Genomic DNA, 288,358 nt, shown 5'->3' with positions numbered 1-288,358 from the left:
TCAAACACCTAAGCACTTAAATAAAATTGTTCTTTTCTATTTGAAAAATAATAAAAAATCAAACATCAAGAAACTAATAGATATTATGTACGGTAGTCTTAGCAATTTTTGTTATGTGACAAATTCTGTCACGACCGGATAGTATTGAGATAGCATGTCTGATTTTCCCCAATGAGATACTAAACTAAAGTATATTCCCTAGGTGTTACATCAAGTCTGTCATATGCAGCTGATCCCATTTTGGCTGATTAATAAATACCCAATTGTGCACTGTCATTTGGCAGTTTATGATTGGTTTTATAAACACTGTTAATGCAGTACCATGGAAGAAAGTTCTCTTCCTTCATGCTTCACCCAATAAACAGTTTAGAGATTTTTAAAACCTCTTTTCATGACAAGCATACAGTTTTGCGGAGATAATGATTTATTCTATTCTGGTGTATTCTGTTAATTACCCATCTCTAATCCAGATATTAAGTATTGAATTAGACATAGTAACATAATTAGAACAAACAATTACATTTTTAATGGATTGAAGAGGAGACTTGTGGGAATGGGATTTGAATGGTTGCCCTTTAAGGATTTAAGGGTGATTTTTCCAGGCTGCACATTCAAAGGAAGACATCTTCAGTTTCGTAGTTCAAACTATGAATACTATTTGTTAGGCATTTACATTTTTGTAAAACAAACAAACAAAAGAAAAAACTTAAACTACTGTTTTCTAGTATATTCCTTATCTTTTACCTTAAATCTCATAAGAATCAAAATTTTAAAGTAAATTTTTTTATGGGGTTTAAAATCAAAAGTATAGGAACAAATGCTTCAAATGAAAGATAATTAACTGAGTTAAAGAAGTAAGTTCCCATACTGAAGTCCAGTGATATTTTGTCTGGTTGTCCTTGAGCAACATGGCAATTTCAAAACAAGAAATCTTGTTCCAAAACTGAAGAAATGTAAATTAGCGAAATACATTAATTCAAGGTGATAAATCTGGGACCCCAATATCTGATTTACAGAAGCATCTCCTAACACCAAGAATGCTTGTTTCCCTATATAATTCCTTCCTTTACAGTTTGCAATAATTCTCCCTAGTAATTCTTAGCAACATAATTTTAACTGTATTCAGTGTATATAACACTTCAGAACCTAAACAACTATTTCTCCCAGAGCATAAATCTCCTTTGACTTTTCTTCACATTTCCTTCATTCTAGAATCTATCTGCTTTGATATGCCAGAATGAGAAATATTACCTTCACTAAATCTGCTTGCTGATTGTTGAATGCGAGATTTCTGAATGCAATGTAAGAACAAATCCAGGGAGTAGTCTAGGCACAAGAGGAATAATTCTGTCAATATTAATAAAAATCAGAAAACCAGAAGCCAGGAAGTGGGAGCTCCAGACAAGCACAGAACTTGCAGCACACATCAAATTGTTGCTTACCACATTGGAGAATATCATGCATTCATCCCAGTTGACCTCAGCCGGGCTTTATAAATTAAATCTTAACACTCTGGATGTAGGAATCCCAATCACTTGTCTGCCACTGGGGCTGAAAGGAAGTAACGGTAGCAGCAGACTACAGAAATGAAAGACGAATGCAATAACCAGAAGCAAAAACAGGAGAAAATGAGGGATAAGCAGACCCATCCATCTAGAAACAGAAGCTACAGGAAGTTCCTGTCATGAAATTAAAAAGAAATTGAGGTCCCAGCACCCTCAGTGTTAGGAGAAGGGAGAAGAAACATAGTAAAGATCACTTTGGGGGAAGGAAGGAGTGGGGGTATTTGCTGGTTCCCTGATGGGTGACCAGAAGCTGCCCAGAAGTGTCTTAATCCATTTCCAGCTGAGCACCATGTTTACTGTCTTCATTCAGCGAGAAAGGCCTTTGAGGCCCATTCTCAAGATAGTTGTAGCCATAGGTTTTAGCATGTATCTGTATAAATTCACTGCCATTTTCTGGCAGTAATAAGAACCAGATTCTGATGATGTGTTCATAATTTCCTCTGGGACCATTTTGGTATAAGCTCATGCTAATTAAAACTTGGCATTGGTTCCCATTAGAAGACCCTTGCTCATCTTGTGTTGGGAAAGTAAAGTAATACCTGGACTTATCAACAAAAAATGGAGCTTTTGCTGAAGTCAATTTTTTGTCATAATTCCTGGAAGAAAATGTCATCCAAGCCATAGCAATCATCAGGGAAAACAGTTCTTGAGCAAAGTCACAGTAGAATGCGTCGTTAATCATAACCACGCACATCCAGGCACCATATCACCAGACACTTCATTGGAGGAAGGAACAGCACTGTTGGTATTCATGATTCATTATATTCAAGGGTTATAAGGTTTTTAGAGTCAGCTGTGGTCACATGTTATGACCGGCATTGTGACATATACCACTGGATTTCCCTAAACTGACTTCTGTTTGGATTAGAGCTTATCTTTTAGAAAAACATCCAGTTTTGATTCCACATGTCCAGCAAGGGAGCATTCATCACAGCGTGGATTAAATTGTTCCCTTCATTAATTATACTCACAGCTAACAGTTTCCTGCTAGAAGATAGGCACTGTTTTGCTCTTGATCTGCCTGAACATTCCCCAGTGCAGACAGAAACGTCTCGTGCTTGTTTCTCCACTGAGGAGCTAGCAGCTTTGTCTGAAGAGCAATTACTTATTTTCTTGCAAACTCGCGGGTTTTTGAGAAGTTCTGATATATGGCATTAATTACAGTCTGTCTGACAATCCAAGAAACCTTCTCAGTGTCTTCTTTCAAGTCTCACTATTGCTCTGGTGCTTAAACATTTGTGCCTCTGGCTGAGAATAGTAATGTTGATGGTGCGTGCATGGCCTTTGCTTTTCATCCATACTGCTTTCACCTTGTTGTCCACTGGCATTGCACCCTACACTAATGTATCCACCTCTTTGATTAGCTCTGGATAGAGTGTTATAAGAGCTCTTCTGAGCGTTAATTGTATTTCCTGATGAAGTGGTCAAGGTGAGGTGTCTCGGTTGGAGTTCTCTTGTGGTTTTGGCACAGTTGGGGCTGTACTTGCATTATAGTTTACACCACAAAATTGAAATTTGTTGACATCAGAGATGGTGCATCATGAAATATGTGACATTCATAGGACTTCCAGAAAAACTGGTGTCTTGCTCAAGCAGCTTGCTACTGTCAGCAGTCACACACATCCCTCACTGCAGTTCAGAGGCAAACCAAGCAACCAGGCGGACTGCAGCCTGTGTTACGAGCCCAAAACGGAATTTCTGCCAGACCCAAGAATGAGATTTCTGTGTATGAACCAGAGTGGTGGCAGGATGCTACAGCAGGCAGGAGTCTGGGCTAACTGGACTTTGAAGAAATACCCCTAATTGCACTGCAGGTTTCTGCAGAGCTTTTATAATAGCCCGATGTCACATCACCTCACAAAGCTGTGATCTTTTCTTTATCCTTTTGGGACCATACTAATTGGTAAGAAGAGATGTCAGTGCTAATGCACTGATAAGCACATTAGCAAAGCTGTTGCTTAGTCAGTTGCTGAGACATTCAGAACGCAGCAGTTCCCTAACTGAAGACCTGATATGCCTTTGGGTGAATTCTGCTTAGCTCGCTTTCTCAGCAAACCTCTGTCCAGATGTGGTTTTGGAAGTTATTGGCTGACACTATACGAAATACTTCTTTATGCATGTCCAAAGTTAGAGGCTGTTGCCAGGCACTATGGTACCCACCGAGCAGAGTACCAAGGTGCTGTGAGAACCATGTCTGGGTGCAATGACAGCACGCTGTGCCCATGCTTCCCCTCCTACTCAACAAACTGAATATAGCTGTTGTGCTCGGTTCAGAAAAGTGTCGGCCCCTGGACTGTTGTGGGGATGTTTTAAATTCAGCCATCACCAGCACACGATTAAGTAGTCTCAGTAACTTTTCTAAATTTTCACCTTTTCTTGAGGAGGTACTAAATATTAAGTAGCACTGTACACCTTTCCTGTCCAAATGTCAAATTATTTGACATTACAAGTTATGTCAATGATTAGACTGGCTTTCTGGCATTTATTTTTATCTTGGGTGGGATCTTGAGAAACCCCCAAAAAACTTGTAGAGATGACCACCCGAAGTTCAGCATTTAAATCTGATTGCATGCATACCAGTTAGGTGTAGATGCATCAGACCTCAAAACCACTTTTTAAAGTGGCAGGATTTGAATTTGGGAGTTTAACTTTAAGCACCGGGGTTCCGGCATTTTTGTTTTAAGGGCCTGGTCTGCTGTGCTTGTGTTTCCAAAAAACAATGATCTCTGCTTTCAATACGCCTAGAGATGGTCCAGCTCTCCACTGTTGTCCATGTGCAAGCTGCCGCTCACCACTCCAAAAGGGAGATTGTTTCCCATGTTCATCCTACTGGCAAACAGCAAAACAACTTGGTTGTCTTCAAATGGCTTTTTTCAGTGAGTGGTTTCGTAATGGTACATTTGTATCCTTGTCTTCACAGAATTGTTGAAATTTCATGGTAATTTTGAAGGGGTGGTATGATTATAACCTTAATTTTATTTACCTTTTAATATTAGACCTACTAAGAGGATTTTTTTTTTCACCCGTGATGTAAGAAATGTTAAACACCATCTGATGAAAATGCATTGTTATTTATAGGTAAATCCAATTATTCAGTTAGTTAACAGATCTTAAAAATAGCTGTAAGAAATGGTCATTCATACATTTTCCAGCAACTGACTGCTACTTTCCCCCATGAAAAGCACCCATTCTGATTATTTAATTGGTGAGAATTCAGTGTTGTGCAAGGAGAACAAGATGTGTTAGCATAGCTTTATGTTATGTCGTAGATAACAGACAAATCAGCACTCATTGAGCCAGTCTGTAATTGCATTAGTCTGTAAACTTCTGGTGGCCTGGTTTCCTCTCTTGTTAAACTGAATCAGAAGAGTTGGAGACACGCTTGGATACTTGCACTCGTAGATTAGAGATTTCCTTTTTTGGAGGTTTGTTCTACTGGCTTGTTTTTCCATTAAAAATGAGGCATGGTTTCGTTCTGGTGTTATTTTTTATTCTGCCAGAAAACTGTAATGCATTAAGTCCTGCATGTAAAAAAATGTCCATTTGTTCTAAGCTTATTTATAGCTTGAACATCTCACATGAAGAGGTCTTCCAGCTTTAAGTCACAAGCAATATAAATTGAGTTCTAAGATTAGCAGTTGTATTTATTTTTCAAGTTTTTGTAACTAATTTAGGTCCATGCCTTATTCTGAATGTGTCGATTTTGATAAATGATATTCAGCTGATAGAGCACATTCTACTCCGCTGTCTGTCAATTAGTGAGTTGCATAACATTAGAAAAAGAGAGAGAAAATGTGTGCTTATTCTCCTCATAATAGCCCCTTTCTGAACAAGCAAGTTCTTGTTAACCTGTCAATCAGTAAAGGAAACCACCAAAGCTAACTGTCATTTGGAGGGGAAAAAAAAAATTAAAAACTGCTGCATTTATTCTTTTTGTTGTGTGAAAATCAGCTTGAATTTTTCTCCAGTGTGCTGAGTTCCTAACCTCCCAGGAAGCCACCTAGGACAGTGAAGTCAGACAGGTGCTTGTGCATTTTTTGGGACCCTCAGGCAGGCTGCCACAGGCAGGCTTGGCTGCTTCAGCTGTCAGCTGCCTCTGGCCCAGCCCTGCAGCAGCTCCTCCACACAAGCACACAGACGAGGTTTGCAGTCCGACTCCCCCATTTACTAGCCAGCCGATCAAAGAAGAGGCAATGAGAAATGAATTTAATACTTCACCTCAAGTTATGATCTTTCCAAGGCAGATGTTGTCACAGACATGGTGGAGCCCACCAGGGTGAAGCTGTTGCACTTGCAGGTGGGTATCTGCTCGCCTGTTGAGGGAACAGGGACCCATACACAGCCCCAGCAAGGACTGATGCCAGCACAGGCATTTATTTTCCTCTCTTGGGCAGAATGCACCAAAGAGACATTAAAAACTGACTGACAGAGAGGAAAATAGACGCTGGGGACTTGCACATGCACTGTGGACAGCATTTTTAAAACATTCATTAAAATGTTTATTGAGTAATATAGATGTTTTGTCTTTCTAGTAGGGCATTCTAGGCTAGATGCCATCCTTAGGCAAAAGCAGTAAAAAGCAAAACCTGAGCAGAATATCTCTAGACCACACTGCCTCTGTGCTTTACTCGAAATCCGTACAGTGTTGCTCCAAAATACTGTGCTAGCATGAGAAGTTTCTCCTAAGCACCACACTGCATTTTTCTGACAGTCATCCTTGCCCTCCTTACGATTTGCTGCATGCAGGAAGGTGGAAGGCTCCAAAATACACAAATTTTTCTGAGTTTGGTGCTAGAGCACTGATCTAAGAACAGAGGCATGAGTGACGTGTTTCCCTCCTCCAATGGCTCTGTTACCCTATTACTGAGAATATTTGTTGCCCTGGAGGGAGAGGAGGTGCTGACACAAAGCCAGCAGCACCCGGCAGAATGGAGCAGAGACGTCTCAGAGCCTTTCTGGCATCTCAGGTGCAGCTTTAGGTTGTTCAAGCTTGGCGGCAGCCTTATTCAGCCCTTTAATCAGGGGCAGAACATCCATGATCTTGGTAAAATGCAGGAGGGTGGTCTCTCAGGGTAGGCAGGGATTTTAAAAAAAGATAGATTGAGGTGGTTCTGTAAAACGGAGATAATTGCCAGGAGTGTTGTGGAGCACCTGAGTGCCTGCTGTGTGGTTTGAGGTCTTTGAATGGGGAACTTGGTAAACATAAGGTGTTCTGTCCATCATCTCTGCAACAGGAAAAGAAATGCAGAGGGGCTGTACGGGTTTCTTGCTATGTCTGCTCTTTCCAGATTGCATCCTTTAACACATGAAATCACGGTGCCATCCCATGCTGCCTCTGTGCAGACTGTCACATTCATTAATCACATTAATACAGGGTGGGAAGATGCTCCGACTTGGGCAGCCTTTCCCAGACCTACAGCATGCCACGGCATAGCCTGTATGGGCACATGCCTCGGTGCACGAGATGATGCTCTGCTTCAGTCATCCACTGGCCCCACAGTGGTGGGGCAGACAGCTGCAGATGGGATACATGGCCTAGTACAATATTTCCAATTGCTTCCCAAAACCCTGCAGCCGTCTCGTTGTTAAGAGCCTTAATTTTCTCAGCAGCTGGGTAGAGCCCAAGAAATCATTATGGGTTGATTTTATTGTTGTTGTCTCTATTGTTGTAATGTGAGGATGGAATTAAAAACAAATGTCTCGGTGCTGATGTTCGCCTAGAGTGTGAGACAGCACGCTGGTTTAGAGACCAGCACATTACCCCAGACTGTAGCTGTGCTCTCGAAAATGCAAACCAGGAGGACTGCTGGGCAGTTTACGAGCTGTGCTCCACTGTTGCCTTCCGAGTGGGATCCGTACACAGAATCTCAGCAGAAGTCAGCTTATGCAGAAGCAGGATGAACAGGCCCAAACCACAGCAATCACACCACTGCAGGATGCTACACGGAAGGAGCGTGGCTCGACACAATCCTCACGAACTCTTACACCGAGATGTGAGCAGATGGTGGATGGAGGAAGCCAGAGGGGGAAGAAGGACAGCTGGCAGGGTAGAGAAAGCTTGAGGGAAAACCAAGACCAGTATGAGGAAGAGAAAATGTTGTGGAAAAACTCAGAAAGGAGAAACTGTGGACACGTTGATGTGGGTGGTCATTATTCCCAGTTGTGCAGTCTCCACGAGGCAGCGACTGAGCAGAAAAGGTCTCTGTCAGGCCCCTGCCGTGGAGCCATTTCTCCTCATTTTTTGCTTCGAGGCATGTAGGCTGCTGCAACTGCATTTGCTGGATCTTGTAAATTGCAGTCATGAGACTCGGTGGTGTATCATTTTAAAGAAGCTCCTCTGTCTATGCAAGGCCAAAATCTCCTGATTTCCAATTGTAATTAAAAAGGCATCGGAGAGGGCGCATTTCCAAGCTGAATTCAGTAAGACCATTTCTTCATGACGTAATGTCCTGTGAAAAGAAACTGACAAATGTGGAAACACAGTCCGGTAGGGTATTAGAAACAGTGCTGTAAGCTCTCCCTGTTTCACACAAGAGTTCAAATTTACAGAGAGCTTTTCTCCATCAGTCCTTAAATGAGGAGAAATAAATTGGCATCAAGAAACGATGTAATGTACTTACCTAATAAAAAATAATCTCTCCAACATATTCAATGAATTAATCATTTAGCACCAAATAAAAGGTATCTACAGATTTTTTTTTTTATCTTCAAAGCCCTCTCTTTAATAAGACTTTGGTATTATACATCTTTTATTTCAACTGATTTTTCCTTTAAAATGCACATGACTTCCATATTCTCAGATGCACTTCAGGATGAAACATGTGATATGGGTGTGCCCTGACTGACTTTCAGAGCATCCTGCCTTTTCTTCTGATTATATGAATTTCAAGTGTGTGCTTTCCTGACTGATCCTAGGAGAATTTGTGATGCCTGGGAATTTCTTGCCTTTGTGTGGCTTTTCTGCCCCAGCATGGAAATGTTCTTTCAGCATTCTTCTTCACCTCGGTCTCCAAAGTGCAAAAGGCAGTTCAGATGTTTCCAACCTAGCATTTCTTTTGATAAGAAAATATTATTACATCATGAGGAGTGTGCTTATAGTGGAACATAGTGCTTCTTTCAGTGCATTTACTGTTGGCAAGCTCATTCCTGTTTTCTCCTCTTCACTTTGTTAGCTGAATCTTGTCTCAGAAGGCAGTACAATTTCAGGGGGATCCTGTATCCCCAGAATTCATCTTATCTGCCACAGTTTCACCTGCTTAGAGAGAAATTTGCGTTAATTAATTAATCGAAGAATTAGCTAAATGTTAACACCAGATGTAGGATGTCATTCTGGAACCATATTTATGCCCTTTTGCACACTGCCATCAATTCAAAGAAGCTTAATTTTATAGCAGACATCATTTACAAGAAACGTATAATGACTAGGGCGAAAAGTCAGTGCCTCGACAGAAACTTATTGGTTAGGTGCTGTTGGAAAATTTTAAATAACTGCCTTTAAATTCCAGAAAATCACTGCAACTGGGGAATGCAAGTTTGTGTTTCTTTTGTACCTGGAGACTCTTTAATATTTCCTGATAGGCTCCTACCCATTTGATAAGCAGCACAGTTCTCACCTTGATCTGTATATCTGGGGTCTTGCTGGATGGCATCGTCCTGTGTGCGTGTTAGATGTAGGCTGAAGATTTAAGCTACAAATAGCAGACATCTTACTTATCTCTGCTTATCCCACACCTTTCACAGAATTACAAGATTATGGATTTCTGAAAGGTTTGAGTGAAAGGAACACAAGCTGGGTTTTTAGACCAGGAATAGCCTTCATGTTCCTCCTACGTGATATGCAGGTGTATTTCAAGGAAAATGCAGTTCTTTGAATTCTGGACTCATGAGACTAGCCTCAGCCGGCCAGTCAGCATCACCTTGCTGCTCTGCAGGATTCCCACTGAGCTCCCAACCCTGCCAGCGCTGGTGATGGCAAGGCCAGGGCTAAGGGTTTGTGGGAGGAGGGAGGGAGGGGGGTGGGGGGAGGAAAGCAATCTACAGCTTCTTTTCCCTGCCATAAACTGATTTTATTACTGCTCTTGTTTAATAAAAAAGAGCTACCCTATTAAGAAAACAAACCAATTGTAACAGAACAAAATTGTGCATGTTTTGATATTTGCCAATATTAGGCATAGAAGAAAGGACAGCAGAGTAGTTTCATCAAAAGAAGCAGTAAATAGGACTTGAACAATGCACATTTTTTCTAAGCTTGCAGCTGTTTGACATACTGCAGTGTTGATTCTTGGTCTGTAATAGTTTAGTTATACCCAGCTTACATTGGTAATTTGCCTGTGCTTCTTACTGTTCTCCCTCAGGTACAGGTGGCAGATAGCGCTAAGTGCTGTGATTGCAGGCACATGGTCTCCTCTTTCCAGACTGCTGGGATTTCTCCTTTGTAGTTTTCTCTGCGTACGTTTAGTTAAAGCACTGTGTCTGCTGTGAGCTGAGCCATCCCTGCATCTGCTACAACCCCACGGATTCTTGGGTTATGCTTGGAGGAACTTGTTGTGAGTGTTTTATTTAACATATTCATTGTTAAATGGGAGAGTCTCCTGATACCTGACTTGAAAATGCAACTTCTGAAACCCCAGCTAACCTGCAGGCAGCCTGAAGGGTTTTTACTCTGACTTCAGACCTCTAGCTCCCTTTAAATTCAGTAGCTTTTCTGCAAACGTTGAACAAGTTTTGGCTCCACTGAAGAAACGGTAACTCTCATAACCCTGAACTGTCTTCTCTGCTTTGCCTGTGCTGGATGTGTAATGGCACCAGAGTTAAAATGCTCAGATTTAGACTAAATGAATGGAAATCAACACGCATAACTGATATGCAAGGCTGGGAGTTACCTAAACATTTTGTTCTGTTTAAAAACATTTTTCTGCTAGCTTTTTCAAAATTCCCAAGGATCTTTGTTTCCAGCCACCTTATCTAAACAAATCAAAACAAACTCTGTGCACGCATTCCTTGCTACCACAATAAGTGGCCTGCTCTTAACTTTTTTTCTTTTTTTTTTTTTCCTTGTATTTTTCCACCTTTTCTTTTGTGTTGGTTTGAGGAACAGCCTCAGCATGTAGGGTGATGGGTCATCTCAAGTGCTAACAATATTTTAAATCAGTCCTGGGGAAGTTTCTTCAAATCACTGTGTATTCACAGAGAGACAAGAGCGTGCATGGCACGTTTCCCATAGGGCAGCAGATGTAGGAATGCCCAGTTACCCCTTGGCTGTCCACCTCACAAGGGTAGCATGAAGCAGCTGAAGATGGTTTCAACAGGGCAAAGTGTTTGGGAGCAAGGATGAAGCCAGCTTGAATTACCTCAGCTTTACAGCTGCTCACTTACCTCCCCAGTGAGGGATGCTGAGACAAGCTTTAGACTTAAAAACCTCTGAAGAGTGGAGGTGAGAGGTTTACGGTGAAGTGGCTGTAGTATACGGCCGTAGGGATGGCACTGGGTGGGAGTGGTGGCACCAGTTGTCACAAGTTGTGTAGTTTTCACCCACAGCAAAAGTGTGTAGATAACCCAGTGATTTTGAGAGGAACTGAAAAAGTGGGGAAAAAACAAGAGGGGAGATAGTCTTTCCCTCTCTATGTGGTTTGCAGCAAATGTAAGTAATTTATCATTTCCAGTTCCTTATTGGCTTGCAAAAGTGGGCACAGATGAACAGCCAAATATTTACTGTAAATATATGAGAAACACAACTTCAGTAGGTGCAATGCTATATGACCTTCATAACTTGTTTTTTAAGATGTCATCTTTTCTTGAAACTTTGCACTGTTGGCTGATTGGCATTTATATCTCTGGCCCCAGTAATTTTGACAAGGTATTTTACACGTGCTGTGCTAGGAGTAGAAACCATGGCACGTGCCGCTTTCTCTCTGAATTGATAACGCCCCCAAGACCCAGTTTTTAGGGCAGTCAAGCGTACATACATCTTTTAAGAAGTTTTACCTGTTCAGCATGGGAAATGAGAAGGATGCACACATTTTTATCCCTTGGAAATGAGTTTCAGTCCAAGTAACATCAAGAGAGAGCCTCCAGGTATTCCTTGGGTTCGTTTGAGCACAAATTCTTGTTTTTTCCAAATAGTTAAGAGGTTTTGGATGTGCAAGTCCTACTCATACTACACAGCGTGGCTGCCAGCAGGAGTGCACGCTTACACAAGTGTGAGTACACACCGGAGGAGATTTCTTTCAGAAGATGCTTGAGCCTTCCTCCATCACAAGAAGACGGGTTCCCAACAGCAAGCAGGGACTAAGCCTGGTGCTGGTCTCTCCACCTGCGGAGCTGGGCAGCAGTAAGGCACGCCCCCAGCTCAGGATGCCCAGAACACGCCAAGCACTGGTGAAAAGCAAGAGCCCCACATGCTCCTATCAGGGCGTGACAGTTTCCTCTCGGAAGTTTATTTTGGTGGCCATTCTTGGATAATTCATTCTGAGCAGCTATTCTGCTGTCCGTGCTGCTGCATTTGTCTGAAGTATGGGTGCCTACCAAGGGGGCCGTGCCGGGAAGGAAAGTTTCAGAAAGTGAGCAAGCTGTCCTTGCAGCCTGTCCTCAGAAATTGGTTTTATTTCTGCCTGATTCTGGTTGTCTTTGTAAGAAGAACAGCAGGCCTGGTTACAGCACCAGGGGAAATTAAACTGACAGAGCCAATTTGTTCTCATAAAATAAATAGAAGTGGCCTTTGGGTTTAAAGCGTGTGATTTCCGCATCTGGAGGAGGAAGAACAATTAAGATAGCTCACCAGATTAAATTCTTTCTAATTGCCAGTTATAAACTTGCTACTGGAACATTAGGAAATATCCAACAAAACTATTTATTTTTTAAAAGTATTTTTATATTTATTATAGGAGGCAAGAAAGTCTTCTGTCAGGTTGGCTTCCTTTGCTACTTTAAGCAGATACACTGCCAAAAACTGAAAATCAGCTCACGAGCAGGCCAGGATCAGGGGTGGATTGTCACCTGCACAGAAAGCTGTCCCCCCTCTCCTGATCTGTGCTTGCTGCAGCCCATCACAGTACTTGAGGCCATGTGGAGAAGTTGGACACACGAGTTAGATGCAGTGGCATATGTGCCCTTAATTTGGGTTTTTAGATCTGACTCCCAGGCACAAGCCCAGAAATGCACAAATCCAGAAGGCTGGTTGGTGCTGGCATTTGCCTCTCAGCCCCTACGCTGAGACTGGGAGGCAGAGGAGGGAGTAGTACCACAGTATCACTCTTATTTAATGTGGTAGCGCTGAAGGATGGAGCAATTAGCTGAAAAGCCAAAGACCGCAGAACCAGTCTGTGACAGGGCTGACAACAAACTGGAGAGGTCTCTCCATATTTCCCGTATCTCTCTTGTTTTACACTGGATTTCTTGGATTTCTCTGACCTTTACCACCCATTGTTTATTTCTCAGCCGGTTTGGTGAGGTGGATTTGTAGAGGAGTTGTTATAAGTGTGAAGGAGATCCTTTGGATGTTAAGCAATCAGTGCCAGCCGCAAGCTCGAGCACCACTGCTGCCTCCCACAGCTCACGATGTGGGGCACTTTCCATTTTACAGTCCCAGCTAAATTTGGCTCGGGCAGATCTGTGGAGATAATGAAGTCTGAAGATAATGAGCTGAAATGGTGACTCTGGTCCCTTAAGACCTTCCTTTGTGTGCTGGCCAATTTGCAGCGTTACAGAGGAGAGAGAGATAACACTTGGTCTAAAGGGATTCACGTTGTGAAAAGATGGTTAGTACAGAGTGAGGGAAGTGAACACTTGTAGTATTTGTTTTTTCTTCCACTATTGAACATCTTCAATTTAGTTGCTACTGCTTAATCATGAGGTATAACACAGCAAACCCCTGTTTCCCCCACATTTTATAAAAATTCAGTGACTGCTTTGTTTAGCCATAACCACAATTTGCAACTGGCAGCTAAAACCCGAGATGACTTCTCCCAGACACAGCTGTGGCATGTGTTGTGCCCCACATGCAGCGCCTCATCACATACCTTCACCAGTGAGAGCTATTTTGAACTAAAGAAGTCTTTAGAAGTTCTGAGGTCCGTGCAGTAACCCTGGTGCCACCTGCATCCTTGTCTTTGGTTGAACTCCTGCTGATGCCTTTTTGCTGCCTGTACAGGTGGACCCCTGGCATGGACAGAGGCAGTCATGCAGACAGTTCTTTTCCAGCTTTTAGCCCTTCTTATTGAAAAGTTTAATTCAGCACTGAAACTGGATGTGACCTTCCATTCTGAGAGACACATTTGGCTGCAGACCTGAGCATCCTCAGATCTCTAGCCAAAAATAGGAGCTGCCTCCCTCACACTAGCTTTATATATAAACAGATTCAGGTACAGCTTTAATATGCATTTGCTGCAAATTTGGAAGATTTAGAGGCCTGAAACAGGTAAATCACTTTGATTTTCTTTATTATTATTATTTTTTTAGTAGTAGTACAGTAATTTATAGGATCTTTTAACTTTTGGCTAGTTTAATACATATCCCACATTTATTCTGAATCCATGCTAATGAATGAGAAATACTTCATAAAACACAATCACTTCTTCACAGTGTCCTAAGTAGAGAGATTTCACTGGAATAGAAATAGATCCTACTAAAAGAAAAGCAACACACAACATGTTCCGTGGCACAGGCTTAAAGACTGTTGTTTGCACCCAGGTGGTGACGCAGTGTGAGGCTAAGATCCCAGTGTGCTGCTCCTTTTTTTACAGATCCTGGGCCAGCCTCACTCTGTCATTTGTAATCTTGATGACTCCAGAAGACAATATGTGCTGATTGTGAATCTATGATGCTCGTACAGTCTCCATTGCATTTCAGTCTACATTCACTTTCTGCCTTTTGGTACGGAGATGTAGAGGACCCAGGGACACACAGTGCATAGCCATGCAGGAGGGGTGGCTAAAAACAAAGACATGTCAAGACTGCACATCAAGTTAGGAGGGATCACTTTAAAGTATTCATGGACCACTTTGAGATAGACTTCTGGTATTTTTATTCATTTCCTGATCATTCAGCCATTTCAAGTTTCTTTTCAGGCTTTTCACTGCAACCGAGAGAAGTATTTTTTAGAAGAAGCTTCAGGTTTTATTGGAGGAGACTAGGGTTTTAGGGAAATAAAACCAGCAAAACCCAACTTACTTAAAGTCAGCAGGAGTGGTGGGTATGAATTCTAGAGGGTAAAAAAGGTTGGCTCCTTATTTGTTTTGAGGCCAGTTGTAGCAGAAGGAGTTGGACAGGGTGCATCTGCTGCCTTATCTACTGAGCTACACCACTATCATGTACACAGGATCTTCATTATCAATAACCCACTTCATTTTTGCATCATAACGGTATTGTCAGGCAGTGTTAATCTTGTTTTCCAAAACAAACTGGAATGAGAAACAGGTGCTTTAAAAAAAAAAAAAAATCTATTTCCAAGCACAGCTCTTGTAGATTTCAATGAAAACCAAGTATCTGCTTGTCAAGTGGTCAGCTCCGGTGAGCCTGTAGCGAACAAGCGACTTGAGCACCATCTCCTGCACACCTGGGTAGTGCTCCAGTTACAGCCCTGTCCTCCACTGTCCTCCAGGGCATCTGGGGCTTTAGCTGGTCTATGGCATGAAGAGCACATAAGATAAGTGCCCTGTGATCTTCTGTTCCTTCACTGACTGCAGGTGGAGCAGGGTTACTTGAACTTTGTACTTAATCGATAAGGAGCTGTAGGAAATGCATTAAGAATCCATTTAGTTTAATAAAGAATTGAATTTCTCTCCAAGGTATTTATCCCTCCTCATTCTGTAGAATTCTTGGATGGTCTGTATGGAAATCAGGCAGTATTCCTTGTCTCTTTAGGCTCCACCATAGCCAGTCTAAGTTTTGTTTTGTGACAGGCATGTTGAGTGAAAATGGGCCTTTTCTTTCTTTTTCTGTGAGTACCTTATTTCCCTTCTGTTCTCATAGATTTATTCAACAGCTGACAAGAAGCTTCTTACCTACCCATTTTAAAACTGTAGAGATTTGCCTCACTTAGCATGGCTCAGAGAGGTGGCCAAGCATCAGGTGAAGTGAGCTACCACCACTTTCAAGGGTTCTCGTGCAAAAAATAGCAGTGCTGTTGGGTTTGGTCACTGCTGGTAGAGGATGCCTGTGCCCTTCCTCTGCTCTTGCCCCAGGTCGGATGTGACCAGTAGCTGTGCTTACATCCAGCACAACCTCCAGCTTGTTTTCGGCTGCAGTGGCACCATCAGCACCAAAACCCCAGCTGGTCAAACATTCTCCAGCTACACAGAAGCATGAAAGATGCACCAGCACGTTTCTTCAAACCTTCCCAGATTTAAATGCATGTTTTGATTTTTCTTCTAAACAAAGCAGCAAAGCAACAGGCAGAAGAACAGAAGCAGGAGGAATTGTCATCATCTGTAGTAATATATGTAAAGTCACCCTAAATTCAGGCCACCTAAACCCAAGGTCTCAGAGGGTGCATGGTCAGCACAGCTCAGCTTTTTAGTTTTAGCTATCAAACCTCCAGGAAAGCTAATCCAAGGGTACCCAAATGTCATAGCCTGCAGGCAGCAGCAGTGAACAAGTATGGTGCTGTAGGAAACACTGTGCTTTTTTTTCCCAGTCACCCCCCTTCTGATTTTTTTTTTTAACGTTCTCTATCTTCTGCTGTTTTACATGTGACTGACACATTTCCTGTAGCGCTGAGACCATGCCCTAGTCTGGGTCTTCTGAACCAGGAGGTTACCCAACATGCCCTAAGCATTTCAGCTCGTGTTTGAGCCCCTCCTGTGGAAAGAGCAGTCTATCCTTTCCTTTTTCCTAACAGGTAAAAACAGCTGCTAATTGCTGCATGGAGCTCGTGTCTTGCACAGCAGCCGTTCGTGTAATTGCTCCTTTCCAGTACAAAGCCAGCCACACGCTGTGTTGGTGATTGTGCCTCTCCCCCCTTCAAAATAAAATGAAAAAAAAAACAAGAAGAGAGAAAAAAAAAAAAAAAAGAAAAAAAATATATAAACCCCTGCTTGTGCTAGCTAGAAGCAGGTCCCTGGGTCTGCTGCTGCTGCCAGCTGAGTGAAGTCTCCTCTTCCCGAGCAGCCGGAACAGGCGTTTTCCTCCCAATACAGCCTCTTTGTGTGAATGGGCTGAGGGTGTGGGCTGCCTGGTTTTCTGAAGGCAGCCCTCCCTCAGCTTATAGCGTCACAGCCCTGAAACCAGCCCGCTGGAGAAGGAATTTGACCTAATGAGCCAAAAATAGTGGAGGCTCCTGTGGAAAACGGCATTTTCTGGTTTTGCTTCAGAGTTTGCAGGAACAGAAAGGGAGAGAGAAGGGGTAAGCTAAGATTTGTGACCTGTGGCTTGTGTCTTCATTGCACCTTTATCGTTTCAGAGAGGGAGGCGTATTTGAAATGATCAGTCACTTTTTCCTGTGATCGCTCTGGAATTCACTGCTCTGTGGCCGGTCTGCTCATTGTAACACTAGGCAGAGCTTTCTGAAGTTTTCAACTTTCTATTCATGTTTGATACAGTACGATATTGGTTCTGGAGGTTAAAAATACTGTTTTCTGTATTTTGTGTGCATGTGATAACCAGAAAAACCATCCCCACATTCAGAGTCTTATTCTTTAGACAGTGCCAGCAAAATCTTTCAGCTGAATCCTTTGGTTGTTCGGGGGGTGTGCTGCTCACTGCTCGGGTGTGTTATCCTCCTTGCCACTGCAAAACGAGCTTCAAGATGATAAGAGTATCTGTTCAGCCTCGTCATCTGGTTGTTCAGCACTGGAGGAAGTAAAGCACGGTGCCGTGAGCAGCCACTGGCTTCTGCAGCACTTGGTGCAGGCTGTGGCACTCAGGTGGTGCCTCTGTGCCTGCTCCCAGACAGCACAGTCTTAAGCTTCCAAGAAATGAGAAGGGGTATTTTAGGGTAAAAGCCAAGGCGGCGCGAACTTTTCTTCTAGATCGTGCTTTTGGTTTTATGTACACAGACTCCGTAGCCAAGTCTCACGCAGTCACTTCAGATAGCGAAAGCAGCTGCGGTTTGTACAGCAGACTAACAAACAACGCTCCTCGGAGCTGATCTGGTTAAACCATTTTTGTCTGGTCTCCCTCTCCTCTAACGCAGCCTGACCCAGAGCATGTCAAACATCCATACAGAAACGTGAGGTGCTGTTTGCAGCTCAAGGGGGAGCCTTTTCAAGTCTGTTTGAAAGACCTCCAAGCAAGCATTTCCTATCAGATAGCAAACTGTCTGAGAAGTAGAGATGACAGCAACCCTTTATATAACAGCTCCCTTGACTACAGTGATCTTGCCAAACATTAAATGAATTAACCAACATTTACTTAACTTTTCTGTGATTAACAAAAAAGGAAACCCACAGCCAAGGGGCTGGAGCAATCAGACTTCTCAAACAGCAGTTCAAGCAGGAATAGCCCGTCCCATTTGCACCATTTTACCCCACCATTATCTTGATTCTCCACTTGCTGAAAGGGCAAGTGATGAATGTCTTAACCGAATAATGTCCTAATGTAGTCCAGATGTGCTGTAGGTCATTTAATCAGTGGCTTTTCAACAGAAAAAGAAGGAATAATGAGTCTTTGGTTGGAAGAGGGGAGGGGAGCAGGGGCAGAGGGATGGGATGTTGTAGGTGCTGAAAGGGAATGCCTTGTTCCCTGAGATTTCTTAACTGTCTTTTTCCCAAATAAAGAATTTGAAAAAAAATCCAATCCCAGTCTCACTTTCACTGAAATATTCACCTTCAGGTGATAGTGAGATGACTATAGTGGTTCGTTTGTGTTATGAACAAAGTTCAGATGCAGTTGCTAACTGCTCACAACCCCTAGCTCACATAAGAGGTCATATTTTTAGCCTGGGGACAGCAATGGCATGTAGAGAATTTACCAACATCCTCCTTCCTAGAAACTGTAGACATATGGTTTCTTACTAGTAAAACTGTTCTCTAGAACTTGTGAAGTCTGGCTTCCTTTTATGTTAAATTTTACAAAGTTACTGGCAGTTGCTGAAATGGTGGGTTAAACTCCCCTGGTCATCTTGGCTACGTTGGATCCGTCATTTACTGATAGTGATTTTTGTTTTGTGGGTGTGTGTTTTTGAACGGGTATTTTTATCCATGTGCCATCCAGAAAGTTAGATTACATACATGCCCCTAAAGGAGGAGCTATATGGATTGCACTCCACCAGAGTGGGAAGGTTTCGTCTCTTGAGAAAAATCTCTAGCTAGCAGCCCAAGTGCTGCTGTCACTGTGTAATGTTTCTGGTAAAGGAGAGTGGAGTGAAAGGACTGCAGTGTGGTAATTTCCTGAAGGACTCTGGAGTGTTGTGGTACATCTGAGAGTGTGTCTGAGGGGAGGTGGCGTGTCTGGCTCCTGGTGGAAGTGGCTTCTCTCCCCACTCGTGTGTGCAGCACAGCTATTGGCAGGGTCTTCAGTTACATCCTGTGATCACCATCATGTTTGCTGCTCCTCCACTTATGTAATTCAAATGGTTTTTGAGCTAGAGCTAGATTAGATTTCCCTCTTTGTTAATATCCTCTCAATTTACCTTTGGTAATGTGTTAGTGATCTGCTTTTGGCTGAGTCTGGAGGTAACAGCCTAAAGTAAAGTAGATTTTGCGTAGAGCTAAATATAAATTTGGATCATTTTAAGCTGCTACATACACTGAGAAGTCTTTGTAGAGAGTTAGGGAGGGGAGTAACCCCATTTCCTTGAAAAAAAACTATGGAGAAGACAATCCGTGGACCACACAACCCTGTTGGCTGGTCCAGCTCCGATACCCTAACCCTCACAAGGCTCGCTGCCTGCAGTGAAATAACCTTTGTCCTGCTGTTTGTGCTCCAGGAGACCCAGGCTACCAACGCATGAGAGGTGCTGCACAGTGCACTTACTTTGGCACACCTTTGTTTAAGCAGATTTTCCTGTGATGGGTCTTAAACTAATGGAGGAGAGCACCTGTAACAAGTCCTACTGATAGAGCCAAAGCATCAGTAATAATTCTTAACCTTCTGCAGCTCCCAAAGAGAAATAGATGTTTAGCCTTCTTTGCCCACATTTCTGGGCATGATTTGTTCCCTGAGCCCTCTCTGCATCCTGACCCCTAACTGTCAGACTCCAGCCAGTCTTGAGCAGTCCTGCCCTTTACAAGTGCAACAAGTTAGGCTTTAGGAAGTAGTTAAAGGCAGTACAATGTCCAGCAGGTGGCATTTATGAAGCAGAGAGGTGACAGAAAGTGAAAAAAATGTAACTTAAGCTTCGGTTCCAGTGGTTTGTAGGTACTTGCTTCAATTAAGGCATTCAAGTCCTACTATATTGCCCTTGAAAGTAAGCAGTGAAAGCACTCCAGCATAGAGAGATCATGTATCTTTGTTCAGAAAATGCTGTTTAGTCCATTTATGAAAGATTTGCAGAACAGCATCGGCCAGTGAAAGAATCTGTATCATCAGAAGACTTCAATTTAATACTAATATATGTCAGAAAGCCTCCCTGTGAGCGTAGAGCAGGTTTATCTCTGTTCCTGTATGTGTTAAAACAGTTTCCCAGCTTCCCAGCAGCGTCAGATTTGCTTGGAGAACAAGTGAACTGTGTGGCCTTTTGTCTCCGTTTGCTGCCTTCCTCCTGCCTCTGCCTAACCCAAATTCCTTCCTGAGGATCTCTCTTTCTCATGTACCAAAAAATGATTAATATGTCAGTATTTTTCTCTAGATTTTGCACTTACAGGGGATGGTTGTGGCTCCATCCTTTAGATGGAACAGGAACCCTCCACCCCTTGATGAAAAGACTAAGGAATTTTGGAAATCCCCTTTTGTCATTGTTTTATGTGCAAGTGACCATAAAGGTCACCCTTTCCTTGCGCTGACATTGTCTGGATGGGCTAGAGAGTATTAAAAGCAAGGCTTAGTTTAGTGTCCTTTCCACTCCCTGCTGGGATTAGATCATGCTTTACCAGAGCAATTGTTCCATCCTTCATGTGTGTTAGAAAGATTTCAGCTGCAGAATTTTGTGAAGCTGTGATTTTTCATGCATACATTCAGAAGACGTATTCTGTGCAATTCAGTGTCTATGCTGGGCACTCTGTTAAGCAGAATGTTTTCCTATACTTTTTCAATTGTCTCTTTTTTTTCCCTCTTTCTTTTAAATGAAACCAGAGGCTGGGCACAAAAGAGTACTGCTGGCAACAGAGCCATGAGCTCCGAGCTCAGACCCATGAGCAGGGAGGGGAGCCTGGCAAGCGCACTCTGGAAGTTTAACAGCTCTTGGTCAAAGACCTCAGCTGTAAAGAAGAAATTCTCCTTTTATTCCTTAGAGATTGTATCATACCTTGTACTCCCTGCCATGCAGCAGGCAGTTTTCTGATTGTGTAATGCTGATTGTGTGCTAGTTGGTTGCAGTGCTCTTCATTTCCTACAGCAAACTGTTGCACTTCCCTAGGTAGCAATGGAGACTCTGCAAATCAAATACCCCAGCTGTTGGAAGCTTTCATTCTTGGTTCTACAAAGACAAATTTTAGAGAAAGCCAGGGAAAAGTAAGCCTTATGAAAAACATGGAACCAAGTTAAAAAGTAATAGTTTTCATTCAATAGTAGAATCATTGTGGTTGATTGCTATGCTAATGTGTATTGACCTGGAGTCTGGCGCTGATGCATGTGCTGCTCTACTTCAGGTGTGTTTTTAGGCCGACCTACGTTAAAAAATGCCAGAGTGGTGCAGAGAACAAGAGAATGGTCTTTTGAATGCAGTTCTTGTAACTGAAATCTTATTATCACCCATCTGCTGGTCTCTTGAGTACTGGGAGCTCCCCATCCTTCCAGTGTGCGAAACTCTCTTCTCCAGTTCATCAGGGCATCCTGTGTTCTGGATGGTGGTAGAAAATGGGGTTGGTGGAGTGTGGCAGCACCAAACGATGCTGCTGTTTCTGAATGAAAGTTTAATCACAGCTTCCTGCAATTTCAGATTTGCATCTTGGTCGCTTTACAACTGAACAGGGCTTTCACGGTGAAGCTAACCAGCCACACAAACATCCAAGGCTGCACGGCTTGGGTATTTTGCCTAATGCCAGCTATGTAACCATCATTCTTTAATGATGTTTATTTTTTTACTGGAGGTGATATTTCTGCTAATTCTGCAGCTAGCAGCCTTTTTTCCCTAAATATTCATTTCCATATAAATCACTTTGTCCTGGAGGTGCTTCATGCAGTTACAATTCCTTGCAGGAATGAAAATATTTAACAAAATGTAATGGGCTTTTTGGTTTGGTTTTGTTTGTTTGCTTGTTTTCCAACAGCTGCACAAGCATTTAATTTCAAAATGGAAGGTATCTGTTTTTCTTGACTCGGTAGCAATAATTGAAATCCAGTCAGTAGGACTGCAAATTCTTCACAGAGAGACCGGATCTGTATTTTTAAGAAATAAGAGAAAATAATTGGCTTAAAGGATCAGGTGGCTTCTTACCTGGGGGAAACTGCTTCCAATTTACATATCTTGGAGTCAGTGAGAAGTAATAAAGGTTATTCCAAAGGTGGGTCCTGGCTTGCCCAGGAGAAGCATCAGCAGTTTTTTCACTGAGGGCACAGAAAATACTGGAGCTCTAGAGACATTCATTACTTGTTCATCATTAAAATATCGTACCATGTCTCATATGCTCATCATTAAAGTATTCATATTTCTTTTTTTTTTTTTTTTTGCGACACTTTTCTCCATCCTTAACTTATTACACCAGCAAAAGAAAATTCGACTTTGGTTTGATTAAAGAGTCCTATTGTGCATCACATGGGGAAGCTGAAGTCTATGGCTCAGCTGGAATGAAAAAGAATATTGCAAAGCTTTTCGCATGCTTTCTGAGCAAACACAATCACAACTCCTTCTCTAAAACAGACAAAAAACAACAACAACAACAACATATGGAAAAACCACTCAGAAAATGTCACACAGCAAGCTCTCCAAGTAGCAACTTGTTTGGGCGCTGTATCTCCGCATCCTTTATTGCTCTCTGTATTCCAGAAGAGCCCCCCACAGCTTTTTAGAGGAAATTAGTGTGAAGCTGCATTGATTGTAGACTGTGCTCTGTGGTTTCTGAAATGCTCAGAAGATGAACCAGCTTTCATAAAGAAAATTTGCCCATTGTACTGCCTGGCTACCTCAGTCAAGTCTCTGAAGAGCATAGCCAGCTGCTCACAAAGCACATCATTTTTGACACTGAACACTAGCGAATTTTAGTCATCAGAAATGGTTTGCCTTCCTGATTTGAGGACACCCTGTACTGCTCTGTGTGAAGAACAGGCCAGGTTTTGCTTTTGTGTGCAAGTAAAATTATGAATCGAACTATTCAAGGTAGTGCCAGCATGCGTCTGACAAGTCCTGAATTCAACAACATTTGGCAGAAGGATTTGGGGATTTTTTTTTCTGATATTTGAATTTTATCCAATCTCATTCAGTGAAAAAGCATAATTTGCTTGGGATAATGTTTTCTGTGGTATTTTCAAAACCCTGAGGAGTAAGTATAAAAATATCATATGGAAAAATAGGATATTTTCACACGAGAACAAGAAGACAACAATTTTGTGTGTGTGTGTTTGTTTTTTTAATGTAAAGATGCAATTCTTTTAGGGAGTGTGAGTAGCAGTCCCCAGTCCTCTCCTTGAGTCCACCGTCATCAGCTGCATCCCTTCCAGTGTTTGGTTTGAAGGGCCTGCTTCTTCAGAGTGGTGTCTGCAAGTCCTACAGTCCTGTCCCTGCAGCAACAAGGGGATCACCATTTTTCGGAGCTAGAGCAGTGGCAGCTGCCCCATGAGACCCTGTGGGAATGAATGGAGGTGCACGTCTGGCGAGAGGCAGGAGCCATAACAGTGTTTTGGGCTGTGATTCCCATCTAGAAAGGGGTGGGATGGTGGCACCTTTCTCAGCATCCATTTGCATGGTAGTGAACGAGCAGTGAAGTGCTAGCACCTCGACTCTAGCACTGGGGTGGAGCTAATATGATGTTGCTTTTGCTTCTCTTCCCCATTAAGAACTGCAAAGCTCTCGTGCCATACCATTCTTCCACAGAGAAGAATGACGAAGGACTTGCTGCTGTAAGGGAGAGCGGATCGGACCCTGTCTTGGCTGGGAGGTTTCCTGATGGACAGGGTGACTGTCTGGGAGCACTGAGGTGCAGACATCTTCTGTATCTTCGCAGTACCTGGGATGGGGTCCATCTGCAATACAGATGGTGGACGTTTCTTCAAAAGGATGAGCTGAATGGAAAGAGACGCTCTCTTGAAGTTTTGCCAGAGTCGACCCCCTAGCAAATCCATCATCTGATTCCTTCTCCCTTGCAAAGAGAGATCAGAACAGCAGGCCAAGACAGTAGAAGAGGATTCACATCAGCAGGGAGGTGTGGATTAGTGAGTCAACCATGTGCAAATGTGTTTCTAAGTTATGCTTCCCTACTAAAACTCCTAAAGGCACGGTGAGCCCAAGGGTTAGCTCCCAGAACTGAAGAGAAAGGGCTGAGCAAAGCATCGGTGCAGTGATCAGATGATGGGAGGAGAAGCAGGGGCAGAACAGGACCTCTCCAAAGGAAAATGAAACCTGAAGAAATGGGAAGTCCCCAGTGCTAGCGCTGCCAGGAGACCAACAGTATCAAAAGCAGTTGTGAAAACTTGGCTGGAGTGATTGGTAGAAGCCCACGAAAAGGAGTCTGTATTTTAGATTTTTTAATCTATGAAATGTTTTTAATTTAATGTTTAGTCTTTTCCCTTTTTTGTGCCATGATATTGCTTGGGAAGAATGTGGACATGGCTCAGAAGGACTGCCTCCCACTTGGTATCACATGCATTTTCTGTTGGATCAAACAAAGGAAGGCACTGGCAGTACATTTGCTGGGTCTTGCTACAAGTCCACCCACAATTTTTTTCCTCCTAAAAGAGCTAAATGCCCAAACACTTACACTTTTGTAGATGAAGAATTCAGCCAAGAAGGAAGTATGCTAATAATTCCCTAAGCTGCTAATAACTGCAGTTTACTAAAGTGCAGCAGCATTGTACAAATGGCACTAATTACCCTGTTGCATCTTGACTTAAACAGAGGGAAATCAAAGCACATTCAGAGAGGGTGTAAATATAACAGTAACTTCTGAAAAAACAGGGGCTAGATGAGCAGTCTATGGGAATCGCTGCGAAGGCGGTGTTGCTGGCTGCAGCACAGCTGAATGCTGGCCTTTCCCCACTTACAGGCCCTCCATCTGTAATGGTGTGGGCTTTGAGACGCCTCCTCCCTGTGGGCAGCAGATACAAAGGTGGTGGTGCGGGGCAGCAGCAGCCCCCTGGCAAGCTCTCCTCCTCGTGCCAAGCAGCCCCGGCGGGGCTGCAGCCTCCCAGCCTCCTCCCACCACCGTGTCCTCACCCCGACGTGTGCCGCTTTCCCAAACCCTTCCAGCTGGCTCTCCTGACCAGGCTCTGTCTGGAAAATTGTATTTTGTCAGCTGTGTCCATAATTTGATGGTGGATTGACTTCTGCTTCTCACAGGAGTGTCTGGAGCATCCCCTCCTTGTCATGACCTCCTCACAGTGCCCCCCAGATTCTGCAAGAATGTGTGGAGGGAAAACTGGGGCCTTTTTTTAATTATACTTTTTTCCTTCCTCCACTATTCTTCCCTAGTTTGCCCTCCTGCTGAGAGCCCTTCCCTGCTCACAGTTATTAATCCCTGTCAAAGAAAGTCTCCTTCCCATGAGTAGCAATGCTTCCTCATAGGTTTTACTGCATAATTGTCTGGCTTACTGGATAATTACATGTGCCACACTAATTGCACAGACACATGCACTTTCAGAATTACATACTGTCATAATTGTGTGCCCTGATTAGACAGTTGCGTCTATATGCCTTAATTGTGAGCTATGGATTGCAGCTATGATGAGAGGACAGGCTTTTACTCATTAAAAAAGCAGCTGATAAAATACTTTGCCTTTGGTTCAGTTCCCTAAAGGTAGGGTGAATACCCACACATGATGAGACCTGAAAGGGTTCGTACATCGGTGCAGTGAGTAGGCATGCATTAGTGCCTGGGGTCTCAGGGGCATCTCCGGGAGTATGCCTAGCTCCACGGCAAGCAGGTACCAGAAGCAGAGTGCCAGCTCTGCCTGTGCTCTGCAGGAGCTGTGTTTCATTGCAGAGCTTCTTTATCTCATTTCCTGCCTGCGCTGAAGATGTGCTGTTGTGGCTGCAGAGGGCATGCAGTTCCAGTGTCACAAGTGGCTTTGATCCATCTGATTAGAAGCTAATGTTAGCAGGAGCACGATGGCATACTCATTGCTGGTGTGAAGGGGGACAGCCAGCAGACCTGCACTGAAGCTTATGTCCCTTTGTGCATACCACTCCAGGTAGCAACATGCTCTGTTTGGCAGCAGTCAGACAGGGGAGATTTAAACCCAAAAATCAGAAAGGAATTGCAGTCTTAGTCCTGTCACTTGAGTGCCTGTTGTGTCATGACATCAGGAGCATCGGAAGCAAATCGAGAGCATTTCTTGTGTTTTCAGGTTAAAAGAAAGTTTATTCTTCCATTCCGGCTCATTGTTCTGTATTTGCTTGCAGAAAATCTGATTGCTTGAATATATCCTTATTAAGACTGAATAAAAAACTGACCCTTGTTAGATATATAAGTGGTGAAAAATGCACTAAGCTTGAAGAAGAGCACTGGTAGAAACTCCAGCTGGAGAATCTGTAGGTTCAACAGAAAGTGCAATGAAAGTAGAAGCAGTTAAGTATGCCATGTAAAATGTGTAGACAAAAGCAAGTTGTTTGTTTTCCCAATGTTTAAGCACAATTAAGAAGATGTCTAATGGTTGAAGCCAGCATTATCTTCAACTGTGTATAATTGCATAATTAGACAGAAAACTCTTTCAAAGTGCTTTTAGGAGGAGAGCTCTTCTTTCTGCCTGGCTGAAATTCCTCAAGGTGTGCCCAGTGTGTTTTACTGCCCATAAAAACCCAGAGGCAATGTGATTGTTCAGGTGGCTGGTAAGAGCCGTTGTGCTCCTGATTGTTTTCTGCTTCAGTATGTACTAATGGCAAGGGCAGGGGTGACCAGCCTGCAAGAGTGCCCTTGTTGGGGAGCTGGTGTGTTCAGGGGGTTTGATCAGTGCTGTTTGCTTCCCAAACCCGTATTTCGGCAGTGGTACTACATAAAAACACATGTGAAAAAGGAGCCAGAGACCTCAGATACCAAGTTTCTGTTTTAAAGCCTTAGACAAAGTGAATAATGTGCCACATTCGGTTGTTTTCAGATTGTACTGTGTTCTGACAACAAGTTACCAACTTCTCCCAGAAAAATAATGTTGGAAATGACCTTTTCTTTTCTTTTGGCATTTTCTTTGCTTTTCAGCAGTAAAGAATTATTGAGGAATTCATTGATGTGTTAACACATCAGAATTAATCAGAATAATGCAGAATTCTCTCAGTCTTTGCTCACAGGAAGCTGAGTGGGCTGCTTGATGGGTAAAATCTACCCATACCAGAACAGAAGTCATGTTTCTTAAAACACCCTCCTTGAGAGCAGAGGCAAGACAGCATAGGGAAATACGAGTCCGGCGTATCTGTATTGCAGATCAAAGCCGTGGGAGGGAGCAGACCATGACTCTGGTCCCTGTTGTGCCTGCTGCGGTGGTCTCCATGCCGTGGGAGTCGAGAACTCTTCCCGTCTCCCAGGTCCAGTTGCATGAGTGTTTCCGTGTGGGCTGGAGAAAGACCCCGTTTTTTCCAGCACCATGTAATTTTACCCTGTGTTTGACGACCAGGATCAATCCACTGAGAAATGAACATCCCCTGGTGTTGTCCCATCCTTTTTAATGTGGGATGAGTTGCCTACTCTTTCTGCATGCTAGCATCTGTTTCTGAAAAACGGGGGCAGTGATACTTTTCATCTGTGGAAGCATTCTGAGATTTTCTTTAGGTGTGGAATACATTTTTACAATACCAGGGATGATGGGAGCTGTGTGCTGCCTGTGCAAACCTTTGAAGAACCTAAACTGCCAAGTCATTAGTAACTTGTAGATGCAGAGCTCATTTTTAGTGTCAGACCTGAACACAGACATAAAATAATGACCAAGTGAAGATGACAACCAGGTGGGAAATACTTAAATGAAAGATTGCTGTTGTTTTAGTCTTTTGTCCAGTTTATTGTAAGGTAACTTTCATTTTTTTTTGTAAGTATTAATGATTTGCCTTGCCTTCTAATTCTGTGAAGGGCTGCTTTAATCTCAAGTTTAAAAAGCATTAGGATTTGCTTTCCAGATGGTGTTTACTCTGTGTAAAATAAAATGCTTCTTTTTTTGGACTTCGTCATAGTTTTGTTCTCTTTTATTTTAGAAATCTTCCCGAAACCCAGAGGATGACATCAGGTTAAAAAAAAATAGAGACCAAAACTGTGCCAATTTTTTGGAGCCGGCTACTGTGCTTGCTGCAAAGGAAGAGAAAATGGAAATTGAAGTTCCAGTTTCTGAACATAAAAGCATCACCACAGTGGCTTCACCAAATCCTGTAGACAATCCAACCCACTTTTTTTCTCCTGCTGCCAGCCACAATGGACTTAAGGACAGGCATGAATCTCTGGACAGTGAAGTTGCTAAAGAGATCAGATATCTAGATGAAGTGCTGGAGGCAAACTGCTGTGATTCTGCCACAGATAATACCTTTAATGGGACATCCTCCCCTGAACCAAGTGCTGTGACCATTATGGATGGCTCAGGAGCATCTGTTAATGTCCCGAATGATTCAGTACCCAATGAAGGGGAAGGAAATGTAGCTGATAAGCAGGCACCCTTGGTAGTTGAACCACATGAAGATAGTGTAACAGATGAGAACCTGAACTCTAATGGACATTCATTGAAGGAAGACATTAGGGAGAGCCTGAAGATGCCAGGAAGTCCTACTTCTTCAAACAGTTCTAGAAGATCTTCTAAGGATGGAGAAGCAACTTTTACAACCCTTAAGAAAGAGGCTAAGTTTGAACTACGAGCTTTCCACGAAGACAAAAAGCCCTCTAAGCTCTTTGAAGATGAGGATGAGAAGGAAAAGTACAGGGTCCGCAAAGTGAGACCATCAGAAGAGATGATGGAACTTGAAAAGGAAAGAAGGGAACTCATTAAAAGCCAGGCTGTCAAGAAAAACCCCAACATTGCCGCCAAATGGTGGAATCCTCCCCAGGAGAAGACCCTGGAGGAGCAACTGGATGAGGAGCATCTGGAATCCCACAAGAAGTACAAGGAGCGCAAGGAGAGACAACAGCAGCAAGGTGCAACACCAACATCCCCCAAACAGGTCAGCTGCTCCTTTGTACCACCAGAGCCAGTGAATATCAAGAAAGAGGATATTGTCACAGAGCAAATTGATTTCTCAGCTGCCAGAAAGCAGTTCCAGCTGATGGAGCATTCAGGTCCATCTCAGGGTCAGGTCCCACCAAGGCGGTCAGGAACACCCAAGATGTTCTCCATCAAACCCTTCTACAAAAGCCTCAATCCTTCACCTGTAGACAGACCGCTGTCCACTGTGACAAGACCCGTTTCGGTGTACGGGCAAATGGGACAACTTGAGGGTAGTGATGTCACTGTTGTCAAAGCACAGAAGGTCTCCTGTACTTCAGAGGATGACACAAATACTCAGAGTAACACTGCTGACCCCATGAGAGATTCACCATGTAGTGATAGCTCCAGAGCTGGACAGGCATCAAAACTGTGGGCAGAGGATGGAGAGTTCATGAGTGCAAGAGCAGTCTTCACGGTGGTGAAGGATGACGGGCAGGGCGTGCTAGACCAGCTCCCGAAGTCAGCCAGCGCCTCCTCACCCCCTGAGGAGCTCGACTCTGGTTTGGATGACCTGTCTGTAAGGTCTCAGGATACCACCGTTCTGGAGACCCTTTCCAATGACTTCAGCATGGACAACATCAGTGACAGCGGTGCCTCCAACGAGACCATGAGCGCCCTGCAGGAAAGCTCACTGGCTGATTTCTCCCTGCCACAGACCCCACAGGCCGACACTCCGGCAGAGTGCAGGGACGAAGGCATCTCCAAATCTTTCAGTGAGCCGGGATGTGACTCGCTCTCCTCCACTTTGGCAGACTCCATGGTGATCGATGACCAGCTGGAGTACCACGCTGGCCTGCTTGTTCAAAATGCCATCCAACAAGCCATAGCTGAGCAAGCAGACAAGGCAAACTGCAAGGAAGAAAAGATCCCAGCAGAGCAGGAGATCTCTGTCAAAGAGCAGGCAGCTGCCATGAGGCTAGCTCCAGCCTCCAAGGAGCAGCAGAACCTGATGTTTGAGCCACCCCAGGTATCCTCACCTGTTCAAGAAAAAAGGGACACCATACCAAAGACATCAAAAGAGGAAGACTCAGGACTCAGGGAAGGGAAGAGTTTGCAGCAGTCGCCTGCGTACTCTGCCACCCAGCCATTCCTTGTGGAGGAAAACAGGCATGAAGTCAGCTACTTCAGCAAGTATTCAGAGGCAGCTGAGCTGAGGAGCACTGCCTCCATCCTTGCCACACAGGAGCCTGAAGTGACCGTGGGCCCTTTCAAGTTACGGTCGAGGAAGCAGCGGACTTTGTCAATGATAGAAGAAGAGATCAGAGCTGCCCAGCAGCGAGAAGAGGAGCTGAAGAGGCAGCGGCAAGGTATGCAGGTGGCACCCAGCCCTGTTATGAAGAGCGCACCAGCCCTGCCCACCAGAACAGTGTCTTACAAAACCGCACCAGGTAAGCACCCAAAGCATCAGAGGGAAAACAAAATATGCCAGTAGGGTCGGGTCAGATTCAGTTTTATGCCACTTTTGGTTGAATATAATGTTTGCTTTAGAGGGGGTGGGAGGGTTGTCATGATTTCATCTGCCTGGAAACTGCAGCATTCAAGCCAGGAGGAGGGCTTGTGACAACACAGCTTTTTGTCTGTGAGGACACCTGGCGCAGAACTAACTTATGTACCTTACTGATCATTATTAGAAAATGATGCACTGTGTTCATCCCCTGCCGTGTTGTAGCATGACATGTTTATCGCTGTGCTGCTCAAATCACCCAAAATGAAATTTAGGATCGTCATGAGGAAGGAATGCAGCATTTTTTGCAGCTATGTGGCTATGTGAAAGATGAGCATACAAGGCCTGTTTGAACAGACTTTCTGCAAGTCATTAAGGAAGTGCTAAGGTTGTTGAGATTTCCAGATTTTGCATTAGATTTCTTTTTGTGTGTGTGTTTTGCTGTTTATTGTCAGGTATTACTTGGCTTTCTTAGAGAACTTTACATGGTAAAAAGATCTCCAGAGCTTTGCAGAGCCATGCATTTCATTTGATGTCATTCACTACTGAATTAAACAGGTGTCTCAAACAAAGTGTTTAATAGATTCAGTAGAAGTCCTCTTCTGCCTCATCAGCTTCTGGTTCCTTATGGTGGCTTGCATTCATAACAGTTACAGTGTAAATCTCTCTCCCTTTCCCCTTTCAAAAATAAAATTAAGCACTCATGCCTTCTTAAGACATCAAAAAAACTGAAATGGAAAAAAAAAAACCACAAACAGAAACACATGCCAAGCTCATTTCTGTGTAGTGATTTTTGAGTATAGATTTCTATACGCTTTGCAAGCACTTGGAAGTTTTTATTAACCATGGTCATTGTGAAGAAGCATTAATTTTACCCAGAGTGCTTAAATTCCATCCTTATTTCCATTAATCATTGACTGCCTCAGTAATGCTTTCAAAACTTGTGCAGGATGATTCTTTTCTTTTGAAAGCAATTGAAGACTTCAAAAAGGTCTGGATTGAGTCCATTACCCAATTTGAGTTTGAACTTGGGAATGTTATGCAGCATATAAATAGCTAATACTCATTTTTGTTTCTTCTGTGAAGAAGATGATTTTAACCCATGTTTCTTGCCAAAAAAAATTAAAATGTAGCAGATGTTGATAAATTCTTTGGAGTGCTATTATTATTACTCCTGTAGAACAAAATTTTTTGATAGGGTGTCTCCAAAAATTGTGTGTTTTGAGCAATATCTGACAAGATGTAAGAGACATGGCACCATGGTCTTCAGCTAGTAGAAGTCCTCATTCTGTAAAGGTGTGCTCATGACCACTTTGAAAAACAGCATCATCTGTAGCTCAAGTGCTTGAAATGAGGCCGATAATGGTTGCATTTTCCTCACAAGTGATTTTGGAAGGGCTGCTGACACTAATGCTTGTTTTAACAGAGCATCTGGGAAAACAGTGTACTTCTGGTAGTTCTTATTTCTCTACGCAACAAGGCATTTACTTTTTGTCTGATGTTAAAATGCTCATTGTAAATTACATTTTAATGAGAATATAAACTTATATTTATAATGAATCATTCTAGACAGTTTTCTTTAAATGTCCAACTGCCGTATGTTCAGGAAAGAAAATTGGGATGTATTTGCCAATGACTCAAATTAGTGCAGTTTGCAGCTGGTGACAAGGCAAAGAATTAATTTCTAGGAAAAAGATGAATGTGTGTAATGATGTCATGGATCAAATGAACCAGAAAGACCATTGTCTAAGACTTTCTTAAATCTTCAACTTTCACTGCTTTCTAAGCAGTGGATGTGCCTCAGCAGAGCTCTCAGCTGCTGTAAGCTAGCTCAATGTCCTTGGTGGTGCAGGGTGAGTACCCTCAGCTCACCTTGTCCTTGCAGCCGGCTGTGTTGCAAGTAAAGCTTGCAGGTATCCTCAAAAATAAGTAGAAAGAATACCACACAAGCCCATGGAAGATTGCAGCAACTTCTGTTTTAATATTTTACAGCACCTTTTCAGGATTTACAAAAATAGGAGCAAAAGGAGATTCAGCAGAGGCAACAAAATCTGGCTTCTGGCTGTAATACTTCACTCCTGACAGTTACAGAGGTGATTTACAGAGCCGAAAAGTATGGTATAGATGGGTATAATGAGGAATACGCTCTAGAGCATTCATGATACTGTAATCTGAACATCTAGTTTGCTGTGGAAAAAAAAAATAAAATAATTGAAGGAATGGAGGCACTTCTGTCTTCAAATTGCCTTTGCCAGAGAATTAGCATCTTCAGGGTGCCTTGGCAGAGAGGGGTTAGGGGGTGAAGTCTAAATTTGTCAAATCTGTTATTATCCTTTGAGTGGGGAGACATAAACTCACCAGAAATCTTTTGAGGAGGTGCAGTAACTAACTTGATTAGAAATGACCTACCTCTCAGGTTGCTGTTTGGCGGTGGATGGGTAGAGCAGCTTTACTAGGACTCCTGGTGCTCCCTGGTTACTTACTGCTCCTTTCCCCCCTTCACACCGGGAATGGCCACTATGCAGGAACAGAAACACAAACCAGCAAAAAATGACTGCAGTGAACTGAACTGCTATTTTGACTGAGTGTGGAAGATTAACGCGATTCACGTGGGTGTATGTGTGAAATAACTGCTAATTACTTTAGGTAGCAAACAGGCTGTTTTGCCGCCCTGACATACAACTTCATGGAAATGGGGGTGAGACCACAGCTGGCATCTGACAGCCTCTCAACACAAGCCCACAGGGATACCAGCAATAAACCTTTGTACTGGTGACAAGTATCCTTTAAAGCTGTTTCAGAGATGCCTTTTAACCCACCTTAGAGCATTGGAGTAAGACACGCAGTCATTTAGCAGAACGATGTCTATGTGTTATGCATACACAGGAGAAGACCTTCTGCAAGTCATGTCAGAATGGTGAAGGGAAGAACCTATGCGAACTCCTTTGCTCAGAAGTTACATCTGCACAATGAAACACAGGACTGGCAAAAAAAAAAAAAAAGTCTGGCTTAAATGATGGCTAAAAGTAGAGACACTGTGGATCCCAAAATATTTGTGAAACTGTATTTCAGTTTGAATGGTTCCTGCATTGTTATGCTCTAAGGTGGAACATGGAAAGGGTGAGTAGCTGCACAGCACGCCAGTGGTTTTTTCCTACAACATGCAGGTGGCTCACCGTCCCTCCTGGGCAGATCAGCTGGGCTGTTTGATAGCTCGTTGGAACAGGGTGATGAGCGTGTGACACGAGGGGCTCCAGTCTGTATCTGATGATGTAATGACCACATCCTTTTTATTAGAATTACTTGGACTGTGAAAAATTTGCATTTTAGTGCATACGGTGCCTGTCTGTCATAATCCTGTTCAGCAAAGGAAGTTTATTTTTGAGTTGTGAAAATCGTTATGTGAGGGGGCTGGGCTCAGCGGAGGCTTTTCAGTCAGAGAGAATATTTGCTGTCTCATGACAAGGCAGGGGGAAATCCCTAGCATGAGAAGCCGTGCCTGGAGGAAGCTGTCATGAAGCTGCCACGTTTCCCTTTTTGATGTTTGTGACCAAAGCGTTGCTGCATGAGGCACAAGGCAGCGCTGTGCTCCCTGCTCTCCTGTGTAGGAGCTCAGCCCCATCTGCACATCAGCCTGGGAGAGCTCCCCACCAATTAGCCGTCTTCTGTCATTCCCAGTTTATGAGCTGAATGGGAGACTTTCAGGAAGGCAAAAGCCCAGAGGGAAACTGCAGTTTATGAATGCGAGTGATCATGGATCTTTTAATGTCAGGGTAACTCTTCCCTCCACATGGTGAGGAATGCTGGGCATGCTGTCTGTCTGGCTTTCTTCTCCTGAGTAACAGCTGTGGAGTGTAAGCCTCTGTCAGAGGAGCCATTTCAGCCTGAAAACAATTTTCCACTCTCTTTTTTCACCAATAAATACCTACACTAAAGGAAACTTCTCAGGTTCAACCTCAGCCTGGAGAGACTTTTTGTAGAGTGGGAGGAGAAGCAAAAACTCTGGAGCAAGATATTTTTTATGTTTGTGGCCATTGCAAAGTTAATAATGCCAATTATAGGTGTAAAGAGTAAGAATAGGAGTAATACATATACATGAACCCCTTTTTAAAATGAGAATTTTGAGAAATGCCTGAGCAGAAATGCAGCCTGAGTTCGTGGAAGATACTGATTCCTTGCTGTTTCGTAAGCACCAGTATGGAGAAAGAAAAGTTCATTCCCTTCTGCAAGGATCTGGCGTGCTCATCCTCTGGACAGGACATCTCCAGGAGTGCCTTAGCAGCCTACTAGCCCAGCTCATTTGTCATTTGCTTTCTTATCTTTTCCCTAGTGGAGAATGTACATGAAGTGAAAGGGTCTTAAAGCAGTGTGCATTTTTGGTTTTTTTCTTTCTTTCTTTTTCTGTTTGCTTGTTTGTGTTTGCATATTCATGTTGCTCAGTTGGTGTTCAAGATAAAAGACCACGTTTCACCTGGAGTGGTAATGAGGCTCCGCATTACAGGGATAGTATTTTTGCAGATATTTGAGCTATCCCCTGACTTCAGCACAGGCTAGTTTTCTAAAAAGATCGATCTTGCTGAAATATCTTCTTTTGAAAAGTTTTCTCGGCTGTGCAGGTATCTTAAAAATGTCAACAGGAAGTAGTTGCTCTTACCTGTACAAAGCCTGATTCTTCTCATTTCCTTTGTACCCTAATTAATATGTATGCTGGTCCTTGGTACCAGTCGGTTACTTAGTGGTGGCTCAGGCCCTTGTTCCAGGTCCTCTCCTCTGTCACACTTTCCTACTTTTGCAGCAGACCAGCAGAGCATGCACAGCCCACCCTTCCTCAGCTTACAGCAAATGCTTGGACACCCATCAGCTCCGAGGGGTGGTTAAGTCACCTTCTTCAAAACCCCTCTTGCTCCTCAGGAGTCTGCAGAGGTTTTGGCTAGGATGGAGCTGACCCATCCCCAGCTCTTCCAGGACTTTCGTTTTGCACAGAGGTGCCAGGAGATGTCTTATAGACACTCAACTGGGGCATAGCAGCAGCTCTGAGCGGAAAATAGGGGAAGAAATAAAGAGAAATCAAAATTCCTAATAGATCCCTGAAGTCATGCAGTGGGGGCAGCTGCCACCAGGACTGAGGCCACAGAATATTTTTCACAGACCATAAAGAATTTCTTTAACAGAGGGGAAAAAACACAACTTTACAGGTGAGTGCCTTCCCCTGGAGGAGGAGGATGCTGATACCCTCTGTTACCATGTGAGTGTGACTTGGGGGCTGCAGTTCTTCTGGAATCCCACAAATGTGACCCTATTTCCCTCTGACTGAGAGCACAAGTCCATTTTCGCTCAGCGTGGATTTGGGCAAGGACCACCAGCAGTGTCTGAGTGGATCAGGTAGTAGGCAAAAGCAGAAAGAAAGCACCTGCGATCATTGCGTCTTATGATGCTTTTATGCTGAACATACCTAATGCCTGAGAACGGTACTTATCTGGATGGAAATCTGCCAGAAGAAAACGAACCCAGCAACATGTCTACCACAGCCTGAGCTGGCAGAGGAGGTCTGTGCTGGAGCCCAGCTCTGCTCAGGCACGTGGGGATGTCTGTGGTGGATCTGAGAGCCCTCAGGCCTCACCAGGCCCCGTCACCTAACCACAGCCTCCCCCTGGCTGTGCCAGTTGCCAGCCTTTCCAACACCGTTGGCATGGGTAGGATTTTCTCTCTCCCACCCTCTTACTCATTTTCACCAAATTATTAGGAACTTATGGGAGAGACTTGCTCTTCTGTGAGAAGTGGTCAAAATGAGGCTCTGAATTCTAGTTTTCAGTGTAATTCATACACATACACAGACAAAATGGTTGCATAAGGGTGATTTCTTGTGGATGCAAACCAACAAACCAGTGTTTTGCTGTGGGCAAGGCACGTTTCTACCTTGGCTTCTCTATTTATGCAAAGGGAACCGTGGCACTGCTGATGCAGACAGCTGCAGGCTGCTGCAGGGTTGCTGTCACAGCGTTGAAATGGATGGGCCCTCCACCCAGGTAGGATAGGTCTGCTTGGAGATAATATCCCCCCTCTAAAATGTGGATCCCCAAAGCCCACACTTCGCATCATTCTTCAGGGGCAGGGGATGGAAAGGGCTGTTTGCTGCAACAAGGTTTGTCTGTAGGACTGAGCAGCCAGTGATGGGTCTGCATCCCTAAGGATGGGTGGACAGCCAAGGAGTTACTTACTACAGAGAGAATGAAGTAATAAAACAGGATACCTGACCCTTAACCAAGCGTTTCATTTCCAGCAGTCTTTTTTTACTCACTGGACATAACGAGCAGGTTGATGGCTGCTCATGGAAATACCCACTCTGCTTGGGGGGATGCTCAAATTCCCAGCCTCATCCCTGCACCAGCCAGCTTAAAGTAAGCCTGTAATAAGAAACTAGTGATGCTGGGATTTTCCGCGCTGGTCAGAAATGAAACAAGCCAGACAAGGGGATTTCTTGTAATATTGACTCAGGTTTCACTTCTTCCATTAAGTACTACTGACTCTTAGAGGAGATCTCAAGGCTGCTCCCTAGTGGTTACTAGTGTTAACAAAGCATTTTGAAGGAACAGCTAGGTTTTTCATTTGTCTAGCAACAGGAAATTTCATGAAAATCTGCATGATCTTTTTGGCTACTTCACTTATTTGTATGGTTTGGGGTTCAGTAGTAGTTTTGTTTTATTCTTTATTCCCCATCCATTGAACAGTCTTATTTCAAAGATCTTCCATGACATGGAAAAGGGAACCTGATTTTGCTTCAGCATTTGTTTTTTTCCCATTGTAGCCGAGCATGTTTCTGGCATGTACAGATAGGACCCTTTTGCCCCTGCATTTATTTTTGCTGTCAGGCAGAACAGGACCCCCACACCATATTCCCACATTCCCACAACCACTGCCTGCCCCTGTTGTCCTCATTCTCCCCCCCCAGGGCAAGCCAGGCTCTCCTCCCTGGAGCCACCAACGCACAGTCTTCTGCCAGCTGGATCCTTGTGTGGCGATGAGAAGCACAGGCTGTCGTCCCCAGAGGATGCTGTCCCGCCAGCATCCACCCCCAGGACAACCCTCAGCTCTCCTGCAGCTCCTTGCAGTAGCCTTCTCAGTGTGGCCATCTGCAGCTTGCAGGATATATTCCAGGGGAGAGTAACATCAGGGGCCTACACAAAGCCTTGAGCTCTTACGAGGCAGGTAAAGAGCACTGGAAGAAGAAAAATAGCCAGCACTGTTTAGCCAGACTGCCTTCTCTGGACATCTAATACACAGTGGTATCCAGTGCATGGTATCGTCTGAGGAAGAAAAGAAATCATCTTGCATTTTTCCAGTATCTTACATACATTTCCAGATCACCGAGGTGAGTCATGTAGGAGATAGGCCAGCCAGATCCTCCTGTAAACGGTGGTTGTGGGTTAAGTCTGCCTTGTGTCATGTAGTAATTTTTGCTGGGTTTTGTAGAAAGGTTTTGCAATATTTTGATGTAGTGGATTTCAGGAAGAGGGGGAGTGTTTTAAAACCCTTTGACCATTCTGGTTTATCAGGTTGTTTCCTAAGCTTCATTCCAAACTGCTTCTTCACTCAAACCCTGCTAAAAATGCTTCTCCAGCTGTCTTCTTTTGGTAACAACTTGGTGAGTCCTTGACCTTAGATGAGATTGTTCCTTTTCCATGTCATTGCAGGAAAGATTGAGAAAATCAAGCCTCCTCCTTCCCCCACTGCAGAGGGCCCCATCTCACACCCCGACCTGCCGTCTGAGGAGCCTGTAGGAGCCCAGCGGCCCAAGAACTTGATGGAGACCCTTTTGGAGGATTATGAAACACACAAAACCAAGAGACGGGAGAGGATGGATGACAGCAGTGTAAGTGCACTTTCCTTTTCGGTGTGTGCTGTGTGACAGAGACCATGATTCACGAGAATCATGATTTGGAGAACAAAAGTATGTATTACCCTAGAATCTGGTCAGATCACCTTGCAGATGTTTTAACGGTTGTAACGCATTGTAAGGGCCAGCATGACGGAAATGGAAGGATGAGGGCTACTAGGGTGGGAGAGGGAGTCTCAGTGCAAATATCAAAGGCAACTCAAAAAAAAATCCATTTTAATTAATTAAGTTAATTAAATTAATAATAAGGGCAGTAGGCAGCTGCCAGTTATTTTAATTCACACACCATGAAGACCTTCCACTGTGTTATTGTAGCAGCTCTTTGAACTTAATGGATCAGATCTGTATCCATGCCTTTGTTCATAGACTCCCAAAGTCCAGTCCCAGCATGCTTGGGATTCAGTGTAAGTGGATAAATTCCCTACAAGCAGTCCCTTGGAGAACCGGACTGGGAACATCTCAAAAATTAACTTGGATCCTTCAGTGTGCAGCATACCGTTTCCCACTGGAGTTGTTGTCTTTCTCCCACACAAATAGAAACAGAAAATTGGCCAGAATTTCAGTCTGTGAAATTGGTGCCTGCATTTCACTTATTGCTGTAGTAGAGTTCAACCCAATTAACATCTTCTTTACTGGAGGCAATAGTAAGAGGAGCTATGAATTTCATAGCTGGAAGTCCCAAAATTCAGGTGCATACATTGCACAGCCTGTTTCCCAAGAACGCACAAGATGTTTCTCCTTCATACTCATTACTGCTGTGAGTAGTCAGTGCAGAATGTAGTGAGACATAAAGTGAGATATAAAACTTCTTAAATGGACGCGGTTCTTGTTTTGTGTTTGCTGAAGCAGCCAGAGCCCTCCAGGCACTTCCCAGAGACATCAGAACGATGATCCCAGGTGCAAGGAGCTCATGCTCCAAGCAAACTGCTTTCTAGTAACTCTTAGTAGAGGTAGAGTCTCATTAGGTATATAGAAGTAAGTGAAGGTTTGTAATGTGAATACCAGACTACACTGGTCTGTCAACTCCTATTCTGTACTGGTGAATATTATGAAGTGGCACAAGAGAACCAGAAGGAGTGAAATGTGGAGGGGTCCTGTTGCTTTTCTGCTAAAACATAGTAGGAGGGCTGACTTGAAGCACAAGCAGATGAATTCCCAGTACACACCAGAAGCTTTCTGGTCCCTTCTCCTGCTGAAGCTATTGAAAAACTTCCATCAGCTTCACTGGAGCAAGACATCGTTGTCTGCTGGGCTCCTGTTGTGGCATGGGATGTGAGCTGGCACACGGTGATGAGTCTTGCTCCCCTGGCCAGTCACCTGGATGGGGTCTTTGAGAGGTTCAATGTCCACGTTCTGAGCACACCAAGCAGTACTGGTCTATAGGGTTTCATTTCTCCGTGCATACAGTGCACCAAAAGGCTAGAGTGGTTTCAACAGGACAACTGCCCTGCCTCTCCCTTAGACACCACCACCTTCTGCTTCATGTCTGGCTTGGGAGGTTACAACAGGGCAGCTCTGGCTGGGGCTTGCAGGTGTTGCCCTTCAGAAACAGAAGGCAAATCAGGAGCAACTGCTCTTGGAAGAATCTCACTGCTCCAGCAAGTGGGCAGTTTCTTCCAAAGAGGATGTGTAGGCTTCAGCAGGTGAGAAAAAGAGAAAAAGCGGCAGCAAAAAAATGAGCCAAGCACTGACAGTAAACAAGACTGAGACTGGCCAAGCAACGTTATTAAAAAAAAAATGGACTAATGTTTTTATTTTTTTTTTCATGACACCAAGTTGCTTGAAATCCTGTACTCTGGGATGTGCCAGTTCTTGCAATTTCTTTATATTGTTCTTGTTTCCTAATTGTAACATGCTTGTTCAATGTACTAATGCTGGTCTTTTCCCTTTCTGCCAGTACACCTGTAAATTACTGTCTAGCAAGGTTACTTCCGAGGTACTTTTCAACTGCTTATTTACTTTTGCTTCCTCTTGCATGGTGGTTCCAAGTGCATGTTGCTGCAGTTTGCATTTTCATGCTGTGTGCCAGTGCTGTTTCATATCAAAAGAGGGATGCAAATGTGTGTGGGGGATATCCCGTCTTATCTCTCATGAACAAATGTTTGTGTGGCTGGTTTTCTAACCCCCGGATTCTAATTACAACTTCTGGCATGGGAGGGGTTGCAATTAAAGGGATGGGAGCTGTTGCCCAGGACTGGAGCGTTTATGAGGCGTGAAGCAAGAAATTCTTGCCCTGATCCCTCTTACCATTCAGCTGATGAAGCTGAAGCTGGGGTCCAGGCAACCTCTGACACTGCATGAAACTGCTGTGGCTTTCCTCCATCCCTGATTACAGGGTATGTAACAGTAGCAAAATCTTATGCGTTTTGTAAGGAACCCACACACCAACCTTTCGTCAGTGGAAGAAGAGAGACAGATCTGAGTGCACGGTCTCAGCTTTGTCTGTTTTGTGAGCCTGTTCTCATTCCTGTGCCTTGTGATGTGACAACTGATGGAAGTCCCACTACTTAGCATCAGTGTTGGTCTCAGCTTAGAAGAAATACAGACCTGCTTTAAAAAAGGATATTTTCAGTGACATTTGACATGTTAGCAGGATGTGTGCACAGTCGTTATCCCTACAAAGCTGGGCTCTGCCAAATGCAACAATTTTAGGAGCAGGGAGTTGATACAAGCTACAATTTTGCAGTGTTTTTTAGGAACAACCTGCTCAAAAACATGGACATTTCAACTGCCTGTGATTTTCTATGCAGGCATACGTGTAAATCTGGACTTCTCTACGGGTCTTACCTAAACAGATCCTGGTGATGACTGACACTCCTCTGGCCAGCATCAGCATTGCATTACACACACAAACTTTACACTACTACCCTGTTTCATAGCACATCAGCTGCCTTGAGACAAGTATATGAACATCATCTCTCCTAAGAAGTAAAGAAAAGTAAAATCTATGTCCTTCCCAATTCATTAAATAGTTTACTCTGGGTTTTAGCTCACTGATACCAACCAGTGATTGATCTTTGTGTGGATTATTTATGGGGAATTAATCAGTATAGGAGTAGCATACTTCCAGAAACCTGATTTCACACTCAGGCCAGGCCTCTTCTCCCCCATGGTATCTGCACAACAATTTGGGTTATGGCTCACAAGCACTCAGTGATGGTCAGAGCATCCGATGTTGTGTGGGAGGCAGGAGCTAAGGTGTAGATTCAATATGCCCTAGGTTGCCTGTCCACCTTGTAAAAGGACATTAATACAAGGAGAAAGCTGGAAATCAGTGCGCATGAATGGAGATTGGATAGAAGATGTGTCTTTTCAGCACGGCAGCAGCCCTGCAAATCTGTTGCAGAAGCAGCGGAGCCTGTGCTTAAAGCACGTACTTTTGAAGTTGTAAAGGGACCGACCACTGATAACTGTGTGCTTGCTCATATGCAGATTGTACTTATCCTTAAAACTGTCTGGTTTTGTCCTTACAAATGAAAGTATTTTCAGATTTACTGGGCATTATTACGAGTTTGCTTAACACTAATCATGCTATAGGTCACAACTGCAGTTAGGTAATGCTTACGCAGTTTTCTAAGGTTACTGCTGAAAATTTTTTGGTTACAAAATAGATAACCAGCATACTGGATTTTATGGTAGAGGACACACAATTTATGTTACAGCACAGACCAGCAGCAGTAGTACAGTTACTGTCTTGTTTCAGATAAACACGTTCTGGTTCAGATACTCAGCTCCTCACCGTGCTCACTAGAGGTCTGGTATATCCAGGGATTAGCCCTAAGTAGGTGCAGTACAGCAAATATCTTTGTACTGAAGAACCAGGTGTGTTTTGTCTCTCAGTAGCTGTAGTTATATGTTAAAGCACTTGGTTTTCTGCTCCTGAGCAGGCACAGTCACGTCTGCAGGAATAACCAGTCTGTTTTGTGCCTTCATGCTTTTGTTCGTGCATGGGGCGCTTCCCTGGAGGTGTCTTTCTGCATGGAACTGTCAGAATTTAGTCACTCAGACCTTTGCATTTTCTTTCTTTTGTAGCTTTTAGTTCCTCTGGGTCCAGATGGGAAGAATCAATAAAATATGAAGTTCCAGAAAAATCATTTTGCTTCCACATCAGTCTTGCTGCCACTGTACAATAAAAATTAGCCTGTATTGTACAGTAGTGTGTTTCACTCAGCACCAGCTGGTGGCAATAAATATGCTGTGAACTAAAGCATAGCTTTGTTTTGCTTTATATTCTCATTACCAGTAAGAGAGCAGTTATTATGTGTGTTGGAGGGAGATTCAGGACAGATTGGTCTCCATCTCTAGGGTGGATAGATAAATTAACCTTGCACCTGACAGTGGTGGCCATTTCAGTCTTTTCTTCAAATCCTCAAATTATATTATATCAAATCTGCCAGTAAAGAGCCCTCTGAGATTCTTAGCATGACTCCAGAGCTGTAACCACAAGATCCATGCAGCAGTTTTTTACCGAGAGGTTTCTACAACCTTATGTATCTTGGTACGTGTCCTTCCTTTGCAGCAATTTCTATGCTCCAAATTCTTCCTCTTTTAATGCAGCTTGTAGGCAAATTGCCTTTCCCAAATAGGACATCTTATATCGCATTGCTTTTTTGACTGACAAGGCCCAACTACCAGGGCACGGCCAGCTCAGGTCAACAGCCCAAGGACGAGCAAACTGCTTGCTTTGTGACCTTTCTTGAGCTCAGCCACCAATTTCAGACAACTCCAGTTGTGTACTTGTTTTCTCTAGCAGGCGTAAATCTGACACAGCAGGTCAAACACTCCTTTCAGTAAGTTAAAAAGATCCTTCTGGGGTAGCTGCTCAAAAGGATCCTTAGCTGTTAACTACCCGCTTAGGTGTATCTCTGGTATTTAATAATATGCCAGACATCAGTACATGTTTTCCTGCAAAGGCTAAGCCTGTGTTCATTGCCCTCCATGTCTCTGACATAATTCTTCTAACAGTTCTGGTGATGTTTGCAGAAGACAGGCTTCTGGGCACATCTGCGGACAGGTGGTAAATGGAAGAAACCCTGACTTGTCTCTTAAGACAACAATAGGGTGACTGATCTAAAGCTGAAATCTTCAGAGTCCTGACTGTTACGAACAACATCAAAGACCACTGCAACGGGATGATTTCCGGCAAGGAAGACACTGACCAGAAATTGTTATAAATGACATAAAATCCATTTTATTTTCAGCTAGCACAAACCTACAGGCCAAATTCATAAGACCTCACTTAAATACATCACAACTCTGTGACAGTGGAAGTCTTGATTTGAAACTTGTGCTGGATTGGCTATTTTTTTGTGTTTATTCCATTATCCAGTGGGGAAAACAACAATTTTCTGTGTTTTCTTTACTCATTATCCTTTAGTGGCTTTGATAGTCTCTTGTCTCACAGTATATTCCTGTTGCTATCTGAAAAAATAACATTATTTTTTTCACCCTTCATTGCTAAACTTCAAGCAGCCTCTGTATTTTCCTATTCTGAGAAGATGAGAAGATGATGCCCTAATAGCACATCCCAGTTTTATTTTCTGCATTGTTCAGAGGCTCGGTTTGGGTTGCCTTTCCTTGGCTCGGGCACTCAAAATCCCAGGCACGTAGGTGAAACCTCCAATCCTCAGCCTTGCAGCTGGAGTAGCTTCAACACAGTGCTTGATGTCTCAGAAGGATTTTTTCACTGACTTTTGGATGAATCGTTAGTTTTGTAGGCACAGTTACCCTCTAGTGGGTGAAACAAAAACTGCTCAACCCTGTTTCCACCTCTGATGGTGGTTCTGCAAAGAGGAGACCTGAGTTTGAGCAAAATCTCAGCAATAAATCCCTCCAGTGGACATGGACCAGATTTGTAGCCCTGGTCAGTGCTGGGAAACAGATGGAGATTTGGCTCATACTTGTCTCTGGTGGATGGATTTTGTCTTTAGCTCTTTGGCTTGTTCATAGTCATACTCAGAACAATCAAGGAAAAAATACACTAATAAAAGCAAGAAAATAATAAAGGAAATAATAAAGTGGACACAACCGACCTCACCTTCAAGACCCGAATGGAGGTTTGGGCTTTAGCGTAAATGAAGAAGTGTTCTTGTTCCTGTAAGCACAATTATTGCCAGCAGTTTCAGCTGACAGTTCAAAGCTGGTTTCCTGATATTGTCAGTACAGGAGCCCCTAGCACGTGTGTACTGGTCCAGCCACAGCTTATCACAAGCTGAAAGAACAATTTAGTCTTTAGTTGATTATATTTATTCCAACCAAGTCCTGAGACCTCACCACATCTGGCATTCTACACAGAGGAGTAAAATGGCATCTCTCTTTCTCAAAAGGCCGGTTACTCCTGCGCAGTCATAGACAGTGCAGAGCAACTTTCAGGAAGCAATGAGGACCTGGGGTGGCAAATATTAGTTCAGTGAACGGTCACATGTTGTTGGTTTCCTGGTGGTGGTGCTATTTATTTTTTGTTGTTGTTATGCTTGTTTTTTTACTATCTCTTTAAATATTTTAAAATTTGTCTTCTCTGGGAGGGCTGATTTAAAACCCACTGAGCGCAGTGGACACTGACAGCTTTGTAGTTTGATCATGGGGCTGTTACTCGTTGTTGGTCAGGAAATAACGTTGCTGTGTGCTTCTTCAAGAAGGCCCCAAATCTCCTTTTGGCATACTCCTCTGCTGTTCATTATTCTCAGAGGAGCGCATCACATACATGCTAACACCATTTGGTCTGGTCTGAATTATTCTTTTCACCTTGTTGGAACACATATTAAAACCTTCCTACCTAAAATAATTGCTTCTGTATGTGCATGTGTGTGCATATATATGTAATACACAGACTGTAAGTATTTTTTATACATGTGTGTGTGTATATGTTTGCGTGCTTGTGTATGAAGAACATACAGCTGTGCCAGGGCCCATCTCGTAGCAGACCACGCGGGTCCTCCTCGTGTCAGGCCACTTCCCCATGTTCACGGAGTGGTTTTTCACTCCAGCAGTGCTTCAGTTGCGGTGTCTGGGCTGCTGCAAAGCCAAAGACCGCGAGAAGAAGATGCAAGGGTTTGGGGGGGCTGCCTAATTTTGCCTACAGGGGTGTTGTGTTGCAGTAAGCATCTCACAGGCTCCAGCGTGTGCGCCCCCCCCCTCTGTCACATCAGCAAGCGCTTCATCGCATGCGGCGCCCCAGTTTGCAGAGGAGGGGCACCCCAACGTGGGGACAGGGTGGTTGAGTGACGGGTGTCTTCTCCCTTTCTCTCCCAAACCAGGTCCTGGAGGCCACCAGAGTGAACCGCAGGAAGAGTGCCCTGGCGCTGCGCTGGGAAGCTGGCATCTATGCCAACCGGGAGGAGGACGAGTAACCACGCGGCGGCACCAGGAGAGCAGCTGCGAAACCAAAAACAAAACGAAAACAAAAAAAAAAAAAGAGAGAGAGAAAGGAGGAAAAATTAAACAAAAAAAGCAGCAGCATTTAAATCCGATATTTATTAAATACACAACAAACTCGATGATGCACATAGACACAGAAATGATCCAGCTCCCGGCAATCTTAAAACAACAGGAAAAACGCACCCAGGAAATGCCCCCTCCTCTCTCCCCTGTCTCCCCACTAGGAAATAACCCCCGGGGTGGGGGGGATACAGGGTGTGGGACCCCCTGGGACCGGTGGGAGGCCATCCCCATGGGCCGGAGAAGCGGCTGGAGGGGAAGGCTCGTGCATCCCCCTGGCCAGATTCACAGCCCCCCGCTGGACCCACCTCCAGGTTCTTCTCCTCCCGCAGCCGCTGCACCGAGACTGTCAGCATCACCTCGGCGAACCCCCCCACAAAGACACCACCAAAACACGACGACGTTGCCCTCTGATGTTATTTCTTTGAGGGGACTGAAGGGTTTGGGTTTGGGACTGGGATTGGGGTGGGTTTTTTTTGGAGGGGGGGGTTCTGCTCCCCTTATCTAGTAATTTATCTGTTTAAAAGGAAAAACAAATAAATAAATGGGGAAGCAGCTATTGCAAATGTACAATCCACTAGGCTCAGTAAAATACAGTCCTTGTGTTGCAAACACAAGCCATCACAATTAAGGAGTGGAATAGATGGGGATGAGAGCTAAGCCAAATGGATTACCTTAGCTTTAGGATCCTATACGCTTGCAATATCACCTGAGCTCCAGGTTCTCAGATCATATTTACATAACAAAGTTTCTAAATAGAAAATCTGTATTTAGCGGATTACAACTATTTTTTGATGGTGGGGAGGGAAAAGAATGGCGTATGTGTAAAACCTATGAAGATGGGTAGTTTGAAGTAGAAAGGTAGTGGGAAATGAATACAAATAAAGGACATTTAATTTTTAAATGAGGCAATAATTGAACTAAGCCAGACTCTGGCCTAGGAAGAGGTATGAAATACAGAAGAAAGATGATAGCTACGTCTTTAACTATATTTATACAACATAAAAAGCCTTCGGAGCAGAGTGCTTTGTGAGAGTCTCCAGGTTTCCAGGCAACACAAAAGTTAAGGGGGGAAGTGAGTGAGAAAGATTGAGCAAGGGAGAGCAGACAGAGGAAGAAAAACGTGACTTTTGCCATTCAGCCAGTGTTTTCAGCGCTACAAGCAGACCGTCGAGCCTCTAGTCGTTGCTTAGGCTTGGGATCAGCAGTGAAGGATTCGTGTGCATCTGTGTGTGCATGGGGGCGTGGGTGTGCAGGTGTGCGTGCGTGTGTGCATGCAGGTGTGAGGCGTGTGCAAGAAGTCGTATGGCGGTGCGTGTGTTATTTTCTCCAAGGCTGTTTACCAGCTACAGGGGTGAGTGCTATTTTTTTTTTTCTGAAAGGGGATATAAAAACAAGGCACTGAGTTAATGCAGTATTTGTGATATTAAAATTTGACCCAACATGGTATTTGCATGAGTCACAATTGCAAAGTATTGACCAGTTTTGTAAGCTGACAATTAGGAAAAGAAATGTGGTATTTATTCTTGTGCTTTGTATTTGTATGTAGTATAGAGGCTGCGGGTTTACTCTTTTCTTTTCACGCAAGCAATACAATAAGAGTATTTTACAACTGGGAACCATAATTTCTGGACCAGAAATGAACAAGTTTGGGAGGTGACAGAAAAAAAAAAAAAAAAAAGAAAAAAAAAAAGACACAGCTTTTTTTCTATATAAAATGTTCTGTCTTGTTTGTAAACAACCAATTATTATTTTGAATTATTTTTAAAACCATTGCCCTCAATGCTGGTCCTCCCTTAAGCCTCTCCTTGGTTTTATGGCCTGCTACACTGTTTTATCCTGAAACAGTGAGCTCATTTCAAGTGAGTACCAATACTGTGAACATACTTCTGGTGCTTTTCTTAAACAAACACAGAGCTTGCAACCAAATGATTTTTTCCCCCCACAATTTCCTCCAGCATGCTCTCTCTGTCCGCGGACACTACAGCATTTTGAGGCCTATTTTCAGGGAAGTGCAGTGGATGTGACTATAGGCACATGTAAACTTTGTGGATTGTCTCCTTCAGTGCTGTTGAGCAACAGAAAGCCCTGCTGGCCTGTTTGCAGTGAGGAAGGCAGCCAGCTTGTCACAAGGACGCCCTAGCCTGGGTGCAGGGGGGACACCACACGCACATGGGGGCAGGACGACCTTGACAGAGGCACCCACTGCCAAGTCCAGGTGACTAGCAGTGAACCGTGGTCCACATCTGGGTGGGTTCAGCCTGGCCACGAGGCTGTAGGAAAGGCAAGCGACTGGTGCTGCATCCCAGCAGGACCGTACGTCACATAGCAGCACCCACGAGCGCTACACACCTGTACCAGGCTCCCTCCACCCCCTGGGCAGAACAGGGGTGAGACTGGGGAAAAGTGTCCTGAGCAGAGGAGATGGCCCTGTGCTCATGGTGAGGTGGTCTTGCATCAGACGATGCTTCCCCTGGTGTGTGCTCCCAGGAACTTGCATCTTTTTCTTTCTTTAATGTGGAGGTCTACCTTTCCCTCCCGCTCTTCTCACTGGAAGCCACTGACTTTGACCACCCATCATGAGGCACCTTCTCTTGCGTTGCGTTGACCCCCACCTTGGTCTTTGGATTGCAAATCACATTGCCCCCTGCACCGGAGGCGTGTGGCGTGTCAGTGCCGAGCAGCCAAACCTTGCATCCAGCAGTGTTCTTCTCTTCCAGAAATTATGGACACTCGTCCGCAGCACGCGTTCAGTGCTGCGACAGCGCGAGTGCTATGCAGGTTACTTGCCTCTTTGTTATTTCATTTGCATGCTACCGAGCTTAGGTGTTTATAAGTATACGCCAGTAATACATATCTATCTATATATAACTATATCCAATGCAACCAAGGAGCACTATTGCAGAGTTAACTTTGTCTCCACAGAAGAAACACTCAGATCCTTTCCCGTGGCAAAGACTGGTTTTAATGAAACTGTGTATTGAGGGATAGTTAAGCATTAGCGTTTGTGATTATAATCAGTTTGGGGTTACAGTGCAGGTTTTCTGAGCAATTTGTCTTAAACGCTGCCAGTTTGGGCTTCACCTTGCTCCGTATTGGCGCTGTCTGAAGGAAAATACAGTAACATTGATTTGTTTGGCAACCAAAAGGTGGCATCCTTGTCATGACTTACCAACCAGTTTCAACAATACCTGGCTTTCTGTATGTTAACCACTTAAATGTTATCCTGCTTCTGTTTTATAGTGACTGTGAGGCCTACAATGCAAGTATATAATTATTTTCTCATTAAAACAGAAACCCGTGTTGTGTTTCTATCCAGCTGACTGTGCCTCCGTGCCCCCGCAGGGCGCGGAAGCAGGGTGGCTGGCCAGCTCCAATGCTTCTTGCTGCTTGCCCATTGCTTCAGCCCCTTCCTGCTCAGCTTGGCCACGAGAGACCCCATCCCTGCTGGAAAGCCGTGGCCACACTTGCCCATATGGGAGCTGGAAGGTGCTAGGGTGTCAGATATGTGGTGGCTGGAGACCAACTGTGGGGGCATGATGGGAACCGGGCAGGCTCACACCAACCACCCTCCCCATGCCAGGAATATTCAGTGTATATTCATTTAATTACAACCCTGAACACTCCCCACTGGAAGAGGCTGAGAACACAGGGATTCCTGTGGGCGCTGGGCCACGTGCAGTGATTCCCTTGTACCCTCTGTGAGCCCTCCTGCTTCCCTTCCACGTGCAACACCAGAAATGCCCGCAGAGAAAAGTCAAGTGTGGATTTCCTCTCCAGTGAGCAAATCCTGAAGATTTAGACATTGTACAACTCAGGCAGTCATGTCAGTGGGTGGCGGGAATTTTGGCAACAAAGTCTGCTATTAGCAGTTGCTGGTATTTGTTTAATTAGAAACACTTAGGACATCTAAAGTACCTGCCACCTCACTGCGTAGCCAAAATGGCATTTGGCAATCCTTAGGGTATTTTTGCTAAGTAGTTAAGGACTATAAAGGAGACAATTTATCCATCATTTCTGGGGTAGGCACGTATAAGGTGAGTATATTGCACCTCTAAATGCTGCAGGTGGCTTTAAGAGACTACGGTCTTCGCCACAATGAGAAAGCAAATGAGAGGCAGAGGATCTCCTTGGCAGATTTAGCTTGATCTGATGCAGGGCCACAAGGCCAGGTAGAGCCACACTGATGACTACATCTGATTCTCCCCAGACCCTTTTATTTTTTATTTTTAATCTTGCAGGCAGGTGACACATGACCTTCTTTTTCCCATTTTATCCTGCAAACAGGAAAAGCATAGATAGGAACCTTTCAAAAAATAACTTTGCAGCTGTGCTAACCACCCTTCTGGCATAGCCAAGCATGGGAAAGAAAGCCTCTGCTGATATTGAGGAGCACCCATATCTTTGTGCCTTTTCTTTTGTTGTCCCTGACACAACAACATAACAACATAAGCCACACTCCAACATAATGCTGTCCTAGAGCTGGCACCACCATCTCTGTCAGGTTTCCCAGACTGGGTGGAGGCAAGAACACAAGATGGGTTTTCCAGAGCTGTGTGGCAATAGGACATTAAAAAAAAAAAAAGTGGGGCACACACCGTAAGGAATCCAAACCTGGGCATAGCAAGCTGTAGCAGAGGAGAGATAGGGCTAGGCAGGACCAGAGCTAGAAATATTAGCATGGATATTAGCTCTGAAGATGACTTTTGATGACGGTCTCATTATCAAATTGACTAGGGTGGGCAGTCCAGGAGTGCTGGCAGCAGGTGGGTCCAGCCCTGTGCTCCTTCCCAGATGAAAAACCAACCAGCATCCTGATGTTTCACATGGTGCAGGACCACAAGGCAGGGGTTATACTGTCATCTTGTCACAATGGCACTAGGGTAAAAACACATTAAAAAACAACAACACTAACAACAAGCATCAATAGAAAAAAAAAAATGCCATCCAGACCTCAGGGTCTGCTGCCAGCTCTGTCTGGGCCCTGGTTACTTGGTCACCTAACCCACTGGTTTATCAATAGCATCTCCAGGAAGAGAGCTTTTACATTAAGCATTAATGCCAGAGCACCAGCAGGAGATGGGGTTGCCTCGGTCCCACTCCAGTCCCTCCTAGAGATGTAGCCCCTTTGGCTAAGGTTAACACTGCCTTTCAGGTGTGATACAAATCCTCCCAGACAAACTACCAAGTCACAGTGGTGGCACCAAGGGATGGAGGGAGGCTCGAGGCACCATCCTTCTGCAAGGCATCTGCAAGGGAGGTACACAACATGGTGGAGTCACTGCTTTGGCATCGTCTCCAGGCCATACAGGTGCCCAGACCATGAAGACAGCACCGGTGTTACTCACACAGCAAGCCCCCCTCAGCCAGCACAAGACGATCAGGGGAGCCACAGCACATCTCACGAGGTTCCTGCTGGGAGACTGTAGGGAATGGGGAGCGCAGAAAATGCCCAGGGTGTGCCTCCTCCTCTGAGAGCTCTTCGGGAGCACCAGAGCTCCCAGACAGCCCTTGCTGGGAGCAACTGCAGACTCTGCATTGCCCCGTGCAGGGACTGTGCGGTGCTAATCTCTTGCTGTGGGGAACATTGCCAGCTGGGAAGGTGTCTGCAGGGGATGGGGGGAGAGCTGGAGGCGAGGCTGTATTGCAGTGCCAGGGAGGATGCTTAAGTAGATATGGCCCCTGTAAGTACTTCCTCCTCTCGTAGCATCTCTCTCTGCCTTACATTAAAATGAGCAGAGCCCTCAAACTGCATCTGAACAAGGAGGAGCCAGGAAAGTGCTAGCAAAACAAATGGATAGGGACGTAACCCTGGTGAAGTGCTCATGCAAGGCTTTGGAAGTGTTGCAAGCAAAAGAACCAGTTATTAGAAAGGAGGGAAGAGCCTGAGCGTCTGTGAAGTGTCACCTCAATGGAGAAAGGTGGAGTTCCCTGGTATACAATGGAAACTGACTTGCCAGGCAGCTCTGTCACCCCCACATTGTGTGGAGGAGGCAGGAAGTGCTCGGCCCTAATTAATAGGGGTGAAAGAGGGAAGGCAACAAAGTAGGGCACTTGCTTACTCACTGGTAAGGCTTGTCCGCCCCTAGGAGCATGGCTCTGGGCCACAGCACCAGCCCACAGCAAATCCAGACACTCAAAGCTGTACCTTTTCCTGTTCCCTCCCGTCTCCTTGCCCTTTGCTGTTCTCTCCTGGTTTCCATGCAATCCTATTCTCACCCAAAACAGCTGTTTTCAGGTAGCAAGATCAGATGGGCCCCATGAGCATGAGGATCTCACCCTGCTCCCATTGAGCCTCATGGGATAGAGAAGACCCTCGTCCAGACCATGTCCCCCACCACAGGTCTCTTACTGACCACCTCTGCAGGCCCCACCAGCCTCCTGTGAGGCCTGCTCCCAGGTCGATTCCCTCCCTCGGGTATTTTTGCCAAAGGACCCTGCGGAAGATAAACAAAGACCCACAAGACAAACCTTAAAGTGGACCAGATGCAAATGTACCAAAGCACTAGGATACCTAAATACCTCAAAAGTCCTTTTTCTTTGAGGGCTACACAGCACTGAAACCATCTGCAAAACAGTGATGTGGGCTTGTGTCAGTGCAGCATAAGACAATGCAGACATGTTATTGGGGTTGATCTGGAAGGGTGTTGGGGCAGAGCCAGGTGAAATGAAGCCTCTTGGTTGCATTATTCATGCCAAAAGGAGCGTGATTAAAGCTTTCCTTTAATTCTGTGTTAGAGGGAAACAGCTCAGCCAAGCTCCAGCCATGGAAGTCTCCAGAGAAGGCAGACTGAGCTTATGTAAGGTAGAGAGGGTTGTTTCTAAAGGGGAAGTTAATTGCAAGTTGTGGTACTTTCTGTACAAAGAAAGTGAAAATTTCTGGCAGGAAGAGGGGGAGAGATGGATAAGTAAAGCAGGTCAGAGGGGAGTGTTATAACAGTGGAAAACAGAAAGACAAATAGGGAGAAATCTTGCTGATAGTAATTTATTCATGCGGGGAGCCATTTCTGAAGCCAGCTGAAAGCAAGTTCGGACCATGTTTGAGCACGGTTGGAAGCTATACAGCAACAAGCATATTTAGCCAGCTCTTTGGAAACTAGACAAAAAGCTCTGCCAGTTACAGCACAGGTTTCATGTGGTGCCAGGTCCAGGCCACGCTGGTGCAGGACAAGATTCATCCCAGGTGTCCGTCCCAGTCACTGCCTGTTGAGTCAGCCTTCAGCAAATGGAGAAAGGAAAGAGCTGAATGATAGCATTGTCCTGTACTTTACAGGCATGCAGCTTCTTTGAGCTTAGAAATTAAAAGATAAATCAATATAGTCTGTCCAAGCTTTGCAGGATGTTTCCAAGGAATTTACTATTGAGATGCTTCAGTGCCAAGGGATCAAGACAGCATTTCAGTACCCTAAAGGGCTTGATTTTTCAGATCTTCCTTAATCTCTCGTACCTTTCCCACATAGAAGTATTAAATCAGTGTGTTTTTAAACGTCAGGGAGGTCATTCTCTGGCTTTACTCCTAGGCATCTGCCCACTTTGCCCTAGACTGCCTTGGCCATGTGTCCTTGTGGAGAAGCCTGAAAGCTCGTGGCCAGACAGCTGTGCTCTGTTCATCTGGTAGTGGCTCACACTGTCACTGTGGAGGTGACGTCCAAGGGCAGGGTCATCACTGGCACTCAGACAGAGACCAAGGTGCCCTGTGCAACACCGTGCCAAAGCGGGTGAAGTGGTGGGGGGAATGTCTCCTCACTGCTCACATGCAGTTTCAGGAGGTATGAAATTTCTTGGAGAAGCTTGCCAGGAAAAGTGGAGTTTGCAGCAGGAAGAAGAAGCCCTGCTCTCGACCACCACGGCCAGTTCGGCAGCAATACCACAGGGCGTAAAATCCAACCCTTAGCTCGGTAAGGATTTGAACGTCACAGAGAACTGAAATGAGGGGGAAAGAATAACAAATGCCAGTTACAGCAGCTGTCTTGCCACACAGTTAAAATTTACTATTGTGTATATATTTATTCATGCTTCTTAGACATTGAAGAACTGCAGCCTGGAAAAAGTTAGCAGCAGGAATATTGCTGGAAAGCTTCCCAGTCTTTCTTGTTTCCCTAGTACCTTTTACCCAATAGCCCTCTTCGACTCCAAAATTTTCCTCAGAGGAAGGGAACCTTCAGAGGAAGAGGAGCAATATTTTAGTCCCGTTAATGTATTTTCATACACATACTGGACTACTATGGATACACAAGGCTGTTTGTGACTCATTCACTCAGTACTGTCTGCCTAGGAGGATGCTTGCTAAAATCTTCCTGAGCAGTATTCAATGAGATTCCACATTGCTATACCTACAAGAGCTTTCTCTGGAGCCTGGAGCTTTCTGCTGGAGCACCTTGTCTGAGGCAGCGCTGCTGGCCCTGGGGACCTGAGGCATGCCTGCCCTTTGGGTGAAGTGAAGGTGACACCTCCACACAGGATTGCAGAGCCCTATCTGATGAAGATAACTCCATCTGTGCCATTCTCCACCAGTGTCCTGCAGGGGAGCAGGCAGGGGTGCAGTCCACCATAGCCCGCCATGCACCCTTGTGGAGGAGCACCTTCAGTTTTACATCACCGCATGGAGCAGAAAACAACTGATTCCTCTGCCCTGACATACTGGGATGCTGGCACCTTCCTCTGCTGTCGCAGGGACCTCTCCACCCTGCCAGCCCCAAGCAAGCACCCCAGCCTCTGAGGTGCAAGACAGATAATTATCTAGGTGTGGCTATGGTACATTTTAACAAACAGCGCTATCCCTCCTCGTGATGCGAGGTCGCCTGGAAGCCCTCACCTGCTGCTGGGAAGTGTTTGCAGTGAGACAAACAGTGACACACAGGTGATGCTACCATTCCACAGCCTCATACCCTGAAACCACCTCAGGCTGAGCTGGGTAGTTGCCACCAGCCTTGAGGGGGGCAGTCCACAGAGGATCTGCCCAGTCACAAGCAGCTGGTACTCTGTAGTCAAGGAAGATGTTTGAGAATTTGTTCTTCTGTTTTGGAGCTGTGTTTTTGTGTTATGTTTGAGCTGAAGAAGTTCAGTAAACCCTGCTGGAAGAGCTGCCACGTGGAAAAAGAGGGTGGTGAAGCTCATAAGTGACACCAGAGTAAGCTGCAAGATATGCAGCTCTCAGGCTGTACGTGGTTTCTTGTTTTATTGTTGTTTTTTCTTTTTTGTTTATTTTTGCTTGGTTGTGGGTGGGGTTTTTTTTGGCATTTTTTGTTGTTGTTGTTTTCTTGTTGTTGTTTTCCAAATAAATTGTGAACACTTTTGACAGGATGTTATGCATAACACAGCCTGGAAAATTTAAACACCCAGTGATGAAAACCATAGTCGTCTTTCTTGCCAATTTCTTTGTTCAGGACCTAGCCCAGTAGAGTGTGCAGAGACTTAGAGGCAGCAGTTAAGACCTGCCTGCTCTAAACCTAAGGGGTGGATATCACTGAGGGTCTTCTGCAGGTGGTGGCCTCAGCCCATCCTTCACTTGCTTCTGAGATGTAAATTTGGCCATGCACAAGGCTAACCTGAGATTTCCTGATTTTTCCTGTGCGACATGATTTAGGTGTTCCTGCTCCAGCAGGGGGATTGGACTAGATGATCTTTCAAGGTCCCTTTCAATCCCTAATATGCTGTGATTCTGTGATTTACAGTGTGAAAACAGCCAGATTTCCAGGCAAGGGTGTCTCCAAAAGAACTTCAAAGAATACTTCCACCTGCCCTCCTCTCCTCAAAAAGAGGAAGGTTAAACAGAGCACTAAGAGGTACAAAAGCATGAGAGACAGCCTGTGTCTTCAAGCATTCACAATGCTCTCCTTTTCTCAAACGCCTTATTCTTTAAACGTTTGCAAGCTTTTCAGTACCCATTCACCACAGCCATAAACATTTCTAGACCTACAATAAAACAAACAAATGTGCAAGGTATATAAACAAAATTATATCTAAATAGATTTGCAGAGCTTTCGGGAGGGGAGGGCAGGTTTGGGTTTAGAATTAGGTTTTTACAGATCATTGTCTGTAGTGCATTTGGTAGTAAAATTTTTTAATAGTCATCTTTTTGCAATGGTTATTCATCTTTCCAAACTGGACATGTTTCACTTTATTCAACACAGTATAGATTAAGTTTCAGTTCTAGGACAACTTGTTTCATCTCATTTCTTAAGTCCATCACTGCTTGCACACTTGAACTTTGTGGCACTTGTGTGCCAAATCCATGAAAAGTAGGATATGCTCCAAAAAAAAATCATTTAGTGTAAGTATTATCTGGTGCTTATCTAAAAACTACAGCAGGATTCATCCTGTGGTCCAGCTGATCAAGCAGATGCTGAGTACCGCAAGGAGCTTTTTCCCTGTCTCCATGCAGAGGATTATTGTTAAGACATACAGTTAACTGTCAGCACTAAATTGCCTAAATTCCTTGTGCTAGAGAAAAAAAAAAAAAAAAAGAAAAAAAAAAGCAGACTAAGCAAAAAGCACATGTAGGGGATGCTGGGTTTTGTTTGTCCAGCAGAGGGAGAAGCCCAAAGGAGACTCCAACCAGGTAAGCAGAGGACTCCGAAATAAGAAAAATAAACAAAACCCTGACTTGGAGGGGTGAAAGCAAGATAATGCAGATTTATGGTGCTGCTTTATCAGCCAGATCTGTGCCAAGGGAAATAAAACCGTGCTGATGTTTCCAGCTTCTCCAACGGAAGGAAGGCTGGTGAGTCTCCCCTGCCCTGCCATGCAGAAAACCCTTGGGGGCTGCAGCATCTGTCCTCAGCACCAGTGCATCCCTGGAGGTTTCTCTGAGGAGAAAATTCTTTCTCTCTAGCTTTGCAGCCTTCCCACAGGAAGGAGGCACACAGCCAGAGGAGCTGGCATGTGCGTGCACGTTGGCTGGGGCTGTGGTGAGGCCTTGAGGCCCTGGGGAGCTGGGAGCCGTGTGTCTGCATCGCCTGTGGCCTGGGCCTCTGGTGAGAGGTGTCAGAGACCACACGCCCCCACTGGTGGTCTCAGTGTGTCATCTGGTGTCACTGTGCCTCCTGAATGCTGGATAGGAAGCCCAGGGGTCGCAGTGTCTGAGACACCTCGTGGTGCACCCCTACAGGGGCCCTGCACCATGCAGAGTCCTTCGTAGGTCCTGGTCCCCGGTGAGCCACGGGGACGGAGCAGAAGCTGGTGCCCGTGTCTGCAGGAGGTGGGCTGCCTTGTAAGCACCAGCCGGATAGGAAGCCGGGCTCCAAACCACAGGGGAGAGAGCACAGCTTGGCACTGCAGCTTGCGGTCATTTTTGAGGAAGGTGCAGTTTCTGTAGAAAAACAGATCTTTACTGAAAGAGCTGCTCCTCCCCATGGTCCTCAACCAGCTCTCCTCACCTCCTGCACTGCAACACTGCGGTAGTTTCATCTGGGATCAGGCCTGAGCATGCCCCCATTCACATAACCATGAAAAAAGGTTTAAAAAAAAATTCAGTGTATCGGAACACATAACATGAAACACCCGTACTTGGTCAGACTGACAAAACTCCACAAGCTGGTGTGACGTGGTGTTGAGCTGGCCTCAGGTGGGTGTCCAGGCAAAATGGCTGTAGGGTGGGATGTCCTTAAACACCATAGTCCTTTTCCAGTGGTCTGTACCACTGTATTTTTGCTTTTAAACTACTCTCAGCAATTCTGTAGATGCGTTTTATTAAATGTCAAGAGCCGCTCTCTTAAGGCTCCGTTCTGTTAATTCTGCACAAATATATTTTAAAGCAGATGCAAAAGTCCCTTTAAATATTAGTAAAATGAGAACTGGGCTTCATGGAAAAGCTGATTATAAAGAATGGCAATTTTGAAATCTTTGTGGGATCAGATAAATATGATATTCATGCAAAGTCTTTTGCAGTGGGAAATATTCTAGGGCCTGTGTTAAAATTATATTGCATTTGTATTGCAATTGCTGAAATAAAATTATACCCTTCCATGAGCACTTGCTCTAAAAGGCACATTTAATGAGAATGAACACTCAGAATATCCTGGAAATATCTATGTAACTCATGAGATCACTAATGGCATTTAGCACAGTTCATTAGCTATCTGGGCCCAAATAGCATTGAGCATAGCACAGTATCACCTAAATGTCAAGAGCGTCAGATGAATAAGCCAGACAGCCTGTACAGGCAAAAAAAGTATGGAGGGATAACATCCCATATTTAACAGCTGAGAAGATCTGCATACTCTTAAGACCAGTGCCTGCAACATTCCTCTGCACGCCAAGATAACCGATACCCCAAATCAAAGCTAGATCAGGACAAAGCTGTTTATCTTTCCCTCTACTGTCTGGCAGTAGATACAGGGCTCCCTGGATGCAGCGAAGCGTAGCAACTCCTCTGGTTGCATTTGTTGACTGAACTGGTTCCAGGCTGCTGCCAAGGGGTTTTCAGTAAGGCTGTCTGGAATTTCCATCCTTTGGAAATATTCCAGGCTTTGGAGAAAAAGATTCGTCCCACTTCTGAGCAAAAACTAAAGAAACTATAACATCTCTGGCAGAAAATATGAGGAAAAGGAAAAAAAAGAAAAAAGAAAAAAAACAGTTGGAACAAAACAGATTATATTCTACAGCTGGCTAGGGGTCCTTTCGTCTGTTAAAAGAAAAATTTCTGGTGAAACTACAGTTGTCTAGCAGCAAATCATTCTAGCAGACAATTTCTCGCTCCTTTCTGTGTTAGTTCTTGGGATTGTTGTTTCCTCAACTTGAAATCTAAAACAAAAATTTTTGCATAAGTGGACTAGGAGTGAAAAAATGAAACTCCTGAGCCATGAGTACACAGGCATTGAGTAGATGCCACCTGAGTCAATACAGAGTGCAACAGATGGGGGTTTTAACATTGTTCTAGGAAATTAATCATTAATTTATTTTTTAAAGTCATCACCATAAATCTTCCCAGAGCAGATTGTTACTCTGCCTGCTATGATTCACTAAGCCAGCGCAGGGTGAGATCATTATCATTTCAGTTAGCATTTCTGAGGCTGCTAATTATCCCCCAAGTGTTTCCTCCAGCTAGGGACACACACACCTTCCTTGGCGCTGGCAGCCTGGGCAGCGGCAAAGCTTGAGGCTGCCTGCAAGCTTTGTGACCCTGCACATGGCATCAGCACCTGTGGAGACACACAGACTGGAAAAACCCTTCCCGGAGGTGGGCTCCCACCCCAGCTTCCAGCTCCGGTTGCGGATTGCTGGGGTGCAGCAGTTGCCAATGCCTTGGTATAAACTGGGGCTTTTCTTCCCCTTTTGGAAAGTCCCACGTTGTAAAGCCCAAGGATAAAGCACACAGAGTGGGAGGCAGGTTACTAAAAATAGCTTTTTTTTCTCTTTTCATTTTTTCTTTTTGGCGCAATTTCCTGGCTGTGTTGTTGAAATAACATCGGAGTGTGATGTAGCAATAGGGCAGAGGGGAGCAGCTGAGAGTCAGAGATCCAGCAGCACACGTTTGTGTGGAAGAAAGGGAAAGGGCTGGCACGAAGGGGAATTGGTGAATTACTTAGCAAAAAAAGCACTCGGCCTTTCTCTGTCCCCATAGCTGGGCGTGAGCATTGTTTCCCTGAGAGTCCTCTGGGACATGAAGGATGCCAACAGTGTGGAAAAAAATAAATAAAAGTTGCAACCACACGATTATGGCATTTTCACTTCCTAAAGTGGGAGACAGAAATTCCCCCGGGTCATATGATCTGTGTTGAAATGGCACCAGGAAGAGCAGCAGCAGCAGTCAGCGAGTGCAGGGCGTCTCCATCTGTACAAAAGCCTCTCCTGCCCGAGCCGGAGGTCAGAACAGTGTAGGGATGTGCGTGCATGTGTGTACGTAGAGAGGCGAGGTGCAAATATCCTCCCAGCCAGATTTTCTCTTGCACAACCCTGATTCTGTGCAATCCAGCGGACCTTTTATTTTCCCTTCGCCTCTCCACTTCAAGCATGCCTCCAGAGCAGAACTTCTGAAAACACCATTTCCTGCAGCACATCACTGGGAAAACAGCTCTTCTCCTTCCCTGAGAAGAGGCAACCATCAGCACCATGGTGTGGATGACGATGATGAGAACGTGGGTTGAGCCAGTGGTTGCGGGCTCCCAAGTGGCCAGTGCCTTCTACGACACGGCGCTGCTACTGGTGGTGAAAAACTACTACAACCAGACCAACTCAACCGCTCCCTCCCACTTACTGCAAGATGCTCAGCAGAAGGCTGTCTCTAATTTTTATATCATCTACAACCTCGTCCTGGGCCTGAGCCCGCTGGTGTCAGCCTACGGCTTGTCCAAGCTGGGGGACAAGGTTCATCGGAAGATCCCCATCTGCTTACCTCTTCTTGGCTACCTGGGCTCCAAATCTCTCCTGCTCCTCCTGATCCTGCTGGACTGGCCGATCGAGGTGATGTACGGGGCTGCTGCTTTCAATGGGCTAACAGGTGGTTTCACCACATTCTGGGCAGGCATCATGGCTCTGGGATCCCTGGGCTCCTCCGAGAGCAGGAGGTCTCTACGGCTGATCATTATTGAGCTGGTGTATGGCCTCGCTGGCTTTCTGGGAAGCATGGCATCTGGCTACCTCTTTGTCGGCTTCAGCGACCGCTATCGAGAGGGCACTGTGCTGGTGAGCTGCAGCATCGCTTGCTATGCTTTCTGTCTCCTCTACAGCGTTTTTGTCCTGACAGTCCCCAAGTCAGCACCTTCCTGCACAGCCAAAGCCAAGGGTGTAGAGGAGGTTGGTGGCCAGGTACCAGCTTGCACAGGAGCAGCAGAGAGTGCTCAGCCTTCGGAGAGCAGCAGCAAAGCCCCAGTAACACCCTCAAAACTCATCATCATCATCCTCTTTGTGGCAGCAATCCTCTATGACCTTGCCGTGGTGGGCGCCATGAATGTTCTTCCACTCTTCTTGCTCAGGGAGCCTCTGAGCTGGAATGCTGTGCAGATTGGCTATGGCAATGCCGCTGGGTATGCCATCTTCATCACCAGCTTCCTGGGGGTATTCGTGTTCTCCAAGTACCTTAGGGACATTACCATGATCATAATTGGAGTGGTGTCCTTCACCGTTGGTGTCCTCATCATGGCCTTTGTGCGGTGGACATTTCTGTTCTACATTGGTGAGTAGAGCTGGCATTAGTGCCCTCATCCTGCACCTCTCTCGTGCAGCACCCTACAACAACCTAAGGAGGCACACGCTCCTGCCAATGCTTGGTTTAAAGCTAATTAACTTGAAATTTGTCACCTGATCATAATCCAGATCTGAGTGGGGGAAGAAGGCTGACATTGGGGCAGGGGGGAAGGAATTGTTGCAGGCTACAAGCACCAGCCAGCCATACGAAGCACTTGCATCTCATGAGATAAGGCTTAAAGCTAAAATGGAAAAAAATGCCAAAGATTTTCTGTTAAGTGAATATCCTAAGATGTGATTTATTTTTGTTACATTAAGGTTTTTATGTCTGATGAGAAACTTAATAGCGAAACATTGGTGTTGCTCTAGCAACTAAAATATTACGGGAATGTACTATACAAATCTCACTCTATATATAAATGACCAAGGGATGGGTAACAATAGATGTGGCAGCATCCTGTGACGATGGAAAGGCAAGTTTATTTTTGGGAGATAGCCTCCACAGGAACACAGGAAGCCAAAAACCAAGAACAGCAACCCTTGTGGCAGTGAGATGGGTGATTCATACCTGACTAACAGAAAGAGTATCATACATTCAATGGCTTTCAGGTCTTGTTTCTGAAAATGAGAAAAAAAGTCTAAGAGAAATGAGCCAAAGAGGTTTTTCTGTCTGTGCCTACAAGAAAGGAGAAATCAAAAATTAAACAAGTTTGTTCACAGTAGAGAGAGCATAAAATACTGCAGGCCAAAAGCACCATGAGATAAAACATGGTGTTATGAGTATACTGTTCTTGTCAAGGCTGTTAGCAGACTTATCCACCTCACTACCACAAAGGACAGTGCTCTCTAAAGATACAATGGGATCTGGGGCTGAGACCCAGAGGCCATGGCTGGCTGGGGCAAAGTGCCTCTGCTAGTTGCAGCAATCGGTGGCTTATCCACCACCTCCCGGATGAAGCAAGGACCTGCACTCCTACTGAAGATAAGTACTAATTTCTGAGGCTCAAGGGACACGACAAGGTTAAGCAAAGGCCCTGCCCAAGCCAGAGGCATGCAGCCTTCAAAAGCAGTGGTTGCTGTGTTATGAGACAGGGAGCAGCTACTGATGATAACCACATATTCATTGCATTGCAGCACGGGCAGTGATGCTCTTTGCCCTCATCCCCTTGCCTACCATCAGGTCCATGCTATCCAAGCATGTTGAAGGATCATCCTATGGTGAGTACATCGGTTACCTCTCTGATCAAAAACCTGCCAAATCCCTCCATTTGGGTACAAGAAAGTTAAGTTACTGATATAGCCTGTGCATTGCATAATAAAACCAGAACAGCTGGTACTGCAAAAAAGGAGGAGCAGAGAAACTTGCAGGACCAGCCTGTCATGTCCAAACTTCTCCTCCCTAATTGCTTCATCATTTATCCACAAAATTTTCAGAACATGCTTCAAGAGATTACTATCAGTGTGCAGCTCAAAGGCAGGGAAAATAATATCTGAGGTACTGCTCAAAAACACAGTGCTTCAGGGAAATACAAGGCAATGCTGGACTGAAGCACAGTGACACTCACATCATTTATATTTGGCTTATTTTACTTCCAGTTTTGAGAAGAATGGATTTCTTTAATCTTTTTCCATTACTGTCTCTAAATATGCTTCCAAACTTTTCTTGGCAATTTGTTCCTGTCAGAACATAATTTAACTAACAAAGAATAAACTTTGCCTAAGAAAATGACCCTTTTTGTTCAACAGGAGAAACAATTCCTAATTTTTCTATTAACTTTGCATTAGAAAATAATGAAATATGTGTATTTTACAACATCATATTGGAGGCTAATATTTTTACTCCAATGGCTTCCTTTTACTCCAATTGCATCCTTTTCCTTCTGCCATATGACCACAACACTCAAAACTTCTTATTTCACCCCTGTAGCAATCTGCCTTGTTCCCAGCTTCACCATCTCCATCTCAAAACCGGGAGCACAATCCGTCCAGCTCACTGCTGATCAGGCTGCTTGTGCAGCCCCACTGCAGTGTGGGCACACAGGTCCAGAGAGCTAACAGCTTCCAAGACAGTAGGTTAAAACGCCCACCTGACATCCAGTGCTACATTCATTTTTCAACAGAGGGTTACCATGCAGCGTTTTTTGTCTGGATAACTTACAAATGCAATCAAGCAGATGCAGAAATTAACTTGCAGTGCTACTGCTCAACACCCGAGCTCACTATCTTTGCATTGGAGAATAATATAAAAAAGTCACATGAAAGCTGTGCTCTGTCACCGATTCATTCCTACTTCTGTTTTTCCTCTGTAGCAAAATCACATCCCTGCCATAAATCATGCAGCTCACACCCCAAATTAATCATCGTGTTCTTCAGTCATCAAAAAATCAGCATATTTTGTCTTTAACCATAAGCCACGCATGCTGCACCTGACTGCACGAACAGAGCAGTTCACAAGCAGGACAGTGCAGCAGAGCAGCATTGCCTCCTTAGCTGGTGGCCACTGGCACTGTGCAAGTGGAGCGGGCTTCAAGGGCAGCAGGCTTGGTGCAGAACCCTAAATGTGCTCCTAGTTTGCACATTCCAGGAGGGCTGGGTTGCCCTCTCTTTCCCCATTTACCATGGTAGAAACAGAATGGTGCACTTCAGCAAAAATGGTTACTCCCAAGCTGTTCCAACTGGGATTCAATTTCTCCCTTTCCTCCTCCATAAACATCACACAAATCACACACAGCTCCACATTTTAGGCATTATAACATTTCAGCCCAATGGACAACACTTCTGCACTATGGCAGAAGCAGCCGCTGGCTGAAATCTCTCACATCCTGAAGACATTAACCCACAACTACTTTCCTATATCCTATGGAAATGAGCAGTTATTTCCCAGCTTATTGCTGCTCTTCCAAGCAGCAACCTCAACATCTAGACTGTTTAAGCAAACAGTTTTCAAGCTACGTCTTTGTCCTATACCTTAAAGAAGGAAGAGACACTTAATTCTGCTCCAGAACAACAGCAGAAACAAGCTCATGCAATCTGGCACTCGTTAAGCCATGACTACATTGCTTTTCCAAGCCGTGGTGGTGGCACCTGGATGCTGCAGGGAGGTACCACAACAGGTTTTTTTTCTCCCTGATGATAAATGATGTTCTTGCTTTACAGGTAAGGTGTTTGTCCTGCTGCAGTTGTCCTTAGTCATCACAGGAGTAGTGACATCTACAGTCTTCAACAAGATCTATCAAAGCACACTGAACTGGTACAGCGGCCTCTGTTTCATTTTGTCTTTTCTAGCTGGCTGCCTCAGCCTCCTCCCTTTAAGGTAAGGAACAGGAATGGTTGTCTCTGAAGGGGCACGTTATGTTTTCTCCTTGCTTCATGTTTCTAGGTTTTATGTGTACAATTAAGATTTGAAAAAGAAAAGTGTTTTTGGATATAAAAAAAAATTGGAAAAGGACTCAAAAAAGTAAAACAAAAATTCTGTGGAAACGAGGTGACAAGTACCAAGAAGGTTCAAAGAGTTAAGCTTTCAAGTGATATAGCCACTGTTTTTAATCTTCTTCTTGTTTGACGTATCGTGAATTGCTTGTAGGAGGAATATTTGGCAGAGTTTAAGAGCTAATAATCCCAGGGGACAAAGCCTTTGCACAAATGCAGTGCTTGATATTGCTAAAATAGTACTAAGTAGAAAGAGGGAATAATCCCACACAAAGTAAAACATTTTTTTTTTGAAAATCCATTATGGGTTACTTACTCATTGTGACAGAATAGTTTGAGTCTCCCTTGGGTGTTTCTTTCAAAGATAAATCATTATGATACAGTAAAGAAAATGGTTACTTTTCTGATCCAGTGAGATTGCCCAATTGTACAGCTACAGAGTGGTTGAGAGTTAAAATTTCAAGAACAAGTTTTAGGCGCAATCCCAGATAATTTAAAGAGAGAAATCTGAAACACCTCCACCTAATCTTCTGGAGTCTTTAAAGGATCTCCCTCTAAGTATCACCTTGCTCACCATCCCCTCCCCAAGCCCCTCCAGCTGGATACATTACTAGAAACAGCAGGACCCCATGAAGATAATACAAAGTGTGATACTGCCAATATCTAATCTATGCAGAGATACTCTCATTCAGATGTAAGACAGCTGACGTCTGATCCCAGATAAAACCCTTGTCAAGTTTGATTTCAATTTTTAAAGTTTCTCCTTGTATTTTCTAACTCATCATTTCTTAAACATAACCCTACTGTTTAACAGTGAGTCACTGCAAGCTGCTCAGCCGTTTTACCACATACACTCCCAGTACAAGTAATCATTACAAGTACAAACACAGGTACTGGGAAAAAACATATAAGATACAAGAAAGACATTTTTTTACAGTGAGAACAATCCATTACTGGAACAACCACCTCTAGGACAAGATAGCATCCCCATCACCAGAGGTTTTCAAGACGTGATTGAGCAGGGTGCTAGATAATCTCACCTAGGCTGTCTTTTCCCCTTGAGAGATTGGACCTGATGGTCTTTTGAAGTACCTGGGTTGTACTATGATTCTACAAAACTCTGAAAGGCAACAAATGGTGGCAGCTTCATGGCTTGTACATACAGTGGTAGCTTACAGAGAAGCTGGCTGATTCTTGAAAGGAAGTACATGAACACTCAGCTAGCTCCAGACACCATAGCGAAGTTTAAGCTAAAGACTTGATAAGGAACATGCAAACTGTATTTTGAGAAAGTAGTTTGGTAGCCCTCTTGTAATCACTGTTTTTATTGTTCTTTACAGCATTGTGGCCATCAAACAACGTTCAACCACTGGCTCCTTTCAGATTCTGACCAAGTGACGGAAGCTTTACCACCAAAAGCATCTTTTGGTCTCGATCAGTTCCCTGAGCAATGTGAGTGGAAGGTTTCCGAGCATTTGTCCCTACCACTGGCTTCGTTACAGGAACCGTCTTCACCTCACAGCATGCCACAGTCCCTCAGCCACTGAGCTTACCCAGGACAAAGAAGTTTGCCCTGTTTTTTTGCAGTACATTATTTTGCAGAGAATATACACCGCCTGTTGAACACCAGCAGTCTCCAGAGCACCCTGCTTCCACTCTAGGCTACTTGGCAGTAGTGGAGACAGACAAGAACAAGGTAGAAGTGGCAAGGGTGTTTCCAGGCACATCATTCAATTTAGAAGGGGAAAGCAAAGGATCAGCTGTAGTTCTTCTCATCTCTTTGGTCTGAAACCTGAGGACAGTGCTGTGACTGTGGCTTTTGAGGCAGGTGTCCACAAGCAGCATGCAGTGTGTGCACGGTGGTCAGCAGGATGCACCTACTTTCTGACATAAACTATGGACAAGTGTGAAGAGTGTCAGCCCAGCTGACTGATGTTACGGAGAAGACTACTGAAATACAGAAAAAACATGGTAAAAAAATGTGAGATTAAGGTACATTTTTGTAATCCCTACAATAAAAACAGTCCTCAGTAGATGTTCACACCCCTAGAGCTTATGGGAAGACACCTGTTACTCAGGAACTGATGATACATCTCACACCACCAGGATGCACTACTCTTGTAACAGGCTAAGAATGGGTCAGCAAAGGACACCACCCCCACAGGTTTTACAGAGGTGTAGGGCTGCCGATGCCTGGTAGCAGTCATCGTGTTAGCCCAGCCTTATGCCAGGCCAAGCTCCCACTGAAAGGAGCCCTATACAATATATCAACTCTCAGGAGACATTATCAGCTAACTCCAAACAAGTTTCAGAATACTGGCATGCACAAGAGGGATCAGTGTTTAGACTATGTTTCTACTTACATGATAATTGAATTAACAAAGATTAAGTGGCTTCCAGGCTCCTTGACTATGTAAAAGCAAGTTAAACGGTCTTCAGCACCTGTAATAACCAGGGGGCAAGTCAAGCAGCCTCAGTATGAGACAGGGAAGTGGCAAACAGAAGTTGATTTTCACTATACAATTCTCTTATTCTAAAGAATTTGCTGCCATCTCTGTCCCAGTCCCCCTCTCCAGCCCTTACAACCTTTTGTCAGCTCCACGCTTCACTTTCGGGTTATACTAGATATACTACAGCAGTGGACAAGCTGACATTCAGTTATATTGGCAATGGAACAAGCTTTTAAGGGGAGGATATTTCTTCAAATAAGATAATAAGCTGCACAGAAAATAAGTGTACACATCATAATTTCAATGGCAATGGCAGAAAAAAGAAGAAAAAAAGAAACATTAAATTCTAGGTAAATGAGTAATTTTTTAATACATTTATTGGTCCATTCCATTAAATTAATTGAGGTAAACAAATGGTGCATTTTAAAAAAATGTACACACGAATAGAGAATTACAAACAGTTTTACCTCGAAGTGTTTTTCTCCATCAATACTAGTTCCATAGTAAACAATGCACAAAGTATATCTATACAGAGATATATGAAAGGGTATAGAAACATGCCAGCACCGTAAGTCAAGACAACATTTCATAACCTGTGAGTCTGAACAAGAGCACAGCTGTCAGAGTTGGTTGAGTGCATGAAACAAGAGCCTTGCTCCAAGTTTTACACTGTTTAATGACCTAACTCACACAGAGACATGTCTTTTCACAGCTTTCAGTTTGTTTTTTGGTGGTACAAGGGTGACCTTAGGATGCAAAGTAACATGTTCCAGTGCATGGGCTTGCACAAGTCAGAAGTAGTACAGTCGGGGCAACAAGTCATCACCATTTCAGTCATCAGCACTGACACCTTGAACAAGGAGAGAGATGGGAACCAGGTCAAAGCCAGACTGCTTTCACCTGCATGGCCAGTCTCCAAACCTTGAGGAGTGACAGATCAATGCATCACAAAGGGAAGGAGAACAAGGACAGTGCTCCTTTATTTTCATGTGCTAAAAACTAAAACCTCTGGCTGTTCTCTGTTGTAAGACTGTCCTCTGCAATCTGTGCCCCTGTGTGGTGGGAGAGTGGCACTGGCCCCAACTCTGCTGCCTGATCCAAAGAGGTGGATACATAACCCAGCAGCAGAGTTAAGGAAAGGATTTAGCTTCAAAGTGTAGAGTACCAAGGCCTTCAAAGTAATCCAGGACAGTGAGTAGCCTTTAAAGTTTTAGCATACCACTTGCATAAGGGGGATTTTTTTATGCCTTTTCAGAAAGTGCATTACCTTCTGGACAAGTACCGTACCTCAGCCATACAACCTTAAACTAGCCCAGTTCATTACTGAGTACTGGTACCAATCAGAGACCCCAGCAAGGCTCTGAAGTGCTGTGTGGAATTAAGCATCACCACTTCCTTCTTTATACTTGGTTAAGCAGCACCCCCAGAAACTTTAAAATGCAACCTTCACTGTCCCAGAAGGCAAGTTCATTCTTATTATCCCCAGTTTTACTTCACCGAAATAAATTTGGTAGCAAGTCTTCTATCTCAAAAAGTGATCCCATTTTCCCTACTTATTGGTTATTTTGTAGTAAAAGGCTAACATACTAAGGAAAAGACTGTTCTACCATCAGAGTTTAAGAAGACTGAACATCTAATGAGCTACTTTAGTCTACTCCTGTCTACACCATTTGCTTAGTGGTTATCAGCACCAGTGTCTTAGATTTCAAACGGTCTGCAACATTGTGCACAATTTACTTAAGTTTTAGCAAAATCATGCCTTCTGTTACAACAGGAGCAGTCCCTGTTGTACTGGGAGGGAATTCTGTAATTGGCATCTGCAGGATGTGACCTGAAGCAACATGCACCATGAAGAGGCTGTGCGGATCCACCGCCACAGCACCTCTGCAGGACCATCTCTGCCACACTGTAGAAGTTTCTTTTTGGCTTAGTCCACTATGCTACCCTTAGCACATGTCAGTGCAACAAAAATCCAAGCAGACAACTTTGAAGAATCCATAGTTTATTCTTTGATAAAACTAATGTCCGAAGAGTTAGTATCTTTAGGGCTACCACTTATCACCATTTCATTTTTCAACAGATACCTGAAAAAGCCATGGTGTTTCAACATTTGTTTATTGCAAGAGTCAGAACCTGATAAAAACACGTATGAACAATGCACAGCTCCTTACTGAGTACAAAAACAAGATCTCAGTGCTTGCTTTGTTGTGCTGGTGCCAGCTGAGAGAAGAAACAAACATACTAGAAGTTATGCAGGAGTAACCAGGACAGCGGTGAATTACACATCCTCTGAGAGGACCTTGGTTTGGCTGTGGGAAGCTAGGCTAATTTAAGGGCTGTTGAAGGACCCTCATCTTAAGTAGGTTCATTGGAAGGGTGCAACTACTTTTAACATGATCTCAGTGCATGCACAGAATGTGACCGTAAGTGACTGAACTCTCAAGACATTACCCAAAGATAAAGTTCCTGCCCTACTCCTGCTTCCCTTCCCCAACATCTTTTCCTTTTCACACTATAAAGGTTTGGGTACTTCAGAGAGAGACACCCACCACATAAGGACTACACAATAACATGTCAGAGTTTCACCAACACCTCAGATCTCAGCCTCACAAAAACACCAATTAATTAAGTGCACTCTTGATATCTTTAAGGAGATTCCTGCTATTTTGTAGTTCTCCCTCTCTGCACTGCTGCTGCAAACCTCAGTCTCTCCCACAGTTACCCAGTATTTACAGCAACAGTTCTTTCTTTTATAGAGACTCCACAGTGGCCCATAGGAGCTAAGAGACCCACCCCCTACATGCTCGTCTTACACTACAACAATTCTTGCAGAGGACTTCTCTTTGGAACATAAGTTTCACTTCCTCCGTAGAGGTCTGAGAAGTTTTACCTTCCCAGATAATATAAGAAATCCTGTTTGTGACCACAGCCTGAGGTGCATGTTCCAGCCTTTCCTCCAAATTAGCTTGTAGGTTCTACAGAGACACATATTCCAACCAGAAAATGTAAAGCATGCTTGCCTTTCAACAGCTCAATCAGAAAGGGATTTATCTGAAATCAAAAACAAACTTTGGTCTAGTAGTAGTTTAGAAACCACGATGCACAATCAGTGGCATCATGTTAAAGAAAATCTAAGCTGATCTTGAACCACTCCAGCAGTAACAGTTACTCGTGTAAACTTCACTTGGAACTCCCCACTGTCCCTTGCACTTCTCATGAACAGCTGTGATGTCCACTCCTAAACTCCCAAGAACCAAGCCCCATTTCAGTTTGACACAACACTAAGTGGGAACGGGATGTCAGTGTTGTAAGGTATCAGACAAAACCTATACACCTGCAGGAAAACAACACTCTTTCCACTCATCTTGCACATTTTGGATGAGGTGGAAGAAAGAATGTCTAAATACAAGTTCAAATTATGCATTGCTTTACTCCCAGTCATGTTGCAGAGTCAACTGAAAAGCTTCATTTACCACACAGGCACCAGCTCAAAAAAGCATGATGATCTGTTTGTGGGAAATAGGGAAGACAGGAATTGACTGTAACCCTGAAGGTCAAACTGTTAAGTGTTATGCATTTAGAAGTGCTTATTTTAGAAGGGAAAGATTGAGGAAGACACTAGGTTACTGCTTCAAGATGATCTCTTTAAGCATTCCCCTTGCACAGCAGGAGTAGTTAGTTGTTCCAAACCTAACAGCAACTTAGAGATCTGTTACACCACATGAGTGTACGTCAATAAGTTGTGACCTTAAACCAGAAAGCATAGTTTGGTTAACTACCAGAGAACTGTCAATGGAAGTTGAGTCAAAAAGGAAAAACCCTTAAATGTCTTAAACCTGACTTTTGCACCTGGAGGGTATTACCTCATTAGCCTGACAGCAACCACATTGCACCAATAACTCACCTTGACAGCTGCTTTAGAGCCACCGTGCTGAGCAGGGGGGTTTCAGGTAGACTTGGTGTTTATGAAGGGACAAAGTGCAATCCAGACTAGTGTACCTGACAGGTAGCCACAGGAGAACACAGAAATTGCATATACCCAATCACCTTTCAGATTCTTCACAAGAACGTTGCCAGAGACCAAGTAATCACTCAAGTTTAGCAGTAAGCAGTCAATGTTATTTATTCCCCCAAATCCCAACATTACACCGATATTAGCTCCCTCACTTTGGATGGATAAAAAGAGTTTTATCTGCATGCCATTAAACCAAGACTCTGAAACCCATCACGGAAGCATTCCTCTACTAAGGCCATTAACACTAAGCAGGCATGTATTTGAGGCTGGACTGCAAGAGAAAAGAGAAGGGACTTGCAGAAGCAGTTACATTTCTAAGGGCCAATAAAAACTACTAGGAAAATAGATCTGTACCAAAAGAAGTCTTAAAAGACTTGCCATGTGGTTCAGTAGAGATAGGTATTGACACTATGTGTACCTGATAGGGTACCTATCTACACCCACGGACCTGTTTAAGGCAAGTTTCACACACACAATGATGCTTGGTTAGGCAAGCATTTGACACTTTTTGGCTTTTGATTGCTACTGAAGAAAAAAAAAAAAAAGAAAAAAAACAGGGAGAGAAAACAGTTCTACCTTCTTCCTTCTTTACCACAGCAGGCACCTTAAGTAACCAAGCCCAAAGAGGCTATAGTTCAGGAAAAACGAAGCAAAAAAAAAAAAAAAACGTAGCATGGTTCAAGAGAATTCTACCATGCAACTTACAGAGCTACCTTTAGAAAAAACATACCAAAAACTCGTATTTGCTTCCACCATTCCCGTAAGCCTTGAAAGGCCACTGTTCAATTCACTCCCACACCCAGGCTGATTTTGATCCCCACATCCGTCACAAGTACACTTCAGCCAACTGACATTACTTCATAATCACCAAGGTAAACAAAGATATTCAGTATGAACCAACAGCATGCCACACTCACAAAAACCACAGTTCATGCTTGTATCACAGGCTATGTGCAGGTGGTGTCAGTATGTTCTGTCTAGGACCAGCCCAACTCCCACACAGAAAGGTCTCCAGAAACCATTTAATGGGAGCATACACCGGTGGTAGCAAACCAGAAAATATTCATTCCCAGTCTTTCCCTCTCCATCCAAAAAAAGAGATAAGGATTGGTTAGGGGGTACTGTATCATGGGAACAATTACCTTTTCAGCAAACAAAAACAGAAAGGTAATAAAGATGTCATTTGGCACCTTGCAGTAGAGTTTTATTTTCATCTTTTTAGTGTTCTACTCATCAGTTCCTTCCTGACTAAAGAGGTAAGTTTTATGATCCCCATGCACTTTCACTATAAGCCCCATATCACTCCATAGGATAGAGAAGGAACCATTCAAGATAACTCAAAAAGATGAAACATACCCCAGTTTAAACAGAAAATGAGGAAAAAAATTGAATAGTTTTCAGAGGGTCTGTTCCAGCTTCAGCACAGCTGGCATTTCAGTTAATGTGACAAAGAAGAGTCCTTCATACAGTTCCAGTATGTCTAGTGGTACTGAGCACGGAAGTGCTAGACTGTCCATGAAGGTACTTCTCATTTGGTCTCTGGCTTGTCTTGCAATAGTGGTATAATTGACTCCCACGCCGTAAGGCACTGAAGGAAGAAACAAAGATTAAAAAAGTGGATGGTGTATCAGCCCTTGTAATTTTTGACCCACCCTTCCATACCAACAGAGTGCAAGTTCAGAAAGGCTAGCAGAATTTTTATGGATTATTACATGAGGAAAAAAGCAGAAGCTCAAACAGCAAGAAAAGTGTTCAGAAAGAATAGCTACAATTAACAAACAAAAGAAGCAAATTAAAGCTTTCCAAAGCCATCAGCTGGACCAAGCTATTAAGAATGCATCAGAATACCTACAGTTTTCAAATATCAGCTAGATTCTTCTGAAGTGAAGGACACAGCTTTCAGCTAGGCAGACAATCTGTTTCTTGTAGAAGTTCACATTTGTGGTGTGACTGTGGGAGTGGGCTATTTTGGACACAATAGCAGCTATTATAGCAGCAGCCCAGCAAAGTTATTTGCAAAATCTATGCAGTTAAGGCAGGTAATTCAGAGGCACAGTGTACCCCAGTACATCTCAGGGACTTGACTATACTTCATGTGACTAACTGTTTATTGCCTGGTATAATAAAATAAAAACAAAGCCTAGTTTCTGTGCTATTACTAGGGCTCTCCAGACTTGGGAGTAATTTCCTCAGATGTGTATACTTAATTCCAGGCTTTCTGCAATGTGTCTTTACTGTCTTCCACCAGTGGAGAGCCCAGGAGTCAAAATGGGCACAGACCATGGAACACATTTTATTAAACACTGGGAAAGGTCAAATTCATCACCAGCTCTTATATCCACAAGTCACTGTTGTCAAGCATCACCCTGATAGATCTTGTTGATAGTACTGAAAATGAATAGAGTGTTGCTAGCCCTATAGAGATTACACTTTCCTACCAAAAAGTTTCTTTGCTGCAGCTAAGAGCAAAACTGAAGGGACACTACTAGATGTTCAGTGCAGTCTTTAATATCACAGCAGTCTCAAAACAGGAAAGAGAGCAGGGTGAAATGAAGTTTGCATGGTTAATTACGAATTGCTGACAGGACAGACATTGATTGGAAAGGGAAAAGGAAGTGCAAACTAGTACATTACATGGAGCAGTAACCTAGGACAGGAAGAAATCTGCGGAGTACATGTAGAAAAACTGCAGTGGGCAAGAACATGAGGCATGTCACCATGCATACACCTAGTAAGGTTTTTTTGTTTGTTTGTTTGTTTTTTAATATATTGATAGGTGCATTTGGTAACATTGTTCTTCTGGCATGAAGGAAAACTGGACTGCCAGCATAAGCATTTGAACTCCTTTCACTTTAAAAGAAAATCAACGAGCGAGTCCAGAGAAGGGCAATGAAGCTGGTGAGGGGTCTGGAGAACAAGTCTTACGAGGAGCGGCTGAGGGAGCTGGGGTTGTTCAGTCTGGAGAAGAGGAGGCTCAGGGGCGACCTTATCGCTCTCTACAGGTACCTTAAAGGAGGCAGTAGCGAGGTGGGGGGTGGTCTATTCTCCCACGTGCCTGGTGATAGGACGAGGGGCAATGGGCTAAAGTTGCGCCAGGGGAGGTTTAGGTTGGATATTAGGAAGAACTTCTTTACTGAAAGGGTTGTTAGGCATTGGAATGGGCTGCCCAGGGAAGTGGTTGAGTCACCATCCCTGGAGGTCTTTAAGAGACGTTTAGATGTAGAACTCAGTGATATGGTTTAGTGGAGGACTTGTTAGTGTTAGGTCAGAGATTGGACTCAGTGATCTTGGAGGTCTCTTCCAACCTAGATGATTCTGTGATTCTGTGACATTTAATCAGAGCACAAATACTGAAATTCAGAAAGGGCAAAGGAACTCACTAGGCATTTCCAGGCCTAGCCATAGCAGGTGTAATCTACATACAGGTCCATGGTGCACATTAATTCATGTAGTTTTATTCATAAAAGGCAGAATCGAGAGATTATCTAGTTTTACAGTATTACTAGAACATGCAATTTTAGTCTTTTCCTTCACCACCACCAACTAGGAAGCAAACTACTGCTGATCAACAATTTGTTCAATTCAAGAACCCAAGACAGACAAGCATCTAGTACGAAGTACTGTTACATGACTGCCTTGCAAGAGACTGCTGGTCTCATACAGATCTCTTGAGCACGACCAGCAACTCTATATAAGCTGCTGACAAAGAGCAGCTTCCATAGCACTTAAAAACTGCTTTAAGATGTCCAAGGTTCTTTGCCGCAAGACAGCATGAACATTTTCCGAAGAATAATCACCACCTTAGAGGAGAATTAATCACTTTTATTCCTGCCAATGCTACAGCAGCACCACTTACCTTCTCGTAGTACTGGATGTTTTTATCTGCCATCCCCATGAGTAGCTGCCTGAAGTCCTGTCGCTTGTTGTTCTGCCATCTCTCCATATCTGCTTTCAGGTCAGCATTAAAACATTCTACTCGGTCTTGACATTTCTCGACATCTGTGGGTACCTGCAGCAAAAGAAATCAAGATTGAAACTCTAGTTGAGAGGGTTAGACTGCTAAATTAGCTCAACCTCCCTGAGAAAAAGCCACAGAGGAAAGGGGAAGTAACAGTCCAGTGGTTACCCTGAAGGAACTCAGTTATGGCTGCAGGGAGAAGTCCCAGTTCTTTGTTAGTTAGGAGACAGGACTGATTAATTGTTCTTTGCTGTTTGAGGTGGCGGGCAGTTCTGCTTGTCCCACTCCATGCCAGATACGGAGACAGGCTGAGGAAGAGCTTGCTAGAGGCACATGAAGAGGAAAGGCGATCTGTACAAGTGCTGAGCAGATAGGCTTGGTCCCTAGTTCTCAACCTCAGCAGACTGACCACAACTCCTCAGCAAGCCTCCTCTCCTCCTTCCCATTCACAGCTTCACTAGGCGTTTCCCAGTCTTCACTAGTGAAGCAACAAAGACCCAGGTTTCTCCCAAAGAGCTGAGAGACTTCAGAGTTAGATTTTGATGCCAACAGACAAACAGCGGTGATCAGCTTTGTCTGCAGAATAAAATTTCTAAAACTCTAGCTTTAACCTTACAAGCTGCCTGTAAAAAAGTATAAATGCAGAGCACTGATGATAATAACACAAAGGCAACCGGAGGCATTGACTCATTTGGCCCAAATGATCTCAACTGGCCCAACACTGAACTTGTAGTCATGTGTAAGCAATGTGAAAAATCAGGAAGGACAGACATTGCAAGTCTACACAGAGATTGAAAAGGCTTACAACACTAGCCATGACCTCAAGATAGAAGCAAGTTAGGTCAAAGAAAATGGTACTCATACAATCATAAAGGATGGAAAAGACCTCCAAGATCATCTGGTCCAACCATCCCCCTACCACCAGTGTCACCCACTAAACCATGTCCCTAAGCACCACGTCCAGCCTCTCCTTAAACACCCCCAGGGACGGTGACTCCACCACCTCCCTGGGCAACCCGTCCCAATGCCTGACCACTCTTTCTGAGAAGAAATGTCTCCTCATTTCCAACCTGAACCTCCCCTGGCACAACTTGAGGCCATTCCCTCTAGTCCTATCACTAGTTACCTGTGAGAAGAGGCCTGCCCCCAGCTCCCCACACCTTCCTTTCAGGTAGTTGTAGAGTGCAATGAGGTCTCCCCTGAGCCTCCTCTTCTCCAAACTAAACAACCTCAGTTCCCTCAGCCACTCCTCACAGGACTTGTGTTCCATAACCTATTGTTTTAACCAATGTTCTGTATGCCACCAGGCACCTACAGGAACAATTTACAAATGTTTCTTCAAGCAGGAAAATCATGAATACCATTCTCTTCCTTCTCCTTGTGCCTTATGGCCACATGGACAAGAAGCTTGCCAATACATGCACACTAAGCCCAAGACATCCAAAGAGGAAACCCCTGAAGTCCACTGCTCACATCAATGCGACTAGCAGACTTAGACTTGGAAGCTGTGAACTGCACAAAGCCAAAGGGCAACACGAAGAATATTTGCGGAATTCTGTTATGGTTCCTCTTGCACTTGATACTTTTAGGAAATTCCCTTTTTTTCTGAGGGTTGTGGAAAAAGGAAAAAGATGAACAGACTATGTAAAAATTCTTCACTGGTAGAAGTTAGGAGTTTACTACTACCTTGCAGTTTGGCAAGATATGTGATCTAGGCAGAAACATGTTACCCCTTGTTGTTCTCCAGCATATGGATTAGGAAGATCACCAAAGTACTTTGTAGATTAATAATAGTCAGAGAAGATCCTATATCTGGCCTCCAATAAAGCTTTTCAAGAGACAGACAATACCTCCTTTGTTTGAGTATCCCTTTACTCACAACAAATGGATTTATGCTACCAGCAGTTTGGGGCTCAGTAGCTACAACATTTCCTCTGCCTTCTCTGAGCACTGTAATTCTGGCTACAGAATCCAGTCTCCTACAACTCATGACAAAGATCTCTCATAGGCTTCAGACAGAACTCCCAAGACAGTTGGATAGAAGGCTCACAAGGTGCTCCCCTCAAGGCACAAGCACACACTGCATCATTTTTAAGCATTCTGCTATCTTAACAAGAAAGAAAGGGCTCTCAAGAGTCATGAAGTCTGGAAGCAAAACCACATAAGATTTCCCAATTAAATTAAGTTATTTTCTAAGTGCTCAGTAGCTTCCTGCTTCTTCTGCCAAGATCCAAAACCGCACTGAAGATTTAAAAAAATGTTTTCTTTCTCATAGCCAGTTCTCCTGCAGGTCAGGCTGAGAGGGCTGTATGAATATAGAGCTACAAGGACAACCCAGTAGTCAGCAAATGGGTCACGTATGATAAAATTATAGAGCATAAAGAACTACAGCAATGAACTCCAACTAAGTCTCCATAGGCCTCGTGAAGAATCTGCACACACACTGGTCCTATTCAGGACTGTAACTATATATATATGGTATTTCTATCTTCCCAGTTCTTTGGATATACACATTGTTAGAAGCTGTTTTCTTTTCCCCCCTCTAAACACACCATTATCTTCTACTTCAAGGTATATACTGCCATAATAACTGTTCCCACAGATCACAGAACTACAAATCCTTGAGGCAGACAGGCTAAATTACGTCATTAAAAGTGGATTTCATCTCATTAAAAGGAAACAATGTCTGCAATTTACTACCTTAGTTGGATTACTGCAAAAACAGCTCCAGTCTATCAACAATAAAGTAAGCAGCATTTCTCAACTGTACTTGCTTAGAAATACAAAAGCTACAGTTTGTACTAATGCTGTTACTCTAGTGTTAAAAGCATCATGCATACAGAAGAAGCTACACTCTGGTTTTGGTGGAAACTATCATTCTGAGTGGTATTTGCTGGCAGACATTTATAGTAGCTCTACAAGCCTTTTGCATTTATAGCCTGCTGAGTTTTAATCAGATTTGAGAACTACCTAATGACATCAATGGAGTTTTATGAAGCCAGTCTGACTTGTGTGTACTGTGAGTCCCAGAATGCCCTCCAGTAGAAGAGGTTAACAAACAATAATATGCCCTTGTTTACTTATCCAAAACTAGTCGCTGCCTCCCCCTTTTTTTTCTTAAAGATAATTTCCGCCAAATCAGTTAAATATGCTGAAAGGGACACAAATGCCATTCACTGCATAACCCAGCTCATGCATCCTGTCTGCTTTAGCAAGTCTTAACCAGGAAAAATCACTGAATGTAAGACATGTTGCTAGCAACAGCTCTAAGCTATCAGTTCTTACAGATGAGGACATTCCACTCAAAGTGGCAAGGATCTGAGAACTGTGAGCTAGTATTTTACAAGCATGCAAGGAATTCTATTAATTTGTTCAGCTTCCCCTTTTAAATGACATAAAGGTCTTATGATATGAAAGAAAGGTACAAGGAGTTACCAAAAGATATGCTTCTGATACTCTGGAGAGCAAACGTAAGTATTCCAAAAATTCTTAGACAGCTCTTTAAATGTGGCACTTTACTTAATAATTCCACTGCGAAGTGAGCTCCAAAAACCTTTCAGTAGGTGAGGGATTAGCAAAGTTCAGCAGCTCCACTGTACTGAGATCATTATAAAAGTCAAATATCTAAACACCTCTAAACACCTCAACTGGCTCCTGGATATGCTAGATTTAGATCCATCCATCCTATACATAACAGGTTAGAATATGTGCTCACATAAAACTACATTAAGTACATACCAAGCCAGCTAGCACTGGGGCAGACAAGATATAGAAATACAAGAGCACAAGATACCTAAGCCATTCTAGTACTACTTTTGACAGCGTCTGTGTCATACACAAGCACGACTGGAAAAAAGTTTGCTTCTCTGTGGTCTGTCCTCTTCAGCTTCAAAAATAGATTAAAGACATGATATTTATTAAAGACTTGAACCTCCTCTAAGATTATTATACAGTAATTCTAATGCTTGGAAGTCATCCCTCAGTCATTAACACTAAAACGAATGAGAACCAAAAAAAAAAGAAGCAGAGGGAGCAGAAAAATCCTGCTTTCATTGTTGGCCAAAGTTGCAGTGATTTAAGACACAGCTCCTGCACATCTCTTCATGCAAAAAGCAGGTGGCAGCATAAGCACACCAGTTTAGATCTTTGCTTCTGCATGAAGCCCAGCCAAAGCCTGTCACCCACTGACACCTGCTGTGTATGTTCAACATGACACGGAAATACCCACCTAGCAGAAGGGGCAAGATGTGGAGTCTCCCACAATCAAATTTGGTGTCCTACAATATAACTCAGCAGTGCCAGGGTCCAGGAACTCGATTCAGCCAGCAGTCACAGCACTAAATTGCAAGAGACTCTTGTACTATCACTGTTTCAGGCCATGTTACTGAACACTCCAACTGCATGCTAGCTAAACATTACGCAGGTCAGAGCCACCCTGCTCTAAATGGTGGGAGATCGTGGTACAAGATGTTGCTAGACAAGGTTATATATGTTCATACCTAGGTCTTCATTCTGCACCAGCTTGCCACCAAACTCTTGTTCTGCCCAAAAGTGTTTACACTGCAAAGAAGAAGCCAGAACCAGACAAACCAAGCTCTATTTCTTCACTGTTCTCAGAAAGCAGTGGAAGTGCAGGCTGTTTTTGCAGAGGAGTTTGAAGTGCTAACCTTTGGACGGTCTTCTTTTTTCAAGGCTACTGCTTCCAGTTTTGCTTCATACTCCGCTTGAACTTGGTCTCTCCTCTTCAGCACATTCTGTGGACAAAAGAAAAGATAGCTGTGAGAGGGATCCTCTTGTTCATTCCCCATCCAGCCTGCAAGAAACTGCAAAGTGACACAGCTTAAGTACTAATGCAGTCCCAAGTCTGCCTTTCACTTTGTACTATTTTACAGTATTTAGGAAGTAACTTTATAAAAAATAAAGAGTATTTTCGCTCCAGCAGTTGGAGGGGCAGATAAAACTCAACTTTCAGACAAGCTGGAGGCATGCAAGATACAAGCTTTCAAATAACCAGGAGTGTAAGTAAATTGGGTATGTAAATTCAGTTAATCAGTTGATCTATTACTAGAATCTAAGGGATATAAACAAAAGCATCAAAATTGTCAAGGACTAGTGCAAAGCACTTGATAGACTCAAAAAGAAGAAAGACGAGCATAGGCTAAGAGTCATGAAAGCTACCACAAAAAGCATTACAGAAACTCCTCAAAGTCCTTTTAACAAGCTGTTACAACCTTATGATAGAATAAAGGTCAGCTTTGCTTTTATGACTTTTTTTTGGTTTTGCTTCTAAACGAAAGAATTAAGCTTATGAAAAGAACATTTTATGTTAAAGTACTGAAATATCCAAGTGAGTTTCATGTGATAATCATTCTACTGACAGAGGCTTCTCAGAATAGAGAACAAAAGACTTTATTCTTATATTTTACTACATCCACAAGGCAAGATCTCTGCCAAGGTTATGCTATAGGCTTACAATGTAAAAACAATCAATAGATATTAGTCTTTTTAATACTACTGAAAATAAGTGGTTCTGCGTCTGCAAAAGCAGGTATTAGCCCCATACTGAGCAACGTTTCTTCAGGATTTACAAGAGAAACAACCAGTAATGTTTTATAATTCAGTTGATGCAAAGTTATTATTGAAAATGCTTGGAGGGAAGTGGGCCAACACTCACTGCTGAGGTACCTGTAAATTAGAGCTCCTCTTGCAGCCAGCTTTGCTGGTTCATGCTTCAAGTGCTCCTTTCTGCCACCCTTAAGTAATTTCTCATTAGGACAATGGGCGGTAACTAGTCATTTTAACAGTTTCAGACAAAGCTAATGAAGGAGGACTAGCCATGTATAATGGTAGCCTACTGAAAATTTCTCTTTAGAGAAGTAGCTCTCAGAGCTCTAAGACCTAAAATCTAGACAAGATGTTTCCTAATTTGAGGCATACAAACCTCACAAACAGTGATCACCATCTCCCCCCTCCTCCCCCGTAAGCCAAGGGAAGGTCACCACCACAGTTATTCTGATGAACTTCATTCCATGGGAAGAAAGAACTACTCCTGACAGAGTACAGGCAGCAGACACTGCAACCAGTATTCTTAAAAAACTCAGTCCACGATAACTGGGAAAGACACTCCACCCACAAAGTTGCTATTGATTTAGGCAATAAAGGGGACAAAATTAAAAATGCACCTTCAATAGGTTAACCCTCTCTTTTGTCCCCAGTAGCAAGCATGCTTTTGGTCCCATTTGCTTGAAGAAAAAAAACAAAAAAAAAAACAAAAAAAACCACAACATTCCCATCTGTTTTGGAATCTAAGCAGCTATGTGGAACAGCCCTGGAGTGTTTGAGGTTACCAGCAGAAAAAAAGCCTGAGTGATTTAATGGGTATTTCCACTTTATATTGCCCCTTGAACCTAAGTCAATTAAGTCAGGGTTTTTTTCCCCTCAGAAAAACGGCTGTCTCCAGCAATTGCATTTAGCCTCCATAAGCATGGAGTTCATACAGTAAGCAGGATCTAAACCCATACTAGCCAATGATTAACAGGTATCAGCAGACTAGATTCAAAGGGCGGGTGTATTATTTCTCCTTAAGTGCCTAAGTCATCCACTACGGACCATCAGCAACATGCTTCTGCATACTGTTTTAACTATCTATTAATGGTTGACCTGAAAGCGGTGAGAAAAATATTGCTCTCCCTTTTATTCGTCCCATATGTGAGAGGATGCATTTCCTCAGGCACCTCCAAGCATCTCTTCTCAGCTGTAGATGAATGTGTTAATGCTTCAGCTGCTTCTTAGAAAAGCTCTGTACTAAGCATCCTCAGATCTACCACTGTCTATGCAACACTTCTGCTAGTTAAGGCCTCATAGAGAAGGAAACAACAAAAAATGGGACAAAACACCACCTGACAAAAAGCCACACACCACACACTTCAGCAGTGTGCTCAGGTGGCCAAGAAGGCCAGCAGCATCCTGGCTTGTACCAGAAATCGTGTGGCCTGCAAGACTCAGGAAGTGGTTGTCCCTCTGTATGTGGTTCTGGTGAGGCCGCACCTTGAGTGCTGTGCTCAGCTTTGGGCCTCTCACTACAAGAAGGCCATCGAGGCCCTGAAACATGTCCAGAGAAGGGCTACAAAGCTGGTGAAGGGTCTAGAGAACAAGTCCTATGGGGAGCAGCTGAGAGCACCGGGATTTTTTAGCCTACAGCCGAGGAGTCTCAGGGGACACAATGCACCCCAAAGGAGGATGTAGCAAGGTAGGGGTCGGTCTCATCTCCCACGCTACGAGCAATAAGACAAGAGGAAGTGGCCTCAAGTTGCAACCAGGGGAGGTTTAGGTTGGAAATTAGGAAACACTTCTCCACTAAAAGGGTTGCGAGGCATCGGAACAGGCTGCCCAGGGAAGTAGTCGAGTCACCGTCCCTGGAGGTATTCAGAAGACATGTAGATGTGGTGCTTAGGGACATGGTTTAGTGGTAGACTTGGCAATGCTAGGTTAATGGTTGGATCTGATGATGTTAGAGGTATTTTCCAACCTAAATGATTCTAGGATTCATTTAGTTCTGAAAGGAATAAAACCGCTGGTTCCTATTCAAAAGGTGAGACTTAGCCTGCTTTCAGTGAGGTAGGTCCTTCTCCATTTTGTATTTCATTAAAACATTCCACCTTGGCCTCTATCACTGAAGGAGCTTCAGGAGTTTGCCAGCAGCCTCCTTTCTCAGGCTGCAAAGCCATGCCATTTGCACTGCACATAGCTTCTTACTACAATTAGAGCTCATAAAAGGATCCTTATTTACTGCATGCCTCTAAAGAGGCTGTTAGCTATTCATGTGATGCTTACTTCTAATGCATTTTTAAAGCAGCGTCCAAGCACACAGCTGGAAACCTCATCATTTGATAGGCCTTTCTCGCAGTATTAAGCATACAAGATTTTAATACCAGCACTACATTATTTAGAACAGAATTTGTCCTTTGCATGTGCCTCCCGTGGAACAACAGCACACTACAAAAACTGAAGCATTGCACATTTGCTGATTAAGGCTTCATCTGCACCAGGATTCCAGACACTGTCTGGCCATCTCATGCGTGGCCTGTGTTTTAGAAAAGCTCTCCCAGCCACTACCAGCATATATTTTAACTCAAGCCCACAATCCCAGCCTCCACCCACTTCTGCAAATCTTTCAAAAAAATCCAGTCAGAACCAAGAGATGTGGCTTCCCTGGAAAGAGCTAACGTTTATTTCAACCAGAATTACTGGGCTTTCACTATGAATGTGCAGTTCCCTCAGGCTGGCCCCACCAGGCAAAACACTGCTCCTTAAGACACTAAAGGAATCAGTCATCACTAAAAGAAGTGAAAATAATCCTGGCAGCTCTTACTCTGAGGGGCATTCACCCGGCTACAGACTGCTCCACAAATCAAATTCCCTTACCTATAGCTGGGGTACAACTTGCAACAGAAAAAGCTATCAAGGTTGCACTGAATTCCTAGGACCTAAAGACACCTTCCCTCATGTACCCTATCCAAAAGCTGTGCTCTGAAAGATCCAGGTAGATTTTAATTTCACTAGCAGACTTCAAAGCAACTGATGAACAGGAATGTACTGCTAGTGAAGAGGACAGCTCTTTCGGTAGCAAGCCTCTTGCGCTCTTTTGGGGAGCAAGAAACCTCCTTTTTAGTTACTTCTTTGGTTTCCTAAGTCTGGCACGACAGCGCTGTAAGCTGCTTACTGCATCAATAGTAACAGATTTGTGTGTTTTAGCATAAAAAAATCTGTACTCAGTATGACATGACAAATTTCAGGCTTGGCATTCGGAAGGGGTGGAAAAGAAGAACAGTCTGCTTTAGCTAATAGCGGTTTTTATTCCTGATTTTCAGGTGTGATAAAGCTAATGATGTGACCAAGCTTCACACTCAGCAGCATAACCCTTGTTTGTTATTAACTGCTATTTTGCGAATGAGGCTTCTAGATCCAACTGGTTCCTAAGCACCAACACAATGAGCATGTTCAGTCAGTTACCAGAGAACAACTGACAGGAAGAGCAAAATCCTTTAGGGCACTTGAAAGTCAAGTCAACAGCCTAGCATTTAAGCTACAAAGCACAGGTTTCTTCAACTAAAGTGGTACTTCAGGCAGTTAAAGAACACTTACCACAGGGAGAGCAGCATTAAAGACTCGCAGCAAAAAGACAAAAAAAAAATGCAGCTAGACTATTAGCTTGGAGACTGCATTTAGTGTCTTTGCTATCATCTGACAGAGCCTCATTCTAAAAGCTTTTTTCCTCCCCCTACCTTTGTGGAAAACACCTCCTATAAATTAGTTTGCCACTTCAGATGCCATTTTCCGTAGGTCATGGCATTTGTATCGTGAAAAGCCAGAAGTTCTGGGGTAAAAGTTTTAGCTGCTAACCTCATGTCCTGTTTAAGTACACACACACACGTGCCACTTCCTACAAAAGGAATTTGAACACCCCATGTCAAAGCTTCTAGCTCCATCTCCAAATGTTCCAGCAATACTTCAGTGTTAATGGTACTGGAAAATAAATGCACCAAGTTTATGCTGGGCTTGAATACTATGAAATACCACGAATACCGTGAAGGCAAACAGTAGCTTCAGACAATTAGTACAAAGCCTCACACAGGAATATCTTGCTTCAGCCACGTAAGACAGAAGTCTTGCAACCAGCCATCTGAAACTGGGAAGAGAAATCTGTAAAATAAATGTCTTTGTCTGAGAAGTGTAGGAGGACTAAAATTAAGATCAAGAAGGACTACCATGTTCAGATTGTAGGTTTCCAACAAGCTATTACATAGCTCTAAAAGAGTATCTACCATGCCCTTGTAATGGTTGTTCCAAGAGGAAAGTCCTCAGAAGGAATTTGCTAGTACTTTGTACAGGGGCTGCTAATATATACTGTACCATGGGTGTGCAGTGAAACACTCTAAAAACCAGAAATGGAGTTCTCGTTTTCACTTTCCAGTACAAATAACTCAGTAATTTTTTCCTATGTGACGAGATTTACAGCCAATGCATCTTAATATCAAGGGAATAAAAACTGTACTGAAGTAGCTTTTATTATTTATGCATAAGTAGTAAGATATCAAGTTCTTAGATTAACAGTCACAGAGTAATATCTTTAAACAATTACTTGGTAAACAGATCTTAGCAGCTGGACAGACACATCCTGCCTAGTGTACAGGGATGAAAGGGGAAGCACTGTTTGTCATTTGGACACCTTGTTCTAAAAGAAGCCATCCAACACTGCTGCATACAAGCAACAGAAGCTGTGAGTGCCACCTTCTCTATAGGTTGATTCAGGCATTGATCCAGCAGTGAAGATATGACCCACACCTGACTTTCCTACAATTCAAAGGGAAGATTCTAGGCAGCTATAGGATGTCTCCTACAGAAAATCACCTACTACTCAAATAAAGGAGCAGCTTTTCAACATTTTATGCACACCCTAGCTTTACTGACCTTAAGCTGACTGAATAGCAGAGCAGACACTGCTACCTATGCAGTACCCTGCTACTAAACATACCTAGTTTTGACTTAATCATGAAAACATCGTCCTATTTCAATTATTTACTTCTCTCTTTTTCCACCACCAAGCCTTCTCACTCTTAGAGAATGAACTCACTGACACATCACTCCATGCAAATATAGTAACAGTGTCTTCTGCCAACATGCTCCCTTTACCTTCATTGACTCCGAGTACAGTATATATTCCCTAAGCACAGGCAGGAAGTCTTCTGTCATGTCTTCACTGAGTTCTTCAAGAGCTGTGCAGCAGTTCCCAATGCAGGCAGACACTCCTTCCAGTGGCTCTGATAATTCAACCTCCAGCCCACCCCACGTTGAATAAACAGGTCCATATTCTCGTAGTTCCACCAAGTATTCTGCAAGAGACAAAGGGAAAAGAAGATAAACATAGAAAGAGCTAGACAAAAGGGTCTGCAAACACTCATGCCAGAAAGGAGAATCTATGACCAAGCTCAGCAAACATGAACTCTTCTAAGTCAAGTCTAGTGTTGCATTAACATCTTAATAGCCAGGGCTCCACAGCTGCATGGAGATGGCAAGTTCAAACTACCACCAGCTTAAATGACTGCTCCTACAATATTCCATACATAAAGACATTTTCATCTGTGCAGTAGTCAGTCATCTTTTATACATGTAAAACTTTGTTTTGTGAAGACAGGTCCACGAAGGCTATCCTCCTCTACCCATAATGCCATGCGCACTCTTCCAGCTAAAATCTACAGGTTTTCTTCTTCCCATAACTCCTCCCAGAAATAACTCTGCCTGTGAGAAAATAGGTTAGTATAACAAAGGTGAGACATTAGATTTTACTCTGCATGTGGCTCATTACATGCCAGAATCATTGATGCAGGTTGTGTTGGTTGTGTTATCAATCAGAGTAAGATAGAGAGCACTCAGACTGAAGTATTACAACGGAAGACCTTATCTCCTTACCCAATTGTTCCTTGATAATCCGTTGTGCTATTCTGTCAATGGTACCAAGTTTTAGAGAGAATGTGTCTAGATACTCTCCAATGGCTGCAAACTCCAGTGGACGACTTCTTAATTTGTAGCCTCCTGTGACATATTTGACTGACTCCCCCATCTTTGACAGCAATGCCATTCCTTGCTTTTTGTATGCATTAAGATCCTGGAAAGTTAGAAAAAAACAGTTTAGAAATACTTCACTTGCATGTTGGAAGATTAACCCAGTAAAGGATACTTCCCAGTCAAGACCAAATATTGTGAAGGCAAGAGGCATGTAGTCTTGACATGTGGCATGTAGCCTTGGACGTACAACTTTGTACAAGTTATACAGCCGAGCACTAAAAAGACTACCTCTAGAGAGAGGTAAGCCATCCAGGAGAACGGTATGAAGTATACTACAAATGAGCAGTAAGTGGCCCACCCTTCTGTTTGGACTGACTTTCTCATGTTCCTGTATTGGCATTGGAAATAGTGATGTAAGCAGATCTGTTTTCACCAAGACTGTTCCTGCCATTCATTCACTCATGCTAGAAGTGACTGCATTGAGTTTACATGGCAAGATTTTGGTAGCAGGGGGGCTGCAGGGGTGGCCTCTGAGAGATATCCAGAAGCTGCCCCATGTTAGGCAAGAGCCAGTTCCAGCCAGCTCCAAAAATGACCCATCACTGGCAAAAGCTGAATCAATGACTCCACCTCTGTGAGAGCATGTTTAAGAAAGGGAAAAAAACTGCTGCAGAGCAGCAGCTGGGAGAGAGCAGTGCTAAAATGCAAGAGAAACAGCCTTGCAGACAAGCTCAGTGGAAGAGAAGGAGGGCAGGAGGTGCTCCAGGCAGGCAGCAGCAGTTCCCCTGCGGCCTGTGGAGAGGCCCCTGGTGGAGCAGGCTGTCCCCCTGCACCCATGGGTCCCACACGGAGCAGATCTCCACGCTGCAGCCCGTGGAGGAGCCCCCGGTGGAGCAGGTGGATGTGGCCTGGAGGAGGCTGCGGCCCATGGAGAGCCCCCGCAGGAGCAGGCCCCGGGCCGGAGCTGCAGCCCGTGGAGAGGAGCCCACGCAGGAGCAGGGGGTCTGGGGGGAGCTGCCGCCCGTGGGGGACCCGTTCTGGAGCAGTTTGCTCCTGGGGGATGGATGGACCCCGTGGTACGGAGCCGTGTGGGAGCAGTTCCTGAAGAGCTGCTGCCTGCGGGCAGCCCCCGCAGGCTCAGTTCGGGAAGGACGGCATCCCGTGGGAGGGACCCCACGGGGAGCAGGGGCAGAGAGTGACCGTGAAGGAGCGGCGGAGATGAAGTGCTAGGGACTGACTGCAGCCCCTATTCCCCTGCACTGCTCAGAGGGAGGAGGTAGAAGAATGTGGATGGGGAGAATGTGTGTTTACTTTGCTTTTAGTTCTCACTGCTCTAGTCTGTTATTAATAGGCAATAAATTATATTCGTCTCCCCTATGCTGAGTCTGTTCTGCCCATGATGGTAATTGGTGAGTGATCTCCCTGTCCTTATCTCAAGTCAAGAGATTTTTTCATCATATTTTCTCTCTCTGTTCTGTTATGGAGGGGGAATGAGAAAGTGGCATGGTGGAGCTTAGCTGTCCAGTGCTGTGAAACCACCACAATGACATACTTTTAAGTCACATCCTACAATACCAGTACTATGCACTTGTATCAGTTGGTTCTGATAGCCTCGTACAGAGCTACAAACTGCATGTCTATTTGCTCAGCAGCCTCCTCACGCTAGCTGTGTGGTCAGACAGGAGGTAAGGGAAGACAGTACACAGAAAAAGCACAGCATAAGGAGACTAGTACAGCTTTTCAACAAGACCCTGCAGCTCACACAATCTTAGATATAGCCATATTGCCCGCACAGACAGCTTAAGCTTCCTTGCTAACACTTCACACATTTGCATAAATCAACATTCAGGAAACCTATGTTAACATGCTTGTTTATCAGCAATCTTCAGGGGATTTCACCTTGACAGCATGTCAGAAAAAATGTTTTTAGTTAGTCCAAATGCTATCTATTTTGCATTTTACTCTTTCCAGCAGGGGTCACTATTCAACATCTCAACACAAGCCTAAGAGCTATAAACAGCGTGAGGAAGAGATTTTTCAAGTCAAGCAGACCCGTAGAGGTCAAGAATCAATATAAGGAAACATAGACCAGACTTAAGGCTTAAGTGTTCTTTAAAAAAAATACAAATGCCAGCTTCAACACATGCAATATGCTGTTCTTTTCAAGTACTTATATAACCCTAAGTCTGGTTAAGAGAACCTGACATCTTAGGAGGTACAATCAATCATTTTGAATTATGTTTGCATTAAAATGGAGTGGTTCCTTGACTTTTGCCTTCTGTCTGTTCTACACATTATCTGTAAGTAGGCATCAGAAAAAGATCCTTTAACTCAAAATTATTCGCTCATTCTCTCAAGCACTCTGGCATCTTACTAGTCCAAACAGGGAACTCAAAGAAAGGGCGTTTTCCTTTTTCAGCCAGGAGGTGGTCTTGTGACTTTCTGCAATAACTAAATTCTGAAGTCCTAATAGGCTGAACTGATTTCTCATTGTTACAATAAAGAATGTACCAACACTAAAGACAGCCAGGAGAGTACACGTCTTTTTTTTCCCCTCAGCCTCCCTAGACACTCCTCATTTTTAATGCAAACACTGCCCAGGGCTAAGGATAAAGCTTTTATCATTCATTTTACAGGGGTAGAAGGGTGATGGAAGAAAACTAAACAGCTAAGAAAGTTGCATCATGACAGCTGAAAAGCAGAACAAATCTATCTGATACTTCATCATCAAGGCAAGGTCTGCATCTTGGACTTGCTTCAGTGGTAAAATTCACCATAAATGGAGGAAAAGAAAAGGGAACTTGAGATTGAGTCTCACATTACTACCAAGCAGAGCAGTAGCCTGAAGTGAGCTCAAATTAAGTGTCAAATTGAACAAGCCAGTGTAATGTAACATTGGAGAGATGTGCTTTCACAGCTCTCCTCACTTATCAGGTCAAATCCAAGCACGACTGCAAGTCACCCTGGTCTTATTTAAAATGCAGTTCAAAAGACAGCCAAAGAAAATTACACAGTTCCTGGAAACTGTTGACCAAGGACAAACAAGAACGAAATCTTCACTCTTAACTTTGGAAGCAAGAAGTGCAAACAGCACAGAAGGTACAGACAAGGAGGAAAAAAAGAGGTCAAGAAATTTGCAAGCTTCTGTGCAAGAGATCTTTCTTCCTTCCCTACTTCCCTCCTCCCCCAAAAGAGGATTTTGCACAGTCTACAATCTGCTAAATTCTCAAAGCCTCTTGCATCAGAAAAGTATAATTTAGAATATACTCCTCTTGGAGCATTTATACATGGATGCAGAACAAGCACTAGAGAACTGAATTCGTCAATCTCCAGGCTGTTTGTCTTCAAGAAAAGGAAAGCTGATACTTGTCACACATAGGCAACATTAAGGGTCCCCCAATAACGCTGGTATTTTAGGGAAAGTTCTGACCTGCACATGTAGTTTTATAAATGCCTTTTTACTTTCATTTCAAAAGAGACTGCAAATGTGCCTGTTCTGCTGTCCATGTCAGTGATTGGGTTTGAAGTTACTACCTTACCTTGGCAGTGAGAAACACATTGAAGTGCTCATTAAAAGAAAGCACCGGATGATCGGTTATTCTCTTCAAGAATTTGTCTAACGCTTTCCTCCTTGTCTCCACGAACTCTTCAGAAAAGCGATCAACGACACCCTTCACCACAAATTTCTCAGGAAGTGGCTGAGAGAAAGAAGCAAAAGGAACAAGATTCAAAAGACAAAAAAAACACTTCTGTTTGGAAACATACTAAGCAGTCAAACTCCACTCTTAACAGGAAGTGAAATTTTACGTTTGTTAAGAGGAACCAAACATCAGAATTGATGCAAACCCTGCTCTGAATTATCTTTTAGTAGATCTAGCCTAAATATTCTGCAGTATAGCTTCAGCTGAGAGCTGGACAAGTTAAGCCCAGAAAAGTACATTAAGTACTTTCAGTACAGTCTAAGGTGTTTTTCCCCTACTGCTACCCGCGTTGAAGCTCCAGCTGTAAAGGAGATGCCAACTGAGCTACACACTTTTCACTACAGTAACATCCAGGCACATATATACGTATATATGTGTGTATATATACACACACATACCCACACACGTGTGTACGCACACAGGCACACAGCTGACATTCAAGCAAAGCTGTTCAGTCCAAGGAAACTTGGAAAACCTAACAATTCCACCTTCTCCTTCCCCCTGTTCTGAAGTGTTTAGAGCTCCTTGACAGGACTCTTCTGTGGAGTTCAGGAGTCTTGGAGCTTCCAGTTTTAGTGATAGCACCAGATTGACCAAAGGAAGACAAACCGTTTTGATGTGGCAAATGCTCGAGCAGTCCAGCCCAGAGCCCTCCAGAAGTACTTGCTAAATTGCACACTTGGTCATCTATCAGAGTCAGCTTTCCTGAGAATACCTGTGTAAGTGACAAAGGTCTGCCAGCACATCTACTCTTTCATCTTACTCCTATTTCACCTTCACCAGTTCATCTCTGCATTTCAATGTAATATGTAAGCCCCAGGCAGCCTCCAGGACTATCAGCTCTGCTGTATTTAGCTGTCCGTCCTCTCCTGTTACACTTAGTCTCCAGACTGTAAAGTACTTCCTCTGATGGAAGCTAACTCTCTAAGCTTCAGCATGATTAGTCTCAGCTCTACCACTTTTGATTTGCTTTTGTTCACTCGGGACAACATAGACTAAGATTAATGTCAGTTTTAAAACTGCGCTTTGCATTTTATTCTTCTGAAAGTTTACCCAGACAGATGATTTGCTTACTCTTAGGTTGGCAATGGTAGCCTTATTCACCAAATTCATGGGTCACAGCTCTCTTCTGGAAATGGTCTTTGTCACCCAAAATCCATAACAAAAAGTAATTCAAAGAAAAAAAAATAAAAAATGTTTATGCAAGTGCCTTCTGTACCATTCCCTAGCTGATGCTGGATATACATGAAGATTGCACCTCCAAAACTAACAGAACAAACAAAAAAAAAACAGCAAGCATAACTGTAAAATAGCTACTATATGTAGTGATTTTGGCCACTCTAATTTGTTCTTTAAATTTAAGGCTTATCTTATGCTTAACGTTCAGATCAATCACTCTAGCTGAATCAGTGTAAGGTATACTCTAATTGGACTTCAGAAGAATAATGCTTAGTGCAGTACTCATTAGGCAGGAAGAATTATTTTCCCTTGCTTTGTAAGCTTTACCTGGATCTCTGTGTTTTATGAAGTCACTGTCACAGAACTATGTACAGGAGGAAAAGCACAAGCTAGACACCTAGTTTTAAAGACCCCCTGTTCAGCCAAACACATCCAAGTTGGCCTGGAATAACCACTAAAGTTTGAGCATTTGAGACCCAAAGAACTTTTGTTAAATACTTCAGCCAATTATCATAATTTTAGCTGGCTGTATTCAGCCAGTTAGTTCTTACGGGCTTCCCTTCTGCAGGCAGGTGGCCTTATATAAACATTACATGTTTAGGATCCACATTAAATTATACCTAGCAGTGTTCCCAGTAAATCAAGTCATGTACTTCAAACTTTTGAAAAACTTTTGCAATACAGCCTTGCCAACAGGGCAATTAGCCCTTGGCAAGACCCAGCAAACCAAAAACAGGAGAGTTTGAAAGCTTCCTAGAAGACCTCTGTCCCACAGAGGAGCCTGCATTTCTTGTTTTCAATACTGTTTATAATTCAGGTTGCTTCTTTTACAGCACTTAATCTCATCTTAGAAATTGATGTCCGTGCCTCAGACAGCAGAGAAGCATTAAGTAATTCCCCACTCGAAAAGCCTAGATTTAAGCCTCGTTAAACACACTCCAAAAGCACAAGGCTTTAAAGCAACTGTCACTTGCTCTACTACAAAGGTAAGTAACAAGCATAGTTGTAGGTACATGTTAAATATAACAGCAAAGTCCTACTTTCAGCATGACTCCAACCTTTTTCAGTAGATCAGTATGCCACGGGACTACCTGCAATTCAGAGCAGCGACAGAGAACAGAGCTTGTCTGTCTTCTGGCATCCAGTAAGGGGAGAAAGACACGAGGCAAGAAACTACAGTAAGCACTTGTAACAAGCAGTAGTTCTTGTCCTTTAATTTATAGGTCTTTGGAGGTACATCCCAAACAGTACATACAGCTAGCAACTGGTATCCTCTTTCACTGTGTGTTACTTATCTGCTTTATGGTCTTCCAGCTTAATAGCCCACATTTCCCTGCTCTGATGTGAGCAGCAGAGTTCAATGCAGTCAGAAAAGGCTTTGAGTATCCAAACAAAAGATCTTTGGACATATTAGGCTTACCTTTCTAGAGATGAATCTGAGATGGTGTTTTTTTTTTTTAATTGTTGTTGGGTGGGGCTTTGTTGTCTGTTTGTTTTTACTGTTGCTTTGAAAGAACAGATTAGAATAAATCTCAGATTATAGTAACCAAAGGGATAAAAAAAAATCCATATTCAGTTTTGATTGGGCTGCTGTTTAAATATAGACTATCATGGCTTTCTACACTGGGAAGACACATCATTCTTTACAGAAAAAAATTTATGCAGTTACTGTACCAAGATACTGACGACAGCCCTGTTTCAGTATTCTGTTTGCCAGAAGGCCTCCAAGGATTGCAGTATCTCCAGTTACAGAGATGCTCTTAGAATGGCTTGAAACTTCCTTTCAGAACACACTAGTCACCGTGCACCTGAAATTACCATTAGCCTCTGTACTCCATCTACTTTTAGGCAATAAATACATAAAGCATTCATCAGTCTCCCCATCTCACCACTGTAGAGAGGAGATTAATAGGCAATTCCATAACTGTTATTAGAGTGCATTTGTGCACAGGCAGATCAAAAAGGCAGCGCGACCTTCAACTCCCACATATTCCACAAGAGGCGGCTTAAGAGATTGCCTTGTTCTGCAGCCGGTTTTGTAGCCAGTATTAGAGCAACTTGTGACATTTTTACCAAACGTGCAGTCTAGCGTGCATCGAATTCCAGGTCACAAAGCTGTTTGATTCCCTTGGTGTGAATCACCTTCTGCTGCTAGACTATCTATCAGCTGACTGCCATGCTACCTTCAGGCAGGGCTGGCAGCTCGCAAGTCAGCTCAGAAATTTGCAGAAGCTTAACCTGGACAGCTCCAGCTACTCAAAGAACAAGGAGGGAGAAAGGACAAACAGCTTTGGCAACTGACATTACCCTGGACAAGCTCACTCTTTTTCCTGTCTTCTCCCCACCCTTCATTAAGCTTTTTGTTTCAGTGGTGTCACATAATTTTGTGAAGTATTTCTTATCTTTGAGAGACTGAACCACTGTTCCACTCAGAGGCATGTCCCAGAGAAATTAAGAACTTAAATAGTTCTCTGTCCTGGAACAGCCTAACTGAATACTTCTCACACAGTCTAGTCCTTTTTGAGGGAGGGAGAGCAAAAAAAAACACCACCATACCAAATGGGCAAGTAAAGGTGTATGCTGGCAGTGTTCCTATTTCTCCACAGTTTACCTACTACAGACCTTTTTGGATTTCCTTGTTCAAAAGACCTGATGGTGGTGATATCACAGTCTTCCTACTTCTTCACATTTTCTACAGCATGAAATACAGCCTGCTGAAGATAAGTAACCTCTTCACATGACAAAAGGTGGCCAGACTGCCAGCTTCTGAGAAAGAAAGGGTGCAGTAGTTTAGCTATTCCTCTGCCTATTGAATGTATGCAATAGCTGTCAAGCTACAGGCTAAGATTTTTAAGTCTGTGCTCTTAAATGATAACACAAGTGATCTTGAAATACACCCTTTAAAACCAGCTCAAAAGGCCATCTTGAATACTATAACTAGCACTTGAAACACCTGTGTGGCTTTTTTTGTAAGCCTCATATACTCAGAAATGTAGATGTAATAATTGTGCAAGCAAGTCAAGCACATTCTACTTACGCCAGGACAAGACTTGTTACCAAATGTATTCCCCTGTGGGAGGCTGCCAGAGCTCACCTCTCAGGTGTCTCACCTAAGAAAAATGTCTAAGCTTTGTAATCAGTTAAAAATGGGCAGCTTTTCCCACTCTATTAGCAGAAGACTGAATTAAGTATTGTATTTAAAGCCGAAGAGACATTACACCATTTAAAGACAAATACACAATTGTCCTTAGTGGCAGATTCTTGCTTACTACCTACGGGAATGAGATGCGTTGGCTGAGACTCTTCCAGCTTGTTTCTCAACCAGTCGAAGTCTTGGTACCGCCGACGCACAGAATACTCTGGCAAATCAAACTCAGCTCGTGTGGTCTGGAAAACAAGAACAGGAGAAGCTTAGTGTACACTGAAACCTCTCACCTCAGACTTTAGGAGTAAATGTCACCACTGGCAAGGATAAGGACAGACAAGCTTTGCACTAGGACTCCACCCCAAAATGCAGTTTGCAAGTGGCATGAAAGAAAACATCCTTTGGCCTTTCGAGAAGAGGGAAAGAGCAGTAAAAAAAATGTCTACTTGGAGCTGATATATTCTTAAACTTTATTGGTACTTCATTACATTTTCTAGTCAAGTAAATTTTACAGGAGTGATCTGGGAAGAAGAGAGCACTGTGCATCGTGTTAATCTCTTGGCAGTTACCATGTGATGAGAATGTATGATCTTTATTCCAAGGACAGGACTTAGCAATCAAGAATTAAAAGCAAAGACATTTTATGACTTGTTTATTCCTCACTGTGGGTGAGGAATGTTTCACCAGTGTTCTGTATTCTGGAAACTACAGGCTTGTTATACTCCTTCAAGGCTATAAGATTAGAACATAAGCCATTGCTATGTCTGCCAAAGAACGATTTTTGTTGATTTTTGAGAGGAAGAAAACAGCTTGTTTACATTAAGTTCGTGCCTGCTACATTTCAGATATCAGTACCCTAAGTTAAATCATTAAAGTTTTCATTCTTTAAGGCAAGGAGTTACATTTGCCATTACAAGTCTGAGATAGAAGGTAGGTATGCAGAAAAACTATTGGCAATTGTTTTATCAAGTCCTTGAACAGTCTGTAGCCTGGAAAGCTGACTGTATGCAGCTGCTCACGCAGCACATATTGCAATTGTCAAGCAGCACTAATGAAACTATGTCCCTACCAGGAGGCTCTGCTAAAGAACCTGGTAGAGTGATAGCCCTGACTGGAAGGCAGATAGCCTCTACCATTATATCCCACCGAAAAGCACCAGGTTTCTTCACTATTCCTAGACCGTGCACCGTCTGCTAAATTCCAGCTGTGATTTTGTGGTTATTTCTGGACTGATGGCAATGGCCACAAAGAGCACTATTTGTAGAGAGCCAAGTGGTAGCCTTTAGACGCAATCCATCATTTCATTTGCTCTGTGGATGGCTCTAACTCTTCAGTTGTTACACATCAGACCCACTAATCCGCACGAGGGATCCTGTGCAAGGTCCATGCCAGCAGTCTCTTCGGGGAGGAGCCGGCAGCCTTAGCAGGCTATCAACACAACAGCAGCTTTAATACACAATAAACAGCATACTAATATGATATTGCCTATGGAATGGTTTGTTTTCTAGAAAAGGAAGGCATAGAGAAACGAAGAGAAGACACCAAGCTCTGCCCATCCTTGTTCTGACCTGGTAGGTATGGTAAGAGGTATACAATTAAGCAGATGGACTGACATAATGAACGGTCATCAAAGGAGCACACATACTTGCAAATGAAAGACTGCCAAGACTTAGATATTCACTGTGGATTTGTGCTTTAGTCAGCTATACATTAGTGCAGCACCAACTTATTTAATGTGGCAGAGTGCCTCAGCACAAATGAAGTTTTTGACACTTCATATGAATCATTTTCACTTGTTTGGAATAAGACACTGAACAGTGTTATGCCACAGCAAGACAAGGAATACAAATGGAGAGAGCCCTCATCAGCCAGTGGTGCTAACTGCTTTGCTCTGTTAGCAGGGCACCTGTATTTCAGCCTTACACAAAACCACCTGAAATTAAAATAAAAAGGTAACCATTTCACAGTAAGTAGAGTGTGGTTTTTTTTGTTTGTTTTTAAATGAACTGTTTGTGACTGGGCAAAGTCCTCTGAAAAGAGCTCATACAGCAAGTGAGTAAGAGTAATTGGCATGTTTACACATTATAGTGTCTTGCCCTGCAATATAATGAAAGTGAAGCACCCCATCTGTTAGCTTAGAGAACCTTACTAACCAGTACTCCACTAACAGTTAAGGAAAACCATTAGGTCCTACCTAGTCTAGAAGCAGGGAGGCAGGATTTGAGCAGGTTCAGTCCCATTATACAAGTTAAACGTTAGTTATCACTCATCTCTAGAGAACTGCTCCCGTTGCCATTACATTTCTAAAGTTTTCCATATATCAGGCTTTGTTTCTCAAAGGGAACCAGATGAAAACACATCATATTCAACAGCATTTCAGTGTTTGCTGTATGGCCTGTCAACATAAGGGCCCTTCAAAGGTTTTAACCACACCTCACTAATGCTGAAAGAATTTGGACTTCAGATCAAGTTGTCCATTAGCTTAGCAGAAGTTATTTTTTCCAGACTGCACACAGAATGGAAGAGTGTCTTGCCACCGTCCAGGGATGGCAAGTGAAGTGTGTGCATTTTTGACAGAGCTGTGTTCCTCCCGCTTTCCTAGTAGGATTCATAAATCTCATTTTGCAAGGACACACGTCTCTCTCCTAAAGGAAGATGAGAAATTTATGTGGCCAATCTCGACCTCGGCCAATGTATGACATTTCCAGGGATTTATTGAAGACTCCAGCACACTTCCACTAAGTCAGCACTGCAATATTCCAGGCTCAGTTTGTCTTGTTGAAAAGTAGGAAGGGTTACAGACAGTTTTACCTCTTGTTGGAAGCAGTATTAAGGCAGACACCAAATCTTGGTGTTTCTTCTCTTTCTTGACAACAGTTCGCAGACAAACCTAAAGCCAGTCTGTGACAACTATGTGCAAGTATTTATTTTCCCACCCTAGTTCTAGTCTCTTACTTGCTAAACATTTTAAGTATTTCCCCCATGTTACTATTTAAGACTGGGGCAAAATCTTCTATGAGAAAAACAGTAAAATGGCAGGGGGGAAGGTAGGAAGGTTGGTATTCTTAGTAGTTCGTAGTTTTGTACACCTCTCATACTTCAGTCTGCTTGAAAAAGAGCACTTACACCTGCTCCTCTCTACTGATCAAGCTGTTTCATGCACTCAGGTCTACTCAATGCATGCACTGGAAGCAAGGGCAGAAGGATATGAAAAAGAAAACAAGACCTGCACTTCAGCATTGACTGAGTTCAAGTCAATTCAGAAGTATACAATTCAAGACCACATTCTCCATTCAAGACTGCAGGGCAACTGCATGACACTGAGGAATGGCACACAGCTGTTCAGACTTCCACGGAAGGCACAGAAGAATGCCTTGCCTTCCTATAAAGCGCAACAAAAGCAGAATTAGAAGCACTCCTATATTTATGTCAGGAGAGATGACTACACAGCATAAAGGTAAGATTGATTTTCCCCCTCATTCCTCAGAAAAAAAGATCTTCTAGATAAAATCCCTCTAGAGGAATCAAAGGTATCATCAAGAACATCTGAAACACTTCAGTCATTACAGCCAAGGCCAAAGTTCCAGCACAAGTTTCATCCATCTGCTCTTCTTGGCTTCAGTGGTCTCTTCGTACAAGAAAACTGCTGTTATCAAGAAGAAAACAGGGTACAAAAGACTGTCAGCAGAGCCAAGTCTGACTTGCTGTCCCCATTCTTTTGGGGATTCTTATCTTGCTGTTATAGAAAACTTTCTCTGAAAGTGTTTATCCTGAAGACAGGCTGAGGAATGCTCTCTGGCTCTTATTAGGAAGCTGTGAAAGCAGGGGTACAAGCAGGACCAAGTTAACTATACACTTCTTTCTCAGTTTCACTGCAAGACGTTGTTTTGGACCCTTCCTCAGCCTCCACTATCTGCTGACAAAAATATCAATAGATACAAAGTCTGTGGCATACTGCAAGATCTGTCTTTTTTGCTGTTGTGATGGAAGAACTTTCAAAAAAAAAAAAGGGGGGGGGGACGGGGAGAAAGAAATAAAAAACATGACCGCAGTAGGGTTGTATTATTTCTCTACAATGGCTCCCAGTCAGAGATACAAGTATATGTTACAGTGCTCCAGTACTGGCAATTACATTTCCCTCTTCCATCTAGTGATGCTGCTTTTCACAGCAGGAAAGACTTCAGCATAATTTATCCAAATCCTTGGGGTTCCAGTAGCATTAAGTGGAGAGATACATAAAAAATAGAAAAAGCAGCCATCCTCATCCTCGCCTCCTCATCCAGAGCCACCAGAGACCCTTTCAGCCCTTCAGCAGGTCTCAAACCCCTCTAATACAGGAAAGCAAAGGAGGTGGTAGAAAGGCATGGCCTTAAACAGAAGACGGGAACACGGCTTGCCACAGAGCTCTGATCTACAACCTGGAAGTTGAAACATCAACATCTATCTTGATCGCTGTTTAAGGATTATTCCTATGCAGCTTTTGCCATGTTTAATTACTGCTTTCAACTACAATAGCTGCCTGGGCAATTAGCTTGTCATCAAAGAAGACTTGTTTGTATAGCAAGAATGAGTCAGATCATTAATACTGCTAAACATCCAACCAGTCTTTTTTAAACAATAGTAGACAGCACTAGAGGTGTTGACCCTAGAGGTTTTCCAGAAGTTTACAAGAAGTTATAAACTCGAACAGGTGAGGTGTTCATGGTGACTGATGAGGATGAATTTGGCACAGTTTCATAATAGTATTGTAATGGTATGATATAGCGGATTTATGCACTACAGTGAGATGCAGGAACTATTAACAGACAGGTAAGTAGATATGCAAAATCCATGGGTGTTTTTTGTTTTGTTTTTAGAGAAGGGCATTATTGGGTAATAAATCTGCTCTACAGAAAATACCTTACACACCTTCTAGGTTCTGGTTTAAGAAGGAAGGGGACTCATATGAAACATAGGTTTCCAAGCAGAAGAACATGATTAGGGTGTCACTGTGCAGAGATACTTTATCTTGACAGAACAATGAGGTCTCAATTTAAGGCAGAAAGAGCTTTAGCCAAATTTAACTGTTAGACTGTGGGAAGCAGCATCTCATGTTTTACACTTCCCATTCCTTCTGATCTTAGCCAAGGGCTGAGTCGCACCAGACACAAGTTTCCTGCAATACTACTTAGCATTTTCTAATGGTTAAGATATGGTATTTTTTGCAAGATTACGACACTTAGAGCAACTAAGAATGGCAGGCCTAAGTTAAGCCAGCAGTAAGAGGTAGTTGCTATTTTCAAGAGACCACATTTTCCCCTGTGCAATCTGAAAGTGGAACTTCTGAGCAGACATTTTGAAAAAAGTTTCTGTGGCCTGTAAAGGTTTCTTTACCCCAAAGAAAAATATTCTCTCCGGTACAGAGTGCAATCTAAGTAGGCCACAGTAATGTTAATCTTTCTGGACAAGTGGATAAAGTATAATCACAGTGAAGCTAGTGAAAACTTCTCACTTTAGGTAACTACAAGTGCCCCAAACAGATGTCAACATCACTAAGAAGTTGATATTAATGAGAATGTTTAGTTAGCAGAAATTAAAATTCCAGTTGTGAGAGCAGTGGACTTTCCAGATTGCTTTTCCTATTAGTGTAATTAGATTGCATTAATGATTGAGCTACAACACATGCTAAAAAAACTACATTATTTTTTTGAGAAGCAATAGCATTCTTAGGGTATTTTTACCTAGCTTTAACAGCAGCTACATAGCCTTCTGTATCAACAACTGCGTGGAGATTAGTTTACAGTAGAGGATCAAGATTATGATATTATGATTTAGATAAATGGCTGACAGAAGACGTGTGATGGACACTTAAGCAACGAGCTTAAAGAATTTCAGAGAACGGCTAAGACACTAAATGCAAGATTAACAGTGAATAAACAAGGCACATTCCCTTCAAGTGGAGGTAACTCAAACCAAATGAGTTTCAGATTACTTTATATGAAAAATCTTTCAAGTTAAAGGAAACTGGCTTTTCAAGTTCACTAACAGTTCTATTTAAGAACCACAGACAAGATCTAAGCTGACACATTAAAAGTTTTAAATTGTCTCATATACAGAAGTAGAAACAGTTCTGCTAAGAGAAGTCACACTATCAACACAATTAAAAGGTACTGAAAGACACCAAGTTCTTGTCCTTAAGATGAAGCAAAACAATGAAAAGCATAAACATCCAGAATATACCTTAAAAACCAAGCCAACAAACTTTAAGGGAAAAAAGCAGTAGGAAAGGAAAACATTGTTTTGTACCTTTGTTGTAACTCTGTATGTGATGTACGTCTCCATTGTGCACACATGTTTTTTGGGATCATCGACAGTAACAAACAGGTCTCTAGTTTCCCCATCCAAGTCATCATCCAACTGTAGTCTGTTGAGAAGAGATGAGGAGGAGGCTGGGCTAGACGTGTCAACAGGTGTGCCATTGGGTAGACTGAGATCCTGTTTTGGAAAGGAAAAAAACAGTACGTTTATGGTAAGTGAACAGATTCACCATAAAGTACAGTGTTCTTATAGATGCCATGGACAAGCTACAGTGATATTTCTGTTTCTTTCTGGCTATTTTCAGACTACTTCAGCAGCTCCAAGGATCAGTCTTCTCCAGGAAACCTGGGCAGTCCCTCAAGGTTTGAAGTTTGAATATTAAATTGTAAATTGTGATGAAAGCATATTACTACTCTACCTCCCCTTAATACAGAGCAACACAATTTATTTCTACAAGGAAGTAGAAAATATTTTTGAACCAATAGTGAACCAACTCAGACTCTGAAAACAAAATAGCTAGGCAAATCAGGAGACCTACTTAAAAGTCAGGCTTCAGGCAAAGTGGCAACAATTCAGTCCACTGGTATGAGTCAGTCTTTCCCTCTGGAGACTCCCGTATTTGAGACAGGAGGCCAAACTTGTAATCAGAGGCTTTGCAGCGAGTTCATTAACTGCATCTAGATGCAGCTCCCTTATGGAGTCTTAGGGCCCATGGAAACACGGTGCTTTGGAGAGGTCCTCATTCCTACCCTCACAACTCCAAGAGCATCATCCAGTGTGTAGTGAAGATGAAGGCTAAAAGAACCTGCAAGTGACCATTTTAGAAAGAGGAACACAAGGGTTTGGGAAGCCTGTAATTCTTTGAAACTGACTCAACAGAAAAAAAAAAAAGTTTTCATAGATAAAACTTATTACATTCCCACACCTTCAAGTCTTACAACTTGATATAAACCAACTGTTCCGTACAGCTAGAAGCTACTCCACTTTGCATAAATATCACAGCAAACTTCACATGTGCTCTCTGCTCTGGTTTCGCAGCAGAGCTAGCTGACAGCATGTGACAAGTTGTATAATACGTAGGAACATCTGACATCAGTATTAGAAAGTGCCAAAGATCCAAGGCTCTTCTTTTCATAGAAGAGTGGGTGTTGTGGTTTTTCATTTGTTTGTTTGAAGTAGTAGCACAAGATTTTACCCACAGAGTGTTTCCCCTGTAAGGACAGAGGTTCCCCTGGTTGCTAGCCTTGCAGAAACATCACTACAGCTCATAGGCAGCACATTAACTAGTAGCATCTAGTCCCACGACTACTGCTTAGCTCCAGCTTCATGTAGTCTTTAAGTGATTAAATGAAACATGTAATTTTAGCTAAGGAATCCTGTTTGGGTAAGATCCTGTTTGTTCATCAGTATTCCTTACGCAACTGTCTTTTATGTTCCAGCTGGACAGGGATAGTCCAGGACAGTCTTCAAAAGTAGTCATCCTTTGCTCAAGGGTTGGGAATTATAGGTGAGAGCTTCACGTTAAGGCCTCTTACGAAGGTCTGCCTTTGACAACAGCTAAAAATGGGGCTAAGTTCCTACCGGTCTGTTACAAACCCACCACGAGAACACTGATTTTACAGACAGCCCCTCTGCCTTTCACAGCCCTGCAGCTAGTGCTGTTCTTCACTTTGAGGACTGGCTTGTGCAGTAGGGAGGGAAATATATTCTCGTTTGGGGAGTGAGAGCGCCTAGGCATTTTGGGAAGGGCTGGTCTGACCTACTGTTTACTGACAGAGAGGTTAGATGCATTCTCACAGCAGAAACCACTCAGAAGTGGTTGCCAACAGACAAAATGCTGCAGATTTAACTCGCAAATGAGCAAGAATCAGAAGGTAAGGCACTCAGATGCTCTTTGTCCTCACAGGATGAACATGGCGCTGCTTGCCAGCTCATACATGAAGCAGACATCTTGAACTAAAGAAGCAGCATCTGGCTCAGACTCAACCTAGCAGTAGCCTGTAAAACAGGAAGACACAAGGATACAACAACTCAAAAGATAAAGAGTTCTGTTAGAGTCAGGAAAACAGAGCAAACAGAAGTCATGACGGGATTAGAAGCAGAGGATGGGTTCAGAAAATCTGCAATTCAGCTAGACGGGAGAATTTGGCTGAGCAAAGTAAAGAGCAAAGAAAGCCCTGGGGCACTGCAGCAGCTGTAGACAAATCTGTTATTATTTCCAAAAGGTACAGGCAGCTCTTCATTGCCCATGTGCAATAAGCATTAGTGTCAGACAAGTTGTGCCAGAACTGCAGTAAGTCGAGTCCTAAGCTTCCAGTATGGAAATGAATTAACTTCTGGAAACATTTTAAGCCTGATTACGAAGGAGATTCTTGAAAGCCTGTTAACAAAACCCTTCCAAATGACAGCTTAAAGAGTACAATGGAATATGCCTAAAATATAACAATACTATATCAAGGTGTTAGAACAACTGGAGGAAGGACAAGAGGGGAAGCTTACAGCCATGTGCATGAGATCTGGGACTTTCCTCACCAGTTCTTTTAGGAGATGGCAATAACCACACTAACACATCTTACACTTTTTAAGCAGGACAGAGGTTTGTGAAGGCTGGAATCTACTCCAGTCTCCTCGACTACGTTCTTGCAGCCATGGGTTCTGTGGGATGTCTCAGGTCTTAAAACGAAGGCTGTGACAGCTTTACCAATTTCAGCCTGGATGAAATCCACTCTGGGTCTAGATCAAGTAACACTTCCATGCCACCTCTGGTCAGGAGCAGGAGGGCTGCTAGCTGTGGTGAGGGGAAAGGACAGAGGAATTGTGCGTTTAAAGTAGTACTGTGCTATGCAGGCTCTTCTGTGGTGGCAGATCCCTCCCCAGGCAGTCACGACTGGCACCGTGCCTTGCTACTTGGATAGGTTTCAGCAGTTGAAGGCCAAGTTAGAAGCCAAGCGTTTGTCCTTAGTAATGGGTGGAGCCTCCTAGCTAACTGCACTAGATAAGAAACAATGATCATGACTGCTGGAGCCTTTGTTTAGCACCAGGCTGGATCCCTTTGCTGAAGTCTCAGCTATTGCTAGAAAGAGGTAGGCTTTGAAGTGTCACAGCAGATGGCCCAGCAATCTAAATTATCTCAGGCTGTAATCCTGAGACAGAGCACTTCCTCGTCATGTTAATTGGCACTGGCTTTCTTCCATGGGACTTGTGGGATTTTTTTGCAGTTGGGGAAGCAAGACTGCATCATCTGTTCCAGTCTACTTTTACCACAGAAAGAGGAGTCGGTCCTGCAAAGCCTGGCAGGAAAAGAGATCTGCAGCCATCTGCACCATTCCCTGTCAGCGTAGTTATACCCGTGAGCATTTGAAATACTACTAATATTAATTGTTTCATATAACAAAGAGTCTGACTTCAGTGCCAGAGACTCGTTTCACCTTTACTGTGCCAAGTAGCTGCTCATCTGCTGTTTTAATTACCCAGCTGCACTATCAGAGATCAACACTGTCCAAGTTCTAGCAGGTACCTGCTGCTTACAAAGCTCTTCACGGGAGAAAAAAAAAAAAAAAAAGCCTTCCTCTTCCTTATTGCACCTGCTACAGTAGTCGTCCTGCCACGAATCTGAGCAGAACCACGACAGGGAGAAGAAAAGGCTGCTTCTGGTGGCCAGGTAAATGAAATGAAGGACAGGTTCTCTCTACAGACTCTTCAAGTCCTAGGGTGCATCCACGATTTCTTCAAATTTCAAAGTTTTTCCTAAAGCGAAGATCCTTAGCCTCTGTCCCTCACCTCCTCAGGGTAGCGGTCCCCTTCTGAAGCAGAGCAGGTGAACGTCTAGGAAGGCCTGGATCACAACCTATGGCTGAAATACCACAACATTCTGGCCTCTAGGTTTGTGACTACTTGTTTCTTTTGTGCACAGTTGTACAACTACCTACAGACACTCATACTCTTCACACATCCCTGCAGAGTTTGCAAATCCCTCAAGACACACAAGCTTATGGATACATGAGACCAGATGACCCTAGAAGCAAGGATTTGGTTTCCTAGAGTGTAGGGCAAGTAGAAGCTAGCTGTCTGTTGGAGATGCATGAGCCCTGCCAACTACACGGGTTGCTATGTGGTAAGGAAGCAGCTTCACGTTTTTTTCTTGGATTATGCAGCCTAAACACCATGACCGGTTAGCCTGCCCAGAAACAGGTCCTAAATCTATCAAGAAGCTCAATTTGTCCAAGTTTAAAAATCAGCTGAATTTTATAAACTTGAAGTCCGCATGTGAGATGCGGAATGAGTTTGGAAGTTTCCAGCTGATCTCATCTTCCTTCATGCCCCCAAGACTCTGGCTTTACAGAGCAGCTTGGATCCACATAAAGTAAAGCCTCAAGAGCTTGGTATTCAGCCTCCTGGAAGGCAGCCTCCCCCAGTGGAGTAGTACACACTGGGGAATGCATCCAGGATTCGACCCTTGAAGCCTAAAAAAAATGGCCTAAAATTCTGTAGGTATTGGCTTATCTTCAAGTGAAGATCATGAAGTCTCTTGGTGAGCTAAGAGCAGCCATTTAATCCCCCTGCTTCTAAAAATTCAATGTTAATTTCCACCTATCCTGCCTTAGCAAGTGTATGGCTTACCTAGACAGCAAAGGTATTGAAGGAGTAGCTCACGAAGGAAGAGGTGGTTCATCTAGGTTGTCCAAGCACAGATAAACTCATCTCTGGTAAGGGTTAGCCTGAAGCTACCCGATGTTGCAAGCACATTGTTCTCGTTCAACAGGTATTAGATAACATAAGAGACATTTAGAGGCTGTAAAGAAATGCTGCTGTTCAGAGGCAAGTGGTGCAGTTAACCTCTATTTGACCCTGTCTTCATCAGTGACCTTACAACCAGGCCCTAAAGTCTCACTGCTTCATTTCTAGTATTGGAACCACCAGACTTTTCTCCTTGTGTTTCAAGGCACTCAGAACCGCTGCTGGTGACTGGAAAGCTAAAATGGTTTAAATGTAAAATATTCTCAAGAACACTAAAAAAAGCTTGAGTTAACAGCCTCACAGACTTGTTCACGGCATGACTCCTGCACTTCCAGTGGTACCACTGGTACTCTGTCCATCAAACCAGAAAGCTGCTTCTGAGATGTGACTAGATAGAGACCATATCAGTTCGCTCTTGTGATATTTTAAATAGGTGTTAGAGTACAGCACGTTGCCAAGCCACGAGCCCTGATGACTTTGTTCTGTAGCTCATCACTCAAACTAGCATTTCTGCTCTGTAGGTCCGAGTTGCCTGAAAACAGACTCCTCAGTATCGCAGAAAACACAAGAATTCCAGATGCAGCGGCTGATCTTAATGGCATGCAACTTGGTACCACTTAAGACCGGGGCACATTCCTACTTACAAAAGTACTGCACTTGGAAAAGCATCTCTGCACTTTGGCCTATTTGACTGGACCTAGGAACACTGGAGCAAACTTCAGAGACACTACATGACTGACACGAGCACTGTCCAAGCCTTCTCCTGCAGGTCACGGGATTCCCACCTCTGCCCTGAGGCTAACAGACAAGTTTTATAGGATGGGTTATTTTATTCTGTGGTTTGTTTTCCCAAAGTCATCACAGCTAAGTTAACCAGAGCAAGACTGTGGGCATAGGAGGGCTTCCCGAAAATGGTATTTTCAGCAAGAGCAACAACCCATCTCCTAACCGTGTCACAGAAGTCTTCAGGGACTCAGCAACAATATGCCGTATTTCCAGCCTTCCAGTGCATGCAGCATGGAGGGTTATAGGAAGGTGTCAATTCCCAACCAGACCATCTGTTCTTATGGTCTGGCTATAAGCCTGTACGTTCTCACAAAGCTCTTAAGAGGGTGGCCTCTTTTCCTAGTCTGAAAGGGGAACTGTGCAATATCACACAAAATGAAATGCAGTTCGGGTTAGTTTAAAAATGAGGATCTTGAGTGGAATCTCACAGATGTTTTTACAGCAGTTAAGACAAATCCTTCAATACTAGTAATAAGCTGTGCTACTTGTACACAAAGGCCAAAACGCTTTTGGGACCAAGCACCCGGTGGCTGAAACAGGTTGTTATTTGGAGTGGACACTAAATGGAAAGGGATAGGACATACTTTTGACTAATTAACTCTCACCAAACTGATATGCGCTTCCCCCTATCCTTTGAACAGAAGGCAAAGTGAGGAGTTATTGGATGCTTGCCACATCTTACAGCTTCCTTACTGTGGCAAGGTATTTTAATATGTGAAGAGATATTTTTACACATCCACAGGATGAACTGTTCTCTTCAAAGAAACATTCCCAGATCCAAGGTTAGCTTCTACATCTGTTTACAAAGCACTAGAGTCCTCGCGGAAAGCTTTATCTTGCTTTCCAAGCAAAAAAAAGCCAGTCTGGCAACTACCCAGCAAGATTAGCTCACGGTTATGTTTAAGCTGTAGAAAGTAGCAGAAAAGTGCTTGTGACCTGATGGAAAGCAATAGAGTTTAATGTTTGTGCAGGCTTGAATTTGCACCATTTCGCAGAACAGACTTGTGTCATTTTGTCCTTCCAGTCCTCAGCAGAAGGGAACAGGCAGCAGGACCCTACTCCATTCTGTCCTCAAAGCACAAAGACCTCCAGAAACGGCAGAAGCTACATGTTTGCAGAAACATTTAGAAAATGCAGACCGCTTGAATCAAGACTTTAATTACTGTCCTCTAGCTGTGTTAGGTTCCACGTCCATCTGCAAGGAGTTTGCTTCGAGAATATTGCTTGTTACAAGACTTGAATTACTATCAGAAGGCTTCTGTGCACACAGGAAGAGCATCACCCATTCTAACATGCTAAGGAGCACCTTTAATTAGCACATCTAAAAAACATGGGGCTTTGTTTAAAGGTCTGTTTTCGGAATCTTAGCTCTGACCCTTCAAAGAGCAGAGCAGCAGCCAGGGATCAGACCACAAGCAGGAAAACTCTGAATCCAGCATGTGACTAGGAATCATCCCCAATCCAAGAAGGCAGATTTATATCTGATTACGGATGGAACAGTTTGTTAAGCTTGTCTAAACTAAACTGCTCTCTCCTAGAGACAAACAGCTTTGTGTCAAAGTTCTGCAGACATACCCTGCATCACTTTTTCCTGTTCATGCTCTAGTAGGAGAAACAGATTTAGCTGGGTCAGACTTCATCGTCTGGTACCAGTGGTACCAAATCACTGATATGGCTGAGATGCTCCCAAGAGCAAACAGCAATATTTTTAAAATGCTAACACATGCAAAGGTGTGGGTTGTTGGTTTTTTTGTTTGTTTTTGGTATTTTTCGGGGGGGAAGGAAGGAAGTGGGGAGAAAAAGGAAGAAACAGGAAGGAAAGAGAAGATTATAAAAGGCTGAAAAGCACTCTATCCTGGTCAGTACTGTGTTTAAACAGGCAAGGATACATTTCCATATTGCATTATGATGTGGGCTTCTTGGGCTAGCCATTTTAAATGGGCTGCATTATTAGCATTCCTCCACACAGGATCAGTAGGGTTTCATGAGAGCAAGTCAGACCGTCTATTCACCTCATGTTCTCATCTCAAGCGCTGGAAGAGCTGGAGGAGTGTGTTCTTGGGGGAGCTCTCAGAGTTAGTTTACGCAGGTGCAGTTTAAGAGATAGTCCTCTATCACATTTGCTGATAAACAAAATATTTTCCAGCAGAATAGCATTTGCTCCATAAGGGGGAAATAAACAAAGTGCTTATCTGCTAGAAGAAAAAATAAAATAAAAATAAAATTGCTTCACTCTCCATTTCAAGGAAGGCAAGCGAGGAAAATCACCCATGCAGTATTTCCTCACACTATGAGAAGTAACTAATCTGGAGAGAGAAACAAAGTATGAGATTTACAGTCTAATTTGTCTACAGAAACACCTTTGATATATATGGCCTAGGCTTGTGACAGCCATGTGGCACATACAGACAGCTAGCACACATGGCTTCAGGTGCAGCATACTGATCGAGGAGCACAGTGGTCAGCAAAATGAAAGTCAGCGTACAAATCCTGAAGAGCCCCAGCTGATCACTGGCAATAAGTGGTATTGATTAAAATCTTTCCAGGGATTTTCTTGGTGACAATCCAAAACACAGCTTTGTATTGGCAGCCACCAAGACTTTCACTTCCAGCTGGCCTTATACTAGCATTTAAAAAGCTACAGCAAAGGTGCCAATTCTACCCAGATAAGCATGGGTCTGAGTATTGTCTATAGTAGTAATTTACCACTCCTAAATGTGTCAGTGCTTTCACTGTTGAGCTTGTAGTTGTAGAAAATAGCTGTTGCTAGCACCATATGCAGGGGAGGAGGCTTCTCTGCCCTTGAGCAAGACCTGCACTGCAGCATATTCTTTTCAAGAAACACATCCTACCATTCAAAGTTACTGGAGAAGCGAGACCAACTACACAGACAGACTTTAAGGTAGTTTTTTTGATCCTAGGATGCCGTTCAGAAGGATACAGCCAGTTTCTGTAAAGCAGTGTAAGGCAGCGCTTCCCCGTGAGGACACAGCTTTGAGGCAGTGTAGTAACAGCTTCCTTGGTAAACGTGACAGGGAGAAGCTTTGTCACATGTCAGTATTTTGGATTTGAAAGGCTACTAGCTTTCATCGGACACGCAGTGTTAGGTTGGTTTAGCAGAGCTTGTTTTTTCAGGCTTAAGGTCAGCTTGAGGTAAGAGCACAGAAGAACGAAGAGCCAGGCCCATAAGCCATCTGATCATTCACAACACTACGAACCACTGCCACCATTCTTTTCCTAGACAGTCACGCTGGTTCTATTCCTCACAGGAAGGTCCACACTCCTCAATTTTAGGGCATCATTTAGAAGCAAGTAAAGCCAGATGCTGTTTACACTTCTTTTTTTTTTCCTGGAGAATCGAGTATTAAACATTTGTGATGCCTTTGCTCCCATACACTAGTGTAGTTCTCTTCAACTTAAGACACATAAAAACACAAACCTGAGTCAAGCAGAAATCTGTCTTTAGGACTTATTCTCCCTTCCAAACTAGTTTGTCATCCACTGCTTATGGCAGCATTGAAGAAACACTGCAGAAGTTCTGGATGTGGTCACAAGACAGCAATGTTCTCAAGAACAATTTATGCTTTGATGACCATTCTAGGTAGAGCTGTCGGCTGAAGTCTTTCAGTGCCTGTTGTATGTACGTTAGATTATTGCCTTTACTTTCAGAACAATTTCAACTAGGCCCATGAATTCATGGCCCCAACATAAGTATTCAGACAGATACTTTATGATTTCTGTGAAATATTTGGTTAAGAATCAACAGATTGGGCATTGTAAGTTTACTTATAACAGAAGACAACACCTCCTTCAACCCCCCTAGTTTTATTTTCCCATAAAACACATCCCAGAAATTAATCTAGTAGATTGTTCTGTAGGCTGGTCCAGCACTGGAAATTCTAACTCATTAAAGAGCTGCAACTCACTGCGTGTTTTCCATCCCCACCTTGTCACTGCAGTGTTGCTAGTAGCTAGCTGCCGTGAGTTACCTTGCTCTCAGTCACTCTAAGAGAAAGAGATGCAGCATTTGTTTTTCAAGAATTTACTATGTTTCTTACCTCAAGGCCATAACTGTCACCACCTACAAAGTATGGGGTTTTGGTTGGTTGGTTTTGGTGTTGTTTTTTTGTTTGTTTGTTTTTTGTTGTTGTGGTGGTGGTGGTGGTGTTTTTTGTTTTGTTTACTTGTTTTGTTTTTTTCATTGGGGGTGGAATGCAGAAACAGTTTTCTGTCCACTTTCATCCTAGTGATGAAAGTGATTTTCCCCAGCCACAACAGCTTGTAGCCTCAGCTGCACTGCACAGCAGGCTGAGGCAGCCACAGCTTAAGGAGTCAGGACAGCTCAGCATTTAAGATCTTGCTCACGGTCTGCAGAGAACAAGTCTCAGTGAAGTTAATTCAGAAATACACATGAACAAATACCATTTTTAATTGGTGCTTTGCCTTCTGCATACAGAAAGCACCTGCAAGTTGCAACATCTAAACTGTCCTTGAGATCATAAATAGATTTTCATGTAGCAACACTGAGCTGCATCTCCTTGCACTTTAAGAGCTCCTGTCTCGTCTCCTGACCTATTTTACAGAGACCAACTTCTCATCTCAGATAAGGAAGAGAGTGGCTAGTGTGACAGCCAGATGATCTATTTGAGATACCACAGAAGTAGCCCACAATGCTAGAAGACACCAGGACAACAGCTTGCAGATTAATCCTGGAGCTAATGTCTCCCAGATCAGTATGTCAACAGGAAGGCCTTGGGCTTTATCCTCTACCCCTCTGATCATTAGTTACAGGGACAACGCTGCCTGACATTTATCACAAACCCCTAAGGAACCTACAGAGAAGGATGTGCCCAAATAGCAGATAAAAAGAGCCTTTTAATCTGCTTATCCTACGTACTAGCCTCTCCCGTTCTCCCCATGAGGGAGCTCAGAGAGCATCCAGCAGCTCTTAGGCCTGAGAAGTTCCAGCAGAAGCAGCCGAAAAGATTCTTTCCGACCACCAAGCATAACTTTTTCCACAATGGCTTACAAAAAGCCATTGCCAAGACTCACCCTTCTAAAATCCAGCTGAAGTTAAGAACTGAGTTCCTGTATGTACATTTTAAATATGTTTTCAGTGCTGTTTCATTAAACCACCATTAAAACAATCCTTTTGAAAAGATTCTGAAAGCCGTGCAACACTGAATTAAACCTCAAAGTATATCCCTCCCTCCCTCCATTAAGTTAAAATAAGCCCCACAAAGTAGTAGTTCAGTTGTACAGTAGAAGCTATGCTCATTTTTACCAGATGGCAAGTTTTAAAAAGTAACATTACTAAGACAGTTACTTTAATACAAGTGTTTGTCCAACTGTTAGCTATCCCTTTGCCTTGGTCAGAAGAGAAGGGAATTGCAAATTCCACAGAATTTCGCTGTACTGAGAAGATGGGGATCACAAAGAGACCACCACATACAGTTTTACTATAATACTAGAGCACCTACACAGTAAGGTATCACTAAAGCACCCTTACCAATAAATTCCTACTTCTATAATGAAGGCAACTGTAAGCAACTATGCCATGCTCTGATGAATGTGCTTCCACACCATTACACCCCAGGATGGCTACGGTAAGGAAACAAGAGCTCTGTCCTTTCAGTAAGATCACAGAATGGCTTGGGTTGCAAGGGACCTTAAAGACCACCCAGTTCCAACCCCCTGCCATGGGACACCTCCAAAACAGCTAAAGAAAGCAGTTCTAATCACCACCATTAAGACAGGATACTAGATTCCTCCAGCAGCTTGACTATTGGTAGAGCACTGATAGCAAGTTGGAAGCCATGCCAGGTTTGAGTCAGTTCTTTTACTGCCTAGAAATGACCTGCCAGACACGCATGCACACACACCATGCAACAGAAGAGACAACAGTTCCTTCAAACAGCCATCCAAAACTCAAGTTGTAGGAACAAGACAAGGATGCGGCAGATAACTGCTTGTATCTAAAAGCTCCGTGGCTTAAGAAATGTGGTTCAGGACATTCATATCCATTACGTAGCATAACCTCTCCATTCACTTGGGAAGAAAGCCACAGAATTTCCCAAAAGTCAGGAGAAGAGCTTCATGCTGAGGTGAATTCTGAATCACTGTTATTTGTGACCCACTGCAACTACAGGAACCAACACTATTAAGAGAAAGGCTCTTCAACCAAACTAGCAGTCCTTCTGTCCTTGGCAGAAAACATCCCTCTGTCCTCCCGACCTGCAGGAATTTACTGGTAGAAGCCTCACATTCAGAGGTCCTAGCCCTCATGGGTGACTTGAACCATGCTGATACATACTGGAGGGACAACACAGCAGAAGTGACATCGGTCTAAATGGGTTTTTGTAGTGCATCAATCAGAACTTCCTGACATGCAGGGGATTAATAAGCTGTCAAGGGGAGATGCTTCACTGAACTTTAGTACAGTTATTCTTACAAAAAAATGAAGATCTGGTCAGGCACGTGAAGGCTGCCTCAGCTACAGTAGACATGACCTGGTGGAATTAAGGCCCCTGAGACGTGGGAGCAAAGCAAAGAGCAGGATCACAACCTCAGACTTCCAGGGGGGAGACTTTGGCTTCTTCATGGATCTGCTGGGAAGAATGAACATGGTGTGGAAGAGACAAGGCATCCATGAGAGCCAGCTGATTTTCATAGAACGCCTCTCCAGCCTCAAAACTGGTCCATCCCAGTAAGCAGGAAATCAAGCAAAGGTGGCTGAAGGTCTGCATATACACAAACAAGGAGCTCTTGACTAAATTCTCATATAAAAAGGCAGCACAAAAGAGGCAGCAGCAGGGACTAATGACCCAGAAGGAATATAGAGACACTGTCTGAGCATGCAGGGATGGGATTAGTGGGATGGAGCTGAATCTGGCAGAGGATGAGAACAATAAAAGGCTTCTGTGGGTATAATCAGCAGCAAAACAAAGAATAAGGAAAATGCAGTCCTGATGTTGAATAGGGCAGAGAACCTGATGACAAAGGACACAGAAAAGGCCAAGGCCCTCAGTGCCTTCTTCACCTTAGCCTTTACTGTTAAGGCTTTCAGGCCTCCAAGGCCAGTCAGAAAGTCTGGAAAAAGGAAAACTTAACAACAGTTGAGGACCACCAGGTTAGGGAACATTTTGGCAAACAGGACAGATACAAACCCACTGGACATGGTGGAATGGCCCCACGAGCACTGAGGGAGCCAGGCGATGTCACTAATGTCAGTTTTGATTATCTTGTCTTTATGATGATGATGAGGGGAGGTTCCTGAAGATGGAAAGTGTGGGGGACAACAGCAGCAACCGGTGTCACTCATCTCTCCACCAAGGTTTACTGAGGGATCTACATGCCCATCAGCCTCACCTCAAACCCAGGGAAGTTAATCAAGCAAATTAGATTGGAAACCATCTCGAAACACGTAAAGGACAGAGTGATGAGAAGTCAGCATGGATTTATTCAAGCGTGGTCATGTTTAACCAACCCAATACTATCTACAAGGCCGTGATTGGCTTGCTGGTTAAGTGGACAGCACTGATGCTGTTTATCTCAACTTGAAGAGGGTTTTCACCACTGCCCCCCATAACATCCTCACAGAAAAGCTGATGAGGCACAAGCTAGGCACACGTACAGTGAAGTGGACTCAACTGGCTGAACTGTTGAGCTCGAATTGCTGTGATCCCTCAAGCTCCAGCTGGAGGGCAGTCAGCAGCTGAGTACATCTGGAGTCAGTAACAGGGCTACTGTTAAACATTCCCATTAATGACCTAAATGATGGGAATGGGCACACCCTCGGCGAGTTTGCTGATGATACAGAACTGGGTGGAACACCTGGCCAGCCAGATGGTTGTATTGCAGTTCAGAGGGACTTCAACAGGCTGGAGAAGCGGGTTGGCAGGAAGATCATGAAATTCAACAAGAATTCAGCAAGAGGAAGTGCAAAGTCCTGCACCTGGCAGGAATAACCCCATGTAGCAGTACATGCTGGGGTCTGTCTGGCTTAAAAAAGCAGCTTGGCAGAAGAATAACACAACAACCACCACCACACACACACACACACACACCAAATCCTGGTGGAAAAGTTAACCATAAGCCAACAATATACCTCATGGCAAAACAAGCCAACAGCCTGCTGGGCTGCTTCAGGCAGACAGCTGCCAGCAAGTGCAGGAAAGCGATCCTTCCCCATGTGTCTCATCAGTGGTAAACAGACGGTGTTATCCTCTTCTGGGCTCCCCAGTACGAGAGGCATGGGCATAGCAGAACAAACCCAGCAATGGGAGAAGATGACAGATCAGGAGCTGGAGCATGTCTTAAGAGGAGAGGAAAAGAGAGATGGGACTGTGCACACGGAGAAGTGAATGCTCAGGGGATAAATACCTGACAGGAGGGCGTTCAGAAGATCCCAGAGAGGTTGTAGTCTCTATCTTTAGAGATATTCAGAAAAGATATTCAAATACCAACTTCAGAGTCCTAGGCAGCCTGCTCTAGCTAGCACAGCTCTGAGCAGAGGGGTGGACTATAAGATCTTCAAAGGTGCCATCCAACCTCAGCTACTGTATGATTGTCAAGTCTCACGTTCCTGGAGATTGGAACCAAGTTTGGTTCATCCACACTGACATTGCTTCATGAGTTCACCCACTTTAGTTCCAACTTTTTGTAATTCTCAGTCTCTCCGAAGACTGAGAATTTACCTCCAGCCTACTCTAAGAACAAAATGTGGTGCTCATCTAAGAGCTCTCATTTAGTCAGAGAAGGAAGAGGTTTGTAGAAGCCCAAGCAGATTTATTTTAAGCTTTCAGATTATACTGCAAACTGGTTTCATTTGTGGGTGGATGAAGTTAAGATCAATAATTAAACTAGCAACCAAGGAGGCTGGAAGTAGAGCTCAAGACTCTCAGTATATTTCTGTTAGGGAGCCACCAGGCGCCCCTCCAAAATATGAGTGCTAAGTAAAAAGCACTCCAGCAGCCACACCAAGTATTTATACTCCATCAGGCACTAACACAGGGCTATGGGTTCACTGGAGTGAATCAGATAGGCAAAGGGTCACATGCAAGCAAGCTTTCAGTTAGTACAGTGAAGTTCCCAGTTGGAGTTCTAATGGCCACCTCCACGCATTAGCAAATTTCAAGCTGTGCATTGCAAGCCTGGTAATTCACATTCACTCTGCTCGATGCATACTACCTGTAAAATAGCCTTGAAGCACAGCTCAGCTGTCTACTCTTAATATAACCAACTAGAAGTCAGGCACATCTTCCAAGAAGAAAAGCAAAACAGCTTATAGGCAGCTGGCCACAAAGGACAGTATCAGGCGGTCAGAGATGTCCGAAAGAGGACGAGCCAGTCTGATCCCTAGGTGCGGCTGTTCACTCAGCTCCTGCTCAGCTTTTAGCTAGCACACAGCTCACGCTAAGTCCCTATATATGCTGGGAGCAGCACCATTAGATCAAAGCAAGAGCAACAGGTAAGCAAGACAGGAGGGGCATGAAGAGATAAAGGTCACTGCATGGCCATTACCTGCAGCTCACTGCCTCCTGCAGTCATAATTCTTGCACACTGATTGTCAGATGTCTCTTCAGAATCCACTAACCCATGGAAATGGTACAGACCAAACCTCCAAACTGTGAGGTATTTATATGCCAACTTTCCCAAAACATTTCTGAAGTGGATCCAACAGAGCCTGGACCTCAGAGGTTTTCATGCTTCCTGCTGTGATACAGGGGACGCCTGAAGCGTGGCGGAGGAGGAAGGGTAAGTGCTCTCACTGGCATCTAGGGAACTATTTTGCTTACAGGCACAAAAGTTGAAAGTCACGAGTCAGAGAACTTATAAGTGAGAAACCTCGTAAATTAAGTGACAGATTAGTGAATTCACATTAGACTAGTGTGTATGAAGAAGACTGAGCTATTCTTTGTTTTCCCTCCTAATGAGCTCATAAAATAAAGTTCAATGTACAGAGCATGTTATCTTGTACACTGGAGAGCTCCAAACAGACTGTGACACCAGCACAGGTGCGACATTAGGGCTTTCGGGGTGGCAGGCAAGAACTCAGCACTGGGAGTTAGCACTCTGTGCAATAGTTGCAAGTCTCAGTGCAGACCACAGGAAGAACTGACAACACCACCCTGCTGGGAAGCTACTTCTATGACACAAGGCTAGAAGGACTACAAAGACAACAGCTAGAGGATAGCAGAAGTAAGCCATACAGAACACTATTTCTAATTCTGCACAGCCTGGTGCTTCCAACGTTTAGCAACAGGCAGTTACATCTGCAAAACCTCCGTGTGGGTGCAACCCAAGTCTTACCATGCTTCTACAACCATTTGGGTACAATCACACAGCAGCATACCACGTACATCTCATCTCTGCTCCAAACCCAGCAAGCTCTTAATAATGCCTTTTATCTCCAGTGTCAGAGGACAGGGCAAATTCACTATCAAAAGAGACAAACTTGTGAACCAGAGAGAGTGATGTAGGCACATACAACCAAACTTCCTTTTTTTCAACCCCCTCCAGAAAAAAAAAAATCCACGCTGACACTTCCCCATTGGTCTTACCACCTTCTGCAGAAGACCTGCTCCAAAAAGCAGACCTCAATCAGCTTGCATGCATGCCTTCCAAAAGCTCTGTAAGAGCTGCAAAACTGAGTTCTTGCTTTAGTTATGCTCTGGACAGTGCCATGTACCCTGAGGGATTGCTTCCTCCTGCATGTTTCCCTCTCAGCTGATACCAGGGGGTCAGCACTGCTCAGGCTCAGCTCCAGCTACAGCTGGAGGCTACCAAGGGTAGCCTGTAGCCTGAAAATAAGCCTGAAAAAGCTCGTGGTGGTCAGACATCAAGGCAACCAACGTTTTATGTAATTAGACTTGAGGGGAGCAGAATGCTATGGCTAGAAAGATCTGGGCAGTACAGAAATGCTTCAGAGATAAGAGCTTACAATTCACATGTTTTGTTTGTTGCAGAACCACTGTGAATCCTAAGTATGTAGACAGATATGTCCATTTCATTTAAGAGGTTAAATGCTGCTCAGAAATAAAGGTTTCCTGGCTCTTAGAACAGTTGTCTCCTACACATCAGGATGAAGACATTATTTCAGACACTGAATATTCTGTAGCCCTCTTGATAAGACTCAAAGTACTTGAGAAATCATCTATTGCCACTCAGAGGGCCTCTGAATCAGAGAAGCCACAGAAAATAGCAGACGGTTTTCCTTCCCTTTCCCACGACTGCTCTAATGCCATTTGCCCCTGATCTTAAACAGAAACCAAAGGTTTGTCAGACTTCAAAGTCAGGCAAGGTCTAAGCCACCAGATTACTGCCAAATTTTAATAATAGCAATAATAAAAAGAAAAAAAAAAAAAAAACACAGCAAGACACATGCAGGCAACATTCCTGTCCTCCAGGTTCCTCTGACTCAGGATAAGGTAGCGTCCTTACTCAGCTGCTCCAAAAAGGCAAGAAAACCATGCTTTAAAGAACACAAAGCAGTGATGGCAATGGTTCAACCACTTCAGTCTGCAAATCTGCGGCAGTGGAAACTGAAGCGCTGCTTTAAGGACAGAGGAATTCCCCTGTTCCTGCACTTTCCCCTCCAAGAGTATCCCAGTCTCAGTGCAGGAGGTACATTCATCTTGCAGCAGCATTTAGGAAGTGGTTGCTCACAGCAGATAACAAGAACCTGCAGTTCGTGGTGATGGGTCAGCAACTGCACTGTCCCTCTGCTAGAGGACACCCCTGCTAGAGGGGTGCCGTCATATAGCCATGGCTATGGACCATATTTCTTACAGAAGCTTACTGACTCAGAGACACTTAGACATGAGAGGCTTCGACCCAAACTTCTCCTGCAGTGCCAGTCTCCACCAGACCCTCCAAAAGAGACCCGTGGAAAGGCCAGGAGAACTGACATGCACAGCTCCTGTTCTTGGATCAATAAACAACAGATGCAGAGCTTTAAACCTGAGTCAGACGTGAATACGAAATCTCCCTCTGTTACCCATCAACCAGAGCTATCTGCACACTGTGAGCAGATTAGAGAGCTAGCCTCTCCAGGGACCAGCGACCCACCAACAGAGATCAAGATGAGGAGAGATACTAACCACCTAAAAGGCTCTATTTACCTCCACTTATCACACTCACTCTCCAGACTACTCCGACAGCTGAAGTTTGCTATTGCCTTAAGTTTAGGAACACCTGTTTGCTCACTGAAGTTTTTCACGAAGTGAGAAAGAAGTCAACCTGTTTGTTTCTTGCCAGTGCTTCAGGTATTAAGTTGAGGAAGGGATAGCCTTCACACAGCAGAGCTGCTGGACTGCTTCCATCAGAAGGATCAGACGTTTGGCTTTTTCTGCTAATTCAGCTAGATGGAAAAAAAAAAAAAAAGAAAAGGGAAAGAAAAAAAAAAGAATGCTGCTCTCTTCCTACTGGGAATCCTTTATTCTGCAAGGCTCATTACCCCAGTGCCACTTCCAGGTCAACCAGAGAACTGCTCTCAAGTCTAAAAATCCCTTACCTCAGCTCCTTTTTGCTTTCCCCCTTACAGCACGCCCATGCCGCCAAGCACCCCAAACAGGACAGCACTGCATAAAGCTGCTAGAAGACGGACTTCACTATGTTGTTGGTGTAAAAACTGGGCAAGAAACCTCCATATCGAGGAGAAAGCTGGCTGACCACAGCCGGAGGCTGCAGCCTGGGCAGCTGCAAGAAACCGATGGCAGCTGCCAACACCAACCAGTTGCTGCAGGTCAGTCGGGCAGCAACGGGACTACACGAGCAAATCCTATTTTCCACGGAGAGAAGTAGCCTACAGCATCTGCCCCGCTTCAAGTTCGCCTCCTCTTGAGAGCCATCAACTCTTGGGCAAGCGTCTCAGACGAAGGAGCGTGTTCCCAGAGGGGAGGTAAGCCTGGTATGCAGCAGCGGGCAAATGCTCGAGGAGACAGCTCTGGGCACAAGCAGCAGCATCTGCACGCACGGGTACGGGCCAGCTGAAGGCGACACATGGAGGCCACCTTGGCCCATTCCCCTGGAGCCTGGGAGCGTGTCAGGCTGGGCACTGCTGGCAGCCCCGAGGTGTCCAGAGGGCAGCGAGTCTGTCCGTCCCTGCAGTGGCTGTGTGCCACAGCAGGCGCCTTGTGTCAGCCCTGCACACCTCGTGCACGCTGCGCTGGGCCCAGAGGTGCTCCTACACAGAAAGTTTCAGCCCGAACTCGCTCTGGGCTGTGCTTGCTCCCAGGAAACCCTACCTGAACGCTTTTCAGGAAGCCTGCCCACGGAGACACGAAGCGCTCGGAAGAGTAGCTGGTGTGCCAGCAGCACCCTGATGCTTTCACACCCGGGGATTATCATGTCCGAGGCCCACATGTGGGCAAGGTGCTTCCCCGCAGACACTATGCCACAGCTCGGGGAGCAGAGGGAAAGCGAGGCACAGACACTCGTGCAACAGCATCCTTCCCCTGTCACCGCCGCGAGAAACCACGCAGGGGCTGAGCCCCGGGGAGCAAAATCACAGATAATCCGCGCAGAGAGTCCTCGCCCTGCCCCTTGCACCCCAGGGCGCTCGCAAGGGGGGTGCTCAGCAGCACCCTGCGCCTCGCTCCCCCGCGGGGACACCAGGGTGCAGCCGGGGAAGGGGACGAGGAGGGGAACCGCGGCCCTTCCCCTATCCCACCCCGCCCCCGCAAGCAGCAGCCCCCCCCGCGGCCGTACCTTGTCGGCGATGCCGCGGGGCAGCAGCAGGTCGGGGCTGGGGCTGAGCGCCGGCCCCATCTCCTCGCTGCTGGACGTGGCCAGGGGATGCGGCATCTCCCGCAGCGACTTCGGCCCGGAGGACGGCAGCGGCTTGGGGGCGCCGGGCGCCGCGCCCGACATCGCGACAGGGGCGGGCGGGCGGCGACCGGAGGAGGCTCGGCCCGGCTCGGCTCGGCTCGGCCCGGCTCGGCTCTGCGTGGCCACAGCCGGAGCCTGCCCGCCGCCACCGCGCTGCCAGGCGGCGGCGGACGAGGCGGAGGCGGCGGCGGAGGAGGCGGAGCGAGAGCGGCCCTGAGCCGCCCGCCCCCGGGCTGCGGCCGCCGCCCGCGCCACCTGCCCCCGGCACGGCTCGGCTCGGGAGGGGAAGGGAAGGGAAGGGAAGGGACGGGAAAGGAGGGGAAGGGACACGCGTGTGTCCGCGGGGGGGGCCGGGGGCGCGCTTGCGCCGCGCTCCCAGGGGCGTTCCGCGCTGCGGGGGGTGGGCGGTGGGGTGCGGGGGGGTTGTGAGGTCTGGGGGCAGCTAGGAGAGAAAAAAAAATAGGAAAGGGCATTGAAAAAAAAAATAAGGAAGTACGTTAAAAAAAAAAAAAACAGGAAAATTCGCTGAAAAAAATAGGAAAGGGCACTGAAAAGAATTAGAAAAATGAAAAGGGAAAAGAAAAGAAAAAAGAAAAAAAAGAAGAAAAGAAAAGAAAAGAAAAGAAAAGAAAAGAAAAGAAAAGAAAAGAAAAGAAAAGAAAAGAAAAGAAAAGAAAAGAAAAGGACTAGGAAAATGCACTGCAAAAAGAATTAGGAAAAGGCACAAAAAAAAAACTAAGGAAGTACATTAAAAAAAAAAAAGGAAAATTCACTGAAAAAAAATAGGAAAGGGCACTGAAAAATGCACTGAAAAAGAGAAAAGAAAAAAGAAAAGGAAAAGAAAAGAGGAAAGGAAAGGAAAAGAAAAGAGGAAAGGAAAGGAAAAGGAAAAGGAAAGAGAAAAGACAAGGAAAATGCACTGCAAAAAGAATTAGGAAAGGGCACTGAAAAAAATAGGAAAAGACACTGGAAAAATACAGGGAAATGCACTGAAAAAAAAAACAAGATGCACTAAAAAAATAGGAAAAGGCACTGGAAAGAAATTAGGAAAAGACATTAAAAAAAAATTGGAAAAGGCACTAAAAAATAGAAGGCACTTAAAAAAAAATAAGTGCATTTAAAAAAATAGGAAAAGGCATTTAAAATAAACTAGGGAAATGCACTGAAAAAAAAAAAGAATTAGGAAAAGGCACTGAAAAAGGCACTGAAAATAACCTAGGAAAGTGCACTAAAAGAAATTAGGAAAAAGCACTGAAAATAAACTAGGGAGACGCACTGAAAAGCTTTACTCTGATCCTGTGTGATAAACAAAAAAAAAATTTTTTTTTTCAGGCAACCTCAAATCCAGGCTCTATTATACTTTGATTAAACAACCTGAGAGATGGCATCAACTCCTGCAGAAATGATCCCTGCAGATTGCAATTTACTGATCTCTTCTCAGTTAGTGACGTGTTAAAGCATTTGTGACTGCTGAATAGTTAGCAAAGGGGAGAAAAAAAAATCATGGTCTGTTGTAAGACATTCCCCGAGCAGATAAAACAGCTGCACAGCTGTGATAAATTATTCTTTGTGAATAATTTGCTCAGCGCTAACTGGACGTAATAGAATAACATGCTACTGGGGGAAGAAGAGACAGATCGCTGTTAGGCTGCTATAATCCCTTACAGCTGTGTATAGAAATATAAAAATATGCACTCATATATGTGACCAAACAGAACTCGGATGCTGTGAGCATTTTTGCCCACATTTAACTTCTCCCGAGGGAGGGAGTGCAGCCCGTTGAAACAAAAAGGGCAGCGCTGCCACCTAAAGCTAGGCTAGCAAAGCTTTGCAGGTGTCAGCTCACGAGGAGGACAAGTGTGGGAGTGCAGCACTGTGGACTTTGCACAAAGAAATGCTATTTATCCCAGCAAGCACAATGAAAAAAGACATCCTCACTATAAGTAGCTACTTAATATTACGCAATGTTTGAACGCTGTTAACACTCAAAAAAAACCAAAACAAGTCCCAGGCCCCAGTGAGAAAGAGGCTGTGAAGAATGCCGTGTTAGTTACACTTAAGAAACAGCAACTAATTTATCTCTCAGGGAAGGGAAACAGCACAAACTAGCCAGCAGGCAGGTTCGTCTATCTGCCACGCTGCTCAGGAACCAGTTCCCTTCATCTGAGCCCATTTATGACTTACCAAGAGCTTTTTAAGCATCCTCACCCAGCTGTTTGTTCCGACTCAAACCCTTCTCCGAAGGAGGCCCGTCAAGGAAGCTTACACCAACCCTGTCAAAATTCAGGAACCTGGGCACACTGTGGCTGTGTGCGTGCACAAAAGACCCGCTCACTAAACCCATTGGCCTGGTGGGCAGCAAGCTGAGCACCAGCCTGCTGTGCCCTTGCAGCAGCAGACCTACAATACCCCGGGCTGCCTGAACGGCAAGCAGTGTAGCCAGCAGATGGAGGGCAGGGATCATCACCCCCTCCTTGGCACTCATTATACCATAGCAGAAATATTGTGTCTGATTCTAGGCCCCCTAACACAGGAAAGACACTGGGAAACTGCAGATCGAGTTCAGAGGAGGGTGCTGAGATGGCTGGTGACTGGAGCTGTTGCCTTGCAAACAGAAACTTTGGGGACAAGGCTCTTCCAGCCTGGAGCAGAGACAGCTTCAGGGGCACTTAACTGCAGCCCCCAGTACCCCGCAGGGGGGGGATGGAGGAGATGGAGCTGGGCTCTTCACAGTGGTGCACAGCAGGAGGGTGAGAGACACAGGACATGAACTGAAAGAGGCAATTCTGATTGATGTCAGGAAGAACTTCTTCCCCATGAGGGCACCTCAGAGCAACAGGTTGCCAAGAGAGATTGTGCTTTCTCCATCCTTGGAGATTTTCAAGACCTGACTGGGTAAAGCCCTGAACAATTTGATGTGATTTCATGCCTGACAGTGTTTTGAGCAGGAGACTGGACCGGAGACCTCCCAAAGTCCCTTCCAACCCAAATGGTTCCGTGATTCAGATAATGTTTGTTGCTAAGGAGGTGCTACATCTAGTTTCTGAAGTGATGTGAGGTCACCTCCCAACTTTCCCACATACAAAGATGAAGTTCCAAGCTCTAGCAATTTATTTATTGGTTTAGCTCCCTATGAATACTCCATGGCCAGGCAACATGCCTCTCTGCTTGCTGATCACATTTCTCTGTGTTGCCTGAATGGTTTCTGCTTGGAGCTGAAGCATGTCATCCTTGGTCTTTTCATCTGACACAAACTACTTAGAAATGCTTCCAAATAACTAACTGGATCCATGTATGTAAAATGCACTCCGAATGCAGCAAGCTGTAACCTGGTTGGAAAAAGTTCAGAAGACATTAACAGAAGGACTCATATCCAGGAAAACATAGAAACCTCGTGATTATTAATATGGTGATGTTCCTAAATTCTCACTATGGTAGTCATGTTTAAATTTCAGAATTCCAGCACCTAGCGTGCTATAAAATCAAGGCGGTTAACTGTTGAGCAGTTAACTGTCTTTTCTGTATTGATCCCTGGATCATTTCAATATGAATATACTACAACTCGTTTCTGGTAACAGCATGGATTTTGTGAAACCAAGCAGACAGATGAGAGTATCTGTAAATCTCTTAAGGACTGAAGATGAGACTGCAAAGCAGATGCCTACCTTCCTCTGAATTCAACGAGTACTAAGTCTGTAAATATCCCTCTAGGCAGCAAGCTAGGTGTAACAACAATGTATATACTTTAAGTAGCAGATGCAAACTATCATACTCAGAACCAGAAGAGTTAAAAAATGAAAAATCATGAAAATACATGAAACTTGTAATTTGTAAAGTGTGCAACTGACTGACCTTTTCTTTGCTGTCTTCTCTGCAACTTATTACATGCAGAAGCTCGTTATAACTTCCTCTTTAACCATGAGAGAAACCTTTTTTTTTTTTTCTTTAACATGGAAGATGACAATCTTATATAAACACTTGATTCCAAGAGCTAGAACTCCAAAAAGACAGAAGGTAGAACATTTTAATACTTGCATTTGAAATGTTAAGAGTCAGCAGCAAGTTCTCATACCTGTATTAGAACTAGTGATGGTTCGAACATTATCACCAGAGGAGCTAAGCAACTCCAAATATTTTGTGTATGAAACAAAAAAGAAAATAGGTATGCCATGTAGCTAACTTCTTGCAGGAAAATTTTTCCACACACAAATAGATACCTTTAAGTGCATCAGCATGTGGATCATCTGGCTCCAGCAGCAGGCAAAAGAATGTACAGCCTGTAGCAGAGAAAGGAAAGTATCTATTTTCCTAGTAATAGTAACATTGGAATAAATAAATGTCTCAATTCTGCTAAGAAGTTATGACTGATTAAAAAGATGGTAACGTTCCATTCTCCAGTTCCTTCTCCACTCCACTAACTGCAGTGGTGTAATCTTAGGACTGTAATATTTCCCTCGACATACTTATTGGTAGTCTTTTTTTTGTAAACATTCACCAAGTTAAAAACAATCAGCACATGAAACATGCAAGCAACAGAACAAAATACAAAATGGGAATCAAAATCAGCGATTAACTGAAAAGAGACTGAAATTCAATGCCCATCTCGTAACACAGGTTAACCAGAAAAAAAGATTGCACGCTCTCCTACCAAAATCGTAACTATTTCTTATGTTTACATCATTTCAGCTTAAAAACAAGATAAAACAAGACAGGCATGTGTATAACACTAACCAAGCAAGAGGACAAACAGCGAATGTAGGGATCAAGAATCTCATCATTTCAAGACAAAGGTCACCAGTTTTGTGTGTTTAAGTTTCCCGGAGAAAATAGTTCTGCCTTTATATCTCTGAAATCAAAATCCTACAGGCTACCTCTTCAGAATTTTACCAGGATGAATAGAGAGGGGAAAGACCTATAGTTTGCCTTTTCGTGCCCCTGTGACAGGGGTACAGCAGGGCTGTACAGGGATACTTTTGCACCTCCACTATGGCAGTGTTAGTTTAGGAAGTACTCATATTACTTCTGGTGTTTAGATCTGTTTTCTCATTCAGGGCTGAGATACATTATTATTAAGCATCTTTGGCAACAAATGGAGAGCGTTCTGTTTATGTTACATCTCCTGTTATTTTTACTGATGGTGGGTCCAAGGCCAGAATAAGCAAGAACGGGAGTTTTGAACAGAACCTACACAGTGCTGTAGAGTTGTATTATGTATCAGATACCCTCACAGTTGTTAGAGTAGAAGCAGTTTAGTGGTGGGTTCTGAGAACTGGGTGCTTTCTCAATTGCTTTTTTAAATCCTCTTAAAAAAAAAATAACTTTAAAACAATCCCTAACTTGACAGATAATACAAACAACTGCAAATATACTTTTTGTCAGCAATAGAATTTAGTGGCAAGGTGTTTTCATTCATAGGAAGGATTGGAAAAACTCCTTAGTAATCATTGAAAGTGACCTGCGGGGTAAGCTATTTACAAATTTAAAGATAGGCAGCACCAGTAGGTTACTGCTGTTCTGATCTGGATTGCAGGTACTCCAATAATACCACTTAGAATGTTTTTATAATAGCAGATGGCTTTGTAAGTGCTCAGTATGAGCCTGAGAAGGACTTCTTCAGCTATTTCATAACATTCTTTTTCTAATGCATCTTCATCTTCCTGTTAGATAATGAGACGTTAAATGTCAACTGAGTTTAAAATGACTACCAAGAGGCTATCTTCAGGTTGAATTTACTTACCAGACCAGACATGTAAAACCCTCCTGCTTTTCATCAAGTGTTCTATTTAAAGCCTAAATGATAGGATTCTTCTGCATAGCACACTCCAGACAGTACAGACAACAAACAATAAGGTAGGCTGGAGGCCACACCAGACAGACAGTCAGGCTTTTCTGGTTTGTCAGGTCAATGGCAGGAAAGGCTTTTTTTCCTACCGTTTAAAGGACCTCCTTGACCCCTTTCTCTTCTTCCACCTGTGCTCTACTTGGAGAGGATAACATTAGCATCAGTCTGCTCACGCGCATATATGAGAATAATATGCAGTGTGACCATTCTAGAAGATGTTCCAAAATTAAAATCCAACTGTATTTTGAAAAAAAAGTGTCCTTCCTTCTCTGTGCTACAACTCATGTCTTTCGCTGCAGAGGTTTCAGAGAGCAGGCTTTTGCCCCAAGCCAGTTAAATCTCATGCACATGCTTGACTCTGCTGGAGATTTTGTAATGACTTCCTAATAGATGCTATATAAATGCTACATTTTACAATCTTTTATTTGATTATGGTGAACAAAAAAGAGAAATTTCAGGGAAAATGAAAGTATTCTGATGTACTAGAGATTAGACTCTGTTCCTTTCAAGGGATACATTCGTTCCTATTTCTACAACCCAAGGAGGAAATTAATTTACTGATATGAAACTCCTCTCAAAGCCAAACAATCATTTGACTTGAGGCAGCACCATGTTTTCAGACAGATGCTCAAAGCTACTACTACGATTAATTTTCATCATGCTTAAACAAAACTTCAGAATTAACGAGTCCCAACCTTTCTGCAGTTGAGTTGTTTCCTTGCTCAGGACTCATCCCCCTTGCCCTACTATGTTTCCTTTTTCTACCCTCTTTCCTTGCTCCCCAGCCCAGGACCACAGTCCACTAAGTAAATTTTTGTCACCAGTGTTAGCTGGGTCATGGAAGAGCCCAGCAGCTAAGCCTCTCATATAGCAATTTTCCAAGATCACTTACATCTCGGTTCTGGCACAAGTGTTCAGTGAATGCATCAGGTGGGGTTACCAGCTAGGGCTCTGCGCTGCTCTTCACTTGCAATGCTTCTCAGCAGTTAACAGATGACATGCAAAATCTCTGAAGTGAACTGCAGATCACCCAAGACAGCATAATTAAAAGGCAGAAAAAACAGCACACATGACAACTCTTAAGATACAATGAGAAATCATTAAAACAAAGCAAACAGGAAAAAAAAATCAGAAACAGGGAAGTTCAATCAGCTGTTTAGGCAAAGAGACTTGAAAATAATGCCCATATGTGCAAATGGCAGCAATGTTTGCCTTCAACAGTATTAATACAACTTTAATAGTCCTAAAGCAAACAGAAAAGTCCCTGTGATTGTCAGCTATTTGCTGGTTGCTCAGGTGCTGGCTGGGGTTTCATTAAGACACAAACACACAGAGACTGGCTTTACCAGGCAAACAGTCCGGGTAGCCAAATCCTAAATGTGGAAATTACAAGTCTCTAGACATCTCTCTAACTTGTCCAGGTTTAACGTTTTCACTCTTAGCAAGGCTTTGAAAAGTACGAATGCGTGTACAGCCAGGCGGCATACTTGGTCATCAGGACATTCCCTCTCCCAGAATTTGCATGCACAATACATGAAAAATGTACTATTTTAGGTCAAATGAATGTTGCAGATACCAATAGGATTTTTATACATTCTGTACACTCCCCTGAAATATTATTTCCACATCATCTGCTGCAGCTGGCCGCAGCAGAAGTTTTTTTAAAAAAAATTGTAATTTCTCTTTGACAATTAAGCATATATCTGGTTGTCCAAGATAATGGAACTGCGTGGCATTTGGCAGGCACCCTCCCTACATTCTTACCAATATGAGTAATTCCACCCTAACTAAAACAACTCTGATTTTAACAAGCCCTCATTCCACTTTTAGCCTGGAAACTGTCTTTTAAGTTAGGGACTGGTAAGACTTGCTGAAAGAGGCAGCAGATGCATTTTAAAGGCTTGTGGTGCATGAGAGACACAATACCAGGTTTGAGATCCCCCGTGGTGGGTCAGGATGCCCAATACAAACCCCACCTCCCACCCTCGATACCCAAAATCTCAGTATTATAAAGACCCCTTGAAATAACACCAGAAACAACAACAGCTGACTTTATATAGTTTTATTTCCAGTATGGTTAAAAAACAGAACAAAACAAAAACCCGCAACTTTATTTCACACCATCAAGACCCAAAATCTTAGTATTAAGGAGACCCCTTGAAATAACACCTGAAACAATGACAGATGACTTTATATATTTTTTATTTCCAATACGGTTAAAAAATAAAATATTTCGCACCATCAAGACCCAAAATCTCAATATTAAGGAGACCCCTTGAAATAACACCAGAAACGACAGAGGACTTTATATAATTTTTATTTCCAATGTGGTTAAAAAACAACTTTATTTTATGTAAATTTACTGCCTTTAAAATAATAATCCTGTATTTAAAACGACAACTGGCCGTGTGACTGCCTTATTGACAACCCACGGTCCTACGTTAAGTCCCTGCGGCCGGGCCAGGCCCGAGGAAGGCGAGGGCCCTACCCTGTTGCCTTGGATACCAGGCGGGGGGCGGGCCCTCCCGCCGCGATGGAAGCCGATTGGCCAGCGTTACCCGTCCATCATGACGCCTTCCCGTGCCGCCCGCCAAGGGTGCGTGACGTCATGAGCGGGCAGCGCGTACCGTGAGTTAACGGGGGGGGGGGGGTGGGGGGGGGATGGGGATTGCGGTGGCCGGGAGGGAGCCGGGAGGGGGCTGAGGGGGGCGGGGGGGGCCGGAGTGGGGCCGGGGCGGGGCCGGGGCCGGGCCGGGGCCCTCCCGCAGGTCGCACCGAACCGGGCCGGGCCGGGCCGTGCCGGGAGAGCCCATTCCTGCGGCGGGGTAGGGGGGGGGAGATGTGAGCGGGAGAAACCATTTCGTGTAGGGCGGGGGGGGGGGGAAGAGAGGGGTGAGGTGAGCGGGAGAGACCATTCCCGACGGCGGGGGGGGTGGAGGGGGGCGAGAAGGCTGAGAGGGCGAGTCCATTCCTGCCTGAGGGGGGGGGTTGCCCTCCCCCCCCGGGGTGGCCTTAAAGGTTATTCATAAAACGTGAATTAAAAAATCAAAAATGGAAAAAATAAATAAATAAATCAGCCACGACTTACTTTGTTTCCGCTTAAAAAAAATTTTTGGAGCAGAACAATACAAACAGCGCTAAACGTTTTCAGCAACGCGTCGTGTCAGGGTTCTGCCTCCCCGCAGCTGAGGCGTTTGTGGAGTCCGTAACAAAGTAAAATCCGTAACAATAAAATCCGTCACACAATAAAATACAAACTTTTACAGAGTAAACCGACCTCGCGTTGTGCCTGTTTTTTTTTTTTTTTTTTTTCAGAGATCTGTGGGGTTAAACGTTCGGACCGCAGCCGGCCGAAGGTAGGGCTGGGAGCTGGAGGATGGCAGCGAACCCCTCGGGACAAGGTAGGTTTTACCTCAGGAGCTGGTAGGGGAAGGCGGTGGGCAGGGAGCCAGCGAGGTCACCGAAACCACGAGTTCTGTTCGTGGAAGGAGAAAAAAAAAAAAAAAGTGAAGGAAGAAGGGCAGGGTGCTGGGGCTGAAAGCAGCAATGTGAGAAGGAGGCATGCGTTAAGTGGTTGTAAAGCGACCGTGGGTGCACCAGGAGCTCTGAATTTCCGGTCATCCCTTCACATTCGTGCCATGGCTGCTTCCTGAGGACTTGTCTCAGGTAAAACACCGAGCACTGACCACCCTGCAGCTCACTGACGGCGAGGAACAGCCACAAGTCCCGGCTGTTCCACGTCACGATGGGAGCAGCAAGGCCCCGGCAGCAGTAGTTGTCAGGGGCAGACAGCAAGATAGCCTAGGAGGAAAAGCCAAATAAAATCATCGTAATGATTCCCATGAAGCGATTCTTCACATGCTGACGCATCTGCATTGCATCAGTAAAATCGTTGAAGGCAGGGAAATGGTCAATCCATCTCACTGAGATGCTTAGAGGGGCTGGGGAGACCGCATGCCTCAGACAGTAAATCGAAAGAGGGACTTAAATCGCCCTCTAGAGGTGCTTTCTGGAAACCTCAGCCAAACTCGGAAGCTTCTCTCTTGTATGGAAAAGCTGAGGAGAAAGAAGCCTCCAAGGTGTGGTTCTTTAGGTACTGGTTATGAGAAATGAGTCCAGAGTTCAGATTCCCAGTAACGTGAGACGCCTTCAAGCACTTCGGTATGTGGGTATCCTTATCCGGGAAAACAGTCCTACAAAGCTGGGTGTGATAAATTCTGGAGCGCAGACACTTTGAAGGACTACCAGATCAATTCCCTTTTGTTCGTTTCGTTTTCTCAGTGCTTTCAAAATTTCAAAACAAGCACAGAAGGAATGTGTTGGTCTGAAAGACATATTTTACTTGCTACTTGACCAACAGAAGTTAGCTTTTGTACAATTTACTGGCTTCTGTAAAAGTGCAGAGAGAATAGTATTGCAGATGGCAGATAGTCGTCTCTGCACATTTGAACTCTGAAAAACTTTTTGTACACCATAATAAATCTTGCTTTAGTTTGTAAACACCAAGTGAGCATCATTGCAAGGAGTAGAATGTTGTCATGTAGACTTAAAAGCTGTCTTTTCTTAAATGTGTGAATTTATAGGGAAAGAGGAGAGGATTTTAGTGTCAAAGTGCCTTGGGTTTGCTTCCCCCCAAATTCCACGGGCTTGTAAGTTGATATCCCAAAGTATAAAAGATGCCAATTGTCTGTCTTTTAGAGACTCACCAAATGAATTGTTTAATTATAATATGAAAATTATTTTCACAAAGCAGGCAAGAAACACTACTGATTTACACCATCTAAATGGGCCTATAAAGAAAAATAGAAAGGCACAGGTAAATATGCTCAACAGTTCAAGGCCTCTGTGGCTTTCTCCTGGCCAGATGCAGCGTAATAGTGAAAACGAACAAGACAAACACATCGTTTTCATCTTTCTGCATGGTACATATATTGTTGCAGTTCAAGCAATTCACTCTGTCATTTCCTGCTTGGACAATTAGAAGAGGGGTTTTCTGAAACGCTCCTTGGAAGAGCTGTGAACTTGTTCAGATTTATCTATAATGGTGAATGAGCTCCTTGGAAGAGCTGTGAACTTGTTCAGATTTATCTATAATGGTGAATGAGCTCCTTGGAGGAGCTGTGAAGTTGTTCAGATTTATCTATAATGGTGAATGAAACACTAGCGTTATGCACACACAGACTGCACTCAGAATTTTTTGTACTGAATTGTTTCTTTCCCTCTAATCAGAACTGGGTATTATCTTAGATGGACTTGATTCAGCTTACTGATAATTGCTGCCTGAGACTACAAAGGTTAAGATTTTTTGGACTGGACTTCCTTTAGCTCATCGGTCTCTGTTGTGAAAGCACTCCGTTATTAGATTCTCAAAGATGAGGAGCTGCAGCTGTTTTGTACAGCAAAACCAGATAGGATTTAATGAAAGCCATACTTCAGGGTTTTAGTATCACGTGAAACTGATTACACTGATTGCATGAAACTGGTTACAGTATTTAAAAGAAAAGGAAAGGCTTTCAGCGTGGTGCATATTGTCCAGAACAGGAGTTCATAGACCGTAGTGGTGGACTTTGGTAGAAAAGAAACGATCAGCTTCTGATTTTACAGAAATTAATTTCAAGTGTGTGGTAGTACGATGCTTTTGCAGTGTACCCTCACAGTTCTTATGCAACATGCATTAATTATTTTACTGTTGTAATGCTTTTGTTTGTGCACAGCAAAGCCAAAGCTCACCTTGCATGCTACCAAATCAAAGACTTTGCCGCATGTGTGAGCTCCGCTAGAGGAAGCCCTCAGATCAGGGAAATGTCATTGTGCTCCAGAAGGAACTTTTGTTTAGGTCCCCACAGATGGAAGAAGTGCTTCAGACAGGGCTAAACTCCGGGGAAGAGGAGTTCTGGTATAATGGAAGAAACAAGTCCTTGAAATAAGTGTTGGAAGCTTCAAGTTGTAGCAGTTCTGCAGGGTCTCTTTCTATCCTGATGGTTGTTTACTCTTTTGGCCTAGAGATATGCAAGCACGTTCGGGTAACACAGCCTGAGCAGGCAGGCTTGGCATTCTGTTCGTTGAGTCCCTGTTAAACAGGAAGATCATGGTGTTTTGCTTTGGGTTATGTCATCTACCAACTGTTCTGCTCTGCATCCGAGCCTGGTCTGTAGCACAGTGCCCGAAGGCTGTTGCCTTCCCTGGAGAACTTCGCAGCCATAGAGCAATCAGTGACTTACATTCACTGATGCATGCAGATGTTGTTTGGGGGACAGACAAAATATTAATATATACCTCAATAACTCGAGTTAACTGACAGAATTATTAATACATCTTTTGTTTCACAGAGCATATAAAACAATGCTTGATGTCAGAAACACAGATGTCAAAAATAACAGGTTTAAATGTCTCTGGTACCTTAGAGATGCAGATCCAAGTCCTCAATTTGACATCCAGCACTGCTACTAATCTGTTTAGATGCCGTGAACTTCTTGGTTATCTTGTGTTTGGACTCTTGGGCCTGCAAAACTGCAAAGGATATTCATGCACTGCTCAAACTGGAAACAGCAGTGCAACTTTTACCAGTTAGGGGAAGCCTAAACTTAAAGGTTTAGTAAGAGTTGCTGTGTTTGAAAATCCGTGCTTCTTTTCATAGGTGCAAGTCTGGTCTTTACTGAGGATGGCTTTTTTTTTTTTTTAATTTGACACGTCCACATTATTAGTACTACAATGCAGAACGGGGAAATAAAATCTACATATGGAAGGCTTCTTTCTTTACGGTTGAAGTAGGAAACTTACATAGCTTTTCAGGTCGGCCTTTACTGAAGCTTTAGGAGTCTGGGCAGGAAAGAATCTAAAGGGAAATCTCTAATATGTTGTCAGATTTGATGAATGATTTTGTAAGGATGCCATTTTTTCATAACGAAAATGGATTTCTCATGCCCTGCCCTCTCAATTATTAACTTTTTAATGAGCAGGTTTTATATTGCATTATAAATAAGTTAAAAATACCACCTGTAGGACCCTTGCATTATTAGCTGGGGAGCTCTAACATGTATGTGTTGGCTGTATTCCCTCCATTTCCTCAAGTAGGCGAGTAGGCTTTTTTCGACTCATCATTAACGAATTCTCTTAAATGACTTCTTCAGTACAGTAGGTTGCTGATGGGTGCTGTCTGAGTGTCAGAGCAACAAAAAAAAATAAAACCCCTTCTCAGTAGGGGAGGAGAGGGTAGAAAAATTATTTGGACTTCTGAATCCCTCTAGAGTTTCTGGCCTATGATACTGTAGCAAGATTTGCACTAAAATGGAAGATCGTGATAATCTTGCTTGGTTTCTGATCATAGTCTAAAAAATAGCATTTAAAACTCTATTACAGTTTTATTCTTACATATGCCTTAAAGCTTTCTGAATCATGCCATCTGCTTCATGATAAAATGTAAGCATATTTAGTCTTTATTTTTAGCTGATAGTAATGTATATTAAAAAGTGATCTTTTTTTTTCTGCCTCAATCACCATATCGTTTGACTTTCAAGGTTAGATTTATGCATTTCGGGATAAACAAGCGCTGGCAGGAGGCTACTGAGTAATATGTCAAGTTTTAATCATTTTGCCTGATGTCTAGAATGAGCATGCAGACATAATGTCTTTAGCTCAGGCCCACTTTGTTGTACTCCAGTTGTCCTATTGTCTCCAGAGTTTATGAAAAGGAACAGGCTGGGCTAGCTGCAACTCAGAAGTGTTGAATCTTAGCTTGTTGGCAAGATCTCATAGCTGTTGCATCTCTTGGAGCGTGCATCCAGCTACGTTTCAATGTCTTGAACTCCTTACAGTTGCAGGGTGCTCAAAAAAAGATAGTGTATGTTACCTACAGCGCAGAGAAACATTGAAGACGTGAATCAATAGAGTTGCAAAACAGAGAGTTTAAGTGGGAATAATGCAACACGTGAAGGAGAGATGGACAAATGTGAAAATAGCAACTAGTTACGTTTAATTTAAAATCCGTTAACAAATGTGAAGGTGATTGTGGGCAATCTTGCATAAAAACAGTAAAAAGTAATGAATGACTCAGCTCCTTTCTAGAAAGCAAGGATCAAGAGACACTGAGTCATAGGGGTGCATACGTTAGGCATAGTGAAAGGAAAAGGTGAGGGTTTAATAGCAAGGCGATAAAGATGCAAATTATTATTTAGGGTAGAAGGTTTCTGCTTGATAATTGTCTCCTTCACTGAGGCATGCTGATAAAAGAAATATTGGATTATGCAATAGAGCAGCAACAAAAGATCTCTCAAAAGGAATGAACTTTAAGTGCATGTACTGCAAACACATTTTAAGTCACTGTGCATCAGTATACTGATCATACTCCCCTTAAGAGTTACTCATCTGGCCTTGCTAACAGCATGTGGGCTACTGTTTTTTTTACTCGTGTTAATGCAACGTAGCACCCAGGGTGGGGCCTGAGGGCACGAACCACAAGTTTCCAGTGGAAATTACTTTGGCTTTTTGTACAGAGCAAATAGAGAGAGAACTTGACGCCTACACCTACTTTTTATGATATTGTGGTGGCTTGGTATTTTAGAGACTAGCAGCAAATTAGATAAAGAAGTGTCTGCATTCTTGATATTAGGAGTGATACTAGTGACCCAGGGGCCTGCAAAAGTTCTCTCTGTAGCTGTGTCCCACAGTCATTCTGCTATACATGGCGTACTGGGCCACAGCAGCCACCTGTGTATCTGGTTTATTTGGTAGCCACAACATAGTTACCCGTGGGATACAGTGAGGTCCTTTACCGTGTAAGAGTCCTGTGTAAGTACGGCTGTTTGGCCACACTTTTGTTTAAAGACAAGTTCGAGAATACATAAATGGCAGCTATTTTAGGCATTTTCTGAATTCCTTCGATCACTCTACTTCCGGACCCCTTCTCTACAATACAGGTTCCTTTCTGATATCAGAGAATGACATGCAGACAAACAAAGGCCACTTTCTGGTGTTGTTTACAGACAATATAATTTTTCTTCTCTGTTCTAGCGTTGTGGGCATTCTCCAAACTCAGGCTAAGGATAGTTTGCATATAGAAGGACATCAGTGTACTGAAACCTTTCTCCATGGATTGAATTACAGGCTGTTACTTAATGTACAAGCACATTTGCAAGCTTATTAGTGGTCTCATTCTTACCTGTTACTTATATAAAACCTGTACTATAGTTTAAGTTTACTGGCATGAAAAATTGGTCCCTGTGTGCATATTACACTGGTATCATTCAGTTGTACTTTCGGTGACTGCATTCAAATCTAGAATCTGGTCAGTTTACCTTTTCTTTGAAAGGGAAGTTTTGATCATTTGATCATTTTGATCATTTGATCATGTACCATGGCCATAGCTCCAGAGGTGGCTTGGGAAGGCATAGTAGGATCTAACTTGAGATAGAAACCTGTGTTTTAAAATGTATTAATATGTATGATATCTTAAGGAAGCTATTTCATGTTATAAAATGAGAAGAGGTAAATTAAACCTATTCATTAATAGCCTTTCAGACGAGAGCAAAGCTTTGAAGATCAGTGTATTTATCATAATGTCATTGTAGTGGGTTTACGTGGCAAGGTTTTGGTAGCAGGGGGCCATAGGGGTGGCTTCTGTGAGAAGGATCTAGAAGCTGTCCCATGTTTGGTAAGGGCCCCACTGCTGACCAGAGCCGAGCCAATAAGTGATGTTGTTTTGCACCTCTGTGAGAGCATATTTAAGACAGGGAAGAAAAAAACTGCTGCGCCACACAGCAGCTGGGAGAGTGAGAGGAGTGAGGAACAGCCTTGCAGGCGCCAAGGTCAGTGAAGAAGGAGGGGGAGAGGTGCTCCAGGTGCCGGAGCAGAAGTCCCCTGCGGCCTGTGGTGAGGACCATGGTGGAGCAGGCTGTCCCCCTGCAGCCCATGGAGTACCACGGTGAAGCAGGGTTCTACGCTGCAGCCCGTGGAGGAGACCACGGTGGAGCAGGTGGACCTGCACCGACGGAGGCTGTGGCCTGTGGAGGACCCCTGCCGGAGCAGATTCCAGGCTGGACCTGGAGCCCATGGAGAGGAGACGATGCAGGAGCAGGTGACCTGGCAGCAGCTGCTGCCCGTGGGGGGATCCAGGTTGGAGCAGTTTGCTCCTGAGGGATGGACCCCGTGGTACGGACCCATATCTGGAGCAGTTCTTGAGGAACTGCTGCCTGTGGGCAGCCCACGCCGGATCAGTTCAGCAAGGACTGCATCCTGTGGGAGGGACCCCACAGCACAGGGGACGAGAGTGACCGAGAAGGAGTGGCAGAGAAGAAGAGCTGTAGACTGACCATAACCCCCATTCCCCCGTTCCCCTGGGCCGCTCAGGGGGAGGAGGTGGAAGAGGGTGGATGGGGGGGAAGGTGCTTTTGGTTTCTTTCCTTTGTTTCTCACTTCTCTAGCTTGTTAGTAATAGGCAATAAATCTTACTAGCTCCCTATGATGAGTCTGTTTCGCCCGTCACAATAATTACTGCGTGATATCCTCGTCCTTATCTCAGCCCTTGAGCCCTTTTCATCGTATTTTCTCCCTGTTCCTCTTTGAGGAGGGGGAGTGAGAGAGCGGTTGTGGTGAAGCTCGGCCGCCCACCCGAGTAAAACCACCACACTGATATTGTGCTGGATTTTTAATTCCACAAGGTTAGAGCTGGACCATAAAAATGAAGTAAATCTTTCTAATGTTTTTCTGTCATTCTCACCAGGTTTCCAGAATAAAAACAGGGTTGCAATCCTGGCAGAACTAGACAAGGAGAAGAGAAAGTTACTTATGCAAAACCAGTCTTCCACAAATCACCCTGGAGCCAGGTATTTTATATATTTTTTTACAGTTGTTCAGACATCACTGGTTAAATCAAAGGGGAAAAAAGAAATAGCAAGTGAGCTGTAAACTTGTATAAACACTTAACAGAAGTGTTTGTTCGCCATGCTCAATAACTAGTCAGAGAGATCTTGCATGCTAAGAACATATTAATATTTAAAAATTTTTACAGACCTTGAATTTTGGCTTACTTAATTTCTGTTTGAGAGGGGGAGAAACAGGTACACTTATTCAACTGTATCGAAGTCTACCTTAAGGAAGAATCAGGGAGTAGGTATGTAGAAAGCATTTAATTATTAAGCTAAAATGCTCTAAGGAATGCAGATAGCAGACCATTAGTTTCAGGGTACTGTGTGTTTAGAGGAGAATGCTTATGGCAAGGAGTGTATTATCCTTGAAACTCCCTGCATGCAAGCCAGAGCCAGTTTATATTACTGCAGATCTTTTTGTAAAAGACACTGAATTGTAATTATAATTCAGCACTGTGAGGTGTAATGATCTTAATTTGAGTTTAGAAGCTGCCACTGGAATATCTCCCATTTAAGGAAAAAAAAAAAAAGGATTTTTGTCATTTTCAGTAACTAGAAAATCATACACTAGCTTACATGGAGAAATGGGGGTTGTTGTGCTTTAGGGCTGGCAAGAAGCACATGCAATGCCGTGTTCCAGACACAGCGTTACGTAGGGCATCTGTACAGTAGTTAGACACTCGGAGTACAGTCTGGGTGCTGCCTGCTGCTTTTCTGAAGGAGATTTTAGATCATTTTTAACTCCTTCATACTGTCAAAAAGTGTGCAGAATATGTGAAGCTGCCTCAGTTAGATCTCTTATGTAACTCCATGTGCAGGTACCACTCAAGCACAGCTACCGATTAGAGAGGAAGTAGAAATAGTCATACCAATATGTACAGCCGCTGACTCCTGGCAACAGCATTTCCACACTTAATTGCAAGTCCAGCAGAGTTTCAATGAGTGCTTGTTTGGTTTCTTTTTTCTTTAATTACATAAAGTATATGCTAGTGAGTGGAATTAGAAACTAGAATTTCAAGGGGGGACAAACTAGCAGTCAGACTCTGCTTTGCCATGTAGGGCTGATGCATGGATTTGAGCAACTGACAATTCTGTGACAGGGATCTTGTGCTGTGGGCTTTAAGCCACAGAGTCATCAGAAATAAGACCGTGGAATTTCTGTAAATTTGGCAGAGAAACACTTAATGTACGTAAAGCACAATAGTGGCACAGTCTGTATAAGGGTGAATGAGTTACTGGTCTCTAGCCCTAGTATCCTAGAATCCTCTATCTAAAACCAGAAAACGTTTCTTGAAAAGTGTCAGTTTGTGATGAAGTCTTAAGATTATCTACAAAAATCATATTGAAAAGTTAGAGAATACAGAATTAAATACCTTCAAAATGACTGAAAATCTTACATTTTATATAAACTTAGTACCTTTCTCCAGCAGACGCCTATCTTAATATTTGTCACAAAATATGTTTAGAGGATTACTACTTAGCTTTCATTATGCATTTAAGTCTAGGTTTAGCTAAAGGTCTTTTCATAAGCCTAGCTGATTTTGGAAAACTGATTTAGTAAATCAGCTGTTGACATTGGAGCTGCTAGGAAAAATCAGCTGATGAGTTTCCTTGGATCCCTTGTACTTCCTACTTTTGTCTCTACAAGTAAGCAGAGCTGATCTTCTAGCACCAGTCTCCAGAAGCAATTTGAGAGGTAGGTGTCAACTGCCTTGCAGTGCAGCTCTGATGGCAGTCCACACTGATTTCTATCTGGAGGATGACTGCTCGTGTTAATTAGTGGGCGGGGAGGAGAGTCTCCTTTTAATTTCTTCGTTTTGTTTAGCAAGGTGAACAAGTCTTAAGATCCAAAAGAAAAGAAAACATACTTTGAAACTTTAATTTGAAACTTAATGTACACTGCACTGGGATACATAAGCAAAATCAATTGCAGGTATCATAAGCTATCATCAGTGGATCATTATTTCAGTTATGTCAATAGGAAGCTTTTTTTTTACCACAAGCAGTAATCTGCTGCCCACCTGCTGAAGAACTGGTTTTATACTGAAGACTGCAGAGCTCTTGTTAGTGCTTCTGTTTATCACAGTTACTAGAACAGTCACTGAGTGACTGAGTAATGGTGAAAACACAAAGCTGTAGTTTTAAAAATTACTGACATCGTTGAAGGTTGTACCCCACTGGTTCCACTGACTTCAGTGGGACTCCACCCATGGGCGAAATCAACAACAGAATTCAGAACTGTAGGCCTTCCAGATGTAGCTTGGCATCACTTGTTTTTGCTAGGTCAAATGATATAGCTGTCATCACTCCATTTTCCCTTTCTCCCTTATGCTAACAAATAACAGTTTCCCAAACTGTTAAAGATGTCCGGCCACAAGCCAAGTAAATCCTGAGCTGCAGAAGCCATGGAACCTATGTCTAGAACGGTAAGGACAATTTTATCTGAGGATATGTATCATACCATCTTGTTCTTTTTTGCAGCATTGCACTTGCAAGATCACCGCTAAACAAGGATTTCCGTGATCATGCTGAGCAACAGCACATCGCAGCACAGCAGAAGGCTGCACTGCAGGTAAGCTGATACAGCCAGCTTCAGTTCAGCTTGGCTGTGTTTTAGATGCTCATCCTTTCAGAGAGCAGTCCTGCTTTCTCTCACCTAGAGAGAATGAAAAAACACTTTTAGAGGTTAGGTTTCATACATTTGTCACAAGTGAAGTTTCACCTTCTGTTATGAAACAGGTTTGAATCTATCAGCTGTTTCTCTCTTGATATGGTTTGGGAATGTAACCTGTAGTATAATCATAGATGTTCTGTACATCTCTGTCGGGAGTCAGTTTCACCAGATTTACAAATGTCTCATGAATTGTGGGGAGAACTAGTCATAGTAGTCACGCTTCTCACTGTCTTTCTTGGCTCCAAGTCTAGCTGTCTTCTCTATACCCCTCACCAGGTAACTGAAAAGAGCCTAAGATCTCCTCTCAGCCTTCTCTTCTGACTACATAAGCTCAGTTCCCTCATCTTCCCCTTGGATGTTGAGAGCTGAGCTCCAGTGCTCAGCCAGCTCTTTGGCTCTCTGTTGCACTCCCTCCAGCTTGTGTCTCACACTGGAGAACCCAAAACTGAGCACAGTATCCCAAATACAGCCTTGTGAGCGATGATCAGAAGGAAATAATAGCTTCCCTTGGCTTGCTGGCTTTGCTGTTGCCAATGCAGACCACTGTGCTCATACCCTTTGGTATGGGCACACTGTTGACTCAAGTTCAATTTGATATTCACCAGGGCTCCTCCCCACTAGTGGAAGGAAAGAATATGCAGGCCATCTAGCTTATGGGAGTATGGTATCTGAACTGGAAAGAGCTATATTGGATTTTACAAAGGTTATTTAGAGCCATAAGCAGTAGGTTGCCTCCTCAGGTGTGCAAGCATATATACATCATGTGAGCAGAAGGCTGGTGTTGCAGGATGTGTCTGCTCACACAGCATTTGTACATGCAGCCTCAGCGTGCGTGACACTAATGATGCACACTTCTGGCATAGACTCATATGCGGCATCTGTACCAAGACCTGTAAGTTGGTTATGGATGGGAGTGGAAGCGTGGTGTCTCGAAGGAGAATGTTCAGCAGTTCACTTACCAATGTCCTCACCTCTGTGGGATTTTCCAAAAAGGGCACAGCAGGGAATGTGCAAATTCATACCCCTGATGGGCCCTGTTCAGATGTGTCCGATCTAAAATACTGTTTTTGAATTTGGGTATCAGGCTGAAGAGCAGACTGGAAGAAAAATGTAGTTAATGCTGCAGAATCTATAAAGTCTTGAATCGTATTAGTGCTGCAGGGAGTTATGCTTTAACAAATATTTTCCTTTTTTCCAGCATGCACACGCACATTCCTCAGGATACTTCATAACTCAAGACTCTGCATTTGGAAATCTTATTCTTCCTGTCTTACCTCGACTCGAGGCAGAATGACTGATGCTGTTTCTCAGAACTGCCAAGTCTGATTTTGTCCGTAGAGGGAACTGTCAGACCTTTTAATTCGTTTACTTTTGTATCTCAAATACTGCTTCGTTCTGGATTTTTGTGGTTGCCTTGTGGGAGTATGAGCTCAAATAATGAAAAAGCAGTGTTGTTAAACAGAGATTTTTATCCCATATTTCCGTTCCTTTGTCAAGTCAAAGTCAGCCATAAGACTTCCTGGGAGTGTCAAGTGCGTGGCACTTGTATGTCTCTTCCCTGTTTCTGTGCTTCCTTTGAATAAATGTCCAAACCAGGGTCACCAAAAGATGGATACTTTATCAGCATTTGTGTTCTTTATTATTGTGTATATTTGACTTATTGAATTATAGAAAGTCACTTTTGTCCGTCGAAACAGACATGAATTTATCAAATGCATCAGCTGGTCACTCTTTTTTGCCATATGCAGGGACATTATCAAGCGTATTGTTTGCTGTTGTAGCATTCCCTGGTCTTCTCAAGCCCTTAGATATAGTGTGCCTGCCTCTTTATTTTGTGAACGATGAAAACGAGTTGAAGTCACCAAGAAGGGGAAAAAGCAATTGCTTCAAACAGTCTTTCAACAGACAAAATAAAAGCCTCTTAATTTCTCTGGACATTTCAGAATAAATGCGTTGTGTGCCAGGACAATTCAGTTCAAAAGACCATAATTTTAGTCATGTCCTTTTCAATACATGGTGTGTTTCATTTCTCTTTGTTTTCTTCCTTGCTGTTTTTTATCTGTGGTAACCAATTCTAGCTCCATGCTGTAAGAAAATCTTTTATCTTAATTTTGTAATTGTGGTTATGCTACCAGTATAAAATAACTTACATGGAAAAGTAGTCCTTACATAGACATTCTTACATACCTACAACTTCATTACTAAAATTACACTCGTACCTTGATTGCTTTTCCTATAGAGGGAAGATTTAAAGAGAAATTAAGTGAAAACCAGAAATCAGAAAACATCTGTTAAATTGATGCCCATCTGAAGCAGGTCAGTCCTGTGCAGAACCTTAGCTGTCCCATCTAGTTTCTGGAGTTGTAGAAATAATATCAGGAGCGTGGACAGCACATGAAGAGTGCAGGGAGCAGTTTGCAGATATCCTTAGTGACATTCGGGGTTTCTCGTTTTGTTGTTTCCATCTGCAGGGGATTGCCTGAACACAGTGAGCATTCGTGAACTATAGGCAATATTAACAGTTCCATTCCTTATGTGTAGGAAGACAGAGCAAGGGGCCAAGAGGTTGGTGCAGCTATGAGGAAAACGCCACCACTTTCATATACCTCAGCTGAGTATGGAGCTTTGCAGAAGCCGTGACATACTTAAACCTTTTTAAGAAGGAGAATCTTGTGGAGGAGGTCTGAGAAAGCTTAAAGATGTGCAAATTTAGTATCACCTATTCATATTGTGCTTTTTGAGGGGCTCGTTACGGTGAGTCATGGGAAGGAGGATGGGTTTGTGGGCAGTGGAGGAAAGAGTACTGTCATTTCTGTTTTCAGTGGTTGGTTCTATGTAGCTTTCTCTTTTTAATTATTAAGAGTAATTTCACCACAAAACTGTTCTGACTACTCAAATTATTCTGTAGTATGAGCTGATTATCTTAGATGCTTTGAAGAAAAAGAACTGGAAATCTGTGTACGCAGAAGAGGATGTATGAATCAGTCCAAGTTTGGAAACATACAGAGGTAAAAAAAGGTAAAGCAGATACAGCAAGAAGTTTTGATTTCATTTTTTAGTGTGATTTAAAAAGCAGGCTGCACATTCCACATTAAAGGAGCTTTTTTGGTTTGCTTGAGAAAAGTGATGAAAGAATGCTTTCTCTGGAAACAGACATTCAGTGCTATCACATTGAAAGACAGGCTCTCTCAGTGTTGCTGCACAGACTGCATGTGATGCAGGCAACGATATAGCAAAGATCCTTCTCCTTTGTAAAGCTCTAGTTGCTCCACTGAAGTATTTTAAACTTGCCGGCTGTGGTGTTTTCATCTTATGTACTGAAAGATCTGCTTTCGGAAATCTGGGACTTAGGCTCATAGGTATGTGAAAGAGGGGAAAAAATAACACACTTTTTGTGGTATTTTTAAGTTATAATGCCTAAAATTATTCTGTGTAATCATGAGGGACTTAGTGATATATCTAGGCATAATTAGCTGTCAGAGTTACAAATGTTGTATGTGGAAGCTTCTGTCTTAGAAACCACACTCTAGCAATTAGTGTCAGATGCATCGATTTGTCTTGCCACACTCACTTTTTCTTTTCCGCTATTAATCAGTATTAAAATCATTAATCTATCCCTGTACCGTAATCTCAGCTAAAGCTTTTCTCCTGTTGAAATTGCATGTTCAGATGCAAATCATTAGTAGTTAGAATATACCTGCACTAGGGAGAGCCTGAGATATCTTTCTTCTAGCAGTGTCCATTAAGTCCGTCACGTAAAACCAGGAGGTTTGTAATCCAGCGCTGACCGGTGTACCAAGGAGTATTTTAACGTGTAATCACTCAAGAATCATTTTATTTCATTTACTACAATAGTAATTTGCCTTTCCAATCAGCACAGATTGTTGGTGTAGTCTGTCTAGAGCCCTTGTATGGCCCAGATGCTGGGGTAAGAGCAGGTCCCAGTACTGGGGACATCTTACACTGAAAAACAACGTGGATAAGATGGCCTAAAATACAGTAAGATCACAGTTGCTGAGTGATGGCACAGAGCTGTAATATGTCAAGAACAGAAAGAGGTAAAGAAATCAAAGATGAACTGAAGCACTGAAAGAACTGAACCACAGCTTTTTTCTTCATCTCTCTCTGCTCTTCCTTTGACTAAACAACTGTCCCCTCCACACTCTTAATTTCTGTATTTAGATACTAAAATTACTTATTTTCCTACCATTACATGCTCTGGAAAATGTTCAGTTTTTACGCAAACAGCCTGACCTATATAACCACACGTAGTTTCTATAAGGTCTTAGTTTCCAAATCTTCATTGTATTTTCACTCTGCTGATCTAGAAGCACTGTTATGAAACTAATGAAACTCTTAGTATTAGAAAGAAATTACACCTCCCTGATAACGCTTACTGGGAATTTCTAGTTGCTTTGGTGTGTGTACAACCAGTTAAATGCTAATTCTGTCGTTACGTGCAGTCAGCACAGGAGAAGCCAGCTGTAATTTGTGAACCTTGTGAACTCAAGTTTGGTGCCATTCTGTTCACGCCAAGAAGTCCCATCCAAGCTGGATTCATTGGAGGTCTGTAGTCTGGTATCAGACCGCCTGTGTCACTTAAAGGCCGGAGCTCATTTCACAGAACCAGAATATCCTACCCTTACCCTGGGACCCTGTGGACAGGCACACCACTCCCTGCTGCTGGCAGCACTCAGAGGCTCTGCCCTGAGCTCTGTTTTGAGTAAGAACAAGACGCTGCTTGTGGACTCCTCATGGATTTTGTGTTTATTTAATGAAAGACCAGTGTAGCCCTGCTAGTGGTGCCATTGGGGCAGCCTCTTTCAGGATGCCTGCAGGACATCCTTAGGCTGAAATCCATCACACGGAGCTTTTTGCAATGAACCATAAGGTTATTTTCAAGATTACTTGGCTAAGTGGATTTCACACACTACTAGGTTAAAAGCTGGCACCAGTGAGTTTCTGCAGTTGTTGGACGCAGGGCTTACCCCAGAATCTCTACAACTTCAACAACACTTCCTCCTCCTTTCCTGGTTCATGCTCTCGATAAAAGGAACCAAGTGATGTGCTTCCCTGGGGAAATGATTTTTAGCTCTTTCCTTGAATACATGTTCAGAGAGGAAGAAAGCACGTTCAAGTCAGTAAGTGGTGAAAACATGATCAGTGCAGTGAGACATTATGAAAAATTATACTTAATTACTAGTGAGGAAACATCTCTCCTAAGTTACTCCACTCTGCCAGGTTCCTTGAGGTGCTGAATTACAAAAAGCGGTTGCACAGCCCTCAGCCTTTTCTCGTGAAGACCTATGGTGTGGATACTTCAGTGTCAGCAAATGCTACTTTCGGCATGCAGGTTTCGTAGACCATGCCTGGAAATACACAGATCAGTTCTTCAAAATCTACCTTAAGTTTGTCCTAAGATTTGTATCAATTAATTTATATGTATAAGCTTGCGAGATTTCTTCACTGTGCATAAATGTTGCAATGTCCGTTAGAATATGCCTATAAGTGTTTGGTCACAGAGAGTTTCTTTCATTAGGGAGAGATACCTAATTGTAAGAAATATAGGTAGATTTATGGATATCTTTACATCTTCAGAGGCTTTTTGTGTAATTGAGTGTTTGCAGCTGTGGATCACCACAGCCTGTCAACAGGACACCAACAGTGATATGCTTTCAGATTCTGCCCTAGCAGGTGACTTGCTGGTCAGAGGAAAGCAAAACATCCTCGCTATGACCTGTGCACAGTTGGCTGACATGGGTGCTGCTGTACCAGCAATTTGGCAGACCCTCTCAGAACTAGGTGTCTTATGCAGATGATAAACTCTGAGACAGGGTTTCAGAGAGCACCTGCCAGTATGATGTCCTGCTCCCCACATGGGGCTTTCCAGCAGTGTTGCTGCAGTACAGCAAAGAGCATGATGCCAGCACCATTCACAGACAGAGCTTCCTGACGATGCAGTCTGTCCACATACGCTGAGGGTAGCAGGTGACATGCAGCCATCTATGAGTGGGAAATCTCAACTCCAATAAACGATTGCTTATCCAGGTCTCCCATTTAGTAATAGTGTCCAGGTCCTGGTCAGGAAACTACTTACCTCAACACTGATAGTAAATGAGATGGGAAACGTGTATTTTCTTGTTCCCGTGGCTGCTACGTTTCAGCCTGTCTGAGCTTCCCAGGGAAGTGTTGTGCACTTGATAAATATTCTCATTCTGTGCTGGTTCTTTTTGGACCATCTGAGAAGGCAAAAATAAACCCCAGAGGGCAAGGTTCACTGCCCAGGAGCAGTCTGTGCCCTGCTCTGCCCAGGGATGGAGTAAGAACCCAACCTCCATGCCACAAGGAGAGTGCCCAGATTCATGCTCACAAAGGCAGCGTGTCCTCAGTCTCCTCTGGCAGAGCTCCTTCCATTTGGATAAATGATGAAATAACCTTTGGGACAAGGACCTGACCCTGGGGCTTCCACAGGTGAGAGCCAGACCCACAAGGTCACAAAGCCAGCTTTGCTCCAAGCCAGGGAGTGAATACTTGTCTACCTAAACAGGGTCAGTCCCTTTTCAGTCCCAAAGAGGAAGGTTGAGAAAAGTCAGTCAGAAAAATGCCTATCCCATGCTAGTGAATGTTGCTATGCATGTTCAGGACAGGTGTAAAGCCAAACTGAAATGAGAAGAGGAGGCTACATCTCTTCCCAATAGTTCTGAGGAGCGTAGTATTGTAACACTTGGGAGTATTAACTTGGGAGTGTTCAGCATGCGTTGTGCATTCCCGTAGATATGTCATTATAGATCTCTTTCTCACTTCTGATACTCAAAACAATGAAAGCCAATGCCTAGCCTCCTCCTCCTTCCCCCCCTTCTGATTTTTTATCTGTTTTTCTTTCCTACAAGCTATTTCCTGCAATGTTATTTCAAGTGGCAGAGGGAAGTATACCTATGGGATTTCCTAACACATACAGTATAGTGTAAATTATACACCCTTCTATCTGACAGCCAAACTGATTTCAGAAATATCCCCATAAATAATATTTACAGTGAATTACCAAATGCACCTTGCAGTCCCCATTAATGTGACAGCTTTTTGAAACTGAGATCATTTTCATGAGGAACAAAGCAAACACTGTGAAACACTGCTGTGGTTCTTACCAGTCTGACATATAATGCATTATTTACAAGCAAATGTTAGCTTCCCTGTGTCTCATAATGTTGTTTTTTCACATAACAGCTGGGAATTGTGTCTTTAATTCTTTCGTGTTCAGCATCTGAATTTGGTAGTGAAAAGAATTTAAGACAGATAAGGGAGTAATCATCCCTTGGTGACTTTGAGACAACAGCTGCAGGTAAATCTATTGAGAGATTTTGCTCTCATTAGGAGTCAGATGGTGATCAACAATTATGCTCATGGTGCTCTGCTTTATTCTAACCTGGCAGGGGAAAGGTGGGAACTTCTGATCTTGCAGCAGGGCACTCCCCGCAGAAAGTTTGTCTTTTCTAAGTGCAGATCACCTCTTTGCTCGTTCTCTCCCCGTTTGTGGGAGAACATTACCATGCAGCAGCTGTTGTGCTCCTCACTTAACGAAAGCATGAACTGAGCCACAGAAAGAGGAAGTGCTTTGCTGGAGTCATCTACTTACGCATTTTTGCAAGGCCCAGGTGAGAAGCCAAACCTCCGTGTACCAGTGGCCCTGTCCACCGCCTTCTCTCCTCTTCTTTTCTCTTCTCTTCCCCGCAGTATGTGCTGAGAGTGCCAAGTGTCTCATTGGGTTGTACCTGTTCTCTGGGCCTGGCAGATCTGGTAATGTGCCTCAGAAAGAAATAAACTTCCGCCCTGCCCCATGTATCCTCGTTACTGCACGTCTCCCCATCTATTATCCTAAAAAATATGTGCATATGCGTACTGCTGAACTTGCTGTTCCCCTGCAGATACTGAGCGGCACACAGATCACAGGAGGCTGCTAAGAAGCTACCTCTGCTGATATGGGGTCAGGGATGGTGTCCCTGGTGCCGAAGCTGTCCGTATGGAGCACAGGCTTGTTACACACTGCTGTTGGAGCTGGATGGAGCGCATTCAGATCTCCTGAAAGTGTTGGAACTACAAAATAATCTCTTTATAATAGGGTTTTTATTGATGTCTAAGGTAGGCAAGGTACATTTTGGGAGTTTATTAATTAACATCAGAAGCATAAGCCATATCGAGTGCAAAAGCCAGTGCCCCTGGTGTGGGAAAAGTGAGTCTTTGCCAGAAATGTGTTCATAATTATGATGAAAAATATTTGTGCTTGTCCTGTCATACAGCTTTCCTCACTGCCGCGGTGTCACTAGACATAACAAGTGACGCCTCGTAGCCCGGCGAGTTTTCATAGGATGTGGTATAGTGAACACATTCCTGTCTCAGAGTGGCCTCGTTCAGTTCTGCAGCAGTCTGCAGTAGCCACTGTCTTTGAGGGATCACCACTAGATCCCATTAGCCTCTGTCACAGGCTGGTGGCAATGGTGGCAAACAGCCACACAATAACCAAGCTGCTGATGGAAAAGGCTACAGCACAGACTTCACACTGCTAGATTACAGAGTAGTGTCAGACAAGAGTGACTTGTCATCCAGTTATGTTTCATCCCAAATTAAGAGTGCCTGCACTGTTTGGGAGAGGCACGGTTAGGAGGAGACAGGTATAGCACAAGTCACTCGATATGCTCCAAGGTTCATGGTCTCAGTGAGGAAAGTGCCAGCCACAAGCACGGGGTGGGAGGTGGATCAGACTCTCGTTAACCCAGGGAGACCCCCAAAAGGAGAACCTATCCCCTGTGTGGCGGTGGTGCAAAATTAGGGCCCCAATCATGTGAAAAGTCTGGCTCAGGGACATCACTCACCCAAGAAATGTGTATGGGACAGCTTGCACAGCTTTCTGTGCCACTGTCAGAAGGGCTCAGGTCTGGGGAGTGAAGACTTGAAGTGCATCTGGGACCTCCTCTTGCCAGCAAATCCTTGCTCCTGACAAGCTGGGATTGCTTCTGACAAGCAGAGCTTGCTTCTGAAGCTGATACCAGCTTCAACACAGAGGTTTGTCATCTCCTGTTTGTCCTGTTTTCCTCAAGGTTTTGCTCAAACGCGACTTAGAGCTGGTCTGTAGCTGTCTGTGTGCTCCATCAATGCATGTTTGTAAGTTTAGGTCTCTCCTTCATGAACAAGCAAGGTGACCAAGCAGAAAAGGAAAAAGGGGTGTCATGTTCCTCCAAGCTCTGAACCCAGCTCCGGACTCATCTTGGGTGTTGTGTCAAAACGATGCCAGACACAGCAGATTGTCCCTGCAGGGACACTCTCCCGTGCACTCTGCTGTCTCTGAATGAACAGCAGAGAAATCGACGTGGCATCTCCCGGCTTCACAACAAACCCTCTGATCGTGTGAATGGCAGTCATTCCCCTCAGACCTACTACTGCAGGCACCACTGCTTTGTTTTATAACGTGTGAATAATAGAGGTGCTATGCTTTTAACTACATAAAGCACAAGCAGGTGCCCCCAGAAAACGTCTCCACTTTGAAAGGTAGTCATGAGCCGGCCCCTCAGTTTGTAAACATTTAAAGTAGCCAAAGTATAATAACAGAGGAGTATTCAAATGTCATGGTGTTTCTGCCGGTCTCCTTTACCGTCTTTCTCCACCCTTGTCCACAGAAATCCCTTCCCCAGCCCCCAGCTGCTCTCCCTGTTCGCAGGGCAGCTGCACCCCAGCGATGCGGGTGGTAACCCCAAAAAGAAGAAGCACTGGGGCAGGCCTACGGACCCTGCTGCTCTTAGGGAAGACGCTCAGTGGACATCGAGGCACTGACACAGAAGAATACTTCTCCTTCCATCACCATCGCGTGACTTGCCTGGAAATCCTGACCATACCATTCCTCCTCCCACGAAGGCTGCTAAGACTTCCCAGCACCGGGTGCTGATGGTGGGAAATCACAAAAGCATTTTAAAAACAGGAAGAAAGCTATATTTTAAAACAGACGTCCTACAAATCACACCAATATTTAAAAAAAAAAAAGTATTCAAGCAATTTTGAGGAATGGAGGAAGCTATCTTTCAAATAAGAGCAACCAAGTGTCATCATTTTATTCTCGCAATCAGGTAACCATTGGGCTGAAGCTGTGATTTCAAGGCAATGCAAAATACTAGAAAATCAATGACTCTGTAGTGGGCTCAGTAGGTCTTTCTGCTAATTAAACATTTCACAGCCCTAAAACCTAGCCGTGTCTTTTCACTAGAGTAGAAGCAGATTGCACGTCATTAAATCGCATGTCCCTATCCCCAGCTCTGTTTCAGGTCTTCCGGGTTTTCTTTTTTTGTGACTTGCCACAGCTCCAATGGAAATAAAAAGCAGATTTCCTCTCAAGAGAAAATAGACCAAGCCTTAATTGCAGAAGATAAGTTCAAGGCAATTATTTTTACAATGGACTGTTAATTTTTGAGAATTACATCTCTTGGATGCCAGACCTCAGACACCTGAGACTCCCTTCAGATTAAAAAAAAAAAAGCCAGGCATTTGATTTCTAATGTAAGCCCCTTTTAAGATGTCTCAAAACCTGGACAGCCCTGAAATAATAATTTTAAATGCTCACCATTTATAAATGACTGACTGAAAATGCTGCCCTTCGAGGCGCTGTAGTCCATTTTGTCCATTTGTTTGTTATTTGGTAAATCTGGTAGCAGTTTCTAGCTGTACCTATGGGTTCACTGTAAATGATGGAGTATTGAAAAATACCTGTATTTACAATACACCAAGCAACCAGAGAAAACATCGACAAATGGTTCACAGGAAAATAACTTCTGTACAGTAGATCCAAAAGAAAATGTAGGCACTGCAGCTTCAAGAGTCCTCAGCTTTGAAAATTGACTTTCTCTACTCCCAGCTATGCTTGCTAAGGAGAAAAATCCACAATGCACACATGTTGCTGCCTCTGATGATGAAAAAGCTCTCAACCATGCTTTGTCCAGAGGACCTGGGGGAGAGAGAGGGACAAGAGCCGAGGAAAATGTCCACGTTGGGACTGCTCCTGCCCCTCCGAGCAAGGCTGGGTTCCTTCCTCTGCGGACTGGGACAGCGCTCCAGCTTCACTTTCGTGGCCAGCCTGGGGATGACTCCCCCGAGGGAGCAGATCCCCATCCTCTGCTCCTCGCACTGCACATTCCCCACACCACCAAACTCCTCCCTGGAGGTCAGGCAGGAGGGAAACGGAGGAGACACTGGAGGCCGGTGTATGGACGTGTACCTGTAGAGGAGGCAGTCTGGGCAGAGCTTCTCCTTGGGCTTTCTGGCAGAAGAGCTGAAGCTGGTGATGGAGAAACCAACACCAGCGATCCTGAGGATCCAGTCCAGGCATCATCGGATAGCTTGGAAAGACGTGGCTGGAAAGTCAGATCTATCAGTTTTCCTCACAGGGATGTAGAAGCCCTCCAGGAGTTCACTGAGCTTCAAGAGGAAACAAGGGGAAAGATATGTCAAGGTGCTACTGGAAGGAAATGCAGTGCGGGTGGGGAAGACATGTTGTAGACTTGCTCTGTGCGAAGAAACCTGCAGTAGCTTCCAAGCTTCCTAGAAGTTTTGTTTCTGGGCAGCCTGAGAGTCTTGGGAAGAGGCTGTGTGTCTATCTAAGCAGAAGGGGCTTAATGAAACCCATGGTGTGGGGGTGCCCAGGCGGAACAGATCCATTTCCCTGCCTGGCACCTCTTTCATGCCAACTGCAGAAGCCCAAATTCAGAATAAAGCAGCTGAATTCCTCACTGTTTTTGAAATGAATGAAGGTTTCAGTCACACTGAGGTATGAGTGTGCAAATGCGTGATCCGTGGCTTGGGCATAATACTCTGAACTTCTGCAGTAATACGGTACGTATGGAAACTTTTCAGTCAAAGAAGAACGAGGAGGAGGAGAAGAAAGAAAAGCACAATGAGAAGAAAAGGAGAAGGAGAAAAAGAAGCATCAGCAGCTCCTTCTTTTGGCCATGAGATGTCAGCATTGCCGTCAGGCTGCCAGGCGGGCTGCTTCAGCCTGCCAATGCCTTAGATCAACCTAACAGAGAAACTTAGCTATAAAAACGTGAGCAGGGATTTTTGTACTCTTGCCCTTAGCCACATTTCTCATTCTGGTGTGTAAACTAGCTTTGCTGGCAGTTCGTTTTTGGAGAAAAGCCCTCAAATGCTTTGAGTTGTATCAGCTAGCTCTGGGAGCAGAAATCACGCAAACAGCATGTCCTGAGGGGAAAAACAGAAAAATTTGTCACATGCCAGCATGAGGCCAAAGTTGTGTAAAAGTGTTATGTGTGTGGAAATATTTTGAATCACTCTGGGTTTCCCAGACACAGTGTGAATTAGAAAATAATACAGCTTTATAAGAGAAACTTGGAAGATCCCCAAGACCACAAGGATATAAAGAAGGCTCAAACCCCATCTCAGTGCTGCTTCTCTGAAGTTTGTGACAGCTTAATTTAGGCAGGGGAGCTGGCTCCCACTGAACAAGCACTGTTTGGCTAAGCTTTCTGACCGCAGTGATGTCCATGTAATCCCGGAGTCCCCGGGTCATGCACCAGTATCTCCACACGTCGAGGGCACAGAGGGTGGCTGTGGGGACATCCCACAGGTCTGTGCACTGAAAACTCAGGAGCAGCAGGAGGGGCACCGACAGGGGGTCACAGGGAGTGTGTAGGAACCAGGCATACGTACAGCCTGGACAGGCAACGCTCAGCAAGTAGGATTTTCCACTCAGACCCGCTTTTTGCTCCCTGTTAGGCACGACAGATGAGGCCCTACGCTTCAGTGCACCATGGGCAGCAGCATCTTGATGGATGTCATGGGTTAAGTGACGGTATTTGGTGTGCCTTTCTCCGAAGGAGAGCCTCTGCCTCACAGACGGAAACTAGAAGCAGAGGATTGATGAACAACCTTCTTATAGACGTTCAGACACTTCATATCCTTTATGAAAGAGTAATACAATTTTATGATACCACTATAATTTTATTATACCCACTGTAGTTCAAGCCTATTTTTTACAGGGCTGAAGCTCACGGATTTTGCAGCCCAGTGCCTGTGAGCTGTGAACAGCCGCTCTGAGCATCCCCGCATTTGCCTTCCTTTGCCCAGGAGAAAACAGTTTATCCCCTCCATTCTCAGGCAGCACCTAGGAGTTGTGGAAAAGGCTTGGATCTTGCTTCAAAAGATCACCGTCACAGGGGCTCTGTTTAAGGATGCAGGCATTCCCATCCACTCTGCATCGCTGGTTCCAGTGCCTGTGCACCGCACCACAAAGCTCTCTGCCCGACGCTGCCTGTCAGCAGCTGGGTGATGCTCTAAAGGTTTTAAATGACGTCTAAACACCTCGAGGAGTACTTGATAGAGGTCCTGGGGTGCAGCCAGAGGCTCTAACCACATCTACGCCCCTACCGAGTGTGGACAAGAGTTGTCACTGGGACTTGTCAGGCAGAATTTGGAAAAACATCAGGTGGTCAGGAGTACACATCCCATTTGCAGGAGGGCCTTGCAAACGCTGGTGCTGAAAAAAAAAGCCAAACAAACGGGTATTCTGCCTTATAATTTCATCAACACTTCGAGGTCTGGATCGGGTCCTGTGAGGCTGAATTTTTATGGTGTAACTCAGGCTGCCTGACTCACTACCACGGCAGATACGGCACGAGTAACCAACAAACGCAGAGGATATCTAGCACGAAAATCTTAGTCCTGTTCCCTTGCCCCAGTACCTGTTTTGACCCCACCCTCCTGCAGGTCACCTGAGGGTTTATTTTCCAAAGGACGCTTTTGAGGGGGTGTGGGTTGGTTTTGTGAATGGGCACCACTTCAGTGTCCCAGTAGTGATGGTTCCTTTGAGCAAGTCTTTGTGCTTGGTTCACCTGGTGCCACACTCCTCACACAGCCCAGCAAAACCACAAGAAGTGGCCATCTGCGCAGGCACAAGCCCTTCTTGCCAAACCTCTGTCACTGAGATGAAATATTTTATAGGAAAAACAGTTGTGTCTGTCACTGCTTGCCAAAACATGCACGCAGTCTACTGCTGTCCAGACAGCTATTATCTGATGGCTTGTAGCTGCTCCACGCCAGACCTTTCAAGTGTAAATGCACACACCACATGTCTGGACACCTAGTGCTCTGCTCCATGCCAAGGCCAGGAGCTGCAGTGTGTGTGTGTGGCTGGGCTGGGAAGAAGCAGAGGGTTGCCAAACGAGATTGCAAGGCATCATCAGGACGGGTGAGGTCTCAAATCTGATTTCTCCTTAAAGATTTTTGTCCCCTCTTAAAGCTCCTCACACAGCTTGTGGTGTCACTGCACATCAGCGGTCACTGCCTCAGAGGCAGGGCATTGTTCATCCCCTCTCTGTGCAAGCAAAGATACTGATCTCCCACCCATCTGTCCCAAAGGAGATGAAGAGCTCTGTCCTGTCTGGGTGTTCCTAAAACCCCCAGGTACCTACTCATTTTTTAATTTCTTCCTCATTTCTGTGTTGGCCCACACGAGGATGCTGACACGTGTCTCAGGTAATGCTGCTGTCCAGAAGGAGCAGGGACTGCAGATGCTGTTTAGAAAGAGCAAGCTACTCTAAGAAGAAATCCTGCAGCTCTCTCCAGGGATAGCCGCCACGCTCTGTTTCTCTCTGGCATAATATTACAAAATAAACCACTGGCTAGTTTCAGACCAGCTAGTTTTCAAACCCTGCAAGACCGCGCATGAGGTCTCCATGTGGTTGTGAGCTTCATGGGGTGGGCACCCTCAGGTGTGAAGGGAGGAGGAGAGGACATCCCAAGAGCTCTGGAAGCACAGAGGTTTTTAAAGCAGCTATCTGGATTACATTAGTGTACAAAGGGAAAACCGAAAGCAGCTGAGTTACCAGAACTTTAACAATTTGCATAGCTGAGCCTACCTTAACCACATTAATCATTAACCACCACCTGCATACTCACTTGTAGGCCAAAAGAAAGCACATGACCTTCACCCTCCATGAAGACAGCTGAATTCAAGGTATAGGGGTAGTTTAACACAAGATGTTTCACTTCTCAACAGACAGTGAAAGCAGCTGGTAGCCCCTGGCTATCACCTGTCCGTACCTCACTTTTCTGGTGTCCTAACACCAACGCAAACACATTGCTGTGCCCTGGATAGCAGTCGCTTGAATGATTTGGCTTTTTGCTTCTTCTCGTTTCTTTGGCAGAACCTGACCTTCCCAAACACAGCCGTCATCCCGTGAGCAGCAGCGCAGTGGAATTTCCATGGAGCTGTCAAGGCATTTCTTTCCATTTGGGATGCCTTTCTTTTAGAGACTGGGAGGGCTTTATTTGCTTTGGTTTTCTGGTCCTTTAATCTTAAAACCTGCTTTTGAACAGATTAAAATGAAACCTGAGAAGCACCTGTCTTAAAAGATGTGTATCCTTGGAGGCACATTTAATTTTATTCTAGATCAACACTGAAAAAACCTGTGTGGGGAGCAGACCTTGCTATTGAAATTCTGAGTGCAAAATAGGTCGTTTCAAGCCAAACTGTGCCTTGGAATTGATGTGACCAGACCAAGCTCAGGAAAATACCTTTATTCCAAAAAGGCTCTTGGTACGTATGCTTTCAGTCGTACTGAAGTGAGATTAAATAAGCACGTGGTTAAAGTCAAGCTTGTTTTTAAGTACATTCCTGAGCAGGGAAGGACTTAAGCAATTGTTTAAACGTTTCCCTGAAACATGACCCCAGAAGTTAAACAGGGCACGACAGCAGCTATTGCTTGGTGGGCCTATTTGCACTCTGCTAATCAAAATGCTTCACAGGTCCAGGGGAACTTCCCAACTACGCTGATATTCATACTTGAAAAGCTGTGATTTTTTTATACAAACCTGCCTCGAAATTTCAGGTAAATTGCTTTCATTTGATTAAAGGAAATGGTCATCTTTGCAGAAGACAGTTTATTAAATACATGGGAATTGGTCAATACACCTAATTACAGAAAAAATACTGTGAATAAAGCATGCACTTATCACAGACATCAACGACTATCTTGATTATCTCTGAAATGGTCTTCAATTCTGTAAAGATTAAGGCTGTACCAACACAAATATTAAAAAAAAAAAAGACAAAGACAAAAAAAGAAAGAAAGTCACGTTACATTAGTAGCAAACACTGTACGGACAGTGAAATCAACTTCTAATGCAGCAGAACCAGACTTATTAAAGATTATCACAAGGGAATAAAAATGGAGCTGAAGTGTGATAAAAATCAGAATATCTCTGGAATTTGCAGATCAGTAAAACTGAATGTCATACTTCAATTAATACACAAGCAAACTCATTCTCTTCTAAAGCCCAATATTCTCACAACTGAGCAAGGGGTGAAATTCAGACACCATTAAAAAAAAAAAAAAGACAAAAAAAAGACCTCTTGGTTTTACTTCCTTCTTATCAAGTGTACTTTTATACGCAAACACTAAAGGGACATTTTTCAAGGAGACATCTAGCTGAAGGGTGGTGAAACAGACAGCAGTGAAACATACCTTTACTCCATCCCAGTCAAAGAGGGGTGGCAGGATTTGCAGCAGGAAATCAAACAAAAAAAACAACCCAAAACTCCATCAACCCACAAACGCTAAAATAGAGTTCTCGACTGGCACAAATCTCAGACAACTTTGTTGATGATATTGGTCTTCACCTTCCAAGGATTTTATCCAGTTTGAAGTTTGCTTCTTCACAATCTTTTGCAGAAAGAGTAATGTGGCATCAGCATGGGTCAAAATTTATCCACCTACCAAGTTAAAGGATTGCCAACCCTGGAAACACAGGTGGGTATGAAGGGCTCAAGTAGGCTACGAAATCCTTCCTCATTTACATCAGTGAAGCCTTTTTCTTCATTTTTCTCAGGTCCCTGTGCAACTCCAGAAAGAATGAAGTTTGAGGACAATGCGGTTGAGCAGGTAGCTCTGAAAACAGACTGGCTGACAACTCTCGTGACATTTTCAGAAGAAAAAAACATCTCTCGTCCTCTGAGATAGTCTCAATTTGCAAAGTTTAGTGCATTAAAATGCATCAAAATATTACTTCTCCCTAATAAACCATTGCATATATAAAGTCCCGAATGCAGGGGCAAGAGATTTGTGTTAGAAGGTGCCATATGCACAGAACACTGCATTTTAGTGGTAGAAATGTATCGCTGCTCATGCTCAAATCTCTTTCTTAATTAGCTGTTTACAGCTGGGGCTTGCAAAGTAAACCAAGTAAGTCCCCAGATTCTGCTGGGGTTTGGATGGGGTTTGGATTCGTTCTCTCTTGGCTTCTTTCAGCTGCACACATTTGAAGGCTATAGCTTTTGTTTGTTTGTTTGTTTAAAAATAAATAAATAAAAAAGGCAAAAAGCTTGTCCTGCACTTTGGACAAAATGCAATTACAAATTACAAGAGCATATGACTGACGACACATACACAGAAGGCATCACAGTGATTGGAAGGTGGTATCTATTCCACCACAGTGTTAGCATCAGCCAGTTTGCTTCCTGAAACTGGTGAACTGCAGTGAAAAATGAACAAATGCCAGTAAAATTGCTGACACACCACAGGCAGCAGGCTAAAACCTAATTTCAGGACTGCACCTGTAGAATAACAACTGCATTTCCAGCTTGCAAAGAGCTAAATAGATGGTATTGATTGCTTTCCTGATTCAAATCCAAGCTGAAGAAAATGTAAATATATCCATCCTCACAGCCAAAGAGAAGAAGATGGGAATAAACAACCGCTGTGCTTCAGGAACTGGATACATTCCTGGGCAAGTTGGGCCAATGTGTGGAATAAGCTAGGAAGACCAATTGGTAGGCCAATTTGTGCAGTTGGTGGGACTGTGGGGACTAAGGTCTAGCTATAAGCAGAAGCACAGGAGATAAGCCCCTCTGTCCCTATCTTGCTTGTTTAATATTAGGGCCATGCAGGCAGGAGTGGTGTGGGGTCAAACCTCCTGACGGACACAAACGGAGGTATGTGTTCTTGTGTACATGGCTACCACAGAAGGAAAATAACAGAGAAACACACTGCAGCTGGTCTCAGCTGGCAGAAAGTGCCTGAAGAAGCCACCAATTTATAAAGGGTAATGAAACAGCTCTTTATGTCTGAAGAGAGCCTTCAGTGATGGGAACTGAGTGCTGCAAACGCCTTGAACATCCTAATCACTTTTGGAAGGCTGAGATCTTTAGAAAGGTTTAGAGTAGTTCAGTTGGAGGGGACCTTCAAAGCTCATCGAGTCCAGCTCCCTGACCACTTCAGGGCTACCAAACGTTAAAGCACATTATTGAGGGCATCAACCAAATGCTTCTTGAACACTGGCAGGTGTGGGGCACCAACTACCTCTCCAGTGAGCCTGTTCCAGTGTCTGACCACCCTCATGGTGAAGAAATCTTCCCTGATGCCCAACCTGAGCCTCCCCCGGCCCAGCTCTGTGCCCTCCCTCGTTGCCTGCCATGTGTGACCAGGGAGCAGACGCCGGCACCTCTCTCTGCCCTTCCCCTCCTCAGGAGCTGCAGGGAGCAATGAGGCCGCCTCCCAGCCTCCTCTTCTCCAGACCAGACAACCCAGGTGTCCTCAGTCTCGCCCACACGACATGCCTTTGGACCAGCAATGTCGAATTTGATTCACTGTTATTTTCCCAATCACATAGTTTTTCTGGAAACTTGGTATTCTCGTTTGAAAAGCCTTCTCAAGATCTTTAACAGACTTTCATCCCTCAGTATGCAAAGATGCAAAACTGATGGCTAGTCTTTTCTTTTTTTTTCCATATAAAATAGCGTTTTAAGGACCAGCCTATGTGCAGCTGACCACGCCTGGTGGCAGATGAACCATGCGCCAGGCAGATGAACATCTTGCGTTTCCCTCCGGCTGGTTTCTGTTGTACAACTACAATATGGTATCACTTCAGCCTGTCAAAATCTTATCAAAATCAAAACGAACTCTGCGTGCGTGTGTGTGTGTATTCACTACACTGCCAGATTCTAAGGAGAAGGTGGAAGAGGAACTGAAAATGCAATGTCAGAATTTCGATAAACAGAGCTCGTCTGCCGTGAAAGCAATTGGAAAGAATTAGACCAAAAATCGTGGGCTTGAATTTCATCCAAGGCTCATTTGGCAGCAACGTATGGCTTCAGCGGAGGCGGAAAAGGGGCTGGAATCCACCACTTGACCAGGCTGACACTTGTTTACAAGAGCAGGCTCACAACTGTCACGAGAGCTAACAGTTTCTCATGGTAATCAGAGGACTGCTTTCATTAAAAGGCATTTTTAGCATGCTCCGCAACAGCTCGCGCAGGCTTGGCTAATCACTAGATCTGTTTCCAACAGGAACATTTGGGTACGGCGCATTCCCTCTTACCCCTCGCCTTCACAGTTGGCAGGCTGCTACAGGAGGTGTAACTGAGGGAGATCATTTCTTTTTAGCTCTATCAAGTTGTTGTTGGCTTTTTTTTTTTTTAAATTAAAATTAATGAGAAGACACTAAAGAAAGAGTGTTCAAGATTTTTTTTTTTTACTTTTTTTTTTTTTAATGCGTCAAGCTGATAAGTGATCATCTGTTCAGAACAAGACACTAGAAGTTTGGCACCTCCTGTCTACCACAACATACTGATTCCTTCTACAGAAGGCACTAAATACTGGCTTAAAACAGGAAACGAACAGCAGAACGCGGAGTTTTACCATGACACACACACAAAAAAATCTGTCAACTGGCACAGCTCCTTAGTACGGTTTTCAGTTAACTACAACGGTGGTGATTATAGCAGCAATGGTTAGCATTTCTACAAGTACCACATAAATGTATAGATGTCAGAACGCCTAGAAAACATGCAAAATCTCAACAGCAACGTCACAGAATCACACGATGCATAGAAATATTATTCTTATTTGGCAAAACAGTGAATCTTTTAACAAATACTTTTTTTTTTTTTTTATAAAACGAAAAAAAAGAATTAACAAAAACTACCTTTTTACAAACTTTTCTTAAAAAAAGCTGAGTTGTCCTTATAATTCAGGCAGTTACAAAAGTCGTTACGTGGAAGTTAGCCGTAGAGGCAGGTTCAACTCTGAGTATGGACAGGTTGGCCACTTAGGAGAATTCCCAGACGATGCTATGTGTTGGTTATGGGTTGTATTGGTTAGGTTCGAGCAAAACACGTTTTTGAACTCCTGTTTTGGGAGAAACAGTACTAATCTTGTCAATTTTCAAAATGGGAGAAAACACATTCACATTAAAAGATTAGAAAGATTAAACATTGCATGCAGGGAAAGATAAAAGCCTTACTTTTTTTTCCCCTAGCACCAGTCACCATGATAGCAAGGGTTGTCATAGCAAAAATACTGTTCAAAGGCAGAATTAAAGTCAGCAGATAATTAAAACAAATGGAAATGGTTTTATAATTCCAGTGTAAAACAAAGTAGGATATTAAAGGACAGCTTAAAGATGAGGATTATGCTTGCCTTCTTCAGAAAAAAAAAAAAAAAAAAAAAAGAAAGAAAGGAAAAAAGAGAGAGAGAGAGAAAGAGAAAAACTTCTATTGCATTTGCCAGGCTTTCCCAGTGCCTTTCACCCTTAGATATCCTGCCCTCTTCTGTCTCAAGTAACTTGGTCTGCTCCGGCAGGTCTCAAGATGACCCCAAGACACGCAGATAGATGAGTCCTGTCCAGCAGCAGCACCACCAGGTCGCAGGCGCTGCTGTTGGGCTCCCACCGCTTCTCCCCGTGCCAGTGTTCAGGCTCTTGTAACACGTTTCATGCCACAATCTGCCTGCATGTCTGAGCGCTGTGGGTATTTCTGCACCCGCATTTCACACCCACCCCACTTCATCCCAGCCCCGTGCAGAGGAGCCCAGTCTTGACGCAGGACCCGAACCATAAGCAAGGGCATTAAATGCTTGATAGTAAAGAAGGGAAGGGGGAATTTTGGCAGGAGCAGACCCGGGACTAAAGGCTACCCATGACTGAGGCCAACTGAGAACATGCTGTAACAATGCAGAGGACAATCTTAGCAGGATTACAGCATTCAGATAGCAGATCAGATTTTAGCAGTGAGGAATGCTAGAAAGTCTTCTCTGTTCACAAAAAGGACAGCTGAAATGGCAGAGATAGTGTCTATAAAATTAACGTCGATATTTCATTTTTCTAGCACAATACAATACTTTTGTCCAAAACATTTTGCATTTTCTTGATTCTTTTCCCCTCGCGTGGCTGTTTGGTTATTTGCTTGACATTTATGGACTGTATAAAACAGTGCTAACCAAAAAGCCCAAAGGCTGGAATTCCCCAAGCAATGTGAAAGAGCTAAACACCTCTTCCCGTTCTCACTGAAACTCTACCCCGCTGAATTTCGATGCTAGCACCTACCTCACCAGGCTCTTAAAAAATCCCAAACACTGTGATCTTCTATTAATTACAACAGATCAAATGAAAATCTGAAAAGGTGATGATTTTTTCAGACACTAGTGACTGCTGTGTAATGAATGCTGAGCACCAGAGTAGAAGATTAGGTAGAAGTGTCCTAATCCCTTTGAAACAGTAAGTCCATTTCCAACGCACAGACAGCTTATTTAATGGCATTTTCATAATAAAACAAATAGAATTTCACCTGTATTACCAACCAACATTTACCAATTCAGTGAGAAAACAGAGAAAATAAATTCCTCCCTTGAGACACAGACCCCAGAGACTATGTTAAAACCCATCAGTTCACATAACAAGCAAATTTTGTGCCAAACATATTTTTTTCCCCCATCAGATTAGGAGTTAAAGCTTTAGACATCCCCACTGCTTTGAACATGTTCCAGTGAATGGCTATTGTCAAACTTTCCAGCAAGCTCGCAGACGCCTCTAAGCCGTGGAGCTTTGTGACTTTGACGCTGTAAATGCCTCTCTGCTGGTTTTGGGAAGAGACGAGGTGCTGGAGCTCCGCAGGGCCTCGCCAGAGGCCGTGCAGCGGGGAGGATGTGGCTGGCACTCGCTTTGCACCGGTGGAGCTGGCAGCTCTGGGAAACCCGGCTTCTCCTCGGAAGGACAACTCCATCAGCTGCAAAAGAGGTGGAGCAGAGGGGAGAACCAGCCCCCGTGTCCCCATCGGCCCCCAGCCTTCCAAACCCCTCGAGGAGGTATGGCACAGCCTTGTGTGTCAGTCATACACCGTCCATCACGCACCACGGGGCCGGTGCCATCGTGTAGCTGTGCTCAGAGCCTTCCCCTGCGTGGCTCACCAACACGGTATGGGTGGCCGTGTCCCGCTGGCCAAGGGCTCCTGGTTTTCGGAGAGTGGTGCAGCATGCAGAGCCAGCAGATGTGCTGGGAGACACCAGCCGAGGTGGCACTGCTCCTGACCAGCGAGGCAGGCCGGGCACGTGGGGACCATCACCAGAAAGCGCAGTCCGAGCTCTTCTGCTGTGAAGATAGCCATACTTTGTGGTGGCCTGCCTCCTCTCCATGCTCCTCCTCAGCAGAGCATACAGATTCAGCACATACACGAAAGCACGGAAATAAAAGGAAAAAAAAAACATCCCCTCTCTTAAGAACAAGGACAGCAACTCACGTTAGGCAAAACAACCACCTCACCACACGAACGTCTAACAAAGAATCCTCGTTAAAAAGTGCAGATCCACTGCCAGCCGCACATAACAGCGCACAGCTGAATCCCCCTCTAGCCTCGCATGGAGGCGCGAATTGGCTCATTTCAGGCAAATCAAACCACGGCTCTGTGTCCCGTCGGCACTCCTCCTCCCCATACATTCACGTGGCCTTTGAGAGTTCCAGGGAGCTCCCGCTTCCCCCTCGCCTGCACCACCTAAAATGAATTGATTTCCACTACGGAGCGAGCCCAGGATTTAGGTGCTGCCGAGGAGCGGTCACCTTGCTCCTCTTCAAGGATGTCAGCAGAGGCCAAACAGGGCACAGACGTGGGACTGGCCCTCGACACACCACTGAATGTCACCTCACTTCGCGATTTGAAAGCACTCCCACAGAAAGCAGAGAAGAAGAGTGTCCAGAGAGGAGAGACGCCAGGCTGCGGAGTGCTGGTGTGCGGTATCCCACCTACCACGCGTACCCGAAGCGAGGCAGCCTGCCCTGAGCGCGTTATCCCCAAAGCACAAGGTCACTTGGTAGCAGGGAGGGAACTGTGGGCCAGGAGCTGCCCTGCACTGAGCAGTCCTCTTCCCCTAGTGTCACAAACGCTGGGAGAGGGGAACAGTAGAGGAACAGAGGGACGGTGAAAGGGACGCCAGGGATGGGGGGGACCAGTCAGTCAGTCACAGTCGCGTGCAGCTTATGGTCAGGAGGAATAATCAGCCCACGCACCACGCGTGCTAGTCATGTCAGTCAATGCACTTATGGCAGGTACACAAAGACAGAGGGAAAAAGGGTAAAATACGAGCTGGGCAGGAAGGAAACCTAGTGCAACAGGAATTTCAGTTTCCTTTACGGCTGCCCCCGTCCTCGGGGCAGCCCAGGCTCTGGAGTGACACAACACCTGCTCTTCCTGATCTGCACCTTCACACCACACATCGCTCGCGCGAGCGGTGGTGGGAGATGCAGCCACAAAACGTGCGAGAAAAGCACACGCAGCAGTACAACCTGCTGCTTGAATCTCTTTTTTTCTACTCACCTTTCTAAGAGAAATAAGAGGGCAACTACACTATAGACTGAATACCAGTGACCAGCAGCTTCTAAAAGTAAAAACACAAAATAGCTCGAAGGTGTTGATATTCTTCACAAAGGAGAATGTGCATCAGGGACACTATTTCCATTGTTAGATTGTCCTGTATTTCAATAGCATGGGTGCTATCATAGAATTATTGCACTATGTAAATGAACAAGGTATGTGCCGTTGCTTTAGATATGCCTTGTAATTTAGTCTACAAGGCAGCCCACAACAGTATTTCATTCTCCTGCACTTAAATATACATTTTGTTGCATAAATTTGTATTTGAAAATGGAACAGGCAGTTTGCAACACCCAGATATCACAGATTTCAGTACCAACTATTGGCATGGACAGAATTACATTGTGCAAACCCACAGTACCATAAACACATGCACGAACGATTAATGAAACTGAGCTGAAGCCTGCTGTCAGCTTTTCCCAGATAAATGTGCAACCACGTGAGCAGACCCATGCACATGCGCTGTGCCCAGCCGCATCCTGATGAAGGCAGCAGTGCCCATGTGTCACCCCCATGCTCCCTGACTCTTGGCTCAGCGCCACGAGCAGGCCACTTGGGAAGGAGAGCAGTAAAACCAGCACAGACCCATGCACACAGCCTGCAGGCCTTCACATCGGCACTCTGCCTCTTTCCTAGGGGACACAGACAGTACAAGGCTAAACTGCGCTCTTGGAAGCACTGATCGCATCTCTCAAGAGCTGGTAGATGGTTCTGAAGGCAACCAACACGTCTGCAAACCATACAGAAGGCTCTCCATCTGTGTTATCCCTTTGGTGGGTTTCTAAAGCTGCAATAGATGCAATCTAATGACTTTGATGCTGACAGGGAATGTCTTCCTCTGTCTCTCCTGCTGGCTCTGAACAATAATTTTTGAGCAGACTCAACTCAGTAATCTGTCAGAAAACTATCTGATTTTCCCCTTTCTGTGCTATACTTCCTGCTGGGCTAGCTAGCTGAAATGACTCATCGAAGAGGTCCAACACCAGATTAAAGAAAAGTGAATGGCAGAAAAAAAAAGGAAGGGCAAGAGGAAGGAGAAAGCAGAGCCCCGTTTTGGAGACGGCTACCCCATGTTGTGAAAACCACAGCCCATACTGTGGGGCCCAAATTCAGCTTTTACATCAGAGCAGAATTTAGTCAGGAGCACCACCAGCCACCTGCAGCACATCTCTGCAAGAGACCCTCCCGGCCGCCAGCAGGGCAGGAGCAGAGCAGTGTGTAGCGAGCTGCTCTTTTGATTTCAGGGTGAGGTACCGGGTACCAAGAGCCAGGGTAGGGCACCCCAGTCCTTTGCTAATGCAGAGAGGAAGGCCTGTAAGAGTGCAGCACCACCCTCTGACCATGCTGCTATGGCTTTTCACCAAGGAATATCCACACCACCGTGGTGAGCGTGTAACTAACTTACTGGTGGAGCAGGTTTTGACACCCTCAGAGTACGGGGAGACAATTACAAGCAAATGAATTGTCGTCTGTCAGCAGCAGCACAGCAACTGGGACACCTACGCTCCTGCCAACAAGAGACAAAGACATGGCAGTAGTTCAAATCAGAAGTCGCTCTCCCAGTGGGTTAACAACACTCCCCGGAGCTTAATACAGACGGCAATTCATTAGGCCGTCGTCACTTAACTCCTTGCAACTGTCCACAAATGAAGACTGGGTAACGCGTTGTGCTAAACGCCCTTCAGACCTAATGTATCTATTCTGGGAGTATGATATTATTTGGGTATCATATTCTGGCCATATGTCTTTAACTGCTTCAACAAGTAGCCTATTTGGGGCCGCCCGGTCAGAATTCGCCAGGCAATCTGCCATCAGCGTGAACTGGAGGCTGGCATTAGTGCAGATGCCACGAAGCAGAAAACATACGCTCTGTAACGCCGAGGCTGTAAGCATACGTACCCCACACCTTGTCACCCAACCAGACACTAAAGCTGCCGACATGCCCTGCAAGGCCGAGGTTATCAGAGACATTGCCTCAGCACGACAAGGCACTAACACAAGCCATCCTAATACTGTATAAAACAACTCCGACAATACATGGAGCCGGGAACCCAAAATCTGGTTGTAAGGTCTGGTTTTGTGCTTTATGGGGCTTGAGGAGTGACACAGGACAGCCACGCCATGGGGTCGCTTCTTTCCCTTTCAAGCTCAAGTGCTGAGGTGAGCACCGATGTGAGGGAACTGAGAGCAAAACCTGACCAAGCAGCTGGGCCCCTCAGCTGGCACCACCAGCGAGTACCTTGGCATGGCACCCAGCACCAACCAAGACCAGCTGCCCAAGTCCTTGGCCCCCCAGGGCAACAAGATCCCACGGACAGTGACAACAGCCCTGCAAAAGGCCGGGCTGATGACAACCCAGGCCCTGGTCACCAAGGCTGTGTACCAGCTTTGCTATGTGTGGAGCACACTGGGGCCTGAGTCCGGCTGTGTCACCTGCACGGAGCTGGGTGGGAGGCCAGATGCTCATTAGAGAGGAAATCTCCATTCTTAGACCTTCCGTGGACCATCTGCTACCCACCCCTGCCCAAAATGGACCTTCAATAAGGCTTATGTGAGGTACAGGCAGTCTGCCGCCTCCTTCACGTGACAGGAACGTCTCATCCTAGCAGCACCGAACACAAGTGCTACATGGCACCAGGTGTGTTATTTTTATTTCTTTCTGCTACTTTTGTTTCACCCTTTCTTTGGAATAAGTTATGATTAAAGTCACTGCACTGTTGCAGATTTAAAGAATGTAAAGGGTATGAAGGAATGTAAACGAATGAAAGCAAACAAGTGTAAGGGAACAGAAAAGCAAAACCAAAACAAGTCCTCAGTAACAGTTTGACCCACCCAACATCCATGGGAAGTCAGGTGAGGCTGAGTCCTTCACGGATTTCAGAGGACACCAGACCACCCCGGCAGACTTGTCTACAGACTCGTCACATCTCTAGAATATCCTAGTGGAACATTTCCATCTGAAATGTTGAATAAGCTAGGGTGAATTACTTGAGAGATACTGTACGTCAATTTAAAGGTCAAGAACTATAACGGTTTACCGAAATATTTGTTAGTGTTTTTCCTGTACTCAGAAAACAGTTACTTTGCAAAGTCAAATGTTGGGACAATAGCATTCATTATTTCAAGGCTTTAAGGACCAAATTCTGCCTTCAGAGTCAAACACACATTTTCCATTGTCTGCAATGGAAATAGATTATGTGTAGGTGATTTCAAATCGTTTTCCAGTGCTTAAAACTATTCAGATTTTTCATTCTCTGAAGTAAATATCAAACTATCCTTATACTTCCTATGTTATTTTTTGTGGATTTCAAGTGATGGCTTAAGACATATTTAATGCATTTTCTCTGTATAGTTTGAAATAAGATTATGGATTTTTCTGAACTGTTGCATTCCCCAGAATACTGAAAGAGTGGCTCCAAATCAGTAGATTTTACATTAAGTATACACAGTGACAAAATACTAATGACCAGTGCTTAAAGAGTTAAAATTATTTGTACGACTGCTTTTGCCATTATGCTTCTGCTTATTGTTGAAAATAATAGTACCTTTTAGTCTAAAGACCAGTGACATTTTGATCACAAAAAATCATCAACAGAAACAAAAGCTGAAAATAGCTTTTAGCTGACTTCAGGATTTTTCTTTTCCATCAGGCATAAAGCCTCAGGAAACAAAATTAAAAAAAAAAAAAAGAAGGTAAAAATTGTTGTTAATGCTTTCACAAACTTACATTGTTGTATCTCTTATTTCCTTGTCTTGCTAATCAAGAACAAGCCAGCAGGTAAGGAGCAGCAGCCAGTAATACATTTGTCTCTACTCTAGGAGGCCATGTTAAAATAAGAAGTCAAAAAAATGCTTTAAAATAGAATTGCTACATAAGCCTCCCTGGGGATCTACAGTCACCGATGTGTGCATGTTAAAAATTGTATTTCCAGTCTATCTTGTGTTGCCTGAGAACCACTTTTGTCCTTTTAAAATCTGCAATTATATTATAACCCATAAGTAACTTTCATTTTTGTATTAACACTATAAATACTATGTTAGTAATACTAAACTATTTCTATTGACTTATTCGTAAAAAGAAAAATATATTATATATTTATATATTTTTATAAAGTGAATTAACACTGGAGAGAGGGCTATGGGAGAATAGTGTACAATCACAGTTGATGCGTATTATTGGGCACAAATTCAATGCTTGAAACAAACTGGAAAAGAAAAATCTGTCCAGGTCATACCCCTCTTCAAGCTGTGTCAGAGGAAGAGTCATAGGACGCTGACACTATGAAGTTGCCAGTATTGGAGTGGCTTGCCATGGACTGGGCAGCCTGCTGGCTCAAGTTATTGCAGATCAGCACAAGCTGGTTGCTCTGCGCTTCTGACAACGTGCTACAGCTCTGGTAGACGCTGAAGTTGGTCTTCCTGCCGGGGATGTTGCCCTTCTCGCACATCGTCTTTACCATCTTGGCAAGCTTGTTCTTCCCCAGGGCTTGGCAGTTGTACCAGTGAAGAGCAGCCAAGTTGACGACAGGTTTGATGGAGAGGTAAAAAGGCGCATCCTCGTAGCGCATGGCTGGAGGCCGCCTCTGGGCATACTCCTTGTAGTCTTGCACGGGGCAGGTCTGCGGCGAGTGCTGGGTGGCGTACACCCGCGAGTCCGTCCCGCCTCTCTTGCTCTTGGCGTTGACGTCTCCGTTGTCCGGTCCCATCCACTCCAGGTACTCCAGCCCCGTCTCTGTCACCCGCAGCCGGATGTCTCCCCACTTGAGGGTGGACCCATGAAAACCTGTGCAGTGTCCAAAGGCCTTAGTGTTGTTCAGCCAGACAAGGTTCAGGAGCCCTTCGGGATTGTACCGGCTCAACAAGCCTCTTTTGCGCAGGATAAGTTCATCAGCAAAGGTGAGCTTCATGGATTTGTGTGGCTTGTTTCCTTTTCCTTTACACCTCAGCTCTATCTGCTTTTGCTTTAGAGCCTCCTGGGACCTTTTGAACTCCTTATCCCTGGTAATACTGTAACCATACCTGTGCTCTTTGAGATACCGCTCCAGCCCACACTGATAGTTGGCCAGGCTGTTCGGCTCGTATTCAGACCCATCCTTCTGCCTGGCATCCACAAAGAAGGAAGCAAGATAGGCATCAAGCTCTTTGCAGGGGATGACGTAGATCTCTCGGGTCTCAGAAGGATACTTGGAGATGAGGAACTCGCGGAAATTGCGGAGAGCCGTCTGTGTGCTGCGAATGGTCTTCTCGTTCTGCTCCCTGCTGAGCTCTGCTGCTCTCTCATCCTGGTCTGGAGGAGGGAGAAGGAGAAAGACAAAACAAAGCAGAAGAAGCAGTGAGTTTTCGCAACAAGCTTTTCCCCAAAATAAACTTCCTTTAAAAGTAGAGGAAAAAAAATAAAATTAATTGCACAAGGAGCACTGGAAAACATCATTACATACCTGTCATACGACTGAAAAGCCAACTTCAGTTTCACAAATGATGTTACTAGAGCATGGCACAAAACCAAAATGAGCTCTTCATGACACTGGTGCACAGTTCTGTGCATGGAAATTTGTGGAAAACAGTGGGATTAGAAGCAATCTACGTTTTACAACAAATGCAAGGTAGAAGGCTTTTCTGTGGATTCCAGTGCTGTGTGCAGGGCCTGTTCCAAGTAGTGAGCCCATTTGTGAATTGCCTCATTTGTGAAACCAGAGGTTGTACTGGTTCCGATTTTTTTTCTACAAAAAATAACTAAAGCCTTGTATTTATCACATGACAATTATCTTTAATCAGACATTTTTAAAGAGCTAAACAAATATAGACAAGTGTACAGTACAAGGCAATGCAGCACATCCTAGGAAGGGAGTTAGGAGGTAAAGTACCACAGAGCAATGTGTAATTTACAAATGTACACGAATAAAAAATAGATTATACTTCACATTAGAAGATATGGAATAAAACCGTCAGTACTTAACATGATTATATAGTCTCTCTACATAATCAAGCTGTACCTTGGCAGTAGAAGTGCAATTGTGACCGTTCCTTTTCATTTTGCAGAAAAAATCAAATTCAGGAAACAACCTTATATTGCTCCATAAAGCTATACTCAAATGTCCTTACAATCAGTGGCATATCAAAGCACAGTATTCAGCAAATATGGTTTTTAATGACAAATGATTTTTCAGTCTGATCATTAGCATAAAAGGAAAAGCTTTTTACTGTGAAGTGATGTGTGTATTTATGGACTGTTTTCTTGGCATATGGAAACTATCTGTACAAGGATGCAATTTTTACGCAGATAGGAGGAAGTGTCATTACAGACAGGACAAACTGTAATGGTTTTAGAAAGTGATGAGAAGCAAACGCAAAGAAGGAAAATTCCAATGATTTGACAATTCTCTGTACTTGTAAAGCAAACGTCCTTTTCCTCTCTCCCACTTAATAAGCAGAAGAGGGAAAAAAGCAAGCTCTTTTCTGCTCTATCTTACTGCAAACAAAACATACATTTTGGTGTCCCTTCACCTGACTTACAGCAAGAGGGAATCCTGGTGTCTGTGCTTCAGTGGCACCATGCAGCACTCACCAGGTGTTTCCCACCCCACATACACACCAGGAAGATGCATGAGACATGAGGTGTCATATATCCTTGCACTTTTCTTATAGTCTTACTTTGGTGTCTGTTGTTAGAGTCTAAGGAAGACAGATGCCCTCTTATTATGGTATAACCTGTCTTGGCCGGTAAAACAGTATGAACCAACCAACCAAAAATTATTGTTGTCATTGATTTACCGAACCAAACTATCCGTGGTACCCCTTCCTCGTAATAACGCAGTGGAACCTGCTGAAAGGGGTCCTCAAGCCCCTGGCAAAGTACAGAGAGATGCAGATCTGCAGCCAAGGCCCCTGGAGGCTTCTGCAGCCATGAAAAGCGTTGCCACAGGGCACTGAGGTTTGCTCTAACTGTGCTCAAGGGGAAGAAGAAAGCGTAACCAGTCTATTTCAGAAACTGGTTTTAATTTTCATGTCAGTATCAAAGAGCTCTGAGCAGCCTTCAGTGAAGTCTCTTGCTTCCAGCGATGGGTAGGTTAGATCATTTTGTTATGGCTAGCTGCAGACTGGAAATTAAGAGCCAGTGCTGTTTGAGGTTCAGAAACAAAACATTTACTCTGATACCTTGCTCACTGCACCCATCACCACTTATTACAGCACTGTGTAAGTAATCGGTTCTTTGACTGACAGCCCACATTTTAAGTAGTGTTTCAATATAAACAGCACATATAATGGTTTGGTTTTATACATGTCATCAATCAGCACTTCTTACAGGATGTCCTGTCACAACACAGCAGAGACACACAGTCAGTCATTTATGTTTTGGCATCTTTCCTTAATCTGCAAAGGAAATTGCCAGATCTGCAACCAACAGTTATAAAATCCATGCTGCATAAAGATCTCCTGAAGGTGCATGAGCAAAAACAGTGCCCCTGAAACACTGCATTCCCGCAGTGCTCTGGTGTGTTGCTCCACAAGGCAGGAGGGAAATGCTGAAGATAATGGGGTGAGGTTATCTGCCACCAGATTCGGGAGAGCTAGGTCAATTTTGACTGGGAATCCAGCCTGCAGTTGTAGTGAATTGTTAAGTTCCTACAGGACTGCTCAAATATCACACATATCTCATGGCACGGGACTAAAGCAGTGAGCCAGTGAGACCCAGTGGACAGAGTCTGAGATAGCCAAAGTTATCAGACATCAGCTGAGCCACTGCCGGGATCTGCACGTGCTTTTCGTCTACAGCAAAAAGCAGACAACGCAGCTGAGCCTTACTTAAGTAAAAAAAAATGTTAGTAGCCTGTGTGACAGTTTAGGAAGGAGACCAAATTCTTCACATCATTAAAATCTTACTTCCTCATTTAATCAACAAGATGTCATAGTGCTGAAAGAAAACATATTATCCGTCTCCAGTTACCACGGGGACACAAATTTTATCCAAATACCCTTTTAATATCACCAAACTCCATGTTTTCTGCTAATTTCATTATTTTATTCCCTATTATTGTGGTGATTGGCACTCAGCAGCTAACCACCACACAGCCACTTACTCTCTGTCCACACCCAGCAGGACAAGAAAGAGAATAGGAAGAGCAAAAGCAAGAAAATCTGTGAGTGAAGACAAGGTTGAATAAGTGTAGGAAAGAGGGGAAATAAAAAAACACTGAACAAGTGATCGATCCACCTCGCACAAGCAGACCAATGTCCAGCCAGTCTCTGAGCAATACCCACCTCCCCCCAAAACCGTCTCTTCAGTTCCTGCTGCTAAGCATCATGTCATACGGCACGGAACATCTCTTCGGTCAACCTGGTTGAGCCCTCCAGGCTGTGTCCTCCCCCGGCCTCTTGCCTACACTCAGACTAGCTGGCTGAAAAACGGGAAAGCCTTGATGCTGTGAAGAAAGTTAACACCATCCCAGCCAGACCCAGCATGACTGGGCCATTTGGATCACTAATGAAACTACAGCCCACCAACAGGCCTATCTTCCGTCATTTCCACATAACCCTTGCCAGGACAAGGAGATCACAAAAATTACTCCCTGGGTGCCGTCTGCAAACAGCTCTTGCAAAATGCTTACAATAAGCCCGTCCACTCTACACATCTCTTCTTTGCCTACAGGAAATAAGGTGAAACAGAATCGAAGCCATTGTCACAGTCTGGATGTTTGGCATTGACTGCTTCTCCTCTAGCCACATGGCCTTGCTATCTTGTCAGAGAAGGAGATTAGGTTTGTGTAATGTTATTTTGTTCCTTTACAAATCCATCCGGATTGATGGATAAAGAAAGACTAAATTGAAAGTAATTCAATCATTAGGAACGCAAGACTAAAAAGCATCTCAGCTGTCATCACAATGAATTTTTGAAAATATGTATGTTATGGTAAGGATCGAAGGGCATGGTAAGGACAAGCTGGGAGAACTGCTGAGGTACACGACTTCATCTCTGGGTTTGGGGATTAAAAGTGAATGGTCTTGTCCTGGTACAGGAGTGTTTCCAGTCTAACAGTTCCCAAATGCTTTCTCGGTCTCACCTTGCTGCATCTTTCCGAGTAGAGATGAAAAGCTCTTTTGGCCAGGGCTTACCCTTTGGGGTATTTTTTCAGTGGTCCTTCTGGGAACTACTGAAAACATAGGTGGAGATCTACATTAGTCCCCTGACCACTGCAAACTTAAACCTGTTTCCTCTTGGGCATTCACTGCTCACATTATTATGAACTCCTCAGTGTGCATGGGTTCAAAAACTGGTTGAAAGCACAGAAAATAATTACAGAGTGTTCCTTAATACAAGACAATATCTCTAAACCAGAAACACCCTGATCTGCAAATCGCTCAGGACAGGAGAGTGGGGAGGTGTCATATATGCTTGCACTTTTCTTATAGTCTTACTTTGGTGTCTGTTTTTAGAGTCTAGGGAAGACGGATGCCCTCTTATTATGGTGTAACCTGTCTTGGCCAGTAAAACAGTCTGAACCAACCAACCAAAAATTATTGTTGTCATTGATTTACCAAACCAAGCTATCCGTAGTACCCCTTCCTTGTAATAATGCAACCTTTGGAGCTGGTAGTGCTGTTCCCCCTGTGTTACAGACCAGGAGAAGAAACTTAAAAAATAAGTTGACTTGGAGATGCATCTCCCAAGGTTCTGTCCCCCAGCTGCACCAGCACACAAAGGGTCTGATCCAAGCACCTGTAATTTCTATCTGATCCTGTATCAGAGTTTCATTTCCAAGAAAACTAGAACATGCTAGAAAAAGGCTGTAAATCCCACTTTGTTGTGGGATTGGGGTAAACTCCCAACTAAGAGTTAGACAAACTGGCTAAGTAGTTTAAGTGTCCCAGATACCTAAAGTGACTTGGCGGAGATCACACAGATGACCGAGTGGGAGCAGAGTGTCCCTGGCTAGCCCACAGCTGTGAGACAATCCTTCCCACAGAGCAACAGCTGTGGTCTGATCTTTTCATAATCTGATCTTAACGCAGCCAAGACTTAACGTTATCAGCAGAGTTATCAGACTCGGGGTTGTTTTTATTTCATCTCGCACACACCAACACACTCTGACTCACCACTTCTCACTGAAGAGGACATAACTTCCTCTGCAATTACGTATGGTGAGGGAGAAGCACTTGCTTTTGTTCTTCATGCCAGACCACTGCAGACTGTTAATATTCAGAGGGGGTCTGTAACATTAGCAGGAGTCATGAGCCTGAGCTCACAGCCTCAAATTCCGCTTAAGGAAGTCAACAAGAACTCCAGCAATGTAGGTTTTTCAGATGGCAATCACACTACCAGCCAGTGTCTCCTCTGCCTGATTTGTGCTCTGACTAGAAAAATCTTTCTGGGGAAGACCCACTTTCACCAAAATGCTTTTATTCAGGTGAAAAAGCCCAGCACACAAAGGATGCCACGTATCTCCATGCTGGAGCTAAGCGCTCTCTCCCCAAGCACCAGCGCTTTGCAGGTCAGCTCCTGCCCCTACCCTGCAGTTATTGGAAAACAGTGGTGCTGTATCCACGGGCCAGAGCCATAAACAGCCCCCTAAAACGATTAATGAAAGCCACAGCCTACCTGTCTTTTCTTCCATCTTTCAAGAGGGTATTGGCAGGCCGATGAAGTTCTCAAGGTGGGCAGCAGTTGTGCTGCTGTGCAGAGAAGGTCCATCATGTCACAGAGCGGGGAGGCTACGCTCCAGCAAGCAGTGCTACAGCCCTCCTGCCGGCAGCACCCGAATGCTGCTGTCCTAACACAGCACATGTGTGTTTGCTAACAGCCAGCACACTGCCAAGGCCGGCCACGAGGTATCTGCCGCCATTCTGCACGCAAAATGGTCAGTGGCTTTCACTTTGCCACGGGAATAACCAACTGAGCACCATCCTCACCCCTGAAAATAGAGGGTGAGGGTAAGAGCAGGAGGCCTCCCAGGTAGAGGTGTCTCTGAGCACCCCCGGGACCACTCTGAGACTGAGAGAGAGGGAGAGCTAAGCACTTGGAGAACGACATTTCTGGCATTTTTAGTATCTGGTACGGACCACCTCTGTCGGGGCAACTCCTACACACATGCAGTAGTCAAAGGCTTAGGACACAAATACATGCGTTTTAATGTAATTATTTCATATCCAACAATAACTGTTTCTTTAGAAAGTCCTGAGGCCAAATAAAGTGCATTTCCTTTGCCACGATATATCATATTTATTTAAGCTTAGGCTTGGTGAGTCAGAGTCAAAAGAGGGGGGAAAACCCTGTGACTGCCTGGAGATTTTCATCAGGCTTGACATCTAACAGTTTCTGAGCTCTGCAGGATCAAGGGATTAACTTGTTAGCTCCAGATTACTGAAGCAGGAGAAAGTACTCCTGCACTTTTTCTTGAATTTCTGCCCTACCCATCTGATCTTGCTACTAAATTCTGTTTAACAATTAAAGTTCTCTATTTCCACTACATTAAGCCAAACCCCATGCAGTTTAACATTTTCAGCAAATGCTTTCATTAGCATGTAAAATCTCTAGTATGGTAGAAAATTCTTAATTAAAATCCACTTATAAAAGATGTTAGGTTTTCTGGCCAAAACAAATTATGCTTCTATTCAGTTAACCTCCTCCAGCAAAATTATCAGTGAAATATTTTATGATTCTAAAATTAAGAACCCTCAAAGAAAAAAAGAACACAGATTCAAAGCAAATGAGCACGGGAATATTTATAAATTGGTATTTCCACGAAGTAAGAGTCACTGAAATAAACTTTACCCATCTGTACATTTTTTGCAAGGTGCAGAATGGTCTCTTTAATTGATGCTCACTCAGATGCTAGTGCTGGTATTCAGTTTGTACTCTTTTTCACTACTTTCTCACCACAAGAGCCTTAAAAGATGCAAGGTGCAAAGTCAACGATAAAATTTCCATCAATATTAATGGAACTACTACATCATCCTCGAATGCCAGAAAATTTGGAGCCATGACAAGGGATTAAGAATTTATGTCCTCCTATAACTGATTGGATCAATCTTCTACACAGCAGATACTAGCGGTGACTGATGAACTCTGCAAATCAGCAGTGCTCCAGGGACTTTTGATTTGCACAAGGTAGCCCCCTTCTCTACTGTGATGTGACATCTTCTGAGATATTTCAACACAATGGGTCTAAAAATGCATTTTCTCATCTAAAATGGTTTAATTTATCCTACACATGATCTTCACTTCTAGTTGGTTTCAGTTTTGTCAGGACTAGTGGAAAAGAGAAAGTGTTGCATTCTTGTTTTACTCTACATTTCACTTCAGCCACTGAACACTTACAGTGGTATTTACGGAGCATGGGACTGTATAGTTTCCCACCTTCTTATGAAGCTGTCTTGCAATGCACTGGTGTGAACAGCTGCAATACAAAATGGGAATTGTTTCCTCTGCATCCCAACAGTGGGGCTAGTCATGCTTACCCAGATCTATTTGTTTTTTTGACCTGCATTTAGCAGGAGCAAATACACCAACTCCAGCTCTGCCAGTTTAGCCAAATACTGTGCAGCATTTTCACAGCAGGGAACTACAGCTGCTCCCTGAGGCACAGCCAGGAGAACAGCAGAAGCAGATGTTTTGGAAGAGCACTGGAGAAACTGTGTACCTCATACTTTGGGGATGTCCAGGTGAAAGGTACTCAGGGCTCGGAGGGACTGGGATCCGCCATTTTAGCTACCCTGTTTCAAATCAGTCACCTAGATTATAACAAAGCCTGGAAACAGCTCCAGGTTCTCCTGTCTGGCCTCATTCCTCTCTTATTTCCATGTTACCTGTTGCATTTTCAGGCACTTTTTAAATACAAACTCTTTGGACCCCACTATCACAGAATCACAGAATCACAGAATCATCTAGGTTGGAAGAGACCTCCAAGATCACCTAGTCCAACCTCTGACCTAACACTAACAAGTCCTCCACTAAACCATGTCACTAAGCTCTACACCTAAACGTCTTTTAAAGACCTCCAGAGATGGTGACTCAACCACTTCCCTGGGCAGCCCATTCCAATGCCTAACAACCCTTTCGGTAAAGAAGTTCTTCCTAATATCCAACCTAAACCTCCCCTGGCTCGACTTTAGCTTTCTGTGCCATCTTCACTATAATTGACTGAGATCCAGGAATCCAACTCTCATAGATATGGAGTATATAAAAATAAGCTTAGAGAAAGCTTGCAGCCCAGAAAGCCAGTTGTGTCTTGGGCTGCATCAAAAGAAGCATGGTCAGCACGTCAAGGGAGGTGATTGTCCCCCGCTGCTCTACCTGTGTGAGATCCCACATGGAGCACTGCGTGCAGGTCTGGGGCCCCCAGCATAAAAGGGATGTGGGTCTGTTAGAACGGGTCCAGAGGAGGGCCATGAGGATGATCAGAGGGCTGGAGCACCTCTCTTTCAAGGAAAGGTGGTGAGAGCTGGCATGGTTTCACCTGGAGAAGAGAAAGCTCTGGTGAGACCTAATTGAGGCCTTCCAGTACCTAAAGGGGGCCTGTAGGAAAGATCCTGAGAAAATCTGCACCGAGGTCTGTACTGATAAGACAAGGAGTAGTGGCTTTAAATTAAAATGGTAGGTTTAGATTAGATGTTAGGAGGAAATTCTTCACTCAGAGGGTGGTGAGGCCCTGGCACAGGTTACCCAGAGAAGCTGTGGGTGCCCCATCCCTGGAGGTGTTCAAGGCCAGGCTGGATGGGGCTTTGGGCAGCCTGGTCTGGTGGGAGGGGTCCCTGCCCATGGCAGGGGATTGGGAGTGGATGGACTTTGAAGTCCCTTCCAATCCAGATCAATCTATTATTCCGTGAGTTTTCTATACAGCGAGCCTAAAACCATTAGAAAACTTTTAAAAATTTGTGAAGCCCTCTCCCTTTCAGAATAACTGGCTAAACTTTCTTCAGCTCTGTTCACTTCTTTATGTTCACACATAATTGCACCTCTTTCAGAGCTCAGGCTAAAACATTCAGGCAGACTGGTGAAACTGGAGTGCTGTTGGCATTGGTCGGTGGTAAAATGTGATGCACACTGTGAAGTAAATGCCAGCTTTATGTTGACAATGTACCTTTGCATTCAGATGCATAATAATTTCCTAACAAAACAGCTAATTCCACTGGAAAGACTTGAAGTAATGATTTCAATTTAGGGCTAAGGACAAAAGCCGCCTTTTTGCCTAAGATTTTCTTCAGGTTAAATACTTAACTCTGGAAAATATCTTTTGTTTTACCCAGGACTTTTCAGCCACACAGTGAAATGTTGACCTTTCAAAACATGTTATTTACTGTATGATCTGGGGCAGAAGGAAATAAGGGAGTACATCAGCAATTGTCAGACTTAACCAGCAAACTGGAAGCTAGATGAGGCACTGCAGAAGTGAAGCATTTGTTTTCCAAATGGACTTGACCTGCTGGCCACCAGTCCACAAAGTGTACCCAGTTCAACAAAGCATATAGTAAGTGCTTCCTGCATTATGGTCCTTTATTTACATTTATGCCTACACAGAAATGTAGAGACCAGCTAGATTAAGTCATTATTTGTTTAGATAACAGCAGAAGAGTATGACTGAACAGTCGTATGTGTAAGATGACTGGATTCAAGAGTCGCTATGACAAAAAAAATAAAAAAGAAGAAAAATTCAAAATGAAGAAAGAAAACACAAATATCAGAGCACTTCCCTCATTGGATGAAGCTTATTATTTAAAAATTAATGAAGCTTTAGGGGTAAAACACAAATTCTTGTGCCAAAAAGCTGATTTCTTGTAAGAAAAACAGGGCTCTACATTTTCCATAAGGTTTTCAACTCTGTTTGCTCATATAGAGAATGCTGGAGTTACATGCATACACAGACCTTGCAAACACCAAACCACCAACCTAACTAATGGGCTGCCTTGCACAAAACCACAAGTACCATCTTATACGGTGTTTTGGAAAATCTGGCCAAGTGGGATTTTGTGCTACAGCATCCTCTAAGTTGAGGTGTTTCTATTTGTTACAGATATTGTACAACAGCATTATACTGCAGATTATATTAGGAGATCTCAGGGGCCAGTAGTTTCTGGCTAATACTTGTGTCCATATCCGAAGTAACATGATGAAGGAACCCTAGTGTTGTGCCTGCCTGTACAACCAACAGGACAACATGCTTACACCCAGCAGGGTCACAGCTCCTGAGGACGCTTCCTCTCAGCCCCTGTATTCCTATGGGCCAAGCCTCCCAAATAACATGAAGTCTTACTCCCTAGGTCCTGTCTGCAGTTGCAAGCCCTGTGGAAGAAGAATGGAAAACAGGACACAAACATGTATCACTTTACAGATCAGTCTTCTCTTTTCATAGCACCCTACCTTGCCACAGGCTTAGCAAGTTCTCAGCTACAGCCTACAAACAGTTTTAATGCCATTGCGTTTAAGAGCTAACTTTAATAAGCAGAACGGAGAAAGCACTGCAAGAGGTCTCAAAGGGATGTGCCGGGGCTATGAAGTTTGCCTGCTTTTGATTCACTCCAGACAGCAGCTGAGATGCAGAGAAATGGTGGGAAATGAAGATGAGGGGGAGAGAAGGGAGAATCGGAACAAAGAGATAAGAAAAAAAGAACAACAGTGAAGAGAGAGATGAAAAACAGATGAGGATCCTCTGAAATCTAACTGTATATCACTGGTTTGGAATGAGGCAGTCTAACTGGGGCAACGAGCAGTGGAACAAAGAAAGGGAGTATGTAATAAATATTTTATTACATTAATCATAATAGACTGCACTTTAGTCTTGGCCAAAATGCATTCTTAAATCAAGTTTAGAATGTGACGGCAGTTTCAGACTTAAGAGCATGAGGCCCACATGACTGTAATTAACGTAATAAATCTTGCTGTGGAGCTCTCTACACAGGCTGACAGTGCTTAGTTGATATATTGCTTATTAGAGACTGCAGACATTTCCCCCTCTATTTTATTAAACTGCCATTGGTAGTGAATCAAAAGGTACCCTTTCCTGCTCTGGCTGAACCGTCAGCTGCAGATGTAGCAGGGAACACGTGTAGGGAGCCAGCACCCCTGCCTTTTGGTAACAGGGAAAGCAGCATCCTAAATAATTGCATTTCAGTATCTCATTTCCCAAAACCCTCTTACGTTTAGTGAAGTACTCAAATTGCCTGCTACAGAGCTTGCAGTTTATTTCTGAAATCCTGGCTGGTGATGTTACACAATGACACAATTTGCTTTTACCTTTCTGCACTGTATATTCTCCAGTATGAGTGAAGCAAGCTGTGAAGGGCACGAACCCTATGAAGAGCTCACAATTTACAATCTCGCATAACTAGTTTCAGAGCACACTTTTAACACACATATTTTCTTTGTCTTCACTGGGTCAGAGAGCAGAACTTAAGGACCCGCTCTCCACGCAATTCTCCAGAAAGGATGAAGTGCAACACTTAAAGCAAAACAGTTCCTAAGGCGCATTCTTTACCCTGCTTTGCCATCTTGACGCTTCTTGTACTAGGAAGGGGTGAAAGTTCAAAGACGCCAAGATCCTACGAGCTTGGAGGAAGGAGACAGAGCAGCTGTGCTAAGGGCAGAGACGTGTGCACATCCCAGCAGAGGGCAAGGCCACGGACCCTGGGCACCAGACGCTGCCAGGCGGCTGGCCAAGGAGCACACACTTTGCTCCAGAGGTGCCAGGCTGAGCCGGAGGGACGAGGAGAGGGAGGTGCACACGCAGGGAGCCAGCTTCCTCCAGTCTGCTGCTGGTGGCACGGCTTGTTTGTGTCTGCCCTTGGAGACGTGTTTAAACTTACTTTGTCGGAGTTTAATTGAATAGATCTGTAGTCACGTTTCGCAGCTCTGTTTGAATAAAGCCTGTTTAAATAAATAGAGGGCTTTCAAATTTTTTCTGGCTACGTGCATACACGCAGCATACACACATACGCACCTCCTTGCTGCTCAGAATATTGTTATTATCTCTCTTCCGTAATTACATTGTCAAAATTTTCCAGCCTGGATTGAATTGTTATTTCCATAAAAATAATTTGTTCTTCTATGCAGCATACGAACAATCAGTTTCCCTGCTACTGAATGAATTCATACAAAAAATGACACAAACTGATTCATGCAAGAGGTGATACGGAGTATAACTTAATGAATGTAATTATGGATGTATAGTATACACACATATATATGGCTGTTTTATTATGCACTAGCACAATAAACAGTCTGATGTATTTAACAGCTATACAAGCGAATGGTAAAGGGACAAGGTGTTTGTCAACGAGTTTTCTGACGACTATCTGAAATCAGGGGAGACAAAACACAGGCAAAAAGACACCTCTTTCTACAACAAGAAGAAAGAAACAGAAATCTAAAAGCAAAAAGCAAAGCATGTACCAGCATACAGGCAAGAATGCTGGGCTATAAATCCTAGAATAATTTTCATGCCTGCTAATTTTTTTCTTGAGGGTATAGTCAGTAACAGACAGTAAATCCCAAACAACAAGAGTCATTAATAGAAGAAAATCCCCATAACTGGGGACACCTACATGACTGAAGGACAGTGCTCACCACACTCCGAGGAAGACTGCTCCAAGTCATGGTCAGGGTGGAAGAAGTACTCACATACAAAAGTACAGTGTGGTTCTGTTGCTCATTCAGACAGGTATCCTTGAGCAGCCACCGGACTAAAGAAGAGATTAGGCAAATATCCAGCTAGGACAGGGGTGATAGCAAACAGAAAAATGAAGCAAGCCACTCAGAGATCAGAGATGAAAGTCCTGATCTTTCACAGGCAGCATCTTTGGGTACCGTTATGTTCTGCTTAAAATAGCTCAGCAAGGAAGCACATTCAGATTTTGCCCTGGGGTGATGTGACCTGGGTCAGATTATCTCTGAATCGATCTTTTCCTTCTCTGCACAACAGAAGGTCAGTTTTTGTTCTTCTTATTTCCGAGGACAAATTAGCAAGTAAATTATTAAGTATCATTAATCCATGGTTGTATCCTTTCAAGCGATGTTTTCATCATGAAGATCTCGTTAATGAAACGCAACAGCAGACCACAGTGTCACTGCCTGCCTAAATATACCCTTAGTTTAACCAACAGGGACGCGTACGGTCCTTCTGTGTATGCGTGCATGTGCACTCGCTGTTACTGAAGTCAATGGGAGCAACAGGTATATGTTAGAAATAAAACAGAGACAATGAACTTTATGGTGAATGTATAATTAAGCACATAACATAAAGCTTTCATCTGCAGTCCAGGGCACTCACTGCCAAAGGCATTACATACTGACATACAAAGCTTTAGGGAAAAGGAAACAGGGCACTGTTGGGTAACCAGCACACAGGCAACAGCCCGGTGGGGCTGCAATCTGGAGCCATGCAACATTCAACTTTTGCAGATCATCAGCGGGTTTCTGCAAGGTTGGAGTCTCAGCCTGAAACTTAAATTTGTTTGAGCAGGCAGGAGCCTCAGCCTTTGCTCTTTAACATTTGCTCTTCTGCACTTTGCTCCCTGGAAGCAGGCTGGCTCCCCTCTGGGGGATGCATCAGCTGGGCATTGAGATCAGCTCCCAGCAGTGACAATGTCCGTGTTTCACTAGGCAAAGTCAGCACCACATCTTTAAGAAAGATTTTCCATACGTTTTTCCCTGAAAGTGAATACAACCCCATTACTGCAATACGGGGCGGGTGCATTTCCACAGGCTCATAGTGTAGCTTGCAGGGGAAAACTGCACTTACTTACTTACTGAATGTCCACATAAAATCATTTAAGGGGTAACAGAGTACTTCCGCACAGAAATGAGTTTGGAAGGCAAAAGGCATTACACTGGGATACAGGTAAACATCTTCAGACAAAAAAACACCCGGGATACACTCAACTCCCTTAAACACTGCCTTGCCCCAGTATAGTGGTTATAGCGGTGACCACGTGAGTTTGTACATCAAATGAGCAAACCTTAGCATCCCGGAGGCAACTGACAATGCTACCACAAAGTCCCAGAGCAGCAAGAGTGGACACACGAGTAGGAAGCACTCTGCCTCCAGGGAAAGAGTTGGAAAGATTTGGTGCTGCATCTCCAGGTAGGCACATGGTGGCTTTGGGCTGTGCTCTACCAGCACTGCTGTCACACAGTTTGGAAATGCCGTCAGTATGAACCAGACTGAACCCACGAAAAGGATATATACACTTACAGCAGCATTTTCCATGTGCAGTCTATTCAGTTTGATTCTTCTCAGCTTTATGTTAACGGTATCTCACATTAGAGAAAAATGGTCCTACCTGTAGCTTGCATAGAAACACCAAGACCAATTAATCAAGCTTTTAAACAAAGATAGATGGCACAAAAATATTTAAATTCTTTAAAAGTTCATTTTTAAATTAACTTGTGATCTATTGCAGAGATTTACATAAATATAGAGTTATAAAATGGCAAGTTCACATTCATTAACCTCTAACAAATGTAAAAACAATAATGGGTACAGAGATGTCAATTACCGTAGGAAAGCCAGAATATATGCCAGAAAAAAATGAAAGCAATTTATGGAAGCTGCTAGAGTGATTTTCCACACCAAATTTGAGCAACCTGTGTACAGCTGCCAACAAACAAATGAAAAGGAAAACAACAAAACACCTTTTTGTTTTTTTAAGGAAAGAGCTTCTAGCAGAATATTTTGGGGGTGTTCATTAAAAAAAAAAACCTTAGAATGTTTCATGATAAAATATTTAACTGCATACTTGCTGCTTGGTTTTCTGGTTACTTTTAATCTTTCAGACTGCCCAGTTCTTATTTACCTGGTAGCCTGCTTGGTCCTTGGGAGACCTGAATGCAGAGCTTCCAAGCCTGACCTGCACATTTGTTTCCCACAGGCAGCAAGGAGCTGTAGAGGTTTTGATGGCACAGATGGCAAAGACAAGCTCAGAACCAATTTCTCCACAACACACAAGCAGAAATCAGCAGCTCCCAGCTCCCACAAAGGGCAGGATCTGATGGGAGCCAGGTTCAGGGAACTGCTGCCTCTAACACAAGGTTGGTGTGATTACCAGCACCAGCATCCTGCCTCTTTGCTGGGCATCATCTCCTGGCTCCGGACAAGAGCTGACTCAATTGGGAAGTGAAAATACAGCTCTGCCTACCCGTCTCACAGCAGCCACGGGTCCCATTCAAGCTGTTCTGAACAGCCAGTGTCAAAAGTCGTTTTGCTGTGAACAGCCTCTGGAGTGCTCCAGAAGGGAGGGAAGCATCAGTAGGAGAAGCAGGTGTTTCAGCTTCGCTGTCTTGAGGCTCTGATTTAACAGCCTGGTTCATCACTCTCTGCAAACAGCCTAAGCAAATGTTTCATTTAAGCATACTTTATCAAAGAAAGGTAGATTTCAGCATGTTTCAGTGTTTTCCGAGATCCGGATTTTTCATCAAGCACTACCCGGTGCTGTGCCAGCCATGACAAAACATCTACCACCATGCTTCCGTTCTTTCTGAGCACTAGAAAAATTCAACGAATTTCTGTATTCAAAATGATTATTTTGCTTAGGTAGACAGAAAACATACCCAGAATTTTTTACTGATCTGTTTCACAATAAAGGATGTTCTAGTTTCACTGCAAGCACAAAAAGATGACACGAAAGAACAAGGCTCAACCAAGAGGAAAATAAGTTAGGTAAAAGAAAATGGAAGAAATGAGAAGTCCCTGTGTGCTGGCTTCACAGAACATCTTATGCAAAAATGGCACGCTCCCATCACGGAGACAGGTGAAAATGTTTTTTTTCCAAGGTTTTCTGCCTCAACTGAAGGCTTGAACTTAGAATACATAGGTGAAATAGTCCTTCTGTAGACAAATTTATTAGGTACTGGCCTCATCCACAGTGCAAAGACACTCTCAGAAAGTATCCTGACCTAAAAGGCCATGTCCTGTGTTCCCTTTCTGTTCCAGCACCCCATCCAAAGCGGAAAAGGAGAGCGCATGTCTGAGGCCCTTCCAGGGTCAGTGCCTCCCTTGGCTGCTGTGCTCTGCCACCCCTGCAGATCCCAATCTGATCTCATTCTGCCTCTTTTTTCCTGCTCAGAGACTCACAAATCATACGACGAGAACAGGTCCAAAATTAGAGCAATTGTAAAGACCACACAAGCAATGCAGATCTCTGATCAAAAATGTCATGTTAAACAATCTTCTATTTCCCCAAAATAAAGAGATAACTTGTCCGGTTTCCTTTGTTGTTTCCATATGTTTACAGGATTGCTGGAACCACCACCAGACTTATTTTCTTCCTTTACATATCAGTACCACAGAACAGAGGAAGAAGTGAAGGGAAGAGCACAGCATCTAGTTCCTGTTGGTCTTGCAAAATTGGCTGTTTTCTCCTTCTCTCTCCTGCCTCATATTTTTTTGCTTTTCTGCCTCTGATGCTGGAGTAATGGGGGAAAGGGAACATTTCTAAATCTGAAATGAGCAGTGGTGCTCTAAAACACAGTCAATTATTGAAGTTGCCAGTTTCTCTTCTGATGCAACACATCATCTTAATACTGTTTGTACTTCGGTATTTTAAACTGAAAACATATATTTAAATGAAGTTTCCATAATTCCCTGTGATGCAATTCTTCTGCTCAGAGCCCCAGAAAATATTCCTGACAGGCAGCCTAACTCTACATGTTTTACAGATTTAATCCTTAAATCCTGCTAGGGCATGGGTGCAATGGATCTTTTTGGGGGCATTCCACTCCCTTCTAGCTACAGGCAAAGAATTGCCACAGACTGGATGGAAATTACCACTCCTCACCTGTTACAATGGATTGCCAGGCCTACACATCTTTTACTGTGTAGGCCTACACATCTTTTCCTTTACTTTTACTACCCAACCCTATCCTCTAACTTCTCCCAGACCAACCTATGTTCAGCATGAGCATGCACGAACTCCCTCTGGCAAGATGCACACGTACATCCTCAGCACTGCTGCCAGGAGATGGCTCTGCCTGCTGCAGGGAGTCCCACACAGGGAAGGTCCTTGGGGAACATAGGAAACAAGCCCTGCAGTCAAGAAAAGCAGCAGCCTCAACATTTGGGTGCACAGTCGTTTTGTTTAACAAATATTTAACATTCAGGGCAGAAAGAAGATCCCCCTCTACATGAGAAGTCTGCTGTTGGTCATCAAGGGGGCAAGACACTGTCAAGAGCCTTCTGCGTCTGCATGAAACTTCTAATAAAGAAAACATGTGGAGTTTGAAATGGTGATAAATATATTTCTGTAAACATCTAGAGATGTTATAGTACTTGCTAAGTCTTCATTTCAGAGTTCTCCTGCAAGAGTTAATGACATGATAACTACTTTTTGTAGGAACAGACTCATAAAGCATACTCCCACATTACCATTATTAGTACAAAGATCTAAATTTTTCAGATTTGATTGTCATGCTGTAGACCTCGATGATGAATACAAGTACACAACTCCATTTCAAAGGCTGAATTTGTCCTTTTTATGATATTATTCTGCTTTTAAATAGAACTCCCTTACAATACCGTAAAGACAAGGAACATCAGCCTTACAAGCAGAAATTCCAGAGTAAAGTCCCCAAATCAATAGTTTATCAGCTGTCAGCATTTGGATACAGGTAACTAAGGGTGGGAGAGGCCTGGCAAATCCATGCTGCAAGATCAGAAAGCAGAGGCAGTGCAGGAGATGGTTAATCAACTCACCGCCTTTCTTTTTCTGATCAGTAAAACCCTAATTATCTGATTTTATTCTTCTAAATAAGCAAGGTCCTTGCAACTTTAAAAAATAAAAGTACTTTTTGGGGGTAATTATCTATCTCAGAACTTATTATTTTTACTTGAGGTAGTGGAGCAAGAAAAGAAATCAATTATGGGGCATAAAGAGTCACCAGTGGGCTCTGAACTCTTTACTCCGACATAAAGAGAAAGAGACTGTCTCACCCCTAAAACAGTTTAATTGTTCATTTGACCACATTCAGCAGTATAAGTCCCTGGAGGCAGGCTTCAGCAGTCCCTTTAGCCAAAACTCATCAATCTCTGTATGTAAATTATATATACAGAGACCTATCAGCAATTATTTGAGTGTTCTTGGAAGAGCTTAAATAAAGTTTTGTAACTTTCTTTGACTGATTATTTGCCTTGTGTTACATTCATTCTTGGCACAGTTCCACAGGACTTGGAAGAATTACAGCAGGGATTAATTTGGCCTTTCTGGATATATGGCTGATGCTTCATATACCTCCAAAAAAAGGCATTGTTCCTTATTGCTTGCACTTCGTTGGAATGTGCTAGCTGACATATTTTTATGCTTGCAGTGTTAACAGCGATTTTGGAGTTTAAGCCTAACCTAGGCACTACTGGCAATCCACAAAGTTGGGGAACTTGTTTCTCCCCTAAATCTTGTAACATTTTGATGCTCATCTAACAGGTCCAAATCAAAGAGTCCTATGATCACACGAGGATCTCAGCTCCCATTTAATTTAAATCCACACAACTGCAGAGAGAGAGAAGTCCCAGTTCTTTTGGTTGCAGAGAAATACTTTAAAACATTCAACTTGAAAGCTGTAAACAAATATCAGGCAACCCCCAGATGCACTGTATCTTTTAATGATCATGCTCAGGTAGAGGAAAGGAGAGAAAAAAGTTGGCAAGAGTGAGTTACACACTGCTCTGGGATCCTGAGAAACCAGCCACAGAAAGGGAAAGACCAGGAAGGAACGCAGAGCAGAGACATCAGAGTCAGCAAGGCCCAGGCCATGGCACCATCCGTCACAGCACGCGTTCATGACCACGGTCTCGGTTTGGTGCCCATGGCACACAGACAGTGTGCAGCACACCGAGATTCCACTGGTGTTTGTGGACACTTTCTTTCCTCTCCAAACTCTGCAAAAGCTTGTACGTGTGAAACATCACTTCGCAGCCCAGCCAGGCCATCAATGCATATGCATGCTGGCATTGCGCTGGTACCCACAGAATATGATTTGTCATGCTTCTGACAGAAACAACAAAATTTGTCACTTCATTTATATGATGTTTTGGTTTTCCGTCCCTACTGACAACTCTTTGGCTGCTGCACACTTTGCACATATGGATTTCACACCTTTTTAGTGTATCCTCACAGAACCCTTTGCTCCTCCTTTGTTTACAGTGTTAGATTAGTGTTGGACCAGAGATATGGTGCTGCACTGTCTTGTCAACCCAACACATGTCTCTACCCTCACTCTTCAGATGGAAGGTGAGCATTCTTCACAAACACCTCGGCTATTCTGCTTACAAAGTGAGTCCTGCCTCCCTGAGGATCAAAATTTGCCTTCCTACACAGTAAGCTCGATCTTCCTCCCAGCCATAGGCTTCTTCCATATCCTCCTGCAGTTACAACATTTTTTCCACTTGTGGCTTCAGACATCCAAATGACGACAGTTTTTCTAGGCTGTACGTACTGCAACCTAAAGCATCCTGTTTCTTACTCACCTCCTATCTTCATTGACGTGACCCACCCTGACCTTGCTGGTTCTTGGACAGAAAAAACAGACCAAGTTCAGCAAAAGGAAAAGACGAAAGAGGCTATTTCGGAAGTAGAAACTGCAGAGATTCCCAGCTCTCCACAATTACAGAAATCTCTCTCTTCTCAGATGTAGGTCTCTCATTTTTTTCCACAAGAAAAAAAAAAAGGACTAAGTAGTACCTACACATATTCATGAAGCCTTTGCTAACAAAGTAGTCAAAACCAACCAGAAGATTCACAGATGAATGTCCATGTATTAGGGCTGGAGTTTAACAAAAATAATGCAATATATTCTGCTATGCTTGGATGAAGACTTGAACCCAACAGAAATCAGAATCTAACCTCATTGAATTCTGGGATGCCACTTCACTTGTAACACATTAAAATGCCTCTGCTAAGTCCCTGCAACATTTGGGTGCCACGGTGCAATTAAAGAGAGTGAAGGACAAAAAAAAGAAATGTTTAAAAGAGAAACCAGTCCAAAACTATAGTGTAGTTTAAATTGGCCAAAGCTAACATACGTCGATATTTTTGATTTATTACAGAATCTCACTCAAACTTTCATGACCTGAGAGAGAACCATGTATGCTAACCAGCAGCTGTGTCACCCACACAAATACAAAGATGCGTGACTTAACCTAAAATTCAAAGTCGTATTTCTTGCTGGTTTGATCACACTCTTTAATTATAACTAACCAGCTGAGGCCTTGGTCCCGCAAAGACCTCATAAACACATGAGCAATTATAATGGGACCAGGAGCAAGGCTTCATATCTTATTCTAAAATTAAGCAACACTTGGTAGAGGAAAAGGAAGAATTTAAATTCCTTGCTCCCTTTTAACTGTATCTTCATTCGTTTGTCAAAACATCAACTGAGTCTATAAACTAACAATAGCTCTAGGCTCCTTGGTATAATTACTTCCTGCCATCTTTTATGTAAGAATTATACTCATCATTGCCTGTCTGTTTAGGAAAGAAACGTTTTTATATAGTACACATAAACATTCTCTTGTAGTTCAATATTGCTCAAATTTTATATATCATGCACCACTTCCAGTACATCCCTCTTTGTTAAGTAAAGAGACAACCTAACAAAATCACTGTACATAAACAATAAACGTGCTAAAGTCTTTAATCAGACCTCCAGATTCTAGCTGAAAGAATATGCTGTGCAGAACCACGTATCTGCAATAAATTCACTTGCTCGCTTCTCTGCAGCTCAAAGATTTATTAATGCCAGCACTTCTTTGCCAAAGGAGGAGGATCTATAGCAATCAAGACTTCCCTGATGTGAGTATCACGTTATAGTTGTATATCAATCACTTTACCCTTGATGAAATGCAGCTACCTTTGAGTACAGTAACAGCATATTACAACACTATACCAGGCTGACACTGCATAACACCTTCTGAGAACACAAGAAATTTAAGTATTGAGGACATAGATGACTGAAATGGAATTCAGGCAGCATGCTGATGTAACATTGCTGTCTATGCAAGCAGCACTGGGAAGCTAGGAGGGATTTACACAGTGGGTGTAAATCTAGATGCAGTATCACTTTGTCCTCACAGTGAGACGCTAGATGTAGAACAACCCTAATTTGGAAACTGCATAAATGTGAAAATGTGGCATTGTGTCCATCCTTGTAAGGTTTAGCCCTCAGTGGTAACAACTGCTGGCCTCATCTGGCTTCTGAGGATGGAGAAGAGCACTCAGAAATAAACAGGCTGCAGGTCTTCGCCTGATCAAATCCTGACAAGAGCAGTTTGAAGGGTTTTGTTTATTTTAATGACTCTGTTGAAAGCAAATCACTCTCCAAGACAGCATACACACATACATGGCAAAAATCTGCCTAGGTTTGTATTCACATGTCCCAGCCTGCAAGTTGGTGGCTGAGCAAGCTGGAGGGGCTGGTTGGTAGAAAACAGCTCTAGTACACACAGCAGTTATGCACTATAAACTGAAGAAAACAGAGTAAGTATGTTTACCATGCAATCTAGATTCACATCAGGCATCCCACATCTCTCATATTTAGCTGAGCAGACTCAGTTCTATATCAGCTGGAGCTCTTCATTGGGATTTCCACATGGGGTGTTATATGACAGGACTACTGCAAAGTAACTTCTCAAAGATGCAGAAATGGGAGTCCCAAAGAGAAATTTGCTTTGCTGTAACCAAGACAACAACCATCTTTTTTAATTTGTAAAGCTTTGTGGGGTTTTACCTAGTAAAACTGTGTATTTAAATATGCTGGGTGTTTTATGTGGTAACAAGATTTGCAGGTTCTTGGTAATTAATAGATTTAATAGTGTTCAACTGGTTTTCAGGGTGGCTGGGTTTGTCCAGGCTGCTAAAGTAATTGTTTTTAGGGTTTACAGTAGCTACCACAGGGACTGCATATAGGCAACTCCCTCCAGCCCTGGCCTCACCCTGGGATGGCACCATTCACCAGCTGGAAGAGCAAAGCCAGCACCGCCTACACTTAGGTCCAGAGAGAGCTGGAGGCTTCCTCCCCACCCCAATGCCTATGGCCAACACTGAGTTGTCCTGCAGACAGACTGGCACATGGCAATCATTCAGCAAAAGCATGCTGAATCAAGATGCTCTTTATCTGCTAATGTTGATGTCTGTGCCATTTCTCAATGCTTTGGCAGCGCTGAGAGATGGAAAAAAGGAAGGAGGCTGAGAACTTCCATCAAGAACAGGGAAAAAAAGGAAAATTACAGGATTACAGTTTGTGTTATCAATTTCACGGTTAACATTGTGGTCGTCCTTCAGGTCTCTGTGAGCTGCTCTGATTTGCAGGTCAGGAAAATGTGATAAAGATTTATAACAGGGAGGAACTCTCTGCAGACACTCTTCTAGTGCCCTCCTTTGCCTCTGCACTCCAAACAGTCCACCTTTCCGCCTCTCTGAAGGGGAGCACAGCTGAGATTCATGCCCACACCATCCCTCGCACACAACAGGATGGCTGCACACCTCTCCCAGGCAGAGCTCCCAGCACACAGCTGCACCCCACAGACCTAAAAACGTGTCCTAAAAGATCTATTTCCTCATGGCAACTGCGCTTTCCTCACAGGGGGTGGTCTTCCAGATCCTCTCCCAGGCTGATGGCTTCTCTATCTGCCATCTTATGAACCCATCATGCAGCCCAGCGGGGCTCCTCCTTAGGTGACCCCTGACATTGAGCCAGGGTGCCCGACCCCCAAAATACTGCTCCCACCCATCCAGCCTCCTTCCTACCTGGCATCGACGGCGCCGCTGCCTCAGGGGTGGCAGCAGGGGCAGCAGGGGGCTGCTGCTGGCTGGAGCTGACCTCGGGCTCTGCGCTCACCAAGGGCGACGCGGCCGCTTCGCCACCTGGGGCCGACTGCGGGGCAGGCGGCGGGGTCTCCTCCGTGGCCGGGGTCTCCTCCTGCCCAGGCAGCTGCAGGGCCGACAGTGGGATGCTGATGGCCTTCCCCACAGCTGTGGTGTTGGAGCTGGTGGCTGGCACCTGTAGGGTGGCCGAGGGGACGCCACCAGTTGTACCCCGGGCTGGGGAGGCCAGGGCACCCCGGGGTGGCCTCTGAGCAGGGAGCCGGGGTGGTCCGGGTGGGGAGGCGCAGAGATGCGGTGGGTCAGGGTCCGGGCCGGTGGCGGGCAGGGACAGGGTCCTGGTGGCAACCATGCCAGAGGGTCCAGCCTGTGCTGGTGGCTTGGGCTTGGACATCTGGGTGAGGGCCAGTGCCGGCCCATCGGCACCAGCCGTCAGTTCGGCGTTGGCCACAATGTAGTAGTCCTCGGGCAGCTCTTGCTTGATTTTTTTGAGGAGCACCTCGCCGCCCCCCTCGTCAGCTGGCTGGGCATGGGCGGCGGCGGGGAGGACGGCGGGCGGCCTCTTCCGAGGGCCGCTGGGGGCACGGTGAGGATGAGGCTCGAAGTCGCTGTCCTCGTCAGTCACAGAGGACTCGCAGACCATGTCGAAGAGTGTGGCCTCATCCTCGTACTCCTCCACCGGCTCACCCAGCTCCGAGGGCTCGCTGCAGTAGGAGAAGTCGCAGGAGTCGCGAGTGCGGGTGCAGTCCAGCTTGGCCTTCCCCGGCCGGCCCGGGTAGCGCTCCAGGGGGCTGGCCTGCGCCTCCGAGGGCACCCCCAGCATGCTGGGGCTGTCTGAGTTGAAGCTGCGGCTGTCCTGGAAGCAGACACGCTCCTGGGAGCCCGCCCGGCATGTGGCGGCCAGGGGCCAGTGGTAGGCATGGCCGGCGCTGCAGCCCCACATGGCCGTCAGGTTACCATGGGCCCCCTCGGAGAGCAGGTGCTTGAGGTTGGGGATGAGGCTGCAGATCGTCCCATGGCTGTGGGCCCAGCTCACCAGCTTGGACAGGTTTTCAGAGGAGGTGTGAAGGCAGTCCTCCATGGTGCGGGATGAACAGCGCCCGGCGGGCCGGGAAGTCAGCTGGAGACGGGGTTCAGATCACAGGGTCCCGGCGCTCACGCTCGCGCGCTGCCAAGCTCATGCTTGCTGCTCGCCTGCAAAGAGAGAGCAAAACCCTGCTTTTCAGCACTCCCAGAGCACGGCTACATTGCCCTGCTCAACCCACTTTACTCTCATCTCATGCACTCCAAAACACGTTTACTCAGAACAATACCTGCTTTCAAGCAGCCCCTTTCCTCATTCTACCTGGAAAATCTGCATTTAAACCCAAAGGAAGAAACATCACTGCAATACACAGCTGAAATAAGAACTGGCTTCTTAGTCAACCAAGTTCAGCATTAGGGGCAGTATGATTTGAAGCTTAAATCTCTGACAAAATGCAGACCAAAAAAATGGTGAATGTCTCCTCATACTTAGGCCATGAAAATTAAATAAAATCTTAGGCATACAATTTATCTAGAACATCAAAGCAGCAATCTAAGCACCAACTCAGCCATTCCCTCTGCATCTGATGAATATTTATGACATTTTACATCATTTATGCATGTTTCTCTAATGTATCAAATACCCCCTTTCCAACTGAATTTCAGGGACATTAAAATGGAGACCTGAAACTTAATTTTTCAATGTAAGGAAAAGGCAAGAAAATTCACCTTTCACTGTGCAATATTGAGAGTTGTCAGTTGTCCAAAGGCTATCAGACTCTTAAGGGACCTTCAAGGTTCAAGTCATAACATTTCTTAATAAACTCTGAGAGTTAAGCTTTTGCTTTCTTATCATATCATCTATTTTCCCAGATCTGAATCACAACTCTGTTGAAGATGAACACTTGTCATTTTCACCAAAACTATCTAGACATTTGCCGTACAAGGCACAGACACCTATGATCAAGTCCATGAATGCTACAATATTTCATGTCAAACAAAAAGACAAGACCTGTTGCACGTACATCTTTTACCATCAGAAGCTGTTTCCCACCTACATGGTACAGGTACTTTCCAGGCAAGGTCTCACCCATAAAAGACCACAAGCCCTCAACTTCCCAGAACTTCAGTGCTAGGACTTTCTAGCAAACCTTGCAGTTTTTTATCTGATACCTACTTTTATCACCATAAACAGACATTCAGATGTGACACAGGTAAGTGATGCTTCTTTTACTTCAGTGAATAGGGGGAAAAAAGAAGAAAAAATTAAAGTACATTTAAACATTAACCATTCTTTCAGTAAAAAAAAAAAGAACAAGGAATAGTAACGTAACTTAGCAAAAATGCTGAAATTGTTTACAGATAATTATTAGGGCCATAGCATTCCTTCCCTGAATGGTTGTTGTGGTTTAACCTGGCAGGCAGCTAAGCACCACGCAGCTGTTCACTCACTGTCTCCCACCCCAGAGGGATGTGGGAGAGAACTGCAAAAAAGGAAAAAGTACAAGAACTCATGGGTTGATATAAGGACTGTTTAACAACAAAGGGAAAATAACACAAAGAAAAAAAAATCAAAACACCAGGAATACACAAAGCAAGTGATGCACAACACAACGGCTCACCACCCACTGACCCAGCCAGCCCCTGAGCAGCAGCAGCCCCTCCGCCAACTCCCCCAGTTTTATTGTTCAGCATGACACAATCAAAGTCAACTGCAAAGCTCCAGCTGAGTTCAACAGGTCCACATAGACTGCAGCCACAGGTGTGGAAGAAAGTCAGTACATCACAAATATCTCCCAACACGTCGTCCCCACCCCTCGCCTAACTATCATTAATACAAAATTAGACAGCCTCTCCTTTCTTACACTATTGTTTTACTTTTAAAAATGGAGATTATTTGAGTTGTTGGAAAAGATCAATAATATATGTGCTCCAATAACTCAAAATTTTATATTTGCTCAGATAAGGTTGGGCTGAAAACATTTTGAGGTTTCTTTAAATAACAGAGATTAAATGTACACTTGTATTCCTATCTAAGGATATCCGTATTTCCCATTGTGCCAGAGGTCGTTTTTTAAACAAAGTATCAGTTCTCAATACAATTTAATTAGGTAAATATATTTTTTCAATTATTCATGACCTAAGTGAAACATTTTTCATCACAGCAATCGCAAGAGGTCAAAGAAACTGCAACACTGACAGGCAATATGCAAAGCCTCTCTTTGTATATACCTGAAGAGAGAGGAGTTCCTCCAGAGGCTGCCTAAGGTAAACCTACTTGGGAACTTCTGTTTGTTTCAGCAGATCTGTACGGCAGCTCTTCCTCATCTTCTCCCTCCTCTGCTTTCTGAACATGACCTACAAGACTTGGAGCTACCATTGGCCTCATCTCACTTATATTTCAATATACAAAGAAAAGCCCTTTAAATTATTCCTGACTGAAATGCAGCATCCATGCCAACGTTACATCTCATTTTGTTCCCTCTCCTCTTCTACACAAACATTTGCAGATGCAAAATGAAACGTGTCACGGCTCAGAAAGACAGCCGCACTATGGCTAACTGCCTCTGGAGAAAGTTTTTTTCTAAAATCTATACAAATTACTGGCTGGCTACTCACTTTTCCTTTGAAGTCGCCCATCAGCTAGGCACAGATAACCGTGTTTGCTCTGTGCCAACGGAGGTGAGGAGGACACATTGAAATGGCTTTGCAGCCTTTGTATCCTGCCCTCCTCCACTTCATTCACCAGGCAGAAATCAGGCTGTGCAAACCCAAACTGGACATGGAATGGCCAAACATCGCCTGCTTTTCCCTCCGTAAGACTTGCCATGTGTCCCTCACCACCACCCAGATGTTGTGTCACACCAGGACAAGAACAGAGTCAGCATGGGAATTTCTAGACATTCAGCAAATTTCTAGATACTTTTCAAACACCTTTGAAATTCACCAAGCGTGAATGTGGAGGGAAGTCCTGGATAATGGATAAACAGGGAGAAAGAACATCATTAGGATAACAGAGTAAAAATATTTTAAGATTCAATCTCATTTCTTTTATTTGCAGTAGCTGAAACCAGGGTGCACTCAGAGAGAACAACTGTTACAGTAACTCAACTTCCAGCTTCTTTTATCACACACATGAAACACCAGTGATGGTACAGATCTCAGTGTCACCTGCAACACAGCGTGCATGACCAGTGCCTCTGTGCAGTATAATAAATGCAGCAAGGTCCCCATCTTGCAAACCTTAGTGGGCACAGGAAAATGCTATCGTTTTCAGACATGGAGTTTTTAAACATCTAAAAGTTTTATTTGGGTATTTGTTTAAACTTTTTAAAGATACCTTGTCAATCCTGGCAGGGGTCAAAATCCTCAGGGTACCTGAATTTCTGCTGACTGGTATATGCAAAGATCTGGACGTACAACACACCCCACCACAGAACAAATGCCAAAAAATGGGAGGAGTAATACCACACTCACACAAGTAGAGAGGACAGTCAAGGAGGTGGACAGTGGAAAGGAGGGAGATGCTGTCGAGCGCTCATCAGCTACATCACTGCAAAGCTGTGGGAAAGCACAGAGCTGCCCCACTGCTGCATATCCCGGGAGGTATCTTGGGAAGATGTAACGCCCAGTTTGGCTGGAAAAAATAAATAAATCACCCCACAAGGAAATCACAGAATCACAGAATGTCCTGATTTGGAAGGGACCCACAAGGATCATTAAGTCCAACTCCTGAGCCTGCACAGGACCACCCAAAAATCAGACCATAGATCAGACATGAGATCAGGTCAGCTCTCAGAGCCTAGACTGTTTGTGCAGGGCTGAAAACCCACAGACGTCAGTTATTCAGAAGCTATGTGTCTTTGGTTCACAACCTGCAGCAGAAGTCAACGATGCTGCTTTGGCAGGGGCAGACTCGCCCTGTAGAAAGCACAGCAGACAGCTAGCAAATCCATCATTACCCACCTGATTTCCTGAAGAGGGAGCTTGTCTGCTCACCCAGACAGTGTGCTGCTGGCTGGCAGTCTGCTCTTGTTCACTAAATCACATTTTAAAGATTATATAAGTCCTTCATTCAGACTGGCAAGATTCAATAAGATGACTCACGGTTAATAACCTGCTCCTGTGTATACTCCGAAATCATACAGTAGCTGGCAAAAACACACTATAGCTTAAGTGTGAACAACACTATTTTAACTGCATTACAGATGGCAAAGCCTTAATCTTCCATAGCACTTTTCTGCAGCTCAGAGCCTAGCAATATCTAACGCAGACTGAAGCATCCCTAGGTGCTGGAAATTCACTACAGCTATCTGAGCCCTAAATTAAGAATCAGATTTTATTGCTTGTTTAGCTTTTATGACCTCATTTACAACATACCACTGTAGTGAGTAATGTGTACAGAATACATGCTATGCCAGAAAGCACTGCTGTTGCAAAACCATTCTTTGAGATGTGTTAATGCATTAACTGGAACATCATTTGATTTGGGAAGGAAAATATCCAGAACTAGGGTTTTGTCACATGAGGTTTACGTGGTGACCAAAGGGTAATGGAAAATAGCAACCTCTAAACTCCCTCTTTCATGTTCTAGGATGGGACTTGGCTTAGCAAGTTTCATACAAGCAAAATTATTCCTTTATTTTACACATAGCAGTAAGAGCAAGCCCTACATTATGACCCTGAGAAGAAGCAATGACGCCAGAAGCAACGGCAGTTGGCAGCTGCGGCCACGATAAACCAGGATAAATGTATGCAGAGAAGGAATTAACACCATTGGGGTACAAAGACCTGGCCACCTCGGCTTCTTCTCCTTCTTTTCCTCCTTGTGTATGAGGGTTGCCAGTGGAGTTCTGGTTAGGACCTCATGGGAGGTCCTTCAGGACAAATGGGGAAATCTGTGATGTGGCTCTCCTGGAAGCGAGGCAGCAGAGCTGAGGATGCAAGGAAGGAGCTGAAAGGAAGAAACATACCATGCAGCAAAGCTTAGTGGTGGAAAGTGGGTGTCTTCCAGCACTGTCCACATGCCGGAACATGCATTTGGTGGACCTATGGCTCAGGGTGGGTGGTAGGTACATTTTGTTATAAGGAAGGCAAGAAATGTTGCCTGTCCTCTCACACACTCACAGGCAGCCAGCCATGGACATCCTCCCCTGGGTATCATTAGACAAGTTGACAGAGACTAACTTGGAAAAACCCATGCAACATGCAAATGTACATTTGACATTCCATTACCACTGCTGATTATTAGCATTTCAGGAACTTCCACACTGCTTTTATTTCAAGAGAAGAGTATAGCCATGACTACATTAACCATGACTACATTAACCGACCCCTGGGATATTATCCCAAAGCTGAGATAGCCTATTCAACATTTTCTAGAAGCCCAAGACTCTCAAATTCAATTACAGTGCAAAAATCACTACCATTAATAAGAAGTAACTTTCTAATCTTTTAGCTGTATAAAAACCCTAAAACCAGAACCCTAAAACATTAAAAGAGGTGTAGAAAAAACTGTATTTAATCATCACAAGCAACATGGATTTCAAACCAATCTTACAGTAGTTTAAACCCGATTTTTAAGTGATTTTATAGAGGTCCCAAACCATTATGTGTTGGGCTCTGCTTTCTCATACTAGAAAACAACAACAACATAAAAATAAAAACAATAAAACACCAAGTCAGGTTGTTTTAAATCCTCTTTGTTTCAGCCTCTCTCTCCCGGCCAGACTTTGGACTGCTACTCCATCACCATCTGAGGAAGAAGCACTGTTTACTTTGAAGGATCTTTGCTTTCACACTTACAAGTAAGGAAACCTATCCACTAGCTAAAGATTGAGAGCACTGTGTATTAAGGGTTTGGCCACCACAGCGTGAGTATCTGATTCAAGAGATGGACAATATTAAGGCTTCTTTTATTGAGTTTTATTGTATTTCTTAAGCCAAATACGTAATATTGCTGAAGGACTGAGGCCAACAACTGCAGAAATCTATGCCTCCATTCATCGGAGAAGGCAGAGCAGTGCTGATGTCCCCACAAGGTACTGCTGCAGTCCCATTGTCCCCACTAACTGCCTCTCCAGGACCACAGGCAGAATTGTATTTCTCCTTCCCAAAATAAGGAGACTCAAATGAAGGAGACTCACCAGGAGCTGCTGCCTCCCCCAGATATTGCTCTCCAAATGCCAGAGGTCCCAGCCACGTGTTTTTATTTCATAAGGATATCTTCAACTCGTCAAGGGACTGGGATGGACAACCTGTCATCCCAAAGAGGCCAGCAAACTGAAGGGCTAGGAAGGGCCAGAGCATTCTCTCTAACGTTAAACTTTGGGAATAAGAAACTTCCATACCAATTCCCATATTAGTCAACTTACTTTCTGCTTGAAAGACAAACAGTGAACTAAGACGAAGGAAAGAGGGAGAGAAAGAAAGTGTATATAAAATAATGATAGTTTGCAGACAATGTGTGAATCATCTAGGTGTCCTGCTCTACCACTGGTGAAAGGGGCAGACCTCCATCCCTGATATGAACTGCACATGTTTCCCTTTAGTTAGGAAAACATGTTTTTAATTGAATGTCTCTCAAGGAAAGAGAAGGGTATAAATTACAGCAGAAAGGTTCATGGATTCTGACAAGTTCTGCAAGCCTCCAAGATAGTTTGGCAATGTTATAAACCATTAGACTAGGGAGGAATTCCTCCAGCACCATTCATTTGTCACTGTTTCCTTATCACTTCTGCACACACGCTGGCTGATGGTTTCAAGCAAAAAACAACCTCTCACCTTAACAGAATCACTGGCCACTTCCAAATTATGTGAGCTTGTACATTTTTCGTGTTTTTAGCTCCATAAGAGCTGATCTAGAAATAAACAGAAATGCACTGCAGTAACAAACCAAACCCTTCATGCTAATTTTCCACTGCAGAGTTCAAAAGCTACCCCAAATTTCATATTGATTTATTTATGTGTAGCAAATGCCTTCACTTTTGAATATCTCAGAGCCTGTGCGTATGTCTTGGTCTTTCTGAAGTCAGTACGGGTTCTGCTGTTGGATAAGCAGGACAGGCTTTCACCCATAACGAACCACAGTTACAATTCGTATCGCCAACCAGCAGCAGCAAGAAAAGTTTCCTGAGAAGGGGATGCAAAGGGAGGTAGGAAGAAAAAATAACATGTCTTTCTGGGCAAGCAGCGCTTTCCCCATTCATAAAAATCTCATGGCTGTCTGTCAAACTTGCTCTAGGAGGCTGCAGCTCCTCCTCAGCTGATGGTTCGTCTTCAGGGAAGAAACTCTCCTTGCCAAGCGTGGCATGCCTTCAACCGCAGCTGTCATCACAGCAAGCAGGCAGAAAGCAGCAAAACCTGTTTGCTGGTGAAATTCCTTCAGCTGGCTGAGAAAGAAGAGGATTTGGCTGGAAGAGGGTTGTGGGATTTGATTGCTTTTTGACACTGAAGACTACCACTGGGTTTATGAGCCTCCCACTAGCCTGCCTCATACACAAAATGAAATTCACCAGCTGAGTAAATGGAGGAGCAGCGTGGGGGCTTGATCCTTAATCCACCAGCACCACCGCTTCTATTGTATTTTTTCCTGAGCACCCGCTGAACAGGAGCTACATGAGCCTTGCTCCTGTGCAGCAGAGCTAGAGGGTTTTGGAGGGACCAAAGGTAGGAGGACAAGGTGAAAACGGAGCAGAACAGGTGCTGCAGTGAATCTGAGCAACCTGGGCAGGAGGTCTAAGCACTCTTTTTTTTTTTAAAAAAAAAACTTTGGATTTTCCTGCCTATCCCCCAAAGGACATTGTCTGTCACACTTTTCCCAGAAGCTCTGCAGCATTAAGGTGATCCTGTAAAAAACACTAACCCTCCACATCACTTACTGCCAAGCAGCATGTTCAGGAAAGATTTCAGGGTTCTGTAGGCACTGAGGTCTCAAACTATTAACACAAAGTAGCTGTGGGCTTGAGCAGTGTACACATAGAGAACAGAGAAATTCTGCTCGTTTAAGCTGGTATTTAGTAAGTGCATCCCTAAAACTTCCTCTCAAAGCCTCACTGAAACGTAACTCATCTCCTGAACCCTTCTCACTGTGGTCTGCAGTGAAGTTCTGAGAGAGGAGACACACTGTGCCCTAGCTTAAAAGCTGTGTTTTTCAGGGTGACAAAAGTAAGCATTATTTTAGCACTAGCAGTCGTGCAGATGTGCAGACTGACAGATGAACTGTCCTGTGACTGTGAGGTGTCCCCATGGCAGTGGCATATGCTGAGGGGAACTGAAGGGACCTAACATGGAAATAATTTTAATTTCCTCCTGTCCTTATACTCCAAGAGCTGCACTCAGATTCAGCGTTTCCCCTCATCAGAGCACAATGCTGGGCAGCATTTTTAGCTGTTTACATCACTGGTGAAATCTAGCCTGCCTGTCTCATCTCTGTGCACTCATTATCTCTGCCTCAACACTCCGGTTGCACCTACATGTCGGAATTCCACGTATAAGCACATCCTTGCAAACTGGTGGGTTTTTGTTTGGTTGGGTTGACTTCTGTGGGTTTTTTTTCTTGCTCTTTTTTTTTTTTTCTGTATACATATGTAACACTGAATGAACGCAACTGTGTGCTCAGTGCACATATGTGCATTTATTTTTGCCTATACCTCTTTAAATTCCAAGTCTGGAAAGGGAAAAGGAGAAGAAGTGAACTTTCAAATCTTCATCATGCCACCAACTAATTTTCAGAAGTCTGTCCCTATGTAAGAATATTCAATGCACTTTTTAAAATGGCAGAATTCTGTTACATAGATCAATAGAAGGAAAACATAATTGGTTGTTTGAAGTGCCCTTGAGCTGACCCACAAGCCAAGTTGTGCATTACTGAACTGCCAAAGCATGAGACTCCTCCTCCAGCTAAGATGAATCTGGCCCTGCCTCACCTCTCTTTGAGCTACTATCAAATTTACTTTTACATTTCAGAATGCTGACTGCTGCAATGACCAAACATAACCAAATGTATACATATAACATATAAACATATATATGTATATATACATATATGGAAGCAGAACTTTCAGAATAAAAATACACCAGCTGGACCAGCTCAAATCCTGCTTTAAAAAACATAAGTGCCCTGCTACAAGGAACACTAATTTACTCCCCAGTCCTCCAATGGCTGAAAGCCCCTCCAGAATGAAAGCAGGGAAAGCGCAAACATTTTCAGTCACACTCAGCCTTCTCCACTAACAACAGTGGAAACGATGTAGCAAGAAAGAAGATCTGAGCAAAATCCATCCTGGATATAAGCCCATGGAAAGCAGTGCAATTGCAACTCATACAAATCTGGCTTTCATAGAATCATAGAACCACATTATCATTAAGGTTAGAAAATACCTCCAAGATCATCAGGTCCAACCATCCCCCTACAAACAACGTCACCCACTAAACCATGTCCCTAAGCACCACGTCCAACCCTTCCTTAAACACCCCCAGGGATGGTGACTCCACCACCTCCCTGGGCAACCCGTCCCAATGCCTGACTGCTCTTTCTGAGAAGAAATGTCTCCCCATTTCCAACCTGAACCTCCCCTGGCACAACTTGAGGCCATTCCCTCTAGCCCTATCACTAGTTACCTGCGAGAAGAGGCCGAACCCCAGCTCCCCACACCTTCCTTTCAGGTAGTTGCAGAGAGCAATGAGGTCTCCCTGAGCCTCCTTCTCCAGACCAAACACCCCCAGCTCCCTCAGCCGCTCCTCACAGGACTTGTTCTCCAGACCCCTCACCAGCTTCATTGCCCTTCTCTGGACTCGCTCGAGCACCTCGATGTCCTTCTTGTAGTGAGGAGCCCAAAACTGAACACAGTGCTCGAGGTGCGGCCTCACCAGAGCAGAGTACAGGGGATGATCACCTCCCTGCTCCTGCTGGCTGCACTATTCCTGACACAAGCCAGGATGCCATTGGCCTTCTTGGCCACCTGGGCACACTGCCGGCTCATGTTCAGGTGAGCTCAGCACCCCCAGATCCTTTTCCTCTGCACAGCTTCCCAGACACTCTCCCCCAAGCCTGTAGCATTGCACCGGGTTGTGGCCAAAGTGCAGGACCTGGCACTTAGCCGTGTTGAACCTCATCCCATTGGCCTCTGCCCATCAACCCATCCTGTCCAGGTCCCTCTGCAGGGCCTTCCCACCCTCCGACACATCGACACTTCCCCCCAGCTTACTGTTATCTGCAAACTTACTGAGGGTGCACTCAACTCCCTCATCCAAATCATCAATGAAGATATTAAAGAGGATGGGCCCCAACACCAGTCCCTGGGGAACACCACACCATTGTAATGGTTCTGACACTGATCCTTTCTGAACCTTCAGATCCAAGCTGTCCTTTTTACAATGTCTCTTATGTCATCAAAGTCAAAATGAAGGTCTCCAGCTCTAACATTTCTATCACTGCACTGTTGATCATTCCTTGAATGCAGGTAGGACTGCAATCAGAATACGCACCACCAAATTTGTTCAGGAGAGCTTGATTTAATACCCCTTGAGGTCAAGACTCCATTGACTTCAGCAGTTGCTGAACCAGAACCAAATGCCTATTTTATGAATGTGGACTTACCCAAGGAGTAATGTCACTGCAGTCAATTTCCCTGGATGAGAGAACTTTAATCTTAATTCTCTGGGGAACCAGAACTGATTTAAATACACCTCTACGCTCATATCATTCTTGTATCGTTATTTTTGATAGAGATGGCATTTTTTGGCTCCACCAGGGGCCTCTCCACAGGCCGCAGGGGAACTTGTGCTGCGTGCCTGGAGCACCTCCTGCCCTCCTGCTGCACTCACCTTGGGGGCTGCAGGGCTGCTTCTCACTCCTTGCTCTCCCATCTACTGTTGCACAGCACGTTTTTTTTTTTTCCCCATTTCTTAAATCTGCTCTCACAGAGGTGCAAACTACGCCACTTATTGGCTCAGCTCTGGCCAGTGGCGGGGCCCTTATCTAACATTGGGCAGCTTCTGGATTCTTCTTGCACAAGCCACCCCTATGGCACCCCACTACCAAAACCTTGCCACGTAAACTCAATACACCATGTTCTGGCTCCAACAATATTTGCTGAGGAATCCAGCATGAGTGGGTAACCACACTTACAGTAGGCCTTGCTCAAGGGACAAAACAGACAGTTTTTCTCCAAAGCTCTTTCCAGAGCTTTGCAAGTGATGTGCAAACATACAGGCTGTACACAAACAATTGTAGAAGTGTGTTACAGATCTGGAGAGCGGCCTGGCTGGAGACGTTTGATTTCTGGTTCAGGCTTCTGTCTTCCCTGGGAATTTTCAGCCAGCATCAAAGCCATCCCTCAGAGAGATACTGAAATGCAGCAAGAGAGTCAAATCTCCAGGAAACATGAGCAAGTTCTTGTGCTCCACTTCTCTTGATTGAGCATCTCTTGTAAGCACCAGAAATCCTCACCTTCACGTTTAATGGCTGACAGCTGAGCATCGTACTGGAGTCATCCCTCAGAGCAAGCCACGATGGGGTGACAACAGGAAGAGGGTTTTCACAGCGCCTCCACAAGCTTTGTCAACGGGACTCTGCTGACCACAATGTCACGGTGCACGTGATGGTGACACCGACGTACAGTGTTACATGATGCATCTGATGGACCACACTCAGAGGTATGGGTGTGTTAGGATTAGTAAAGAGCCGAAGGGGGTTTTGCTGTGGCCTCAAAGCACTCTTAGCCGCCTCTTATATTTTACTAGCTCTGCATTCAGCAAGGGATGTTTTTAATGAAAGAGCACATTTTCTTGTAAATCATTTCTGAAAAGTGTATCGACAATAAGATTTTAAAGTGTTGAGTGTTTGGAAAAAAAAAACTAGCTTTTACTTAGCTGTTGGGGGCTTATGTATTATGGCTTGGTTCCTTTTTCTTGTTTATTCAAATTTGCTCCAAAATTGCCTCTTTCTTCACACCATTTCTCAGGATGGTCTGAATATAAAACCACACTATATGAAAGATCCCTGCATTTCCTCAGCTTGTGGTTCGCAACTATTCTCTAATGGAGACTATGAACCACACACTTGGAAAATCTTTAAAATATATAATTTCCTGCATTTACAATGAAGACTGTGTACCCTCTTTAATTTTAGCATTACAATAAGGAGAGTCAAGCATACACAGCCTGAAGGCAAGATGCTTTCCCTGGTCTTTCATTTTCCTGGAACTAGTATTAACAGAAAGTCTGCATGTAATTTACTAAAAAGAAAACAAGAATATTATCGCTGACTCACACACAAATTCACAGAATCACAGAATCGTCTAGGTTGGAAGAGACCTCCAAGATCACTGAGTCCAACCTCTGACAAGTCCTCCACTAAACCATATCACTAAGCTCTACATCTAAACGTCTCTTAAAGACCTCCAGGGATGGTGACTCAACCACTTCCCTGGGCAGCCCATTCCAATGCCTAACAACCCTTTCAGTAAAGAAGTTCTTCCTAACATCCAACCTAAACCTCCCCTGGCACAACTTTAGCCCATTCCCCCTCGTCCTGTCACCAGGCACGTGGGAGAACAGACCAACCCCCACCTCGCTACAGCCTCCTTTAAGGTACCTGTAGAGTGCGATAAGGTCGCCCCTGAGCCTCCTCTTTTCCAGGCTGAACAACCCCAGCTCTCTCAGCCGCTCCTCATAAGACTTGTTCTCCAGACCCCTCACCAGCTTCGTTGCCCTTCTCTGGACTCGCTCGAGCACCTCTGTGTCCTTCTTGTAGCGAGGGGCCCAAAACTGAACACAGTACTCGAGGTGCGGCCTCACCAGAGCCGAGTACGGGGGGACAATCACTTCCCTAGACCTGCTGGCCACGCTGTTTCTGATACAAGCCAGGATGCCGTTGGCCTTCTTGGCCACCTGAGCACACTGCTGGCTCATATTCAGCTGCCTATCAACCAATACTCCCAGGTCCTTCTCTGCCAGGCAGCTTTCCAACCACTCATCTCCCAGCCTGTAGCTCTGCTTGGGGTTGTTGTGCCCCAGGTGCAGGACCCGGCACTTGGCCTTGTTGAACTTCATGCAGTTGACCTCAGCCCATCGGTCCAGCCTATCCAGATCCTCCTGCAGAGCCTTCCTTCCCTCGAGCAGATCGAGACACGCACCTACCTTGGTGTCATCTGCAAACTTACTGAGGGTGCACTCGATCCCCTCATCCAGATCATTGATAAAGATATTAAAGAGGACTGGCCCCAGTACTGAGCCCTGGGGGACTCCACTAGTGACCGGCCTCCAACTGGATATGACTCCATTCACCACAACTCTGGGCCCCGCTATCCAGCCAGTTTTTAACCCAACGAAGCGTAATTATAGAATTATAGAAGCCAAACTCGCCCATCCTCTTCGTAGAAAACCAGTGCTTTCAGTTCCAGCCCAGACAGCTATACCATGCTATCCCTCACAAGCAAACACAATTGGCCTCTGTCCACGAGAGCCTTCACTGTTTCAGGTTTGGTATTTTTGTGTGTAGGATTTCTCTCTCTTCAGGATTTTTCCAAACTAAGGAAAATTGGAATAGTGCAACCATAGCAATATTAAAAACATACAATATTTGGCCAAATAGTGTCAGTGAAACCACACTGTTAACTGTCTACACAGAACAGAGACGTTGTTTTCTGCAGAAAATTAGAACAATCATGGGAACTCAACACTTCTGTGCAAGGGTGAAATTGCACTTTCTATATTAGAATTTATGGGTTTAGGCTTTCTAATTTTTTTTTAAGCACAGAGATGGTTTGGGACTTAAAATAATTTTCCAAGGACTTAGTTCTCAGCAAAAATAACATTCTGAAACAGTCTTTATAGTGCTCTTTTTGCAGGATCAATAATGATCCTTATCATTAAACTATTAACATCAGGCTGAGGTCCTGCCCTACAGTTTCCTTTTAAAATCCTCAAAAAAACACTTGGAGAAAAGAGCTGCAAGAAAGAACAGACTTGAAAAAAAAATACAAGGAACAAAGATGGCAGATTAATCTATGAACTGGCTTGTATCCAACTGTGCATAACAGATCATATGCATTTGAGTCCCTAATAAAGTTCCTAGACAAGACTTTGATGAGACGTAGAAGAGACGGAACATGAAAGCTGCCCTAGAGATGAGCCAGTAAAAGCAAGGATTTGCATTCAAATGTAAACCAGTCAGAATACTGGGTAACACCCTGTCATCATCAGCCAGTGGATAAAAAACCTATAAATGCTCCATCCAACTATTTGCTAATTTTTCTATTAACCCTGGGCACATTTCTAGCTGCGAGCCTCTAACATATTATAATGAAGCAGATTGGATTATCCTAACATTTAAATAAAGGTTTAAAACAGATGACGTTCTAAAATTACTGAGGTATGTTCCCTGAGAGTGCCCAAAAGAGATCAAAGCCTCACGATGCTGTGCCAGCATACAGGTGAGAGCGGGTCACAATCCCAGAGGGCGAGCAGCCAGACCTGCTGCTGCTTCTGAGGGAGAAACCAGGCTGTGGGACATGATGTGATGCAGAGGTCTCAGGGACAGAGCCCACCTTGGCCATTCTGCACTGGGTTTTGAAAGCCGGGAGGTCTGAGCTCAGTGGGACCGAAAAAAAAAAAAAGGCTTAAAAATTTGTCCGTGGAAAAGGTCCCTTTGACCTTGGTCAGTTCAACAAACCCAGGTCCCAGTTCTTAATGGCATGATGTAGTCAAAGGGATGAAGAGGCACTTGGTGGGGTTTTCAGAGTCTCTACAGGCATGTAAACAACCATAAAAATCTGTCCACGAGTGTTTAATAACATGTCAAAGCCTCAGACACCAAGTTCCAATGCTTTGGCCACATAAACTAAATTCATGTTCACGTGCAAGCACAGTTCTTACTAACTGCACCACCAGTGCAAGATTTGGAATGTACAAGATGGAAATTTAGGGATGGTTCACAATTAAGAAACAGAGAGAATGCCTGAAGCATTCATGTTTTGCAAACAAGACACACTGGTGGTTGGCACACCGAGGAAAATTTCTGAAAAAGAGCTCTAGCAAGGACGAATCTCAAGAGACTCAAGAGCCCTCACTTACTTCCTCCTGGAGATTCAAGAACACAAACGTAGCCTTTGGACAACCAAAGTTCACAGCAACACGCTACTTACACTGCTGAACATCTGGAAGAGCAAATAAAAACAAGGCTATATCCCCTGTGACCACTGAAATCGAAGTAGTGTGTACAAGAAAAAACATGAATATATACTTATGGCACTGCACCTCTTTATTAAGGTCTAATCTCGCTGCAATTCATTTGAACTGGATCTAGTACACCAAACAGAAGAGGAGATTCCTTCCAAAATCACCCGTTCCTGTTCGTATTGTTTCACTTCATGATTAAAGTGAGAAATGGACATAGACAAAATGCACGCTACTACAAACAACTGAATAAAAGTGATTGCAAACAAGACAGTAATTTACTTCTAAGGTACATACTTCAAAAGCACACCAATAAACTCTTTAAAGAAATGCATCCAGATAAACTTCTTATTCTCTCCAAAGATAACAGAAGAAAAAATTCAAAACATAAATCTTTCCATCTGTGGTATCCCAGACTTTCTCTTCTCTTGCCAATTAAAAGACAGACAATAACCCAAAATATTTTCAAAAACACAGCAGGTTTCAAAGATACCAGAAGATATTTTACTATATCAACTTGATAGTATTTCCAACTACTTCTCTTCTCAGACTGCATTTGTTCCAGGCTTTGAATGGAATTAATAGAAAATATACAGCCATTGCATCATTCAAAAAAAGAAAAAAAAAAAAGAAACCTTTATAAACTTTATCCCATAAAAGAGCCAAAATGTCATACCCTATACTCATTCCAGGGACGTTGGTATAATTTCTTTTACTCTCTAAAGATATGAATAACCTATTAGCAATTAATTACAAACACTAAAAAATATGCCAAGAAGAACTGAAGATCGCAGTCTAGGTAAGACAGGGCTTTCTAACACAAGTAATTAATAATCTAATTTTTGTTGAACGTTTTCAGTAAGAACACACATACATTAGATATCCAATCACCCAACAATGTCACAGCATGTGTTTGCATTTGTAGCCAGCCAGGTCTCTCACACAACAGACATGACTGTTGATGCAGATTCAGCAGTTTTCTGGGCACATATTGTTCGGAGGGAGAAATCAGAACCTAAAAGGGCTATTTTGGAATTACCCTGAGCAATGGCATAGACTCTTATTTATAAATTAGAAACCAAACCAAAAAAAAGAAAATGTGAGAAAGAACATGCTGCCATGAATACATGGACTATGCGTACTGAACTTCACGAACCAACTTTCTCAAATTTCTGCCAATGTTTTTACAAAAGCACTTGTTTGGCAATGAGCTTGGACTGCTTCATCTTCTTTCAGAAACAGCTGTTGCAGTCAGAGCTGCTGCTGTTACAGTGAATCCAAAAGAAAATCTGCACTGTGTGTTTTTGCATTCATGCCTTGCACCATCCTTAAGGTGTCTACAAGCACAGCTTGACTTCTTCCAATTGCAGACCTTTAGTGAGAGAGAGATGGTGGGGTGCACAGTGAAATTTCTGCCACCAAGCTCAGCGGAGGGGGTACCTCTCTCTGGATAGCAGTTGCTTTGACTCTGCCAAGGCATGATGTCCTTTCACCCTGCTGTGAATTGCAGCATCCATACTCAGTGCTGCAGCAACCCCAGAAAGAAGCCGGCAGGACAATTACCCCCCTGCCTTGCACCAGAAGTAAGCCTTGTGCTGTTTTGCACTGTCAGCAGTTTGCCTTTGCTCTGCACACATCTCAGAAGCCACTGTCCCACATGCAAGGCAGGAGAAAACAAGATCCACCAGATCTGCTCAGTTCCCTAACCCTGCTGATCCTGCCAGCTTGGTCTAAGGTTTCAACAGCGTTTGTCTACTGCATTTACACTCAAGGATCAGAGAAAGCTGGCACCTCCAGCAGGAGTCCTGTTACACGTACAAAGCCAACAACAGCGCTGCAAAGCAGCCCTGGACAAAGCAGCTCCCCGCACAGGGACTTTGCTGGCGTGCCGAATGTAAGGCCACATTTCACTTGCTGTCCTGCGGAGGCTCGGCATGCCCTTGTCCTAGCTACACAAAAGGTTGGGAGCAATTTCTAACCCACGCTCTCCTCTAGCAAAAAAATAAAAAAATAAAAAAAATGATGCCACACCCTACAGATGAACACATGTAGTCTTGCAGGACGTATAAACATGCCTTTGCTTATGTGATCAGCAATTTAGGGACACTGACCACCCTGCAATCACCTTTTCAAATTAAAAACACTTTACAAAGTGGAAACATAAACAGTAAAATGCTGCTTCTGATGGGGCACGAATGCTATCACTTCTGTAACCATGCCTGCTCGTAGTCAGATTACAACAGCCAACGTCAATGAAAACAACTGCACCGAAACAATGTGCCCAAAGGCCTTCCAAAATGCAGGGGACATCTGAGAAGTACGGGCATCTCAAGTTATGTTTATAAAGGGCAAGCTCCACGTCAGTGGCCGGGGGGAGTACCACGCAATATTTCAGTGTGGCCCAGCACGAGAGCCGGGGATTGCCCTGCAGAGGAGCAATGTGGCGAGCACTCAGCAGGCACTGCAGCTCCTCACCTGGTGAACGGGGTGATCCCTTGATGTCCTCCCGGGGACGGCTGTGGGTCCTTCTAAACCATCCCTTCTGGCCAGCACCCCTACGAATGCTCCGCCACCACCAGCACCAGCTTCTCCACACTTCCCCCCAGGGCCAGGGGACATTGCCCAGGGGACAACTCCAGCTTGTGACACGTTCCCCTCTGCTAGCTGTAGGAAACAACGTGGACAACACATGGATGGCAACGTCACCAAAAGAGTCATTTGCAAGACCACATGCTCCCCAGGAGGAAATCAGCACATTTTGACCAGGTTCCTTGCCTTTGGCTTGCCACTTCATAGAGCTCAGCAGCAGCTGGAGGCAAAACTGAATGGCTCTGTTCCCTCTTTAGGCACCCTTTACATCACCGCCCTTAGGCCAGCTCAAAACCTGTGGTATGGGCTTCAGTTTGTCCTCGGAGGTGCAGAGGTGACTTGTTAGAATCAGCTTTCGTTCCAAACCACACCAACATCGTATTGCAGTCCAGTCTGACCCTACCGTCACTAAAGAAAGCAAAGCACTCGGGGATGTCAGGGGAAATTTAAACTCCTTGCTGCCTGCCAGTTTGGAACAAATGGACCCAGTAATACTTCTGAAACAGATAGGAAGAAAAACAAAGCCTCGCAGTGCGTTTTACAACGCTTGTGTTTAGAATAGCTGTGCAACATGAGAACAAAGCTGCCAAAGACAAAAAGGCAAGAAAAGGAACACTCTTGGCTGCACACTTTTAAAAGATGACAGATAGGGAAAGGGCAGTCAAAAGACGTCTCTCTTTTCTCCCTCTGCAGCACAGCCACGCAAGTTAAATGTTTCACAGCTGAGAGCACCACGGTTGGTAGCCAGCCATTAAATAAAAGTTACACACAAGTAAGGCTCCTGGTTGCTCATGTCTGGAGCCCCATCCAATGGATGGAGTAGGAAGAGGAGAGAAAGAAAAAGAGCAGTACCTGGGACAAACACATTGTCAGGCAGGCAGCGCTCGTTCTGTACCAGAAACTCAAGGTGACACCTGAGCCAAGCCTCTGAAGACGCAAGAAATGCAGAAGCAGCCCTCTCTCATTGCCCTCCAGCACACGGAGATGGTTCAGGCCACGGACAAGGGGTGCAGGAGGGAGGTGGGCACCCACCACAGGAGCACGGTGTAGATCCGAACCACAGCCAGAGCTGGGCAGCTGCCCCTGCTGGGCTGGGAGGGCAGCATCTTCTGGGGCTCCCTGTTGTGGCATTGCTCTCTGCGGGTATTTCTCGGTTCCATGGTTTAATGACAACCAGCTCAGTTCTGCTACCTAGGGACTGTTTTTAATGCCATTAATACATGGTGTCTATTACACCAGCAATTACATTAGGAAAAGAATGACTTCGTATATAAATGTCAGCAGAAAGCTCCAAAAAGCAAAACCCAGAAATATTTTAACTAAATGTCTGTGAAGAACACAAGTGGTAACGTTACTAGTGGACTGAACTCTTCAGTGAAACAGAGCAGTAACTTAACCTTTTAGACCAATTTAATAACTGCTATTAAGAAATCCAGCCCTTACCCAACTAACTTACTGCCAGTTTCAGCAATGCTCACGGGTGCCTGCAACTTTCCCAGTGCTTCCTCAGCCCCAGCAACGCCAGCAGTCCTGCCATCAGGCATAAAGGCATGGAGAAGCGAGCGAGATGCACAGAGGGACTGGAGGAAGCAGAGATGAAGGATTCACACCTGGCTAAACTCCACCAGATCCATCCAGCCCCGGTAGCCCCCTGGCACATGTAGCTGCTGTGCATGCCGCAGCCAAGGGAGATTTCCAGTTGGGCAAAGCCATTCGCCGGATGCCGAGCGACGCACAGCGAGCACGCTGGCTTTGTTTTCCTTGCACCCCCCCACTCACACCACGCACGCCTCTGTGCTGTCTGTGATGAACACAGGTAAGACGTACATCCCTCGTGCCACAGGCTGCACAGTCTTGAAATTCGGGGGGAATTTTGTTCAGGATGCTAGAGCAAGAGCCATGCTGCAGAGCGGAAGCAGCAGGGAGCTCTCGTGGTGAGCAGTGCATGCAGAGTCCCATAAAATTAAATTCACGAGGCTCGTAAAACTTCTCAAACCAGCCTTACCATAGAAAATCAAGGATTGCCCTTTACGGCAGTTTTGAGACAACCTCGTGTGCTAACTGTGAAGAAGAAGCTGGCAACCAGACAGGCCATGGGTTTCGTTTACAGCAGCAAAAGTTCCCGAAAAACTGCTCTCCCCAGCAGGCTGCAACTTCCCACTCTCAGCCCACTCAGCCCCAGCATGCACCACAGAGACCTTTACGAATTCAAAACATTTGAGCACAAACAGCACTTTCTCAGAACAAACACCACGCCTCGCCCCAGGTGACACGTGGCCACTGTCTGCCTGCTCCCGTTACTCCGCGCCCCCCTAGCCGAACCACCGAAGGCATCCCATGAGGAAAAGGGAAAAGCCTTTCTGCTGCTGTCAGCAAAATGCAGACACACAGGCAGCCAGGTAGTCTGCATGCTGCAGGTGCAGTGGAGCACGTGAGGTCCATGTGTGCCAGGCGAAGCAAGCTGCATTTCCTGAAGAGCATCAGACAGCGCCGCACAGCTCTCCTATTGCCACCACTTTTTATTTTTTCCTTTGTCCCTTTTGGCTGCATAGTCCCAATCTTCCCAAGTTTCCACTTCTCCAAGCAATCACTAAGGTACCCCAAAAATCACTATGGTACCCCAAAATACACTGTTTAGTATTATTCCCTGCTGTTGCTAGAAAAACCTATTGCTTTCTCCCTTCCTAAGGGGAAGGGTGTTTGTGTCTCACTTCTGCCACGATCCCAGCCCTCGCAGACAAGACAGCCAAGAAAGCAAACTGCAAGTGCAGGTTACTGCTCAATAACCAGGACAGCTCATGGTGTTGTGCAGGTGCAGACTGGTATTTAATCATTTATGTCCCCCCTCTTTTCTCTGTACATGCTGGGAGGCCCGCCCAGAAGCAGCCATCTTCACATGACTTTGGAGACGATGAAAGCCCCGGCTGCTCTCAGTGGTGCAGCTGGGAGGGTACAGGTAGTCCATCCTCTGGTTTGGGCCTCCCTGACCTTGTTGGACCGCCAGTCCTGCAGCCCCAATTCTCGCAGACTGTGGCTTTGTGCTTCGGTAACAACCCCAGTTTTGGGGTGGTGAGGTGGCAGCAGTGAGCACAATGTCTTCCTTTAATCGAAAACCTGACACTGCTGGGCAAGCTGAAAAAAACAATCATGATTAAGAAAAAAGCCTGTGATACGCAGGTCTTATCCTTGCATTCTGTCTTGGGGAACTCGCTGGCAAACACAAGCAGAAGGGTTGCACAGCTGTAGCCCAATGCAGCGACATCCTGCCTCCATCCTCTGGAGCTTCACAGGTAAGGTGGAATACCAGGACCATTGCACAAAAGCTGCCAACTACTCACACAAATCTTGATTTTTAACGGCAGATCTACAGCGCTAGCAAAGAAGGCAAATTACCCAGAAAGCACTAGCAAAGCCACTGTTTACAAAATGAAAGCTGTTCCGAGGCAACTCTTGTACAGAAAGTCCAGACAGCACCATCCTACCCTTTCCACACGCAGACACAGTATCTGATACCAAGCAGATGGTGGTAGTATCAGGTGTCTGCTGTACACTTATATCTGATACAATAAATAATACACAACTAATGCAAAATATCAGTTTCATTCTGCTCCTAGTTACTTGAGACTGCGCTGCATGCATTACCTTATCTCCAGCTAAATGCAACACATCTGCCCAAACCCATCACTGAAGACTGAATTAAATTTCCTTGGCAGTAATATTATTATATATGCAGCATGTTTATCTAGTGCTGTCTCTTCTATTTTATATCTTAAGTGTCTTGAAAATGTAAAAGCAATTCAATTTGCCGCCTACTCAAATACTTTCTACCAGACAATCTAATGGGTCAAACCACGTGAAAAATGGTAATGCCATTTTCTTTCGTCAGTCCCACGAAACCAGCAAAAATAAACAGCACCCAAAAACCAAAGAACCATTGTTTCTCAAACAGCATGTCGTATCAGCAGAAATTTTACTTTGACATCCTTCTGAATTCCTCATAGTATAATTATTAACAGAGCGAATTATTTTTGAAAAATCATCTCGCATGGACAGAGAATAATTAAGAGTTAAGTAGCACAGCACTTAAACAAATGTAACCAGATAGGATTATGCTTGCATAACAGTCATGAGGGAAAACTGCTAGCCCCTGAAGGCTGTGAGAGTCCTTCAAAGCAGTCAATAAACAGAGAGAAAAGGTGACTCATTCAGATGAAGATGACCCGTATGACTTAATTTACTTGACCTTCAATACAGGTTCAACAAGATAGCTCGTATCATAGAGAGCAGGTATTATTTCCCACAAAAGCAGTATGCAATGGGATCAGCAGACCCACCCTGTGAGAAGGAGCTTGCCAAGCAGAGGGCTTTGTGTTAGCCTTGGGGCCTGGGTCCAACTCTTCCCGTTGCTAGTCAGCTGGGAGGAAGCTTTCACACCACAGAGCACTGCAGACCTCTGCTTAACCCGGTCCCAAAAGCACATATACTGGGACATCAGCCTGGACAAAAAGCCCATACAAGACTGTAGGAAACTCTCACTGCACCTCAAAACTCTGGAAGACTGACAATCCACGCAAAACCCAGAGGAGCAACAGGTCCATCCACACAAGAGCCCCATCCCTCTGTGTGTCCGGGACTTCTTGACCTATTTCCCTTCCCAAGGCTACCAATATCTGCGTTAATTTTACAGGAAGGTCTTGTAGCACTGCCAAGGGAACCAGGTGGGTCCTTGAAGCCATTCTACTGACTTGCCAAGGCAGTCCCAAGCCCTGAAAATGACACTGTGAGGGCCAGGGCAAAAATGCATTTGAGCAAAGAGCCCATTTCCCTCCTCCAGAGAGGAGACCAAGAGCCGTGCACAGGTGCTCCCCTATCTCCTTACCCAGGGGCACAGCAAAGTCTCTGTTGTTGACCTGGGGAGGAAAGGGAATTTGCACTGATCATCCCCATGTCTACTGATGGGCTAGCATCTACCAATAAAAAAAACAAGGCAGAAAGAAAAAAAAGACTGGCAACTCCCTTGGAACATGTCAATTAAGGTCAACGGCCATTAGCAGCGGGAAAAGGGCATCTGATGAAAGGGGTATATAAAAAGAAAAATACAGTGCAACATTACAGATCTAGCTCCAGCTGTGCCAGCAGGAACAAGAAAACCTGGCTTGCAGCACTGCAAAGCATTGGCAAGCGGTGAAATTCACAGGTAGAAGCAGCCAAGGAATGACGCCAACCAGCTGATGTGTAGATGTCTTAACTCAGACTTTATGGTTTTAATTGCACCAGTACAATAGTATTGCATCAACACTAATGAAGTAAAAGAGAGCAATTTGCTTGGGTCTTATCTCCATAATTAGCATATTCTTAGTGCCCAGTGTGAACCTCACAGACACGGGCAGGGCACCAACAACAGATGTGGATGTCCACACAGGGAACTGATGCAACGAAGGAAACCATCACCTCTCACTGAAGGAGTGAGAGCAACTTCTCCTCCAGAAGAGAATTGTATTGCTGAGCCCAAAGCGCGACTCCCAAGATTCTCAAATGTACATAAACACACGAGATTCATCCCTCTTTGTTTCATAAAGCCTACTGAAGTGGTTCCAGGTTTTTATTTCCCCCATCTTAATCTTCACAATGTTATCACACCTAAATACCTCTGCACCAGCTAAATGGTCTGTAAACTAAGCTAATCAAACACAGCAGAGCAGTTTAATCAGTATCTAGGAGGTCAGTAGAGGCAAAGACAGTTTTAGAGATGCCTGACTGGAAAGAGGTCACCTACCGTTAAAGGGTTAATGATCCGACAGGAAAGTATTGAATGTTAAAAAAAAAAATATGCAATGGGTAATAGTGCATATCTTCACTATATGGCACTGAGCTGTTATTTCTCCTTGACTCCCGGCTAGACCAAAACAAATTTTCGCCATCTTTATGAGACTATACAAACGCATACAGCAAACACAGCGCATTAAAGCAGATGCAGCGTATTGAAAAGAGCTCAATTAAAGTGCAGAATGTTTCTTGCAAATAAAGGGTCAGGTGAGTAACCACCCTCCATATAAATCGCCTGATGTTGTGTCCCAGTAAAACTCCACTATCCTGTGGAGCTGTTCCCAAACAGGACGTATTTGTGATGTGTGGCATAATGTATTTTTTTTTCAATTCAAAAGAAATTGTAAAACCAAATTTACAATTTTTTAATTTATCTCTCTGCCAGAGAGCTTTTTTGTACATGTGAATGCATTACTAAGAAGGGCTGCTGTACATTTCCATACTGAGATCAGTGTCAGTGCTTTTGAATAGATTATCTAACCAGACAAAAAAAAAAAAAAAAAAAAAAAAAGCTAGCTGAAAGGAAAACATATTCACAGACAATTTGGGAAAAGCACAGGAAAAAATGCACTAACATTGCTTAGAATTTGCAAGCATTCATTGACTAACGCTTGTGTTTCAGGAAGGATCACCCGCCTGTGTTTTGCTGGATTGCACTGTAAAATCCAATATGCTATAGGGCCATTCCTTCACAGTATTTATGACAAGCAAGTAAACATGACCAGGGCAAGACAAGGGGAAAAATTTACATACTGTGGATATATATATATATGTGGGTGTGCATGTGGGTGTGTGCGCTTTTATAAATATATATATATAATTTCCTGGGTTTCTTCACTTGTCCCTGTAAAAAACACCTTCTCTCCCTAGAATCAAGACAGATTTACAGAAATCTAAGAATCTGACCCAGTTCTCCCTGGCCAAAATGTCTTCATCAGTGGCCAGTATTTCAACCAGACCCCACTGCCCATTCAGCAAACACTCAGCACCATGCCTGATTTGCAGGCTGATGCCATGCACCAGGTCAGACACCGGGGGTGGGGTCCAGCTTGTTTAATTCATAATACTCACTTCAGTGAAAATATGCCGTTTACAATGTCTTAGCCACACGCTGCTATGAAGTGAAGCTGTGTGCAGAGAACTGAAAGAGATTTTGGACACAAGTTCTGAGCATGAGTTTTCTAACACGCTTTGATTTAGGGGGCACAAGTTCGAAACTTGCACTGAAAGTCTACACTTGAATACAACTTAAAATCCAGAAGATTTGGAAATTATCAAGCTGATGGGGGATATTTAATGTTCATGTTTTAAAGACAACATTTCTTTGTCATTGATTTGGCTCCACAAGAGTTATCTGTATTTTTTTGGAAATCAAAGATGGAAATGTTAAACCTGAATGGCTGGTGTGTGAATCAGCGTCAGTTTTCAAGGGCGAGTCAGGATTCAACAGAGCTGGAGGATTAACTGGAAATGATAACTGTTAATTTTCACATCTTTTTATGGTTAGGAGGAAGCATGGGGCAAGTGCAAAAAAGGCACAGAGAAAATAGATTTATAGCACACAATGGCTGCTTTTGGGGGACACCTCACAGCTGACCGAAAGGTCAGAGCTACAAGAGTCCCAAAATTCAGTGAGGCTGCCACGCCAGAGTGGGCTGGGGAAGCTCAGCAAGCTGCAAATCACTGCAAATCACTGCAAATCACTGTCCGCAGCTGGTGAGAACCTGGAGGTTTGAAACCATATTAACAAGGTAATCTGACAGAGATTTGGGCAAGAACAAAGTGTTCATTGAAATGGGATACTCATAAAGTTACACTTTGCTAGGATTCTTACATCTGGCACAGTCTGTACCAAGCACTTTACAGAACAGTTTCAATAGTAGTTTACTGTTTGCACAATAAATGCTTGCCTCTTGGGTTTAAAACATTTAATGCTGAGTCTGTATGACCTAAGTTTGGTTTTATAATTACAGATAAGAAGGTTAAATATGTTCTAACCAAAAAGAAAAAAGAAAAAGAAAGTAGACATGATTTTTCCTCCTAACAGGGCTAAAAAAAAGACAGTATGAAATTTAAATTTCAGACAGGAAATATTCACTTTCCTAGTTAAATGTGAAAAAAAAAAAAAAGAGAGAGACTCCATAAAAAGCTTTCAGTTACTATAAGATCTGAGCAGATATTTAACCTCAGAGTGTACAGCAGCATGACCTAGTATGACTGTGAACTGCTGCAGGGGGACAACTTGCATGATGAAGAACAGAAAATGCTCAACTAAAAGAGTACATTGGAGTCTTCTGAGCAAAAGTGGCTCAACAGCGAGGATCAAAATATCACCGACTAAACAGAAGGAAAACTGTCAGCTTCTACATTTCAAGAATAGTTCATTAATCTTGTTCCATCCTGCAATATTTTGCAAATTCTAAGCTATGACATTTGGAGTGTTACCAGCTAAAATATGCTGGCTCCTTCTGGTGTGTTGCAACCAATTTTGAAAACTATCACAGGGTGATAAGGGTTTTCTACACAGCTTCAGGAGAACACTTTGCGGGGAACATAAATACATCCTCTTCTCTCCGTATGTAGCCTGCAGGGACACCACGAGCACAGAATCACGGTACGCAGCTGCGTGATTAGGGAGAGGAAAGAAGCAGCAGAGCCAAGAAGACACTGCAATGCCAAGTGCCTACCAGACCCGCATGGCTCTCCCTCGTGGAGGCTGTCGTGCTGGAAACTCCCTGTGCACATCAGCAAGGACATAGCCCAGCTGATGTGTGGGAACACAGAGACCGTGTGTTATTGAGGGTGTTCAAAGCTCCAGAGGTAACTTCGGTACGTAAAGAGGGCCTGCAGGAAAGATATTGAGGGGCTCTGCACCAAGGCCTGTACTGATAGGACAAGGGGTAGTGGCTTTAAACTGAAAGAGGGGAGATTTAGACAAGATATCAGGACGAAATTCTTCACTCAGAGGGTGGTGAGGCCCTGGCACAGGCTGCCCAGAGAAGTTGTGGCTGCCCCATCCCTGGAGGTGCTCAAGGCCGGGCTGGATGGGGCTTTGGGCAACCTGGTCTGGTGGGAGGTGTCCCTGCCCAGGGCAGGGGGTTGGGAGCGGGTGAGCTTTAAGGTCCCTTCCAACCCAAACCATTCTGAGATTCCATGATACACACCTTTTCACACACACACACACACACACCTCTCATTATTTCATATTAAAAGTATCAATTTTCAGGTTGTCTTTCCTCAGCCCTTTTGGGAAGTGTCTATTATACTCTCACTCTAGCTTCCCACATAGGATGGATTTAATCGTGATACAGAAATCCCTGAACAACAGGGCTCCACTAGCACACAGATCTGCCCTACGGGCACATGCCCATTTAACCTCTTTTTGAGGCCTTCCCTCAGCAGAGTCACCATCTTTCCTCAAAGGCTATCCTAGAGCTTCATCAGGCAATTTCTTGTCAACATTTTGAAGCTGAGCCCCAATCATCCTTCCTACTGACAGCTGTCTCTGGTCCCATCCACCCTGCCCATGGAGCAAAGTGACTCCCTCCCTCCTTGCACAGCACTTGCGTTTCATTTTCCTGAAATTTTTTTTTTTGCCCACAACATTACCGCCCAACCTGTGATTTCAGCACTCGTCTCACCCTACCACAGAGCAGAAGCCTGCATTTTAAACCTCGTTGCTATCGTTTTCAGCCCAGATGTCCAACCTGCTGAGATGGTTTTGAAATGTGACTCTCTGTTCCCACGTCTTCTGGCCACGTGTTACCCGCAGAAGCAATACGGACACTCATGGCTCCTTCCACCACGGCACTCTGGAAGGCGCTGAACACGACCGGGAGCAGGTCAGAGCCCAGCAGAACCGCTGCTCACCCACCCAGTAAGTCAGGCACCTTCTCTGCAGGGCCTATCTTTCTCTGTTACCTCACCTGACTACGGAATAGGATGGAATAGAATAGAATATGTATAATGATAATAACAATATATATATTAATATATATAATGCTATATATACTCTGACATAGACAATAATGACATGATACAACATAATAAATACATAAAATATACTATTGCATGTGAAATATATATCTAAACATAATTTTTATATATTTATATACTTGTATATTATGCACATATATATATGTGTGTGTATATATATATATATAATCTATATATATATTTATATTATATATATAATCTAACCACATTTATTATTTTGGGTAACTACTGGGCAAACCATTAAGTGATTGCCCAAAACATCTTATAAACTCCCCAGCCCTTGATCATATGGAAATTTCCACCCACAAATTGGCTGGGTTCATTAGGGGCATATTAGGAACTTTGTTTTTGGGAAGGGGGGTGGAGGGAGCAGAGGTGTTTGGCAGCGGCAGCCACAACAGCAGACCCCACCAACAGCTTTTATTAGCTGCAGCGTCCTCGATTACAGACAAGCACACCTCCACGCAGGGGAAACGCTGCTGCCTCTCATACTGAAGACGACAGACAGCAATGCGGAGCCTAAACCCATCATGGTGCCTGGGTTTAGGCACTAACAATCTTTAAGACAAGATGGGTTAATATGCAGTCAGGTACCAGACTTTTAGAGACTGCTTCTGCCTGGGCAAAGAAGGAATTGTGATGCAAACTGCTAGATCATCGATGACTTTTCTTTCACTGGCCTTAAGCCGTGGAGGGATAGCCACCCATGGAATTAATAAATTCAATTGCCACTGGCTTTACCCGTATTTTGAAAAAAACACTACAGAAGATAACGATGATATGGATACCTTTCCTGCCTATTTCTTTTGTTAAAATACTGCTGTTGATAGGTGGAGAGATGAAACAATAAAGCCTCCAAACTATAGTGCTGGTCATTCAAGAAAAGAAAACTACTTCTCATCCAGTCCAGTTGCCAAAGCTGAGCAACACATGGGTTTGGATGTCTGCCCACTGCTACATGTCTATATTCCTGGTTTTTGGCTTGTTTCTTTCTGTTTTTTTTTTTTTTCTACTTGATTGCCCACTCTGACCACAAACACCCACTTTACTGACCATCACTGAGGAGAATAATCAGGCAGGTCATACAAAAAAAAAAGAAGATAAATTAAAGAAATAAACAAACTGGAAAGAAAAGAGGAGAGGCATCTCTTGCCCTCCCCACCTTATCCCTTCCAGTTATATTAGGTATTATTTATAAACTGCTTATGTAAAACATTTTAGGTATAGCAACTGCTTTTAGAAAACTATGACTTTGAACTCAGGCATTGGAAATAAAAACTTGCAGAATGTCACAGGGATCACTCTCTGAATACCACGAATCTAATCCTGTGATTTCGTACTTACAGGAAAACTTTTGTTCCTGTAGCTTTTCCCAGGACTGAAACCCTAGGATGCCTGGGTCCAACAGGGTTCATGTGATGTTTCTGAGCTAACACCAGTCAAGTGAACGGACTGCTGCAGATCCTGCCGTTTGCTAAACAATTAACAGGGAAAGGGAACGGAGTAGTATGAAGGGACTCTCCAGCAACACAGTGGCTTTGATAAAACCGGAAAATGTGGAAAACACCCGTAATTGAGAATAAGAACAGCCCCCGGATGATGGGAAATAACTTGCTTGTTTGCACACACAACCACCAGCCACAGAAAAGGCACACAAAGCTCAAAACACACCCGAGAACGGGGATGGGTCCTTCTCACCGACCGCTTCTCAGCAGAAAGCACGTCACCAAAAGGCACCTGCTTGCACCACCCCAGCAGGATCAGCGGCGGTACGCTCCCACCGCGCTGAGGGCATCTCCTGCCTTCCTTCTGCCTCCATTTACACTGCTCGGGCTGGGACAGGCATATGAACAAGTCCCTGCATTTACTTCAGGGCCCGGGATCGCCGAACAAGAAAAATGCAGACAATCAGCAGCCAGCCGAGGGTCTCATTAGGGAATCCGCGCGGTGTACTCGTTTCCTAGGAAACGACGGAGCGGGCTGGCACACTGCAATTTCTGTCTTGCGAGAGAATTCGCCAATCCTGCCGGTAAATAAAGTTCATAAATCAACAAATCAGAGCCAAGGTCAAGTAACTGGAGATGAAGCAGTCGTGCTCCAGGGGTCTTCCTCATTATAAGCGGGAGTGAGATAGGCGTCTTTCAAGTTCCTTTCAGCTATTAGGCAGATCTATCAAGGAAACTTGACTTACACTAACACCCCTTTTAACGCATTTTTCACAGAAAAGGGAACTGGAGGATCTGACAAAAATCGTCACTGCCGCGAAGCCGCTAACCTTCACCTCGCCCTGTTTTACTCCGCAGCAAGGAGCGCAGCCGTGACCTTTGAAAGCAGAGACGTATGCGCAGCTCGTCGCACTTGAACTACCAGAAGCGCAGCAATCCTCGAGAGGACTGACTGCCGCACACGTTCCCGGGAAGCACCTCATGAACAGCAGCCGACCTCCACACCCCTCTGTGAGCTGCACCAGGCAGGAATACCCCTCCTTGAGCGCAGGTACAGGAAAGCAGCAGGGAAACGGGTGCCGGGACAGATTTTCCTGGCTCCACACCCAGCCTCTCGCACCTCTGCCCTCCTCTGCAGCCGACGGGAGGCAGAGGGGCGCGAGGCCAGGAGGCTGCAAGCGGCAGGGATCCTCCAGCACGGGTGCTCCTGGCCGCTGCTGAGCGCTAACGAGGAAAACTGGAGCTGCTGGGGAAACTTGGTGACTGCAAATCCGTTTGTTAGCACCACCTAAACGACATCGTGCCACGCTGTTGAAACTTTTGACGTGTTTGGTTGTAGGAAACCTCCTGGTGTGGTACCAACACCACAAGGCACAGATGCATCAGCAGAAGACAAGATGAGCAGAGGACAATGAGATCAGCAATATCACTATAAATTTGCTTAAGAAAAAACAAAAAAAAACAAAAAGAAAACAACAGCACACCAGCTTGGGAAGTATTTGGCTAAGAAGTATTCGAGCTGTTACATTTTTCCACAATTTTTGGAATACCTCCTGTAAACCGAGGCATCTCAGTGGAAGACAAAGAAGAGCTACATCACACCGTTTGTACGAGCTCCTGGTAACACCAGAAGGAGTAACTCCGCTGCACGCCTCTCTCACAGCGAGCTTTACGCTGCATGTGTGAGCCACCAAACACCTTCTGTTAATATTTTGTTCGCAAAGCATCTTTTTACTAGTTCCTACCTCTCTATTACTCCTCTGGGTGCCAAGCAGGCAGACTACCAGGCTGGTTTGTTAGTTCACCTTCAGTGGATCTCAGAGAGCTGACAGGCTTCAGCACAAGGCTGAAAAATGGCTTTTTGCTGGGCGTCACGGGCAGAGAGGAAAGAGGGTGAGCGGGTACCACGTACCCAGGCTCCCCGTGGGACAGCAGGCGAGTGCCTGAACCATGCAACTCCTGGCCTCCAAAGTGGGCAGAAAGAGGTTCAAAATGCAAAAATCAGCCCGAGACAACCATCAGATCTGAGCCCACAGTGGCTCGGTGTGGCTGCTGGCGATGCCGGCCGGCTGGTAAGCTGCCTGCACCGATGATGCACGTGGCTGTGGGCAGGCGCGCAGCCCCAGCGTGGTGCTGGCAGGGGTTATTAGGTTAATTGCAGCACCACGCGAATACAGCCCAGCTGGTCTGGGCGCTGAATTACACGGAGGGTAAGGAAAGCAACCGGGGAGGTGGGGGGGGCAACAGGAACTGGTCACTCCTGACCTGAAACGACCTTTTTGGGGATGCTCTGTTTGAAGAGGAAAAAAGTTAAGGAAAATAAACCTGGTCCCTGACCTGAAAAGTTACCATCAAGGCAGTAGCAAAGGGATGCGATAATTTGATTTATGCAAATTCTGACTGCTGCTAGCAAGCATGCCGGAGGCTTGGTCCCATTTCTCTTCAGATCAACAGAAAAAAAAAAACCACTGCTGTCCCCGGCAGTCCGAGGGAAGCTTCAGCATCATCCATCACAATTTTGGCACTGCAGCCACCCTCGCACAGATTGCGTTTCCGAGGAGGGTCGCGGGGGAATGGAAGAGGAGGCAGGCAGGGGCAAACTTCACAGACTGGCAATCCGAACGCTGGAAGTCGGGCGTACACGCAGGGCTTCGTTTCCACCCGGCGCATTGTTTTGTTTCCGTGAGGGATCGCCTTCATTCACTTGAAAGGAAAACAGCCTCCCTCCGCATCCCGCGCCGCCTCGCCGCCGGCTGCTTTTGGGGGCCGTGGGTCGCCCGGGGCTCCCACATCCGCACCGCGATCGGACAGGAAAGCAGGGCTGCCTGCCCCCCGAAACCCACCCACGGAGGGCTCCGCGGACCTCCCCACCGCCCCCCTGCCCTCAACCATCCTCCCCCAGCCTGTCCCACTGCCTCCCTCGCCAAAACCCAAGTTTGCGAGGGGACGAGCACCAAGCGCACCCAGGGGTGGGCGAGGGCCCCCCACGCGTGGGCGGGACCCTCGCCGCCCCCCCGTGCCCCCTGCTGCCTCCACACCCCGGCCTCCCGGTGCCCCCCGCCCCCGCTGCCGGCGGGGGGGGGCAGCAGGAGGGGCTGCGCGCCTAATTTTGGGGGGTTTCTGTTATCATTTTTTTGGACACGCACACGGGTGGGTCGCCTACCTGCAGGTGCCCGTCCGCAGGGTCGGTGCGGAGCCGCCTGTGCAGCACCAGGAGGGGGTTTGGGGGGGCGGGGGGGGGGGTGGGCAGCGGGGTGCTGCGCCTTCCTCCTCCTCCTCCTCCTCCTCCTCCTCCTCCTCGCCCCCGCGCGTGTCCGTGCCCGTGTGCGCTGCCGCCGGAGGAGGCAGGGACGGGCTGCGGCGGCTGTCAGCTACCGGAAACCGGAGCCGGGTCGCACACACCGCAGGAAGTGTGCAAGAGCACACCCGCACACGGCGCGGGCACGGGGAGGGGGCGGCTCGGACACCGGGCCGGGAGGGGAGGGAGGAGGAGGGGGAGGAAGGGGGGAGGAAGGGGGGAGGGGGTGGTGAGGGGCGGGCAGCGGCGGGGTCGTCCCGGGAGCCGGGTGAGGAGTTAATTAGGATGAGCAGAGGCTGCTCGTTAATTGCGCGGCGGCCGCTCGCCTTCGCCGGGGTGCCCGGGTTGGTGAGCTTCGCACCTCCCGGCGGCCCCGCGGGTGCCCCCCCCGGGGATGCTCCCACCGAGGTGCCCCAAGGAGCCGTGTCCGAGCATCCACTGCTCCATTATTTCGTGCAGATGCAGAGATGCACGGCTTGCACCTGGCGTTTTTGCACAAGACCGCAGGTGCGACGACACGCGTGTATTAAATCCACGTTGGGAGCATCCACACGCAACCCACGCATACCTGCGTGCCTCCCACGTTTACACCCCACGTCCTGAAAATACACGAAAGCAATTTACCCCTCGCGAAAGCAATTTGCCCGTCGTAAAAGCTGCAACTTTTAATTTATTCATTTGTCTGCAACTGGAGATGTCAACCGCGACGTTGCGCGTGAGGATTTTTTTGCAATTAATCATGGGAGGGCTCACCACGTGCTTGCAGCATTATCCCTGGGTGTTGGTTTCTCCCACAATAAGCAAGACGCGTGCCAAAGCAAACTCCGCTCGTCTCCTCCGCTGGGCTTTTTCCCTTCCTCGTTGCATCACTCCGGGAGGAGACGGGCCTGGCTGCCGCCGGGAGAGCACCAGCCTTCCGCGCCGCCTGCTCCATGCCCCAGAGGTTTCCTTTCCTCACCTCCCTTATGCCAACATTTGCAAAACTTGAATGGGCTAACACATGCTACTCGCTGCGATGGCAGCAATGCTTATGCAAGATTATAATGGAGGCAGTCTGGAAGCGTATCGATGCCAAAACCAGCGCTCTTTCCAGGTTTGCCTGTGATGCATCAGGGGAATTTGGTGGCAGCGTAAGCCTCGTCAGGGGAAGGCAGTCATTCCTCCTGCTCTTGTTATTCCCAGTAAGATGTCGCTGTCACATTGCTGCGACACAGAATAAATCTCAAATACGTTCTTCCACTCAGGGTTCTCCATCTTCAGGATTTTAACACTGAACCCTTAGCGGAAGAAATTATTACCTGAGAGGGTAAAGGGAGAGCCTGCCTCCATCCAAGCGAGACACCCTGCTTCCACGTCTTGCTGTCAGTGGGGGGACAGGGAGTCAAAGCTCTGGCGACACCGAGAATGAGACCACCACCCTCCTGCACCCTGCTGTGCCCAGGCTCCTGGCAGGGCCAGGGAAAGGCTGCTTGTCAGCCCATCTGGACATATTTTCACAAATGGTGCCAGCGAGGGATTCTGGAAGAGACCAACTGCTCTGCATCTCTGATGGGAGTTATCTCCTTAAAACCAGGTGCGTCGTGTAGTCAGGCAACGAAAGGGGCTTGCTCTTCGCTGAGGTCTCCCTTCTTTTTGTTCGTCCCCTTTCTGCAGCGGAGGAGCCGGCTCTGTTAGCAGGGACATAGATGCAGACTGCTGACCTGCACGTGAATTTGCTTTCCGCAGTTGACTTTGGAGAGCACTCAGAAGCAGTCCACAAGCCACAGTTTGAGAACCTTTACCTGTCTTACTTCTGTGACTTCTTAAATCTCATTTCTGATCCCTCCTTTTATTCTTCTGTCTCCTTTTGCTTTTTCTTTTTTTTTTTTCGTTTTCTCCTCTTGTCTCACGCTCTTCTTTGGTGGCTTGCAGGACAAAGCAGCTTCAAAACCTGCCCTCCTCCCACCTCCTACCTATCTCCTTTCTACTCCTTCTCCACTTCTTCATTGTTAGGAGCAGCCCCAGGTCAGCACTGTGTCTGCACTCATTAATTAAAAAGAGGGTTTGAAAATCCTGCTCAAACCTCTGACGCCATTGCTTGGCTAATGTGCCCTATTATCATCACAGCGTTGTACACGGGGCTGTAATTGCACCAGAGGTTTCTGGTTCATATCATATGCACCGCCAGAGAGCTCACCTAGCCTAATAATGTCACCAGCACTTCAGCACAGAATTACGATTTTAGATGAACTCGTTTTAGCTCTCTGCCTGCACTGGCAGCTGCCCGGGAAGGGCAGCGAGCAGTGCATGCTGATGTCCCTGCGAAAGCCTGCCCTCCCTCGGCATGGCCAAGGGGCTGTGGCGGTGGTATTTTGGGTCAAATCCATGCAGCTAAAACACACCGAGGATGAGCCCTGGCTGCCAGCATGACCACCAGCCCCACAGAGCCCCTTCTCTTAATAGACAGTCCACATGCCTGGATGAGACAGCAGGGTCCTGCTGCTAATTCGGTGGGCTGAGGAGGAACGTCACCTCCTTTTTCTGCAACCTTGGGCAACAGCCATTTTTCAGCCCCACCAGGCTGGCAAGGAGGAATTTGCTCATGCCAGGTCCCATTGCCAGGAAAACAACAGCCTGTGGTGCTCAGCGCAAGCTCATGCTCCCCTCTCCCGAGCTGCCCAGCAGCCTGCTGGACTGCATGCCATCCCACCGACACCAACAAGACAAGCAGGCCAGAAACAATGGGCAAAGGCAAAAGCCTCCCTGATCCCACAGGAACCGAGCCTCCCACAGGGGAAGACAGGCTGAACCAGTAGGCTGCCAAATGGGATGCACAAGCTGCCAAACAGGAGGTAAAGGCAGTGAAGCTGCCCTCCAGTTTGGAAACACCTGCCTGTCTGCCTGAAGGAAGGCCCGAGAGTTGCAGCATCCCTCCCTCAGCAATGAGTTAAAAGGGATATCTTCCTTTTTAGACATCACTTGCTGCGACACCGGCAAGATTTAACCTCATCCGTCAGCTAGAACTTGGAGAAAGAAACATCTGGGAGGTGCCAGAAGCTCCCCAAAGAGCAGCAATGCCAGGCAGATGTGCTGCCCTCAGCCTGCGAGGGAGCTTTGAGGTGTCCCTTGCTGCCTCCTCTGGCCCACTGTGAGAGGAGCTTGTTTGAGGTAACCTTCCAAAGGCAGGCAGACAGCTGAATCCTCACAGAGGCTGAAACAAACGTAGCACAGAAAAGCCAGCAAGCCGAATTCCTAGCCCAGATGACCATACGCCACTCTGGAGCACTCCTGCAGTCCCCTCATAGAGGACTAAAGGTAAGGTGCATCCACCCAGCCTTTGGTCACACTCCTCTGAGGATGAAAGGGCTCAGGAAGAGATGGATGCCCTCAAGTTGGTATTAATGGGCTGAACAAGATGGTATTCCCTGGTGGGAAATAAATGCTGTGGAAGGGAGGAGCAAGAGGTGGGTCTGTGGAGAAGATACAACTTCCAGACACCCAGCCCTGAGGACAGAATTCACGGGCAGCAATGCAGTTCCTCCCTAGCAGCAGGAAGACGTGTGGTTTGACTTGTAGACAACTTGTGTGGTGAGTGGAGGTGGGGTATTACAACACTCGCAGCAATGCCAAGGATTGCTGAAGGAGGAGGCAGACACTCTGATGGGTTGTGGAGAGGGCTTCATACCCCTGCGCCATCAGTAGTAGTGTAGCAGAGCTACACTGCTGTGGGCAGGCTCAGAACAAAAGCAATCAGGGCGGCTGTGAGCACTGAGAGTACATCTGCGGACACCATCTGTCCTGCACATTCAGTGAGCAAAGCACGGGACAGGACAGGGATGCTGTTCCTGGGAGGTTCCTTGGAAAACGGCTAATAAAGAGAACAGGACACGGCAGTGAGGGAGATGCTTGTCTGTTCGTGGGGGTTTATTTTCATTATTTATTTATTTTTTTAATATATTGTTTTTTTTTTTCTGTAGAAAAAATTGGGAGTTCAAGGTCTATTCATTTACACAGGCATGGCAAAGCAGCCTCACAACATGATCCATTTGCTTACCAGCGTTCCTTAAAGAGGAAGAGCAACCAGACCACTTTTCCCTCACACGCACACATGTTCTCTTTATGTAAGGAAAGTTTTTCAAACCAGAGTCTGTGAAGTATCATATCCGTACTTCCTGGAACATCTGTAATTAAAGATTTAACATAATATTTTAAAGCAAAGAATTGCCAGTTAGTTTACCCTTCGCTTACCTGCCAGTCCCAAAGTTACTTGTGGGGGCACTGCTTGTTGCCACATGACTCGTGTCACTTCCAGAGATGCCTTCAGAACTTCACCTGTGAGAGACCATGGTCATTCTTCCCCACCAGTCCTTCACCATGGCATCTGGTTGCCTCCTGCTCAAGAGTACTTCTGCACTTTCAGTGCTGTACCCTGTCCTACATCCCTGTTCCAGGTCAGAAATCAAGTCACAGAGAGCTAAAGGGATTGTCGAGAGAGGAAGGCGTGTTCCGTACTGGGTCAGTGATGGAGGAGGACACAAGCCCACCAGAAGCTAGTTGCAACAGGGAAGGTGCAGAGGAGTGGTCTTCTGCTGTAGCCATGTGCCGTAGATTGCTCTGGCTAGGTGTCGCAAATACCTCTCTGCCTGCCTGGGGCAGGGCAGACTTATGCAAGCATTTAGGCAGGCGTCTTTCTGGTCCTGCAGCAAACACCAGGCCGAGTTAAAAGGGGTGATCAGGCAGTGAGTGTCCTGAGCGTGTTTCCTAAGTAAAAGGCAGCGTAGGACAATCTGAGGAACAGGAATTCAACCATCACAATGTAGTGCAAAGGTTTTGTCTCTTTCCAGCAATCACTAATTAATGGAAGACTCCTGTCCTCCCGAGACTCCGCTGTCGGTGAATCACAACCCAGCCTGTAGCACACATGTTGGCACTTGGATTTCAATTTGGACATCCTGGAGGATGTGGGGGAGTGAGCAATGGAACTAAAAAGATCCAGGCTCACAGTGATCTGTTAGCATTGCAATGACAGCTGTCAACTTTAAAAACAAAACAAAACAAGAGTCCTATCTTCAAGTCAGAGTTTTCAGTGGCTGTCCTTTCCTCACATGCGCCCAGTCCCCGGGGCCAGCCCCGGGGAAAACCTGTGTAGAAAACACAGCAGACAAATCCTGTCATCGCTGGCATCAGTGAGGCTACTTCACATTGACACCCAAGCATATTAGAGCAGAACCAACCTCCTGCTGGCCCTTCCTTTGCTAGAGTTGTTACCAACTTGCAACTAACAATTAGTAATAACGGAGGAAAAGACATATGAAGATCAGCCCTCAAGGCACTTTTGAAAATCCCAACTTTTGAGAATTTCAGGCATCTGGCCACTTCACCAGTAATGCCCGAAATACCCTTGAGAATACAGTCTTTGAGTTTTCAGGGTTGTCATCACACAACTCTTCTTTGCGTGAAACTCCTGTGGATTTTAATTTAGTTCACTTTCCAGGCTCCTCTTGTCTGACATGGCTTCAGAGAGCCCAAAAGGTCTCATGTTCAGCTTTTCTTACACTTTTCCTACACAAAGGAGGCAGTTTCAGTCACTTTTTCACATGGAAGGACAAGTGAGATTGACAATGCACCCTGCATAAACCAGAATATAAACTGACGCTATACAGAAAAGATTCTGACTTCTTCAATATTTGTTTGGAAGACAAAGTTCTTAGGAAAATGTTTTAAAAATGTAAAGAATGAGCCTCTTTCAGTACTGAAAATCACTTCTGCTTTAGATGAATAACATAAATGTCTTACAGGCACAAAAAGACTAATCTAGAAAATGAGAAACAGGAGTCAGAAAAAGCCTTGATGAACTGCATAGAAGGAGTATTGTAGAGCTTCCCTACAGTAACCAACTGCCTTATTTACCCTACAGGAAAGGGTTAAAAGGACAGAGTGTAGTTCATCATTTCCTTCTTAACATGATAGCAGCTCCCTATTTGTTTTAGGAAGGCCCTTAATGATAGTAGAGACACCTGGGATTTTGGTGGAACAGGAAGTATCTGTGGCAACAGCAGGCGAGCGTCAGCTGTTGCATGACAGAAATACACAGGTAAAGCAGGGCAATTTAAACAAAAGCATGAATAATGAGTATGGCTAAAATGTATAATAACAGCTCAACAAGAAACCCACTTGAAAGGAAGCAGGGGATTTGGCACTATAAGTATATGCTAATTATAGGATGGAGATTTGGCTGACATTAGTAAGAACGTACAGTGTGTAATTTTTGTGTATAAGATAAGGACAATAGGCTGTTTTCTATGTTTAAGAAACCATGACACTTTGGTATCCAGCCCATGCCCTCAAGTTATTCCCTGTTGTGCTTCACAACAGAGGGAATGGCTTTAAAACATTAACTGGGTCATGCCTTCAGCCCCCCTTGCATTGCTAACTACGAGTTCCAGGTTTGGAAAAGGTCTAGGTTTCTCTGAGCAATGTGTGAAGGCTACAGCAACCCACGGTCCCTCCATCTCTCTTCTCCTGTCCTTCCACCTCTGTTCTCCTGCTGACGCTGACCTGCGAAGGCAGACATACTTTTTTAGTGGACGCGTTACAGAGCTCAGGCTTAAAAGTGCAATGCAACCAGAAAAAGGTGGAGGGCAGGGGAAGAGGTTTGTGATGACAGAGCTGGACTGGCGAGGGGGGCTGATTTTCAGTTCTGCCACAGAAATCCTGGGACCATTGGCCCACCTGTAACAGGCTGACAACAGTGTCTCTCATGTCACGTCCCTTCAGGCTGCGAGATCCTTGAGGAAGGGACTGTCTCTTACGGAATGCAAGTGCATCTCCCAGCAAACCAGAACCCTCACTCTGCGTGGGGGCTCTTGTCTTCTTCAAAGAAAATAAAGTAACAGCAAATCAAGGTGGTAAACATAAACATGGGGCATTGACGTTTCTTCCTCAGGCACGCAAAATAACCAAGTGAGCCAGCTGGGCTTGTTTCCTCCCAGCTTCGGGTGAGGCAACTGTATTATTCTTTTATTCCTCCATTTTTGGCCTGGTAAACTTAGAAGTTTGAGAGATGTGGTTTCAGTGAATAGATGTGACCTCGGGCATTCTGCTTTTACAGTAAAGTCTGAATCACAAAATTCCCCTGTATCAAGTTTATTCGCTTTGCAGAAATCGTAAGCTCTTAGCTTATGAAGAAGTAGCTGTCAACATCCTTCTGGACAAAAAAAAAAAAAAAAAGTATTTTTATAGAGTATGAGTTGTGTTTGTAGGAAAAAAATCCAAAAGTTTGTGCTATTTAGTCTCCCAATATCATATCTTGCAGATACTAACACAGCATTAGGACACAGATTACAACTGGAAATAATGATATGGTAGTTATCCTCCACCCTGCTAAAACTTTAACCACTGATGAAAAAGGTATGTTCTGCAAGTTGATGCTCATGCCATGTGGTTCCTATCAATGGGAGAAAGTAAGGAAAAAAGCTTGAAGTTACAGTTCACGTTTAAGAAATTTAAGAGAAGATGCTTTTACTTTCTTGCATAGAGACTGGATTGCCTGAGCTTCGCCCTGCTGTGGAGAAACCATGTGTGTAATTTTCTGCCTCCTTCTTTGTGAAGTTCTAATGCACTGGACTCTAAGTCCAGTCTTGCAATCACAATTTATTTATATAAATCCTATCTATGTCTGTGGTGAACAACAAATACCAGACATAATTGCTGCACATGTTCACAGGTGCCTTCACCTTTGCAATGCTAACAGCCTTGTGTGCATTTCTGTATCCTGCCTTTCATGTGCAGCTCTGCAAATGTCCATCTGAGCTGCTGTGTCTCATTCCTGTGCTGTTGCTGTTGTGTCGTTGTTCTCATGACCTTCCACCTGCAAATCTCTGTACTGTTTTTATAACAGGTTCTCGTGGGAAGTGACTGACAGCAGTTTGAGAATCCTCCCTGTCTTCCTGCTGTGTTTCGTAACTTTAGTTTACATGAGGGGAAAAACAGGAGTTAGCAAATAACAAAGTGAATAGTAGTCCTTTAAATATCCTGTAAGCATTACCCAGCCATAGGCATGCAAAAAGAGTGACCAATTGGCACGCACCCCCTCTGACTGATGAAGTGTGATCCTGTGCGTGCTGACAGCACGATAACAACCAGCAGGGAGCTTGGCTGGGTCCAAATGCAAAGCACAAATTTAACAGGGGAAAAAGTCTGACAAGAATAGTTATTGTCATCTTCCTCATCCTCACCACTTGCTGATACTGGAAAGAACACTTCTCTAGAGACCCCTTTGCTTCAGTCCATGGCTGTCCACTGGACAGCTGCTTCATGCCTTCTCTTTCCCTTCTTTTTCCCTTGAGGTAACCTCTAGTTGATGTGTGGAGCCCACTAATAAAACTGTGCAATTAAACTTGTCTCACAAGGTGCAATGATACAGTTTGCAAGGTTCCCTGTCCTTCCTTCAGTATAAGCCCCTGGTGGGAATGTTGGGGAACAGAGTTATAACAGCTAAACCCCAAAGCAAAGTGGGTTGCAGGTTGAGAACTCAGAAAACTGTTACAACTGAGCAAGGAGCAGTCCCTTAAAAAAGACACCGACGTGAAGGGAAATCCAAAATCCAGCCTTTTCCAGGGGAGAAAGTTTATCATATTGGCTTATAACTTGGGAGAAACCTGTGCCAATTCCCTGAGACAGACAGATTTTGTTTCTTTTCTTTCTAGTTCACGTTTGCACCACTGAATGACTTGTGTAACAGGAATGTTACCTGTAATAAAGATAACCCTTATCTACTGATTACTGTAAGAAAATCCTCATTCCTTTGAGCTTTCATAGCTTTTAGTCTGTTAATCTCATCAATCATTGACTTTAAATATAGGAAACATGTAATAAATGCACATAAAGCTCTCTCATTATGACAGAGAATCCAAACACAAATAAGCCTAAGCTATCATTAGGGACTCCAGCCTTAAAAGAGGTGGGGAATTGAGCCATTCAGGCCATCACTGCTGTGAATAATGTAATATGGCCAGGCTCTTACACTAACCATCCGGGTATAAGAAGCATCTTTGAATTGAAAAACAGTCTAGATGACGTTTACAAGAGTGCAACTTAGGAGCTGCAGTTTAAAAAAAAAAAAAAATTCTAATAGTCAAGTTTCTTCTTTAGTGATTCTGATAAGGAAAGCAACATTGAAGTTTGCTCCAAAAGACAAGTGGGTGAAAAATTGCTTTAAAAAGCTATTTTGGAAAGTGCAACCAAGCACTAGTTTGTAAGTAGGCTTTGATCCTATGGTAAAAGTAATCCTAAACTCTGATTGAAGCCAATTAAGTCATCAGCTTCCCAGGAGGTTTTTACTGTTGTTTCATAGCAAGGCTCTTTGCCATCAACATCTGTATAACATAGCTTACAGGCTGCTGACTAAAAATACACTGATAAATGAAATTTTATTTTGAGACTCATTAAGTCAAAATTATTGTGCAACATAAGATGGAAAATCTTGCTTAACAAAAACAATTAAAAAAAAAAAAGAGAAGCAAATCATCCAAGACTGTTTAAATGGAACAGCAATGTACCATATATTTCATCTAGATTTTGGAAATGTTTAAGTGTACTTTATGTATGTGCATGACACCGCATATTTCAGAGGAAATTAGTTATTCTTTTCAAATAGACGTAAAAGGTTCAGAACACACAAATTCTACACACAGAAAAGATACAGAAAGATTCTGCAGGTAACCGTATTCCAGACTGCAGCACAGAAAATCTTCCCAGAGATAAATTTTGCATTTTATTTTTAGGAAAAAAAAAAAAGTTACTTATCCCTCTCCCCCAAAATAATGAAAATATCCCTCAAAAGAAGGTTACAATGAAAGTATAAAAGTGCAAAAATCAAGAGAAAAAGCATGTTACTTGTAAATACTTTCTCAAGTACTTTCTAACCATTGAGTAAAAAAATAGCGATTTATGTACTACTGCTTTAGTTACTTAATCTAGTTAGTTATTTCTTAACTTAGTTATATAAATCAACATCTTATTCTAGCATGAAATACTATGCAGAACTAAATTAAGCAACACTCCATTATAAAGATTGGGAACACATGTCCCATGAGGAGCGGCTGAGAGAACTGGGGTTGTGTAGTCTGGAGAAGAGGAGGCTCAGGGGAGACCTTATTGCTCTCTGCAACTACCTGAAAGGAAGGTGTGGGGAGCTGGGGGTTGGCCTCTTCTCGCAGGTAACTAGGGATAGGGCTAGAGGGAATGGCCTCAAGTTGCGCCATGGGAGGTTTAGATTGGAAATGGGGAGGCATTTCTTCTCAGAAAGAGCAGTCAGGCATTGGGACGGGTTGCCCAGGGAGGTGGTGGAGTCACTGTCCCTGGGGGTGTTCAAGGAAAGGTTGGACGTGGTGCTTAGGGACATGGTTTGGCAGGTGACATTGGTGGTAGGGGGATGGTTGGACCAGATGATCTTGGAGGTCTTTTCCAACCTTAATGATTCTAAGATTCAACAGTTTTAAATTTTTCCAAAAATTTAAGAATTCAAGCTATTGTTCTTCTACACCAAGTCTCTTCCAGATAATACAGTATTACCTTCTCACTGGTTATTTTGGTGGGTCACATGAGTATGATAAGCCTGCTGCTCTGGCACTGAGAAATGCATGCTCACTCATGGTCCAGAGCAAGGACTTTCTCCCAGAGGGCATTTCATACTTGTGAGGGAAGAGAGGTGAGAGGCTGCAAGGCACAGGTAAAGATTTTAGTGTTCTGCTGATTTCCTCCTTGAACCTACCAAGAGAAGAAAAAATGTATTGATGTTCGTTAGTGTCTCTTTCCCTGTGGTGAGACTGCTGCAAGCCTGGCAAGAATAGCATTTTGTCCTGCATGTGCAGAAATGATAAACTCCCAGCAAACTCTGTGTGGGATTTGTTTGTGTTCGATGTGTTCGATGTGTTCGTGTGGGATTTGCTGCCCCAGCTGGATGCACATGTCTATGGGGCCTGATGGGACTCATCCCAGCATACTACAAGAGCTGGCTAATGTTATTACAAAACCACTTTTAATTATTTTTCAGTGCTTTTGGGAGTCTGGGGAGGTCTCGATTGGAAGCTGCCAAATGTCCCAGTTTTCAAGAAGGGCAAGAAAGAAGACCCTGGTAATTGTAGGCCTGCCACTCTCACTTCAGAGCCTGGTAGATTGTGGAGAAGGTTATTTTGGGAGTTGTTGAAAAACACTTGAAAGACAACACAGTCATTGATCACAGCCAACATGGGTTCACAACAGGAAAGTCTTGTTTAATGAATTTTATTTCATTTTACAGCAAGGTTACTCACCTGGTTGACCAAGGGAAGTCAGTTATGTAATCTTTTTGGATTTCAGCAAAGCTTTTGATAATGTCTCTCACAGTGTTCTTCTGGACAAAATGCCCAGCACACAGCTAGTGAAATACATAGCACAAGGGGTGAACAATTGGCTAATGAGTCAGGCTTAAAGACTAACAGTAAATGGGGCTACATCAGGCTGCCAGCCAGTCACAAGGGGGTTACCAATGTGCTCCATTTCGGGGCCAGTTCTCTTCAATGTTTTCATAAATGACTTGCATGTAGGACTAGAAGAAGTTTTGAGTAAGCTTACAGATGATTCTAAATTGGGAGGAGCTGTTGACTCCATTGAGGGTAGAGAAGCCTTGCAGAGAGATCTTGACAAATTAGAGAGCTGGGCAATCACCAACAATACGAAGTTTAACAAGAGCAGGTGCCAGATTCTGCACCTAGGACAGGGCAACCCTAGAGCAAGACCGGGACACGAGAGGCTGGATAGCAGCCCCACGAAAAGGAATCTGGAGGGTTGGGTCAATGGAAAATCAAAGATGAGTGAACAGTGTGCCCTGGCAGCCAGGAGGGCCAGTCACACCCTGGGGTGCCTTAGGCCCAGCACTGCCAGCCGGTGGAGGGAAGAGACTGTCCTGCTCTGCTCTGTGAACTGTGGCCTCATCTCAAGCACTGTATGTGGTTTCAGGTGCCACAAAATATGAAGGACGTAAAACTCTTAGAGAATGTCCAAAGGAGGGCAACAAAGATAGTGAAAGGTCTAGAGAGCAAGACTTGAGGAGCAGCCGAGGTCCCTGGGTTCGTTCAGCCCAGAGCAGAGCAGGCTGAGGGGAGGCCTCATGGCGGCCTGCAGCTCCCTCACGAGGGGAGCGGAGGGGCAGGCGCTGAGCTCTGCTCTCTGGGGACAGCGACAGGACCCGAGGGAACGGCATGGAGCTGGGGCAGGGGAGGGTCAGGCTGGGTGTCAGGGAAAGGTTCTGCACCCAGAGGGTGGTCGGGCACTGGGACAGGCTCCCCAGGGCAGTGGTCATGGCACCGAGCTGCCAGAGATCAAGAAGTGTTTGCACAACACTGTCAGACAGTTGGGTCAGAGTTTTGTGTCGTCCTGTGTGGAGTGAGAAGTTGGACTCAAGGACGCAGATGAGTCCATATACAGCTCGGGACATTCAGTCACTCTATGAAGATGCACAGTCACACATATTGCACATCCATGCAGGACCAGCAGGAACGCAGTGTGGCCCGTTTCCATCAGTCGGGGGCTGTGTGTGCACCCCCAGATGAGCACCACTGGAGGAGCTTGGTGGCCGAGCCCGTCTTTGCTCCTGTCCCTGGAAGGCCCTGCCAAGAGCGGCTGTCCAGCAGCTCCTGGCCCAGGAGGCCATTTTTGAGGGAACTGCCTGGGCTGAGCCCTCTGCCCAAAACCCAGCAGGCACAAAGCCTGGGGCTGAGCAGGGCCGGGCCACCCCAGCGCCCTGCAGGCAGCGGGCAGGGGACAAGGGGCCTGGTCAGCCCCGCACAGGAGCTGAAGTGCCCCATCTGCTGTGAGGCACAAACAGACATCGCATATACAATGCCCTGCGAGCACCAATTCTGCCTGGGGTGCATCCTGCGGTGGGCAAAGCTGAAGGCGGAGTGCCCGCTCTGCAGGGAAGCTGTGAGCACCATCAAGGCGTCTGTGCGGGGAGAAGATGACTACCTAGAGTGCATCGTCACCCCCCCAAGACTGCCAGCACCTGCTGGCTTCCCGGCAGGTGTCACTCTCAACCCCAGTGGGCCTGCAACATCCTCCCTGCAGGGAAGAGAAAGGCCGGGGGATGAGGGGCAGGGGAGCACAACCACATTGCGGAATCTCCTGCCCGAGATCTGGGCAACACTTTTCAGGCAGCACTGCAGCATCCTTGACCCCATGCTGCCGTGGATGCGTCAGGAGCTGTCCATCATCTGTCGGGTGCACTGTTGGCCAGCGATGGTGGTGGAGAGCATGATCCTGCAGACCCTGTGCCATTCCGGGCCGGACAGGAATTCCCTAGTCCAGCAGCTGCTGAGATGCCTGGGGGACAGGACAGAAGCTTTCATGAATGAACTGGTCAACACCATCGTGCGCCTGTGCAGTGAGGAGGCCTGGAGGCTGCTGGGCCTCCAGGAGGCCCACGTCAACAGGGAGCAGGAGGACAGCCCTGCGGCCATCCCTTGTCCTGTGCCACCCCTGCAAAGAACTCCCACCTCCAGCCCTGCAGACTCGGATGACGAGGAGCTCCCCAGCACATCCAGTGCCGCCCTTCGTGGGGGTCCTAGCCACCCCACCGCCACAGGTGTCCCAAGGGAGCAGGAGGAGCCCCATGCGGAGCCAGAGCAGGCACCAGCAGAAGATGACGCTGGCCAAGGCTGCAGCCACTGGGCCTCTGCTCCTGGACGGGGCAGGGACCGCTTGCTTGGGGGGCCTCGGTGCCCCCCAAAGAGGAAAGCCAGCAGCAGCCCAGACCCTTCTAAGTCCTGCAAGAGGCCACCCCAACTAGCAGGGCTACGCTTGTCTTTCAATAATGCAAACACAAAATCCATGAGGATTTCGCAGGCAGTGTTTTGCTCTTACTCAAAATAAAGCTCAGTGCAGAGCCTGTGGGTGGTATATGAAGGCAGTGTTATCACCTTGCCAAAGTGAGACAAGCTCTCTCCTTCCCTACTAATCCTGGCATTTCACCAGCTAAGGCAAAAGGCAGCCAGGTGGAGAGGCAGGATCCAGCCAGGGTCAGGACGTGTGGCTGGTCCCAGCACCTCACCTTCCTCCGCCAGGAGACCCCTGCAAGGCATTGGGAGCAGGGACGGGGCTGGGGCTTATCAGGCACAGCACCGTGAGCTGGGTGAGGGAGGTGGCCGTCCCGCTCTGCTCTGCGCTAGCGTGGCTTCACCTGGAGCACTGTGCGCAGTTTTGGGTGCCACAACATAACGATACAAAACTATTAGAGAGTATCCAAAAATGGTGACAAAACGTTTGGAAAACGCTCTCAGACATACGGTTTGATGTTTGTGGGGGCCTGTGTGGAGCCAGGAGCTGGACTCGAGGATCCTTGCGGGTCCCTTCCAGCTGGGGACATTCCAGGAGTCAGATTCCACGGTTCGTCTCGTGTGCTGAGCGCTCCCTCTGCTGGCACGCAGGAAGCTGGCTTTTTCCCAGCTCTACTCAGGCTGGGGAAAACAAAACAAAACAAAACAAACAATGGAGCAGAAGTTGTACTGAAGAGGTAAGAGAGAGGTTATGGAAACAGAGGCCTTGGGCACACGAGGCACGAGCTTACGTTTCCTTCACGGTACAAGGAATGATCAGTCCTGTTCATTACCTTGAGCAGCATGCAGACAGTGCCTATATTTTTACATAGGTCTTAGAGCTGGTTTTTTTTTTTTTTTCACTTATTGGAGTTGTCACCTGAGGAACCTGTTGGTTTTTGTTGTTGTTGTTGTTTTTTCCTTTAGTTGCTGAGTTACAGAACAATCACAGTTTTTTTTTTCTTTTAGTCATTTCTTTTTTATGAGCCTCGAAGGCTGTGAATTGAGCAACAGATTAAAAAGTAGCACATTTCTATCCTCATCTAGAAATCCTCTGTGGTATGCAAATACTAACAATAATTTCAGCACCCGTTGTAGGTCTCATCCTTACAGTACCCAACAGACTGCCACACTTTTCAGCCCTGTCTGTTTACAGCAGAAACTCCAGGAATGACATAATATGAAAGTTCATTCAGCAAGGATCAAATATGCCTAACAGCACCACCAGCCCCAGTTATAAGGACTCTTCCTAAGGGAGGGCAGTGGTCTCCCTACCCCCATGCTCACGGTGCTGCCCTCAGGACGCACGCTTACCTGGGTCAAGTAGCACAGCGTAAACACACTTCATTGAAAAGCAGAGCGCCAAGCTTTCTGTTTTTCCCTTTTCCCTGCTTGCTTGTCCCATCAGGCTGGAACTCTTAACAGCTTGTAGCAATCAGCGTGCTGGATGTGGTAGTCCCTGCCCTTCTCTCCCCAGCATGAGCAATTACACAGCCACAGCAGTGGTCAGACACAGCCCTGATCTGTTTGCCAACAGTCAGTAACACCCAGACCAGCCCGGTGAGCTTTCACTCTTTCGTCATGCAGTAAACACTACTGATGTACTAGGGAGAGAAGAAACACAGTGGCCAGTCAGAGACAGCTCTGTACTGCTGTGGATCCATCTCCACTTTCCTTCTAAAGAAGACACCTTTCTCTAGGATTACACAGACAGCAGAGTGCATCTTCGAACGACATTCACAGCTCCCAACCGTGTTATGCAGGAGCAGTGCTGCTGAATGCAGGAGAAACACACACATGCTTAACTGCAAGCACTGGCAGGGAACCAAACGGGCACATTCTGCCTTTGGGTTGCAGGATATAGTTAATGAATAGGGTGCTGCAACTCACCCTTCCCTCCTCCCCACACCCCTCACCCAGCAATCCTGAAAAACAAAATGCTTTGGCAGAGAAGTTGCACAGAAAACTGCTAAGGTGTGGGTGTTGATGATGAAAAGTGGGTATAAAAGTAAACAGCCTTGCTCTTGTTACTCAAGTTCTTTGATCTGCCTCAGTTCTTGTAGCGTTACAGGGCTGTGTTTAGAAATGTACTTTGATTTCAAGAACATTTTCTAATATCTGCAGGTTTCAAAATATGTCCCATATTTTCAATGATTTGCAATAGCTACAGATCATTGGTCTTTTACAGTAGCATCTGATAGAGAGGGCCAGTTCCTACAAGTTTTGTGAACATCGTTGACCTGAGTAGGAGAAAAAAATGCTGTTTGTATCCTAGTCGGAGGAAAAGTTAGTTTTGGGTTCCACTCTACCTGTACAATGGGAATATATTACGTGTCCCCTAATCCTGGGATCAGATTTCACATCTCATCACTTGTTAGCTAATTCAAAGACATGGTAATATTATAAGAAATCATGTTGTATTAGGTGGTGTACATCTCACAGTAACCGAGCACATGACATGAATGCCATGATTACCTTTAGTTTACCTTGCTCTAAACTTACCTTTACCTAAAAAAGAAGAAACAGAAACAGTTTTTAGAAATTCCTCTTTGGTATATGCTTGGTACTTTTATCCATGTTGTAGAAATGCTAAATCACACTTTGATTAAATCTTGTCCTTTTCAAATACCTCAGCCTAATAAAGTATTTCCATATGCATATACAAATATTTATTAGATACATAACATAACATTGAAGTACTTATCTGAAAAGGAGGAGGCTGGTTAATTGAAGAAGAATTTGACTTCCCAGGCCATTTTTTAATTAAAAAGGAAAATTTTTGAGGATTTAATCATAATGATTAACTTATGTAACGTAAAACTTTTTTCGTGATCAGTCTATTACTTTCTGACCGTTTTGAAGTTTTGCTAAAGGAGGTTCAGAACAGTTTTGAATAGTGAGAAACGTGGAAATCAGTTATAAAACAGTGCCACAACTTAGAACTATAAAGCTGTGACATTGCCACTTGTCCAACAAATACATCATAAATTTTAACTAGTAAAAATCATTCTGGAGCTAGAACAAACTCAATAGGAGGACCAAATTGCATCAGATTTTAACTGAGATAAGACCATATGACGTAGGTCTTCAGGAGAAGGGTACAAGAAAGAAACTGAGTTACTTTCAACCAAATTCTGTTGCAGAAGCAGCACACATTTAGGAAAAACAGATTAGAGATATGCAGAAAAAAAGTTCAATAGTTTGACTGGATGGTTTCTGAAACTATGGGTGCCTTCTGAAGCTACACTCACTGCAAAATCTTCATTAGCTACTTAACAAAGCAGTATAAACCTCCAGTTTATAGCTTCCAGAGCTAGGTCAGCTCTGCCTCCTATGCCATGCACAGTCTTTCCCCAGTTCATGCCAGCACGCTCCTGGCCCAGCCGCGTTGCTCCCTCCTGCTCGGGCACACACAGAGGTGCTGAGGAGCTGCCGCAGGGCCAGCTCTCACCCCAGCTGCCCAACGTGGAGTGAGCTCCCTCTGTGCCCCAGGTTTTCACGCCTGATGAGAAAGGAACCCATCTTTGTGTTTTTCACTTCCCTGAGATTGCAGGGCACAATGGTGACTATGAATTTTCTGTCTTATTACCAGAATTCAACAAGGACGGACCTTTCGCAATACCAGCAGTCTTAGATGAGTGTGGGCTTGAAAAACTTGAAAACTATTGGACCATGAAGTGCATTAGGAAGTAAATCCTAAGTCTTGCAAGCTTCTCAGCATGCTTGGGAGACCTAAATGCCTTAAATTCTGGGCAGTTCTGTTGGTGACACTGAATAAACGCTTAAAGAGATTGGTACACTGGGCTCTGCAGATGCTCTCGCACCGTGCTGACGAGGATGCGTTCACTCGCCCCTTTGGAGAGTGAGGCCCTCCCTGCTTTCAGTGCTGAGCTCCCGTCCTTACCAGCTGAAGAGGAGGAAGGGGACGTGGCTGTCTGCACAGGTCTGGTAGCTTAAACCTCCTGGTGCTACCTGCAGCTGTTGTGGGAGGCATCGCCTTGTCTGTGGCGGTGGGTGGGTGTGCAGCTGTGTGCACGCGTGCATGCAGGTGTGCGTAACCTGACTCACAGGTACCAGGACTAGTGTAGGGAATAAACCAAGGAAAGCAAAAACAAATAATGAGATGGCCGCTTAGCAGAGGTACTTGGCACCCTGCAAAACCGACCATGTTGCTCCCACTTCTATGCCAGCACAGGGATCTCTGCATGGCATTTATATCGCAGAAATACAACGGCAGGGTAACACTTGGTCCCCCCACCCTTTTTCTGGGACATGCACGCAAACAGCCATGTAGAAGGAAGCCCACTTCAGATATGCTGCTCAGTTCCAAAGGCGTAGAGGAAATGAAAACGCTTGCAACCTAGCATGTGTATTCTCAAGAAGGAATTCGTTTAATCAAGACAAACACCTTCTAGTCTTCATCAGACTCAGTTATTTCTCCTCTAACAGTCCCATGTTTTATTCTTAAGTACTATATTTCATCAAAAAGGACTAGCATTTAAAAACAGCATTATCGTTATACATAAAAGGCCAACGTTCTGTTAGGAAGGCTTTCCCCTCAAAGTTTAGAGTTAAACTGTGTCAGCATCTTCTCCAGCTTTATTGCTAGTGCCATGTTACCTTTGATCTTTAACTTTCCTGACATGAAGGCCATGGTTGGTTTTAGTTTACCTAAAAAGAAGATACAGCATTATCAGGAAAAGAGTTGGAGACAGACCGTGCGGACGAAACCTCGGTATCCTACAGTAGTATCTGGTGGTTACTTTGCTACCCAGCTCGTGTAAAAGCAGCATGCATTTAGGAAAAACAGATGAGAGGTGTGCACAAAAGAAGTTCAGTAGACTGACTGGGTGCTTTCTGAAACTGCGGATGCTTTCTGAAGCTACGCTCCCTGTGAAATCTCTAATAGCTACTCAACAAAGCACTATCAACTTCCGTGCTCTTTTTGTTCACAGACATAAGAGTCCAGAGGAGCCCAAGGAACTCTATCCTACTTGCACCTGGGCCACTAGAAGCTTAATGCTCATCCAGTTCCAGGACTACAAAGAGAAGAGCCAGTCCACTAGGCTACCAGCAGAATGAAATGTTCAGAACAAAGCATTCTGGGCGCGAGGCATCGCCGCCCCTCTGGTGAATGCCTTCGTTACTCACCTGTGAACATTTTCACAAAGTCGCCACTCGACATGCTCATAACTACGTCGGCCGTCACAGGAGGCTTTCCAAAGCCGGCGCTCCCGTCATTGGTTTTCAGGTCGATGTACCAAGTGCCTCCGTCATCACCTGAGCACGGCAGGGAGAACGAGCGGCAGTCTCCAGGCTGCCTTTGGCTAGGCATGGGAGCGTGTGAAAGTTTTACAAGAGCTGCTCTTTCTTACCAGATAATTCAAACTGGAAGACACCCTGCGTAGATCTCACAAATTCTTTACTGATGGCTCCCTGAATAACTCTGAATGTTTCTGCAACAGGACTCGAAGCAGATTCTGTATGACCCTTAGCCCCATCTGGGCCTTCATGCTTGGATCCACTTGATTTCTTTTCCTCCTTGAATGCCTGGGAAGCACCTACAAGAAATTAATTCTTCTGCAAAGTCTTCAAAGCCTTAAGTCCATTCACAACTTTAATCAGCATTTTACTAGACTGTAGCGAACACGCACATTTAACAATAAAGAATAGCATTTGTGACTTAAAAGTCCCATCAAGTTGAACAGCCTCTAAAATGTTGTATAAAGTTGGTTAGGTCTTGAGCATCAGAAATTAATTAGGACTGTTTTGTGAATTGCTACTAAATAACCTGGACTGCAAGGTTCAGGGAGTTAACAGCATCAGACTCTCTCAGAAAAGATGTAGAGCATATGCACAAATAATAATTTCAAGGGAAAAGGGCTCTGCCCAAACTGCACCCTTCTGCCATTTTCTCATCTCTCTTTTGACACTTTTATTGACACCTATTCAGCATTCTTAATTTCTGTCTACTTCTTGATAAACTGTAATTCTGAAAAATCAATGTTGATGCTTTTCTTAAAGAAGACTTTTCCCTTTTATCTAAGAACTCGTAAATTAGTCAGGTTTCACCTAAGAAGCTAGAGGTTGTTTTTTTGTATAAATCCAGCAAGATAGATCATATGACAGTCTTGCAAAGTGTGGTGTTTACTATTTATATTTTTTGTTTTATTTCCAGCAATCTTTACATGTGATCTTCAGGACAAAAAAAATGATTCTTCAAAATAGGGCATTGATTATAAACCATGAAAGTTTCACAGTCCTGCAGAAGGTAATGTGCTTTCCCTGACATGAAGTTCAGACACTGCTTTCACTTACATAAATCATACACTTCAAATTAGATAAGTTTTTATTTTTTATTTTTTTTCCCCAAATAGCTTGAATGGAGTCCAAGTTCTGGTCAGAAAAGAAGAAAACTTGAAATACAGAGGAAATTTATTATCATCAGAAATTATCAACTCCAACTAGCTGTTAAACAATAACATATGCATTGTCCTGGGCAACAGTTTTGAGCTGAGGAATTCCAAACAATTGGATTTATTGGCAATTAGTATAAATGTTTAATTATTGATTTTATCATTGATTAATGAAAACAAACAAACACTTAGAAAAAAACACCTCAGCTCCCCTTTGCACACCTCTCCTCCACCCTCCCCAGTCTCCAATACCATCACTGCACATACGAGCATTCCCTTTGGTGATGTGACAAGTGGTGCAGGAGTCGGTGCATTGCTACTTAATTGTTCCCAAGTGTGTTTCCCCACGAGCTGCAGTCCCTTTACAATTGTGTCTCCTCCTCTGCCTCCTCTCTGTCACTGTCTGCTTGAGAACTCTGCTGCAGCCCTGCTTACCAGGTTAATTTGCTCCTCCCTGGAAAAGAAATTCCAGTATATCACATGTTGAGTGCCTTCACACGCAGTATTTCCTTAAGGAAATCTTCTGCGTATGAAATGTGTATGAAATCTTTCTGTTATGAAATTTGAGTTTGATCCAAATGTGGGAATTGCTCCTAGCAGCAATGTACACAGAAAATTTCTCATCCTTTGCTGCTATGTGTCCAATTCAATTTTTCTTTAACATTCCAGTCAAATAGCAGTGTATTTAAGAGGAATATTTTAGACACAATGATTCTTCTTCTAAAAATTTTCCTCATACTAAGTTGAAGTAACAGCACTGTTCATTTGGGTGCACATTTGTACATCACACATTTTTTGCAGTGAAAAAAGAAAGGAAATGATACCATACATGATATGGAACTGGAGTATCAGAAATCTATACCCCTGGTGTGCTGGCTGACACTGGATGTGTGTCTTTTACTTCAGATGCCTCACTTTTCATCTGAAAAGTCATAAGTTTGTGCCTATTTCTACATTGACCTTGAGACATACTAGAATATAAAATAAAAATAAATGGACTTAAGTGACGGTGTAATGCTGAAACCAATTCAAATAAACGGGGCAGGGCTAGGGAAACAGGAAGGGCAGAAGCAAGTTGATTGCAACTGTGGCTGGAGGGAACACAAGAGCTGATAACTGATCTGAAAGATCTCCTCAGTGCCCAGCTGAAATGTCTGTGTGAGAGCATTCCAGCTACCTCCTTCTGAACGGTCACATTTTCATAGAAACATTAAGGTTGGAAAAGACCTCCAAGATCATCAGGTCCAACCACCCCCCTACCACCACTGTCACCCACTAAACCATGTCCCTAAGCACCACGTCCAACCTTTCCTTGAACACCCCCAGGGACGGTGACTCCACCACCTCCCTGGGCAACCCGTCCCAATGCCTGACTGCTCTTTCCGGGGAGAAATTTCTCCAAATTTCTCCCTTTCTCCCCGCTTTTCCTCAGGTGACCACACGGTGCGTGCCGTGAAATGGGGTGACAGCAGAGCGGGGCGTTAACCACGGCAGCACACCAAGCCACCCAAACCCTTCCCCGTTTCCTTTCCGTTCCTTTTTCCAGCTCGGGGTCGGCTGCCACCCCCGGCCCCAGCCACCCTCGGTGTCCCCACAGCCCCTCGTACCGCCCCCACCCCTGTGCCCCCCATCCGCCCCTCACACCGGGTCCCCTCACACCGCCGTCCCGCCCCGCCACCGCCTCCCGGCCGCGGCGGCTGCGCCGTGAGGGGGCGGCCCCGGGCGGCCCGTCCCCGCTCCGCCATGCTGCCCAACACGGGGTAAGGCGGCCGGCCTCCCTCCTTCCTTCTCCGCGGGGCTGGGGACAGGGCAGAGCCGCGGGAGGGACCTTGGGGGGGGCCGGGGTTTGGGGCCGGGGGGCGTCCCGGCGGTCGGTGTGCTGCGCGGGGACGTGCTGCAAGGAGAGCAACTGCGGGGGGCTTGGGTCCGAGCTGCGCGGTGTCTCTGCGGGTCTGTGTGGTTTAAAGTAGTTTGGGTACAAAAAGTAAGCCGAGCCGTGCCCACCCAGTCCGGCGATCACATTGTCTTTCATTAAAGGGTCTTAATTCAGAGGAATTTTGTTGTCTTTTGGAGAGACAGTGCTGCGAATGGACGGGAACATAAGTTGGCCTTAATTTTGTGAGCAGGGTTGTTCGCTGAATTCCTAACGCGGCTAGGCAAGTTGTAAAAAGTGCCCTGGTGGAGCCTGCTGGTTTCTGTAGTAGTTGGAGCCTGGTGTGAGTTCAGTCCATCTTCATGTTTTTCATTTCCCTGAGGCTGCAGAGCCCGGAGGTGGGTTTGACATTTTTTGTCTTACTGCCAGAGTCCAGCAGGAATGGAAGCAATAAAGGAGCAGCCTTCACAATATAGGCAATTTTAAACAAGCACAGGTATTAAAAACTTGTAAACTATTGGACCATGAAGTGCATTAGGAAATAAATCCAAAGTCTTGCAAGTGTCTTAGCATGCTTAGGAAAGTTAAATGCTTTACAGTCTGGGTAGTTCTCTTGGTGAGGCTGAAGGAGCACTTAAACAGGTTGACCCAGCTGGCTTTGCAGGTGCTATCACACCGAGCTGACGGTGATAAATTAAATGAGTAAAAGTAAAACCGAGAAGGAAGCAAGATTATTATTTTTTAAACACAAAAGCGTGAGAGTATCAACTCAGCGTTTCAGAGAGGAAATTCATTTCTGAAAAAGAATTTTTCCTGTTAGTAAGGCTTTGCATGTTTTGGTAAACACTATTTCTATGGGCTTCTGAAAGAAATGGAAGCTCCTGGAGGAGCTTCGTTTGAAGGACTGAAGGACCTCTAGAGAGTGAGTGTGGTCAGTGGTGGTTGTAAGCCTGGGGAGAAGACTTTGTGTAGGCTGGAGAAGCAGCTGTGCAGAAAAGTGGGAGGGAAGAAAAAAAGACTCAAGCCAGTGAAAATATAACTAGAATGAATAGAATGTTTCCCAACATTTTAAACAGAGTAATAATCTGGGCAAAGGAATTGAATCCATGTGAATTCCTCCAGTCACAGCATAATTCAGGTTGGAAGGGACTTTGAGAGGTCTCCAGCTCACAACGTCTTGCCCAAAACCAGGCCAGCTGTGAGGTCAGTCTGGATTGCTCTGTTTTACATCCACCTGGGTCTAAAGAACCTCCAAGGCTGGAGACGGTTCAGCCCGTCTTGGCCCCAGCTCTGCAACCTGACCTTCCCCATGGAGGGGACTGCCTGAACCTCTCCGGTGTGAACCTTTCTTCTCTTAGTTTGAAGGAACACATTGTCTGTAATCCTCCTGCGGTGTGCCACAGTGGATGTGCTTGGCTGTCTCCTTGATCACCTCATAGTGAGGGGCTGCTGTTAGGTTCCCCCAAAGATGTGCCTTCCTCAGGCTGAACTGGCCCGGGTCCCTGAGCCTCTCCTCACAGGGCAGGTGCTCCAGCCCTTAAACATTTCTGTCTCCCACTGGTGAACTTCCATTTTGAACTTGCCTTGTATTTAGAGGCCCAAAATTGGTCACAGGGTCCATGTGCAGTCTTAGAAGTGCCAACTAGAGGTGCATATCCCCTTCCCTCAGTCTGCTGGTTATGGTGTTCCTGCATCCTGGGGTGCTGCTGGCTTTCCCTGGCAGGGCATGCTGCTGACGTATGCTCAGCTTGCTCTCTGCCAAGTGTCCCCATCCCTTTTCAGCTGTGCACCTCCCTGTCCACTCAGTCCCCAGCCTGTGTCATTGCAGGGACCCTTTCTTCCCAGTTGCAAGGCTGTCCATTTGTCCTTGCTGAATTTCATGAGGCTTCTGTTACATTCATCCGGCCTGTCAAGGTCCCTCTGGATGGCAGCCTAGCCCTCAAGCACATCCGCCAGTTGTCATCCCTGCCAAGTGCGCTTTGTCATCTCCTCCATGCTGGCGATAAAGGTGTTGAACAGGACTGGTGCTGGAGGAGATCTGACTTAATGCTGTCCTCCAGGCAGAGTATGACTTACCCAAACCACCACCCTCTGGGCTTGACCAACTAACTGTTTGTTAACCCTCAGGTTGTGCACCCATTAGGGCCATAATGTCTTTAATTTTTGAGAGATGGCATTGAAAGCCTTGCTGAAGTACATGGTATCTGCTGCTCTTGCTCTGGCTACAAATCCCCTCATTTTATCACGGAAGGCAATCAGGTAAGCCAGGCATCTTTCACCCTCGGAAAACCCGTGCTGACAGTTCCCAGTCGTCTTCTTAAAGTGCTGCCAGAGAAGTTGGTCCACGGTTTTCCCAAGAACCAGGACAAGTCTGGTGAGCCAGTGGTTTGGTGAATTGTTCTTCTGGGCGTTCATGTTTGCTTTCCTCTAGTAGTCGGGGAGCACCGCTGATCTCTCTGGTGTTTCATAGGTCGTAGAGAGGGGCTTGCAAGGGTGTCAGCTTTCTTGGTACAGCATGGTCCATGGCCATGTATGACTTACGTCCTCTTAGGTAGCTTCCAGCTTGACTTCTGTTTGGTGCCAGTTGTTCTCCTATTGAACGAGGTCTGGGACACCTTGCTGATGAAGACCAGGGCAAATGCGGCATAAGGTACCTCAGGCACCGCCAGTACCTGCTCGCAATAAGTCACCCCAACTATTCAGCAACAGGCCTGTTTTTTCCATGTTCAGCCTCTTACTGCCCTTGTAACAGCAGGCGATCTAGTTGCCTTTGACACCTTTTGTGAGCCTTAGCTGCAGGTGAACTTTGATTTTCCACTGCCTGATTCCTCCCTTGTAGCCTGTCCTTGCCTGCACCCCTGGATGACATCTTTGTATGTGTTAGCTCAGTCGTGAGCGCCCTGCATAGCTGTGTCAGTCTGCTGATACATCCGCTTGCCTTCCTGAGTGCCGGAATGGACAACTCCTTGGACGCTCCACGCTCATGGAGGGGCCTCGAGCCCTGCCAGCCTTCCTGACCTGCTCGGTCCTTCAGAGCTGCCTCTCGCAGGACCCCATTTCACAGAATCACAGGGGCTGGCAGGCACCTCTGGAGGTCACCCGGTCCAGCCCTCCTGCTCAAGCAGGACCGTGTCCATTTACCTGTTCCCTTACTGAGGTGGGGTCTGCACACCTCACATTGGTTTGGGGAAGGTAGAAGCCAAAACCTGGCCTTATTTTTCTGAGTTTAACACCCTGATTGTGAATTACAGAGGTGATCTTTCCTCATTGTGCATGTGATTCAACTCTAGGCAGTGTTTTTTTGCGATTCACTGTATTTTGAGATTTTTCTTCCCATGCCTCTCTAGAACCCAATTCTGCAGAAGGCAGCTGCTTGAATTGGTATCTGCAGGGCTTCACTGACTTGTGGGACTCTGCTGTTGACTAAGATTGCTGTTGCAGGGGAAGATTTCCTCCCCCTTCCTGCCTTGTTTCAGTTTTCAGTCTTCTGAGAGCAAATACCCTCCTCGAGGTTGCTTTAGAGAGGGATGTTCTCAGACCGGAGGGAGAAAACTGAGACCTGGAGGAACAGTAATTAAATCAAGTGTAGCCCAGACTGAATATAAAACCACATCACGTTCATGATGTGAGTGAATGGTGACGCTGCTGTAGCACATGGTTTATATTCATTCTTTAACTGGAGTTGAAAATTTGGACCGCTTGTCATTTTTCACTCAATTATGAAAAGCAGCAGAAGTTTTCTGCTGAACACCACAGTCCACATTCCTTCATTTGGAAAACCTGTGGTCTAAGAGACTTTAATGTCAAGTATGTCCTAAGTTAGAGATGAATTTTTAGCTCTTAAAATTCAGTGACATTATGTATGTAAGAAAAATATCTTCTGACACTCCAAAATCTGTTAGTTTCTCCAGGGGTTTTGATTGGACTGATTTTGGGGTGATCTATTAGATTAAATGTAGTTACTGGGAAACTGCTGAGTTTAGTGTAAAAACTTTAAGAGAAAAAATGACTTTCTGAAAATCATATTTCTGGCACTTCTCTTTGGCACCCTGCATTGGTATTGTGATTCTGGTCCTGAACTTTATACCATGTTGAGACATCGATTCTTTGCGTTTAGAGGGCTGTGAGAAGTGAATTACAGAGAGCTGCACAGGAGTGTCACGTCATTAGAAACCGGCATTTCGATTTACAACTGACTCCTTTTTTGGTTTTGGAGAACTTAAGCAGCTCTGTTGTAAACAGTGCTGGATCATTGTACAAAAAGGTCACTGGGTGACCTGTGTAACCTTCCTGCTTTGCTGCGTTTATAAACTTGGAACATCATCTCGTCTTCGGTGGTGGTGTAGGACTGTACTTTGCTGTAGCTTTGTCCATCTCTTCTGTAGTTTGGGTCCGTTTTTGTAGTAAAATGTTGAAGGAAGTTGGCTGGCTAGAAGACTGTGCTGGTTGTTTTTGTCCTTGAAGAGTGCTAAAAAGTCAGTGATTTACAGGTTTTGCTTTGTTCCCCCTCTTATTTACCCTCCTTATCTTTTTATCTTTAGGAAACTAGCAGGATGCACTCTCTTCATCACGGGCGCAAGCCGAGGCATTGGCAAAGCCATTGCCTTGAAAGCTGCCAAGGATGGTGCAAACATTGTGGTGGCTGCCAAGACAGCAGAGCCCCATCCTAAACTTCCAGGGACTATCTACACTGCTGCAGCAGAGAGTAAGTTGTAACAAATGAGGGTGGGCTTCAGGTGCTGGGCTGCGTGCATGTCCTACCTTAATTTTTGTGAGTGAGTGGAAAACTGCTTAGACTCCCTTAGCGCCGGTTCAGCTTCAAAACAATACGCTTAACTGGTTCTCTTGCCTCCCAGGAGTTCTGTGAGGTATCAAAATATAACAGTGATGAAGACATATGTATGTAGATGTGAAAATGCTGTGTTAATTTAGATGTCGAGTTGTGCCATACACAATCTCAGTGTTAGGCTTCGGTTCTGGCTATCCTGTTCTTTATGCAACGTGGAAAGGTCACAGTTTGAGAGTCTTGTTTTTGATGTGTTCATTGGAGAAGAGATTCTCAGCAGACTATTTGTTCAATCTGAGAGACAATTTTTAAACGTTTTATTTTCTAATTATGCAGTTGAAGCGGCTGGAGGAAAGGCTTTGCCATGCATCGTTAATGTGAGGGAAGAACAGCAAATTATTAATGCTGTGGAGAAAGCCGTGAAGACTTTTGGAGGTATGCTGAGATGTGGGGGAAAGGTTAACAGGCAGATTGTTCAAACAACAAAAAAAAGAACAGCCTGCCTTACTCCTGCTTTTTGTCCCTAACTGCTAACATGAAATGGCTTATTTTAAAACCAGGGATTGATATTTTGGTGAACAATGCAAGCGCCATCTCTTTGACTGGCACTTTGGAAACAGACACAAAGAAGGTCAATCTCATGATGGATGTCAACGTACGAGGAACCTACCTCACGTAAGTGCTGAGAAAGGAGAGTGAAGAAATTTTAACAAAATGTTTGACATTACCTCAGTTTACCTGAGGTACTTTCTGCAGCTGAATCTGGTTATCAGACATTATGTTCCTTTAAGTTCTGTTGCTAAAGATCAGTGAAGGAATTGTCATTAGAGTAGTTTAAAAACGCTCACGATCAGCCTGCTGAATCAGAGAGAGACATGCACAGCATGTCAATAGCAGGTAGAGAGAAAAACAGAAAGAAGGTAATAATTCTGGCTGCGGGGTGGTGGGTTTGTACTTCCACCCTGTGTTGTCTGCTTCTGAAAGCTGAACTGTGAGCAGCGCTGTGCTCATAAAGGAAAATTGTTCTTGCAGCACGGCATTGCACAAAATGCTCTGTGGATGTCCCTTGTTATGTCTCTGAATGGGCTGCGCTGTGTTGCTGGTAGCAAGTGCCATTTACACCTTCAGCCCCCAACAGCAACAGTCACTTTCTAGATGGTAACATCTAGCTATTCCAAATTAATGAAGAATTCTTTAAAACGTCTTTTGTTTGGTGCCTTAAGAAGATTAAAAAAAGCAGATTCTGTGTTGCTGAGAGTGGAAACATATGTGAAAGTTTAATGCCTCTCAAGGGAAGTTACAAATGGTCTTTGTCGTTGCTTTAAAGCAATCAATTGTGAAGACCTAGTAAAGCATTTCAGCCTTTTCTTCCCCTTGCTTTGTGTGTTCCTTCAGTTAGTAATTTGTAGAGTTCTGTTGTCAATTTACTGTTGAGAAGGTTATCGTAGCTAAAAAAAAAAATGGCACAGGTATTTTGTCTGTGGAGGAGGTAGGGAGGATTTCCCATTCAGAGGTGTACCTGTCGAAGTGTATATACCTTGGTTCCTGTGCACTAAGAAACAGGTATCTGTTACTGAACCTCACACACTGTCACTGGAAAGAGTTGAAGCCCCAGCTTATTTTAGCAGGTGATAAAAGACAGTGTCAACTTTAATGATTTTACAGTTGAAGGTGTTTCCTCTGCGGCTGACAGTATGCATGCATCCTGATGAAATGTGTGAATTGGAGGTAGGTAATGTAGTCCACAGTACTGCTGTTCTCCCTAACAAGCTTGATAAAAATTCTCCAGCAGAGGTCACATGCCAACATGTACCCTAGATGTAGAAGTGAAGTCAAATGATGGTTTCTAATAAGGTGAAAGTTGTGCTTTTACAGATGCACGTACATTCTAAGCTGAATGAAGTAGGTGACTCTTCTGGTCACCAGAGAACAGGCTTTGAGTTTTGCTTGGAATTGTCACAATAGCTTTTCACTATGCAGTATTACTTCTGTGATGTGGTTTTGAAGAAGAAATAGATGTGTGATCAGAAGAGGATATATTTAGGACCAAATGATGCTCTGCACTGGTGATTTGGCTTGTTACCTTATTGTGGTTTGTTGCCCCTGTCAGAACTGCTGGTATTAGTTCTGACTATGGCTTCTGAGCATCTGGAAAATCTGCTTTAGTAGGTGCTGCTAGGACAGAATATTTCTGTTGTTCCATTTATCAGATAAATATTTGATACAAGGGCAGGGTTTCAGCTTAGTGTCGGATCTTCAAGAAAGTGAAAATAGTGGTGTGCCATTTTTTATTGTGAGGGTAGGTGTTCTGTAAAATAAGAGGTGACTGACTTGTCTGGTTTCTGTCTTCCAGGTCCAAAACATGCCTTCCATACTTGCGGAAGAGTAAGAACCCCCATATCCTGAACCTCAGCCCACCTATGAATATGAATCCCATGTGGTTCAAAAATCATTGTGGTGAGTAGCATTCAGGGGCTTTGTTGTTATTTTTGAGAACCACATAAATAACTGGTGAAATGTGCAGGAATGCCAGCCCAGAACGCCAGATCTTGTGTTCTTAGCATTCAGTACAGACTGCCTGTAATGGTTCCCCAGAGTCTTTTGCACCTCACATAAAAAAAAAACAACTGGTTTGTGGGAAAACAGAGTGCAAGTTTCGTGGTCTAATATGTCCTTTTATTTTCAAGAATGTTCTATGGTTAAGAGACTGCTTTTTCGTAGGAATTCTTACGATAACACAGTGTTTTCTGTTACACAAAGAATTAGAAAAGCAAAATCTGTTTTCTTACAGTTTCAGCTTCATGTTTGATTTAATAGAAAGGCTGTAGGCTGTATTTCTAATTGGAAATTATTTTGAGGTGTGAAAGAGACCTCATTCTGTGTTTAGGTTAGAACATATGTTGTTCATTTTAAGCTTGTTGAATAGCTTCCAATTTTAGACGCTTGTCCTGTAAATCTCCCCCAGCAAGTCCAAGTTTTTTCCCCCTAAAAGTTTCCTTTCTCAAAATAGAAAAGAAGGATTTAGAATGTCCTTTTTTCTTCCTCTTTTTTTTTTTTTTTTTTTTTCCCCTACACTAAAATGCTAGTTTGGTCATAAACAGCTACTGTGTCGCAGAAAAAATTGAGAGCTGCTCTCAGTGTTTGTATAAAAATACAATATAAACACCATAAAGTTGAGCTTCGGTCATTGTTTTAATTTGCCAAAAGATGCTTAGCTCATCTTTTAGCTCATTTAGTTGTAGTGAAGAGATGGCAGGCTACAGTTCGTATCTGCCAAGGTACGGGGGAGGAAGGGAGAGATTTTTGCTCTGGGAAGATACTGCTTTGTGTCCAAAAACTTAATTTTCCATGCAAAGAAATAACTTTAATTTTGAAGGATAGAAAATTCAAGTTCTGTTGATGGACCGCACATTTTGATCCTACTAAATACAGGATGTTTATATATTTCTTGTTGTAGCTTATACCATTTCTAAATATGGAATGTCCATGTGCGTCTTGGGAATGGCAGAAGAATTTAGAGGAGAAGTTGCTGTCAATGCTTTATGGCCTAAAACAGGTGATTTTTTATGATAATAAAATAATTTTTGTATTTTGTCTTATACAACTTGGTTTATTTAGCTTTAAATGCACTTTAAATTTCTTCTGGAACTGATTCAGGACACCAAGCAATTCTTTTGCATATTCTTTGTTCAGCCTGCATGGATGTTGGTTTTCATTCTTAGCTCTCACTAGACCATTGCCACTTTGATCCTAACTTGTTTTCAGCCTGATTGCAACCCATTCAGCCCTTCTACTTGGCCTGACTGTGCTCCTTTTCATATTCCCAGAGTTCTGGTTTGGGCAGAATCACAAAAGTACTAGCATGCTTTCATTTGCATTACTATTTAGAATTCCCTGCTGGTTAGATTGCCAGGAAGTAGGTGGAACTGGCAATAGACATATCTTTGTAGAGATAATTAAAAAAATAATCCTCATTCTAGAGGTTTTGGCACAGTGGGCCAGCAAATAGTTGTTCACAAAACCATCTTCTTGCAAGTCACAGGACATTAGAGCTTTAAAGTAGAAAAACAGCTTGGTGTTCCCAGATTGTATTAGCTCCAGTTTGTTGTCTGTGGATCAGCGAGGATCAGGGCTATGTTTCAGGATTTAGTCCGCTGTTGGACAAAGAGGCCTGTCCCTTCATCCCAAATACATCTATATGCAGAAATGATACGGATGTCATTAAAATCAGAGAGAGGGTAATCTTGCCCTTTGGATGGCGTGGTCCTAGTCATCACCTTATGATACATTACAACAGCAAAGCTTATTCCCGTAACGTGGAATTAAGCAGTGAGAGAGGCAGAGGGGCAGGAAGAAAGGAAAGAAGAAGAAATAAAAATAATGAAGCAAGAGCCTCTTCTGGGGCTAGTGCGCCAGTTGTAAGCAACGTTTGTACCCAGGCACTTTTCAGCACTTTCCTGTTAGGAATTGCAGGCCCGTTACAGTTTTGAGCGTGGAAACTCTCTGGTTTGCTCCCCCTAAAGTGAGGAGTATGAGCAAAACTTGATGATTTCAGTCAAAGTCAACTGAGTTTCTTTGCTTAAATGCTCTGGGTGGTAGTCAGTTGAACGCTTACGTTGGTATATCTGTCAGATCAGGTCGTTTTTCACTGGTCTGGATACTTGCATTGTAAATTCTCCCAGTACATTAATATCTTACAAACTCTGCTTGTGCTGAGTTTTACTCACAGAAATATTTTATTTAGGGATTACTTCCTGAATGATAGTTACATCAATACCAAACCTGCATGAATATCATGCTAGGTTCTCTTGTGTGAAAAGTATTTAAATTTTAGCGTAAGATTCTGCACAGTATATTCTGACACTTTTCAGTTCAGTCATGTATTTAAATTCTTTTAGTGAATGTGCTCAGTTATTCAGGGTTGGACGAGCAAAGAGAACATGTTAGTTGCTTGTAATAAGTGTTCAGTTTATCTATAGATGCTAAATCCTCGTGTCGTTGAATTACTTATCCATTAGGCAGAATAAGATGATGTAGTCAATCTTAAGATCTTTTTTTTTTTTCTTTTTAATCTGGTATTTGTAATTGTTTTGACCTTTTGTTTTTAACATTTTGGCTAAAAATGAAAATTCTCGTTTACAAGCAGTTCTTAGGTAGATATATGGCTGCCCGAGGAACATTGTGTTTTCTGTTTTTTTTTTGCCCTGTCCGTGAGGTTTGGGAGTGTTGGGTGCAATGCAAGGAGTTGTAAGTTCTGGAGTTTGGTGATAGTATCCTTGTATTCTCTGGCAAAACTCATACCTGCTGGGTTGTCCGTATGAAATTCTGGGAGTGTTCCCATCCCACCAGTGTCTGTAGCAGAAAGAACAGCTTTGCGTTTGGCACCAATGTCATCTGCCTTAATCGTGACATAAGAAGGAGAAAGTGCTGATACTGTTGAATTTTAGTGAGCAGGTCTTTAAGGCATGCTGTGTATTTTGAAGAGGATAAGCTGTTCATCTTTGGTATACTGAAGGCAAATGCACACATAACTTCATGGTCTGGATTGCCTTCTTGACAGTGAAGTGAAAGATCGCCTTTCAGGTTTCGAGTCTCTGTTTTATCTGTTATTTCTGAAGGAGTTAGGAACACGCACTCGCTTCCACATGCTTGCTTCTGCAGTAGTCCAAGGAAACCTCACAAAAGTTTCAATGGAGATTTCACAGAATAGGGCAATGCAATTTGCTTCTTAAAGCCTCCCACCCACCAAACCTCATGCCCATCCCTCCTGGCTTGCAGCTAAAATGCCACTGCTGTGTGGGTTTTATATCTCCTCAGAATCCTGTTATTTTATTTTATTTTTAATAAGTGGACATGATATTTTATCTAATGTTTTGTGGTTTTTGGTCACTGACTGATTAAGCATAGAAAATTGTTTATGAGAGTTAAGGACGATGCAGGAATTCATCCAAAGTACCTCATTCAGACAGAGAGGTTTGGCATGACTTATTTTCACCAGCAGCACTTTGTATGGAATATGCAGGCAGAGTATGAGGCAGTAGATGTTCAAAACCTTTCTGCATCAATCTGTGCTCATAGGCTTATATTTAGAAGGATAACATTTGGCACTAATAAGAAGGTGGGAGGTGCATGGGCCAGGAAAAGTGAGCAGGTTAATGAATCCTCAGAGTATTGAAGTATAGTTGTGTCAAAAGGAACTAATAAACTTCATCAGTGTATCTGATGGAAATAACCTCTGAACTGTTGGTAGTTATTAAAAAAATAAAATAATAATTAAATCTTGCAGGATAGGTCACATTTTAGAGGACTGAAGGAAATGCCTGAAGAAGATGTATTTCCTGTCCTCAGAAAGGATAAAAAGACCTAGATGTATGTACAGTGTAACTATATGCCACTTATCTATAGGCGACTATTTGTAGCATTTCACTTGATTTGAAAAAAAGAAGCTGAGGATGATCAAATGTAAATGAAATCCAAAGGCTAGCGCCCACCACAGAAGAGTGCAAAAAGCCTCAGAAGTGAGTGGACAAGGCCATCCACCTCTTACACTTTACCAGAACACACTTTGACAGGAACTCCCGTGACCAGCATTGAACACTGTTGTTCTTTTACACGGCTCCCACTTGGGAATGATCTTTCTCACATCGGTGTGTACAGTGCCTACTCTTTCCTTTTAAGTGATGTTTCAATCATTTCTGCATCAAAGCTGCTGTTACTTTGTGTGGAATGGAAACATCTGAAGGAGAACAAAAATAATTTAAAATCAGGTTTATCTTTCCGCCTCCAGGATCTGTCATCCCCAAGTGGGGGAGGTGATTTGAAATCTGTCCTGGAACCTAGAAAAGAGCAGGGCAGAGTGTTGAGTCTTGAAGAGAAGCTGCAAAGAAGACATGAGGCAGAACTGTATAAGGGAAGACTAATAACATGGCAAATGCCAGAAGCTACAACTGAGCAGCCTCTTTGTGGAAGAGGATGAAAGCAAAGTGAGGTACATACCTCAAGCTGGAAGAGCAAAAGTCCATGTTGGGGGCATTGATAGAAGGGTTGAGAGACATGATGAATGTCATGAGTCCTTCTCATTATTATTCTTTTTCTTCCTTTAATAGCTTTCTATTTTTACTGCTGCTTGTAGAGAATTATTTGTCCGTTGGTAGTATTTCCTAATTTCGTCTTTGTAAGATTTCCTTTCACGTGAAAGGAAAATAGTTCATGCACTTGCCATGAAGATGGGAATTTCATGTCGTCAGTGTTAAACCGTTATTTTCTTATCCTCCAAACTTTCCAGCTATACACACAGCTGCTATGGATATGTTGGGAGGATCTGGAATAGAGAAACAGTGCAGAAAAACGGACATCCTTGCAGATGCTGCATATTGCATTTTAACAAAACCAAAAAGTTTCACTGGAAACTTCATTATTGATGAAGTTCTGCTGAGAGAAGAAGGAGTTAAGGATTTTGATGTCTATGCAATTGCACCAGGTAAAAGAGATCTTTAAAATGAGAGATAAGTTGAGGAAGGAAGGCCATATGAGGAATATGAATATTCTTTTGTGTCTAGGGCCTCTTATGTGAATCTGTAAAAAGTCACATGGCTCAACTTTCGTAACTTGCCTTCCTGGAAAGCACATACTAGTTCACCAAGGCTCAAATCATACATGTCTATTAAAGTAAAGAAATCCATTGACAAAAATAAAATGCACCTGCCCTATAGGTGCATATATAACCATTTACCAAATAGTGAGATAGTGTATCATCTTCAAAGGTTTCTCATTGCATCTGTAAGAGGCCTCTAGGTCTGATTTTAAATGAACCAGAACCCAAACATGTTATTTCATGATTTGTCGTTCCTTCAAATTGCAGTTTTTTTTACATATAAACCGTGGTGTATTTTCATACAAAGTGCATTCCTGTCTGTGCTGTTCACCTTCACTTGGACTTACTGTTATTTTTTAACTCCCCTTCAGGTCACCCCCTGATGCCTGACTTCTTCTTGGATGCTGAAATTGACGTGACAGCCATGAAACCAGAAAGCCATGGTAGGGAAAGCTCCCCATGTACAAGTTGATAATTCCAAGTGATAACGAATGCCTCCTCTATTTCAGATTACTTTCTTTTCTCCCAAGCATTTGTGCTACAGGCTGTTTGGCAAAACCTCTTTTGTATTTGGGATATGATTTATGGACTGTCACACTCTGTAACTTTTACGGTTTATAACTATTGCTTTATTTTGAAGAATTCTCTCTTAACCATCTGAATTGTGTAGTATGAAGGTCACAGGTAAATATTGCTGGAAAAAAGTCAATAGCAAACAATACATTTTGCAGGGGTGTTATATCTGTCTTGCTAAATTTGTAAGAAAGGAATTGATGTAGAGCCTCCATTGCTTCTTAAATGAAATTCCCACAGTCATGTGTGACGTGAATGTCCATGGGGTGAAACGGAGAAATCTTTGTCATAGCAGCATCAGTTTTGCTTTTTCAGAATTGTAGTCTGTCAGGTTGGTGGGCAAGTAAGAATACTGAGTAGTTTTCATGGTGGTGCCAAAACAGGTAGAGAGAAGGGAAGAAGGATGCTAAGTTTGAGCAGAGTCCCTTTCCCATGAAAAAAACAATTTGTGCATATGCTCCAGGACTTTTTTGCCAGAGATAGAAGCTGTTAACTCCCTGGACTGTGAAACCCAGGTTATTTAGTAGCAATTCACAAAACAGTCCTAATTATTTTCTGATACTTAAGATACCTAACCAACTTTCTGCAACAAATTCGAGGGTATTCAAAGTGATAAGCCTTGTAAATTGCAAATGCTTTTCTTAATTTTTAAATGTGCATATTCACTGCAGTATGGTAAAATGCCGGTTAAATTAGTGAATTGACCAATAGCTGAGAAGCTTTTGCAGAAGAATTACTGAAAATATTTGTGTTATTAGAAATATACATAACATGCATAAGCATTTCAGCATGAAAGTTCTGTTACTAAAGACACCGATGTTTTTTTTGTTTGTGCTGTCAGGAGTATATTGAGTGCATAGAAAACTGTGCTGGTTAAACATTAGGAATGAATTGTGAACAGTCAGAATTAAATTGTTGCTGTGGTTTCATTTTTACTTTTCTTTTGACATAGTAAGAAGTGAAATATATATTACAGAATTACCCTTAGTGCTGTATACCAGTTTCAGTTGCCGGGTGCTGAAAACTTCATTTATCAGTATTGAAGATACTGTTATTTCAGTGGTATTTTCCCAACTGAGAAGCGTAAGTCCTAGAAAACCGCCTATGGTCAACAGTGTTGCATATAAGCTTTTCAGAGTTCTCTCCCTGTGTTAAGACATGCTGTTTTAGAGTTTTGTGCATCGTTCAGCAAGAAATAATCTATTTCTTGTAGGTGCTTCCCAGGCATTCAAGGAGGAAAAGAAATCAAGTGGATCCAAGCATGAGGGCCCAGATGGAGCTAAGGGTCATACAGAATCTGCTTCGAGTCCTGTTGCAGAAACATTCAGAGTTATTCAGGGAGCCATCAGTAAAGAATTTGTGAGATCTACGCAGGGTGTCTTCCAGTTTGAATTATCTGGTAAGAAAGAGCAGCTCTTGTAAAACTTTCACACGCTCCCATGCCTAGCCAAAGGCAGCCTGGAGACTGCCGCTCGTTCTCCCTGCCGTGCTCAGGTGATGACGGAGGCACTTGGTACATCGACCTGAAAACCAATGACGGGAGCGCCGGCTTTGGAAAGCCTCCTGTGACGGCCGACGTAGTTATGAGCATGTCGAGTGGCGACTTTGTGAAAATGTTCACAGGTGAGTAACGAAGGCATTCACCAGAGGGGCGGCGGTGCCTCGCGCCCAGAATGCTTTGTTCTGAACATTTCATTCTGCTGGTAGCCTAGTGGACTGGCTCTTCTCTTTGTAGTCCTGGAACTGGATGAGCATTAAGCTTCTAGTGGCCCAGGTGCAAGTAGGATAGAGTTCCTTGGGCTCCTCTGGACTCTTATGTCTGTGAACAAAACGAGCACGGAAGTTGATAGTGCTTTGTTGAGTAGCTATTAGAGATTTCCCAGGGAGTGTAGCTTCAGAAAGCATCCGCAGTTTCAGAAAGCACCCAGTCAGTCTACTGAACTTCTTTTGTGCACACCTCTCATCTGTTTTTCCTAAATGCATGCTGCTTTTACACGAGCTGGGTAGCAAAGTAACCACCAGATACTACTGTAGGATACCGAGGTTTCGTCCGCACGGTCTGTCTCCAACTCTTTTCCTGATAATGCTGTATCTTCTTTTTAGGTAAACTAAAACCAACCATGGCCTTCATGTCAGGAAAGTTAAAGATCAAAGGTAACATGGCACTAGCAATAAAGCTGGAGAAGATGCTGACACAGTTTAACTCTAAACTTTGAGGGGAAAGCCTTCCTAACAGAACCTTGGCCTTTTATGTATAATGATAATGCTGTTCTTAAATGCTAGTCCTTTTTGATGAAATATAACACGTAAGAATAAAACGTGAGACTGTTAGAGGAGAAATAACTGAGTCTGATGAAGACTAGAAGGCGTTTGTCTTGATTAAACGAATTCCTTCTTGAGAATACACATGCTAGGTTGCAAGCGTTTTCATTTCCTCTACGCCTTTGGAACTGTGCAGCATATCTGAAGTGGGCTTCCTTCTACATGGCTGTTTGCGTGCATGTCCCAGAAAAAGGGTGGGAGGACCAAGTGTTACCCTGCCGTTGTATTTCTGCGATATAAATGCCATGCAGAGATCCCTGTGCTGGCATAGAAGTGGGAGCAACATGGTCGGTTTTGCAGGGTGCCAAGTACCTCTGCTAAGTGGCCATCTCATTATTTGTTTTTGCTTTCCTTGGTTTATTCCCTACACTAGTCCTGGTACCTGTGAGTCAGGTTACGCACACCTGCATGCACGCGTGCACACAGCTGCACACCCACCCACCGCCACAGACAAGGCGATGCCTCCCACAACAGCTGCAGGTAGCACCAGGAGGTTTAAGCTACCAGACCTGTGCAGACAGCCACGTCCCCTTCCTCCTCTTCAGCTGGTAAGGACGGGAGCTCAGCACTGAAAGCAGGGACGGCCTCACTCTCCAAAGGGGCGAGTGAACGCATCCTCGTCAGTACGGTGCGAGAGCATCTGCAGAGCCCAGTGTACCAATCTCTTTAAGCGTTTATTCAGTGTCACCAACAGAACTGCCCAGAATTTAAGGCATTTAGGTCTCCCAAGCATGCTGAGAAGCTTGCAAGACTTAAGATTTACTTCCTAATGCACTTCATGGTCCAATAGTTTTCAAGTTTTTCAAGCCCACACTCATCTAAGACTGCTGGTATTGCGAAAGGTCCGTCCTTGTTGAATTCTGGTAATAAGACAGAAAATTCACATTCATCGTTGTGCTTGCTTCACAGACGGGTTCCTCTCTAGCCAGGCGTGACAACCTGGGGCGCAGAGGCATGGAGGGAGGGGAAGCTCACCCCCTGTTGGGCAGCGGCAGCTCCTCAGCCCCTCTGTGTTTGCCCGAGCAGGAGGGAGCAGCGTGGCTGGGTCGGGTGAGTGCTCGCGGCCACACAGCCTGCCAGCTGCAGCGGAGCAGGAGCGCTGGCATGAACGGGGACAAAGGCTGTGCGTGGCGTAGGAGGCAGAGCTGACCTAGCACTGGAAGCCAAAGTTCTCTGAAGGAGAATGAGCTGGCTGAACGGATTGTGCAATAGTGCATATGCTGGTTGCTGCAATGCAATAAGGAAGCGTATGTGCTTTGCCTCTATGCAAAGCAGAAACCTCCACAGCAAATAACACCTGAGAGCTGCCTAGGGTGTTTGATCTGGAAAGAGACACTTTGGATTAGAATTAGATTTAGAGTCTTAGATTAGACTTAGATTTAGAGTCTTCTGAATGGAGAGGGCAAGAAAAAGAATCTTTGGGAAGCAGAAAAAGCAATGCTTTGCTGCATGATCTAAAGGGACAATGGTACCAAATTCTCTTGCTAGGAGCACAGGGTAAGTTTTTCACACTCATACTGGAGACTGTTGGATACACTGAAGTTTTCTCAGCTGGATGGACAGCAGATGGAGGTAGCCTTATGTGTATGGACAAGGGATGGTTGTGGAGGAAGTGGTCTATTTTGGAATTACTGCTGTGTGAGGAAAGCAGGGGTGGCTGGTGCTGGGGTACATTAGCCAACCTGGCACTGGGAAAAGGAACAAAAAGAAAACGAGAAAAGGATTTTGCAGCCAACCTTCCTCAGCGGCAGCTCAGAACTGTGAGCTGGGAAAGAATTAATACAGTGAACTTCCCACTCTATTCCTTGAAGACCGATGAATATTTCAAAAGGGGCATTTTGGTGTTGGACTACACCTTCCCCCCACACCCCCAAATCCAATGTCTTTTTACCTTGAAAATCTGTGTGCCTTATATTTCTTTGATCCAATCCTGCTCAGGTGTGGAGACCTCCTTACAGGATTTTTGAGCTGAGCCCACCCAAACATGAACGTGGCAGCAGGGACAGGAGCAGAGTAGCGCCAGCACTGCGGATGGCTACTGGGAGCATTTTTCGTCTTCCCTCAGCTGGGGCACTGCTTGAAAAATGCAAAACATGGTGCAACTAGCATGGTAACAATCTCCTACAGCAAGCTCCAAAACCAAAAGAGACAGCAAAAAGTGGCTATCGCAAACCAAACGTGCCTGCAGTACAGGAAGGGGCTTGTTTTACGCGATGGTCTCCTGTTGGCCTACCAAGTTCAGCCAAAGGCTATGACTAGATGCAAGTTCGCCATCTAGTGTAGAGTGGAGTGGTTTCCATTCTCTGTTCCTGTGAGAGGTTTCACTTCAAACTGAAGTGTTTCCAGTCCAGCTGAAATCACTGGAGCCTTTCCTCTGTCTCACCTTCTGCCTCCCCAGGCCAGGGATGGTCTGTGGCAGGATTGTCTTTCTTCTGCTCCTCCAACCGTATCTGTCTCCTCTGCAATTTCCCCCCGGCTCCTCTCCAATTTCACAGCAAAGGCAAGCTGAGCTGTCACTTTGAAGATCCTATACCACTATATCCACACATAACTCTTCCTGCAGGGTCTCGTCCTCCCTCTCAGGGACGCCTGATAGAGACTCTGGTACTACCCCTGCCCTTTACACACTGCCCACTTGGCGATGCTGCCGGGAGACATTCCACCAGCTCCTACCTTTGTCTTGTCCTCCTTCCCTTTTGGCTTTCACACAAAGGTCCAATGCAACATCTGGAGAGCATATTTAGGTTTCACAGAGATTTAGGACAGGGAGGGCGGTTTTGGCCATGGTTCTGAGTCCAGCATAGGAATTAAATCAGTGGGCTTTACTGACTTGAGCAGAAGTCTAGTTAAGCCACAAAGAGACCCACTTGTCCTTGTGTTGTGAAGTCATGGTAGCTATTTGACTGCCACTGCACGTCCGTTTCCTTGGGGCTGCAGATGCCAGTAGGAACAGTCATGAATAAGCCAAAGGGATCAAGGGCTCTCTGAATGCTTTGCTTCCCAGAACATCTTCTACACCTCTTTCCTGCCTAAGGTCAGAATCCTCCACAGGTGGAAGCCGAGCTGGTCTTGTGAGAAGACCTGCTGAGGCAGGACCTCGTCCACCCTCTGCAGCCCCTCAGCCTAGAGGCAGAGGCCCAGGTACACGGGTCGGGAGCCTCATACCCGCAGTGGGGCTGCACGGCCGTGCCTCCACAGACAGCTGCTGGTTTCAGCACCCACGGGCCTGCCGGCAGGAGAAGCAGCTGGGCACCGTACTCGGCCTTGTTCCCAATGCTTTTGTCTTGGATGCTTTGTCCTCTCCAGCATCCCGTGGTGAGGCTTTCTTCTGCATCAGGAGGATGGAGTCTCCCTGAGGAGTTCTTTCTGCGCGAGAAGCTTTCTGTGGCACCTACGGTCCTGCTGTGGGGAGGCAAACCCTCACAAAATGGCCGCTCATTTCAGCCCGGACCCGAGCTAGCCCCTTGCTGCCATAGCTGCATATGTCAGAACGTGGTAAGGCCTTCTCCCTGAAAAACAACCTATTTACCTTTGCAGGCCAGCATTTTGTCAGCAAGCTGTTTGGTTTATGCATGGCATTGCAGCAGCACTGCTCTGTCACTGCTCTGCCTGTTGGTTTGGTCTGCTGCCATGGTTAACACCCTGCTCTGCTACCTGCCAACCCATTTCCCAGCCTTCACCACCAGTTGACTTTAATTCAAGGAGCGATTGGAGCTGGGGTCCCAGGGTCATCAAGGCAGCATGGAGATCTTTAAGATCTTTCAAAACACAGCTCTGAAAAACATGGTGTCTCCTCCAACTGAGAGTTACAGCCATCTTGCTTCTACCCTTTAGGCCTCCATAACCCTGGCCCTGTCCAGCACATTTGAGCAGTGTGTTTCTTTATTTCCTGCACAATTCCTCTGCGTCAATTCTACTAACTCTTAATGCAAAAAGTTGCTTTGCTGTCTCACCCTTTTCAGGAATGTGTCTTTGAAGGACAGTGGTTCCTGCCTATATTTCAGACATTTGTTCCTACAGAAATCTTCCTCTCGTCCTGTCATTGAACCAACTGTTTCTGGAGTACACTTCTTCTCAGGTAAGGAAGAAGGATTTCAATTACTTATTTTCCATGTAAAAGAGAATATTTTCTGATAGTGTAAACTTAATATAAGCTTGTTTAAGGAGACATACCTCTACTCTGTTTGAGAGAAACTGTACCAACCATCGTGAGTGTATATTACAGCTACCAGCAAATGCTGCAAAAGTGGGAGTGTATTCATTGACTTCAGTGATAAAACAGCCACCCCGGCGGGGATACATGTGCTTTCTGGGGAGTCTCACCAGCTCTCTCCAAAGTGTTACTAGCGGAGCTGTTTCAGTGTTGTTCAGGGCAGTGGAGTGAGCGTGTGACTGGCACACCTCTTGTTAGCTTAGCCTAGGGATTTTTAACTCAGAGAATCATAGAAGATTTTATTTATTTATTTATTTATTTATTTGGATTTTTTTTGCCAAAGGTAACACATTTCTTGTATCAGTGTCATGAACAATCCAGCAGGTATCTTTGGAACATCTGTGGAATAGTTATTTCTATTACCGGCATTATTTGCTACCATCATCTAACAAACACAGTCTTATTAATAGCAGTTAAATGGCAATTTCATCTCATAACAACTAAAATGTTAAAGACTTGTGTATTGTAAAGTTTTGTTATGTCTGCTACCAAAATTGGGAAAAACAGGTGGTTTTATGAATAAGTTGTAATAAGTTCTCTCCTAAGACACTTCATTTATTACCAAAGAGTTTATCAGGATTCATTTCAGGATTTTTTTTCACACAGTGAAACAAGTACAAGCAGGAGCCTGGTTACCACATGAAGGATTTACATCTTTTCTGACTTTTACCTTGGTGAATCACCTAAAATGAAGGTCCTATTTAATCACAATTGCTTTTATTTAAAAATGAATGTTTGAAATCTTGCTCTGCTGTGTGGTGCAAGTCAATGGCTTCTATCAGACATTTTACCCCATTGGGAACAAATTGAAGAAAATGATCATCAATTAATTGTAAATGCCCTTGGAAAAACTCAGGGCAATACCTCCCTTGCCTTGAGCTGCATCCAAGCGCAGTTATGGATACAATCTGTAGCAGCAGCTATTATTAGAGAGGGAGAAGGAGGAACTTTGCCCACTGAAATTCAAAAATTGATTTGGGATAATGCTTCAGAATTTGAAAAGGAGTTTCAAGCATGGTGGCAATTAGTCAATTTTACCTACTATGCAGAAAATAATAAAATTGTTGTCCTTATACTTACCCTAAGTAATGCCACCGTATACAGTGTATATCCAATCATTGCATTAGGACTCAGTCATAATGGAATTATGCTTTATCCTAAGGAGCATAAAGTATGGGCCCATCAAAAGGGAGGAAAGTGGCAAACAATTGATGTGAATGCATGTATTGTGCATGAACAAAAAGGCTTCATCTGTAAGAGTAACAGGCTCGAAGCCCAAGACACTTGTCTTGACACTGAACAAAATATTTGCCACTTTGAGATACATCCTAATGAAACCCTTGACACTGTACTTGTATATATTGGGAAAGGTTGTGTTTGCATGAGAACCCATTGTGATTCTATAGTCATAGATAATACAGTTGTAGATACCAGTAATCACTCTAATGTTTGTGTTTGTAATTTTACCAAAATTCTAGGATGTGATTTTAGTTACTCAGCTCCTGTGTCCTCTTGTCAACTTACTGCGCCCCATTATATTCTGCTTCATCTGCTGCCTTCTCCTATTGGAACGAACCTTACCTTGGTGAAGAATTGCTGTTACATGAAGACTTAAAGCAGCTGATGAAACAAGTCCAAGAAAATGGACGAAAGACTCTGATTACTGTCCATCATGATGTACAAGAAATACATCGAGTGATGGAAAGAGTAAAGAGAGATGAAAAACACCGTTGGTGAGACACTTTGGATGGTCACCAGCTGCCACAGGAATCTTCAACAAGATGCTTCACCCTGTTGTTTTGTTAATACTCGCTGTATTATGCTTTATACTGACAATTAGTTTGTACGTTAAACTCTGGATTATGATGAAATGTTTAGCATCCCTACACAATGTACATACACTCGATAAACCTTGTCCCAAGAATGTATGTGATATCCCCGACATACTGCAAATGTCGTGAAGCTTGAGTGACTATAGTCACGGGGTGGATTATGTGGTGCAATTGCCTAGAGTAACTAGGAAAATAAAACTAACATTCACATTTTAAAGAAAATGTACAGCATTGAAGAGACTTTCAGGGTAGGGCGTAGCCACATTACCTGAGTGTTCCCTAGGCTTTCAACCGTAGATGTTATCGCGCTGGGGAACCTGGTGGGCTCACTCTAAGGAACAGTACGGAGCGTAGAGTGGAGTGGAGACGCCACGGCTAGGCTCTGTGACCAGGTGAGGACTCGATTGTTCTTGTGCACACCGAGACCGATAAGCCACACTTTTTGGTACCCTGAGCCAACGACCTGTCATGTTTTGACAAACGCTGTACTCTAGTGTACTTTTGCTCATTATAATATCATTATAATACCAAAACACACCTCCATCCCAAAAGCTACCCGCCTCCAAGGTGCAGCCACCCCTCACTGAGCATGCGCTCTGAATTTCTCGGAGCCTATACTTTTAAACAGAGATGGGAAAGCTTTTCACCAATCATAGCTAAGATATGCTTGACTAGAGTCACTCAAGCTCCACCTAAAAGGTAGAAAATAATATAAATTGGCCTAAGAGAGAGGGGATGTCAAGGGAAGATACCATCGTAAGGGAAGATGTCACCGTCAGGGGAGATACCATCCCAAGGGAATACAGCATCCCGAGGACCTGACTCCTGGGATCAGTCGACGGGCTGAGCCTCTCTTCCCCCGCATTGGGACGCCTTTGGGTGAGATTTGAACACTTGGTTATACTGTGTGTCTCCGCGGAAACTTAGAAATCTCTACAGAGTCTTTGTGCCTTTTAACGCGTTAATTTCCAGGCTGCGCACCTGTGTATTTCATGCATGCTAGCTTGCTTTTGCAGACAGTAACTATCGCCGGCAATCCAAAGAACCTGTGTACCTGTTGCTTTAATAAATTGCACCTAACTGCATTGTTCCTAGCCGTGATGGTTCTCATTGAACGCGACTAGTGTAAGGGCGGTTATATGTTATTGGTGAATCTGTGACCGTGGTAGTTCAGTGCTCTGAATCCGACCAGACCCGCATCGGTTAATGCCTCATTGGTGAATCTGTGGTTGTGATAGTTCAGTACCCTGAATCCGACCGGACCCGTAACAGTTAATTGGCTACACCCCCTAACGCGACACGCTGATGACTCAGATAACTGATTTCCATTCCCTTGCTCATAGCCCTGTATTTTTTTCACACCTTGCACTGGCATTAGTCAGCTGTCTGTGCTCCAAGATTCTCCTCTCTCCCTCTCTTTTGCCTATACACCATACTCCAACATTTCCTGGAAAAGCCCAGGGTATTTAAATATCCTTGAGTGATCCAAGCGTTTTTCCAGAATTGAGGATGAAGAATGAATAAGCTTAAGTACGCATAAAGCTCCCATGTATGAGTAGCCTCTGTTACACTTGCCAATTAGATTTAATCCAATGTATATTAATAATCAGTTCCCCTACATCTTTTAGTTTAGCTGTTCTTATGGAAATATTAATTGTGAGTATTGTGTTAGGAACACTTTCTGCAATTAGATTTGCTGGAAAAGGTAATGACTATCAGTTCCTTCACAGCAAAGGAAAAAACACTGTATTACATATTTTTATAATGTCTAATACAACAAAGTACTCTTACAAGATAATAAGTAACATAGACCAGATCTGTGTGAAGAGAGCTGTTATACATTATCTCCACCAATAATTTGGGTCAAATACTAAAGCTGAACTTTATCAGGTATCTCAAACAAGATCAAGTTTTGCCTTTTCAAAATAAATGGGAAGCTTTGAATATTCGTAGACTCATTAAGGTTGGAGAAGACCTCCAAGACCATCTGGTCCAACCATCCCCGTACCACCAATGTCACCCACTAAACCATGTCTCTGAGCACCACATCCAACCTTTCCTTAAGCACTGCCGGGGTTGGTGACTCCAACACCTCCCTGGGCAACCTATACCAATGGCTAACCACTCTTTCTGATGCGTAGAGCCCCTCTCTCCAGCTCCTAAATTAACTAAGGTCTGGTTAATTGCATTCAGCACACCACTGAAGCATAGTCAAACTAGTCCTAGTTAACAACACTATCAGTTACTCCTTACTATATGTGTGCATGGTTGCTTTGTTGGCATCCACAACACAATGCTCTCACAAAGGGGAGCAATCTGCTTTGCAAACAGGTAGACACAGTTTTGATAGCCCTTACTGGTGCATCATGTTGGGCAGAGATGAAAATACGAAGAGGCTTAGAGAAGAAGGCACTGAGCACCACTGTAAGGCGCTCTGGCGGTGTTACTCAGGGCACTGTGAGGACCTTCCTGTCATGGTAAGTGTATTTAAGGGCTCAGCAAGACCCATGGAGTTTTGAAGACCCTCCAGGAGAACATGATTTGGGATGCTATGATCTACACTAAGCTAAAGACACAAAAGGTTGGGGAAGTTAGGGATACAATCAATGCCCTCATGTGCCACAGTTGCACTCTTCATGATTTTGTTAGCTAAGCTCCCCCCTCATCCATGTTTAAGATGAGCAGGCAAATTACAAACAGAAGACAAAATCCTGGCAGCAGAAGCAGTTCCTTCCCCTTCCCACATTCTCATTGCTGTAGTGCAGGGTGCCTGTGCTCAGCTGTGATGGTATAAAACTGTGTAGTCCTGCTATGAACCAGGATGGGAAACTGAAAAGAAAAAATGGTCTCCCTTCTCTTCAAAGTCAAGCAAGATCAATTCTGCAACTTTGTTCAAAATATAAACCAACTAACCAGCTGCCACCACCAACAAGCAGTAGAGGGACACAGTTTAATTTTGTTCCATAACCATAGGATACAGACAGTGGAAGCGGGATATGTAAAGTTGATCACACATCGATCCTTGTGCAGAACAGAGAGCATACTATTAATTCATGTTCCTTTAGCACAAACATTACTTCATTAAGTTTCTCCTAGAGCCTGTGGTTCTGATTTACCCACTGTCAGCAGAGACGTCCTGACTTTTTGCTAGTCATATCATACTTGACTCTAATGGACAAATGAGACGATTTGTGTAAAATATTTCACTTTGCAGAATCTGCTGTGCCCTAGAAGCACATTCTTACCACCCGCTGCCCTGAGTAACTCCCTCTGATTCACAGTGCGGCCGGGTATGTTTGTCCCCTAGACCTCTGAACTAGGGCACTCCCCATGACGACTCACTCACTGCTCAGCCAGCTCAGATATTCTGTTACACTGGGACAGTTAGTATCAAGGTCAGTTTTTTTTTTTTCTTCTCAGAAACAGTTGGTTTAACTGTAAGTATTCCCTGATTATAGCTGTGCACACAAAAATGTGGAATTGCAAAAATCCCAAATTAGGATAAGTACAGCTAAAAAAATACAGGATTCTGTTGGAATTCATTATCTAGTTAGCAACCACATTTTCCACTGCAAGACCCCTGTCAGTTTTAAACATTGTTAGTGGCTGTCAAAAAAAAAAAAAAATCATTTGAACTATATTTTTAGCACTTTTTTTTACACATTCCACACTCGAAATTACTTTTTCAAAATAAATTGATTATAGAAACAAATGAAGTTTCAAAGTGATGTATGAAAGCTTCAGAAACTGATAGAATACTGAAGAGCTTTAAGATAGAAACTGTAGGTAACTTCATTACAGCTTTTGCTGTAATTCCAGTCCTTTCTCTCTTTAATGGTGTGAACAAAGAGTAAACGATATGTAAAGCCTGTTTGTGTATCTTACTCACAAGTAAAATGCATGTGCTTTGACCTGACATCAAATATTTTCCTTTACCAAACAGTCCCGTGTGTTTTGGTAATATAGCTTTGAAAAGAATTTTCTCTCTTCTCTAGGGAATTTTGAAATCCATGTGTCTTTCAAGGCCTTCTGCTCTGATTTTCCTGTTTAATGCATAAATGTGATGTTTGCAAGAAAACCTCTTGCATTCATATGCCTCTTTGTAATTCAGTCGTGCTGCGCAATCAAGGTAGTTAGATGAATTTATAAAACCTTTGAGTCTCAGCAACAGCCTGAAGAAATGAAGCATGTGTGCTCACAGATTCATAATGATGTTTAAATGTTTTTTTCTCTGTCAAAGGTCCTCCCCATGTTTTAGGGGATGCCACGCTGGGGCTGCAGGGCGCCTCTGTTCTGGGTGATTCAGTTGTAAAAACGGGAGTGAGGCACCAACACAGAGCTTGTCCACGCGGGGGTGCTTCAGAGTGGTAAGGACGAGGTCGTCGCCGAACTATTTCAGGGAGCAAGACGATAGAAGACAAACCCCACCGAAATCTGTGCAGCTGTTTCCACCGATTTCTCTTAACAGTCGGAGGAAATAACATATTATGTTTATATATGTGTATTCTAAATGTAACAGAAACAATAACTTCATGTTCCAAAATGATCTCTTAGAGCACTATTTCAGACCATTTTTTTCTTTGCCTGTGCCATGAAGATGAATGATCACTCTAATGAAGAAAAAACAAACAAACAAACACAAAACAATACAGCACAGCACAAAAGGGACAGAATGCCCGCACAACTTCCTCAGGAGCTAACTGAGGGATGCCAGTCTGTGATGCACAGGCAAATAACCAAAGAGCTTATTTACATGCCTGTATCATCTGGGGAAAGGAAATGTTCCCTTAACAGTGAGTGCAATGAGAACAAAGCAGTGACAAATAATTAATCTGTAAAGGAAATCCTCCTTAATTTCTGAAGGAAAGCAGGAAGTGGATCTTGCAAATAACTCACTAGGCATGAAAATCTAAACTAGACATAACAGGCAGAGAAAGCTGCTCTGGAGCAATAGCATCTTGTGAAAACAGTTGTTAAAATTAACCAAAGCAATGAAAGGTGTTTGAAACAACTTGAAAATTAGATAAGTACAACCAGTTTAAAAGCTGCTGGAGGCTGTTACTTTGCTATTTTTTTCTGAGCCTGAGCACATTGCTTAAATTAAGAAGATGTAAACGAAGTTTTTATGTGGGAGAACACTACAAGGTCCTCTTGAGCAATCTCACAGACAGAGCATATTTCCAGTCCCTTGATGTCTTTACCTGACCTTGGAGATAAGAGAAGAATCTCAAAAGGAGCTAGCAGCAGAGAACTGCTTTTCAGTTATGAGAAAATTTTAATCCTCCATGACCTGAAGCCCTACAAATCAGGTCAGGAGGCTTAAGCTAAAATATTACAACAATTCCAAGGGGAGGACATCAAAGTCTCTTCCTTATTTCTTACTAATCAGTAGATAAAGGAGAGCCTTCCATTATTTTAAAATTAGAGGGGGAGTTTATTGTTATTAACTTGAGGCCAGGAGATGAGTATTAAATTCAAGAGTTACTGAGTATGACTTTGACGACTGAAGCAGTGATGAATATGTAAGATGTGTTTTCTTTGTGGTTACATCTTGTTATATCCAATTCAGCATGCATCAGAGACAGGTTTGAAGCCAAGTGACAGTTTTAAGTAAACATAATGGTCAATGCTTTGTTCTTGCCTCTTGAATTAATAGACTAGAGACCATAAACCCTATAGGGAGAGAATCATGTAAGACTATTTCAGATAAAAAGATTTAAATATATTTCTTCTGTTATGACAGAAAAGACATTTCTTCTGTTGTGAATGAAGAATGTCCAAGTCTTACAAATTGCTGAAGGCTACACCCACGGTGTAGTCTAATCATGTAAGCATCTTTGCTTCCAATGTTTTTAAACATCTCAAAGACACTAGAAGGGTTCAGAAAGGTAAGGGTTTAGCTTTTGAATGATATGAACAAAGAAACACTTTTTAAATATGACAAAACCGTTCGGTTCTCATGAATTTGTACTGGGATAAATCAGACTTAAAACTTACGAACTTGACAACTACACCTCCTGTGGCTTTTTAAAATTCGTATGCATGATATTTTTCTATGTGCCCTACAAAAAGCTTTAACATTTGCAATTTCCTATGCAACTTTGTCAGGTTATTTCATAAGAGTATAGCAGTTCCATCACACAAACGTGCTGCAGAGCAGCAAGATTTTCTTTTCAGTGTTTAGCAAGAGGTTTCTGTGAAATAAGAATTGCATTAACAAAATTTGTGTTTGACTACAATTGACTTTGTTCTGGTTGCTGTAACCTGTATCACCTGTGAGGCTGTTTGTTGATGAAAACAGGCTGAGTACAAGCTGTCCCAGGCTTGTCCCCTGGAGCCTCTGGTACAGGTACAGAATATACAGCCTGATCTCAGGTTCATGATGCAGATCTTTTCTGACATTCACATTTGCTGTAAAAAAATGAATCTTATGAGCGTAGTGCTGCAGCAAAATGCCCTGATACTTGGACACAGAGTTCCAATTTCCCACTTCACCTGGTCTGTTCCCTGGCTTTCATACAAAAGCATAACTGTCAGCTGAGACAGTGACAAAATCCAAGTGAGAGAGGGAGAGAGTGAGGGAAGGCTACTTTCTCTCTTCAAAACATTCCACTATCTTCTTAAAATTAGGGTCTATTTTCAAAAGCTCCTTTGCTGGCTTTTTTGAATGAGCTGTCAGTGTAATGCTATCAAGGTTGCTGTGTCCTTGGCCTTCAGGCAGGTATGCAGGGAGGAGGGTGCAATGCTTTCCTCCCTCATTCCTTGGCAAAAGGATTGAGACTATCTGACCTCTGTGTGAAAATTTAGCGAAGCCAGTTATAATGGGCTCTTACTATGTATTGTGACCAGCAGCACGCAAATACATGAAGAGTCATTAAAAGTCCTGTGTGTCGTTTTCTCTTTGATAACTCCAAAGCTTCTCATTTCTTAGGCATTGACAACAATAAATATTCAATGTTGTATGTTTCACAGGTGGTAGAGAAGATAGGTTTCAGAGCACAGAATTAATTAGCCATTTTATGGGGCTGATGTGGCCGAAGTGTGAGTAAGAACTACAACTGGAGCATGTATTATATGAAGCACAAAGATTTCAAAAGGAAGACATTATAATTCATTTACCTAAAATAAGACAAAGTTAACAGCAAGAATCGAAGAGAAACCTTATACGATGTCCAGTGTTTCCTTTGCTAGCAGGTGATTTATTTTTGCAGTGATGCTGTGGCAAGTTACAAGCTGTTAAGCAGGGTTACTGAAAGCAAAATCCTTTCTGTGCTGATTTCTAGCAAAAGCAGATATACCTAATTGCTGCCTTAAGGTTGTAGCTCATCTCCTTAAGCAAACTAATTCAGATATTACAGTTAGCAGATGGCTTTATTCATGGGCTAGAAAAGAAGGAGCAATGCAAATAATCCCTAAAAAGTCACGTACAGTAAACACTGGTGTATTCACTAACTTTTTAAAACTATCTAACATTCAATAATGATACTATTTATGGCATTTTTGACTGTATTCAGTATTTGTCATACTAATGTCGTATCACTGTCTTTGAAAGTTATCTGAAAATTAGGTTCTGGTTTCACTCGTTGCAGCCCTGGAATGAAACTAGCGGTTCCATTATATGGAGAGTTAGAAATTACTCTAATTCTTCAGCTAAGAGCTGAGCACAGAAAATTGTAACTCAGCCAGCCCCAGCATGTCCTTCTGTCAGCAAGCGTTGATCCCAGTGGAGAAGATGAAAACGTAGTATCTTTGCTATTCTTGACATAATGTATGACTCCTTAATTTTGGATATCTACTTCTGCAGGGTTTATATAAAACTGGGTGGATACATTTATCTTCTTGCACTTGGCTAAAGGGTAAGGATGAGAAAAGGTCATTAAGAAGGTAATTGGTTTTTGATACAGGAAAGTGTTAATAAATGCCGAGCGGTTCGCAGTAAGGGAAATTCTTTGAGAGAGTGTGGCAAAGACAGTCGCTTTGCAGGCTGCCATTCTTTTGGCAATTACTATCGCGAAGTATGTTCCCAAAAGACAAAGATTTATTTACTTATTTATTTATTTAAAGGGGCAGTTAACAAATCAGGAAAATGTGCTGTGCCGTTGCTTGCCAGGACAGTGCCCTTCTTGGGGCGGGAATACTTACAGTACTGGGAGAGATTCATCACCACACTGACCACACGTTGAATCAAAGCATTATTCTTTCACTCTTTCTTTAGGCCCACAAATAATCTCATTGCCATGTCTCACAGAGAGAGGGCACCCCTGCAGAAGCCCCGTGAGAGGCCCCTGGACAGGCAGTGTTTTCCAGTGTCTGCCTTCAGGGTCACCATCCGTGGCTGATTGCCGTGGTTGCCTCCTCTCGGTCTGCTCTAGCGGATTTGTTACTGCAGGTGTTCACAAAAGGCAACAGTGGGGTTGAGAGGTCTCACAGTTGTTGTATTTCATCTGATTAGAAGCCACAGGCCTCCTGAATGCCGACGGGAGCCCTTTCAACCAGCCTGGCTCTTAGTGCAGGAAGAACTCTCTCCCATCGTTGCCTCATCAGCATGGGTTGGTGGCTGGAGACATGGGCACTGCCGCATGGTCCGATGGCTCTGGAATCTGGGAACACGCTCACTGAGCAAGCGGGAAAGGTAAGAAGTTGCCTTGCAGGGCACGAGAGAGCATAGGATAGGTTCTGGTCTCAGAGGTGTACAAAGGGCTTCTTTCTACTGAAATACCAAAGATGGTCAAGGGAGTTTATACAGGCAAACCACACACATTCTGCTGAGGGGAAAAGTAGCCTTCACGTCAGGAAGGATGCTTCCCAGAGGTGTGCTCAGCTATCTGCATTTAAAAACAGATGATTCATTTCAAAAATCTTCCTTGTGATCCCTTATCTCTGACAGGAAGTAACTTAAATGAAGTTTCTTATGTATTCAAATGATGTGTAAAATCTGCTTCCTAAGCCTGGATGGTTGAGAGGCTTCCCACCCTCCAGGTGGGTTACCTGCCCACCCGTTTTGCTAAGGGATCAGGGGCTCTCATTTCGCTGCTTGCACAGCAGCTGCTGAACCCACTCACTTTTACCTTCAATATGCATGGCTCCATACTGCAGCACTTCAGCTGTCGTGACTTCCTTCCAGCACAGAGGCAAACCAGCGCTTGCAATCCTCCAGCTGAATCATGGGTCTCTTCTTTGGCAGCTGTCCACAACTCATTTAATTTTCTGAATGTTAATAGACTTTCAGACCTGACACCACCAGAAGTGTAAATTAAAGCCAGTCTTTTCTCCTGGCAGATGACCTGCAGGCTGACCTGCTGTATCACTTATTTCTTTCTCCCTGTTTCCTAAAGGACTAACTCAGCTCTTCAAGAACAACTTCTATATTTGACTGGAAAAAATACCATACACAAATCGTCTCAGCGAAGGACATCTCTGTGAACCACTAAACATGGTCCCACACATCAAAACAATACACAGAGATAAATATAATGCCGTTCAGCAGCTCTGCTGCCTGGCTTCTCCTGCCTGTGTGACAGTCACTTGAATTAATACCTGTGAAAATACATATGTAAAGATGACACATTAGTGGCTGAGCAAGTTGCTGCAGGCATCAAGTGGGCTGGGAGCTTCCCAGGTAGCTCTTAAACCCTTGAGCAGCAGAGGGAAGACCAATCCATTACGGCTTACAGCTAGATAGTGAGTCATTCTCTGAAAACAAATGTTCATAATAGCTGAAAGCAGCCCTCAGTCAGTCACCCGTGAGTGAGAACAATTGTTGCTAGAGGCTTAACTTCTACCACCCAGTCCTTATCGTTTTGGCCTTTGTTGTGTCTCCCTGTGCTCGTGAAGATTTACACTGACAGTACCAGACTGACAGTGCAAATAGCAAAATGCAGGTTCTTCCTTCAGTTTCCCTCAGGAAAGGTTGCAAGGTTTTTGTTCTGTGTGTTTCGGTTCAACTGACACATTTTTTTTCAAGCCTTATCATTTCAGTGTACAACAGCATGAATCAGGTGGCCATTCATGTTTTGGTGTTGCTTATACTGCTTCTGAAGGCAGATTGCAGGGAAAGCTACCTGGCAGATGGCATGCATTCCTCTTTGCTACCTACCAAGCTGTTCATCCTTGTTCTCAACCAGTTCTGAAAGGTGTTGAGAATCCCTCACTGGAAGTGAAAATCTGTTTTGTTAGGCAGAATCCATCACAAGCTTCAACAGCACATCAGACTCAGTCAGGAAAAAGAAAACTTTTGCTTGGTGCTGTGCAACCTATATATACAGGTTAATCTTCTCTTTCACTTAAAAAAATAAATAAATAAATAAAAATTGCTTTAGTCTTCCAAATCAAAACAGCGAAAATTAAAATAACGACAAAAGTAAAGGTTTCAGTAAACTAGTCAATCTTCAACATAATTCTCTCTCTCTCTCTCTTTTTTTTTTTTTTTTTAATTGGTAGTAGCCTTCTGTTACACCCCTATAGATTCTGAATATCAGATCTTTTTTATTTTGATGTATCAATAAATATTTTCTTTCTGCTCACTCTGTAAAGATTTGGGGCAATACTCCATTCTGAAGAGGCATCCTAAGTAATCCTGTTATTGTGTAAATCAATCAATGACTCCATTAGTAACTGCATTCAAAAAAGTACAGGCAGTATAGGATTTATCCTGACATTTGTCACCGAAATAACTTGCCTAATTTCATTCTGAGCATGCAAAGCTGAAGCAAATAAGCCTAATCATCTTAGCATGGGAAGGGATCTGGCAGAGAGGTAGAAGCAGCGGCTGTACCAGTTCCATTTTTTCCTAGAAGCAAGCCAGAACAAGCAATCGCAAAAGGAAAGGGCACCACCACCACCAGACGCACACGCAGGGGCACACGCTGCTGTGTGATGTGCCCGCAGGCATCAAAGGACGACGCAGCACTCCTGTAGAAGCTGAATAACAGCTTGCCAGAAGTGGGGGCTTCCAAACAAAGAGATGCCTCTTGTTAGCAGCGGACAAACTTCTTCAAAGCAGCGCAGAAAACACTGCCTGATCAGCCGAAGGGTTCCTGCTGCTACTCATCTGCACAGCTGTCGCCTCCTCCAGCCGCAGTTCTAGAGAAAACCCAGACAGGGAACACTTCCCTTGGGAAAGGCCATCTTCAGCCTTCTGATCCACGCAGTAACCTGTTTTTGAAAGGCACATTTTATTTATAAGGAATTGCTTGACAGGTCAGCTTGCAGAACAGTAATTTTATAGATCAAAGGGAAGAGAAGGGAAATGTGCCAGCAATCAGAATGGCTGTCTTATGAATTATGTGACATTCTAATAGAAAGGTCAAAGGAAAATTGTGAGAATATGTCCTAAGCTGACTGCAATGGTTATCTGAACTTCAAAAATACAATACAACAAAAAATATTCCGAAACAAGAGTATAAGCCAAGCAAGTTGAAAGAAGATCTGATTAGAAATTCAAGAAAAGAGAAATTCGAGAGAAAGTAAGATACCTTGTTTGTTAGAATAAACATAAGGGCAACCCCAGCACAATGAAATAATGCCAAATACTAGCAGGATTGTGTCAAATATAAAACAAAATAATTTATTTTTGTAAAAACGAAGTCAGTTAATAAGTCCCAATGAAACACAGCAAGAGAAGACAGTTGTGATGCTAAGGCTTGAGCAATGACTTGTCTATGAATAATCTTTATGGAGAAATGAATATTACAAGAAATAAACTAGAAAAAAATTTAAAAGACAAACGCTGTCAGATGTGCAGGATCAGAACAGAATGGGAAAACTTTACAGAAATATTAGTGATTAACCTCACTAAAATCAGAACAAAACCTGATATGTAAGGATTTTACAAAACTGATGCTTTGAAATACTAGCTTGGGGTTTCTGTGCATGCTTGGGTTGAAAGAAATCAGTCTGCAAAACCAGGTAATAAAATGGATGTTAAAACTAATCTAAAACAATAAAAAAAAATCCAGGAGAAGCTGGTAAGAGATTTTTCTTTGTTACCTAGCAGATGCTACAGGATTATCAACTATTACCCCTCATTAAGCCGAAGGGAGCCTGTATCCAGCGGCTGTGATTGCAGCAGAAAGCTCCCTCAGGCTGTGCCCTGACATCCGTGCCCGGCGGCACAGAGCCCTGCCCGCCGGGACGCAGCCGTGAGCTGGGACTTGTGCTGGTCGGGCACCAAGTATCCCTCAGCGCCCTCGGGCTGCAGGTTCCTCTACATCCTCCTCCGGCCACTGTTATTTGACAAAATCTTTTCTTGAGGTTTGGATTCTGAACTTCACCTGTCTGTCCTCTGAGCCCAGATCTGTCTGGGCTCCTCCAGGTCCCGCTGCTGGTAGAAACAAGCTCTCTCCCAGAGCAGCAGGTCACTGAAGCCTTCAGCCTCAGACTCCAGCCTTTGAGGACATCCACGGCCCTCATGGTCATGTAATCCAAGAGACAGATTGCTCAGTGTTTCTAGACACGTCATTACTTTCACTTCAAGAAGGAAAACCAAGTGCATACAGGCCATTAAAACAAACAAGTGTCAGCGCAGCAGCCTTCTTTGCAGCTCACTCGCGCACGGGAATACACCTGTCCTCTAACATGCACAATTCCTTTCTCGCCACCCAGCCAGAGATGCTAAAAATAGTCAAAGAAAGCAAATGGCCTGCCTCCTTTCTTTGTGTAACCCTCCATTTTCCCTTCCAGGTGATTGATACGGGGTATCCACAGACTCCGCTGCGATGCCCTGCAAGTAAACAAGTTTTTTTTTCAGAAGCAGTCAGCATATTTTTGTCTAGCTCATATCTTATGATAGAGAGTAGCAGTCAGTACGTCTTTATCGCTAGTCTCGTGCTGCCGACTCTGAGAAGTTTTGCAGAAGGCAAAGCAGCTGAGACTGGACCAGCAACCCAACAGCTGCCCCTGGAGTCCCCACCACTCAAAATCCATATGGTCTGCAGACGGACAGACCGACTGCCGGACCCGCCGCTGGCCTCCCTCCCGTGGTGCTGGCCTGTGGCTAGAGAGGGAGCTGCCATGAAGCAAGTACACCAAAGGCGAGCCTGCACCCCGTCCTCTGCTCTATTATTTTTACAACAGCAGCTAGAAAGTATCTGGCGCTTTGAGGTGTGCTGTGGTTCTCTTTGTAAAGGCAACGCAGGCCTCTCCTGATACAGCTACTACAGCCAGCCTCTGCTGCTTGCAAGCAAGAGATGTCAGTGATTATCCTTTTGTTAGTCTGAGTTAGCTTAGTGTTGGATACTAGCAAAAGGATATTTTTTTTGGTCATGTTTTTTGCTATGCTTAACTGACCTGTGTTCAGCTACGAGGGTAAGCAATCTTTCCAGGCTCCTTCCTAACCTATATCATACATGCAGAACTTTTTCAATGTTGGTCATGCCAACATGTGAGCATGCAGTCTCATTATGGGGCTATTTCAATTTCAATTACATTTCCATGTTGAAGCAGCGGTGAGGCTGGTGCACTGTACTCAGGTTGTGGATTCTGAAGACTGGTAGCCTATGTGTGTATCATATGTTTAAAAAAAAAATAAAATGGAAAAGGTAAAAGCAATAGCTAATTATTAATTTCATAGTAGCAAATATCAAAATAGTTTGATACATGGAGAACACTAATTATAACAGGAAACCGAAATGCAGATGGCTAGAAAAATGTGTGACTAAGCCAAGTGTCAAGTGTAATTTCTTCATTCTGTTTGATGTCTTAATGATGCATGTCTTAGAAGTTTTTGTTTTCAGGAAAGCCAGCAAACCCATATTAAAACAAAACAAAAAGTCACAACGAAACCATTATCTTATTCTTCAAAGGGAAGCCTTTTTTAATAAGGCTGTAATAAATTAACAGTGAGTACAACTACCATGAAAACTAAGCTGACAAAAAAAAGCAAAACTTCACTAAATAACATATTGACTAAGGTGCAACCTCCCCCTTTTACATTCATATACACAGTCATATAAAGAACTGAAGGGCAATTAATTAAAAAGACTCCTTCTGCTACATTCTTACTTCATTTGATATGCTGAGGCTAGCTCCAGACAAGGTCAGATCGCCTCTGCCAAGCAGAAAACTTGCTATTTCTATTTCCCACTGTCTTTAAAGGTGCAACAGTCTTACTGCTGCCTAAAATTCTTCTGTACAATTTTGGGTTTTGCAGGCATTTAATTACTGCAATTTATTTTAATGCTATCTGAAGCATGAGTTTACAGGTGGCTGTTTTTGCAGGCCAGATTATACACAAATTATAACCTGTGCTGCATCATAGTTTTGGCTCTCCGTGTCACTTTTTTTTTCAGAAAGCCCCCAGTAGCTGCTGGTGTCCTACATGTGGACATTGGCAATAGGATGGGCAAGGGCTGAGAGAGAAGCAACATTCAGAGAGGGTGAGGAACAGCACTGAAGGAGGGACCAGATTCCAGCATTTGCTGTGATGTCAGTAGAAGGGATATAAGCATGCATTTCTTTGTTAGTGATATGCCAGAAAAGCCATTTCAAAGCAGATACAAATGGGTAGCTCTGTTTCAGTGAGATTGTGCAAAGCTGGCATGCAAGATAGCCTCTGAGGTGGAGACAACACAGTCAGGTTTCGTTTCCAGCTCTGCCGTGTGACCTTGGGCAACTCTTTCTGTGCCTGTTCCTCTATCCTGTTTTATCTCACTATATTGTGAACTCCTCAGGTCAGGCCCCTTCTCCCTCTGGTTTTAGGAGAGCTTTCTGTGAAGAATAGTCCATATTTCTAGCAGAGGGTAAGATGCTAAAGGAATAATGATCATCTGTATCACTGGAAAAAGGAAACTCGTAGAAAAGGAATAATCAAGGCACTGTATGTTACAAAAACAAGTTTTCCAAAGCTTTAAAAGAAGGTTTGCAGCTTCAAGGGCATGTACACGTCCAAGGAAACATGCTTAATAATTAATAACAGTCAGCAGGGCTGCCACAGCTCTCTTGTGCCTGCTGCTCCATACAACTAATTACAGAAATAAGTCACAGCAGGGTATGCATTAGGCAGTTATAGGTGCCCACATCCAGTGCGCTGCGAGGGAGCTTGCTGGAGGCTGAATACCTCTCCAACCACCTGAGAAATACTTCAGGAACCTGAAAGTGCGCATCCCCCTGTGTGTCACTGTAACCAGGATAAGGCTCTTCCATGTCACAGCCTATTTTCTGTAACTTTTTGCTGGCAATTCTGACATCTAGGAAGAAGAGAGTATCACACTGCATATCTGCCCACGGTATACAGTTTGCAGGGTTTTTATGATGGAATCCCTTTAACATGGGTGGGTGAACTGCATTACAGACACACAGTGAATATTTTGTATGCCTAGGTTACACTTTAACACGTTGAGGTTCAGTAAGGTCCTTCCCTTAATTTCAGTGATAGCTTGAACTACTTTTGCCTCCAAATGTTTAAAACTTATGCCTTGGAGCCCAGTTTAGGTTTTGAGTCAGCAGAGAGAACTGCCATCCAATTTCCTCTCTATTCTCACTCTTTGTCCAAGAGATACAGCCATTTAATTTTATATTGAAAGGAAGACACAGATGGCTGAAGGGCATAGTGCAGAAGCAGAAGTTCCCTCCCCTCCATCCTTCAACCACTGTGACTTTTGTAAGGTTATGAATGTCTGACCATGCCTTCAATGTCATGCTGGAAGATCAATGCAGAGCACCATTGCCAAGAAAAACAGCACATCTGTTTGTCCTAGCACTTTTACAGATAACTGATCTCCAACAGTTATATTCAGAGCATTCCTACAACCTCTGTAAAAAAAAACAAACAAACAAACAAAAAAAAAACAGACTTGTACTAGCACTGGAAACATCTTGAACAATTTCTCTGTACATGCCTCTGGCAAAGGCAGACACACCTGTCTAGGGTGTTCTGCTGCAAGACACTGCTAAAACTGGTTCAGTTTCCTTCTGGGAAGTTGGCAGGAGTTAGACAAAAAGAAGAATTAACAATTTGCATCGATGCATTCTTGTTCCTGCTCCGTCTCAAGGTTACATTAGCAGGAATTAACAAGGGTGCTCACGACACGTAAGTTCTGTCTTTGCTCAGCAGCCTTCTGGAGAGAGGTGAAGCGCAGACGATTCTGACACTCCCGTTCACTCGAAATGAGTTAATTCCATACATACAGAAGCAGAGGCTGGCTACATGTTTGGTCCTGTTCGTGTGATGCGTGCTGGAGGTCCCACTGAGTTCAGTCAGACTGCTCGACTGAATACATAGAAAGCAGGATGTGGCAGGAAAATACTAACTTTTAAAAACAGATTTAGTGTGAGCGTGTGTGAAGCTTGCTCTTCTAAGGTTTGAAGAGAGCAGGTGGTTAGCAAGAAATAACTGGCTTTGGGTGAACTGTGAATCTGCTTCAGGCTTGTAGGATCTGCCCTGTTTGTATCTGTGACTGTTCTTTCATCCACAAAACTCCTACTTCTGAATAGGTGCACTTAACTGGATTCAAATTTTAGAAGACTCATAAATATGAGCTGAGTGAATGATAGCAGTAGGAATTCTCTCTCTCTCTCAAAAAAAAAATGGTATTTAATATTCTTCAAAACAGTATTACTGTTAGAAAAGTTTTTATTAGTTCTATCTTATGACCTCTGGTGGGATTTTTTCAAGAAGCATTTTCTCTTACGTTATTCCCTTGAAAAGGAGCATTGCTGTGAGGATTTCAAGTGATCGGAACAGTCACTAGTTTACTTTTTTTTTTTTTTTCAGTATGGTTTGATTTAGACAAATACTATTTTCCTGTGTAGCAAGTGGAATGGTGAAACTGAAGATAGGTTTCCATGCAATTTGTGAAGGCACTTCTTCAGGATGTGCTTGGGGGACTTGCACAGTAAGTAAAATAGACAAAATGCTTTAAAAAATAATTAGTGGTAGTATCCACAACTTAAATCCTTCCCATCTATGTTTTCAATACATACTTTTCATTTTCCTTTAACAGCATTGAGCATGTCTAATAAATTATGGAGACACTATTCTTTGTGGCAGAGACACGAGTAAAGAGACAGAGAAAAGACACGAGTAACCAGCTGAAATAATTTGTCTCTGTCTCTCTTAGTTCTCTTAGTTTACAACTCTATGCTACCTTTGTAGCATAGCTTAGCTTTTTTTTTTTTTCTTTTTGTTTCCTTTTTAAACACACCAAGTATATCTTGGGCACTTTTACAATAAAAATGCAAGCACTTACAGTTAATTAACTTGGCTCTGACACAATGCCCCTTAAAGCCTCCTCAAAAATAAGAAAATTCATCATTGCTACAACTGACCTTATCTTATATTAAAACTCCGAAAAAAAATTTGAAACCAGAAGTAGTCCTGTAAACGCATTTGAGGTTCCAGTGGAGTGCCCCAAGCTCATAAATGAACTCTTTGTAACTTTGACCCAGTATCTCACAGAACCTGAATTAAATCCTCGGGTCCCTGTGCAAGTCTTGCAGAACTGGGCTCTGGTGCTTAAAGCAATGCCCAGCAAGAAGGTGGACTCAGATGACTGCCATCCAGAGCATTACATGAATTCAAGTTGTATCTATCAGAATACAGTAAGCCACTGCTTTATACTATACACTTCCTTCTGACAACAACGGGCTCTTGGTGTTTTGCTATACATTAATACATGAAATGAGGTACAGATCATGCTTATTATCTGAACACTTCTTGATATCTGTCAAATGATGTCTGTGCTTAAAAATAGTGGAGCATACATACTCACCAGATTTCCCTTCTCTGAGCTTTCCGGAAGAAAGAACACCAAGAAGTGCTACCGGATATGAAGAAGAGACTGAGAAGCAACTGCTTGACTAAGTTTCTCGGTCTTCATACTTCTTTGGAAGAAGAAGAAATACAAGTCTAAAGGATAATGGCTGATCATTTCTCTAGCCTGTCTTATGAGCTGTTCACCTGTGATATACTAAAGGCTGAGTCCCACTGAGCCTGCTGCTGAGTAAACAGAGTGTGGATCACTAGCCCTGCCCTGAATTATGTGCATCCTAATGAGAAGGCAAGCAAGAGGTTAAGTACCTATAAGAGCAGAGCAACAGTGCAGCCATTTAACAACAGGTTAAATGGTAACTGATTTCCAGATTATGACTGACAAATGACGATCACCTTTTGATTGCATTCTCACAGGTACTTTATAATCCAAGGGGAAGTGGTTAGCAACCTACGACAGCAATTGAACACACACAGATAAGATCCACCCAAGGGTACTGAAGGAGCTAGTGGAAGTGCTCACCAAGCCACTTTCCATCATTTATCAGCAGTCCTGGCTACCAGGGGAGGTCCCAGATGACTGGAAGTTAGCAAATGTGATGCCCATCTACAGGAAGGGCAGGCAGAAGGACCCAGGGAACTACAGGCCTCTCAGTCTAACCTCGGTGCCGGGGAAGATTATGGAGCAGATGATCTTGACTGCCATCACTGGAGGGAAGGGATGCCATCAGAGGGACCTGGACAGACTTGAGAGGTGGACCAATGTGAACCTCATGAAGTTCAGCAGGGCCAAGTACAAAGTGCTACACGTGGGTCAGAGCAATCCCAAGCACAAATACAGGCTGGGTGGAGAACAGATTGAGAGCAGCCCTGAGGAGAAGGTCTTGAGGGTGCTGGTGGATGAGAAGCTCAACATGAGCCATCAACGTGTGCTGGCAGCTCATAAAGCCAACTGTGTCCTGGGCTGCACCAAAAGCAGTGTGTCCACCAGGTCGTGGGAGGTGATTCTCCCCCTCTGCTCAGCTCTCGTGAGACCCCACTTGGAGTGCTGTGTTCAGCTCAAGGGCCCCCAGTATAAGGACACGGAACCAAGTATAAGGACCTGTTAGAGCAGTTCCAGAGGAGGGCCACAAGGATGATCAGAGAGCTGGAGCACCTCTCCTAGAAAGACAGGCTGAGGGAGTTGGGGTTGTTCAGCCTGGAGAACAAAAGACTCCAGAGAGACCTTACAGCGGTCTTTCCACACCTAAAGGGGCCTACAGGAAAGGTGGGGAGGGACTCTTTGTCAGGGAGTGTAGTGATAGGACACGGAGTCATGGCTTCAAAACTGAAAGACGTAGGGAAGAAGTTCTTCACTCAGAGGGTGGTGAGGCCCTGGCACAGGCTGCCCAGGAAGCTGTGGATGCCCCATCCCTGGAGGTGCTCAAGGCCAGGCTGGATGGGGCTTTGGGCAGCCTGGTCTGGTGGTAGGTGTCCCTGCCCATGGCAGGGGGGTGGAACTGGGTGGTCTTTGAGGTCCCTTCCAACCCAAACCATTCTATGATCATGCAGCACATACAGGACAACCAGGTGATCAGGCCCAGTCATCTCTTTCTATAACAAGGTGACCTGTTTAGCGGATGAGCAAAAGGCTGTGGATGTTGTTTCCTTGCATTTTAGCAAGTCACTTGTCTTTGTTTCCCACAGCATTCCTCCAGAGAAGCTGGTTGCTCATGGCTTGGACAGCTGTACAGTTCACTCAGTACAAATCTGGCTGGATGGCCAGGCCCAAAGGGTTGTGAATGGAGGTCATTCCTGCTGGTGGCCTCAGTACTGAGGCCAGTTTTGTTTAATATCTCCATCAGTGATACTGATGAGGCGATGGAGTGCACCCTCAGTAAGTCTGTAGATGACACAAAGCAGGGAGAGAGGGTTGATCTGCTTGAGAGTAGGAAGGCCCTGCAGAGGGACCTGGAGAGGTTCAACTGATGGGCCCAGTTCAACCACATGGCATTCAGCAGGGTGTCAGCTAAGTGCTGGGTGCTGCACTCGGGTCACAGCAACCCCATGCAGTGATATATGCTTGGAGAAGAGTGGCTGGAAAGCTAACCAGCAGGTAAAGACCTCAGGCTGCTGATTGACAGTCAGCTGAACGCAAGCCGGCAGTGCGCCCAGTGGACCAAGAAGGCCAATGTCATCCTGGCTTGTGTCAGAGAGAGCGTGGCCAGCAGGACCAGGGAAGTGATTGTCCCCCTGACCTTGGTTCTGATGAGACCACACCGCAAATACTGTGTTCACAAGAAGGACATCAAGGTGCTGGAAAACGTTCAGAGAAGAGCAATGAAGCTGGTGAAAGGACTAGAAAACAAGACATATGAGGAGTGGCTGAGGGAACTGCGGTTGTTTAGTCTGGAGAAAGAAAGATGAAGGGAGACCTCATCACTCGCTACAGCTACCTGAAAGGAGGTTATAGCAAGATGGTCTCTTTTCTCAGGTGATAAATTATAGGACACAAGAAAATGGCCTCAAGTTGCACCAGGGGAGGTTTAGATTGGATGTCATGAAGAATTTCTTCATGGAAAGGGTGGTTAGGTGTTCGAATGGGCTGCCCAGGGAGGTGGTGGAGTCCCCCTCACTGGGAGTATTTAATAGACTTGTGGACGTGGCACTAAGGGACATGGTTTAGTGGTAGACGTGTAGTGTTGGACTTGATGGTCTTAAAGGTCTTTTCCAACCTAAATGATTCTAACTTCCCTCACTGAGCACTTCACTCTATGAAAAGATTCACCCACAGAAGCACAATCAGAGAGTTGATTTATCGTTTCTCACAACTAAGGGGGAGAAAACTGAGTGTCTGAGGAAGAACAAGGGGAATGGAAAGGCATTCTCCTAAAAGCCGTGCCAAATCTGTGTTGGACAGTTTCTGCCCCTCACGATCACCTTACCCCCTGCCAGACTGTCGCATTCTCTGTTAGGTCATGGCTTTGTAAGACTTTATTTAAATGGAGTTGGCAAAAGCATTTTTTTAAAAAATAAGAAGGGGAGGACGTCTTTTGTATTATTTTCTAGTTGCACCTAGAAGGCAAAAACCAAACAAACA

General features: G+C 44.3%; 6 protein-coding genes and 3 long non-coding RNA genes across 33 annotated transcripts in view; 5 read left to right on the top strand and 4 right to left on the bottom strand.

Moving 5' to 3' along the window:
• The window catches only part of PALM2AKAP2 (PALM2 and AKAP2 fusion), a 257,742-nt gene extending 208,757 nt beyond the window's left edge, over positions 1-48,985 (top strand). For 6 of the 13 annotated variants that reach the window (XM_080573327.1, XM_080573331.1, XM_080573333.1 and 3 more), the window contains 3 exons: positions 27,925-30,307; positions 38,055-38,233; positions 45,514-48,985. In XM_080573327.1, the coding sequence (XP_080429453.1) occupies positions 27,925-30,307; positions 38,055-38,233; positions 45,514-45,606 (2,655 nt within the window). In that variant the 3' untranslated portion in view covers positions 45,607-48,985. The other 7 variants (XM_080573326.1, XM_080573329.1, XM_080573332.1 and 4 more) reach the window with 3 other exon arrangements.
• Positions 47,250-56,192, bottom strand: LOC308185374. Its single transcript, XR_013943335.1, has 2 exons — positions 51,043-56,192; positions 47,250-50,572 (listed from the first exon to the last, which is right to left on the bottom strand). It is a non-coding gene; the product is annotated as an uncharacterized lncRNA (long non-coding RNA).
• A 2,925-nt stretch (positions 56,193-59,117) lies between these two features.
• SLC46A2 (solute carrier family 46 member 2) lies at positions 59,118-71,323 on the top strand. The gene is made up of 4 exons (XM_080573347.1): positions 59,118-60,809; positions 61,955-62,038; positions 63,977-64,133; positions 65,590-71,323. The coding sequence occupies exons 1-4, from the start codon at positions 59,747-59,749 to the stop codon at positions 65,645-65,647; spliced, it is 1,362 nt and encodes a 453-aa protein (XP_080429473.1). The 5' UTR covers positions 59,118-59,746; the 3' UTR covers positions 65,648-71,323.
• Positions 67,059-120,122, bottom strand: SNX30 (sorting nexin family member 30). Of its 2 annotated transcripts, XM_080573348.1 has the most exons (9): positions 119,793-120,113; positions 100,548-100,736; positions 94,394-94,504; positions 89,777-89,935; positions 86,142-86,337; positions 85,365-85,564; positions 79,340-79,426; positions 74,571-74,723; positions 67,059-72,302 (listed from the first exon to the last, which is right to left on the bottom strand). In XM_080573348.1, exons 1-9 carry the CDS (start codon positions 119,952-119,954, stop codon positions 72,243-72,245), a joined length of 1,317 nt encoding a protein of 438 aa, XP_080429474.1. In that variant the 5' UTR covers positions 119,955-120,113; the 3' UTR covers positions 67,059-72,242. The 2 variants fall into 2 exon arrangements, with proteins under 2 accessions (XP_080429474.1, XP_080429475.1); XM_080573349.1 differs by lacking the exon at positions 89,777-89,935 and having other exon boundaries at positions 119,793-120,122.
• An 8,191-nt stretch (positions 120,123-128,313) lies between these two features.
• Positions 128,314-141,256, top strand: INIP (INTS3 and NABP interacting protein). 6 transcript variants are annotated; one of them, XM_080573352.1, is made up of 5 exons: positions 128,314-128,382; positions 129,070-129,155; positions 136,472-136,574; positions 139,098-139,188; positions 140,489-141,256. In XM_080573352.1, exons 2-5 carry the CDS (start codon positions 129,131-129,133, stop codon positions 140,582-140,584), a joined length of 315 nt encoding a protein of 104 aa, XP_080429478.1. In that variant the 5' UTR covers positions 128,314-128,382; positions 129,070-129,130; the 3' UTR covers positions 140,585-141,256. The 6 variants fall into 6 exon arrangements, with proteins under 6 accessions (XP_080429478.1, XP_080429480.1, XP_080429479.1 ...); XM_080573354.1 differs by lacking the exon at positions 128,314-128,382 and adding an exon at positions 128,547-128,579; XM_080573353.1 differs by lacking the exon at positions 128,314-128,382 and adding an exon at positions 128,808-128,967.
• A 19,586-nt stretch (positions 141,257-160,842) lies between these two features.
• Positions 160,843-235,045, bottom strand: KIAA1958. 5 transcript variants are annotated; one of them, XM_080573340.1, is made up of 3 exons: positions 228,359-235,045; positions 190,700-191,968; positions 160,843-168,266 (listed from the first exon to the last, which is right to left on the bottom strand). In XM_080573340.1, the coding sequence occupies exons 2-3, from the start codon at positions 191,853-191,855 to the stop codon at positions 167,221-167,223; spliced, it is 2,202 nt and encodes a 733-aa protein (XP_080429466.1). In that variant the 5' UTR covers positions 191,856-191,968; positions 228,359-235,045; the 3' UTR covers positions 160,843-167,220. The 5 variants fall into 5 exon arrangements, with proteins under 5 accessions (XP_080429466.1, XP_080429470.1, XP_080429467.1 ...); XM_080573344.1 differs by lacking the exon at positions 228,359-235,045 and adding an exon at positions 224,885-228,348; XM_080573341.1 differs by lacking the exon at positions 228,359-235,045 and adding an exon at positions 223,997-224,311.
• On the top strand, positions 212,717-222,309 carry LOC308185371. 2 transcript variants are annotated; one of them, XR_013943331.1, is made up of 2 exons: positions 212,717-219,269; positions 220,755-222,309. It is a non-coding gene; the product is annotated as an uncharacterized lncRNA (long non-coding RNA). The 2 variants fall into 2 exon arrangements; XR_013943332.1 differs by having other exon boundaries at positions 220,735-222,309.
• A 7,286-nt stretch (positions 235,046-242,331) lies between the features above and the next one.
• On the bottom strand, positions 242,332-243,526 carry LOC308185310. The gene is made up of 3 exons (XR_013943283.1): positions 243,339-243,526; positions 243,115-243,243; positions 242,332-242,634 (listed from the first exon to the last, which is right to left on the bottom strand). It is a non-coding gene; the product is annotated as an uncharacterized lncRNA (long non-coding RNA).
• Positions 243,527-245,981: 2,455 nt separating this feature from the next.
• Positions 245,982-261,611, top strand: HSDL2 (hydroxysteroid dehydrogenase like 2). 2 transcript variants are annotated; one of them, XM_080573230.1, is made up of 11 exons: positions 245,982-246,139; positions 250,794-250,957; positions 251,375-251,473; positions 251,599-251,713; positions 253,392-253,495; positions 254,496-254,594; positions 258,324-258,518; positions 259,004-259,075; positions 260,419-260,604; positions 260,700-260,828; positions 261,309-261,611. In XM_080573230.1, the coding sequence occupies exons 1-11, from the start codon at positions 246,123-246,125 to the stop codon at positions 261,419-261,421; spliced, it is 1,293 nt and encodes a 430-aa protein (XP_080429356.1). In that variant the 5' UTR covers positions 245,982-246,122; the 3' UTR covers positions 261,422-261,611. The 2 variants fall into 2 exon arrangements, with proteins under 2 accessions (XP_080429356.1, XP_080429357.1); XM_080573231.1 differs by lacking the exon at positions 258,324-258,518.
• Positions 261,612-288,358: the final 26,747 nt, after the last annotated feature.

This window comes from Anser brachyrhynchus (assembly GCF_964034855.1).
Source record: "Anser brachyrhynchus genome assembly, chromosome: Z".
Taxonomy (NCBI): Eukaryota; Metazoa; Chordata; class Aves; order Anseriformes; family Anatidae; genus Anser; species Anser brachyrhynchus.
Note: the sequence above shows the minus strand (reverse complement) of the source record. Positions and strands in the feature narration are given on the sequence as shown.

Excerpts from the sequence above, each read along its gene's own strand:
- HSDL2 (XM_080573230.1), top strand. Across the intron at positions 253,496-254,495 it reads GTGGTTCAAAAATCATTGTG|CTTATACCATTTCTAAATAT; the intron begins GTGAGTAGCATT and ends TTCTTGTTGTAG. Across the intron at positions 260,605-260,699 it reads CTTCCAGTTTGAATTATCTG|GTGATGACGGAGGCACTTGG; the intron begins GTAAGAAAGAGC and ends TGCCGTGCTCAG.
- SNX30 (XM_080573348.1), bottom strand. The coding sequence starts at position 119,954 with ATGTCGGGCGCGGCGCCCGGCGCCCCCAAGCCGCTGCCGTCCTCCGGG. Across the intron at positions 89,936-94,393 it reads AGCCAACGCATCTCATTCCC|CCACTTCCTGAGAAATTTGT; the intron begins GTAGGTAGTAAG and ends TCTTTCTCTCAG. Across the intron at positions 86,338-89,776 it reads ATGTGTTTCTCACTGCCAAG|GATCTTAATGCATACAAAAA; the intron begins GTAAGGTAGTAA and ends CTAACTTTCCAG.
- SLC46A2 (XM_080573347.1), top strand. The coding sequence starts at position 59,747 with ATGGTGTGGATGACGATGATGAGAACGTGGGTTGAGCCAGTGGTTGCG. Across the intron at positions 60,810-61,954 it reads GACATTTCTGTTCTACATTG|CACGGGCAGTGATGCTCTTT; the intron begins GTGAGTAGAGCT and ends ATTGCATTGCAG. Across the intron at positions 64,134-65,589 it reads CTCAGCCTCCTCCCTTTAAG|CATTGTGGCCATCAAACAAC; the intron begins GTAAGGAACAGG and ends TGTTCTTTACAG.
- INIP (XM_080573351.1), top strand. The coding sequence starts at position 135,631 with ATGGTGGAGCAGGCTGTCCCCCTGCAGCCCATGGAGTACCACGGTGAA. Across the intron at positions 136,575-139,097 it reads ACAAATCACCCTGGAGCCAG|CATTGCACTTGCAAGATCAC; the intron begins GTATTTTATATA and ends TCTTTTTTGCAG. Across the intron at positions 139,189-140,488 it reads AGCAGAAGGCTGCACTGCAG|CATGCACACGCACATTCCTC; the intron begins GTAAGCTGATAC and ends CCTTTTTTCCAG.
- KIAA1958 (XM_080573340.1), bottom strand. The coding sequence starts at position 191,855 with ATGGAGGACTGCCTTCACACCTCCTCTGAAAACCTGTCCAAGCTGGTG. Across the intron at positions 168,267-190,699 it reads AGCGGCGCCGTCGATGCCAG|ACCAGGATGAGAGAGCAGCA; the intron begins GTAGGAAGGAGG and ends TCCCTCCTCCAG.